Below are 288,358 nucleotides of genomic sequence, written 5' to 3' on the forward strand. Positions count from 1 at the left end.
CATTGGGGATCATTATACTAAATGGGGGCACTGGGGGTTATTATACTGTGTAGGGGGCCCTCACAGTGTAATGACTCCCCCAGTGGATGAAGGGCCACTGTGGGTCATTATACTGTGTGTAGGGCCACTAGTGGTCATTATACTGTATAGGGGGCACTGGTGATCATTATACCGTGTGGGAACCACAGAGAGACATGTAAATGTAAAAAAAATACCTCAAGGGGGCCCACTGGGATTTATCGCCCAAGGGCCCACATGAACCTGAAGCCGGACCTGCTCACTTGACTGACCCTCACGCGCGATTCAGTTACAGGATCACGTTCGAGTCCGACGGTGCATGCGCCGCCTGTACAAGCGCGGTCCCGGCGACTGAGCCGGGTGTCAGTTACACTACATAGAGGCGGGGTTAGGGCAGGGGCGTTACAGCCTGGAATGAGGGAAGGGCTGCCCCCTTGACTTCAGGAGCTGGAGACAGGACTTTATAACTTGTTTTTTTCATGAATATCCATCCCAGGAAAGCGGCACAAGAATGCATTGAAACACAATGAGGATATCTATAAGGTACTGGTAATCGTTTATTATGTGAAATCCTGGTGAAAGGTTCGCTTTAAGGCTACTTTCACATTAGCGTTCGGGTGTCCGCTTGTGAGCTCCGTTTGAAGGCTCTCACAAGCGGCCCCGAACGGATCCGTACAGCCCTAATGCATTCTGAGTGGATGCGGATCCGCTCAGAATGCATCAGTCTGGCACCGTTTGGCCTCCGCTCCGCTCAGCAGGCGGACACCTGAACGCTGCTTGCAGCGTTCGGGGGTCCGCCTGGCCGTGCGGAGGCAAACGGATCCGTCCAGACTTATAATGTAAGTCAATGGGGACGGATCCGTTAGAATTTGACACAATATGACTCAATCTTCAAACGGATCCGTCCCCCATTGACTTTCAATGTAAAGTCTGGACGGATCCGTTTGCATTATCATGAACAAAAAAAAAGAATATTTTTTTTTTTGTTCATGGTAATGCAAACGGATCCGTTCTGAACGGATTTAAGCGTTTGCATTATAGGTGCAGATCCGTCTGTGCAGATACCAGACGGATCCGCACCTAAACGCAGGCTTGAAAGTAGCCTAAAAAGTCGAAAAAATATACGCAATTTCACTCCAGTGAGGACCATGCTTGTCTTATGAGACTTTTTAATAGAACATGCGACTTTTGTAAAGCTGCTACTGTCAAACCACATTTATTACAGTCTTAAAGGGCCGATCATGACTATAGCCATATGTGAAAGTGGAGCGCTGAAGTTTGTGAGGCCCCGCCCTTCGGATGACGTCACTCCGCCTCTTCCTGCAGCATCCAGTCCCTAGCATGGCCTCCCTGTGTGGAGTTCTGGAGTGTGGCGTAACTGGGCGAAGGTCATAAGCGGCCGTGCCCTCCCCGCCGAGCACCGACTCATTCCTGCGGCTGCAGTCTCTCAGCAATGTCTGTTTCTCACCGCGTCCTCGGCTTCGCATTGTGGGCGTCCTCCAGGTTACTCCTGGCCGTCATCCGCCTGATGTCCTTCTTCTCCCGGAAGCCCCCCTTCTTGTCTCCTCCGCGGGACCCCTTATTGCTTACCCCGGTCTCTGTGCTGGCAGAGAAGATACGGCGAGGAGAGGTGAGAGGTCACGTGACCGGCACACCCCAGGAGGTCCCGCACTGACAGGGCGCCCCCTCCTGTATGGGAGTCATAACGTTGTGCGTCCGATAAATAAAGAAATCTACATCCAGCATTATGGTGTAGGAGACCACCCCTAGCCCTGCAGGCTCCAAGCGGTCGGCTCACACCGAGGCTTTTTGTTGTTGCTGATTTTGGAGTGTTCTGCCTCAAAATCGGCTCCAAATCTTCTACAGAGAACATGGCATGGTGGAGGGGGAGGAAGGCTGTCCCTCCCCACCGACCGCCACTGCCACCAATGAGGATAGCTGTGAGGGGCTGTGGCCACTGTGCCACCAATGAGCATAGCTGTGAGGGGCTGTGGCCACTGTGCCACCAATGAGGACAGCTGTGAGGGGCTGTGGCCGCCACTTCCACCAATGAGGACAGCGGTGAGGGGCTGTGGCCGCCACTGCCACCAATGAGGACAGCGGTGAGGGGCTGTGGCCGCCACTGCCACCAATGAGGACAGCGGTGAGGGGCTGTGGCCGCCACTGCCACCAATAAGGACAGCTGTGAGGGGCTGTGGCCGCCACTGCCACCATTGAGGATACCTGTGAAGGGCTGTGGCCACCACTGCCACCATTGAGGATACCTGTGAGGGGCTGTGGCCACCACTGCCACCAATGAGGATAGCGGTGAGGGGCTGTGGCCACTGCCACCAATGAGAATAGCGGTGAGGGGCTGTGGCCACTGCCACCAATGAGAATAGCGGTGAGGGGCTGTGGCCACTGCCACCAATGAGAATAGCGGTGAGGGGCTGTGGCCACTGCCACCAATGAGAATAGCGGTGAGGGGCTGTGGCCACTGCCACCAATGAGAATAGCGGTGAGGGGCTGTGGCCACTGCCACCAATGAGAATAGCGGTGAGGGGCTGTGGCCACTGCCACCAATGAGAATAGCGGTGAGGGGCTGTGGCCACTGCCACCAATGAGAATAGCGGTGAGGGGCTGTGGCCACTGCCACCAATGAGAATAGCGGTGAGGGGCTGTGCCACCAATGAGAATAGCGGTGAGGGGCTGTGCCACCAATGAGGATAGCGGTGAGGGGCTGTGCCACCAATGAGGATAGCGGTGAGGGGCTGTGCCACCAATGAGGATAGCGGTGAGGGGCTGTGCCACCAATGAGGATAGCGGTGAGGGGCTGTGCCACCAATGAGGATAGCGGTGAGGGGCTGTGCCACCAATGAGGATAGCGGTGAGGGGCTGTGCCACCAATGAGGATAGCGGTGAGGGGCTGTGGCGGCTGTGCCACCAATGAGGATAGCAATTTGCCCAAATGCGACAATTAACCCCAGTATTATAGTCATTGGTGGCAGTGGTCTGCTCCTTCTCAGAATATTATTGGTGGTGCAGTGGCAGCTTCCGATCAGACCCCAGCAGTGAAATTGCGCAGGGCTCCGATTGGTTACCATGGCAGCCAGGACACTATTGAAGCCTTCCCCGGCTGCCATGGTAATCTCCCTGCTGCTGTGAGCACTATGCACTGGGCAGCAGGGACAGTGTGAAGTCCTATTCACCCTGATAGAGCTGTATTAGGGTGACTAGGACAAGGGTTCTAGCCCCTAAGGTGTCAAAAGTGAAAAAAAAACACCAAAATATTAAAGAGGTTCTGCACTTTTCTTCTGGATAGATCATCAGCTTCTGATCGGCAGGGGTGTACAGAGCTTAGCCCCGCCCACGCTAGTTGATACTAGTCGTGACGTCACTGGGCCAGCAGTAAACAGTGAGAAGGCCGCGGCGCTGCTGGAGCAACGCTGCCTTCTCAAACAGCTGATCGGCTGGGGTCCCGGGTGTCGGACCCCCGCCGATCAGAAGCTGATGATCTATCCAGAAGATAAAGTGCAGACCCCCTTTAAGTTTAAATCGCCCTTTCCAAATCTTACATCTAAAAATATAAACACAATAAAAAATAAATATATTATTTATCGCCTTGTCTCCCCCCCCCCCCCCCAAAAAAAAATAGCATAGGACTATACTATCTTTTTTTTTTTTTTTTTTTTGCGTGGTATCCTTTGCGTGGTATTGAGTATCGCAATACTTTGTGGAAGGAAAGCCTGAAGGTGGTGTGAATTTTGCCTTAAAGGGAGTTACCTGGGAATTTAATATCAGGTCATCCATGTGATGTCACCGTCCATCCATCACGCAGTGCTGGTAACCTGTGAAGAGACGGCAGGTCTTGGAGATGGGATATTGATGACCTGTACTATGGATAGTTCAATAATATCAAATTCCTGAATAACCCCATTAATCCCTACCCAACCACCACCGTACGTGTGTGGCAGAAGTTGGGTCTTCTCTGTTTTAAACAGCAGACACACGGGGCTAATGTCTGCGAACAGCGATAATGCCTTTCGTAGACATTTAACTCCTCAGATGCTGGTCAATTGTCTAATATTTGCTTCTTATAGACATCTGGGGTGAAATAAAAAAATTAAAGTTTAAAATTCTGTATAAACTAACATTTATTAAAATTCAACGTGAATGGGGCTGAACTGCATCTAGGCCACGTGACCGATGGTTGTGATGTCACTGGCCTAGGGTAAGGTGTGGTGCTCAGAGGAGAGCAGGGGACCCAGGTATTGTACCTCCACCAATTTGATGGTGGATAAGTCATCAATTGCAAAGAGTCAGATAACCCCTTTAAAGGGATGGTCTCAGTTATGATTTTCTTTAGGGATGAGCGAATCGACTTCGGATGAAACATCCAAAGATGATTTGCATAAAACTTTGTTCTAATACTGTACGGAGCTCCGAATGTATTGGCTCGGATGAGCCGAAGTTATTGCTTCGTGAAGTCTCGTGAGAGACTTCAGATTTCCTGAACTTGGGTTCGGTTTCAAGTCATCAGAGCGAATACATTCTAATACTGTACAGCGCTCCTGCTCCGTACAGTATTAGAACTAAGTTTTATGCGAATCGACTGCGGATGTTTCATTCGGAATCAATACACTCATCCCTAATTTTTGCCCCCGCGCCTTAGTATTTGATTGATAGGATGTCCAATTCCTTCACTGCTGGGCGCTTGAGCGTAGTCTCGTGCATGCGCAGGATCTCATGTGCGAGTGCCTTATCATTGAGCCTACCTCACAGTGGAGTGGAACAGTGCGCAGGCGCCAGCACTGCAGGGACACAGCACACGTGCAAGACTACGTTTGAGTGTCCAGTGGTGAAGGAATTGGAATTCCTATCGTTCAAACGCTAGGGGGCCGGAAAGGGGGCGGGGCACGCTTGACTTCAGGCGAGAAAGCCGCTGCCCTCTTGACTTCAAGACTGTTGTTTACATAGCATGGCCAGTTGAATAAATTTCAGACTTTTGGCGCATTGTACAGAAAAGACACAGACACCTTTTTATAATCATGCTACAGGCTGCAATAAGGTACTGCTGGCGGTATTAACATGTATTTTTTAGGTGACAGGTTCCCTTTAAGGCCTAAAACAGGCTGGTCACTAAGGCGTTAAATGCATTGCACTATAGCACAAGCATTTTACGGCAATAATGCCATTGTTATGCAAATGAACTTAGATGCAAATTATGTATTTCAGTGTATTAAATCTGTTCGGTTTCATTAATCGTGGTAAATAGCTGTTTATGGCAATAACGCCAATTTTATACAGGTGCACTCGGATGCAAATGAAACCATAGACAGAAACTTTATTGCCTTCCCAGCATTGTTATATATTGGTGTTGTGAGATTAATCGCCTTTTAAAGGGGTATTCCCATCGCAGACAATGGGGGCATATCGCTAGGATATGCCCCCATTATCTGATAGGTGCAGGCCCCACCTCTGGGACCCGCATCTACAATGAGAATGGAGCGAGGAAATAAATGGAGGGCGCACAGCTCATGCGCAGCTGCCCTCAATTTATTTCTATGGGGCCGCTGAAAATATCTGAGCGCTGGCTCGGCTATTTCCATCTGCCCCATAGAAATGAATGGTAGCAGGGGCCGCGCATGCACTGTGCGCTCCCATTCGCTTCTATGCAGCGTTTGGTTGTGGACGGACCCCGAGAAAACCGCTCTCCCGCTCTGTTCTTGTTGTAGGTCCTAGTGATATGCCCCCATTGTCTGTGATAGGAATACCCCTTTAACCCCTTCCCGACCTTTGACGTACTGTTATGTCATGGGAACCACTGAGTTCCTGCAATTTGACGTAATAGTACGTCATAGTGATCGTGCGGGCACCGGAGCAGTGCGCACGCGATCACTGCAGGGGCCCGGCAGTCCGTGGTAGCCGGGCCCCTGCTGTGTACGCCGGCATCGCTGTAAAAGCTGAAGCCGGCGGATTAACCCCTTCTATGCCGCGGTCCACGCTGACCGCGACATAGAAGAGGTTTGTGTCGGGTGAGGGAGAGCAGAGTCCCCGCGCTGCCTTAGCGGGGGACCCGATGTGACATAAAGCAGCCTGATGCCGTGCAGAGGCTGCCCAATGCCTTGCACGGCATCGGGAACTGCCTTCTACGGGAGCCGAGAAGATCCAGCCTCAGGCTGGGTCTCCTAGGCAACCTGTTAGTTTATTACACTGAGTCATACACTAAGGCCTCATGCACACGACGGGGTCCGTAGATCCGTGACCGTTTTTTCATCCGTGGGTCTTCCTTGATTTTTGGAGGATCCACGGACATGAAAAAAAAAGTCATTTTGGTGTCCGCCTGGCCGTGCGGAGCCAAACGGATCCGTCCTGAATTACAATGCAAGTCAATGGGGACAGATCCGTTTGACGTTGACACAATATGGTGCCATTTCAAACGGATCCGTCCCCATTGACTTTCAATGTAAAGTCTGGAGTTCTTTTATACCATCGGATTGGAGTTTTCTCCAATCCAATGGTATATTTTAACTTGAAGCGTCCCCATCACCATGTCGGATATGAGCTACATCGTGAAACTCAGATCCGACAGTATATTCTAACACAGAGGCGTTCCCATGGTGATGGGGACGCTTCAGGTTAGAATATACTACAAACTGCCTGGCAGCACCCGATCTCTTACAGGGGGCCGTGATCAGCACAATTAACTCCTCAGGTGCCACACCTGAAGGGGTTAATTGTACTATCATATCCCCCTGTAAGAGATCAGGGCTGCCAGGCAGCAGGGGGTAGACCCCCCCCCCCCCTCCCCAGTTTGAATATCATTGGTGGCCAGTGCGGCCCCCCCCTCCCTCCCTCTATTGTAATAAATCGTTGGTGGCACAGTGTGCGCCCCCCATCGCCCCCCCCCTCCCTCTATTGTAATAAATCGTTGGTGGCACAGTGTGCGCCCCCCATCGCCCCCCCCCCTCCCTCCCTCTATTGTAATAAATCGTTGGTGGCACAGTGTGCGCCCCCCCCTCCCTCCCTCTATTGTAATAAATCGTTGGTGGCACAGTGTGCGCCCCCCATCGGCCCCCCTCCCTCTATAGCAGTAACAACATTGGTGGCCAGTGTGCCGCCTCCCATCTTCCCCCCCCCCCCCCGATCATTGGTGGCAGCGTAGTTCCGATCGGAGTCCCAGTTTAATCGCTGGGGCTCCGATCGATAACCATGGCAACCAGGAAGCTACTGCAGCCCTGGTTGCCATGGTTACTTAGCAATAGTACAATAGTAGAAGATTCATACTTACCTGCTTGCTGCTGCGATGTCTGTGACCGGCCGGGAGCTCCTCCTACTGGTAAGTGACAGTTCATTTAGCAATGCGCCGCACAGACCTGTCACTTACCAGTAGGTGGAGCTCCCGGCTGGACACGAACATCGCAGCAGCAAGCAGGTAACTGTGAATCTTGTACTATTGCTAAGTAACCATGGCAACCAGGACTGCAGTAGCCTCCTGGTTGCCATGGTTACCGATCGGAGCCCCAGCGATTAAACTGGGACTCCGATCGGAACTCCGCTGCCACCAATGATCGGGGGGGGACGAGATGGGAGGCCGCACACTGGCCACCAATGTTGTTACTGCTATAGAGGGAGGGGGGGCCGATGGGGGGCGCACACTGTGCCACCAACGATTTACTACAATAGAGGGAGGGAGGGGGGGCGATGGGGGGCGCACACTGTGCCACCAACGATTTATTACAATAGAGGGAGAAAGGAGGGGCCCGATGGGGGGGAGCACACTGTGCCACCAATGATTTATTACAATAGAGGGAGGAAGGGGGGGTCCCGATGGGGGGCGCACACTGGCCACCAAGCTATTATTACAATAGAGGGAGGGGGGGGGGGGCCGCACTGGCCACCAATGATATTCAAACTGGGGAGGGGGGGGGGTCTGCCCCCTGCTGCCTGGCAGCCCTGATCTCTTACAGGGGGATATGATAGTACAATTAACCCCTTCAGGTGCCGCACCTGAAGGGGTTAATTGTGCTGATCACGGCCCCCTGTAAGAGATCGGGTGCTGCCAGGCAGCAGGGGGCAGTCTTGTACACAGTTTGTAGTGTATTCTAACTAGAAGCGTCCCCATCACCATGGGAACGCCTCTGTGTTAGAATATACTGTCGGATATGAGTTTTCACGAAGTGAAAGCTTAGATCTGAAAAAGCTTTTATGCAGACGGATCTTCGGATCCGTCTGTATGAAAGCAACTTACGGCCACGGCTCACGGACACGGATGCCAATCTTGTGTGCATCCGTGTTCTTTCACGGACCCATTGACTTGAATGGGTCCGTGAACCGTTGTCCGTCAAAAAAATAGGACAGGTCATATTTTTTTGACGGACAGGAAACACGGATCACGGCCTCGGCTGCAAAACGGTGCATTTTCCGATTTTTCCACGGACCCATTGAAAGTCAATGGGTCCGCGAAAAAAAACGGAAAACGGCACAACGGCCACGGATGCACACAACGATCGTGTGCATGAGGCCTAACAGGCAATGCATTACAATACAGATGTATTGTAATGCATTGCAGAGGGGATCAGACCCCCCAAAAGTGAATGTCATAAATAAAGTAAAGTTAAAAATTTTTTTAAAAAATGTGTTTTTAATAAAATTAATAAAGTAATAAAAAAAAAAAAAAAAAAGCCCCTTTCCCCTTATTTTATAATAAAACTGAAAAAACCCAAAACCCACACATATTAGGTATTGCCGCGTCCGTAATGACCGGCTCTATAAATATCACGTGATTTACCCTGTCCGATAAACACCATAATAAAAAAAACGGTGTAAAAAAAAATGCTATTTTTGTCACCTTACATCACAAAAAGTGCAACACCAAGCGATCAAAAAGGTGTATGCCCCCCAAAATGGTATCAATAAAACAGTCACCTCATCCCGCAAAAGTCCCTACCTAAGACAATCGCCCAAAAAAAAAAAAAAACTATAGCTATTATTGTGCTAAAGTGAATTTTTTTTTAAAAAAGTATACATATTAGGTATCGCCACGTCCGTCACAAGCAGCTCTATAAAAATATTACATGACCTAACCACTCAGGTGAACACCGTAAAAAAACAAAACGAAACAAAAAACTGTGAAAACAAAAAGCCATTTTTGTAAAATTCCATCACAAAGATTGCAACAGCAAGTGATCAAAAAGGCGTATGGCGCCCAAAATAGTACCAATTAGACCGACACCTCATCCTGCAAAAAATGAGACCCTACCTGAGAGAATCGGTCAAAAAATAAAAAAGCTATGGCTCTCAGACTTTGAGACACTGAAATATGATTATTTTTTGCTTCCAAACTGCTATTATTGTGCTAATTTTTTTTTTAAAAAGTATACATATTAGGTATTGCCACGTGCGTAACAATCTGCTCTATAAAAAAGTCACATAACCTTTACCCCGGTTAAACGCTGTAAAAATAAAAACGGTGCCAAAACATCCCTTTTTTTTGTTACCTTGCCTCACAAAAAACGTAATATAGAGCAATAAAAAATCATATGTACCCCAAAATAGTACCAATAAAACTGGCACCTTATCTGGTAGTTTCCAAAATGTGGTCACTTTTTTTGAGTTTCTACTGTAGGGGTGCATCAGGGGGGCTTTAAATGGGACATGGCATCTTAAAACCAGTTCAGCAAAATTTGCCTTCCAAAAACCATATGGCATTCCTTTCCTTCTGTGCCCTGCCGTGTGCCCGTACAGCAGTTTATGGTCACATGTGGGGTGTTTCTGTAAACCGCAGAATCGGGGTAATAAATATTGAGTTTTATTTGGCTGTTAAGCCTCAATGTGTTAAAGAAAAAATGGATTTAGATATTTCATCTCCATTTTCTTTTAATTCTTGTAGAACACCTAATGGGTTAACAAAGTTTGTAAAAACAGTTTTGAGTAACTTGAGGGGGGTAATTTCTACAATGGGGTCATTTATGGGGGTATCCACTATGTAGGCCCCACAAAGTGACTTCATACCTGAACTGGTCCTTAAAAAGTGGGTTTTGGAAATTTTCTTAAAAATTGTAAGAATTGCTTCTAAACTTTACGGCCTCTTTCACACGGGCGTTGCGGGAGCACACACGATTTTTCAGCGCGAGTGCAAAACATTGTAATGCGTTTTGCACTCGCATGAGAAAAATCGTGCATGTTTTGTACCCAAACCCGTAAACTGCTGTACGGGCACACGGCAGGGAGTAGAAGGAAAGGAATGCCATACGGTTTTTGGAAGGCAGATTTTGCTGGATTTGGTTTTCTGAACGCGGCCATATATTTTTTTTTTTTTTTTTTGCCGATCGTCTTGTGCAGGGGCTTGTTTTTTGCAGAAAGTGTTGAGGTTTTTATTGGTACAATTTTTGGGTACATAGGATTTTTTGATCATTCATTATTACACTTTATGGGGCAGTTTTCATTTATTTATTTTTACAGCGTTCATCTGAGTTAGGTCATGTGATGGTTTTATAGAGCAGATCGTTACGGACGTGACAATACCTAATATGTATACTTTTTCTTATTTTTTTTAAAGGGGTTGTCCACATACCCTTATTTTCACCCCGGCAGCCCCCCTGAGCCTAGCATCGGAGCATCTCATGCTCCGATGCGCTCCCGTGCCCTGCGCTAAACCGCGCAGGGCATGGGCTCTTTTGTTTTCAATAACACACTGCCGGGCGGTAACTTCCGCCCAGCAGTGTGTTCGGTGATGTCACCGGCTCTGAGGGGCGGGCTTTAGCTCTGCCCTAGCCATTTTACTGGCTAGGGCAGAGCTAAATCCCGCCCATCAGTGCCGGTGACATCACCGGGGTTCCTGTCAGCCCCATGGAGAGCCCCGGTACGTCACCGGAACTCCTAAAAATGCCTTTGCCCTGTGCAATTTAGCGCAGGGCAAAGGAGAGCATCGGAGCATGAACTGCTCCGATGCTCCTGTCAGGGGGGCTGTTGGGGTGAAAATGGAGGGATGTCCGGGTTCAGCTCTGAACCCAGACAACCCCTTTAAGTTTTACACATTTCACCATAAGTTTTTCTTCTTTCACCACTGAAACACATGAATACTCAGCTGTGTTCAGTGGTAATTTGTTTCATTTGCATTCTCTTTATTCTCTTGTCTTTCAGGTCAAGAGTAGTGTTGTTGTGCAGTCTTTTATATCTAGGATCCGAGAGGTGAATCCCATAATCGGTGCTTTAGTATATGATCGCTTTGAGGAAGCCTTACATGAAGCCAAGGCAGTTGATGACTTGGTGTCCTCTGGGACACAGGATGAGGCAACACTTAAAAAAAATTATCCTCTCCTGGGAGTACCACTAACTGTTAAAGAAGCATTTGCTCTACAAGGTAACATTACTTTTTGCCTGTAATGTTCAGTCTTTCTTTCCAGGTTTTTGGGGTACTTTACTTACACTATTTTGTGTATTGTATATGTAGGAATGCCACAGAGTTCTGGACTTCTATCTCGTCGTTCATTACGCTCTGAACATGATGCAACTGTAGTCTCGAGGTTGAAGAGAGCCGGAGCAATACCTCTTGGTGTTACTAACTGCAGTGAACTGTGCATGTGGTATGAGTCTAGTAATAATGTATATGGCCGGACAAGTAACCCATATAACCCGCAGCACATAGTAGGTGGTAGTTCTGGTAAGTTGCAAGTGTAAAGTTATGAGTATGCAAAAAACATTAACCAATGAAATATGAGTGGAACTAACCCATGTAAAAGTTTTCTGAAAAAAGACCTGCTGGCTTCCCCGACTTATAAGGATATTATGTCACTTGTTCCTTTAGACCTTTTTTCTGGGTGTGGTTTCTGGTTGCTCATAAGGCCTTTTTAAATGGGCTGATCATCAGGCAATCATCATGAAAGAACTGTTTGTTTCTGATAACTAAAAGAATTGTCCTTGGAGCCGACAGCCCCTGGCATCCTAAGATAAAAAAAAAAAAATCCCACTCACCTGGTTGTTTTCCTGCCCCTGCTCCATTCCTGGTCGCTTGCAGTGCCCGCAGGACCAGGAAGCAGCTTGGTTCTGGGACCACTGCGTCCAGTTATAGGCCTCAGCAGTCAGATCAGCTTGAACAATGCTTCACAGATGTTACGTAGTTAATATGGTTGAAAAAAGACATAAGTGCATAAAGCTCAACCAAGGAATAGGTGGGAATGTGAATTTTAGAAAAGGGGAGTGAGGCCCAGACTTACACACATTTTCATAAGCATTATTGTCATTTTCTTTTAAGAATTCATTTAAGCCTTTATATAAACTGTTCGCACAGATTGTCTAGCCCCCCAAAAAAGCTAATAACTAATCCCAAAATAATCAGTACAAACAAATTTCATTACTATATAAACAATGGCCGGCTCACAAATTAAAATGTAAAAATACAGTTTATTACACCAGTCACAAAATTCATGTCATGTAAAATATCTAAAACCTCTTTCTTTATTAATCTTCATATGCCTCATTAGTTCCTGGCCATATCGGTCCCTATAGTATTGCGTTACTCAGTGGGGCACAGTTAATATGGAACACTCTTGTAGCAGCAGAGGATAATCTATGTAGCAATTATTTGTTACAGCTCAGGAGAGGTTTTGCTTTGAACATGTAATGTGGACTGCGCTATAGCGCTTTTTACCAATACCAGGGTCTGTCAGCTCCGCCGTACTGCCTCAGGCAGCGTTAGATGTATTTGGCGTAGATGTTCAATATGAGCACGGTTTAGCTTTGTTGCAGTCTGTACTGTTAGTGCTTACTGTGGCGAGATAGATGAAATCCTCTAGGTATTTTAAGTTGCGATAGTGTTAGGTATAGCGATACCACACTGTACTATTCCACCAGACTCGTTTCTTCCTCAGTGAAACATAGGTACAGAAGTATCTTGTTTCATCTAAAATGAAGTGGCCAGTGAGAAGTTGCAGGACATGTCAAGGCACTGGAAAACACCCTGGCCTTGACCTGTCATGAAACTTTGCCACAGGCCCAACTATAGAAATAAAAAAAACTCCAATTCAGAATTGAGTCCTGAAGGCAACTAAGAACCAAACTCATAGATCTTTTGTGATTCGTGTCTTGACACCTCCAGTCTTTCTTCACAGTCTGGATAGCTGCAAATTTCAGTCCTGCTGGATCATTTGCATGATGTACTCCTACAGTAGGGTTGAGCCAATCCAAACTGTAAAGTTCAGGTTCGTACCGAACTTTAGGATTTTTGGACCCCGGACCCGAACATTTCAGTAAAAGTTCGGGTTCGGTGTTCGGCGCTTTTTGAAAGGCTGCAGAGCAGCCAATCAACAAGCGGTTAACTGTCTGACCTTAGAAGCCATCACAGCCATTCCTACCAATGGCATGGCTGTGATTGGCCACTGTAGCATGTGACCCAGCCTCTATATAAGCTGGAGTTGCGTATCGCTGTACGTCACTCTGCTGAGCTTATTGTAGGGATAGGATAGGAGAGGCTCTTTGCTCAAAATCTGAATCTAACTCCGAGATCTACATACATTGTGTTTTGTGGATGCAGGGCACCATTTTTTTTATCCTGCCCTGAGCCCAGTGACCGGAAAAAAAAATCACTTTAATAAGTTAGTTAGGTGGGTGGCGGCGGCTATTTTATGCAAGCTCAGTGCACCAGCACTGCATCTGAGCTTTTGGGACATTGAAAATACAATATATATATATATTTTTTGCAATATACAACATCTGGATTAGACAAGAAACACTATTTTCCTGATTTGGCAAGTTTTAAATTCAAGTTTAATATATACAGCTTTCATATTCTGTTCCCAAAAAAGACTGGATTAGTCAGTGTGCAATTTAAGCTAGAAATACACCCATCATTTTCTGGGGTTTTTAAAAACACACTTTTTTGACAAAAAAACACTATTTTCAGGCCTTGCAGCATCAGCACGTGTGAAATTACAGGCTTATATACTGCTGTCAAATTCTGTTATTAAACACCCGTTTGGGCAAAAAAATTATTAGTTGGCAGCCTTTGATGCAGATGTCATTGTGAGATACACCCTTTATACATTTGGGTTAGATTCAGATATTTGAAATACCGCCATTTGGTGCACAAGTCTTTTTAATTCAGGCCTACTGTGGGTCAGGCTGTGTGAGATACATCCTTTTACATACAGGGGTTTGATTCAGGTATTTGAAATAAAGCCATTTTGGGCAAACAAATCTTTAATTGGCGCCTAGTCTGGTTCAGGCCGTGTGAGGTACACCCTTTTCATACTCTCGTTCTATTCTACTATTAATTAAACACCCATTTAGGGCAAGATCCTAAATTCGAGAAATACGAGGAGAGCGTCAAATAAGGGACGTGGCCCAGGTCGTGGTGCTGGTGGAGCTCTTGTTGCAGGGAGAGGATGTGGTCGATCTGTGCCAGCTACACGCACAAGTGAAAACCCTTCCTCAGGTGCGAGTAGGAGACAGAACCTGCAGCGGTATTTGGTCGGGCCTAATGCTGCTCTTCGAATGGTGAGGCCTGAACAAGTACAGGCGATAGTAGATTAGGTTGCTGACACTGGATCCAGTTCCTTCACATTGTCTCCCACCCAGTCTCCTACAGAAAGGCTGCAGGTGCCAACTGTGGTCTATGTCAATCAGTCTTTCACCTCACCCCCTTTCAAATCAGCCAAGCAGTCTGAGCCCCAAGTCATGCAGCAGTTTCTTCTGCTTTTTCATGACTCTAATAGCAGGGTTTCCAAGGGCCATCCACCTAGCCCTGCCCCAGAAGTGGAAGAGATTGAGTGCACCAATGCCCAACCACTTATCTTTCAAGATGAGTACATGGGAGGACCATCGCAGCACGTCTCGGATGATGACGAAACACCGGTGCCAACTGCTGGGGCTTTTGAAAGTGTGCAGACCGACAAGGAAGGCAGGGGTGAAGACTGGGTGGAAGATGATGTGGAGGACGATTAGGTCCTCGACCCCACATGGAATCAAGGACATGCGAGTGACCTATGTAGTTCAGAGGAAGAAGCGGTGGTCGCACAGAGCCACCAGCACAGCAGAAGGAGCAGGGTGCAAAAGCGGAGCGGCCGTCCTCTAGACAGTACACCTGCTACTGCCCACTGCAGCAAGGGACCGAGCACACCAAAGCCAGCTTCAAGGAGTTCCCTAGCGTGGCAGTTCTTTAGACAATGTGCTGATGACAAGACACAAGTGGTTTGCACGCTCTGCAATCAGAGCATGAAGCGAGACATAAACGTTCTCAACCTGAGCACAATCTGAATGACCAGGCATTTTAGTGCAAAGCACGAGCAGCAGTGGAGTAGACACCTCAAAAACCAAGAAAGGTCTCGGGCTCCTCCTGCTTCCTCTTCTGCTGCAGTCTCTGCCTCTTCATCCACCTCTGGAGTGACAGTACCACCTGCCACCCCCAAACAGGATCTGCCAGCAACACCAACACCTGGGTCACCAAGCATCTCCACAATGTCCCAAGCGTTCAGCTCTCCATCTCCCAAATGCTGGAGAGGAAGAGTAAGTACCCCCACTACCCACCTGCGATCCCTAGCCCTGAATGCCTGCATTTCTAAATTACTGGCCTTTTAAATGCTGTCATTTCGTCTGGTGGAGATGGATAGTTTTTAAAGGCCTTATGGCAGTGGCTGTCCCACAGTACGTTGTGCCCAGCCACCAGTACTTATCCAGGAGAGCCATCTCTTCCCTGCACAACCAAGTAGGGGACAAAATCAGGTGTGCACTGCGCAACGCCATCTGTGGCAAGGTGCACCGGACTACGGATACGTGGACCAGTGAGCACGGTCAGGGCCGTTATGTCTCAATAACAGCACACTGGGTAAATACAGTGGCGACTGGGCCCAAGACGGATAGCAGATTGGTGCATATCCTTCCACCACCGAGGATTGCAGGGCGCTTCAGTTTGCCTCCTGTTGCTTTCTCCTCCTACTCCGCTTCCTCGTCCTCTACCAGCTCCTCATCCGGTCAGCGTAACACCTTCACCACCAACTTCAGCACAGCCAAGGGTAAACGACAGGCAGTTTTAAAACGGATCTGTTTAGGGGACAAACCCCACACCGCGCAGGAGCTGTGGACGGGCCTTGAACAACAGACCGATGAGTGGTTTGTGCCAGTCAGCCTCAAGACCGGCCTGGTGGTGTGCAATAATGGGCGAAATCTCGTAGCAGCTCTGGGACTAGCTGGTTTGATGCACATCCCTTGCATCGTCCTTGAATTTGGTGGTGCAGAGATTCCTTAAAAATAACCCCGATATGTCAGAGCTGCTGCATAAAGTGCGGGCTGTCTTTGTGCGCTTTCGGCGTTCTCACCGTGCTGCTGCTCGCCTGTCAGCGCTGCAGCGTAACTTCGGCCTTCCCGCTCATCGCCTCATATGCGATGTGCCCACAAGGTGGAACTCTACCTTGCACATGCTGGCCAGACTGTGCGAGCAGCAGCAGGCGATAGTGGAGTTTCAGCTGGAACACACAGGTGTGAGTCGCTTGGCGGAACAGCACCACTTCACCTCCAATGACTGGGCCTCCATGCGAGACCTGTGTTCCTTGTTGCGCTGTTTTGAGGACTTCACCAACATGGCCAGTGCTGATAACACTGTTCTCAGCGTTACTATCCCACTTCTATGCCTCCTTGAAAAAACGCTCCTGGTGATGATGGAAGAGGATGTGGCACAGGAGGAGGAGAAAGAAGGATCATTTCGTAGGTTTATCCGGCCAGGCATTTCCAAGTGGCTCCGAGGGTGGGTTCCTGCACCCACAGGTACACAATTGTCCATCCAGGGCACAGTACTGGAGGATGAGGAGGAGGAGGAGATGTAGGAGGAGGAACCATGTTCATAGCAGGGTGGCACCCAGACCAGCCCATGGCCATCACTGGTTCGTGGCTGGGAGAATACAGAGGACACAGACGATACACCTCCCTCAGAAGACAGCTTTTTGTTGCCTCTGGGCAGCCTGGCACACATGAGCGATTACATGCTGCAGTGTCTCCGCAACGACCGCCAAGTTGCCCACATTCTAACTTATGCTGATTACTGGGTGGCCACGCTGCTGGATCCCTGTTACAAGGACAACGTACCGTCCTTAATTCCGTCACTGGAGCGTGATCGTAAGATGCACGAGTACAAGCGCACGCTGGTAGACGTGCTGCTGGTGGCATTCCCACCTGACAGCGGGGGCACAGTGGAAGCACAAGGCGAAGGCAGAGGAGGAGGTCACCAACGCAGCTGGGGCACCGCCAGTACCTCAGAAGGCAGGGTTAGCATGGCCAAAATGTGGAAAAGCTTTGTCAGCACGCCACAACAACCAGCACCACCAGCTGATATGGATCGTCTTAGCAGGAGGCAGCATTTTACCAACATGGTGGAGCAGTATGTGTACACACGCCTAATCATACTGAATGACTGGTCTGCCCCCTTCAACTTCTAGGTCTCCAAATTGGGCACATGGCCTGAGCTTGCCCTTTACTCCTTGGAGGTGCTGGCCTGCCCTGCAGCCAGTGTATTATCTGAACGTGTGTTTAGCACGGCAGGGGGCGTCATCACAGACTAGCGCAGCCGCCTGTCCACAGCCGATGTGGACAAGCTCACATTCATTAAAATGAACCAGTCATGGATCCCTCAGGACATGTCAGTACCTTGTGCAGAATAGACATGTATACCGGCACTAACCAGCCATTGTTATACTGCGGCGCAATTGCTCATTCTTGTATTTTGGATATTTCACACTTTTTTAGAATGTACCCTAATAAAAAAAAAATATTTAAAACCAAAAACCTGTGTTGGCTACCTCGTCCTCCTCCACCGCCGCTTCCACCTATGCTGCTACCTCCACCGCCTCCTCAAACTCCTACTCCATATGGAACTCCACCTCCATAAATGAATTTTTTATTTGTACGTATTTTATTTTATATCATTTCACCACTATGTACCATGGTACCACTGCTATGCCTATTAGACCGTTAAAAAATAAAATAAAAAATAACATTTGTTAGTTACATTTTAGGGTCAAATTCACAAATTTTTGGGTGTAATATACCCTTCCTCTACCTAGTTGACAGCTTATCAAATTTCAATAATTTTTTTATTTTCCGGTGACAATAAACAATTGTTTTCTGTCATAGACCCCTGCTCTACCAAGTAGACAGGTTAATACATTTCTGTAATTTTTCTGTTACATTCTTGGGTTGACATTATACAATTTTTAGATGTGAATAAACCCCCTGCTCTGCATAGGTGACAGGGGATAACATTTCTGAAATGCTTCTTTAATTGATGTGCGCCACCTCCTTTGATTCAATGCTTAAAATTAAAGTTGTATCACATTTGCACTTCAATAATTTGTCCCACATTTCTGCTTGACTCTTTTGGCCCACATTTGGGCTTCTGTAATTTGTCCCACATTTCTGCTCTATCCCAAATTTTTATTTTTTTTATTAATTTATCTCCCTTAAATTTGGTCTCTTTTTCTCACGCTCCCTCTCGGGCCTGGAACCCTGTTTCCCCACCACCCGTGATCACCATAGTAGGCGCATAAAAGAACATCGAAACTTGATAGAGCAGATATCAAATTGGATCGTGAACATCAAGGACGTGCGACATGGTGTGGCAGTAAGTATGCACACGCCTACACGAACTGACTGACTGGTCAGCCCCTGCAACTACTGGGTCTCCAAATTGGGCACATGGCCTGAGCTTGCCCTTTACGCTTTGGAGGTGCTGGCCTGCCCTGCAGCCAGTGTATTGTCTAAAAGTGTGTTTAGCATGACTGGAGGGTTATATTTCCCAATGTTTTGGGGTGTACCCCAATTTAAAAAAATTAAAATAAATTTCAAACCAAAAAGCATTGTAGGCTACCTCCTCCTCCTACACCGCCACATCCACCGCCTCCTTAACCTCCTTCTCCATATGGATCTGGTCTTCCTAGATCAAGATTATTTTTATTTTTACATATTTTGTTATTTAAAGTAATTTCCCTATCCACATTTGTTTGCAGAGCACTTGCCATGCCCTTAACCACATTTTGATGACATTTGCAGAACCCAGCCCTTTCCATTACATTTTTTACAGCCATTTTAGTGCTCAAATGTTCGGGGCCCCATTGACTTCAATGGGGTTCGGGTCCCGAACTCAAACTTTTTATTGAAGTTCGGCCGAACCCGTCGAACCCTAACATCCAGGTGTCCTCTCAACTCTACTCTAAAGGGATTTGACAGTGGTTTTTTTTGTACAGTTTCCTTGATCTCCCATTCAAACCCATTATTCGTGGACACTATTTTGGTGGTTGTTCCCTCAAACTTACTTAATCTACAGTTACGGCATATGCCGCATCTGTAGAATCTTTTTAGTGAATTCCATGGTGCTGTTAATAGCTTTTCTTTTGGTTTTCTAATAGTTGGTGCCTCTTTTAGACCTAAGTTAGGGGCGCTCGTATATACTATTGGTGGTTTAGCAGGGAGATTCATACCCAGAAGTTTTTTGTTATGCAGTAGATGCCATTGTTTATGTAAAATGCCTGATACTTTTCTATGTTCTACTTTGAAAGGCAGTATTATTTCAGATGTCATTATCTTCATGTTTCATTTGACTTGATTTCTAAAAAAAAATGTTGCTCTAACTCTTGATTTAGTGCATCATCCAATAAGTCGGATGGATACTGCTTATGCTATCAACTGAGCTATCAACTGTTCAGCTTCTATTTCTAACTGGTCTTGTATTGTACAGTTGTGGCGATGGAACCACTAAAGAAATTTAATGTCTATAAAGGCATATAAACATGTATAAGAAAATTGTGTTGTTAATACTTTATGAAAGGGGGCATGGCCTGCACCTCGTACTTATAATTATACCCCTCCAAAGCCACTCCACTGCACTCCTGACCAGAACTTTCTGGCCAGAAACCGCCAGCCCAACCTCCCTCCCAGATATGATGACCAGGAAAAGGTCTAACCGCCGGGAATTTGCAGACTGACAGATTTTTTTCGCAGACCCGGAGTTGAGCCGCGCGTCCTCCATGCGGCCTAGTACAGGCACCTTGCGTAAGCAGCAGCACTGGAGCCATAACCACAGATATGGAGGGCCCAGTGACAGATAGCGTGGGAGAGCGATCCTCCCTGAACAGCCTGGCGAGGAGAGCCCACAGAAGCAGCAGTCCCCCTGGCAGTGGGAGAAGCAGGTTTCTTATCTTTAGTGCCTCTGAATACCTCTGACCTCCTAAAGGACTTTCCCTCCTCTGACCAAGCAGCCTCAGAGCCAACCACCTCTTCTATTGAGGAGATGGGGTCAACAGTGGACCATATAGAAAACAAAATGGGAGAGCTAACTAGCTCTCACAATGAGTTGATTGATGCCCATTATAACTTAGAGGATGAGGTAACAGGTCTAAAAGCCAAGCTCACTGATTTGGAGGACAGAAACAGACGCAACAACCTTAAATTCAGAGGTATACCAGACTCACTTGCCTAGTCTGAGCTTGTCGGTTATCTCCAATAATTATTTGCAGCAATACTCCCAGAATGGGATTCCAAGTCATTTGTAATAGACCGGGCACATCGGCTTCATAAGCCTAAGCACATCCCTGATACTTCACCTAAAGATATTATAGCCCGTATACACTTCTACCACATCAAGGAGAAACCAGAATCCGTAAAAGCCTCCCTCACCCATATCAAGAGCTTCAGATTTACTCAGATCTTTCTCAAGCTACACTGCAAGCAAGGAAGTCGTTCTCCTCATTAACCAGCATTCTTCGGAAAGCCAAAATCCCTTATAGATGGGGCTTTTCCTTTTGAAACTTCTCATCCACAAGGACGGGGACTACATTCTCACTGAAATCGGTGGGGGAAGGAGAATCCCTCTTGCGGTCCTGGAAGCTTCTAAATGTCTCTACCAGGCGGCCTCCAAAGAAGACACCTATTGCACGAGACTGGTCCTCTGTGGGAGACTGTGAGTCTAACAAGTGGCTTTTAGTAACACCACAGTGACTTGAGGGTTGGAGTTCTGATACAAACTGTAATGACCCCCAAAAGTTCTATGGGACATGGTATAGTAATGTCCCTTTTTCTTTTCATGCGGCACATACCATGTGCTTTTTGTTTTGCTTGTTTTTTTGTTCCCATTTGTTACTAGTTTTTACTGGTTAATATTTAAGCACCATACATTTAAGGTTCTTACTGGCTGCACAAGCTCAGTGCTCTAGACTAAAAAAAATACCTAGTAGCCATTAGCTCCTGAACTGAAAAATTTAGGAGCCAAATCAATTTTTTTGTCGCCAAATCAAAACCGAATCAAAATTTTGGTATCGTGATAACGCTACGCCGATCAAATACAAAAGGGAGGCAAGCTCCAGATGGCACACGACTAATTTTGGGACTCATGGGTAAAGTGGCTGGCCTTTGGACGCCTTCTCTGCTCCTCAGCCTGGACGCAGAGAAGGCGTTTGACCGTATCCACTGGGGTTTTGCTTTCGCAACCCTTAACAAATTCGACTTTAAGGGCCCAATCCTCCAAGCAATACAAGTCCTTTATTTCCGCCCCTCAGCTCAGGTTTTAATTAATGGCACCTTTTCTCTCCCGTTTAATATCACCTCTCTCCCCTCTCTTGTTTTTAATGATAATGGAGCCATTTGCTGAAAAGATCAGAATGTCACTAGACATTAAAGATATCCCAGCAGGCCATCGCCAACATAAATTAGGTCTATTTGCTGATTATGTCATTTTGACATTGACAGACCCGTTGTCTTCCCTAAGAACAGCCTATAACATATTTCAGCAATTCGGAGTATCATACTATAAAATCAATGCTTCCAAGTCCCAAATTCTGGCCCTTCAAATCCCAGATAAACTGGGACGAGATATAGCCAATGAGTTCCCGTTTCAATGGGTGCCGTGATCCGTAACATACCTCGGAATACAGCTATGCTGGCCCCTATCCAACTTAATCCCGTGCAATTATGACCCACTATACCGCCAAATTCAAAAAGAATTAGAACAGTATACCAAAGTGGAGCTCACCTGGATTGGGCATATGGCCATATACAAAATGATGGTTCTACCTTAAATATTGTATTATTTTCGCTCTCTAGCGATCCTGCTGCTGAACACCCTGTTCAAAAACTGTTATCCTTTATATGGAAAAACAGTATACACAGAGTAGCTGCATCTATCATCTACTCTCAAAGAGAACATGGAGGGATGGGGGTACCTAATCTCTGTCATTACTATACCGCTACACTAATTAAGCAGATGAGATATTGGACGACAGGAACTAATGCTGTGAGTTGGCTGTCAGTAGAAAAAGATACTAACGGGGGTAGAGACATTAGTTCTTTACTATGGGTCCATGCACTTGATGCTAAATTCCCCCCCTCGAGCGCCTTGACACTATAAAAGCAACAGCACAAAGCTGAAAACTATCCTAAATGAAACCCAAACTTGTGTCACAAGGAAGGAGGTCCCACTCCCGATTGACATTTTGGAATATCTTATTCCAGGTCTTTCCACGTCCTTCTGGAGAAGTAGAGGAATCCGTACCATAAAATACTTTTATGAAGGAGAGGGAATTCGCCCCTTTTCCCAAATACAAGCCTTATTTGCTGTTCCTACCACAAAACAGTATGACTATATGAGAATCTCTCAATGTTGAGTTCCATCTCCCAGACATCGATATTGCTTCCATCTCCCCTATATTATTTCCTCTTCCATCCAAAGGGAGACATAATAGTCCCTACCAAAACATTGTATAAAATGGTATCCAATATTACCCTCTTTAAAAAGAGATCCCACATATTAAATTGGGAAAAAGACCTTCAACACTCATTCGCCGACAAAGAATGGCAAACAGCCATTTCTTATTCTCTCAAAGCCACCGCCTCCTCCAACCTCCATGAATGTCATCTTAAACTTCTTACTCGATGGTATTACACCCTGGCTAGACTGTCACTTTTTTCCGAATGTAGAAAACAAATGCTAGAGATGTCAGGGGTCCCCTGCAAACTTACTACATATATTCTGCTCATGTCCCACCATGCAACCTTATTGGGGTAAAGTAGAAAAGTTAATTCAAGATACGACTAACTTAATCTTTTCACTGAGCCCAGAGTTAGCCCTTCTTTCCTTGTGCATTTCCCTACAGACTTAGGAAATTTGTGTGCCATCCCAGAGCCAGCAGCTCTCCCCAACCCAATTGATGTCACACAGCGTGTCAGGTCATGGCGTGTGTACGTCAGGAGGTTAGTGCAGCGCAGGACCATGGATGTGCTATGGACTGTCCGGATGCCCCTTGCTGGAAAGGTGAGTATTTCGGGCCAACGGGAGACCATGGAGCTGAAGTTCAAGCACTTCACTCCCGCTCCGTGGTCACGTGACACAAACAAATCTTTGATGCAAAATATTTTCATCGAGGATTCTTTTTTTTTTGTCGAATTACTTGATTCAATCGGGTAATCGTTTCAGCCCTATAACAGACGTTAATAGACTGCTTCTTGGTATTTTACATACTGATCTAAATATAAAAAAAACTGACAAAAACACATTATTACACTATACAAGCTGTCATCCAAGGAGAATGGTGAATTCATTGCCATATAGCCAAATGTTGAGGGTAAGGAGAATTGTAGATACTGAGAAAAATGCTGATAAGGCTTTGTATGTGATGGAGGGCTCATTTATATCAAGAGGTTATCCGAAGAATCTAGTACATAGAACTCTAACTAGAGTTAGGGTGCATTCACACCTCCGTAGTGTATTGCGGATCCACAATACACTCAGCCGACACCCCCATATAACTGCCTATTCTTGTCTGCAATTGCAGACAAGAATAGCACATGTTCTAATTTTTTTCCGGACCGAAAGATCAGGGTCTCGCTCCGGAAATGCGGAGAGCACATATGCTTTTTCTCGTACCCTTTATCCATTGGGGAACACAGACCATGGGTATAGCTTAGAGGTATTAGTAGGAGGGACACTATGCAAATACAAAAGAGCTCCTCCTCCTCGGGCTATACCCCCCTACTCCACCAGGAGGAACTCAGTCTTTGCTTAGTGTCTGGTGAAGGAGGTTGACACTATTATTATCTCTACTCCGGTTTGTTATTTTCTTTCTAGATGACGACACAGGTCGGCATGGCGCCTTCCTGGTCCCCCGTGGAGTGCCCGCCTCAGTCTTTGGGATGCTGCCTGGCTGCCTCCATTGCCCCCCAAAGAAGACAAGTGGATCCGGGCTCGACCTGCAGCTCCGGTATCCCACCAGCCACTGGGTCACCTGCTGCCACCCTCCACCAGAGCACTACACTCCTGGGCAGGGGTCAGAAGTCTGAAGAGGTGCATCCCTGCTGGACCTGGAGTCGAGGGAGAAGATCTGCAGGAGCAGATAAGTAATGCCTGCATCCCTGCCTTCCCCCCGTCCCTGGGAGCCTGCGGTCCCCGCTCGGGCATCCGCTATGTCCAGCGCGGCCCCTGATTGGGTCTTAGTCGCCAAGGCAGCCATGTTCTTTAATCCTGTGGCGCTAACCACTCTATCTCCTCTCAGTGGTTCCCACAGTGGGTGCCTGACTACAAAGAGGAAGCGTGAGCGGCAGCATCCCACCTCGGATGACTCTGTCTCCCCATCCCCCCCCCCCCTCGCCTGTGGCGCTTTCGGACAACTTTCTCCGAAGGCGAATTATCCTGCTCGGACTGGACGAGCCATGTCCTTTTTGGACTATAGGGCATTTTCAGATCCTGTGACGCCAATCACCTCTCTGTGGTTTTCCACAGAAGACGCCCGACTACTAACAGGGAGCGTGAGCGGCAGCATCCCTCCTCTGATGACTCAGTCTCTCCCCCCTCGCCTAGAGGCGCGTTTGAATGACTCTCCCCCCCCCACCTTGGGGAGCGCATGTCTGAAGGGGAATTGTCTGGCTTTGACCAGGTCATGGAGCGGGACCCCTCGCCGCCTAAGCTCTCCACCATGGTGACTGACTTAGTGGCGACTGTCCGAGACACCTTTTATTCCCCAAGGGGATTCTCCTCCTTCACTGGTCAGGAGTTCCCTCCTTTTTTCCATCCAGGGAGTCGGAGACTACCACGTTCCCGGTCCATGAGGGATTTTCCGCGGTCATATCCAGGACCTGGGGCCGTCCTAACTAGGTTCTCGGCCACCAAGCACATGAATACACTTTATCCTTTCCCTGCTAACGGCGAGAAGGTGTCTCCTCCCCCTAAGGTGGATCCCCCGGTGTCCGGACCAGCTAATTTTACGGCCCTCCCTGTCTTTGACAGTTCCTCCTTACAGGACGCTGTAGACAGGTGCATAGACTTTCTTTCCAGGTCCTTTTTTCACTGGCAGGCGCTTCCCTGCGACCTACCTTTGACTCAGCAGGGGTGGCCAGTGCTCTCTCGGTGTGGTTACAGCGCCACCACCAAGAACTGACGGAACAAGATGCATATACTGACACACTGGATTTGGTTCTCCAGATGTCTCAGGCTTCTAAGCTTCTTTGCGAATCTTCTAGGGACATTGCTTCCCTCTTTGCCCGCATGTTAGCCACCTCTGTCATTCAGCGCAGAGAGGTCTGATTAAAGGTTTGGGACGGCGACGCCTCCACCAAACGTTCCCTCATTAATCTCCCCTTTGGGGTTTCCAGACCTTCTGGGGATCAGCTAGGCGAGTTCATCTCTGCATGCCTTTCGCCTTCTCTCGTCTGTTAGGACGTCGCCTGCTTCCTCCGCCGGGGGTCTCAGGTTGTCTGCAAAAAGACCCTCCTTCAAACCAGCCTTCCTGTCTCCCACCAATGATTCCTGCGCTTCGTCATTGGGGGTTGACACTATCAGTTTGTCGCCCTGTCTTCGGGCTAGCGACCACCCCTCGGGTCCTTACCAAGATCCTGGAACGCTTATGGCTCTTCTTCGTTCCAGGGGCATTCTTTTGCTGCCCTATCTGGACTATACCCTGATAAAGGCCCCTAATCTACCGCAGGCCGAGGTCGGCGTCCGGATCACTGTTCGAACTCTGGAACAGTTCGGCTGGCTGATAATTTTCCCAAACTTCTGTCTCTTCCCGTCCCAGAAGCTCTCCTTCCTGGGGATGATTTTGGACACCTCGGCCGCCAGAGTATTCCTGCCAGCCTTCAAGTCCTCCCAGATCCAGGGGGCAGTGTCGCATATTCTGCGCTCCCCGTGTCTCTCTATACGGGAATGCATGCAGGTCCGGGGTCTTATGGTAGCCTCTTTCGAGGCCATTCCACAAGCCCAGTTTCACGGTAGCCTGTCGCAACAGGAGATCCTTTCCCTCTGGGACAAAACCTCTCGGGTCTGGATGATAGCACCTGCTTGTCTCTCCCTTGGTGGCTGTCCCCAATGAACCTGAGGTCAGGGAGATCTTTTCTCCCATTCTCCTGGACGATAATCACCAACGATGCCAGCCTCCTGGGTTGGGGCGGCGTTCTCCAGTCTCGCACGGTTCAGGTAGTTTCGGTCGGCGGCGGAATCTCGCCTTCCAATCAACATTCTGGTGCTGAGGGCGAATTTTCCACTCCCTCTCCCATTGGACTCCTCTCCTTGCGGGCCTCCCGATGAGGATCCAATCGGACAATGCCACGATTGTGGTCTACATCAACCATCAGGCCGGGGCCCACAGTCGGATGGTAGTTCAGGAGGTGACGAGAATTCGGACGTGGGCGGAGTTGCACGTTCCAGTGTTGTCAGCAGTTTACATTCCAGGAGTGGACAACTGGACAGTGGACTTTCTAAGCCGCAACAAGGTGGATCCAGGCAAGTGGTCTCTGAATCCAGATGTATTCGAAGAAATCTGCCGCTGATGGGGCCGTCCGGAGGTGGACTTGATGGCGTCCAGGCTCAACAACAAGCTCCCGGTGTTCCTGGCTCGCTCCCTGGATCCGAAGGCGTACGGGGTGGACACGCTGGTGTCTCCATGGCAGGACTTCAGTCTCCTCTGTCTTCCCTCCGCTTTCTCTACTACATATGCAATATCGAGGCGGCAGGGATTCCGACCGGTCTCATCGCCCCAGAGTGGCCTCGCCGCGCGTGGTTCTCAGACGTGGCTCGGATGTTGGCGGACGCCCCATGGTCTCTTCCCGACGGAAGGGATCTACTGTCTTGGGGCCCGCTCTTCCTCCGGAATTTACGGTCTCTTTGTTTACCGGCGTGGCGGTTGGAACCGTCATCCTGAAGAAGAGGGGGTTCTCGGATTCAGTGATTTGAACCATGATCAGTGCGAGGAAGCCGACTTCCTCCAGGATTTACTACCATACCTGAAAGGCCTTCCTGACTTTTTGTGAGAACTCGGGGTTCCCTCCCCTTCGTTTTTCCATCCCGATGGTGCTGTAGTTTCTTCAGTCCGGGCTTGAGATGGGACTGTCGTTGAGTTCCCTGAAGGGTCAGGTTTCGGCGCTGGCCGTCTTCTTTCAGAAGTCCCTTGCTCTTATGGGTCCTGTGAAGACCTTTTTTCAGGGGGTGGCACTTTCGGTTCCCCCTTGCCTCCTTGGGATCTTATTTTGGTGCGCGCTTAGCAGATGGCCCCCTTCGAGCCTCTGAGAGAGGTCTCCCTGACTTTTCTCACCTGGAGGGTGGTCTTCCTTGTGGCCATAACTTACATCAGACGGGTGTTGGAGCTGGCCGGCCAGCAGCCTTTTTCTGGTTTTTATCCAGGACGAGGTTGTGCTCCATCCGGTTCCCTTCTTTTTGTCCAAGGTGGTCTCTCCCTTCCACCTTAACGAGGATCTTTTTCTGCCCTCCTATTGCCCTTCCCCCGGCAAACCACATGGAACGCGCTCTACATTCCCTGGATGTCGTACGGGCCCTGAAGGGTATCTCGTGGCTACCACTTCCGTCTGCTGTTCAGATTCCCTCCTTGTGATCCCCAAGGGACCTCGTAAGGGTCTGGCAGCCTCCAAGGTCACTGTGCCACGATGGACCCGCTCTGCTTTTTCCACGGCTTATCGCGCTCGTGGTAGGGTTCCCCAGGCTCGGATTACCGCTCTCTCCACTAGGGCGGTGGGGGCTTCCTGGGCAAGGCGCAATCATGCCTCTGCGTCTGAGTTGTGTAAGGTGGCCACCTGGTCGTCCTTACATGCCTTTACGAAGTTCTATCAGTTGCATTCACTGGCTTCGGCTGATGCTGTCTTTGGCCGCAGGGTGTGGTTCCTGTTTGACTGTTGGATGTTCCTCCTGGCGGTGCTGTGATTTTATTTTATTTTTTTATTTTTTTCCCACCCCATGGACTGCTTTAGGACGTCACATGGTCTGTGTCCCCCAATGGATAAAAGTACGAGAAAAGGAGATTTTTTATGAAACTCGCCTGTAAAATATTTTTCTTGACTTTTCCATTGGGGGACACAGCTCCCACCCATTCTTCCTGTTGCAGGAGGGGTCTTCAGCTCAGTTTCTGTTTGTGGTCGGACCTTATGGCTTGGTCCATTGGTTTCCATAATTTTTTCTTGCTCCTTCTCCTACTGCTTTTGCAACGCCTGAGTTCCTCCTGGTGGAGTCGGGGGGTATAGCCCGAGGAGGAGGAGCTCTTTTGTATTTGCATAGTGTCCCTCCTACTAATACCTCTAAGCTATACCCATGGTCTGTGTCCCCCAATGGAAAAGTCGAGAAAAAGATTTTACAGGTGAGTTTCCAAAAAAAATCTCCTTTTCATTGGCTGACTGGCAACACATTTACTTGGGGCTACTACTTAGAACAAGTGATATCCCAGATAATTGCTCTGATCCTCAGCCATGTACATTATCCAGTTTTATGCTGGAAACAAATGCTACATCATTAGACTTTCTGTATATAACATGTCAGATTAAAGGCATTTAGGGTTCTTTCACACTAGCGTTTTTGTTTTCCGGTATTGAGTTCCATCACCGGGGCTTAATACCGGAGGAAAAAAAAATCTGTTTTATCTTAATGCATTCTGAATGGAAAGCATTCCATTCATGATGCATCAGTTCAGTCCCTCTTACATTTTTTGGCTGGAGAAAATACTGCAGCATGCTGTATTTTTCTCTGTGGCCAAAAATCCTGAAACACTTGCCAGAATGCATTAAAATTGCTGCATTGATGGATCTGTTCTTCCGATCCGCGCATGCGCAGACCTTTAAATACCGGATTCGTTTTTTCGGATGACACTGGAGAGACGGATCTGGTATTTCTGATCCGACAAATGCTATCCGTTTGCGTCCGGATTGACGGAATCCTCTGACCCAAGTGTGAAAGTATCCTGACTGTACAGTTTTAGTGACAGTAATGTGTAAAGCAACATTTTACATGTTTTTTTTTTTTTTTATGTACTCTGCTCAAATTTCTTTTCTCTTTTAGGAGGGGAAGCCTGTATCATCGCAGCAGGAGGATCTGTGATGGGAGTAGGCTCAGATATTGGAGGCAGCATAAGAATGCCTGCATACTTTAATGGAATATATGGACACAAGCCAACTTCAGGTATTTTGTCTTAAATGGGTTTTACCGAGCTTTGAACTCATACAAAATTTCTTTGAAAAGTGCACTATTGTTGCTAGGCCTTTTGTCTGTTTGACCTACTTACATAGTTAGTACAGTATTTAACATAGTAACTGTTAAGGGGGGATATTAATTGGCAATATTTATGTCAATACCAATAATTAATATTTCTAAATAGGCATAAGTCATCTACGGTGACCCCGCCTATTTATTCCCTTAATATAACATAACACATGTACCCTCGCCTTGCCTGCACGCTGCGCTGAAGGCCAATGGCCTGCGCCTTACTGTAGTATAATAATGGACCAGACACTGTGCCCATAGTAAATTCAGAGGTAAAAGGGCCTGCAGGGATAGGGATTGCAATTGGATGTGTTGGCGGCAGGGAAGGGGTTACTATTGTTGGGGATATAAGGGGTATGTGAGGGGTAGGTAGGGGTTAATCAGGGCAGCAGTGAAGGGGTTACTGCTGCAGGGGTATACTTAGCCCTTCCAGGGTTACTAGGCCTTCTCCAGGGGCACGTCATGGAGCTGCTCTCTCCAATGTATCTCTGTTTGTAGTCCAGTTCCAAGAGACCCTGTGTTCCTGGCTTTGGGCTCATATATCAGCCTCAGAAACAGCTCACCTCCCCCTTTCTCAGGGACGTGACATCATAGTGTGACTGACGTATGCCTGCACTCAGGACTGCCAGTTGGCTAGCAGCACCATACGCCCAACCATGTCACAAACACAAGGTGGGGAGAGCATAGTAACTAGGCTGATGAGCTGGGGAAACGCCACAAAAGATCTATTGATCTCTTTAGCCTTTGAAGCCACCAGCCACCTGGAGACATATCCACCCCTGCAAGAACTAGCATGCAGGAGGGGGATGGTTAGGCATTTAAGTGTGTGTGTGTGTGTGTGTATGTATGTATGTATGTATGTATGTGTATATATAAAAGTTTGGACACACCTTCTCATTCAAAGAGTTTTCTTTATTTTCATGACTATGAAAATTGTAGATTCACACTGAAGGCATCAAAACTATGAATTATGTGGAATATAATGTGGAATTATATACATAACAAAAAAGTGTGAAACAACTGAAAATGTAATATTTAGGTTCTTCAAAGTAGCCACCTTTTGCTCTGATTACTGCTTTGCACACTCTTGGCATTCTCTTGATGAGCTTCAAGAGGTAGTCACCTGAAATGGTTTTCACTTCACAGGTGTGCCCTGTCAGGTTTAATAAGTGGGATTTCTTGCCTTATAAATGGGGTTGGGACCATCAGTTGCGTTGTGGAGAAGTCAGGTGGATACACAGCTGATGGTCCTACTGAATAGACTGTTAGAATTTGTATTATGGCAAGAAAAAAGCAGCTAAGTAAAGAAAAAGGAGTGGCCATCATTACTTTAAGAAATGAAGGTCAGTCAGTCCGAAAAATTGGGAAAACTTTGAAAGTGTCCCCAAGTGCAGTCACAAAAACCATCAAGCGCTACAAAGAAACTGGCTCGCATGCGGACCGCCCCAGGAAAGGAAGACCAAGTGTCGCCTCTTCTGCGGAGGATAAGTTCATCAGAGTCACCAGCCTCAGAAATCGCAGGTTAACAGCAGCTCAGATTAGAGACCAGGTCAATGCCACACAGAGTTCTAGCAGCAGACACATCTCTAGCACAACTGTTAAGAGGAGACTGTGTGAATCAGGCCTTCATGGTAGAATATCTGCTAGGAAACCACTGCTAAGGACAGGCAACAAGCAGAAGAGACTTGTTTGGGCTAAAGAACACAAGGAATGGACATTAGACCAGTGGAAATCTGCTTTGGTCTGAGTCCAAATTTGAGATCTTTGGTTCCAACCACTGTGTGCGACGCAGAAAAGGTGAACGGATGGACTCTACATGCCTGGTTCCCACCGTGAAGCATGGAGGAGGAGGTGTGATGGTGTGGGGGTGCTTTGCTGGTGACACTGTTGGGGATTTATTCAAAATTGAAGGCATACTGAACCAGCATGGCTACCACAGCATCTTGCAGCGGCATGCTATTCCATCCGGTTTGCGTTTAGTTGGACCATCATTTATTTTTCAACAGGACAATGACCCTAAACACACCTCCAGGCTGTGTAAGGGCTATTTGACCATGAAGGAGAGTGATGGGGTGCTGCGCCAGATTATCTGGCCTCCACAGTTACCGTACCTGAACCCAATCGAGATGGTTTGTGGTGAGCTGGACCGCAGAGTGAAGGCAAAAGGGCCAACAAGTGCTAAGCATCTCTGGGAACTCCTTCAAGACTGTTGGAAGACCATTTCAGGTGACTACCTCTTGAAGCTCATCAAGAGAATGCCAAGAGTGTGCAAAGCAGTAATCAAAGCAAAAGGTGGCTACTTTGAAGAATCTAGAATATTACATATTTTCAGTTTTCACACTTTTTTGTTATGTATATAATTTCACGTGTTAATTCATAGTTTTGATGCCTTCAGTGTGAATCTACAATTTTCATAGTCATGAAAATAAAGAAAACTCTTTGAATGAGAAGGTGTGTCCAACCTTTTGGTCTGTACTGTGTGTGTATGTATGTGTGTGTATGTATGTATGTGTGTGTGTGTGTGTGTGTGTGTGTGTGTATATATATATATATATATATATATATATATATATATATATATTATTAGGCCTGCACAATATATCGCCAAAGCAATCGCAATGAATCGCCATATTGCAATCGCCAATTGGCCGACCCAAAAATGCTACAATTATATTACCATATTTTCCACTTTATAAGACAAACTTTTTCCCCCCCCAAAAGTGGGGGGAAAATGGCAGTGCGCCTTATAAAGTGATGGTTGACTTTTTACGTGGCTGACACTGATGTATCGCCGGCCGCTATGTTGCACAGCGCGGCCGGCGATACATCAGTTACAGTATGGGGAGGGGGGAGGGAGGAGGGGCTGGAGGTAAGTCGTTATTTTAATGAACAAATGTTCTTTTATTTATTCTATTTTATTTATCTGTTCTGTGCAGTGCTATTAAGAAAATGGCAAGTTTTGTATTTTGTACTTTTGCAGTAATGCAAATATGTTATTTAATTTAGTAAAAGATGTTTTATTTTGAAAAACACTGTGCATTACAGTTCTTGAGTTAAGCATAACTACATTTCAGCATTATCAGTAATTTGTGTGTGATTTTGCCTTGAAAATCCTAGCAAATAGACCTCTAGCACAATTCCCTTAAAATATTTAGGGCCCTAATCGCACAAAATTCCCATATCGTGCAGCCCTAATATATTGAATAAATATGCATACATACATCAATAAAGGGGCAGATATATATATATGTGTGTGTGTGTGTGTGTATATGTATGTATGTGTGTGTGTGTGTGTGTGTGTGTGTGTATATATATTTAATAAAGAAAGTCCGCAGCACTCCTTAAAGTAAAAAATGTGCAGTTTATTCACACATGTCAAAAAAATAGACAACGTTTCGGTTCTCTCACAGAACCTTTCTCAAGTCAGGTGAAACATAAAGTGCCATAGTGCCAGTATAAATACACAATAAGGTTGTTCCCAATCAATTAATCAACCAATACAGACATGGTACAGCAGGGCAATATTTATGGCAACACATACTATAACCGCAATTACCATCCCAGCAAGGATAGATAACAATGCTACTATACAATTAGATTAGTAACAAAATCAATAACATAATATAGATCAACACAAGACCTTTCCACAGGGTTCACCCCATACAGCATTATGGACACCCTGAATTCGACATTTAACCCTTTCGGCTTCAGAGTATCTAGTCGAAAAATCCATCTGCGCTCTGCTTTTTTTAAAATATTGAGTCGATCCCCCCCCTCTATCCAAAAGTTTAACATGATCCAAGATCATAAATCTTAGATCATTTTCTTTATGATTTTTTTTCAAAAAAATGCTTTGACACAGGCAGGTCCCTTCTCTTGTTCCTAATTGTCTATGGTTATTCAACCTGGTTTTCATATCACATGTGGTTTCACCCACGTAGAGCTTTTTGCAGGGACACCACAATACATATATCACCCATGACGAGTCACCGGTGAGATAATGTCTTATGTTAAAGGTCTCTTCCGTGTCTGGATGTGAGAACACTGATCCCTTGCTCATCAGTTTACAGTTCACACATCCCAGACACGGAAAAGAACCCGTACGCTTTGTCTTGAGAAATGTCTGTCTAAGTTGACCCTTTTCAGGCAATCTGGAGTGCACAACCTTGTCCCTGATGTTCCCTGCTCTCTTATAGGCCATCATGGGCGGATGCTTGAAGGCAGCTATACTCGGATGGCCACTACTGAGCAATCCCCAGTGTCGCCTCACTATCTTTCCAGGTTGAATAACCATAGACAATCTATTAGGAGGAACAAGAGAAGGGACCTGCCTGTGTCAAAGCATTTTTTTGAAAAAAATCATAAAGAAAATGATCTAAGATTTATGATCTTGGATCATGTTAAACCTTTGGATAGAGGGGGGGATCGACTCAATATTTAAAAAAAAGCAGAGCTCAGATGGATTTTTCGACTAGATACTCTGAAGCCGAAAGGGTTAAATGTCGAATTCAGGGTAACAGGGGGAATGGTGAGTTAACATCTGTCCTTAAATAACCATGATTTATTGGGTGTCCATAATGCTGTATGGGGTGAACCCTGTGGAAAGGTCTTGTGTTGATCTATATTATAATGTTATTGATTTTGTTACTAATCTAATTGTATAGTAGCATTGTTATCTATCCTTGCTGGGATGGTAATTGCGGTTATAGTATGTGTTGCCATAAATATTGCCCTGCTGTAAGATGGCGGTGAGGAGAAGCGCAGTGACACTGGCTGATGTGTTCACGAAGGTCCGGCACGTAATGTGTTGGCGCGTGAGTGACGCAGCATGCCAGAGGAGACGGCGCTTGAACTCCGCCTATTGGTCACGCATATAGCGTGTGTGCGGCCGAACAGCTGGTGAATGATTGGCACATGCGCAGTAGCGAGGACGAGACGCGCAGAGGTACCGCGGATCTACACGTGAGAAGACGCCAGTCATATATTCAGCTACACCCCCAGCAAGGTATAGAAATTGGTAATGTTTTTAATGCACTGAGCACTTTATTATTGGTCACACTGTGATATGTATTATGGGGATGTAACACGGCTACAATATTATGGCACATGTAACATCAGTTTGGTAGTCTGTCGACACGGATAATTGGGACAGATGAGTGAATTGTTATTCGTCCACAAGAGGGGAGTGTACCATGTCTGTATTGGTTGATGAATTGATTGGGAACAACCTTATTGTGTATTTATACTGGCACTATGGCACTTTGTTTCACCTGACTTGAGAAAGGTTCTGTGAGAGAACCGAAACGTTGTCTATTTTTTGACATGTGTGAATAAACTGCACATTTTTTACTTTAAGGAGTGCTGCGGACTTTCTTTATTATTTATCCGTCCTGGATCGAGGGACCACCGCGGGCACCATATAATCAGCTGTGCACGTGAGGAGTGCTGCCTAACCTTTTATTTTTATATATATATATATATATATATATATATATATATATATATATATATATATATATTCCCACCTGACTTCCCTCTACAATCCCTATGTTGTCGAATTACGACAATAACTTGAGGGAAGGGTTTGGATGCGTTTGCCCCCTTAACCCCACTCTTGGTGACAGTTCAGGAAGAACTGGAGTACACTTTGGTCCTTGGGTACATAGACATCACCTATCCCGACCTGCTCTTCTCCGTAACCAGCCTCCCCCATCCACAGGATATACCGTCGTCGTCTTCTTTTCGCAGGAACTTTCTGGACGTCTTTTGCTTCCATCTTCCGGTATCAGCCCCTTCTACTGTCGTCTTTTCATGACTTCCGGAGCAGCTTGACCCTCACAGAACAGGCCTTTCTTTCAGGCAACCATCTTCCAGTGTCGGCCACCGCCAATGAGTTTGGAGTGACCACACCCCCACAGTCTCTCTGTATTAATGCCGATCTTCAGGTGTCATCCACCCCCAAGGAACCTGGAGCGGGTTCACCCTCAGTCTCAATTTTCCATCTGCGCCAACTTTCTTTAAGAAAGACTTTCGTCCGACATCCCTTGTTCCGTCTTGATTGAAGTATGAGTGCGGTTCTCCCATGGACAGATGAGTAGGTCTTTACAAGGCAGGTCAGATTTTTCATTAAGTGAGGTGATTTCATTGTGTCTAAATTCTACCTGCGGGAAATAATGCCGCCACACTACCCATCCAGTCCTTACCTTATGAACTTCACTGTTCCTGGGTTCAAGGTGGCCAATGGCGAACAGAGGGGGCCTGTCCCTAGTGTGCCCTACTCTTGTCCCCATTCGCACAAAACACATACACAGTTCCCCTCCCCCAACCCACCTAAACCCAAGGACATTTGTAAACAATACTATGAGGTCTCAGGATGGCATATTTACATCCCAAAACCTCATAGGAAAATTTTCCACTCCATGGGGTCTCAGGATAATTTGAAATTTTTCCTCCTGGACCCCCACACGAACTGTCACGTCTCTTGGCTTTTTGGCTCCAGGAATTTGGTGAGATTAAGTCCTGAGCCTCTGGCGGTGGAGTTTGTGAAGTTCTGTCTTGTTCTTGTTTGATCGGTCCGCACATCTCTTTACCCTCCGGTACATTAGACACAGTACCAAGTGGATGATGTTGACCAGAACCAGAAGAAACCGTACTGTAATTGCTCTTCCACCCGAACACAATCAAATATTTCTCCAGTGCAATGAGAATGTTCCCGCTGGATTGTGGCACAGTTCTGTCTCCTGTACAAGGGTCGCTAAACTGCCAAAATCCAGTGGGATCCTGTGGAGCCTCACAAGAATGTCAGGGCAGATAGCAGTCATCTGGGTATTTTTCCTCTGCTCCGTAGCAAACACCTGGAATAGAAGAAAATACCAGGCGCTCCTGGGGGATTTCGCCTCACGGTGCAGTTAATTGTCCTACCCAGCACAGATTGATCCATGAGTAGAGACGGGTATTGGGCTGACCTCCATCTCACAGGACCCCTTGTTATCCCAACACTGGTGTGAGAACACCCTACCACGTCTCCCCATCCCTCTGCACCAACAGATCAGGATGGGTACCTTACTAAGTTAGGATAGCCGAGGGGAGCTGTGGATGAAGCACCATCTAGTAATTTATGGCACTGTATCCCTGTCCACTCATGTATACTCAAGCTGATTTCCCACTGTCATCCTGTTTTGTGGAGGCGGCAGAATCCATGGCATAAGTCCTGCCTAGACTCTTCAGGACTCCACAACACAAGAACACAGTCCACACTCCGCTGCCAATCACCCTGCACCCAATCTCAATTAGAGCTGTGCCACCTGATCGGACCAGAATTAAGTGTGCAGCGCAACATTACACCAATGTTGCCTGTCCGCCCTAGTCCCCAGTATAACACAGCCCCACCGAAAACCCTCAGCACAACAGTGTTATCTGTATCGATCTGAGACCCTGGTTGCCCAGAATAATATCACACCATCCTTTGTGTGCTGCATGGAGAAGGTCCTTTAATCCGGAACGCCTTCTTCCGACCAGCAGGACTTACCGTGTGAAATTATCTGCTCGGGAACCTATACTTTCCCGATCCACAGTATAATACTGTTCTACTCCAAGGGGACACAAGAATGAATCAAAACGTCAGCGACTGGACTCACAGCGGGAAATGTCAACAATCAGCAGGGTGAGACACATTCATAGACAAGGACCTCTGCCGTACACACACAAAAAACATACAAACAGGTAACAAACACACAACATGGGCATACACAGGGAACAGACGGTGGAACAAATAGTACAGGGGTTTCAAATGTTGTCCAGCCTAGATTGGCCATTCTGACCCCTCAGCGCCTGGGGAGGCATGTGCCGCTGAGAGGTAACCCCTTTATGGCCAATCTGACTAGACCCCACTGCACAATTAGTTACCTGGCAAACACTACTGGACACATTGAAATTACTTTTACAAGGGCAATTCTTTGCAATGTGTCCCTTGTTCCCACACCTGAAGCAGGTAAGAGGTGATGGGGAATTAATAATGTCATGCTCTCCCATAACGGATCGCGTTACTAACAGTCCCGTTGAGAAGTGGGTTACTTGCTGGTGTAGCTACTCCCATTCCTCGCAAGCCCGCCAGCCCCTCTGGACTCGGTGTGCACCGCTCCAGTTTAGTACCCAACACCTGACTAGACGCTGCATTAAAGAGTACCTTTCACCGATTATGACAATGTGAACTAAGTATACAGTCATGGAGAGCGGCGCCCAGGGATCTCACTGCATTTACTATTATCCCTGGGCACCGCTCCGTTCTCCCGCTATTCCCTCCGGTATCTCCGGCCACTAAGTTATAGTAGGCACAGATTTCAGTCACTAAGTTATGGTAGGTGGAGTCTGCCTTTGTTCTGCTCTAGCGCTGGCCAATCAGCGCGCAGAGCTCACAGCCTGGGAGGTTATTTTCTCCCAGCTCCCAGGCTGTGAGCTCTGCAATGCGATTGGCCAGCGCTACAGAAGAGCAAGGGCAGACTCCGCCTACTATAACTTTGTGACCAGAGATACTGGAGGGCATAGCAGGAGAACGGAGCGGCGCCCAGGGATAATAGTAAGTGCAGTGAGATCCCCGGGCGCCGCTCTCCATGTCTGTATTCTTAGTTCACAGTGTCATAATCGGTGAAAGGTCCTCTTTTTAAGTTGGAACCATCTTTTTAGGTGTACCGCTCTGTTATATGTCAGGGAGACCTAGACCTCCGCGCTCCTTTCTTAATACAAGTCAACTATAAGCCAGGCGTGCTTTCTTTCCATTCCATAAAAAGGAAGATATGGTAAGTTCAGAAGTGCGTCGGTATATGGATTGGCAGCATTTGTAAGGCATAGAGTAGTTTGGGCATTATAAAAGCTTTGAGTAAGTTTTTGCGCCCCAGCCAAGAGACTAAGGGAATCTGTAGATATTTCAAGTGTGATTGTATCTCCTTTAGCAGAGGTGGGTAATTGATTTGGTAAATCTTTGATTGGTCTGAGGGTATCTTGATGCCCAAGTAAGTGAGGTGAGAAGATTGCCACTTGAAGGGAGTAGTCAGTCTTGGCTTAAACACTAAAGAAGTTGGTGCTGTTATGTTAAGGGCCTCAGATTGAGTATGGTTAATTTTTAAGTTGGAGAGTGTTCTGAATCTCTCAAAGAGATCTAATAGGTGAGTGAAGGACCCCAGAGGATTGGCGATTGAAGAGGAGTACATAATCCACAAAGGCTGCTATAAAATAAGGGGGTAGTTGACTAGGTAATGGGAGTCCCTGGATATGGGGGTGTTCCCTAAAAGCTTGTAATAAAGTCTCCATCACTAAAACAAAAAGGGTAGGGGATAGGGGGAACACCTGCCTCATCCCATTCTTGATGGGGAAAGCTGAAGAGAGTACACCATTCACTTTGATTTTCGCACTAGAGGATCTATATAATAACATTATGGCGTTGACAAATGCAGCTGGGATCCTGAATATTAAGAGTGCTTTCTGCATAAACACCCAACTGACTATGTCAAAAGCCTTCTCTACATCTACACCGAGGAGAACTAGTGGGTGTCCAGACTCCCTGGCATAATAGATAGCATTAGGTATTCTACAAGAGTTATGATTACCCTCCCTTCCCGGGACAAACCCTGCCTGTTCTGGGTGGACTAATTTAGGGAGGAGCGAGCTCAGTCTGGAGGCAAGGATTTTTCACCCAGATTTTGATGTCAACATTTAAGAGCGATATTGGCCTATAGCTCCCACATTGCTCAGGGTCCTTTCCCTCCTTGGGAAGAATAGTGACTACTGCTTCCAGTGCCTGGGGATGTAAATTGGCACCGGACATTAGGGATCTACTTCATTTGGTAATGTGAGGGAGTAAAATGTGCAAAAACTACCTATAGTAGCCTACTGGGAAGCCATCTGGGCCTGGGCTTTTACCAAGGGGCATAGATTTGATAACCGTAGCCACCTTGTCCTCTGTTACTGTTTGAAGCAATAATGTACAATCGGCCGAAGAGACTGATGGAAGATGTAATGAGTCTAAAAAGCCATCTATAGCTCCACTATTCTCTTGTTCTGCAGAGTTCCCTTCTCCCCTCAGATCATATAGCTGAGCATAAAATTCCCTGAAGGCTGCTGCGATATCGGCAGTCTTTGTTGCCCTAATGCCCTTTGAACGTGTGATAGACTGTATAAAGGTGACATTCTGTCACTGCTTCAGGAGGCGATTGTGGCGAAAAAAGATAGGAAGGCGCTCATAGGGTAATAAGTTCAATAATGAATATATGGAATTAAGACATCAATGGTTGTGCTCACCTTACAGTGTTGTGCATACGTGGGCACAACACTCGTGAGGACATGGGGTCGGTGCAGCCGGTATCTTCTCAGTCCTCGTAGGTGGAGTCGCCAAGTCTCCATAGGAATGATATGTATTGCAATAGGAAAAAAAAAATGTTGTGCACTAATACAGTACACCAAATGATACCTTCTGGCACAAAGACACGACCTCAGTAGATAAATAAAGGGTCTTTATTGGGGGGCGCATTTCGGAGTTGGTACACTCCTTTTTAAAGTCTAAATTTGTGATTTCTTAAAGGGAGTCTGTCACCACATTTGAGCATATTAGACTTATCAAATAGAGTTATATGTGCCACCGAGAACTTAAAAACTGTACCTTTGTTGTATCTAATGGAGTTTTCTTTCAGCCAAAAATGAACTTTGAAGATTCTGTAAATGCGCCCTCTCAAGTGCCCAGGGCAGCATCTCAATCGTCCGAGCCCCAGGCAGCACCACCTCAACGGCTCATAACCCCGCCCTCCGTGTGCATCTGCCCGCCCGTTTACTCTCCTCCTCTCTCCTTTTCCACTGCGGCTGCGCGGTCAAATTCGTAGCGGGCGTAGTGGAAAAGGAGAGAGGAGGAGAGTAAACGGGCGGGCAGAGGCACACGGGGGGCGGGGTTATAAACCGTTGAGGAGGTGCTGCCTGGGGCTCGGACGATTGAGACGCCACCCTGGGCACTTGAGAGGGCGCATTTACAGAATCTTAAAAGTTCATTTTTGGCTGAAAGAAAACTCCATTAGATACAACAAAGGTATTTTTTTTAAGTTCTCGTGGCACATATAACGCTATTTGATCAGTCTAATATGCTCAAATGTGGTGACAGACTCCCTTTATAGGGGAGTTTTTTTTCAGGTACAGAAGTAAAAAAATGGAATGTAGACACATAGTCCTTAAAATTAAAATAAATATAAAATGAATTGGAAATAAATGCATGCGTAAAACACATGTAAACATTTAACTGGCTGCATGTAGAATCACATATAGTATTAGAGCCCCTGTTGGTAATATAAAATAAGCTAAAATGCCATAGGTATGGTAATATCCATTACATACTAGTGTTGGTGGTTATAATGCAAACAATACCACAGGTATGGTAGTACAAACCACCATTGCTAATCATCATAAAATTTATATCAGCACCAATAGTGATAATAATGTCGCCATATATTCATGGATCCATTTGGATGTCAAAACCTGGTCGATGGTAGTGGAAAAAATGGCTGATCTGTTAGCAAATGCATATCTACTGTATGCTGTTGGAAAAGGGCACTAGAAGGTCAACATGAAGGACCATAAACCAAAAAAATCTTATTGGTTTAGTGCGTATATAAATGATTTAGTAAGGAGATAGATAGAGATATATATATATATAAAAAATATGCATGATGCATATCTTCACATAAAGCCGTATGTATGCATATGGCTTTATCTGAACATATTTATCATCATGCATATTTTATATATATGTATTAAATGTTAAATTAGTGCACAATTTTATTTTTTTCCTATTGCTTCAGGAGGCGTGACATGAGTTTAGTCCCTTTATCTCCATTTGCATAAAATCTGAACTTAGAGTATTGATATTATTTGGCTGACTGTATGTTAAGCAATTCTCTGTGGCTGTCTCAAGTGAACTAGTTCCTGGTGTATATGTAAGGCCTGAGTTCTCTTATGGAGAGTTTCAATTGTTGCTACTTGCGACAGGAGAGAGTTTAGCACTTTTTGCCTCTTTTTTTTTTTAATCTACTGCCCAGAGAAATTAATTCCCCTCTCATCATAGCCTTATGAGCTTCCCATGTGGTTATACAAGATGTGTCCCTTGACACATTTTCTTTACAATAAAGGGATAGTTTCTGCTGCATCGCCTGCAAGTCTGCACCCCTATCCAGTAGTGTCTCATTCATGCGCCAAGACCAGGTTATAATAGAGATACGTTCACCGGTGCATGGTCGGATAAGGTTATAGGCTCTATTGGCTGAACGCACAGTCAATGTGCTTCTCTGAGATAAAAATATGATCCAATCTCTGAAGGCTATTTTGCACGTTGGAGAAGAAGGTATAGTCTTTGGTATTCGGGTGTAGAAGTCACCATGCGTCAATCAGGCAGGCGTACCTTAATGATCGATGTATTCGCCCCAATGAGGCTTGTGAGTGTACTGTTGTGCCAGACGATGTGTCCAGGATGGGTGATGCATATGTACAAGAGATAAACCACATGGAGGAGGGAGGGCGGAAGGACTAAGGGAGGATAGTTGTAAAGAAAAATAAAACAATATGAAAATATACATGTAGTAGGCACATATGCTTGAAGTGACATGGTGAGTTCTCCACTCATCATCTTGATCACTAACTGAATGAGTATTGTGAGGTACACCATGCCACTTATCAACGCATATACGCAGCCAACCAGTAGAGGTGTGCTAGCTTTAACAAGCATGTATAACCTGACATTTAGGAACACACGGTCTGTATCGGCAGAAGAAGACTAAATAAGCTGGTTGCTCATCTTGAGGCTAACTGGTAATGTTAAGGTGAACACTGGAAACTGTAAAAATAAGACCATTAGGTCAAGCTACTACAGTGAATGACAGTAGGCTTAATCATGGGTTAGAAACGTCCATAGGTGAGGAACAGCATATGTCCATCTAAAGGGAGAGGATTGTCTGGTGATATGGCATTGAACGTCCTCCTAAACATATGGAGAAGAAACATTTTAACAGCAGTATACGTTACTGCTCTCTGAAAGGCCTAGTTGGATGACATTAGAGGCCATGGTTCAGTAGTGGTGCTTCTTAGGGCTGGTTGACATCTTCCCTGCTAGAGACCAGGTTCCTGGAACTGGTAGGGGAGGGAGAGATACCTGCTGTGCATGCACGACAACCATGATGGAATGTCCAGCGGAGACATCTGCAGGATGGACCACACATTCAGGAGGTCTGCTGGCGTTCTGATGGTACATTTCTTCTCGCCTTTAGTGAACGCGAGGCCGAACAGAAAAAAACTGCTAAATGTGACATATTTGGCTTTCAAGTGATCTGTTAAAGGACGTAGCAGCCGCCTTTTATACAAAGTCGAGGGGGCTATGTCCTGGAAACAAAGAATGCACTCACCCTTGAATTGTAGGTTGTCTTTTTTCTTCTGGCCGCTTTCAGCAGTGCTGCAGTATCTAGGTAGCTGAGGAAGCAACATACTATGTCTTGTGGGGCTCATTTTGCTTCGGTGGTGGCTTCAGCGAGCAGTAAATTGCGTTCCACCACTATCGTTCTCTCCCAACAGGCTAGTAAATATGGCTGTAGCAGCGTCTAGTAGTTGGTCATGCTTTGTAGTGTTAGGTCATGTGACATTTTTATAGAGCAGATGGTTACGGATGTGACAATAATAGCATTTTTGAAACAAAAATAAATACCGTATTTTTCGCTTTATAAGACGCACTTTTTCCCACCCAAAAAATATAAAAAAAATACACATCATGGGTATCGCCATGTGTGAAAACGTCCGTAATATAAAAATATCTTCTCCATACAGCAAACGGTGAAATGGAAAAAGCGTCAAAATGGCTGATTCACCATTTTTGGTAGTTTCATTTTCGACAAAAGAAATTAAATACCTAATTTATCAAAAAGTCATGCAGAATCGGATCAATGAAAAGTTCAGATCGCCCCGCAAAAAATAAGACCCTATACAGCTCCGTATACATAATTAGAAAATAAAGTTATAGGGGTCAAAATATGGCAACGAAAAAGTAAAACAACTTTTTATTTTAATACTATCAAAACGCAAGAAGGTCCTTTCAAGCCAGGTCCTGCAAGAGGAAGAAAGAAGACGAGCATGGCTGCGCGATCAAGTGGATGAGGTGAGTTACATTTTTTTTTATTTATTTTTTTGCCCACAAAAAAATACCATCCCTTGGGTTGGTACCATCCCTCGTCTCCTTAGCAACCATGCGTGAAAATTGCACTTTTCCGCACTTGCATGCTGATGCCTGCGATTTTCACGCATCCTCATTCTTTTTTATGGGGCCTGCGTTGCTTGAAAAACGCAGAATAGAGAACATGCAATTTTTACGCAAAGCACAAGTGATGTGTGAAAATCACCGCTCATCTGAACAGCCCCATTGAAGTGAATGGGTTTGGATTCTGTGCGGCTGCAATTTCACCCTATTTGGAATTTTTTTCCTACTACATCACACGCAATATTACATAGGGGTATTGGAAAGTACAACTTGTCCCGCAAAAAACAAGCCCTTATAAGGCTATGTGAACACAAAAAAAATTAAAAATTATGGCTGTGGGAAGACAGGGAGCGCAAAACGAAAACGGTAAAGGGGTAAAGTCTTCCCCAAGTATTATTGAGGTGGTAGCGACCTTGAACATTCTCTTAAAGAGATTCTCCTGAGGATAAGTAATCAATATGTAAATCCCAGAGAAACCCTTTTAACCACTTCACTAGCTGAAACCCCCTTAATGACCAGGCCACTTTTTACACTTCTGCACTACCCTACTTTCACAGTTTATTGCTCGGTCATGCAACTTGCCACCCAAATGAATTTTACCTCCTTTTCTTCTCACTAATAGAGCTTTCATTTGGTGGTATTTCATTGCTGCTGACGTTTTTACTTTTTTTGTTGTTAATCAAAATTTTATGATTTTTTTGCAAAAAAATGACATTTTTCACTTTCAGCTGTAAAATTTTGCAAAAAAACGACATCCATATATAAATTTTTCGCTAAATTTATTGTTCTACTTGTCTTTGATAAAAAAAAATGTTTGGGCAAAAAAAAATGGTTTGGGTAAAAGTTGTAGCGTTTACAAACTATGGTACAAAAATGTGAATTTCCGCTTTTTGAAGCAGCTCTGACTTTCTGAGCACCTGTCATGTTTCCTGAGGTTCTACAATGCCCAGACAGTAGAAAACCCCCACAAATGACCCCATTTCGGAAAGTAGACACCCTAAGGTATTCGCTGATGGGCATAGTGAGTTCATAGAACTTTTTATTTTTTGTCACAAGTTAGCGGAAAATGATGATGATTTTTTTTATTTTTTTTTTTTTTTTCTGACAAAGTCTCATATTCCACTAACTTGTGACAAAAAATAAAAACTTCCATGAACTCACTATGCCCATCACAAAATACCTTGGGGTGTCTTCTTTCCAAAATGGGGTCACTTGTGGCATAGTTATACTGCCCTGGCATTCTAGGGGCCCAGATGTGTGAGAAGAAGTTTGCAATCAAAATCTGTAAAAAATGACCGGTGAAATCCGAAAGGTGCACTTTGGAATGTGGGTCCCTTTGCCCACCTAGGCTGCAAAAAAGTGTCACACATCTTGTATCGCCGTACTCAGGAGCAGTTGGGGAATGTGTTTTGGGGTGTCATTTTACATATACCCATGCTGGGTGAGAGAAATATCTTAGCAAAAGACAACTTTTTCCCCTTTTTTTTTTTTTTTTTTTTTTATATACAAAGTTGGCATTTGACCAAGATATTTATCTCACTCTCACCCAGCATGGGTATATGTAAAATGACACCCGAAAACACATTCCCCAACTTCTCCTGAGTACGGCGATACCACATGTGACACTTTTTTGCAGCCAAGGTGGGCCAAGGGGCACATATTCCAAAGTGCACCTTTCGGATTTCACAGGCCATTTTTTACACATTTTGATTGCAAAGTACTTCTCACACATTTGGGCCCCTAAATTGCCAGGGCAGTATAACTACGCCACAAGTGACCCCATTTTGGAAAGAAGACACCCCAAGGTATTCCGTGAGGGGCATGGCGAGTTCCTAGAATTTTTTATTTTTTGTCACAAGTTAGCGGAAAATGATGATATTTTATTTGATTTTTTTTTATTTATTTTTTTTCTTACAAAGTCTCATATTCCACTAACTTGCGACAAAAAATAAAAAATTCTAGGAACTCGCCATGCCCCTCACGGAATACCTTGGGGTGTCTTCTTTCCAAAATGGGGTCACTTGTGGCGTAGTTATACTGCCCTGGCATTCTAGGGGCCCTAATGTGTGAGAAGTACTTTGCAATCAAAATGTGTAAAAAATAGCCTGCGAAATCCGAAAGGTGCTCTTTGGAATGTGTGCCCCTTTGCCCACCTAGGCTGCAATAAAGTGTCACACATCTGGTATCGCCGTACTCAGGAGAAGTTGGGGAATGTGTTTTGGGGTGTCATTTTACATATACCCATGCTGGGTGAGATAAATATCTTGGTCAAATGCCAACTTTGTATAAAAAAAATGGGAAAAGTTGTCTTTTGCCAAGATATTTCTCTCACCCAGCATGGGTATATGTAAAATGACCCCCCAAAACACATTGCCCAACTTCTCCTGAGTACGGTGATACCACATGTGTGAAACTTTTTTGCAGCCTAGATGCGCAAAGGTGCCCAAATTCCTTTTAGGAGGGCATTTTTATACATTTGGAGCCCAGACTTCTTCTCACGCTTTAGGGCCCCTAAAAAGCCAGGGCAGTATAAATACCCCACATGTGACCCCACTTTGGAAAGAAGACACCCCAAGGTATTCAATGAGGGGCCTGGCGAGTTCATAGAATTTATTTTTTTTGGCATAAGTTAGCGGAAATATTTTTATTTTTTTTGTGTTTTTTTCTCACAAAGTCTCACTTTTCGCTAACTTGGGACAAAAATGTAAATCTTTTATGGACTCAATATGCCCCTCAGCGAATACCTTGGGGTGTCTTCTTTCCAAAATGGGGTCATTTGTGGGGTGTTTGTACTGCCCTGGCATTTGAGGGTCTCCTCTGGGCTGAAAGAAAAAAATGAACGGCACAGATTTCTTCATTCACATCGATCAATGTGGATGAAAAAATCTCTGCCAAAAAAAAAAAGAGGGGAAAGGCGTCTGCCAGGACATAGGAGCTCCGCCCAACATCCATACCCACTTAGCTCGTATGCCCTGGCAAACCAGATTTCTCCATTCACATCAATCGATGTGGATGAATAAATCATTGCCGGGATTTTTTTTTTTTTATATACAAAGTGTTTGCCAAAGCATAGGAACGCCGCCTCCTCCTCAGCTCGTATGCCTTGGCAAACGTATCTTTAACTGCAGAGTAGAAATCTCGTCTTGCAGCGCCGCATACACCGACTTTTGTGTAATCTGACAGCAGCGCAATGCTTCTGTCAGAATGCACATCAGTGCTGCAACTGGTCGATCGGTTGGTCCACCTGGAAGGTAAAAAAAAAGAAAAAACCAGGCCGCAACGCAATAATTTTATTAACGTTGGAACAGAACATATAAACTTTAACTTTTTGAACTAAACATTAACCTTTTTGCTTACTAGTGTTTTTTTTTTTTTTTTTTTTTTTTTTTTTACCTTTTTATAGAACAAACCTCTCCTTCCCCATGGGTCAATGTGCAAAGCGCAAATCGCCCAAAGATGTGGCGAAGTGCGTTATGCACTTTGTCCCAGGTGAAAGGAGAGGTTTGCAGCAGCTGTGAGTGAATGGGCCCTAATAGCCCTGTATGCCTGTCCTGGTGAGATGATCTCTATGCTAGGTGTACCTGTGTGTGGTACTTCCGGAAACACTCCCCTAAGCATAGGGCAGGGTGGTCAGGACAGTCAGGACAGAAATAGCGGGTGTCACGCCTTATTCCACTACTGCTACAGACACGACATCTTTTTCGGGGTGATGGTTGGGTTGAGGTACTGGCAACGACATTGGGGAAATGTCGCTCGTGTAGACGGCTAACTACACTGGTGGATGGGGCCACGGAACCTCCTGGGTACAGGAGGTTCTCGATGATCTCTTCCTGAAATTTGAGTAAGGATCCAGTTCTCCCAGCCTTACTGTAGAGAACAAAACTATTATACAGAGCCAATTGAATCAAATATACAGACACCTTCTTATACCAGCGTCTGGTTCTGCGGGAAACTAAATACGGAGACAACATCTGGTCGTTGAAGTCCACCCCTCCCATGTGAAGGTTATAGTCGTGGACTGAGAGGGGCTTTTCAATGACACGGGTTGCTCGCTCAATTTGTATTGTCGTGTCTGCGTGAATGGAGGAGAGCATGTAAACGTCACGCTTGTCTCTCCATTTCACCGCGAGCAGTTCTTCGTTACACAATGCAGCCCTCTGCCCCCTTGCAAGACGGGTGGTAACGAGCCGTTGGGGGAAGCCCGCGCTACTAGTTCGCGCGGTGCCACAGGCGCCAATCTGTTCTAGAAACAAATGCCTAAAATTGTCCACATAAAGATGGTACCCCTTGCCGAATAAGGGTGACACCAAGTCCCAGACTGTCTTCCCACTGCTCCCCAGGTAGTCAGGGCAACCGACCGGCTCCAGGGTCTGATCTTTTCCCTCATAGACACGAAATTTGTGGGTATAGCCTGTGGGCCTTTCACAGAGCTTATACAATTTGACCCCAATTTATTAGGGACTCGTCTATGCAGAAGTTTTGCTCTGGGGTATACAAATCTGCAAATTTCTGGTTGAAATGGTCTATGAGGGGCCGAATTTTGTGGAGCCGGTCAAAAGCTGGGTGGCCTCTGGGACGGGAGGTGGTGTTGTCGCTAAAGTGCAGGAAACGCAGGATGGTCTCAAATCGTGTCCTGGACATAGCAGCAGAAAACATGGGCATGTGATGAATTGGGTTCGTGGACCAATATGACCGCAATTCATGCTTTTTAGTTAGACCCATGTTGAGGAGGAGGCCCAGAAAAGTTTTAATTTCTTGGACTGGTTTCCACCGGAAAGGCTGGGCATAAAAGCTTCCCGGGTTGGCGGTTATAAATTGTGTGGCATACCGATTTGTTTCGGCCACGACTAAGTCCAAGAGCTCCACAGTCAAGAACAGCTCAAAAAATCCCAGGGCCGAACCGATCTGAGCTCAACCCGAACTCCAGACTGGGCGGTGAAAGGGGGAACTACAGGTGCGGCTGAAGTTGGGGACTGCCAATCAGGGTTTGCCAGCACCTCAGGGATTCTAGGGGCTCTACGGGCACGTCTTTGCGGTGGCTGCGACGGGGTCACTACTGCTCGTGCCACCGTACCAGCTTCAACTGCCCTTCTGGTGCTCACCACTTCACCAGGTTGTACGGCAGTGCTGGTACTAGGTCCAGGAAGGGCAGCGCCGCTGGTGTATGCCTCACCACGTAATCCGACAGCACCAGCCCCACTCTGCTGCTCTTGAAGCGGATCCTGCGCAACCTGTGGTCTCGCGACACGGGGCCGGGTACGCCTGGTGCTATCAGGGACCTCAGCCTCCTCGTCCGAACTTTGGGTCAGAGAGCCACTGCTTTCTACAGGTTCGTATTCTGACCCGTTAGATTCATCAGATGAGGGTTCCCATTCCTCGTCCGACTAGGTCAGAAGCCGGTAGGCTTCTTCAGAAGAATACCCCCTGTTTGACATTTGGGCAACTAAATTCAGGGGTATTCCCTGAGACTACCCAAGAAAAAAAGCAAGCCTGTCTTACAAATGGGAGGCTAGCGAAGTACCGGAGGCTGCTGCGGTTGATAAAAAATATCAAAAAGGGGTGATCTAAGGGTTAATTGGGGTGCAGGGGGTGATCTGGGGCTAGTGTGTGGTGTTTGGTGTACTCACTGTGAAGCCTGCTCCTCTGCTGGATCCAACCGACGAAAAGGACCAGCAGAGGAGCAGGGCAGCCATATAACAGATCATATTTACTAATATGATCTGCTATATGGCTTCTGATTGGATTTTTTTAAAATCAGCAACCTGCCAGCCGCGATCATTGGCTGGCAGGTTGCTGACTAAATACTGCTTTAACTTTTGCCGGCCCGTGATGCGCATGCGCGGGCCGGCTGTGACCGAAATCTCGCGTCTCGCGAGATGACGCACGGATGCGTCCAGGAGGAGTAAATCAACCACCTTCCGGACGCATCCGTGCATTAGGCGGTCCGGAGGTGGTTAAAGAAGCAGTTGAGATAAGAGAGTTGATGTGACTTACGGACATACAGTGTTAATAGGGCATAACCAAATATTATATCTGCCCAATGGATCAGCTGTTTTAACTAAAAAACTGTTTCAAATACCAATATCCTCCATAGAATACACTCAAATGGAGCTTAAATTGTAGTTCTATTGAACTACAGTCTAAGCTAAAATAAATTAGAATGTTTGATATTGTGGTCTCCTGGAAGGGGGGGGGGGCTAAAAAAGTTAAAGTAAAGTTTTTAAAAATTTAAAAGTTTTAAATCACCCCCTTTCCCTAGTATTAAGGCTACTTTCACACTAGCGGCACGGACCCATCTATTGGTCCCATTATAGTCAACTGGGACGGAGCCGCAGTCCGGGGGAACGCGGTCACTACTGGCAGGAAGGATCCGACAAACTGTTCACCCAACGGAACAGACTGCCGGATGTCCGTGCCGCTAGTGTAAAAGTAGCCTAAAATAAATAAAAAAAAATTATCATGGGCATCACCAAATCCCAAAATGCCTGAACTATTAAAATATAAAAATTCAAAAAAAATGGCAAAAAATTCAAAATGGCTCATTCGCCATTTTTTCATAGGTTCTCTAACCCCAAAAAATGAATATAATGTGATCAAAAAGTCACACGCTCCAAAATGGTATCAATAAAAACTACAGATCGTTCCGCAAAAAATTTTCTACGTTTTTTTTTTCTCTATTAAAACACAAGAAAAACTATATAAATGTGGTATCGAAAATGTAAGTTTTACTGCATAGGGAACGCCATAGAGACAAAACTCGTAAAACTGTGGCACATTATTTTTTTTTATTTTTTTTTTCCAGTTCCACCCCATTTGGAATTTTGTTTCCTGCTTCCCACTACAAATGTATGCCAATTGTTGAGGCATGCATAGTATCAGAGCCCAAGGAGGATTTTTTTTTATTTTTTATATAAACTTCCCTATGTCTCCTTTGACTGAATTTGATTTCAAGGGGCCACTAGACTCTTTCACGGTAGCTTGTCTGTATTGAACCATACCTGAACCGTGAGAACCTTTTTAGTGCAGGAGTTGTATTCTAAGTAAGAGACTGTTCATTAGGCTAGAGATGGTTAGGTTGAAGAGAGAAGTGATGCAATGGAGAGTGAGAACCTCCATGGAGATTTCAAAAAAATTAAGCCGTAGGCTGTATCTCATAGGATTTACAGTATAAGGCTACTTTCACACTAGTGTTTTTGCTGGATCCGGCAGGGTTCAGCAAAAAACGCTTCAGTTACTGATAATACAACCATCTACACCCGTTCTGAACGGATCCGGTTGTATTATCTTTAACATACCCAAGATGGATCTGTCATGAACTCAATTAAAAGTCTATGGGGGACGGATCTGTTTTCTATTCTCAGATTGTGTCAGAGAAAACGGATATGTGCGGTTTGCTCTTCGCTAAGAGAACGGAACGGAATGCATTTTGGAGCATTCCGTTCTGTTCAGTTCTGTTTTGTCCCTATTGGCAATGTATGGGGACAAAAAGGAAGTGTTTTTTCCGGTATTGAGCCCCTATGACGGATCTTAATACCGGAAAATATTAACTCTAGTGTGAAAATAGCCTAAATGAAGTAATGTCCCGAAGAGGAAGGAAGATAGTTGAGCCCTCTAGATCAAAGTCCTCTGGGTCCACCTGCTGGTCATGATTTCAGTATATCCCACAGAATTAATAATTATGGTAAGTCCAGATGTATAGACACTAATCACCTGCTCAATACTAATGGAATCCTGAAAACATAACCGGCAGGTGGTTTTTGAGGCCTGGAGTTGAGCAACACGTTTTTTTCACGTTACACCCACAAACTTAAATGTATTGTATTGGGTATCACAGACCTCTTCATGGAGGCATCACTGAAGCATGGACACGGACGTGTGAATGAGGCTTTAGAGGCTGCAAAAGACATGACACTGGGTCCGAGGTTCATCTTCCAGTAGGACAAGGACCCTAAACGTACAGCTAGAGCTACAATGGAATAGTTTAGATCAAAGCATAATCATGTGTTAGTATGGCCCAGTCAAAGTCCAGACCTAAATCCCTTTTGAGAATCTGTGGCCAGACTTGAAAATTGCTGTTCACAGATGCTCTCCATCCAATCTGACTGAGCTTTGGCTATTTTACAAAGAAGAATGGGAAAAGATTTAAATCTCTAGACGTGCAAAGCTGGAAGAGACATACCCCAAAACACTTGCAGCTGTAATTGCACTGAAAGGTAGTCCTACAAAATATTGACTCGGGGGCTGAACAAAAATGTATAAAAAATAAATAAAATATATTTGTGGCTGTAATGTAAATTTTAATGTGGAAAAGTTCAAGGGATATATATAATTTTTCGAGGCATTTTAGATGCAATAACAGAAACAGTCACTAGGTGGCCACAACTAGGTGGCTGTCATGACCCATTTATTAGTCTCACGTGCTTCTGTCGGCAGGAAACAATTTAATATTTTATATAGATTTCAATATTGGATCATACGTTTAGAAATGTACGTGCAGAAAGTGTAGCATAAAAGATTTGGAACCATTCAAGGCACTGCTGTTTTAATTCTATTATCAGGTAGGATGGGGCTCTTTCAGAGTCCCATAAACATTGATTCATTGGCCCTTTCAATTTTAGAAGAATAAAAACAATGTGTATGGGGACAAGCTATTGCTATAGTAGTTACTCATCCCTATAGGAAGGAGATGATTGCTGCTTGCATCTCCTCTGCTGAACAGGCATTTATCAGGAATGAACAACTTGTTCCTGATAATTGACTGCACTTGTCGGCCCACGTAGAGTGGCATTGAAGGGGTTGTTTATCTTCAAGAAGCCTTTCTGCCAGACCCCCCAAGTTACTGGAGCTGTGGAGGGAAGCATACTTTCCTACTCCCCGCCACTAGGTTTCTAGCTTTGGTCCCCTATTGCCGCTGTCTCGCGCCAGACTGTGTGCCAACATCTCCTTCAGCAGCCTTGAACCTGCGTCAAATAGGAAGTTAAGGTGCAGAGACTGGAGTGAAGTGGTGGTAGCAGGGGACCGGAGGAGCCAGAATTCAGTGGTGGGGAGCAAGAAGGCATGCTTCTCTCTGCAGGTCCGGGCACTTCAGGTGGTCCGTAAGAAAGGCCCTGAAGGTAAACAACCCCTTGAAGATTGTATAAATCTGGTTTGTCCTACATATGTGTATGTATGTATGTGTGTGTGTGTGTGTGTGTGTGTGTGTGTGTGTATGTATATATAATATATATATTATTCCATATTATTATTTTTTTGTCAACAGGTATTGTACCTAATGATGGCCAGTTTCCTGATGCTCATGGCTGTCGTACTGAACTTCTGTGCACTGGCCCTATGTGTAGATATGCAGTAGATCTCCCACTTGTCCTCAAAGTGATGGCTGGAAAGAATATTGAAAAGTGAGTGAAAGACTTTTCCTCCATGAATTTTCAAAATATAAAGGGATGTCTTGATAGCTGTGAGAAAAAGGTGATTTAAAGAGAATATGTCAGAATCCTCAATCCTATTAAACCCGGCATACAGCCTGGTATGGCTGATCATGCTGATAAAAACAATACCCTTATTATGACTATGTGTCCCCTTTACTGAGTAAAAGTAATTTTATTTGTATGCACATGACCTAATTCGAGCACCGAGGGGCTGACTAGAGCATTCAGAGCACCAGTTTGTTAAACCCTTTTACTTTCATGCCCTTTCACCTAAACCTGCATTGACAGAGCTAGTCTTCTAGTCTCCTGCCTGCCTCGTATCTTCCGGTTTCAGCACTTGCTCATTGTTTCTCCTGCTGCACTCCTAGCAGCGCAGATTCAAACTGAGCAAGCTTAGAAAGCTGCCATCTCTGCGCTGTCTTCCCCGAGACTGGAATATACAGCACAGGCACAAGATGACAAGTCTTGACACTTGCTGAGTTAAAATCGGCGGTAGGAGAGCAGCAGGCACCAGTAGACTAGCCCTATCAATCCAGGTGAAGGAGGGAGATACTGAAGCTGAAGGGGGTGTAACAAACTGGTGCTCCGAGGGCTCTGGCCAGCCCCTCTGTGCTACTGTTAGGTCACTTGCATATAACTAACAATACAGTTTTTTCAGTTATGGGACCACGGAGAGCCCCAATAAAGATATTGGGGGAATTTATCATGAGGCTAATATTTGAAGTCCGTTTTGCTTGAGTCTGTGTTGGAGTACTTTGTGCCACATTTATCAAATGTCACAGGTTGTTTGATAAATTTGGCTTGTCTTTAAACCTAACACTTTGTCTAGAGAAGCTACTCCAGTTTTCCTACTCCACCATCCACCTGGAGTGAGATTGCGACTATTTTCATAACATATATATATATATATATATATATATATATATATATATATATATATATATGTTATGTGTGTGTGTGTGTATATATATATATATATATATATATATATATATATATATATATATATATGTATGTGTGTGTGTGTGTGTATATATATATATATATATATATATATATATATATATATATATAATCTCTCGAAAAATTTGAATATCGTGCAAAGTTCATTTATTTCGGGAGTGCAACTTAAAAGGTGAAACTAACATGAGATAGACTCATTACATGCAAAGCGAGATATTTCAAGCCTTTATTTGTTATAATTTGGATGATTACGGCTTACAGCTTATGAAACCCCACAATTTTGAGGTACCCTTTGCTCAGGGGGTATGGAATAATTAGCTGACTAGAGTGTGACACTTTGATCCTAGAATATTGAACCTTTTCACAAAATTCTAATTTTAAGCTGCATTATTGCAACTCCTTTTAATGTGCATTACTGAAATAAATGGATTTCAGTAATTTCTATTTATAGTATTTTTGCTTGATAAGGTTTTAGAGGAGGAACAAAAATATTTCTCATCAGACCTCAAAACAATCTTCAGATCAGACTCCCATATCAAACTGCAGGTCACATCCCCATATCAGTCCTCAGATTACCTCTCCTGCTCCACTGCCACTTTGCAGATACGGCGGCCTCTCCTGCACTCAATGGTCCTTGGTCTTCGCCTGTGCTGCACTGTGGCATGACTGCGTACAACGTCAGGTTATAGTGTGCTGTATGCAGTCAGGACCGTGCAGAGCGGCACCCAGAGGAAGACCAGGGAGCTGTGAGTAAAGCGCTACAGTCACCGCTCCCAGCCTCCCCTGCATACTAGTGAGTGCTTTCATAATGAAAGCTCTCACTAGTATTCACCTTTTAAGACGCACTGCCATTTTCCCCCATTTGTCTTACAAAATACGGCATTTTCCACTTTAGATCAGGTTAAATATCTTTCCCTTTATCTAAAGCAAACATTCATTGGGATTGCATTGTTTGTTTTTGTTTTTTTTGCTTTTGTTGCATTTTTGTGCATGATAATGCATAAACATTTTCTTAACTATTTGCTCTCATACTTGACTGTAGTCAACAACATCCTAAATCGGCATAATTGCCTTTTTTTTATTTCTTATTTTTTTAAGAAATGCAGCTAAAGGGGTTGTCCAAGCTATTTTTTGTTCTTTGTATGTTTCTTACTAAGCAAATCTAAGGGGTTTTCAATTTACTTTCCTCATCTAAAATGGCCCTCTTCTTCTAGTAAGGGTACTTTCACACTAGCGTTATTCTTTTCCGGCATTGAGTTCCGTCTTAGGGGCTTAATACTGGAAAACAACTGATCAGTTTTATCCTAATGCGTTCTGAATGGAGAGCATTCCATTGAGGATGCATCAGGATGTTGTCAGTTCAGTCTTTTTGACTTTTCAGGACGGAGATAATACCGCAGCATGCTGTGGTTTTATCTCCATCCAAAATTCCGAAATACTTGCCGGAATGCCGGATCCTGTATTTTTTCCTATTGACATGCATTAATGCCGGATCCAGCCCCGAGTGTCTCGGCAAAATGGATCCGGCATTGCAGTCTGCGCATGCTCAGACCGCAAAAATTAAACAAATGCCAGATCCGTTTTTCCGGATGACATCGGAGAGACGGATCCGGCATTTCAATGCATTTGTCGTACGGATCAGGATCCTGATCCGTCTGACAAATGCCATCAGTTTGCCTACGTTTTGACGGAATCCTCTGCCGTAAGTGTGAAAGTACTCTTGGCTGAGCGTCACATGTCCTATGATGTCAGCCTCTTTCCCTGCTCTGATGTTATAATTATCTAAACTGGACCTGTATTCTTAGGATACTTTCACACTTGCGGCAGGACGGATCTGACAGGCTGTTCACCATGTCGGATCCGTCCTGCACCTATTTCGCCATGCCGCCGGACCGCTGCTCCGTCCCCATTGACTATAATGGGGACGGGGGCGGAGCTCTGGCACAGCACGGTGAAAGCCGTCGGACATGCTGTGCCGGAGCTCCGTCCCCGTCCCCATTATAGTCAATGGGGACGGAGTGGCAGTCCAGCGGCACGGCGAAATAGTTGCAGGACGGATCCGACATGGTGAACAGCCTGTCGGATCCGTCCTGCCGCAAGTGTGAAAGTACCCTTATGAAATTATATTTGATCTCTTGGAAATGGTATGTACTGTATAATCGTTTACTTTTTTTTATTAAGAAACTTTCATTTTGATATTTATTTATTTACACTTTCTTAGGCTTTCACTTGATAAAGAAGTCTCTCTGTGCAGCCTGAAGTTTTTTTCCATGGAGAATGATGGTGGTTGTCTGTTTGTGTCTCCAGTGGATGAAGAACTGGTCCAAGCACAAAGAAGGGTGAGAGGCAAAGGGTACTTTCAGACTAGCGGTTTTTGTTTTCCGGTATTGAGTTCCGTCACAGGAGCTCGATACCGGAAAAAAACTGATTTATCCTAATGCATTCTGAATGGAGAGCATTCCGTTCAGGATGCATAATTTCAGTCCCTTTTACATTTTTTTGGACTGAGAAAATACCGCAGCATACTGAACACTTGCCAGAATACCGGATCCAGCATTATTTGCATTGAAGTGCATTAGTGCCGGATCCAGCATTAAGTGTTCTGGCAAAACAGATCCGGCACGCGCAGACCTTTAAAAATGAAAAAAAAATATGTATACCGGATCCGTTTTTCAGGATTTATATCCGGATGCGTCTGACAAATGCCATCCGTTTGTGTCTGTATTGCCGGATCTGTTATTTTCCACTCTGACTCTAAAGGGATGACAATAATGCAGTTTATGTACAGTATATGGTGGCAATCACTAAACGTTTGATCATGCTGATAAAAACAATACCCTTATTATGACTATGTGTCCCCTTGCGGCAGAGGATTCCGGCAGGCAGTTCCTTTGCCAGAACTGCCTGTCGGAATCCTCTGCCGCACGTTTGAAAGCATCCTTATTCTGATTGCCACCATATACTGTACATAAACTGCATTATTGTGTTCTCTTTAGAGTCAGAGAGTGGAAAATAACTGTTTATTATCTGAGCGGCGAGCAGAAGTGGTATGCAATATATGGGTTATGGAAACATAGGTTGTTTATTGGAAATAATGTATCCAGTGTTCATTGAAAAGTAGTTCTAGTACTACAGTAAAGTAGTTCTGTTTATAGTATAATATAACTTTACTTTTCCGGTATTGAGATCCGTCATAGGGGCTCAATACCGGAAAAAAAACGCTTCAGTTTTGTCCCCATTCATTGTCAATTAGGACAAAACTGAACAGAACGGAATGCTCCAAAATGCATTCCGTTTAGTTGCGTTCCCAGACCAGAGAGCAAGCCGGAATGTATTGTAGTTTGCTTTCTGTCCTGGGGTTGCGGAGCAAGATGGATCCAGCATGACCCCCAATGCAATTCAATGGGGATGGATTCTCTGCCACAATCGAAAAAACGGATCCGTCCTCCACTGACTTTCAATGGAGTTCATGACTGATCCGTCTTGGCAATGTTAAAGATAATACAACCGGATCCGTTCATAACGGATGCAGATGGTTGCATTATGAGTAACGGAGGCGTTTTTTGCTGAACTCTGTTGGATCCAGTAAAAACGCTAAGTGTGAAAGGAGCCTAGTTAACCATGTTCTCAATTAAAAAGTCATATCAGCCTTTTCTGAGAAATTCTTACATCATTTTATACATCACTATTTTATCAGGATAAGGCTACTTTCACACTTGCGTTCGATCGGATCCGTCTGCATTATAACTTAGAAAAATTTCTAAGTGTGAAAGTAGCCTGAGCGGATCCGTTCAGACTTTACATTGAAAGTCAATGGGGGACGGATCCGCTTGAAGATTGAGCCATACTGTGTCATCTTCAAGCGGATCCGTCCCCATTGACTTACATTGTAAGTCGGAACGGATCCGCTCGCCTCCGCGCGGCCAGGCGGACACCCGAACGCTGCTTGCAGCGTTCAGGTGTCCGCTCACTGAGCGGAGCGGAGGCTGAGCGCTGGCAGGCGGATGCATTCTCAGTGGATCCGCCTCCACTGAGAATGCATTAGGGCCAGACGGCTGCGTTCAGGGCCGCTTGTGAGCCCCTTCAAACGGAGCTCACGAGCGGACACCTGAACGCAGGTGTGAAAGGAGCCTAACACTTTGCATAGTTGTTGACTGCATTCTGCATTGCTGTTTGTGTGAAATGGCAATCACTGGTGAAATGGCACTGAACTGCAAACAAGGAACTGTCTAAAAAAAACACATCAAGTATATTTTGTTTCCTATTTTTTTTGTAATAAAAAACGACAACAACAAAAAACTGTAGTGAATGACTTTAAAAATTCAATACGTCTGTCTCCATATTTTAAACCACAATTTAAATCCTCTGTGATTCTGCAGGTGGTCAAACATTTAGAAGTTGAACTTGGAGTCAGTGTCCAGCCGATCAACATATACAATCTACGTTACTCTTTTCAGATATGGTCAGCATCAATGACTTCTGATGGTAGTAAAGGAGAGGTAAATACAGTGCTAAATACTATTTATACTGTGAATACAGTTGTGTATGTACTGTATATGTAGCAGAGCTTAGATTGACTGATAACACATGTCAGTGTTATCTCCTGCCATCTTCTGACAAAACTGAAAATTGAAATACATTGAAAGAGTTAAAGGGTTTCTGTCACCAGATTTAACCCTATTAAGCTAGCTGACATTAGCGATGTGCTAATGTCAGCTAAACCTAACTAGCCTATTCCTACTTTTATCTATGCCCCCGTAACTCCAGAAATCTAACTTTTATCATATGCTAATTAGCCTCTAGGAGCGGGGGAGGGGGGGGGGCATTGTTCCTGCTCCTAGAGGCTTCGTTCTCCCACCTTTGTCGCCTCCCTCCAAGTGCATACACATACACCGAGGAGCAATGTTTTAAACTTTTGACTTTCAGGCTCCATATCTCACTAGCCACTGCAGCTTTGAACGTGAGACAACCAATATGATTGTCTATAAAATGATGGTAATCTCATACATAAATTGGACCTGCAACTATATAGCATATGGTTAGTTATATAGATTCTTGTCATGTAACTGTATTGTTACTGTTTTGCTCCTGGTGGTTGAACAATCTTTTTCTTCTGCAAATTACTACCTGGTCTCTCACTCCCTAATAGCTCAGTGTTATTAGGCTGATTCACAAGCGAAAGGTAACTGATTTGAATCCAGGAGCAGCCATGAAGCGATTTCCCAAGAAAAGAGAAAAAGCATCATCCAGCTCATCGATAGTTGTATCTTGGCCAAGAAAATTGCCAAACTGCATCATGTAAGTGCCATGAAAGTTGGAAGAATACGAAATGAAGTATATCCATCCATTCCAAAGCCAAGAGGTGGATGTCCAGGCAAAATATCTGACTCAACAAGTCGGCTTATCACAAGGTCTATCAGTTCTGGTGCGATAAACACGGCAGTAGATGTGGCTCGTATGTTTCGTAATAGTGAGATTACAGACGTCCATGAAAGCACAACATCATGTGCAATACACAAATCTGGAATGGTGGGCCCAAAAAAGGTGAAGAAGCCTTGACTTCAATATAGTCATAAGAAACTTGGGCTTGAGTTTGCAAAAAAGTACAAACAGCAGACAGTAGAAGATTGGAAATGGATGATTTGGAACAATGAGACTCTCTAATGGGTGCAAATGAGTCTAGAAGAAACAAGGCAAAAGTGGGCTAACGGATCGAGAAATTGAAAGAACTGTCAAGTTCGGTGGAGGAATCCTGATGATATGGGGTTGTTTCACAGCCAAAGGCGTTGGATACTTCACCAGAATCAATGGTGCTCTTAATGCTGAGCTTTATGTGAGTCTTCTTAACCGTTGTGAGACCTCGGCACATGTTTAATTGGATGGCTTTTGTGGGTGCACGTCTCCTGACGGGCTCCTTCCACCCGCGGAGTGAAATAGTAGCTTTGAATAAGTGTTTCGGAGACAGCACACCGGAGTCAGCAGAATAGCTTTTATATTCAATCTTTATTTACCAGTGGTACAATTTTAAGACATTTATTGCTTATGGCAACATTTCGGGCCCAGTTCGGTGCCCTTTGTCAAGCTGGATGGCCAGTCAAAGTGTTCCGCACGCTGTGGAAACATTTTTGTGGAAAATTTGTAATGAAAAACTACTAGAACAATGATTTTAGCCTATACTGTAGTAGGTGCAATGCGATAAAAAATATGCCCCAGTGGTGTACATAGCCTTTAACCCTTTCCTGACAACGATTTTCTGTTTTTGTTTTTCATTCCCTGAGCCATAACTTTTATATTTTTTGCCGTTTAAATATGAGGACCGGTGTTTTGCAGAGCAAATTGTACTTTCTAATGGCACCGTTTAATATTGCATAGGATGTAGTAGGAAGCTGAGAAAAATTCCAAATGGTGTGGATTTGGAAAATAACGCAATTCCACCACCGTTTTATGACTTGTTTTAACAACTTTCATTATGCGGTAAAACTGACTTCATGCTCTTCATTCTCCAGGTCAGTACAATTGCGGTGATACTACACTTGTATAGTTTTTCTTTCGTTTTAATAATGAAAAAAAATAAACCTTTTTAAAAATGTAAATTTTATTGCTGTATTCTGAACCCCATAACTTTTAAAAAAATTATGAAACAGGCACTCTGTAATGATGGAGGAGTGGGCTCCTGACATCCACCGTATATGTACGTTGTAGGGATCAACAGATTATTGGAAATACCGATATTATCGGCCAATATTCAAGATTTTGTACGTTATCGGTATCTGCATCTAACCATGCGTATATACCCATAATATGTATAAAGCGAATACTAGTGAGCGCTTCCATTCACACTAGTATGCATCGGGTGTTGGAAGCGGGAAAGAAGCCCAGCAAGCGCTTCTGATACCTACCCTCCCTGGTCTTGTTTGATGGGGCCCGCACTGCACTGTCCTGACCTCGTACAGCGGGGTGTCAGATGACAGTGCAGCGCTGGCCGGAGAACACAGGGGAGCAAGACACTGGACCCGGAGATGAAGAGGAGCCGCGGCGCAGGAGAGGTGAGGAGTTTATTTTATTCATCCAAGGCAGGCATTCTCAAACTGCGGCCCTCCAGCTGTTGCAAAACTACAACTCCCAGCATGCCCTAACAGTCTACAGGGATGAGCCTACAGCAGGGCATTGTGGGAGTTCTAGTTTTACAACAGCTGAAGGGCCGCAGTTTGAGGTTGCCTGATCTAAGGTCTGATGGGGGTTAATAAAGGTCTGATAGGGATTAATAAAGGGGGTATTCGTCACAGGTGTTATGTGCTTATCCTGCTGACGGCCCCCCCAGTGAAGTAAGTGCTTTACTGGATGTCACCCATCCATTTTAACCTTATGCTTTTAATCTTATGCTGCTGTTGTTGGATGTTACCAGTCCACTTTTATCCACTTTGTGGTCACATATCATCATTTTTTATCTAATATACTAACAATATCATAATCCTGTATAGTGGATAATCAATATCCCTTTTTATTTTATTTTATTTTATTTTTGGGTATACGCATATTCATCTATATACAGTTTTGACCTATTTACAGGTTTGACCTATGTACTATCTGAGACTTCCTCAGGGGTGTGGAATTCCTATCGCCCGACGCCCGGGACATGCAGTTCCGGGCGCCGGGCAGGTAGTTTGTGCAGGCAGCTTAGCCCTGTGGGCAAGTAGCAGGGCTGACTGATCCGATCCGTTTGAAACGGCTCAGCTCAGTCACACAGACAATGCAGAGACGCTGGCAGCAGGGAGGAGCCTGAGGGAGGGACGGGGAGGAGCGTTATATGATCTTAGAGTGGAAGCTGGCTTCTGCCAGCCCCTCCCCTCCCCGCCCACCAACCAATCACCGACCAGAGCTGAGGGGGCAGGGCAAGCACACTAGCAGCTCTGAGTCGTCTGAGTCACACAGGGGAGTCTAAGAATAGAAATGAATCGAATGAGTCACAAGTTAAAAGAATCTAAAGATCCGACTTAGTTTGTGACTCATTCGATTCTTTGAGTTAAAAGAGCCGTGAGTCAGAGTGTAGAGCAGTTTACACTGAGGCTGAGGCTGTCTGGCTGCTTTTGTTGCAGCAGTGATAAGATTAAGGGATAGGAGAAGTGACAGATGACACAAGAGTTTAGATTACAGGTTGAATTAAATTAACCCTTTAGGATCAAATTGGCTTGTCAGGAGATATATATGTTAAAGGCATCTCATTCAGTTAAGTAGCTATATAGCTAAGGGTGGGTTCACATCACTTCACTTGGTTCATTGTACTAATGTCAGTGTCAGACTGTTGTCACTGTGGGTAACAATGCACATTGCACACCACAGTGACAGCTTCTGACTCCTGTCCTGAGGCCTCCTGTCCAGCGTCAGCCTCAGCTTCCCTTCACTATCCCTATAATAAATCACTCTTCCTGATCCTGACTCGCTCATTACTAATTAGAGAGCTGAAGAGCCGACTGCACTGAGTCAGCAGCAGCAAGTGATTGTGAATCGACTGTATAGCATCTGCGCATGCGCACCGGCACCTAGAGTCTTCGGTTCACTTGCGAGTCAGCTCAGCAGTCTGACTCACCAAGTGAACCGAAGATCTGATTCATGAATCGGTTCATTTGAATGAGCTGATTCAAATGAACCGATTCACCTAAAAGATCCGAACTTCCCATCACTAGTTATCAGCGCTCCTGTGCAGGCCGGAAGTCGGGCGCCACGGGCCGGAAGTCAGCTCCCAGCGGAGGCACACGTTAGTCAGCGGCTGTAGTAGGAGCTCCTGTCATGGTGGCAGCCCGTGCCGTGATAGATAGCCCAGCAGGTAGTGTGTGTGTGGTGACTGCTCTGGGTCGGCTATGCTCTGCTGTCAGGCTGCCGCTCTGCTTCTTCTCCCTGGCATTGAAGTGTCAATAGGAGTGCTGCCAGGTTCCAACTTCCAGCCACTCACCCTCCATGAATAGGGGGGGGGACGGGGACTTCCCCATACTGGCATGTACATTAAAGGGATTCACTGGCCCAGTATGGCATGTACATTAAAGGGATTCACTGGCCCAGTATGGCATGTACATTAAAGGGATTCACTGGCCCAGTATGGCATGTACATTAAAGGGATTCACTGGCCCAGTATGGCATGTACATTAAAGGGATTCACTGGCCCAGTATGGCATGTACATTAAAGGGATTCACTGCCCCAGTATGGCATGTACATTAAAGGGATTCACTGCCCCAGTATGGCATGTACATTAAAGGGATTCACTGCCCCAGTATGGCATGTACATTAAAGGGATTCACTTAAATATGGTTTTGATTTCAAATTACTTTTTGTATCAGGACAAGTAGATTGTCATGAGGGACAAGTAGATTGAGACCCCGCTTTAGTCCTTCGACAAGTAGTTTTTTTTAAAATTTCCACACCCCTGCTTCCTGTTACACACTGATTGGTCTCCAGTACCTTTTTTGCTACATTCTGTCCTACTCCTCTCTTGGTTTGTACCACTACACCACTGGGACAGTACTCTTTCTACCTACCCTTAGCTTGGATTGGCGCATTCTCAATTTTCTCTCCTTCCCCCACCCCTTGGTCAGTTGAACCCTTTTCAACTCACCTTCTTCTTTGTGCATCTCATTATCTTCTTTGCTGGGGCCGGCGCTGCACTGTCCTGACCCCGTACAGTGTCGGGTGACAGCGCAGTGCGGGTCGGAGAAGACAGGGGAGCGTGACTTCTGCAGGAAATGAAGAGGAGCCACGGCGCAGGAAAGGTAAGATGAGTTTATTTTATTCTGGTCTGATGGGGGTTAGAAATAAAGGGCTGATTTGAGGTCTGATTGGATATGACATTAAGGCTGATTTGAGGTCTGATGGGGGTCAGAAATAAAGGGCTGATTTGAGGTCTGATGGGGGTCAGAAATAAAGGGCTGATTTGAGGTCTGATGGGGGTCAGAAATAAAAGGCTGATTTGAGGTCTGATGGGGTTCTGACGTGGAGGGCTGATGTGGGGGTCTGATATGATGTCCTGATATGGGGGTCTGATGTGATGTCCTGATATTTATGGGGGTTTGATCTGATACATGTCCGATGAAAAATATTTTTTCCTTATTTTCCTAAATCTGGGGTGCGTCTTATCATCGGGTGTGTCTTATAAAGCAAAAAATACAATAACTTTGTAAACATTTCAGAAGGTACAGTATACATGCAGCGGAGGACAGTTTCCTTTTTTGAAGAATGATGCTTAATCCTGTAAATTAGCTGCTCAAAAGGCCACACAGGATATAGCTACATTGATGGCTAAAATAGATGATGTGGAAAATAGATCCCGGTGAAATAATATTAAGATCTTGGGTATTCCTGAAAAAGCTTGAAGATACTAACCCTACTGATTTTATTGAGAAATAGCTAATGCAAAAGTTTGGTAATGAAGTTTACTGTATACAGTCGATCAGGCCCACAGGCTACCAATGAGGCCATTATTTCTGGGATAACCACTGCTCCCAATATGTGCAATGATTGGACAGAAATGTTGTATTACATAAGCCCCTTGACCATATGGACATGACATTTAATGGCAGGAAGGTGTTCATTTTTCTAGATTATTTTACAGATGTGCAGAGGAAGTGGGAGCATTTTTTTGGATATCGTGCTCCATTTCCAGGATTTTCAAATTTGTTATTCAATTGTGTTTCCAGCCAAACTTGGGGTAGTTGCCCTGGGGCACACATTTTTTAAAGATGTGAAATCCGCTCTCCAATGGTTTGATCAACCATCAAAGAAAAGTCCTGGAAAAGATTAGTTTAGACTGATCTGAAGCTTACAACTTACGTAAGGTGTTCAATAGAAAGATCCATAAGTAGACTTTGTATGGCACTTAACATAGTATGGTTGAGCTACCCTCTGTTTAAGTAAGAAAGGGTAGTTGTATAACAGGAGCATAAGGCCCTTTTCCAGCACTGCCGGGGTCGCATAGCATTATATTGGTCTGGAATGTACTGGATAACCGTGACAGCATTTTATCAGTGTTATTATATCATAGATGCATATATCATATAGATATATCATAAAAGTAATGCTATGCAACCCCAGCAGTGCTGGAAGTTCAGGACGGGTGCTACACTGCAGGTCCGCAGCATGAAACTTGACGGCTGTCTCGCAGAAGACAGAAATACTTGAGAAAGCATTTTAAATTACACATTTGTGGAAAAAAAAATTATAATTACTATCAGACCCCAATTTTTTCACCAACAAGGGGTTAAAGTAGAAAATGCACCACAGGTTGTGTTCCCCAAGAAGTGACCCAATTTCGGAAAGAGCAACCCCGTACAAACATTTTAAGGGATGGAAAGGGCACTTTTGACCTAACAGTTGTCTCAAAGAAAAGAATATTTAGTGGTTGTTGGAAAGTGGATATGCAAGCGAGGTGACTAAATCAGAGATATATAGTGGAAATATTACAGGGAGCATAAAGGATGAAATTAAAAATCCACGGATGAGTGTTGGGTTCGGAAACCATCCTTTATGCAGAGGCCAGGTTTATCTGGGCAGGTGTCGCACTGATAAGAGGTGTCTTTTTCGTATTACGCCTTTTGTAACAAACACAACATCTTTTTTGGGTCTTCCCCTCTTCACTGTTTGTGGGACTTCACCAGGAAAATGTTGGCCTGGTACAACATTGGAACCATGACCTCCTGAAGTACTTGGGCCCTTCCCTTCCTGACTTTGGAAAATAGGGCCTTGATGACCACCTCTTGGAACTGAAGGAAAGTTCCTGTGTGGCCTACAACGCTATGTAAAATGTACGCATTGTACAGTGCCATCTGTACAATGTATATAGCCAGCTTTTTGTACCACATGTTAGTTTTACGCATGGCACTGTAGGGCTTCATAACTTGATCAGACAGATCAACCCCACCCATGTGCCTGTTGTAATCAAGGATGCAGTCTGGCTTGACAGTGGTTGCGGTACCTCGCACTCAGGCAGGAGAACTGGTGTGAGTTTGAAAGGTGGTCAGTACAAGGACATCCCTCTTGTCCTTGTACTTAACCGCCAGGATATTCTCATGGCAAAGAGCCTTACTGTCGCATTTTCAGAGTAGTTGCCCTACCAGGATCTAGGGAGGCCACTGATTTTTGCGTGCTGTTCCACAAGGGACAGGGACATGAATAGGGGTATGCGGTATAATAGTTATCCACATAGAGGTGGTAACCCTTTTCTAGCAGTGGGTGCATTAAGTCCCACACGATCTTCCCAGTAACTCCTACGACGGGGGGGGGGGGGCACATTCAGGGGGTTATATCCAGGAATCTTTCACCTCATAAACCCGGAACCTGTAGGTGTACCCGGAGGTACTCTTGCACAGCTTGTATATTTTTATTCCGTACCGTGACCGCTTGCTGGGCAGGTGCTGGCGGAATTTAACCCTTTCTTTAAAATGTACAAGGGACTCGTCTATGCCAATTTCTTTTTCTGGGGTGAACACCTCTGTAAATTTGGTGTTGAGGTGCTCCAAGAGGGGTCTTATCTTGAATAGATGGTTAAATTGTGGGTCATTTGGGGGGGGGGCCACTGTGCGTTATCATTATAATGTAGGAATTTCAAAATGGATTCAAATCTTGAGTGGGACAGGGACATATTTTAAATGTGAGTGTTGTACAAGACATCTGAACTCCAATATTGTCGTTTTTTTTTTTTTTTTTACCAGTGCCATATGCAGCAACAGCCCCCAAAATGTCATAATGACAGCTGCATTTACTGGGGTCCAACCTAGGGGTCTAGCATATGGGGATGTCGGGTTTTGAGCTATAAACTTCTGGGTGTATACATTTCTTTGGGTCACCATCAAATTTATGAATTCATCAGATAAAAAGATTTTGAAAAAATCTATTTCTGTGAAGTTCGTGCAGTCAATCTGAATTCCAGAGTTTCCTACAAACTCTGGAATTTGGGGCTCATAATCCTCAGGCGTTGTGGGCCATAGGGGATCACTGGGGGGGGATTCCTGTAGGGTCCCTCATCACCGGATGATGATGGAGTAGAAGAATGTGGCATTCTCTTCTCCCTCACTTGCAGAGTTCATTTTCAGGCAAGGATGGTGTATGCCTCTTCAACAGAGTACCGTTTCTGTGATTGACGGAACATTTTTTTTTTATTGGTGTGTGTAAAATGAAAAGTGTCAGGGGGGTGTATATAGTGATTTAACACGGGATGGGGCTTGTAATTAATTTAAAATAAAATTTATGACAAAGAAAAGAGAAAAAGATAAGTGAAAGAATGAGATAAATTTTTTTGAAAAAAAAGGCTAAAAAAAAAACCCCACTGAAACTTGAGCAGACGCTGTCAGTAATTGAGAGTACTAACCGCCGCTCAGCAGGTGCAGGATCCGCGCCTACAGATCGCACGTGTGTGGGTTCCACATCCGGCAAAACGTATGCCAACTGATGGCATTTGCAAGACTGATCAGTCTGAAAATGCATTCCCTTATGCAGACTGGAAGGACAGCATTAATACATTCCTATGGAGAAAAAAATGCCGGCATTCCGGCAAGTCTTCTTCTGTTTTTTGGCTGGAGATAAAACCATAGCATGCTGCGGTTTAATCTTTTTCCTGATCAGTCAAAAAGACTGAACTGAAGATATCCTGATGCATCCTGAACAGAATGCTCTTCATTCAAAATGCATGGGGATAAAACTGATCAGTTAGACATCTGGTTCCGGCGCTGGTATGAGGAGACACTCTTAGCGGAGCTCCGCCACTCTCCCCAACACCATTACCCTCCACTTACCGCCCACGGGCTATTTTATCCACACAAATGTGGAGAGCGCTGCCATACCTTCCACCCTGCGACGAACCGCGGCCTGAACAGGTGGACAGTGCAATCAAAATGGTGGCCGAACGCGATGCCATGCCGCAGAATGCTGAAATAAACCAACAATTAACCTCCTCACAGCAGCATATGTTTGGCCCTACTCCGCTTTCGGCTGCAGATCTCCAGCGCCTGGCAATTGAAGTAGCCGCACATTTGGGACCTGACCTAAAGACCGCACTTGCTGCAACGATTCAAGAATCCCTTACAGAGCTGCAGGAAGCTTACAATCAACAAGGGTATTGCTTAGATGAGCTTGAACAGCGGACGTCTTGTGTGGAAGAAGATCTGAATGGCGCACAAACGCGGGTGTCAAAATTACAGCAGACGGTGAGTGAGCTGAGGGATAAAGTAGATGACCTTGAAAACCGCTCCCGCCGCAGTAACCTTAGATTAGTGGGTCTCCCGGAGGAGATACCGGGTTCTGAACTTAAGCATATATGTGAATCTGATCTCCCCAGAGCATTGGGACTGTCTGTTCCTCGCAAAGTAGAAAGGGCACATAGACTGGGATCAGGGGGGTCCAGGGGGATCCAAGGACTCTCCTGCCCGCTCTCCAAGAAGAAGACAGGTTATTATGAAATGCCTAGATTTCTCTGATAAAGAGGACATAATGCTTGCTTTTAGGGCTCGCAAGGAGCCACTGACCTATCCGGGTCAAAAGATTATGCTGTTCAACACTTACTCCACTGTGGTCACAAAAAAAGAAGGGGTTTCAGTGAAATTTGCACGTCCTTATTAAAGAGGAAAATACGTTTCCAACTGCGTTACCCAGTGTTACGGGTGAAGTGTGCTGATGGGCAGTACAGGAACTTTGCCTCTGCTTCAGATGCTACAGCTTTTTTTGTACAAGGTCCGTATCTTTCAGATCACGACATTCCTACAGGGAAAGAAAGACAGGGACCACAGAGCACCCAACATGCCTCACCTGAAGCATTCAGGGATACGACACAACGTAGACCTGAGGACACCACCCCATCCTCAAATTATCAATGGCGCCAGCGAAAGTAAAAGTTTCCCAGATGCATTATAAGAACACTTTCAATAAGCTAGAAACCAAGAGAGGTGCTGATATGCTGCAATATTTCGCTCCCTCAATTAAACGCAAAAAGGGGGGATTGTGGACTATACTATGATGCCAGAAAAAAGAGAAGTCCACGATAGATAATATAATTGTTTACATATCCTTTCAGAAGGAATACAGGATCTACAATGCTGTTCATATACGTTCTTTATGCAAGTTCCAGTTATGTTAGAGTTATCCTGCCGAACTTGAATGCATTTCCATGTGATAGATTAGCGGAAGAAGTTGCTATACTGATGTATAATGGTTAAAATAATAACTTGGAATGTCAAAGGCCTGCGTCCCCCGCAGAAACGCTTGATGGTGTTGCGTCATCTCAAACGCCTGGGGGCGGACATTGCGTTTCTGCAGGAAGCCCACCTTTTGGAGGAAGATTTTCCGGGAATGTTGAAGTTATGAGTGGGGAAGCTATATGGTTCTCCGGCAGTACAAGGTAAAACGGGAGTGATCACTCTGGTACATAGGAAATTAGTTCCGTGGATGGCACTATTACTGGGAATCTGTGAAGGACACTGTTATGGGGGGGATCTGTGAAGGACACTGTTATGGGGGGGATCTGTGAAGGACACTGTTATGGGGGGCATCTGTGAAGGACACTGTTATGGGGGGCATCTGTGAAGGACACTGTTATGGGGGGCATCTGTGGCGGGCACTGTTATGGGGGGCATCTGTGGCGGGCACTGTTATGGGGGGCATCTGTGGCGGGCACTGTTATGGGGGGCATCTGTGGCGGGCACTGTTATGGGGGGCATCTGTGGCGGGCACTGTTATGGGGGGCATCTGTGGCGGGCACTGTTATGGGGGGCATCTGTGGCGGGCACTGTTATGGGGGCATCTGTGGCGGGCACTGTTATGGGGGGCATCTGTGGCGGGCACTGTTATGGGGGGCATCTGTGGCGGGCACTGTTATATGAGGGGCATCTGTGGCGGGCACTGTTATATGGGGGGCATCTGTGGCGGGCACTGTTATATGGGGGGCATCCGTGGCGGGCACTGTTATATATGTGCCATCCGTGGCGGGCACTGTTATATATGTGCCATCCACAGACCCCCCCCACCCCCCACCCCTCCACTCCTTAACAGTGCCATCCACACTGGGAATCTAATTTTCTAGATGGTTTCAACCTCCCGAACAAACCGAGAACAAACCCTATGCAATATACCAATAGTGAAAGACTACATAACCTACCTAGGGATTAAAGTAGGATCTAGGACTGACTCCATATATCAAATTAATTATACCCCTCTCCTTACCAAGGTGAAACAAGAAATGGCAGAATCTACCATTGTTCCTCCTAGGCAGAATTCATCTAGTCAAAATGATGAGCTTCTCTATCCACTTCAAACATTACCTTTACTGATTACACACATAGATATAACTAGACTACATAATGAAGTGACACATTTCATTTGGAAAGGTAAACGACCTAGAATAAGTTTGAGGAAGCTTATGGCCCTTAAAACCAAGGGGGGGATGAATATGCCTGACATAAGAATATATAATAAAGCGTGTTTGCGCAGACAAATTTTAGACTGGGTACGTCATACCAATTTTCACTCTGATTATGTACTAGAGAGGAACCTTTGTGCCCCTTGGGACCCTTGCACCTTGTTACACGCGACGTTGAAGTCTCTCCCCATGCACATACGAAACTCTGCAACTGAATGCCATGTTCGACCCCAATTGTCCTCCGGATCCAAAATTGCAGTCGAGGAGGGATCTCCTCCATTACATACATGCAGACATACAGCCCGTATATAAAACCATCGATGTCCACATAATGCAGTCCAGATACATACAAATGTTTCTGAAAAACCAATAATCAATGATGACAAAAGCCGCGCCATCACCTAGTGTGAACACATTCAGTACAGCTTCATGTCACTCAATCCCAGTCGAAACGTGTACAATTATCTATGAAAAGAAAAGAAGACAAATTATATAATGAATATATAATAAACAGAACAAGAAAAATGATTATACAATAAGAAGTTTGTCCCAAACAAAACAGAGGGCAAACCATCCACCCTAGCCATTCACAATCCTATAATCCACATTGAGACCATTTGGTCTCGATGTGTAGCGTGTGAAGATCCACTGTCATTCTTTATTTTTAAGCATATTTATCATATTGCCCCCTCTTCTGGGCATAGGAGATGCGATACCTAATGTCTACTTTTTTTATTTGTTTTTCACTATATTATCTTTTTATAAACAAAAAAAAACATTTTAGTATCGCCATAGTCTGATTTTTTTTTTTTTTTTTTTTGCCAATTATCTTAGGTAGGGGCTCATTTTTTTGCGGGATGAGAGGATGGTTTTATTGGCACTATTTTGGGGGGCATATCACTTTTTGATCGCTTGCTATTTCAATTTTTGTGATGTAGGGTGACAAAAAAAAACATGTTTTGCACAGTTTTTATTTATTTTTTTTGACCGTGTACATCTGAGGAGTTGAGGGAGTGAGTATTTTTATAGAGCAGATTATTACGGACACGGCAATACCTAATATGTCTACGCTTTGTATTTATTTTAGTTTTACTAAATATTTTTGAAAACATTTTTTTTTTTTGTTTTAGTGTTACAAGTCTGACTTTTTATCTGATTGTCAGTGGCTAAATTGGGATATAAATGTAGTACTCCATGGAAGTGGGGTACTCCCTGAAGCAACAGTCAATGCAGAGGACCAGATGATCAGGGCACATGTCACACTAAGTAGTGGTGTCCTTCCGTATCCCCCTCCTGCGACACACTCTGCACTTTTTTGGGGTCCGTCCCTTTTTTCCAGTATGGGGGACCACACCTGGTAAGTGTTGGCCAGGGACGATCCGGGCGCCTCCAGTTCCCGAGGTACTCCAGCCTGTTTTGTCCCGGTCAGAAAAGATCAGGACCTTGAGGACTGCCTCATAGAACTGAAGGAATGTCCCTGTGTTGCCAGCGCTCCGGAACAGCACAAAAGAGTTGTACAAGGCAACCTGCACTAAGTAGACCCCAACTTTTTTGTACCATGCCCGGGTTTTGCGCATGCCATTATATGGCTTGAGGATTTTATCAGAGAGATCAACGCCTCCCATATATCAATTGTAGTTGAAGATACAATTGGGCCTGAGGACCGTTGCCGCAGTACCTCGCACAGGGACAGGGGTGATGCCGTTACCATGAATTGTGGACAGTACAAGGACATCCCTCTTGTCCTTATATCTGACCAGCAACAGGTTTCCAGTGGTAAGGGCACGGGTCTCATCCCTGGGGATAGGTATCTGGAGGGGGTTGGCAGGGAGGCCGCGTTGAATTCTCCGCACGGTCCCACAAGCGGACGTGGATCTGGCGGCGAGGGACTGAAACAAGGGATACTTGTATAAAAGTTATCCACGTATAGGTGGTAACCCTTATCTAGCCGTGGGTGCATAAGGTCCCACACAAGTTTCCCGCTGACACCCACCGTGGCGGGGACATTCTGGGGGTTCAATACGGGAATCTCTCCCCTCGTACACATGAAACTTGTAAGTGTACCCTGAGGAATGAGAGACTCGTCAACCGCGACCTTCCAGGTACCTTCCAGGTACATAGGCCTGTAAAAATTTGGCCCCAAAGTGATCGATGACCGGCCTGATTTTGTACAGGCGGTCTTAGGCAGGATCACATTAGGGGAGACATGCTGCATTATCTGAATAATGCAGGCATTTCCGGATGGCCTCAAACCGTGTATGTGTCATGGCTGTACTGTAAAGTGGGGTCTGGTAGAGGACGTCCCCACTCCAGTAATGCCTGACACTAGGTTTCTTGACTAGGCCCATGTGCAGCACGAGGCCCCAAAATGTCCTCATCTCGGCTGCACTGACCAGGGTCCAGCCACCGGGCCTAGTCAAAAAGGAGCCTGGGTGTTGAGCAACAGACTGTTGGGCGTACAGGTTTGTTTGCTCCACCATCAGATTTACAAAGTGGTCACTATAAAAAATACTAAAGTAGTCGTATTCAGTGAAGCCCACTGTGGAAATCTGGATTCCTGGTTGGCCTACAAAATCAGGAATAACTGTCTCAAAACGCAGGGGGCTCTGGTGGATTTAACTGGTGGCCGGAAAACTAGTACGAACCCCAGAGCTGCTCGTACTAGGGTGGGCCACAGGGTCCCTAGCATGGCAGTCCCCTTGCTCCGCCGCCTTGGGGGGTCATCCTCGTCCTCACTAGGACTCTTGGACTCGGAGGCAAGCTGGGCGTATGCCTCCTCGGCAGAGAACATCCGGCGAGCCATAGGGGAAGTGTGCGTCTGCGTGTGTGTGTGTGCATGCGTGTAAATCTTTATTCAGTATGCGTGTGTGTGGTGGCACGGGTGTTCGCAAACTCACCCTAAACCTAACAGACAAAAAAAAGGCTAACGAAAAAAAGGGCAAAAATTTTTAAAAAAATATAAAAAACCGGTAATCAACCGTCCGAACTTGATCTGCGGTGGGGTGTGCGATGTGCTAACAGTGGCCGGACGCTAAGAGTGCCAGCCACAGTCTGCGTACGCACAAAAAAAAAAAAGCCTGCGCCCCAAAAAAGTTGTGGGGGGGGGGGGGCAAGCTGCAGCACCCCTGGGGGGGTCTAGCTGTGCTGTGGACCCCAGACGCCCTATTTAGCGTGATGCAATCACAAACTTTTTTTATTTTTATTTATTTTTTACTTCTACTAACTTTCCCTTTTATAGCCCTGCCTAACCCAACCTTTCCCTAGCCTTTCCCTAAGTACCTGATTGAACCGATGGGGGCTGCTGGGGCACAGATCGGGTGCTGGGCACAGATGGGGTGATGCCTGGACAGATGGGGGGTGCTGAGATCCGATGGGGGACAGATGGGGGGTGCTGAGATCCTCTCTTCTGCTTCCCGGACACAAAAAGAGGAGGAGAGGAGCGCTGCTATGATTTGAACCTTCCGCCACCCGCCCACCTACCAATCAAAGCCGATCCTGAGAGGTGATGTCACATCACCTCTCAGGATTGCAGAATGGTGATTGGTGGTGTAATATCACACCACTGATCACCATCCTGTTCAGGGTTATCGGGTCCTCAGAGACCCGAATAACCCGCAAACCGCAGACAACATGCTATGTTTAAAAATCCTTGCTCTGTTATTAACCTCTTCCGGACACAGGTCCGGAAGAGGTTAATAACAGAGCAAGGATTTTTAAGCATAGCATGTTGTCTCAAAAAATACAATCAGTAAAGTCCTGCATAGGAATGAAATGAGGTTGTAGACCAAAAAAACTCCACTTCTGCATAAGACGCCTTCAAGCCAGACTGAAGTACACTAAGGACATCCTGGAGAAAGATTATGCATACTGAAAGCATGTCCTTTGATCAGATGAGACACAACTACAGCTCTTTTGCCATAGAGACATTGCTTATGTTTGGAGGAAAAAGGGAGAGGCTTATAACTCAAAGAACACCATCCCCACAATAAAACACGGTGGTAGTATAATGCTGTGGGGATGCTTCAGTGCATCTGGTCCTAGGAATCTCATTTAAGGTGAAAGTAATCCTAAAAGGAAGGATATATGAAAATTTTGAAAGAAAGCCTTAAAGGGGTGCTGCACTTTCATTTAACTGATGATCAGTGGGGGTCCGACACCTGGGACCCCCGCCAATCAGCTGTTTGAGAAGGCAGCGTTGCTCCAGCAGCGCCGCGGCCTTCTCACTGTTTACCGCCGGCCCACTGACGTCACAACAAGTATCAACTAGTGTGGGCACTTCTAAGCTTCATTCAAGTGAACAGAGCTTAGCCCCGCCCACGCTAGTTGATTCTAGTCGTGATGTGTGGGCTGGCGGTAAACAGTGAGAAGGCCTTGGCGCTGCTGGAGCAACGCTGCCTTCTCAAACAGCTGATCGGCGGGGGTCCTTGGTGTCGGACCCCCGCCGATCAGAAGCTGATGATCTATGCAGAGGATAGATCATCAGTTAAATGAAAGTGCAGAACCCCTTCAAGCATTCAGCGTCATCGCTATCTCTTCTAATATGACAACAACCCAAAACCTACATCGCTGCAGGTGAAGAGCTACCTACAGAAGACCAAAGTGAACGTAATTGACTGGCCTGCACAAAGCCTTGATTTGAATCCCATTGAAAATCTAGATTTATAGAATGTGTCGGCAGATAAGAACCATTTGGCCCATCTAGTCTTCCCAATGAATCTGTTTTGTGAACTGAAGAAGGTTCATGCCAGAAGGCCATAAAATCTTGAGGAGCTTCAGAGATTTGCCTAAGGGCTCATGCACACAAGCGTATTTTCTTTCTTTGTCCATTCCGTTTTTTTTTTGGTTTTTTTTGCGGACCATATGCGGAACAATTCATTTCAATGGGTCCGCAAAAAAGGAAGTTACTCCGTGTGCATTCAATTTCCATATTTCCGTTCCACAAAAAAATAGAACATGTCCTATTATTGTCCGCATTACGGACAATGATAGTATTGTTCTATAAGGGTCCAGCTGTTCCGCAAAATACAGAATGCACACGGACGTCATCCGTATTTTTTGCGGACCTCAAAATACATATGGTCGTCTGCAGGAGCCCAAAGAAGAATGGGCTGGGATTCCTCAGGAGATGTGAGTTGTTGAAAACTACAGCAAATGACTGTTGGCTGTTATCCAGCAAAAAGGATACACCATTGACTATTGGCATCCGGAGGGAGAATCATTTTGACAGTGGTAATTTTTGCTTTTTGTGAAAGTATTCATTTCTGTGGGCAAAGTGAAATGATGTAATCATTCAAAATAAAACTGGGATGTTCAAAAAAGCTGTGTTTTATAATTCTGTGTTCTATTTAACAGTATGCGGCGAAATAGTGTATTTTTCACTTTATAAGACGCACCTGATAAGAATCACCTAGGTTTTTGAGGAGGAAAATAAGAAAAAAAAAATAGTTTGAACCAAATGGTGTACCTTTGGTGGGTTTTGAACTATTGGGGGTCTGTAGATGATGTACTGTTATGGGGGATGTGTGGATGACACACTGTTATGAGGGATCTGTGAATGACGCACGGTTTTAGGGGGATCTGTGAATGACTCACTGTTATGGGGGGGGGGGTCTGTGAATGACGCACTTGTGACGCTTCGCAATCTCATTAATACAGATTACCGAAGAAATCGCAAATGCATCCGTTTTTAAAATGACAGAATCACAAGAGCACTCTCATTCACACACGGAGTTAAAAATTTCTCAACTCAGAAGTTAATTCACCTCCAGCTATAACTCACAGAGCAGAGGTAAAATTAGCAAATCCTTGCCAGGTTAAGTATTTATAAATATTATATTATCTTGACAAAACACCATAAAAGTGCCCTCTGTCTGTGTGGCCCCAGCACAGCAGGGGTCTTAACACCCCTAAGCCTGGTCAGAAACTTCAGAAGAGAATGACAGATCCTTATCACGTAGTTGGTTGGTACAAGAAGGAAGATGACCTTAGTCACCTCCAATCCATAGATTTCATATTTAATGGGTTATGAAAATACAAAATGAACAATCTCTTCCGAAAGGGTTGGGATTATTCTAACACACCTTCCAGGAAATCCGCAAGCAAATCGGAAGTTCCTGCTTAGAGATATAAAGGTTCTCAGGCACCCGTTATTGTTTTCCAGTCATATTTGGTATCTGATGATTCGTAAAGTTCTACTGATTATAAATATGCATTATATTTCTTAATTTGACCTACGGGTACTGAGAAACTGGCAAAGAAAGGACTCTGCCAGATTTTCTCTCTGGGGCAATTACCCAAGGCTGGACTAGTGCGTGTCATAGCCACTCCCAGCTACAGAGTGGGTAAAACACAGTGACCCACTCAGGCCTGGGGTCCTTGATCTACTATCTGAAGTCAAATAACATCGCGACCGCCCGCTGGACACGGGCATTGGATTATTCCTTGCAAAGACTTTATCTTTTACTGGACTCTATCCTGGTAATTCTGAACATACGGACATTCTATTCCCTTTCATCTTTTATTTCTATCCAACCAATCTGTTCGACTGGCAGATATATTTACCTGTCAGTTTTAATGTTCTATATATTTCTGTGTGAAGTTTTTATAATAAAACTAACAATTTAATTGCTCCAGTTGTGCCCTTGTTACCTGATTATTTGGTCTATGCTAAGAACTCTGTCCTCAGAAGAGACATACTACCACATTGTCTTATTTTTATAAATTGTTGATTTGTTAGCTAGGTTGCAAATAACAGTTTCTTCCCTTTAGGAATAGCTAGCCGGATCTCTTCGCCCCGATTCAATATGAAGAGTGGTGGCAGCAAATTAAGTGGGTTTCCCGCGCAAAATCGATAATTTTATTTTACTGATTGTACATAAAATCGCGATTGTATCATGTATGGACACACCAACCAATCTTAAACATTTACTGTGCTCACAGTGGATTCACCTCCAGAAGTATCTAGTGGACGAGACCTGTATGGCAACTGTGGCATAGTACACCGGGATTGGCGGGTGGTTGTCACAGCACTGTTATGGGGGACCTGTGGATGACACACAGTTATGGGGGGGGATCTGTGAATGACTTAGTATGGGAGGATGTGTGGATGGCGCACTGATATGGAGGATCTGTGCAGGACACACTGTTATGGAGGATCTGTGGATGGTTGGATGGTGCACTCAGGGCTCCAGATGGCGACCAAAATGGTCGCCAATACGACTTAGAATTTACAAATGGCGACAAGACTTTTTAGTCTTGTCGCCATTTGCAACTAGACCCGCCACTGCAGCTCTGCAGTTGAATACAGCGGCGGGGCACAGGAGATGTTAGTTCTCTGCCCCGCCGCCAATGTTCTTCTCAGCAGCGCAGAGCAGAAGATGTCTCTCTCTTCCCCCTGTGCTTCCGCCGCCGCCACTAAGAGAGAGGAGGAGGGGAGTGGCTGTGGCCCCTGCGCCACCAAAGAAGTTAACTGACCTGTTAATACAAATACAGGAGGCTGGTGCCGGAATAAAATAGCCGGCCCCTGACCTCTGACAGGGAGCTGTGATCCGCTGCAGTTAACACTTCAGGTGCGGTCCTTGAGGGTTTAACTGCAGCGGATCGCAGCTCCCTGTCATAGAGGTCGGGTGACGGCTATTTGATTTCGGCACCCGCCTCCTGTATTTGTATTAACAGGTCAGTTATCTACATTAGTGGCGCAGTGCGCCCCCTCCCCCAACACCCCAGTATAACCAGTATAATAAACATTGGTGGTGCAGTGCGCCCCCCCCCCCCCCAACACCCCAGTATAATAAACATTGGCGCAGTGCACCCCCCAACACCCCAGTATAATAAACATTGGTGGCGCAGTGCGCCCCCCCCCCCCCCCCCCAACACCCGAAGTATAATAAACATTGGTGGCACAGTGCCAATGAGGGTTAAAAAAATAATAATAATTAACTCACCTCCAAATGATCGCGTAGCTACCGATCTCCTGTTCTTTCTTCAGGACCTGTCAAAGGACCTGTGGTGATGTCACAGAGCTCATCACATGGTCCATTACCATGTTGATGGATCATGTGATGAGCACCGTGATTTCACCACAGGTCCTTTGACAGGTCCTGAAGAAAGAACAGGAGCTGGCAGCTACGCGATCAATTGGAGGAGGTGAGTTATTTTTTTCTTTTTTTAACCCTCAACTGACCTTCTACTAAGCATTCTGTATTAAACAATGCTATTATTTTCCCTTATAACCATGTTATAAGGGAAAATAACACAGTAAATAGACTTTCATCCTAGCAACCATGCGTGAAAATCGCACTGCATCCGCATTTGCTTGTGGATGCTTGCGATTTTCATGCAGCCCCATTAACTTCTATGGGGCCTGTGTTGCGTGAAAAACGCACAACATAAAGCATGCTGCGATTTTCACGCAACGCACAAGTGATGCGTGAAAATCACTGCTCATGTGCACAGCCCCATAGAAGTGAATGGGTCCGGATTCAGTGCGGGTGCAATGCGTTAACCTCAAGCATTGCACCCGCGCAGAAATTTCGCCCATGTGAAAGGGGCCTAAGCGTGAATAGGACAAGGGTTCCAGCCCCTAAGGGGGCTAATGGTAAGTAAAAAAAACAAACAAAAAAAAACACAAACACTAAGGCTATTTTCACACTTGCGGCAGTGTGATCCGGCAAGCAGTTCCCTCGTCGGAACTGCCTGTCGGATCCGCCGATCTGGATGTGACTGAAAGCATTTGTGAGACGCATCCGGATCAATCTCACAAATGCATTGTAAGAACGACTCTATCCACTTGTCATGCGGACAGACGGATCCATCTTCTATCTTTTTACACATTTTTACCGGTCTGCGCATGTGAAGGACGGATCCGGCATTCCGGTATTTTGAATGCCGCATCTGGCACTAATACATTCCTATGGGGAAAAATACCCGATCCGGCATTCAGGCAAGTCTTCATTTTTTTTTCACCGGAGATAAAACCGTAGCATGCTACGGTTTTATCTTTTGCCTGATCAGCCAAAATGACTGAACTGAAGACATCCTGATGCATCCTAAACGGATTACTCTCCATTCAGAATGCATGGGGATAAAACTGATCAGTTCTTTTCCGGTATAGAGCCCCTGTGACGGAACTCTATGCCGGAAATGAAAAACGCAAGTGTGAAAGTACCCTAAAATATTACGTTTAAATCCCCCCCTTTCCCAATTTTACATATAAAATATATAAACAATAAATAAATAAACATATTACATAGCGCTGTGTCCGAAAAGTCCAAACTATTAAATTATTTAAAAAATCTCCTATGCGGTGAGCGCCGTAACAGAACTAAATAAATAAAAAAAAGTGATTCGCCATTTTTTGTCACCTTGTCACCCCAAAAAATAAGATGGGACTGTTCTATTATGGGCCGAACGTTTCATCAAATGCAAAATGCACGCAGCTTTTTTTTTTTCGTGGTATTGAGTATGGCAATACTTTTTTATGGTGACAAAAGCGAATCCAAATTTTGCTATCGAAACAACCCTACACTGATCTGATCGGCGTAGCGTTGTCACGATACCAAAATTTGGATTCAGTTTCGATTTGGCGACAATTTTTTTTATTTGGATCCTAAATTTTTCAGTTCAGGAGCCAATGGCTACTAAGTATTTTTAATTTTTTTTGTCTAGAGCACTAGCACTGTTATGGGAGATCAGGGAATGATGCACTGTTATGTGATTATATTCCCCATCATCCTAAAGAATTCACCCATGTACTGCAGTACATTGGTGTATTATTAAGGATGAGGTGGGTTTTAGTCACGTTAAATTTAAACACTGTCCAAAGACTGTACCATTATTGGCCTAAGTGTTTTTATTAAACTAGACATTAAGCCTATTGCAATAATGGGCGCTAGAACAGTAGTGCATAAACATTAGTAGGAACTGTTTATATTAGGGTACTTTCACACTTGTGTTAAACTTTTCCATTATTGTGTTCCGTCCTAGGGGCTCAATACCAGAAAAAACTGATCAGTTTTATCCTAAAGCATTCTGAATGGAGAACAATCCGTTCAGTATGCATCAGGATGTCTTCAGTTCAGTCACTGTACAGTTTTTGGACAAAGAAAATACTGCAGCATGCTGCGGTGTTTTCTCCGTCCAAAATTCTGGAACATTTGCCGTAATGCCTTATTCAGCATTATTTTACATTAAAATGCATTAATGCCGGATCCGGCCCCAAGTGTTCCGGAAAAACTGATCCTGTTTTGTGGTCTGCACATGCACAGACCTTTTTAAAAAATTTGAAAAGGATAAATTACCGTATCCGTTTTTTCCGGATGACAACCGGAAAGACTGATCCGGTATTGCAATGCATTTGTGAGACGGATCTGTCTACAAATGGTATCCGTTTGCAAACAGATTGCGGGATCTGTAACACCCCAGAGTTGTTACGAAACTCTTCTACCCCGCTAAAATCTGTTAAGAGCTTTCACTTTGTCATCTGTAATTTTACATTATATCTTCACAGATGTGCATAACCCTTGTTAACTCTAATAATTGCTGTAATTTCCATGTTCACCAGCAGGTGGCAGCAATTTGTTAGCAAGGACTTAGGTTCAGTTTAGTATTTCTAAGCTGGAATAGTTTGTTCCAGCCTAGCTCCTCCTCGGTGAGCAGAGTGGGCTGTGCCCACAATCTGCAGCATGGGGAGAGAAGGAAGTTAGGAGTGTAGCCCACTCCCTGCTAGGGGTATGGTGTGCGTGTAGGAGCTCCCTGAGATAGAGAGTGAAGCCAGGATCTTTTCTCGGCTGAGACATTGATCATCATCTCCAGCCTGAGCCCTGCAGCCTCAGCTGGATGAAGCAAGCAGACAAACTCCAGTTCCCGGAAGAAAGCATAGCCTGAGAAGATAACTGAAGTCCAGCGACCCAGGAGAAGCCATATTCCTCCTCAGCTAGTCAGTCCCCATACAGCAGAAGATAGAGTGCAGAAGCCAAATTCCTGCCACAGTATAGAGCTACAAAGCAGACGTCCTTTCCTGCAAGCTCCAGGTTTATAGAGCAGAATATAAATTTCTGCCAAACATTGGCAATACCTGCTGGGACCAAATACTAAAGCTGTATCTTGCTTGGATGAAAGTTACAATCAGTAAAGAAAAGTTTGAACTTCACCAACTGTCTGGATGTCAATTTCTGCTGCAAAATCCCTCTATTACTCCTACTATTACTACACTCAGTTTATTCCTAGTGATCCAGGAGTCCAGCCGTACCCAGGTAGGAGACACCGTTGACACAATTATCATCACCATACAGAGACATTATAGGCAATCACACCACTCTGGCATTCCTAACCTGGGGCTTGAGTTATAACATCTTGGAAGGGCCCTGTGATAGTACCCTGCGCACGCTGCAATAACCATCTGCAATATACAATATCTTAAGCAGATAATCAGGAAAAATTGATTTTTTTACGTCTTGAAATTTTTCTATAAAATTTCTTTTAAATATTCTGTCTGAATTTGGCAACAGTTTGCCTTGTTCAGGACCATCTACAACCTTTACAACGACATCTGAAAAAGTTCTAACTCTTGATAATGCAACATATAACTGACAGTGGCTGAATAATTTCTGTTGGAGTTAGCTCATTAAGAAACTCAATAGGATAGTTCTGCATATCTTCCTCAGTTGAGTCATCTTTTTAGTTTGAGCTGAGGTGTGTCACAGTATCTCCTTCCAAAATGTTTAGCACTTCATTTATGCGATCAACATCAGCATTTTTTTTGTTATCTTTGAGACATCAGCAACTGGAATTCTTTTTCCAAATAATTATTTGACAATATTTCCTGTACATAAAATCTTTGAAGGGATTTCAATTATGTCTTCAGGCAAACCGTCAATGTGTGCTGTATCACCATTGCCAACATGGATCAACCAATTGCTGAATTCAGTTCTCAACTGAATGGATATTGTTAGTAAGCTTAAGTATTTGGAAGTTTTGCCACAGTTTATTATGAGGAACCACTGGAAGTGTTTGCTGACAATCTCCACCAAGTAATAAAAAAAAAATTCCTCCAAAGGGTTTGTGGTTATCCATTATTTCTTTTAGCAGTTTGTTGACCGCTGTAAGAGCAATAGATGCGGCCATTGTACACTCATCCCAAATGAGTACTGCATCAGCAGAATTGACACAACCTACACAGAGAATGCCAGACTGCTTATACTGATTCAATACTTTATTACAAAAAATCACACATATGTTACAGACATGATTAAAAGAAAATAGTGCAGGAGATAAAAAACGACATCACTGGAGGAGTCCATTAGTTCATCATGATTATAGCATTTAATAAAGTGAAAATGCAAGCAATTCATCAATAAAGAAACATCGGACATTTACCCATACTGTGTCTCCTCCAGGATGGCGCCAACCCCAACGCACGTTTCAGCGTAGCGTCATCCCTAGGGAACACAGGTTATATACAGATGCCAACTAATCAATGCATACCGCTCGTTATAGGTCCGTCCATCATTGCTGCTGCTCCGGAAATGACGTGAGGTCATACGCCGGTGTCAAAAAGATCACGTGACCTACCTAGATCACATGATCTTAGCGCGGTCATGTGATACCGGTAATGCCACGAGTTCATGACCTCATCCTATTATACTAATGCGCATCTCGGAGCCGTAATAGAGCAGTCACATAAGCACACTGAATATATATATAGGAAGGACCACATAGGTATAAAAGAGGTAGAGAAAGGATAGAAAGGCGGCCACCTTCATTAGAGATGGAAAGATGAATGAACATACAAAAATATAAAAATGATGAAAATAAATAAATACAATCAGTGAATTTGAAAGTGCATATCATACATATAATTCAGACATGCGCACACCGCACTTTCTCTACCTCTTTTATACCTATGTGGTCCTTCATATATATATATATATATTCAGTGTGGTTATGTGACTGCTCTATTACGGCTCCGAGATGCGCATTAGTATAATAGGATGAGGTCATGAACTCGTGGCATTACCAGTATCACATGACCGCGCTAAGATCATGTGATCTAGGTAGGTCACGTGATCTTTTTGACGCCGGCACAGCAGCAATGATGGACGGACCGATTAACGAGCGGTACGCATTGATTGGTTGGCATCTGTATATAACCTGTGTTCCCCAGTGATGACGCTACCCCCAGACGAAGGTACACCGAAACGCGCGTTGGGGTTGGCGCCATCCTGGAGGAGACACAGTATGGGTAAATGTCCGATGTTTCTTTATTGATGAATTGCTTGCATTTTCACTTTATTAAATGATATAATCATGATGAACTAATGGACTATATCCACTGTATGTTTCTTCCAGTGATGTCGTTTTTGTTTTCTCCTGCACTATTTTCTTTTAATCATGTCTGTAACATATGTGTGATTTTTTGTAATAAAGTATTGAATCAGTATAAGCGGTCTGGCATTCTCTATGTAGGTTGTGTATATTATGATGGTTGCCATAGGCTTAAACAATTACTTGTGTAAGTAATCTTCCCATGGTTGGGGTACATATCGGATATCAGCAGAATTGAGATGCATATTTTGATATTGAGTTTTCAACTATTGGAACAGGTAATTTAGAGTAAATCGTTTTTATTGGCATTTTAGTGAAACATAAGGAATAGGCCACATGCCAAAATCTGTTGACTTATATCTGTAAATGCCTATACAATAGGCTTGCACATAGAGCAACAGTATATGTAGGTAAATTGCATAGTGAGAATAAAGTACAATAAGGTCCGCAACAAATAGACCATAACAATCGAATGGGGGGGGGGGGGGGGGCCTTAAAGTAACGGCTATTATCTAACATAGTTGAGCAGTACGAATCTATCTTAGTTTCAGTGTTCCATTATTGTCCTAGGTAGGCGGATCAAGCCTGTTATTCAGGGTGAATAATTGGGGTTGTGGAGCCAGGGGCCCCAAGTAAGTTGCCTGGATTTGAGGGAAATAGTCGTGAGTGGCATTGAATGTTCATACCTGCACGACGTATTGACCTCTTGTATGACCTCAGCTAAGGTCGGTGAGGCGGATTTCTTCCAATGACTCGTAATAATCAGCTTAGCACTATGTAAGATATGTCCCACAATATTTCTGCGTGCTGGGGGGATAGTGTGTATACCCAGGAACAAGAGAGCCAGTCCAGGAAGAGGTTCTATTCTCTGGACTGCGATCCCTGAGATCAAGTCGAAAATGCTGTGCCAATAGGGGGTGAGTATGGGGCATTCTCAAAAAATGTGAGGTAGGGAGCCTCTAGCGCCGCATCCTCGCCAGCAATGGGGGGGAGGATGAGGGGTAGATTGTGTTTAATCTCTATGGAGTAAAGTACCACTGTAGGAGGGTCTTAAGCCCTGCTTCATAGTGTGTGATACATTTAAAGTTAGAAACCAGAAATCTAATAGCTAGGGTCCAGTCCTCGTCTAGGAAGGTCTTCCCCAGCTCTAGTTCCCATTTTTTAATGGGTAAAGTCTTGGTGAAAGTGGCTTTATCTCCTAATATGTCGTATACATATTGTGTGGTTTGTCTTTTAAAGAGGAATGGAAATTGGAATAATCTTAGTATGCAAGAGTTTATTGAGGGTGGAGATTGGGTAATTTTTGCAATAAAGTGTCAGATTCGCAGGTGGTTATAGAATTCTGTATGCGACAATGTGAATAAGCGGCGAAGTGAGTCAAAGGGAAGGAGATGGCCATCTGGCATTATTTGGGATATGTTAGTGATCCCTTTTCCACGCCAATTCGTCAGGTTGATGTCGATGATGCCGAGTTCCAATGTACAGGGTGGGCCATTTATATGGATACACCTAAATAAAATGGGAATGGTTGGTGATATTAACTTCCTGTTTGTGGCACATTAGTATATATGAGGGGGGAAACTTTTCAAGATGGGCGGTGACCATGGCGGCCATTTTGAATCCAACTTTTGTTTTTTCAATAGGAAGAGGGTCATGTGACACATCAAACTTATTGAACTTATTGGGAATTTCACAAGAATACAATGGTGTGCTTGGTTTTAACGTAACTTTATTCTTTCATGAGTTATTTACAAGTTTCTGACCACTTATAAAATGTGTTCAATGTGCTGCCCATTGTGTTGGATTGTCAATGCAACCCTCTTCTCCCACTATTCACACACTGATAGCAACACCGCAGGAAAAATGCTAGCACAGGCTTCCAGTATCCGTAGTTTCAGGTGCTGCACATCTCGTATCTTCACAGCATAGACAATTGCCTTCAGATGACCCCAAAGATAAAAGTCTAAGGGGGTCAGATCGGGAGACCTTGGGGGCTATTCAACTGGCCCACGATGACCAATCCACTTTCCAGTAAACTGTTCATCTAGGAATGCTCGGACCTGACACCGATAATGTGGTGGTGCACCATCTTGCTGGAAAAACTCAGGGAATGTGCCAGCTTTGGTGCATAAAGAGAGAAACACATCATCAGTGTGTGAAGAGTGGGAGAAGAGGGTTGCATTGACAATCCAACACAATGGGCAGCACATCTTGAAAAGTTTCCCCCCTCACATATACTAATGTGCCACAAACAGGAAGTTAATATCACCAACCATTCCCATTTTATTAAGGTGTATCAATATAAATGGCCCACCCTGTACTTATAGTGGCCTGTAATAAGAGGGTGGAATTTGAGTCTTTCTGTGTTCTGTGAGTTGTGGACCATAGATTGCTAGCGTGTTGTATCGTTAGTAATTCATTGTGTGGTTGGGATGGGTTCTATAGTAAATGGATCAGATAGTCTTTCAAAGTAGCATGTTTGATTGTATGGGATTCAGTCTGGATCCAGGCTTTAGTGTCGTCTGGAGTCCACCATTCCCGGGCAAAGGAGAGTGTTATTACTCGGAAGTAATCCTTAATATCAGGAAGGCCTAGTCCGCCAGCATGTTTTTTCTTGGCCAATAATGCTCAAGCTACTCTGGGTTTGGTTGGACCCCAGACTTTTGTTTACCCAGAATCGACTGTGCTTTTTTGAAAAATGTTGCAAGGACCGGGATTGGGAGGGCACGTAATATATCCTACAGTATATGGACTGAATAGTTCCGCTTCCCTGAGCATGCTCTTGTTTATTTTATCTACCTTAGCCCCTTTACAAAATTACAGGCACCCAATATGTAAATTTGAAGCAATTTGACATGGAGGTAGCAAACATTTTGCATAGTATGTTTCTTTGCTGTTCTGATGAAGTCCAGTCATCATGGACAATGTCAGTGCAACCTGCTGGATCATGATGCGAGATATAGCAAATCTCACAAGACCACACTGTATACTAACTTCATCCTAGACATCATCTTATTCAGGCTCCTCTGTGTGGTGACGGCAGCAAAGTCTCACTCAGTATGTAATACTATGTAATATACTATACTGCAGTGGATAAGAAGTTTGTATTCATTCCTTTTTAATTGTACTTTTCTTTTTTCTACATCAGAGTTTTACAGACTTGATGGCAAATGGGAGTTCTCTGTGGCCAAGTTTGGAACTTCTAAAATGGATGTTTGGTCTATCGAAGCATACATTGCCAGCAATTGGTAAGAACAAATACTTTTACGTTTCTTTTTACATTCCTACTCCACTTTTGAATGCTGTTGCACAAATTCATGAATTTGTTACTGTGCAGGGCTGTTCCATCATTACAAACATAGAGAATATAGGGTCTAATTTATCAAGTTTTACCTGCTCACCGTCGCAAATGCAGCTGTGATCAGGAGTAATTACAGCTATGCCACCCGTTCACTTCAATGGGATGGCTTCTTTCTATTCAAGTGAATGGTTGTAATTACACCTGCTCACCACTGCAGATGCGATAGCAAGGAGATAAACAATGAAGAGAAGGCAGCGCTCGTACGAGAGCTGCAGTCTCTTTAAACAGCTTATCTGCACCCCTGCCGATCTGATATTGATGACCTATCTTAAGGATAAGTCATCAATATAAAAAAAAAATAAAGCAGACAACCCCTTTAAGCTGCCCATACACATTCAATTGCAGTAGGTCTAATGATTGTTCCACCGATGGCTATCGCTTCTCTCTTCCCCATACACATACATGTTCAGCTTGGCCAAACATACAAGAGATGCAGTGACCATCTGTCTGTTTCAGAGCTCCACACACAGTAGAATAGGTCATTAGTATCTGATTGGTGAGGGTCCGACACACTGGACCCCGTCGATCGGCTGTTTAGCAAGGGATCAGTCCTTGCAGTAGCACCGTTGCCTTCTCGCAGTTTTGCCTAGGCCATGTGACGTCATGTTTATTGGTCACTTGGACTAGACGCAGCTCAGCCCCATTGAAGTAAATGGGGCTGAACTCTGATAACAAATACTGCCACTAAAATATGAACGGCACTGTGCTTGATGATCAGAGGGATGGCCAGGTTGCTACTGTGAGCAACTTTTCCTGCTCAAACAGCTGATTGGTGGGGATGTCGAACCCCCATCGATTAAATTCTGAAGACGTATCCTGATAGTATCACTGCCCGTCTGGATGCCATCTAGGGTTGCAGTTGCTGCTACCCCTGCAGTTCCCATACCTGCAAGCCCGGATTTGTTTCACTGGCGTGCCACATCCTCTGCCACCATGTTATAGTGGAGATTCTAAGACTTGTCATAGCTTCCTGAATAAGTGCTTGAACCACTTTGAGTTCCACGGTCAGAAGTGTCCTACTGAGTGGTCCAAGGTCGCCTTCATTGCATACCGGCTGTCTGATGATGCCTTTTCTTGAGCAAATCCTGAGGTCCAGAGACCATTAACCTGCAGCCTTTCCTGGCTACTGTCTGGCTGGTCTTTGAATAGCTTGGCCGTACTTCCTCTTGCTTCAGCTCTGCTGCATCTATGTCAAGGTTCTCTGACTATGGGACAGTATGCCATACAGTTCCATACCCTGGCTGCAAAACTTGCATGGAACAATAAGGCTCAACTGGCGGTGTTCTGGGAGGGCTTTCCTGACCAGATTAGGGATGAATTAGATGGTGTTGATTGTCCGTCTGCTCTGAATGACCTGATCTCCTTGGCTACAAGAATTGATATGCTATACGGGGACTGTTCAAAAGAACTTGTACGCACCAGAAGACCACCTCGCCTGGCTCCAGCCTTCGAGAGGCTGGTCCTTCATCTACTATCCACCCCAAGTAGAGCTCCTCCCCGGAAATTATAGGCCAGTAAGTTTAACATCTGTTGTGGGTAAACTGTTTGAAGGTTTTCTAAGAGATGCTATCTTGGGGGATCTCAATGAAAACAAGCAAATAACGTCATATCAGCATGGCTTCATGAGGTATCGGTCATGTCCAACTAATTTAATCAGTTTCTATGAGGAGCTAAGTTCTAGACTTGACAGTGGTGAATCAATGGATGTCGTATATCTGGACTTCTCCAAAGCATTTGACACTGTACCACATAAAAGGTTAGTATATAAAATGAGAATGCTCGGACTGGGAGAAAACATCTGTATGTGGGTAAGTAACTGTCTCAATGATAGAAAACAGAGGGTGGTTATTAATGGTACACACTCAGATTAGATCACTGTCACTAGTGGAGTACCTCAGGGGTCAGTATTGGGCCTTATTCTCTTCAATATATTTATTAGTGATCTTGTAGAAGGCTTGCACAGTAAAATATCAATTTTTGCAGATGACACTAAATTGTGTAAAGTAATTAACACTGAAGAGGACAGTATACTGCTACAGATGGATCTGGATAGATTTGAGGCTTTGGCAGAGAAGTGGCAGATGAGGTTTAACACTGACAAATGTAAGGTTATGCACATGGGAATGAATAATGCAAGTCACCCATACATACTAAATGGTAAAACACTCGGTAACACTGACATGGAAAAGGACCTATGAATTTTAATAAACAGCAAACTAAGTAGTAAAAACCAGGCCAAGGCCAATAAGATAATAGGTTGCATCAAAAGGGGCATAGATGCCCGTGAAGAGAACATAGTCCTACCACTTTACAAATCACTAGTCAGACCACACATGGAGTACTGTAGAATACGCGACAGCTCCTGCACTCTCTCGGGCCCTGTGGTCACATGACCACCGGGCCAGTACTGAGTACTGTGTACAGTTCTGGGCTCCTGTGAACAAGGCAGACATAGCAGAGCTGGAGAGGGTTCAGAGGAGGGCAACTAAAGTAATAACTGGAATGGGGCAACTACAGTACCCTGAAAGATTATCAACATTAGGGTTATTCACTTTAGAAAAAAGACAACTGAGGGGAGCTCTAATGAATATGTATAAATATATCAGGGGACAGTACAGGGATCTCTCCGAGGACCGTGACTGTGACGAGGGGACACCCTCTTCGTCTGGAGGAAAGAAGGTTTGTACACAAACATAGAAAAGGATTATTTACGGTAAAAGCAGTGAGACTATAGAACACTCTGCCTGAGGAGGTGGTGATGGTCAGTACAATAAAATAATTCAAGAGGGGCTTGGATGAATTTCTGGAGAGTAATACTATCACAGGATATAGCTACTAGAGGGGTTTTTGATCCAGGGAGTTATTCTGATTATTATTTTTCCGGCCTTATATACTATGTTACTATGATTGTCTGACCAGGAACGTCAACTCCGCAAAGCAAAGCACCTGTGCCTATACAGTGGTGGCAAGGCACACTTCGTGCTTAATTGTCCACAGAAGCCAGAAAACGCCAATGTCTAGGACCAGTAGCAGAGGTGGTCCTAGACAAGGAGAAGTCCTCTCCAAAACTTTCAGTTCCGGTGACTCTCTCTCACAAGGAAGTTACTCTATCTGTGCCTGCATTCTTGGACTCTGGGTCAGCTGGTAACTTTATTCAGCAGGCTCTAGTCCATCAGTACAGGCTCCCCACCTTCCGCCTGGAAAGGCCTCTGTCAGTGACTTCAGTAAATATGTTGCTACTTCCCAAATCTGTGATCTTTGTCACTATGTCCCTTAACTTGCAAATAGGGGTTTTGCATTCAGAGATGATATCCTTCTATGTGCTGCCTGCTTCTGTGAATCTCATCCTTGATCTTCCCTGGCTGCATCAGCACACTCCAGTCCTGGACTGGCACTCTGGTGAGATGCTATTTTGGGTAACCTCCTGTCAGTCCACCTGCTTATCGGAAGTCTGAGCTGCTTCCATGTCTCCAGTACCTGAAAACCTGCCTCAGCTTCCCCTGCAGTAAGCCAGCATCGCAGATGTCTTCAGCAAGGAGGCTAAGACCCTGCCTCCTCAACGTTCTTATGATACTCTCTACCGCTAATTTGCAAACTCTTTGACAGGATCCAGAAAACTAAAGTCTTCACAAAACTAGCCCTTATCCTTATTCGAGAGGGCAAACAGTGGAAGACCTCTTTCAACTACCGTGACGGTCACTAAGAGTATCTTGTCATGCCCTTCGGTCTGTGCAATGCTCCTGCGGTATTCCAGGAATTCGTTAACAACATCTTCCGGATCTGCTCTGTCTGCGTGAAGAATATTCTGATCTATTCCCCAGATTTGACTTCTCACCGAGCTCATGTGTAGTGAGTATTACAGCGATTATGGGGGAATCGTTTATATGCCAAGGTAGAGAAATCCATCTTTGAGAAATCATCTCTACCAGTCCAGGGGTACACAATCTCTGGAAACAGAGAAGTTAAATGCAGTGTTCAAGTGGCCCCGCCCGCAGGTGCCATACAGTGGTTTCTGAGTTTTTCAAATTTTTATCGCCAGTTCCAAATTTTTCATCCCTCACAGCCCTAATCTCTGAGCTTACCATGTGTTATATGTCTCTCCAAATATAAAATAAATATGTATGAAAATATAAACTGATTTGGGTATCCTCTCCAAATATAGTCTATGTGTTAGTCTTAGTCCCTTTTATCCATGTGTTAATATGAATGTCCTTAAAGTATCATTGTTGAATGCCAGGAATCCTCTTCTCAAGGCTCCATATGTCTTCATCTTCTTCAGCAACAACTCCCCCAACAGACGTGAGAGTGAGAAGACCACCCCTTGTCTGTCCCTGTCAGTCATTTATACCATAGATACAGGTGTGTCTTACTAATGTATGTGCTTCTACATTGTCATATATGGGACATCAAATATAGGTCTTGGTGTCCTCATACAGACCTTCCATTGCCAAGTGTATTACTATAGATGGTGTCAGTGTGTAGTGTAATACATCCTTTATATTTCATACCAATTAATATTATCTCACATATTATTTAACACCATGGAAGCGCAGAACGCGCCATTCTGGACTCCTGAGGCGGAAGCTGCCTTTATCCAATTAAAAAGATCCTTTGCATCTATGGAGGTGGATGCTTACTCCATAGGAGCTGTTGCAGTCTTGTTACAAAAAAAAAATTCCAAATGGTTTTTCTCCAAGCTCTTCTGCCCTGCTGAAAAGAACTACTATATTGGAGACAGAGAACTTTTGGCCCTGGAGGAGTGGCGTTATTTGTGGAAGGTGCCGAACATCCGGTCTTTATTTTCACCACCACAAGAATCTTATGCATTTGCAAACAGTACAGTGTCTAAATCGTTGCCAAAACAGATGATCACTCTTAATTTCTCGTTTAATTTTAAGTTACACTTCCGCCCAGCCGACCAAAACATCAAGGCGGATGCTCTGTCCTGGTTGTTTGATTCCTCGCACCAGTAAAAGGGACCCCAATACATTATTGAGCCCGCTCGCCTGATCACTGTGGCTCCTGTCCAGGTCAAGGACATTCCTTTTGGCAGGTGGCACGAAGATCCTCCCTGGAGGAGACGCATGCTAGAATGGGGGCTCCAAACTGACCAGTCATCCAGGAATCCGCAAGACTCTAGAACTTTCTTTTGCCAATGGAGGCTCACATTTCCAAAGGAAATGTACTTGATTACATGTCTGCCTGCACCATATGTGCTCAGAATAAGATCTCCAGGACCAAGCCACCCATTCTGCTGTTACCTCTTACTGTTCCTGATGCGCCGTGGCAACGTATTGCCATGGATTTTGTCACCGAGCTGCCACCCCATGCCGGATGTACAGCTATTTGGGGGGTTGTGAACTGTTTCGCCAAGATGGCTCACTTTGTCACTCTATCCAGATTTCCCTTGGCCACAAAGCTTTCTAAATTGTTTGTAGAGCACATATAACCATTACATGGACTACCTTTGCACATAGTTTCCAATTGTGGAGTCCGGTTTACCTCCTAGCTCTGGAGAACTCTTTGCCAGCTGCTTGAGATTGAATTAGAAATTCTCCACGGGATATCACCCCCAGACCAACGGGCAGTTAGAGTGGGTCAGTCAGATTTTAGAGAACTATCGCCAGCATTTGTCTTGGCCCAACACAACAAATGTGTAAAATTGCTACCTTGGGCAGAGTTCTCCTATAATAATAATTTTATTGAGTCTACTGGATCCTCTCCATTCTTTGTTATTTATGGACAACATCATCATACCCCTCTTGCTGTTCCCACATCTTCAGGGTACCAGCTGTGGATTCTTCTTTCAGGGATTTCTTGAAGATATGGCACCAGACCAAAAACTGCAATAACAGAGTGGTGACTCATATGAAAATAAATGCAGACAAGAGAAGAAGACATCCTCAGGAGATAAGGTATGGCTCTCCTCTAAAAAAAAAAAATCCATTCGCCCCTAGGTTCCTCGGGCCCTTTGAAGTATTGAAGTAGATCAATGAAGTCACCTATAAGTTACGTCTGCCTCTCTCTTTCTCTCTGAGGATTCCTAATTCCTTCCATGTGTCCTTGCTGTAATCGGTAGTTCTGAATCACTTCTCTACTGTTGCAGCATATTTGTAGTGAAAGACATCCTGGACATTAAGAAGCGTGACTAGAATACCTACCATCTTGTATACTGGCTTTGGTGCTGAGGAGAGGTCTTGGGAGCCAGAGGAGAACATCCATGCTCCAAATTTGGTAAAGAAATTCCTGTCTCATCTTGGACTCAAGAATAGGGGGCGTAAGGGAGGAGGGCACTGTAATGGCGGTTGCTGACCGCTGATCATCCACTACGGTCTTTGGCACTGTCCTCCCTGGATGCCTCCGTTATTGTCTTCGTCTGGTTGCATTGCGAGGCAGGTAGCGGCAGTGATAAGCTGCCGGGGTATTCCCATTCACTGCCGCGGTCCGGGGCTCTGTCCCTACTGGAATGGTTTCCTTCTATACTTGGACACAATATGCCTTTCAGCCTTTTTCCTCTTGCACCTCACTAAAGTCCAGCACACATCACTTTTATTTAAAGGAAACCTGTCACCTGGATTTTGGGTATAGAGCTGAGGACATGGGTTGCTAGATGGCCGCTAGCACATCCGCAATACGCAGTCCCTATAGCTCTGTGTGCTTTTATTGTGTAAAAAAAAACAATTTGATACATATGCAAATTAACCTGAGATGAGTCAGAGCTTGAAAATATGACTCTTCTCTGGTCACACAAGTAAGATATGACTCTATGTAAATTTGCATAAAAGGCGGGAAGTACAAAAATGCATAATACTTATTGAATTCGTCTGCAAATGAAATTAAAAGTGTAATTTATATGTTTACAGTAACACAATGAACATTTAGAAATGCTCAGTGAGGGTGGCATAGTAGAGGTGACAGGTTCCCTTTAAGGATTTTGCACATGTGGCCTGTTTGACCAATCCCAGCCATCCTGCACCTATATGTGGTCCTTGTTTCCTGAAAAGGTTGCTGTCGTTTGTGCCTGTGTTCCTGTATTTCTGACCTGCTTGGATTCTGGACTTTGCTTGCTGTTTTATCTGCCCTGTCTCATCTCTCCTGTTGATGACCCGGATTTCCTGACCTGTACCTGAGCCACCCCTGCCCTGACCCATTGCTTGTTCGACTTCACCTCTGCCTCATCCTTCAGTCCTGCACTGTCACTACCAGTTATGACTCAGCCTGCTGACTGCGACTGTACATCAGGTACCTTGCTCTGGTAGCCCCCTGGACAGCCTGGGCCAGCTGCTTCATGTGCCAGTCCACCTCAATAGGTAGTGACCTGGTGTTTCCCTCAGGAAAGCCTGTCTCAACCATCAGGGGTACTATGAAGAATGAAGGGTTCTATTAGACAAAGCCCTTAGAAGAGGTTGGTTATGTGGCACAGTGGGTTCGTGACAATAAGAAGGGTCCCATCGAAAGGTGAAAGATGGTTTTCCCATAAGTGTTTCGTCTATTATGAGATCATTCTTAGGAATTGTCCAATGTTTTTCCTAAAACCTGCCTAATCTGACTATGTTGAGTTGTGTGTGTGTGTGTATATATAGTAATGAAATTCAAATTATAGAGATTGCTAGACATTTTGGGTTTAGGTGTTCTTGATAGGCATTGGTCTATATATATATATATATATATATATATATATATATATATATATATATTAGAAGAAAGGGTAGTGAGGGCAGCCGCAGTCCAGAGTTCAGTAAACAGAAGTCAGGGAGTGTTGCTAAGGCAGAAAATGAGACACTTTAGAGCTATTTTTGTAGGAGAAATGTAAGAATTCATTAACTAAAGTATATTACAAATATTGTCATTATCACTGCCCCTACACAAAAAAGAATGATAGTTACACTTTAAGGTCTAAAAACTCTAACTCTATAACCCTACTTTTCAAGGGGATAGAAGGAGGGCTTTCCCCTACGGCCTGAGGGGGCTGGCTGATTGAACGGATCATTGACTATTCATCTACATCTGTATAATAGTTCTCATAGGAGGGTCCAGAATCTGATATAATGGGAATAGCATTTGTGAAATGAAATTTTTTATTGCACAGTGTTATGACTTAATTTCCAGAGATATTGATTGATTGAGATCCACAATTAATTTTAACATCTCTAATTTGTTGGTAGGCCAAAAGGATAGTCCTTTCTCCAACAGTTGGATCTTGTCCTTTTTTTAAAATAAGGTTGGAAAGGTCCCATGTAGTTAACTTTTCTGATGTGATCCTATCTTTACCTTCTCTGCATCCTGTCTGCCTATGTTTAGTGGAGAGATTTGTAGCAGTCGGTGACTTTGTTCCCCTGAGGATGAAGCTGTGGGTGTGAGCAAGAATTCTCTGGAAAGGTGTGAACAACTGTATGCTTGATAATACTGTTTGCACTGGAAGGGGTTCCTGGTATTGGTTAGCTCACAATACAATCATAACATGTAATAACCACTTTCATACTTTATACATGTCAAATACCATTAATACACCAACATTAATAAAGGCTGTCACGGTCCCTTTTCTACTGGTACTATCTAGAAGCGGAGCTCTCACATATAAAAATAAATGACTGTACTATAAAAATGTCTCTTTCAGTTCATATATTGCAGTGCCTGCTGTTATTTGATGTATGTGATTATTCCTGTGCCATATGTACATTAGCACTTTTCACCCCTCCTCGCGGTTTCCTGCTGTCAGCTGGTACCTGCGATGTTTCGATATCAATGAGTGCAGTAGAATTGAAGTGCTATAAATAAAATATTAGCTGGGACCTACAATACTTCGATATTGAGGGGTACAGTGGAATAGAAGGGCAGCACATTAGTAACATAGTATAAAAGGCCGAAAAAAGACATTTGTCCATCCAGTTCAGCCTGTTATCCTGCAAGCGAGCGCTGTGTATACAGATCAGGAAGTGCTATGCGCTTCCTGTCCTGGCCCCGTGGTCATGTGACCACAGGGGCTGAGAGAGTGCAGGAGCTGTCGGGTCTTCTACAGACCTCGATCAGCCCTGCACTGAAGGGCTGTACAGGGTTGTATTCTGCTGTACAGCATCTCTGGGGGGTGTATTTGCCCTGTAACTAACTGTACTATCTCAGCCCCAGTTACAGGAGAAATCAATGGTGGAGATAAATGTCCCCCAGAGGTCTTGTATGACCTTATGGGGGACGCAAAGTGTAAAATTAAATAAAAAAATTAATAGTGTTTAAAAAAATAAAAATAAAGTTTCACATGGAAAAATAAAAAATTCCCAATTAAGTAATGAAAAGAAAATATTAAAATGGTAAAAAAAAATGCAATAGACGTATTTGGTATAGCCGCCTCACATGATCCACCCATCCATTAAAAAAACCATAAAAAATAAAAACGGTGTCAAAAAAGCCATTTTTGTCATCTTGCATCACAAAAACTGCAACTCCATGTGATCAGAAAGGCGTATGTCCCACAAAATGGTACCAATAAAACATTTATCCCGAAAAAAAATTAGCCCCTACATAAGAAAATCGCTCAAAAGATAAAAAAAAACTATAGCTCTCAGACCATGGAGACATTAAAACATAATTTTTTGGTTTAAAAAAATTCTATTATTGTGTTAAAGTGAAGAAACAAACAAAAAAAAAAACTATACATATTAGGTATCGCCACGTCCGTAACAGCCACGTCCTAACCCCTCAGGTGAACACTGTAAAAAAAAAAAAAATGCCAAAAAAGCAATTTTTTGTCACCTTACATCACAAAAAATTGCAACACCAAACGATCAAAAAGGCGTATGCCCTCCAAAGTAGTACCAATCACAGTCACCTCATCCCGCAAAAAATGAAATCCTACCTAAGACAATCGGTCAAAAAAAAAAATGACTCTCAGACAATGGAGACACTAAAATGTGTTTTGTTTTTCCTTCAAAACTGCTATTATTGTGTTATTGTGAAATAAATAATTAAATAACATATTAGGTATCGCCGCATCTGTAAAAATCAGCTCTATAAAAGTAACACATGACCTAACCCCTCAGGTGAACACCAAAAAAAAAAAAAAAACAATTTGCCACCTAACATCACATAAAGTGCAACACCAAGCGATCAAAAAGGCGTATGCCCCCCAAAATAGTAGCAATCAAACCGTCACCTCATCCTGTAAAAAATGAGATCCTAACTAAGACAATCGGTCAAAAAATAAAAAAGCTATGGCTCTCAGGACTATGGAGACACTAAAACAATTTTTTTTTTGTTTCAAAAATGCTTTTATTGTGTAAAACTTAAGTAAATAAGAAAAAGTATACATATTAGGGATTACCACATCTGCAACGATCTGCTCTATAAAAATGTCACATGAGCTAACCCCTGAGGTGATTGCTGTAAAAATAAATAAATAAAAATGTGCTAAAACAACCAATTTTTGGGTCACCTTGCCCCATAAAGTGAAATAATTAATGATCAAAAAATCATATGTACCCAAAAATAGTACCAATAAAAACGTCAACTCTTCCTGCAAAAAACTAGTTCCTGCACCAGACGATCGGCAGAAAAATATAAAAATATGGCGTTCAGAAAATGGAGACACAAACATTTTATTTATTTTTTTCAAAAATGTTTTATTATGTAAAACTGAAACAAACGAAGAGCAGGGGATAGGTGGGTGCTTGCTGTAAAAAAATAGTTACCCCTACTGTTTGTAACCTCTATAGTTTCTCCTGCCCCTACCCCTACCATGTCCTTGATTTTTATTAGCAGTATTCTGTTCTCTTTCTGTGGAAGATATATCAGTGTCCTCTCCTGTACTCCTGCTCTACCTCGTTCATTCACCAAAATGTTAACCTTATTATCCCTGAAGTCTGTCAAGCTTTCTATGGCAAATTGTGCCAGCTCTGGCCACAGGTGAAACCTGCACACCCAGTAGTCCAGGGATTCCTCGCTTCTCAGAGCATCCACATCGGCTGTTAACGCAATGTAGTCGGACACCTGTCGGTTTAGGCATTCCCTGAGGCTGGATCCGGAGGGCGGCACTCGATGGGTTGGCTGCAAGAATGATATCATATCTGAACTGACCAACACATCTTCAAACCGCCCTCTTCTTGCAGACAAGTCAGGATTGGTACCCGCACCTGTTTCGCTGTGGGTGGAAATTCCTCTGCCAGCGCCTGCAACAGCAGAATGCAGCATCTCTCGCAGCAAGTCCTGGAAGTGCTGCATTCTGACAGCCCTCTTTGATGCTGGTAACATGTCCGCCATTTTGTGTTTGTCAAAAAAATAATAGTTTGAAGAGGCTCACCCGCTAGCGAGGGTAGGGTGGGTACCTTTGACAAGAATGACTCGCCATGTCAGAGGAAAAATAAATACATTGTAAATATTGTGTTTGTCAGGCACTTGCAACTATGGTTCACTCAGAGAGCAGGAGATTTAAATAATTAAAATCCTATTTTATTGTTCTATGAACATATATATTAGGTTTGACGATTACAAAAAATATACGTGCAATATACATAAAAACACTAAATGAAAGATAATGAGTAATATATAAAACTTTAGTAAAACTTTGAAACTTCTATAACACACTGTTGGTATACTCCTATGACATACAATTAATAAAGCTCCTATGATACACTGTTAGTGAGAGTTGGTGGTATATTTTTCTTATGACCAACTATTAGTAAAAGTTGCTAGTTTATTATGTTTTGGACCCTAGATGGCGCTTGTGTTCTACTTTCAGTTTGAGCTGCAATGTATTTGTTGGCTGCAATGTATTTCTAGTCCTTGCAGTAATAGGTAATTAATTGCAAAGTTCAGCTGTGTACAGATCCTACTCGTAGATGATTACTTGCAGAGTTTAGCTGGAAATTTTATATGCATATCCAGTGTTACTCACGATTATTCAAAAGTCAAACCGTTGATTTATCCTCTATGGAGAGGTGCACATGTGCATTTTATATGGTTCTGTCCATGGAGGTAAATAATTTAGGTGCACAGTCTCAATATGCTATATAGCCTTTTAACTGTCATGGCGTCCCACGTGTTAATATAATATTAAATACCTCTTGTTGCCCTTGATGACTTTGTCTTGATACCAGGTTTATTACTTCTCATTCCCAATAGATCAGCTTGGCTTCAGGTCTCTATTGTTCAGTTTGGTGATCCCATCAAATGGCAGCAGAAGTCTGCATGCGTCGCGCATGAGCAGCCACTGGCGCGGTGAAAAGAAACCAAGCTCCCCAGAACCTGTCCTACTGCAGAGTTCCTATAGTTATTCGTTAATGGCACGTTGCTGCTGGAGCAGCCTATCAAACATATATAGATGTAGCAGGGGTAACGCACACACTCTTAACTCAAATTTCTTAACTCATTGCATTATCTCAAAACAAAAGCCATTTAAAATGCAATTGCTTAACGCATTTAGTTGCATTTAGTTTAGATAACATGTCTCATAAAGCATGTGTGTTAACCCTGCTACATCTGTACAAGGTGGAGTTCCAGTGCGTCGTGCTATCACATATCCGACGTCTGACGGGCAGGTGGTGTCACAGCAGCAAGGCGAGCCATGGCCGTGTACGATCTTCTAAAATGGCCAGAGATTGTCCTGGCCTGCTGCAAGATGTCCTGGACCCCGGGGTAATTTGCAACTAATTGCTGCCTGACTAAGTTCAGGACGTGTGCCATGCATGGCACATGTGTCATTTTGCCCTGTTTCAGCGCGCTCAGCAGATTGGCACCGTTGTCGCACACCACTTTACCAACTGTCAAATTAAGCGGGGTTAGCCACTGATCGGCCTGTGACCGCAGAGCTGAAAGCAGTGCAGGACCGCTGTGGCTCTTGGCTTCCAGGCACAACAGCCGCAGCACAGCATGGCAACGTCTCACCTGGCACGTCGAATAGGCTCTGGGGAGCTTGGCAGCAGAAGAGGCAATAGCAGTGGAAAAGGAGGAGTCAGCCGAGGAGGAGACAAAGGATGGAGGAGGAGGAGCAGAAGAGGCAGGCCTGCATGCAATCGGTGGTGGTAACACCAAATCCACACGGGTTTCATGCTTGACGCCGTCAGAAGGTTCACCCAGTGGGCAGTAGAAGTTATGTACCTTCCCAGCCTACCTTTGCTAGACCACGTGTCTGTGGTCAGATGTATCTTGGCACCGACACTGTGTGCCAGAGATATATTCAATTGCCGCTGATCATGGCCATATAGCTCTCGGATGCCCTTCTCGGAGAAATATTTCCTTCCGGGGACCTTCCATTGCGGCGTGCCAATTGCCACAAATTTTCTAAAGGCCTCTGAGTCCACCAGTTGGCAGTAGTTAGCTAGCAGTTCCGACAAGCCAGCGGTCAGCCATTGGGCAAGAGAGTTATCCGGCTTCATGAACTTTTTACGCTCGAACATTTGGGCCACGGAATTCTGCCTTCTGCCAGATGAACGCGACGACTGCACAGTGGAAGGTGGAGTGGAGGACAAATGGGATGAGAGAGAAGTAGGAGAAGAGGCAGGACGTGGAGTGCCGGGAGTGTGACTTTGTGGGTTCTGACAGCATTGCTCCCACTGGGCTCCGTAATGGGAGGCCCAATGCCTTCTTAAGGCGGTCGTCCCTAGGTGAGTGTTGGGCTTACCGCGACTTATGTGTTGACAACACAGGCTGCAGATGGCAACATTATTGTCAGCAGCTGACACGTTAAAAATAGCCCACACTGCGGAGCCATGTGCCGGCATCCTGGGAGTGCAAGATGTGACCGTGCATGGTGGATGGCTCGCTCCAGATACATTTGCAGTCTGCTTTTTGCCTCATGTGCACTGCGAGTTCTGCCTCTCCTCCTCCCTATCTGCTGCTACATCTCTCCATCTGAACTCCCATCCTCTTCCTCTCTTGTGGGCACCCACGTGACGTCCATCGACACGCCATCATCGTCATCTTCACCACCGCTGACAGAGATCTCAAAGTAGGCAGCAACAGCGTGGACCACCCTCCTTGGGCTGATCTGGGTACTGTCGTCAGATCACTGGGTGGCGGCCGTTGCTACCTCCTCTTCCTCATCCGATGCCAAGAATGACTGCCCATCGGTAAGGTCTGGGAATGGATGGGAAAATAATTCCTCTGACTCGAGTGGAGGGGCTATGTGGTGGTGTCTTTGGGGGTGCACACAGCAGAGAGTGAGGAGGGTGCAGAAGCAGAAGGCTGAGCCACTCAACCAACTCTGGTGCATTCTTTGACGTAATCACACGCACCTTCTCAAACTTTCCACTTTGGCTCTGGCCTGGTGCACCTGCCCAACCCCTACCACCCCTGCGGAATGGCCTGCCTCTTCCTCTGCCTGTCATTTTCAAAATTACCCTGTGCCAAAGTCCCTAGAGAAGAGCAATATTTGTGGAAGTAGGTATATCGCAGGCCTCAATCAGTATTTGGTGGAAGCTGGTATATCGCACCCCTCAATCAGTATTTTGTGGAAGCAGGTATATAGAACGCCTTAATCAGTATTTTGTGGAAGCAGGTATATCGCACCCCTCAATCAGTATTTTGTGGAAACAGGTATATAGAATCATTTGATTAATATTTGGTGGAAGCACGTATATCGCACCCCTCAATCAGTATTTTGTGGAAGCAGGTATATCAAACCCCTCAATCTGTATTTTGTGGAAGCTGATATATGGCAGGCATCAATCAGTTAGTTGAAGCAGGTATATCAAAACCTGCAATCTGTATTTTGTGGAAGCAGGTATTTGGAAAACCTCTATCACTATTTTGTGGAAGCTAATATATGGAAGGTCTCAATCAGTTGTTAGTTGAAGCAGGTATATAAAAACCCGCAATCTGTATTTTGTGGACGCAGGTATATGGAAAACCTCTATCACTATTTTGTGGAAGCTGATATATGGCAGGCCTAAATCAGTTGTTAGTTAAAGCTGGTATATCACCCTCAAGCAGTAATTTTGTGGATGCAGGTATATGGAAAACCTAAATCACTATTTTGTGGAAGCTGATAGATCACAGCCCTCAATCAGTATTTTCTGGAAGCATACAAATGCACTATTATATATTTTTCTATGTTAGAAAGTTTATTATAAGTATATCACACCCCTCTGTGTATCACACCTATCAATAGCACAACGTTACTAGTCCTTAAAAGGACTTTTGTGGCCCTATTAGCTAGCGTTTGGTGTCCCTAAATTCCAAACAGCCTGTCCCTGCTCCAAATCGCAACCTCTCCCTGCACTGGCAGAACACATAATGTAAAATGGCTTCTAGATCAGGTTCTGTTATAGAGTAGAGGGTGTGTCCATGTGTTGAAATGTCTCAATTGGCTGTCCTGTCCCACCTGATGGATGTGTCATGGGTCAAAGTTCGGCCCAATGCAAAAGAATATAGCGCCGGCGAACATCGCCATATATTCGGCGAATTGCGAACGAGCAAAGTTTGCCGCGAAACGACCGCCGGGCTAACCGCAAGACCATCTCTATACACTGGGCACGCATCATTCTTAGGGACTCCACTCATCCTGCCAATAAACTCTTTCAGCTCCTTCCCTCTAGAGGGCGTTACATGAACCTTTAGACTAAAATCAGCAGGTTTAGGAACAGCTTCTTTCCCACAGCTGTCACTCTACTGAACTCAGTACCCCGATGAACCTCTACACTCCTCCTCCCCTCCATCCCTGCCATGACCATGATCATGATCATGACTGTCTTTCATTCTCAACATTCACTGTATGTTCACATTGGTTTCTGCTATAGTTTGGGTGACTGTCATAACATAAGTCTCTGTTATATAAGTATACATTAGCACATCTGCATATATGTATACATCAGTACATCTGTATATTTGCTCTCTGCTGAGCAATATAAACACCTGTATACTTAACTTATTTGTACATAATCTGTACATAACTATTCCTACCTTCTACACTACCCTTATCTGTATATAACCTATTTTTATTGCACTTGCTGCTCTTTGCACTTCTGATTAGATGCAAACTATATCTCGTTACTCTGTATTTATACATGTGTAATGACAAAGTAGAATCAAATAAAAAAAATCTGATAACCCTTTTTAAAGGGTTTCTGTCACTAGAATTTTCAGTATTAACCCTTAAGGACTTGGCCATTTTTTGCCAATCTGACCAGTGTCACTTTAAGTGCTGATACTTTAAAACGCTTTGCCTTATCCAGGCCGTTCTGGTGCAAGATGTCCTGGAAATTGCAAATTTCCAAGTTTCAATTTCTCTACTTCTATAATACATAGTAATACCTCCAAAAATAGTTATTACTTTACATTCCCCATATGTCTACTTCATGTTTGGATCATTGTGGGAATGATATTTTATTTTTTGGGGATGTTACAAGGCTTTTGAAATTTTCAAAAAAACTATTTTTAGGGACCAGTTCAGGTCTGAAGTCACTTTGCGAGGCTTACATAATAGAAACCACCCAAAAATGACCCCATTCTATAAACTGCACACCTCAAGGTATTCAAAACTGATTTTACAAACTTTGTTAACCCTTTAGGTGTTCCACAAGAATTAATAGGAAATAGAGATACAATTTCCAAATTTCACTTTTTGGGCAGATTTTCCATTTTAATAATTTTTTTCCAGTTACAGAGCAAGGGTTAACAGCCAAACAAAACTCAATATTTATGGCCCGGATTCTGTAGTTTACAGAAACACCCCATATGTGGTCGTAAACTACTGTACGGGCACACGGCAGGGCGCAGAAGGAAAGGAATGCCATACGGTTTTTGGAAGGCAGATTTTGCTGGACTGGTATTTTTGACACCATGTCCCATTTGAAGCCCCCTGATGCAACCCTAAAGTAGAAACTACATAAAAGTGACCCCATCTAAGAAACTACACCCCTCAAGGTATTCAAAACAGATTTTAAAAATGTTGTTAACCCTTTAGGTGTTCCACAAGAATTATTGGCAAATAGAGATGAAATTTCAGAATTTCAATATTTTTTTTTTTAATATACCTAATATGTATACTTTTTTTTATTTATGTAAGTTTTACACAATGATTTCTTTTTTGAAGCAAAAAAAAACATGTAGTGTTTCCATAGTCTGAGAGCCATAATTTTTTCAGTTTTTGGGCGATTACCTTGGGTAGGGTATGATTTTTGCGGGATGAGCTGATGGTTTTATTGGCACTATTTTGGGGTGTATGTGACTTTTTGATCGCTTGCTATTACACTTTTTGTGATGTAGGGTGACAAAAAAAATTGTTTATTTAGCACAGTTTTTTTTTTTTTTTTTTACGGTGTTCATCTGAGCGGTTAGGTCATGTGATATTTTTGTAGAGCCGGTCGATACGGACGCGGCAATACCTAATATGTATACTTCTTTTTTTTATTTATGTAAGTTTTACACAATAATATAATTTTTGAAACAAAAAAAATATGATGTTTTAGTGTCTCCATATTCTGAGAGCCATATTTTTTTCAGTTTTTAGGCAATTATCTTAGGTAGGGGCTCATTTTTTGCGGGATGAGATGATGGTTTGATTGGCACTATTTTGGGGTGCATATGACTTTTTGATCGCTTGCTATTACACTTTTTGTGATGTAAGGTGACAAAAAATGGTTTATTTAGCACAGTTTTTATTTTTTACAGTGTTCATCTGAGGGGTTAGGTCATGTGATATTTTTATAGAGCCGGTCGATACGAACGTGGCGTTACCTAATATGTAGACTTTATTTTATTTATGTAAGTTTTACACAATAACAGCTTTTTTAAAACAAAAAAAAAATGATGTTTTAGTGTCTCCATATTCTGAGCCATAGTTTTTTTATTTTTTGTCTCAGGTAGGGGCTCATTTTTTGCGTGATGAGGTGACTGTTAGATTGGTACTATTTTGGTGGGCAAACGCCTTTTTGGATCGTTTGCTGTTGTACTTTTTGTGATGTAAGGTGACAAAAAAAATGGTTTATTTAGCCCAGTTTTTATTTGTTATGGTGTTCATCTGAGGGGTTAGGTCATATGATATGTTTATAGAGCCGGTCGATACGGACGTGGCGTTACCTAATATGTATACTTTTATTTTTCCCCTATTTTTTACCATTTTTTTTTAACTTTATTTGGGGAAAATGACATTTTTGTTTATTTTTACTTGAAACTTTTAATTTTTGGGAGGGAAAACTTAATTTTTCAACTTTTTTTTCACTTTATTTTTTGTGCCACTTTGGGACTTGAACTTTTGGGGGTCTAATCCTTTACAATGCATTTGAATACTTCTGTATTGGAATGCATTGGCTGTATGAGTAATACTGTGTGTATTACTCATACAGCTTCCGGCCTGTGAGATCCAGGGGGCTGGATCTCACAGGCTCTTCCTCGGAAGGCAGCGCTGATGCCTCAGGCTGCCATTTGCGTCCTGCCGGAATTTGCTGCAAGTGTGAAAGTATCCTTAGATGATTCACCTAAAGTTGCCACTAGGCCAGTGCCTTCATCAGACACATATGGGGTTATTTATCCAACTGGTGGAAAGACGAGCTGGCTTAGTTGCCCATAGCAACCAATCATTTTCCAAATGAGCTGTCAAAAATGCAAGGTGGAATCTGATTGGTTGCGGTTGCGTTTGATAAATGTCAGTTTGATAAATGATCCCAAGAATGATTACTGCTTGATGAAGGCATTAGTGCTCCCAGTGCTGAAACATGTAACCTTTTGAAATGAAAAGGTTTTTGCACATCTACTGTCCATTACTTGTGGTCATTAAGTGCATTATAGCACTCCTGCTCCTTGAGAATATAGATTCTTCATAAAGATCCCTTCTCTGTGCCAAGTATAAATCCCAGGTGACAGGAGTTGAACAGCTGCGCCTGATCTTTAGTGCAAATGCTTCAGATTAGTGTCTCACATGTTGGTATAATTCTCCAGATGTGATTGCTAGGAAACAACCCTCTGTTCTTTTTATTTTTCTTACCTAAAGTTGATTTAAAGATGTGTTCAAGTTCACCTGGTGACCTTTAAGAAGAAGAAAAATTAGTGCTCATTTAAAGTAACATCTGGCTGCACTATTCTTGACAAAAAAAAATACCAGCTATACATGGTCACAAAAAATTGCAAAAGACTCCAGCATAAGGCTTAGTTCACACTTCAATGTTTAGTCAGTGATTGTGAGCTAAAATCAGGAGTGGAGGTCTCGTCCGTCTTTCACATTTTCTGCGGACAGCACACATACCCATTGATTTAAATGTGTCTGTCCACACATAAGTATTCTGTTACGGACCATGGGTCAGTAAGAAAAATCACAGAGACCTGCACTACTTTGGTCCATGATGCATACCAAACCCGCCCATTGAGTATCACAGACACAACATTGATGGCTTCCGTGTTGCACCTGTTTTTCTGAGAAGGCTGATAGGAGATGCTTTGGAAGTTAATTTTCAGCTGAGCAGTGTCTGTGGATAAAAAATGGACACATCTTCACTCATGAAAAACATGCTTTTTTTCACAGACGTCAAACTGACATGGAAATGTGGACGAGGCCACATTCTTGTGGAATGTGGACCTATTCAAGTCAAGGGGTCCACATCCACAACACAGAGTGCACACGGCCAGTGCCCATACATTGCGGACCTTGTGTTTATGGTCCGCAATATGGACCATTACGCTTGTGTGCATAGGCTCTAATTCTGCTTCCGATAGAAAGATGTGTGTATATCAAATTTAACTACAGTAGTATACATTAAAAATTTCCCTTTTTTGTGCAGGTCTGGCTCTCACCGAAAAATTCACCAACCTAAATCCTGAAGGCAATGCAAGAATGATCCAGAAAGCTAAACATCTGAAAGAGGAAATAAATTCATTGCTGGGAGATAACGGAATTCTGCTTTATCCTTCACACCCTAAAATAGCTCCAAAACACAATGAGCCTATTGCCATGCCTTTCAATTTTGCATATACTGGTTAGTATTTCTACAGCTTTTGATGACATTATTTGCAGTAACTTATGTTATAACAACAACTTTCCAGTATCAGTATACACGAGAACAAAGAGCAAACAGACCAAAGAGCAATATGATCAAACCATATAACAGGAGAGGATAAAATGATGGCAGTTGATGCTGACTAGTACGACATACTTGTTATATTATTTACTGCAATACAAACTTTAATAGCTCAGGCCAAGACTTGAGACTTTATATGCTTACTATGTAATTTGCCAGTGGATGCTGACAGACACACCTATTTAAGGGGTTATCCAAGTTCTATAATTCCCCACCATATGTCTGGGCCCCTTACACAGATAGTATTTATCTTGCTCCCCGGCACGCCAATAGCAGGTCGCAACCCCTTCATTCATTGTATTTCAGATTCATTTCTTTCCACTTCCGTAGAAGCCAGCAGGATAACACACTTGTGATCTAAGGCTACTTTCACACTAGCGTTTTTCTTTTCCGGTATTGAGTTCCGTCACAGTGGCTTAATACCGGGGAAAAACTGATCAGTTTTATCCTAATGCATTCTGAATGGAGAGCATTCCGTTCAGGATGCATCAGTTCCGTCCCTTTTATGTTTTTTGGCCGGAGAAAATACCGCAGCATGCTGCAGTTTTCTCTCTAGCCAAAAATCCTGAACACTTGCCGGATCCGGCATTCATTTCCATTGAAATGCATTAATGCCTGATCCGGCCCCAAGTGTTCCAGCAAAACGGATCCGGTTTTGCGGTCTGCGTATGTACAGACCTTTAAAAATGAGAAAAAAATCATTCCGGATCAGTTTTCCGGATCACAACCGGAAAGATGGATCCGGTATTGCAATGCATTTGTGAGATGGACCCGCGTCTGGTTCCGTCTCACAAATGCATCCGTTTGCCGGATACGACAGGCAGTTCCGGCAACAGAACTGCCTGCCGGAGTCCTCTGACGCAAGTATGAAAGTAACCTAACAAAGATCTCCTGGTTTTCACACTGAGACCTATTGGTAAATTGAGATCAGAACCACTCCCTTAAATCCCACAAATTTAAAAGTGGTATCCCACAAAATCTCAACTGTTTATTCAAACATATCTGTAGGCCATACTTGTCTTTCTGTGGGTGAGCAGCAGCTCAACAAGCACCTGCTTCTACCGAATCTACCATGATGCATTGCAACTGCATAGATACATATGTTATGTAATGCCCTCCCCTAATTTCCTTCTCCAATGTCTAACGAGAAATATACGGTAGGTAGCTATATACTTCTAGATTCTATATGGATTTAGTTATGAAGAATGAAAGGTGATTGCCTCACTGTAAGATCACTACTCTGGACTGGGTGGGGCGAAAGGAAGCCAGGCAACTACTGAGCATGTTAATCCACCACTAGTGCAGGATGAAAAGATTAGACAGTAGGGGGTGCTACCAGAGAGGAAAATGTAATGTACATAAAAACAATATTTAATTGCTTGTATATTGCAATAATACTTTGTTTAAAATACTCTATTCATTGCAAAGAAACACTGTTTGCGGGATAACCACTGCACTACCAGACACTGACTATGGCGAAAAGTGGTCCTACTTCTGGTAGAAAATTGCAATGTTTTAAAAAAATTGTAATACTGGAGTAAACATGAACAAGTAGGAAAAACCTCTCATTTAAGGGCTCTTTTACACTTGCGTTGTTCTTTTCCGGCATAGAGTTCCGTCGTCGGGGCTCTATGCCGGAAAAATCCTGATCAGGATTATCCCCATGCATTCTGAATGGAGAGAAATCCGTTCAGGATTCATCAGGATGTCTTCAGTTCAGGACCGGAACGTTTTTTGGCCGGAGAAAATACTGCAGCATGCTGCACTTTTTGCTCCGGCCAAAAATCCTGAAGACTTGCCGCAAGGCCGGATCCATTGAAAGGCATTAATCCAGATCCGGCCTTAAGCTAAATGTCGTTTCGGCGCATTACCGGATCCGACGTTTAGCTTTTTCTGAATGGTTACCATGGCTGCCAGGACGCTAAAGTCCTGTTTGCCATGGTAAAGTGTAGTGGGGAGCGGGGGAGCAGTATACTTACCGTCCATGCGGCTTCCGGACGCTCTAGAGTGACGTCAGGGCGCCCCACGCGCATGGATGACGTCATCCATGCGCATGGGGCGCTCTGACGTGATTCTGGAGCGCCCCGGGAGCCGCGCGGGCGATAAGTATACTGCTCCCCACTACTACTATGGCAACCAGGACTTTAATAGTGTCCTGGCTGCGATAGTAACACTGAACGCATTTTAAAGACTGATCCGTCTTCAAATGCTTTCAGTTCACTAGTGTTTTTCCGGATCCAGCGTGTAATAACGGCAAATGGAGTACATGACGGATCCGGACAATGCAAGTGTGAAAGAGCCCTAATACACTTTCCAGTGCTCAGTGTCTGTGTATAATAATGTATACTGTAACGCCTCCATAATAGATACATTTGTTTGCATAGGAAATACTTAATTGCCTTTGTACAGCAGTTTATTATGTTCAACATAATGAGAGGCACCTTGACCTCGTGTTTCACAATCTTGCAAATGTTCTTCTCACACATGTTAGCTGGTGGAATAAAAAAGAAAAGAAGAAACTTCATCTAGGGTGAGACCCTGGCCCCTTCCAGACGAGCGAGTTCCACGCATCGGACACGCAGCGTGAGTATGCAGACCTCCCAGCACTGACAGGGTTACATAGCATTATATTGATTTATGATGCTATGTAGTAAACCCTTACAGTTCTGGAAAGAATTGGATTACCCAGACATAATGCTATGTTATCCAATACATTCCAGAACTCTAAGGATTACGTAGCATCATAAATCAATATGCTATGTGACCCCCGACCCTCGTCAGTGCTGGAAGGTCAGGATGGGCGCTCTGGATGACACACGCTGCGAGTCCGATGCATGGAACGGAGCCTATCGCTTGGAAAACTATTTTTGCCAAAAGTAAGTTCTGAGTCTGATACAATCTGGACTCTATAGTGCTTTAAAAAATTGCATGCTCCAGTTTGTACTTGGTTAGGACATGCTCTAGTGAACTAGGCTCCAAAAAAGTAAGCTGTTGCCTGCGATTTTAAAAAACACACCAACGACTTGGCTAGGAGCAGGAATTGGTATAAAATAACCGTTACACACCCATTAAAATTTCTGCTGCTCCAGTGATGATTTCATCTTATATTGTTCACATATTTGCTGCAGGCAACAAGTGGCCTCAGCGGTGATCTAACTGCTGAGACCAATGACTGGCTGCAGTGGTCATGAGAACAATGTACATGACCATTGCTCCAGGAGTGGCAGGTACTGTAGCATTGGGAAATTTTAGCAATTTTGCAAAAAAAATAAAAAAATCTATTTTCAATTTCAGGATGATTTCAGGATCAATTTTTCTTGATTAATTTATTTTTTTAATTAAGTTTTTTTCAGTTTAATTGTAGTTTTTAGAGACACTATTTTTGTGTACATAAAACTTTTTGGTTAACTTTTTTTTATTTTTTTGCATGCAGTAATAGAAAACAAACTATTACACTATTGTTTTTTGCACTTTACATTTACATTGACCATGTGACATAATTAGGATGTTACATATGGATCAGTACCCTTATGGTAATGAATAATTTTTTACTCTTACTAGCAGACATGGTTTTATAGAGCAGTGGTATACAGTACCTTGTATACCACTATATTAAAGCCACTACAACTGGAGATGAGCGAATTTGAAATTCGTTCATGCTTCGTTTGGTGGTAAAAGCAGAATTGCGTTATAGTCCGGGGTAACGGAATCCATAACACAATTCTATGAAGGAATGCATAACGGAATACCTTTAGAGGCATTCCGTTCGTTATTCATTCTGTCATAGTAGAAGTCTATGGCCTGCATAATGGATCCGTTACATTTCCATTATGCAGGAGAGGACTGGATAATGATAATGGATTAAAAGATCCCAGGTTCTAGCCCCTAAGGGGGGAAATAGTTATTAAAGGGCTTCTGTCACCCCACTAAACCATATTTTTTATTTTTTTTTTGCTTACTTATAATCCCTACACTGCGATTTATGCCTACATAATCTAATTAATCATTTTGGTCTAGTAGATTTTGTTTAAAACATGCTTTTAAAATATGCAAATTACCTTGCTACCAGCAAGTAGGGCGGCTACTTGCTGGTAGCAGCCGCATCCTCCGATCCTAAAGATGCCCCCTCCGTATTGTGATTGACAGGGCCAGGGAACGGGATCGTTCTCTGCTGGCCCTGCCTGTTTGCATTCAAAATCTGGCGCCTGCGCCGCGGCCGTACCTGTCTTCAATCGGCGCAGGCGCACTGAGAGGCGGCCGCTCCATCCTCAATGCGCCTGCGCCGATGACGTCACATCTACACCAGGCGCATTGAGGATGGAGCGGCCACCTCTCAGTGCGCCTGCGCCGATTGAAGACAGGTACGGCCGCGGCGCAGGCGCCAGATTTTGAATGCAAACAGGCAGGGCCAGCAGAGAACGATCCCGTTCCCTGGCCCTGTCAATCACAATACGGAGGGGGCATCTTTAGGATCGGAGGATGCGGCTGCTACCAGCAAGTAGCCGCCCTACTTACTGGTAGCAAGGAAATTTGCATATTTTAAAAGCATGTTTTAAACAAAATCTACTGGACCAAAATGATTAATTAGATCATGTAGGCATAAATCGCAGTGTAGGTATTATAAGTAAGCAAAAAAAATAGAAAAGGTTTAGTGACAGAAGCCCTTTAAATAAAAAAGTGTAAAAAAATAAATATTAAGTATAAATCACCCCCTTTCTGAATTTTACATATAAAATAATATATACCGGTAAACAATAAAAAATTAACAGAAAAAATAAATAAAAACGGCGCCATTCACCATTTATTTAAATGCGGAATGCACGTGGCTTTTTTGGCATTTTATTTTTTGTCGCATGGTATCGAGTATCGCAATACTTTTTTACGGGATTGAAATCGAATAAAAATTTTGGTATCGCAACAATTGTAAACAGGACGGATCCATTTCGCAGCCCATAGACTTCTATTATGACGGAATTAATAACAGAATGTTTCTAAAGGCATTCCGTCATAGAATTGCGTTATGGTTCGTAGTAATGGAATCCATAAAGCAAATCTGCTTTTACCACCAAACGAAGCTTAAATTCCGCTCATCTCTAACTACAACAGTAACAGGCAGTCTATTAGACTGTGTCATTCAGTCAACCAAATCTGTTTTGTGGTCCGCAAATTGCATAACACGAGCACTGGCTGTGTGCGTTCTGCATTTTGCGGAACGGAATGAGCAGCCCTATGATACAAATGTAATAGGACTTGCTGGGCCGCGAAACATAAGTACGAATGTGGACAGCACGCGGTGTGCTGTCCACATCTTATGCAGACACAAATATACAGTCTTCTGAATGAACTCTTATAACCATAGAGTCATGGAAGGCCCATAGCAGCTTGTCGGCACCCCACAATTGTGTTCACTGGGGCTGCGCTAAGTTTTGAATGCAATGACAGGAATTACAAATAATATTATAGTGCCACTGACAGATATATCTATCTGTAGATACTTGTTTGACGGTGTTAATAAACAGCATGTGTAATGGGAGCAGATGCCCAATAGTGTTTACACCACACGTTAACCCCTTCTACTACAGAGATTTTTGCGTTTTCATTTTGCTCTCCCTGCCTTCTCAGAGCCTTTTTTTTTCCATTCACATGGAATGTGGGCTTGTTTTTTTTGCTGGACAAGTTGTACTTTTCCAACTCCACCATTTAAAGGGGTTGTCCAGGTTCAGATCTGAACCCTGACATGTCTCCATTTCCACCTAGGCAGCCCCCCTTACTTGAGCATCGTTCATGCTCCGATGCTCTCCTTTGCCCTTCGCTAAATTGCGCAGGACAAAGGCATTTTCTGGAGTTCCGGTGACGAACCGAGCTCTCCATAGGGCATAGTTTCCCTATCTGCTCCTGAGGAAGGGGGATATTGTATGGACCCCCGAAACGCGTTGAGCTTATTTTATTTCTAATAAAGAGAGATTTCATGAAGTTAAGGATCCGGCTGCTGTTTCCATCCCCACTGCAGATTTGGTCCGCTTACCTGGATCTCTACCATTCTACGAACAATCTCGGATCAGGGGGCAATCACCCCAGGTGTCTTGAGCTTATCCTGGAGGTGACCCCCCTTGTGAAGTGAGTAGAAAAGCTCCAGGCTCTTACTACTTGTTATTACGTATTTATCATATATATAGATTTTCCTTTGACCTCTATTTGAGATACTGCTTATGCTGGGAAGTGTCCAGATTTTGGGTCTTGGTACAATTGTAATTGTATTTAATTACAGTGAAGGTAATTCAACATTAATACCACTAAGAATCAACGATATCATACTATATCCGTCTGTCTTGTATGTTTATCTATTGGGATATTTTATCTATCCATCTACTATTTTATATCACTTATATATATACATCACAGATTAGAAGTGTGGCGCTCATCCCCTCCTTCCCGGTGTCGTTTCTACCACTTTACGGATTACAGATTTTTTCTCCTCTATTCTATTTTCTTTGACTTAGTGTTAAAACCTTGTTTACACTGATTATAGCTGCCTACCTCTTTTTAGTGACTTCTAGTGACTTTTTATTCCTGTCTTCGTATCATTACAGTCCTGTTGGCGCCCTTCTTTCCTCCTCTTCAGGGGCATTCAGTTGATCCCTAGATAGAGTTAGGATAACCTCGTTTTCTTTTTTCTTTTTCACATTCTTGTCTCCATAGGGCTGCCAGGCGGAGGATAGGGCAGCGCTAAAGCCCGCCCATCAGAGCTGGTGATGTCACCGAACACACTGCTGGGCGGAAGCCTCTGCTCAGCATTGTAAATAAAAGAGCCCTTGCCCAGCACAATCGAGGGGGATGATTGTGAATTTTTTTTTTTACACTTTTTTTTTTTTTTATAGTTTCCATAGGAAGCTATAACAAGCACTAAGATTGTTTTTAAAGACCTGCCCAGATCGGGAAGGGATTAATGTGGGCCAGCTCTGCCAGTGTGCTTGCTCAGAAATTCATTGGGTCGGGGAACATGGTAGGTGTTAGAGAAAGGCCAGAGTCCAGGTAGGACTGAACATAGGTGTTGAGGCGGGACATCTTATTTTGCTGATTTGTCTCAGCCTAGCATAGCACATGAAATAATTGCTCCATCATGTTGATGAGACTGTACTACTACTGTGGCTACTGCTGCTTGTGGTAGCAGTAGCAGCAAGGGGTGGACGACACTGCGGGGTGCAGCGAGGGTCCTCAGACACGCAGGCATCTGCTCACCAAAAGCTGTGGCAAGTGGCGTACACAGTGTTTCCTGGTAAAGTAATTTGGCCTTCCTTTCCGCTGGAGGAAAACATTCACACATTTTGCTTTGAATCAAAGATGGAAATGCATGGCTATACAGGAATCATCAGACTGCTTAATTTAGAAGATACCTGTGATGATTGGGCGTCATGGCCAGCGTCATTGTCAGCATCATCAACATCCTCCAGCTCCTCCTCCCATGGCAGTTCTACATCTTTGTCCTCCATGAGATTTTCTTCTTGTGGGTCCCTATGTAATATATTTATAGAGCAAGTTGTTATTGATGCAGCAATACCTAATATGTAAAAAAATAATAATTCAGTTTTACACAATAAAAGCCTTTTTAGAAAAAAAAATATTTTTGTGTGTCCATATTCTGAATGCCATATTTTTTTTGTTTGGGCGATAAATAATAATAATAACTAGAAAAGGTACAATTTCTGGGGAAATTGTGTGATGTGTTCTTGCCTCCACCAGTAGCTTACAACTGGAGTGGGCGGAGTAACTGGGTGGAGTGTAGACTCCGCCCACTTTTATAAATGTTGACCTTTGTCTCACACTGACCCACCCTGCCGAGTTTGGGTGCTGTGGCTTAAATTCTGTGAGAATGACAGCTGTTTAAAGGTTTCTTATTGAAGTCAAAAGGAAAAATCTGATTGGTTGTTTTTGGCCCCGCCCACTTTTCTGAATTTTAATCCTAATCCTAAATTGTCCAACTGTGCCAAGTTTGGGGATCCTGCCATTAACAGTGTAAGATCAGCGGCAGTTTTAAATTTCCCCATTGAAATAAATGGCTGAAATTTGATTGGCCGTTGTAGACTCCGCCCACTTTTTAATAAATTTTTGAATCCAGTCACCCAATGACCTACGGTGCCAAGTTTGGGTATTCTGGCTTAAATACTGTGAGAATGACAGCAATTTAAAGGTTTCTCATTAAAGTTAATAGGGAAAATCTGATTTGTTGTTGTTGGCTCCGCCCACTTTTAAATTTTTTGAATCCAAAGTAATCTATCACCTGATTTCAGCGATTTGAAGCCCCTGACATCAATCATGGCAGCATTTTTCAATTTTCTGAATTATTTTTTTTCCATATTGAAATCAATGAAAGAAATCTGATTGGTTGTTTTTGGCCCCGCCCACTTTTCAAAATTTTAATCCTAATCCTAAATTGTCCAACTGTACCAAGTTTGGGAAACCTGCCATTAACAGTCTAAGAGCAGCGGCAGTTTGAATTTTTCCCATTTAAACAAATGGCTGAAATTTGATTGGCCGTTGTAGACTCCGCCCACTTTTTCATTATTTTTTGAATCCAGTCACCCAATGACCTACGGTGCCTAGTTTGGGTATTCTGGCTTAAATACTGTGAGAGTGACAGCAATTTAAAAGTTTCTCATTGAAGTCAATAGGGAAAATCTGATTTGTTGTTGTTGGCTCCGCCCACTTTTTAAATTTTGGAATCCAAAGTAATCTATCACCTGATTTCAGCGATTTGAAGCCCCTGACATCAATCATGGCACCATTTTTCAATTTTCTGAATTTTTTTTTTTCCATATTGAAATCAATGAAAGAAATCTGATTGGTTGTTTTTGGCCCCGCCCACTTTTCAAAATGTTAATCCTAATCCTAAATTGTCCAACTGTACCAAGTTTGGGAAACCTGCCATTAACAGTCTAAGAGCAGCGGCAGTTTGAAGTTTTCCCATTTAAACAAATGGCTGAAATTTGATTGGCCGTTGTAGACTCCGCCCACTTTTTCATTATTTTTTGAATCCAGTCACCCAATGACCTACGGTGCCAAGTTTGGGTATTCTGGCTTAAATACTGTGAGAATGACAGCAATTTAAAGGTTTCTTATTGAAGTCAATAGGGAAAATCTGATTGGTTGTTTGTAGCTCCGCCCACTTTTTAATGTCCCCAAAATGTGACAGAAATTTTCAGGTTGACCCCATGACTGAGTGACCCAAGTTTGGTGAGTTTCACTCCGAAGCTGTATGAGTGACAAACATTTGCATTTTTCCAATAAAACTCTATGGGAGAAAAAAAGAGGTTTTCGGGGGCCCGCCCCAGGGGCCCGGAGGGTGGGATCGGTTAACAAAGCACAAGCAAGATACTCGGGTATGTGCCGACCAAGGGTGCAAAGTTCGGTATTTATACTCCTAAATCTGTGGGAGGAGTAGCAATTTGAACGTCTCATTGTAGTCAATGGGGAGAATTTGATTGGTTCTGTGTGGCCCCGCCCACATTTTCGGGTCTCCGAAATGTGCTAACAAATTGCGCGTTGACCCCATGACTAAGTGACCCAAGTTTGGTGACTTTAGTTTAAAATCTGTGCGACTGGGAGCGATTTGAAAATTGTCCCTGTCAAAGTCAATGGGAAAAACATGGATTTTGGGGGCCCTGTCCCAGGGGCCCGGAGGGTGGGATCGGGTAACAAAGCACAAGCAAGGTACTCGGGTGGGTGCCGACCAAGTCTGCAAAGTCTGGAATTTGTACTCCTAAAAATGTGGGAGGAGTAGCGATTTGAAGGTCTCATTAAAGTCAATGGGGAGATTTTGATTGGTTCTGTATGGCCCCGCCCACTTTTTGGGGTCCCCGAAATGTGCCCAAAATTTTCGGGTTGACTCCATGACTAAGTGACCCAAGTTTGGTGACTTTAGCGTCAAAGCCTGGCGAGTGGGAGCGATTTGAAAATTTACCCTGTCAAAGTCTATGGGAAAAAAGGGGGCTTCCGGGGCTCGCCACGGGGGCCCCGGGGGTGGGATCGCTCCACAAAGTAATAGCAATCCGATCGGGTACAATCTGCACGTTTTGGTAAATTTTTGTCTATGTAGTGTAAAAACTGTGGGAGGAGTTAGGGTGGCAAATTTGGCTATAATAATAATATATATGTGAGATAATAGTATGTGGTCTTGCTATGCAAGAACACATAATTATTAAAGTCTCATGTAGGGGCTCATTTTTTGCAACGCTTTTTTCACACAAAAAAAAAAAAAAAATTGTTTACAATAAATAGAGTGCTGGAAATTATAAAACCAGGCACAGACAAAATGCTCACCAAGGTCCAAAAATAAGGACAAATCTATGAAGTCAGGGACAATATGCAACCAAATGAAACAGAGTCACAAATAATGCAACATCCATAAATTAAATATAAGGCAATACCTGTAAGTAAAGTACCGTAAGTCCCAGCATTGTAAAAAGACTGCCCCACGCGTATCTCCGGGAATACCCAGCTTCCTCAGGGGTTACATAGACATGACGAACCTGTATGTCATGGTGGCTTAATGCAGTGCAGTCCATGGCGTACAGGTAGGTCATAGAGGCTGAAGGGGTTAATAACATGGTTATGAGTTGTGTTACTGCTTTATCTACCTGTTCTCTTGCAGCAATGTACGTGTTCAGTAACATGACTATGATGGCTTTTTGATTTTAGTATTATTATTGTGATAAGACATTTCAATTCTTTTCAACGAATAAAAGAGCTACTTGTGTCACACTGCAGTTTTTTTGCAGTGATGATAAATGTCTTTTGAACTAGGCGCAGTGACGCAGTGACGCCTTTACTAACATGATTATAATTTGCTTTACTGATGTGAAATGCTTTTGCTGCTTTACCTACTTGTTCTTTTGCAGCCATATACAATGTATTTAGTGACAACGATACAATAACTATGATAATGATGTTCTTATTCTTGTATTATTATTATTGGCGTAATACACCTTTTTTCAAAGACTAACACTCGTTAACTAAAATATTTGAGTCAAAATACAATTTTTTTGCAGTGCTGATAAACATCTTTGAACTAGACGGCATAATGCAGTAATGCCTTCAATAACACAGTTATAATTTGCTTTACTGATGTCAGATGCTTTTGCTGCTGTGTCTACCTGTTCTCTTGCAGCTATGTATAATGTGTTCAGTAAGCATGGCTATAATGCACAATTACTAATGGTAAATAGAAACTGGTTTTGTGAGGGGGAAAGGAGGCTATTCCCCAGTGCTTGCAGGAATAGAATTTGTATGGAAGTATAGAAAGAAACTTAAAAAAAGCCTGTTTTCGCAGGAATTTGTAATGCAGAACTAGTTGCCAGTAGCTAAGCTGACAGTAGCCTCTCAGCAAATACACCTGAGGCCTCTTGCACACGTTCTGTTTTTTGCGTTCCGTATACGGAACCATTCATTTCAATGGATCCGCAAAAATAAATGGAAGGTACTCCGATACGCCTTCCGTTTACGTATTTCAGTTCTGTTCAAAGATAGAACATGTCCTATTATTATCCGCATAACGGACAAGGATAGTACTGTTCTATCAGGGGCCAACTATTCCGTTCTGCAAAAAACGTAATGCACACAGACGTCATTCGTATTTTTTGCGGATCTGTTTTTTTGCAGACCGCAAAATACTGAAAAAGCCATACTGTTGTGTGTAAGAGGCATGATAGTGACTAGTTCTCACTGCCCCACTATTTATACCTGATTGCACCTTTTTAATATACATCTATTCTCCCCCCATAATCTTCTTATACTGTCCCTATTGCAATATATCCGTGGCTTATGTATGTGATTGCTGTTTGGCAGACAGAGCCACAGCACAACATTCTTCCAGGTCACAAGTACAACGCAGAATGGCATTCTGCCCAGGCATTTTCCTGCCTGCTGACTCCGTGATTGGCTGATTCATCCTGTCTGTCATCCTCTGAGCCAATTAGGCAAGCCCCCCTCCATTTCCTCCCAGTGTCACATGACCATCTTTCTATTTCCTCCCTTGTGGAAGAATGACAAATAACACCCGTCATTCACCTTGGAGGAATGACAGATAACACTTATATACACAGGATTCACCATTCACAATAGGTGATATCACATCTCCTTAGCTCCCTTGTAACCTCTGCACAGCATTCCTAGAAAACTCTCCCATATATGTCCGCTCCTGTCAATTGTGTCTATTGCCCATGATGGCTTCTCAAAGCATATCTCTAAATATTTTTAAGAACAGCTCAAGCAAGATGGCAGCTCCCATAACTATGTGTAGGAAGCAAAATTAAATATCTACAATTTAACTAGTAGAAAAAGAAATCAGTGACACATTCACTTTAACTGGGTGAGAAGTCTTTATTCAGTTTATTTGTTTATTAATTTATTTACCTTTTTTTTTTTTTCTTTCCGCTTTATAAGATGGCCTTTTTAGAAAGCAAATAATATTCTTACTAAAAAGTGTCTGCCTCTTATCAACGGCAGTCGGGGAGGTCAGCATGTCCAGATCCCCTGCCTGCTTTTTTAAAGGGGTTCTCCAGGAATTAACCCCTTAAGGACCCTGCCATATTTCACCTTAAGGACCAGGCCATTTTTGTCAAATCTGACGTCACTTTATGTGGGGATAACTTTAAAACAATTTTACTTTTCCAGGTCATTCTGAGATTTTTTTTTTTCTTCACATATTGTACTTTATGACAGTGGTAAAATTGAGTCCCACATTTTTTATTTATAAAAAAAAGGCCAAATTTACTAAAAATTTGGAAAAATTAGCAAATTTCCAAATTTCTATTTCTATACTTTTATAATAGACAATAATACCTCCCAAAAAGTTATTACTTTACATTTCCCATATGTCTACTACATGTTTGGATCATTCTGTGAATGCCATTTTATTTTTTGGGGACGTTAGAAGGCTTAGAAGCAAATCTTTGACATTTCCAAAACCCACTGTTTCAGGACCAGTTCAGGTCCGAAGTCACTTTGTGAGGCTTACATTATAGAAACCACCTAAAAATGACCCCATTTTAGAAACGACACCCCTCAAGGTATACAAAACTGATTTTACAAACTTTGTTAACCCTTTAGGTGTTCCACAAGAAATAATGGAAAATGGAGATAAAATTTCAGAATTTCATTTTTTTGGCAGATTTTCCATTTTAATAAATTTTTTCCACTAACAAAGCAAGAGTTAACAGCCAAACAAAACTCAATATTTATGAACCTGATTCTGTAGTTTACAGAAACTCCCCATATGTGGTCGTAAACTGCTGTACGGGCACACAGCATTGCACAGAAGGAAAGAAACGCCATATGGTTTTTGGAAGGCAGATTTTGCTGGACAGGTTTTTTGACACCATGTCCCATTTGAAGCTCCCCTGATGCACCCCTAGAGTAGAAACTCCAAAAAAGTTACCCCATTTTATAAACTACGGGATAAGGTGCCAGTTTAGTTGGTGCTATTTTAGGGTACTTTATATTACACTTTTTGTGAGGCAAGGTAACAAACAATAGCGGTTTTGGCACCGTTTTTTTTTTTTTATTATTTACAACATTCATCTGACTAGTTAGATCATGTGGTAATTTTATAGAGCAGGCTGTTACGGATGTGACAATACCAAATATGACAACTTTTTGGGGTAGTTTGTTTCGGTTAAAAGCATTTTAAAAAATTTTTTTTTTTTTTAGTGTCTCCACATTCTGAAAGCCGTAGTTTATTTTTTGGGCGACTGTCTTTTGTAAGGGCTAATATTTTTGGGGATGAGATGACTGTTTGATTGGTACTATTATAGGGTGCATATGACTTTTTGGTTGCTTGCTATTACACTTTTTGTGATGTAAGGTGACAAAAAATGGCTTTTTTGACCCTTTTTTTATTTTTATTTTTTACAGTATTTACCTTAGGGATTGAGATCATGTGACATTTTTATAGAGCAGGTTCTTACGGATGCGGTGATACCTAATATGTCTACTTATTTTTATTTATGTAAGTTTTACACAATAATATAATTTTTGAAACAAAAAATAATAATTCGTGTTAGAGCCACAGTTTTTCCAGTTTTTCTACGATTGTCTTAGGTAGGGTATCATTTTTGCAGGATGCGATGATGATTTGATTGCCACTATTTTGGGGTTCATATGACTTTTTGATCACTTGCTATTACACTTAATGTGTACACTTACCTTAATGTAAGGTGACGGTCAATAACCTAATACATATTCTTTTTTTATTTACTTAAGTTTTACACATTTTTTAAACCAAAAAAATGATGTTTTAGTCTCCATATTCTGAGCCATAGTTTTTTTTATTTTTTGGGAGATTGTATTAGGTAGCGGCTCATTTTTTGCAGGATGAGGTGACTGTTTGGTACTATTTTGGGGTGCATATAATTTTTTGATCGCTTGGTGTTGCACTTTTAGTGATGGAAGGTGACAATTTTTTTTTTATTTAGCACAGTTTTTATTTTATTTTTCGACTGTGTTCACCTGAGGGGTTAGGTCATGTGATAGTTTTATTGAGCCTTTCGCTACGTACGCGTAGATACCTAATATGTCCACTTTTCTTTTTTTCCTTATTTTTTTTTTATTCCCTTTATTTTGGCAAAAGGAAATAATTTTTTGTTCACTTTATTTTTTGTCCCACTCTGGGACTTTTGGGGGTCTGATCCCCTTTACAATGCATGACAATACTTCTCTATTGTCATACATTGGCTGTAAGTGTATTACACGCTGTAATACACTTACAGCCTTCCAGGGGGCTGGATCTCACAGGCTCTCCCGGAAGGCAGCCACGATGCCTAAGGAAGGCATTGTGCTGACTTACATGCCATGGGGTCCCCGTCACAGCAGTGCGGGGACCTGATGGCTGTTTTCTCCCTGCACGGACATCGCACGTGCAGCGGTCAGCGCTGACTGCAGCTGTGCAGGGGTTACTGTGCCGGCATCAGTGATTTAACCGATGCCGGCGCATGCAGAAGCGGTCCGGCTATCGGTGACTGCTGGACCCCTGTCGCTAATCGGGCGGGCGCAGCTCCTGCACCCGCCCGATCCCCATGACGTACATGTACTTCTCTGGTCCTTAAGTCACGGCCAGAGATGACGTACATGTGCTTAATGGGTCCTTAAGGGGTTAAAAAAAAATGAAAATACTTAAATACTTTATAATAAATATATTCACAAATACCTTTCATTAGTTATAATGGCTTGTTTTGTCTGGGGAGCAATCATTAGGAGAAATAAAATGGGCGCTGTCCTATCAGTACACTCAAAACCTGTCCTAATCACACAGCTGGACAAGTTACTTGACAACACTGAGGAAAATAGCTGCCTCATCCTCCTCTCTGCTCTGCTTGTCAGGAATCATGATCCTAAATACAGGTGAGTCTCTGTGGGAATGGAGAAGATGAGGAGAGATGAGAGGAGGGTGAGGTGTGGATAATGAGCAGCAGCTCTTGTATGCAGCCTCCATTATCACAGCAACACATAACCACGGTCTGTCCTGTCCGTCCTCTCTGTACTTCATGTCTCCTCATGAGCTAAATTCCACAGAGATTCAGTTCTTATCATCCTATGATCATATTTGGAAAACCCCTTTATTGATCGAGCGCTTTGCCTAATCAGTGCGAGAGCTGTGCATCTGCACACACCTCTTACTCCCTGCCAACATCAATCTGTTTGATCAGCGACAACAGGAGAGCACATGGGGAGGAAGGTACTACAGCTGTACTGAAAGGAAATTAAAACTCCAAGTACAGCCTAAGGGCCTTTTGATGTCATCAATGGGAGGAGCCAGAGCAGGAAACCTTACAGCCGACACGAAGATGTGAGTTTTTATTAAAGGGGTTCTACAGTTTGTTTTAACTGATGATCTATCCTCTGGATAGATCATCAGCATCTGATCGGCGGGAGTCAGACACCCGGGACCCCCGCCAATCATCTTTTAATGGGTTCTGCAGTTTGTTTAAACTGATGATCTATCCTCTGGATAGATCATCAGCATCTGGTCGGCAGGGGTACGACACCCGGGACCCCGGCCGATCATCTGTTTGAGAAGGCAGTGGCGCTCCAGTAGCGCCGTGGCCTTCTCACTGTTTACTGCTGGCCCAGTGACGTCATGACTAGTATCGCCTGGGCGGGGCTAAGCTCTATTCAAGTGAACGGAGCTTAGCCGTGCCGCTGCCTTCTCAAACAGATGATCGGCCGGGGTCCTGGGTGTCGGACCCCCGCCATTCAGATGCTGATGATCTATCCAGAGGAAACAAACTGCAGAACCCCTTTAAAGATAAGTGTGCATGTGTGTAGCAGAGCTGAGTATGTGTATAGTAGAGCAGTGTGTAGCAGGGTCGTATGTCTATAGCAGAGCTCTATGTGTATAGTATAGCTGTGTGTGTACCAGAACTTTGTGTGTGTCACAGACAAATACTTAAAAATCATCTAGCATAACAGGAAGCATGGCAGGACACTACAGAGCAATGACAGGAGACATGTTTACTTGGATAGGTACATTTCATGAGGTGACCACATGCACCATTGCTGGTTATTTCAATGGTCAGCAGATGACACACTAAGGCCTCATGCACACAAACTTTTTTATTTTTTTCAGTTTACGTTCAGTTTTTTGCATTCCGTATACGAACCGTATACGGAACCATTCATTTTAATGGGTACGCAAATAAAACTGAATGTACTCCGTATGCATTATGTTTCTGTATTTCCGTTTTTCCGTTCCGTTCAATGATAGAACATGTCCTATTATTGTCGGACAAGGATAGTACTGTTCTATTAGGGTCCAGATGTTCCGTTCCGCAGAAAAACGGAATGCACACGGATGTCATCTGTATTTTTTGCAGATCTGTTTTTTGCGGACCGCAAAACACTGAAAAGGCCATACAGTTGTGTGCAATAGACCTAAGGGTAATGGGAGCTGACTAAAACTAACCCCTTCCCCTCCACACTATACCCTAAAGTTACTGACCTTGACACTTCCACTTCAGTAAGACACCAGTAAACCACATTCCTAGAATATATTATTTCTAATGCTCAGTTGTCTAAACCTGTCTAAATGTTGTATAAAGCAAAAATACAGTATTTCACTCACCTATATTCCACAGCGCCTCACAATCATTTTCAATCTCCACATCTAAATTCCCTATCAGTATGTCTTTGGAATTTGGGGGGAAACCCTCACAAACATGGGTGAAACATAGGATAGCTAACTTACATTTGGTGGCATCAGAAGCTCAGCTTTCTTTTCTTTTTAGAAAGAGCTAATTTGCATGAAAATTATGTTCTTTTGTTCTGAAAAACAAACTATTACTATTTAAAGCATACTGTACTAATAACTGAACATGTTTTTTTTTGTTTTTGTTTTTCCTTTTCAGGGATATTTAATGTGTTAGGACTTCCAGTTACTCAGTGCCCACTGGGGCTCAGTGAAGCTGGCCTGCCCTTAGGCATACAGATAATTTCATCTCCGCACAATGACCATCTAACATTGGCACTTGCTCAGCATCTAGAAAAATCACTAGTTGGTTGGACACCACCAGGAAGTATCTGACACGTGGATATAATTGTCTATAATTTTTGTCTGCATTGTTTTAAAAATTTTAAGGGGGGGGGATGATAGTATTGTGTAATGTTATGTTTTATAATAGTATTTACTTTTATAACCAATGTTGAAAAACAATATAATTGACATCTAAAGATTCATGTAAGAAACTCAAATAAAACATGAACTGTTCTATATATTCCTTTTTTACCAGCTTTTCAAAAACTGTGAAGCTTACAAACAAAAAAACTGGTATTATGCAGATGTATCATATTCATTCACACTACAGAGATTCACATGCATGATCACCATTCAGGCAGGACTGTTAACAGAGAAAGGAGGAACCATAGAAAAAGGGCAATAATGAGAATGCATTTGCTCTGCCTCTCCACTCAACTCTATGGAACTGATAGAGATATCTGAATTCAAGCACTATCTTTGGCAGTCCGATAGAGTTGAGTGGAGCAACAACATGCATGCGTGACTGCCATTCTATTCAAAAGGAGGAACCCACTCCAATGCCGGATTACAGAGAACATCTAGTACAAGGACGATGGAACATTTTGTAGGATACCTGAACTGTAAATTTCAAGCATCTTGCTAAGGTGCTCTTAGAAGTCTTCTTTCCTTTGTTCTTTCCACCAAACTGAATATATGCAGTTATATATAATAATTTTTCCTGTTGGTTTCTGGAATTAGCGCAACATGGTAGAAGCACAATTTCCTGATTATGATAAAAAGTGAGTAGCGACTTTAAGGTGGATTTACACGCGTATATAATTGGTCAGATTATCAGGAACAAATGTTCCTGCAAAGGCTCATTCCTGACAATCTGCTCATGTAAAGGTTCAGCAGATCACCCAATGAATGAGGGAAACGATAGCAATAACAATCCCTCGTTCTCATACTGTGGAGGTGATCGTTGCACATAAATGCAGCGCTTCACCCCACACAGAACAAGTAGCGCACTGTTGGGAAACAACACTTCCATCCCGACAATCTGCTGCTCATCTGTGACCTTTAGAGTGAAAGGCAAGATCCAGTTTTAAGATACTCCTGTCACCTAAGAAAGAAAGTTAAAGATACCTTTTATTCTTCCTGAGGGCAAATGGGATCAGGAGAAATATCGGGCCAGCAGCAGCTAAAGTTTTTGTCCTAAGGCTGATATAAAGCGTCCACTGCGAACAGATTGTCCCTGAGCATGAGAGAAGAACTTTACTTTTTTGCATTTTTCCTTGTAGCAATGTCCACCTGAGGGAAGCCATGTTTCCTTGAAATTCTCTGTATAGACCACATTTTTCCAGTTTCTGTTGGCTTAACGAATCTGCCATATTTTTCTCTGACTCCCTTAAGATGCACTGCCATGACTGACACAACAAATTTCTGTCCAACAGTATATTTCTGAATCCTAGTGAAGGAAGGACACCAGTGCGATGTCATGGAGAATTCTCAGGTGACACTTTTGCAGAATAGTTTGAAGCTGTCTTGAAGTCTCTAACACTGCCCTTAATTTTCTGTAGTTTGAGGAATAAACCCCCTGAAAATACTGAATCTGAGCTCCCCAGCTCTGAAGAGTTCAATTGCTGGTGATCAGAATGTAAGGAGTGAAGCCTCCAATGAGTATCATCTAGTGAGGCTTTTATTATCTTTGAAATTATGATTTTGAGTTCAATGAGCTCTGGTCCCAGGAAGTCAGGATAAACTGCTGAAGAGGACAGGAGTTAAACTGGCTCCAATGGACAGTTTGGATGCTTAAGATTGCGCATGACCTCCTTTAGGTTAGGGCTACACAGTAACTGGTCATGGCCAGAATCAGAGTAGTGATATATTTTTTTTTTAGGTTTTACTACTTTTGTGCAATAAAACCTTTTTTTTATTTTAAAGGAGGGGTAAAAAAAATCATTTTGATTTGCCGCTTCCCAAGACCCATATTTTTTTTATTTTTCTTTCTATGGAGTTTTGTGAGGGCTTGATTTTGGTGGGATGACTTGTAGTTTTCATTTGTATCATTTTGGAGTAAATTATGCTTTTTGATCACTTGTTATTAAGATTTTTCTGTGGCAACTAAGTAATTTATTTATTGTTTCACGGTGTTCACTGTAGGGGATAATTTACATGATATTTATGTAGTGGTGGTCGTTAGGGACGCAGTGATGCCAAACATACAGGGGAGATTTTTTTTTTTTTTGCTGTATTTTTTTATTTAATAATTTTTTTTTTTTACAGCTTAATAGTCCTGCAAGGAGACTATAACAGACATTTTTATTGCTTTTAAAGTATAACTGTCATATTTTTTGGGGGGAGTATTGGATTGTGGGGATTAATATCTCCTTGGTGGCCCTATTTCAACTTTTCACTGTGTATTCAATTACCCCTTAATTCCACAGTTTTGTTCCCTGTACTGCCTACTTTTACCTCTGATTAAAATAAGGTTGCTAGGCATGGTCCATCTATGTGTCGAAGGACGGAGGACGCAGAAGCACGCAGCGTGCAGGGTCACATTACTGACAGCCAGGGACTGTAAGTAAATGATTAAAGCCAGGTTATCCCCAGCAGCTGATAACAGTGCCTGGGCTGTGTGCACTTCTCCCTCTCCCTGTGCTTGGCAGACACTCCATCACTCAGCAGAGCTGGAGAAGTAGAGTTGAACCAGCGCAGACCAGGGAAGGGAGATCTGCCATCTGCTCAGTGTATAAATGACAGCAACATGTGGTAAGAGGACCCCTTTGTGCTGCAGGAGATTAACCCTTTAGGGGGGAGGGCTCTGGTTACTGACACTTTTGGGGGGCTATTGTTACTGGCTAGTGAGGGCAGGCAGGATTAGCCTAAGGGTGAGCAGCCATCTTAACTGAATAGTGAAATTGCAGTTTTATGCTGACTGGTTGCTAAGGGCTGAATCTTATTAAATATGGGGTAAGTCAGTCTAATAGTAACTGATTCTGGAATGTCATGTTATTAGTAACTACATATATAAAAATTGAAATTAGGGTCTAAGTGTGACAGTTATCCTTTAAATACAATTCACTATCCCTGTAGTGCATTGCATTTTAATGTCAGTGCTATACTGATTTACCAGCGGTCTGCGCCAGAGAGGCACAGCCTCCTGGAAACTACTGAAGGCTGGCTGTCACGAGGGTATCGAGAACCACGCCTGACTCCGTTATACCCGGGGTCAGGAAGTCGCAGCGGTTGGCTGCACGCTCTATTTAAGATAGGGCTGTTTTCCTTATGGTAGCTTTCTGGGTTTGCTTTGCAAACCCTTTTGGCTCACTCAGGGATCCGTAGCTCCTTCTCCTCAGCTGTTCCTTGTCCAGCACTCCCAAACCTCCTTAAATTCCCCTCTCACACTTCTCTGGTTGCCAGAGATAGAGCTTCCTGCCTGGACATCTATCCTGACCCACTGGAGCTGTGTTGCTGCGTTCTCTGACTGTTGATTCAGAACGCTACCCTCCGGATCCCTGTTGGACCTTTGTGGACAGTTGTTGTCGTCCACCTGGGTGTTTGTGTTTGTCTGTGTTTGTCTGTCCTCTCCCTGGTGTTTCCCTCTTAGTGCAGTGGTGAGGACTAGCGATCCCACCGGCCCGTTCACTATCTAGGGCTCAGTTCAGGGAAAGCCAGGGTTTAGGCACGTGATCGCCGCACGGGTGAGGAACCCGTCTAGGGACGTCAGGGCAGTCAGGTGCCAGCCGCAAGGTGAGTTAGGGGTCACCACCTTTCCCTCTCCCTTATGCAGGGCTTTCCCTGTTTTCCTCCCTGTGCGTGACGCCGGTCATTACATTATCTCTGGCCCTTATTTTGTGTAGGTAAAAAAAAAATATATATTTATATTATTATTATTTTTTTACCTACTTAGAATCCAGTATGGATCAAATTGCTGCTCTGTCCAAACAATTTCATGGCCTGTCTTTGGAGGTGGTAGGATTGAAGGCGTCGGTCCTCCAGCAACAGCAGCAATTACAACTGACCGCAAGCCCGTGGTTGCTACTGGTAACCAGGTTGTTGCGGAACCCAAGGTCCCTCTCCCTGACAGATTTTCTGGGTTGAAGGGACAAGTTTTTGGCATTCCGTGAGGCCTGTAAGTTATATTTTAAACTGCGCCCTCACTCCTCTGGTAATGAAGATCAGCGGGTGGGGGTTATTTCCCTGCTGCAGGGGGACCCGCAGTCCTGGGCGTTCTCTTTACCTACTGATTCCCAGGCTCTTCGGTCAGTGGATGAGTTTTTCGGGGCCTTGGGTCTCATATATGACGACCCTGACCGAGTAGCACTGGCTGAATCAAGATTACGGAGACTCTTACAAGGAGAACGGCCGGTAGAGGAGTATTGCTCTGAATTCCGTAGGTGGGCTACGGATACCCAATGGAACGACCCGGCTCTCAGGAGTCAGTTCTGCTCTGGGTTATCCGAAAGGGTTAAGGATGCGCTTGCATTATATGAGACCCCCTTTTCCCTTGATGCGGTTATGTCCCTTTCTATCTGTATAGAGAGACGCCTTAGGGACAGGTTGAAAGAACCGGAGAAATTGGTAACTCCTCTCAAGCAGCAGTTAGTCTGTACGGACTTAGACGAGCCTATGCAGCTAGGAGGAACTACTCGTCAGGTCCGTCCTCCTGAGGCTCGCCGTAGGCGTGGGGTTTGTTTTTTTTGTGGGGAGAGGGGTCATTTCATTAATGTCTGTCCTTCTTTCCTCAGAAACAAAAGACCGTCGGAAAAACTACTAACCCCAGGCTGTGTGGAGGATGTCAGCTGGGGGTATACGTCTCCTCCATACGTACATCGCAATTTGTGTTGCCAGCGGTTATTGTTTTTGGTGATAAGACGGAGACTATTTCTTTCTTTTTAGACAGTGGAGCAGGGGTAAATTTGATAGATGCCCATTTTGCCCGCACTTTGGGTTTGTCTCTCTGTACGTTACAGAGACCCATTCCCATATTTGCTATTGATTCTGCTCCCCTGTCTCAGAGAAACCTCACCCACATTGTTCATAATATACACCTTCGGGTAGGGGACCACCATAACGAGATGCTTTCAGGTTATGTTCTGGAGGGGCTTCCCACTCCGGTGGTGCTGGGTCTTCCCTGGTTGGTAGCGCACAATCCAGTAGTGGATTGGCAGGACAGGGAGATATTGGAGTGGAGTGAGCAGTGCAGAGAAAATTGCTTAAATAGCAATTGCTTAGTTGCCTCCATAACTACCCTACCTACATTTATTTCGGATTTTGAGGATGTTTTTTCTGAAAAGGGTTGTCAGAAGTTACCACCTCATCGTCTTTATGATTGCCCGGTTAACCTTATTCCCGGCGCAAAATTACCCAAGACCAGGTTATATAATCTTTCGGGTCCAGAGAGACAAGCCATGAAAGATTATATCTCCGAGAGCTTGGCTAAGGGACACATCAGGCCCTCTTCTTCACCCGTGGCCGCAGGGTTTTTCTTCGTTAAAAAGAAAGATGGGGGCCTGCGTCCTTGCTTAGATTTTCGCGAATTAAATCGGATAACCATCCGAGACCCATACCCTCTTCCTCTCATTCCTGACCTGTTTAATCAGATTGCGGGTGCTAGGTGGTTCTCCAAACTTGATCTTAGGGGGGCCTACAATCTGATTCGTATTAAGGAGGGGGATGAGTGGAAGACAGCGTTTAACACCCCTGAGGGGCATTATGAAAATCTAGTTATGCCTTTCGGTCTGACCAATGCTCCTGCCGTCTTTCAACATTTCGTTAATGACATTTTTAGTCATCTAATCGGCAGGTTTGTGGTAATATACCTAGATGATATTTTAATTTATTCGTCTGATCTGAGAACACATGAGGAGCATGTCAGACAAGTACTGCAGGTCCTACGGACGAATGAATTATATGCTAAGATTGAAAAATGTGTCTTCGCCGTTCAGGAAATACAATTCCTGAGTTATTTTTTATCTGCTTCAGGTTTCCGTATGGATCCTAGGAAGGTCCAGGCAATTTTAGATTGGGATCTTCCTGAGAACCTCAAAGCACTACAACGGTTCTTGGGCTTCGCGAATTTCTATAGGAAATTCATAAAAAATTATTCACTTATTGTAAAACCGCTTACTGACATGACTAGGAAGGGGACTGATTTTTCTAAATGGTCTGACGCCGCTAAAGTTGCTTTTTCCTCTCTAAAAGAGAGGTTTACCTCAGCACCTGTACTAGTCCAACCTGATGTCTCTCAGCCTTTTATTGTTGAAGTCGATGCGTCAGAGGTGGGAGTGGTGGCGGTGCTGTCTCAGGGTCCGTCTCCTGGCAAATGGCGTCCTTGTGCTTTCTTTTCGAAAAAACTATCTGCAGCAGAAAAGAACTACGATATTGGCAATAGGGAACTATTAGCTATTAAACTTGCGTTTGAGGAGTGGCGCCACTTCTTAGAGGGGGAAGTCCACCCCGTCACTGTGATTACGGACCACAAAAATCTACTGTACCTCGAATCAGCTAAGCGTCTCACCCCTAGACAGGCTAGGTGGTCGCTATTTTTTACCAGGTTTAACTTTGTTATTACCTATCGTCCTGGGGCAAAGAACACCAAGGCTGATGCACTATCTCGTTGTTTCCCTGGAGGGGGTAATGTGAGTGATCCGGTGCCCATTCTACAAAGAGGAGTGGTTGTCTCTGCGGTACACTCTGTTTTGGAGGGGAAGGTGTTAGAGGCCCAGGGGGACGCCCCGGTCTCTTGCCCCTCAGAGAAATTGTTTGTACCGTTGAACCTACGTTTCGAATTATTAAAGGAACATCATAATTCGGCACTTGCTGGGCACCCGGGTAGTAAAGCAACCTTGGAGCTATTGTCTCGTCGTTTTTGGTGGCCAAGGTTGCGTCAGGATTAGAGATGAGCGAACCTCTGTTTTAAGTTCGGCGTCTAAAGTTCGGGTTTGGATTAGCGGAGAATCCCGATCTGGAACCGGATATGGATTCCGACTTCCGTTGTGGTCCGTGGTAGCGGAATCAATAATGGCCGATTATTGATTCCGCTACCACGGACCACAACGGAAGTCGGAATCCATATCCGGTTCCAGATCGGGATTCTCCGCTAATCCAAACCCGAACTTTAGACGCCGAACTTAAAACAGAGGTTCGCTCATCTCTAGTCAGGATGTATTGGATTTTGTGTCTTCTTGTTCTACCTGTGCGCGCGCAAAAGTTTCACATACACGTCCTGCAGGGTCTCTATTACCACTCGTCATTCCCAATAGACCGTGGACACATCTGTCAATGGATTTTATCACTGACTTACCTTTGTCTGCGGGTAAAACAGTGATTTTGGTAGTAGTGGACAGGTTTAGCAAAATGGTACACTTCATTGCGTTACCCGCACTACCTAATGCTAAAACTCTTGCTCAGGTATTCGTCAGTGAAATTGTGAAGCTTCACGGGGTCCCCTCCGATGTTGTTTCGGATCAGGGTACCCAGTTTATTTCTAAATTTTGGAAAGCTTTTTGTTCCCGTTTGGGGGTACACTTGTCCTTTTCCTCAGCTTTCCATCCTCAGTCGAATGGACAGACTGAGCGAACCAACCAAAACCTTGAGACATATCTAAGATGTTTTGTGTCTGAAAACCAAGAGTTGTGGTCATCATATTTACCGTTAGCTGAGTTTGCCATAAATAATCGTAGTCAGGAATCCACTGGCAAGTCACCATTTCTTGGTGCATATGGTTTTCATCCCCAATTCTGTACTTTCAAAGAGGGGGGGTCTTCTGGGGTTCCCGAAGAGGAACGTTTTTCGTCATCTCTTTCATCGGTATGGCAGAAGGTGCAAGCTAACTTGAAAAATATGGGAGGTAAATACAAATGCATGGCTGATAAGAGACGGTCGCCAGGTCCGGACCTAGGAGTGAATGACTATGTGTGGTTGTCTACTAGGAATATTAAATTGAAGGTTCCCTCTTGGAAACTGGGTCCTAGGTTTATTGCCCCTTACAAAATTGTAGCCATCATCAACCCTGTGGCTTTTCGCCTGGAGTTACCTCAGACTTTTAAAATTCATAATGTTTTTCATAAGTCGTTACTCAAAAAATATGTTCCACCTCTAGAACCATCACCGCTGCCACCCCCTCCTGTTGTCGTGGATGGTAATCTAGAATTTCAGATATCCAAAATTGTTAATTCTCGTCGGGTCCGCCGCTCTCTTCAATATCTGGTGCATTGGAGAGGTTACGGTCCCGAGGAAAGAATGTGGGTTCCTGCGTCTGAGGTAAACGCCGACAGGTTAGTTCGGGTTTTTCATGCCTTTCATCCTGAGAGACCTGGTCCTGAGTGTCCGGAGGCCCCTCGTAGAGAGGGGGGTACTGTCACGAGGGTATCGAGAACCACGCCTGACTCCGTTATACCCGGGGTCAGGAAGTCGCAGCGGTTGGCTGCACGCTCTATTTAAGATAGGGCTGTTTTACTTATGGTAGTTTTCTGGGTTTGCTTTGCAAACCCTTTTGGCTCACTCAGGGATCCGTAGCTCCTTCTCCTCAGCTGTTCCTTGTCCAGCACTCCCAAACCTCCTTATATTCCTCTCTCACACTTCTCTGGTTGCCAGAGATAGAGCTTCCTGCCTGGACATCTATCCTGACCCACTGGAGCTGTGTTGCTGCGTTCTCTGACTGTTGATTCAGAACGCTACCCTCCGGATCCCTGTTGGACCTTTGTGGACAGTTGTTGTCGTCCACCTGGGTGTTTGTGTTTGTCTGTCCTCTCCCTGGTGTTTCCCTCTTAGTGCAGTGGTGAGGACTAGCGATCCCACCGGCCCGTTCACTATCTAGGGCTCATTTCAGGGAAAGCCAGGGTTTAGGCACGTGATCGCCGCACGGGTGAGGAACCCGTCTAGGGACGTCAGGGCAGTCAGGTGCCAGCCGCAAGGTGAGTTAGGGGTCACCACCTTTCCCTCTCCCTTAGGCAGGGCTTTCCCTGTTTTCCTCCCTGTGCGTGACACCGATCATTACACTGGCTTGGGGTTTATACTAGGCCCCAGCTAGCCTTTACTCACATCAGCACCCCACGATCACATTTGCGGGGTGCCGTTGGAAGACAGAGGGAGTCCTCTCCCTTTGTCACCAATTTACATGCGCAGACAACAATTCTGCGGCATGTAAAGGGTTTAACAGCCCAGATCGGCACACCTGCTGCTCCAGGCTGTTAGAGCAGGAGCACGACCCTCATGTGAAAGCCGAGCCCCCGCTCGATGAGTGACCTGTGAAGTGCTTAGACCGGGCAGCCATAAAAAAGCAGCAGCCCAGCCTAAGACCCCTTAGTGACCACCGTAAAAATGTGTATGGGTGGTAACTAAGGAGTTAAACAGTCATTAAAATTAGACAAACATTAAATAAAAGGTGGCAATCACTTACATAGTAAGCGATGACAGTATTTTTTGTATTCCTCATCTGATCCACAATTTTTGCAGACTGGATGTTGACCCATTTATTTCAAGGGGGCCACAAAAAATGCGGACAGCAAAGCATGTGCGATCCTTATGTCCCAGTGTCCGTCCTGCAAAAAGACAGAACATGTTCGATTCTTGTCCGTGTTGTGGACAACAATAGGCATTTCTTTTTCAAGCACACTTTATTGAGTCCCCTTCAGGTGCTCTGTCAGGTACCATTGAGTAAATTGAAAGGGTTCCATCAGGGACTGGATCTCCCCCGCTGTTAATACCTTTACAATGAAGGGCTTCCACTTCAGGAAGAATTTGGCTGTTAGAGCTTCCTTGCACCGTATGGTAGTCAGACGATCAAGGCTTAGCAAATGTTGTAACTGAGCGATTAAAGAGGCCTCAGTGCAAGTTGCGGGCGAGAGCTATTCCTTCAGGATACATCTCTTCTCAACCAACAGAATAATATGTAATAGTGGCGGTATCTTTCGACAGATCCCTGGGGGTTGTAAGTTGTTCGTGGTTATAGATTGGAATAATAATATTAAAGGGTCTTGTTCCAGTGTAACCCCCCAAAGGGTTTTTACAAACACTATCACCTGTTCCCAAAACATGCCTATATGCGGGCAGGTTCAGAAGCCATGCCACTTGTCTGTAGATGGTGTCTGACATTTGGGGCAGGGTGTCAGGCGATCAGGACATGACGTTGCTGGAAAAGTGAAGCTGTAAAGGCCCCTTTCACACGTGGGCGTGATGCAAATGCATTGCGCCCGCACTGAATCCGGACCCATTCATTTCAATGGGTCTGTGTATATGAGCGTTGTTTCTCACTTGTCCGTTGCGTGAAAATCTTAGCATGTTCTATATTCTGTGTATTTAATGCAGCCCTGGCCCCATAGAAGTGAATGGGGATTGCAGAAAAAGTGCGGGTGCGATGCGTTTTTCACTGATGGTTGCTAAGAGATGTTGTTTGCAAACCTTCAGTTTTTTATCACACGCATGAAAAACGCATCAATGCGCATTTCACCCGCTCGAAAAAAACTGAACCACTGAATGCAATCGCAGACAAAACTGTCTGAACTTGCTTGCAAAACAGTGCAAGTTTTCCTGAACGCATCCGGACCTAATCTGTATAGTTTGTGTGCAAAAGGTCTAAATGGTCCTATGCATAAGCTTGAAATGGGACTCTCTCCAGAGCTCCGAAGTGACATGTTTTCTGCTCCCAGCCCTGCAAGATACAGTCGATTATGTCAGGGCCCAGGAGTATGGAGGAGGGATGTGTGGATAACAGATGGTCTCTGAGAGCCAGGTATAGGAAGGAAATGGAGTAATGCATATCCATAAAGCAAACATGGTTGATAAAAAAAAAATGGCTGCACAACTTTACACATACAAACAATAGAGGTAAGAAATGGGGATCATTCTAAATTAAAGTGGTATTATACCTACTATAAATACTTTGCATCTACTACGCATCAAGGTGTCTTCTGCAGATGGGTACCTTATACTAATATACCGCCTCTCTTGGACTTGCCCAAGCCTACATTTTCAGGGTAATGTAGGAACCAACTACATTTGTACTCTGCTCAGAAGCCCCAGGCAGATGGGCTTTGCTCAGTCGAAGAGGTGCTACCCTCAATATATAATACAAGAAAATTTTGAAAAGCACATTCATAATTATAGTCACAGGTGCATATCCATAAAGCAAACATGGGTGATCAAAAAATGGTTGCACAACTTTACAAATACAAACAATAGAGCTGAGAAATGGGAATCATTCTAAATTAAAGTGGGGCCCGAAGTTTGATCAAAATGTGTGCAAAGAGCTTTAATTTTTCTATTTATAGTAGCTATAATACCACTTTAACCCCTTAACGCAAAACGCTGTGCATGTACGGCAGGGGATTCATTTCCAGAATGCATTCTGACGTATTTGCACAGTGGGCTGGCACCGGAGCGGTGCGCGCCCGATCACCTCAGGGGTCCGGCAGTCCCTGGTAGCCGAGCCCCTGCTGTATCCGCCGACAGCGATGCCGTCGGATTAACCCCTTCTGTGCCGCAGTTCACGCTGACCGCGACATAGAAGTGGTTCCCGGCGGGTGAGGGAGCGCATTGAGTGCCCGCGCTGCTGTGGCGGAGACTCAATATGTCAGAAGGCAGCCCGATGCTGTGCAGAGGCTGCCCAATGCCTTGCACGGCATCGGGACCTGCCTTCTACGGGTGCCGAGGAGATCCAGCCTCAGACTGGGTCTCCTAGGCAACCTGTTAGTGTATGACTCAGTGTCATACACTAACAGGCAATGCATTACAATACAGATGTATTGTAATGCATTGCAGAGGGGATCAGACCCCCACAATACAGATATATTGTAATGCATTGCAGAGGGGATCAGACCCCCAAAAGTTGAAGTCCCAGAGTGGGACAGAAATAAAGTTAAAAAAAAAAAGTTAAAATAAAGTTTCAAGTAAAAAAAAAAAGACAAAAAAGCCCTTTTCCCCTGATTTTATAAGAAAAAAAACGCACATATTGGGTATCTCCACCTCTCTATAAATATATCACATGATCAACTCCTCCAATAGAAACCATAAAAAATTGACTGTAAAAAAAAAGCCATTTTGTCACCTTACATCACTAAAAGTGCAACACCAAGTGATCAAAAAGGCGTATGCCCCCCAAAATAGTACCAATCTAACAGTCACCTCATACGGCAAAAAATGAGCCCCTACATAGGACAATCGCCCCCCACAAAATATATATATATTTATGGCTCTAAGGAGACATTAAAACATTTTTTTTGTTTCAAAAATGTTTTTGTGTTAAATGTAAAAAATGAAATAAAAAAGTATACTTATTAGGTATCGCCACGTCCGTAACAACCTTCTCTATAAAAATATCACATGATTTAACCCCTCAGGTGAGCACGTAAAAAATTAAAACGATCTCAAAATGTAATAGCACGCAATCAAAAAATCATATGCACCCCAAAAATGTATCAATCAAACCGTCATCTCATACTGAAAAAAAAAGAGCCCCTAAATAACTAAATAAAGACAGTCGCCCAAAAAAAATTAAAAATAAACTATGGCTTTCAGAATATGGAGACATATTCATTATTATGTAAAACTGAAACAAAAAACAAAAAAAAATAGCTCATGATCTAACCTGTCAGATGAACGTTGTAAATAACAAAACAAAAAAAGAAAACAGTTACTTTTTGTGAGGCAAGGTAACAAAACAATATAATATAGAGCAACCAAAAATCATCTGTACGCTAAAATAGTACCAATAAAACTGCTACCTTATCCCGTAGTTTCCAAAATGGGGTCACTTTTTTTGTAGTTTCTACTCTAGGGGTGCATCAGGGGGTCTTCAAATGTGACATGGCAAGTTAAAATTATCCCAGTGAAATCTGCCCTTTAAAAACCATATGGCGTTCCTTTCCTTCTGCCCCCTGCCGTGTGCCCGTACAGCAGGTGAAAAATGGCCCGGTCCTTAAGGGGTTAATTTAGAATGATCCCCATTTTTCAGCTCTATTGTTTGTATGTGTAAAGTTGTGCAGCCATTTTTTTTATCTGCTTGTTAATTATGTCATCCAGCGGGTTTTGCACCACCTCCTTATCCACATTTTCAGCCTCTACTGACAAAAAGAGGAAAGCTGTAAGACTTGGAAGAGAGATTTCTTTGGCAGTTAATGGATAGCCACCAAATCACTGTACTTGTACCAAGATCTTTGGGAGGTATTTATCAGTTGTAGAGGGGTTGTAATACCCTTTTCTTTCCAGGACTGAAATGAAAGAGGACTATGAGCAGGGGGGGGGGAATTGGATGACCCCAGAATGGCATGTACTTGGAGATCAAAAAAGGCAGTTGGAAGCACTTTTTAATTTCCTTCCAGTAGCAATAGTATCCCGCAATATCACAGAATTTCACCTACCTGGGCAAGCAAAATCTTAGTATGAAGTAAAGATACAAAGTTCCAGGGTAAGGACAGCTCAGCGGAAGACAGGAATAGAAACATGTGGAGACTAACCAATTGATCACAACTTATCAGGCATGCTATGTTGTAATCCGATATTTGGGAAGTTTATGCCCCCTACCCATTTGGTGTGCATAACTTTCTGTAAAGCTATGCGAGGACGTCTTCCCGCCCAGATAAAATGTATGAAGGCCTTGTTAAGCTCCTGGATGTCTTTGTGTTTTAATAATAATGGGATAGTTTGTAGTTGGTATAAGGGTACTTTCACACTAGCGGCAGGGGAGTCTGTTCCGGCGGGTGAACAGCCTGTTGGATCCGTCCCGCCGCTAGTTCACGTGTGCTTCCTGATTGCATGCAGTACTTTTAGTCTGGCTGCCTCTCGCCTTGCACTGCCTTGCTACCGCCAGATCTCCGCCCCCGCCCCCATTATAGTCCATGGGGGCAAAGCGGCAGTCCGGGGAACACGTGAATTAGCGGCAGGACGGATCCGACTGGCTGTTCACCCGCCGGAACAGCCTGCCGCTAGTGTCAAACTAGCCTGACAACCTCGAGAATTATATAATGTTTATCAAGCGACACCGTCCCAGAAAGGAAAGGGGAAGATTGCGCCAGGTAGATAGTTCCTGTTTGATCCTCTGAAAAATTGGAGGGTAGTTTAGGGAATAGATACTAGTGGGAGTTTTCCCTATCTTTATACCTAAATATGTGATATGGGATTTTGCAGGTTTCAAACTGGTGCCCAGAGTTTCTCTAAAACCGGGAGGTATCTGCCTCCCTAGTTTTATCATTTCCCCGGGTTAATGTGGTATCCTGAGGGAAGTTCAAAGTCAGAGATGAACTGTAAAGTCTGAAGATCTCTTCGAGGGTCACTGAAAAACAATAGGACATCGTCCGCGAATAAGGTGACCTTTACTTCCTGGGAGCCCACCTGTATTCCCTTATATAGAGACAAGTTCTCTAGATAGCAGGCTAAGGGTTCTATAGCTATGTTAAATAATAGGGGTGAAAGGGGGCACCCCTGTCGTGTGCCTTTGGTTAATGAGAAAGGGGTCGATATAAAACCCGGCGTGTGAATGCGAGCCATCGGGAAAGTATATAGAGCTGTCAGGAATGATCTAAAAGTTCCCACAATTCCTATCCTGTCTATCACCTCCCCCACCCAGGGCCATTTGACATTGTCAAATGCCTTTTTGGTGTCATTGAGCCACTATTGTGGGGTGTTCTCCCGCTTGAGGGGCTAGATGGGTTATTTCCAGGACCGCAAGTACCTTTCTGATATTAGTGACAGCTGCTCGCTTTTTAACGAACCCCACCTGAGCTGGGCCTATTAAAGTGGAAAAGAACAGTGCTAGGTGATCCGCCATTGTTTTAGAGATCAGCTTTACATCTTGATCTATCAGGGAGATGGGCCTATAAGACTGGGGGTCAAGTATCTCTTAGCCTGGCTTAGGGAGCAATTTGATGTAAGTGATTTTTGAGGCATCTGGTATTTTTCCAGTGTTCAAAATAGCGTTAAAATATTTTTCCAGTGTTGGCATGATAGAGTCTACCAGAATCTTGTAGAATTCCCTAGAGTAGCCATCAAGGCCAGGGGCCTTTCAGTTGTGTAGATTACGTATGGCTGTTTTAATTTCTGCTTTGGTAATTGGTTTATTCAGCTCCAGTTAATCTTCCTGAGAGACTGATGGCAAGGGTATTTTATTGAGAAGAGCTGTGCCACCCTGCGAGAATGTGTTAGTTGAATACAAACTGGCATAGAACCTCTGGAAAATATCATTGAGAAGAGCTGTGCCACCCTGCGAGAACGTGTTAGGTGAATACAAACTGGCATAGAACCTCTGGAAAAAATCATTAATTTCACAAGGGTCAGATGTCAGTATACCCTCAGAAGTGTTTGGATATGTGTAGGAGGGCACCTGCCCTTGGCTAGTCTTGCTAGAAGTTTTCCTGACTTCTTGCCAAAGCAGGTGTAAGCCTGTCGCAATTCACCACTAGCTGCCTCATATTTTTGGTGGGCTGTGCATTTTTTTAATTTTATAGGAAATGTAAGATATAAATTTCCCCCATATTACAACCTTGGCTGTAGCCCAAGAGAGGGATGGGTCTTCCTTGTGAGGTGCGTTGTCTGCTTCAAACTCCTGCCACCACCCTCTAAGGAGATCCAGGAATGTCTCTTCCTCTGCCATGTATCCTGGGAAGTGCCATAAAATATCTGTGCCCTTTGGGGTAGAATCCAGTATATTAATGGATATTGGGGCATGGTCCGAGACGGCCAGGTCGTGTATAGACGTTTCTAGAACCCTATTGGCTAGTGAAGCATGTGAGAGGAGATAATCAATGAGTGACCAGCTAGAGTGCGCGTGTGAGAAGTGTGTGTATTCCCTGTCACTTGGGTGAGACGTGCCAAAACGTCCTGCAGTTGAGAGTTGATGATCAGTGAGGGTAGGCATTTATCCCTTGATCTTACTGGCATGTGATGTTTAGATGGGTTATTCCTGTCTTCCGCCGGGTACATAACAGAGTTCATATGCCCCCCCCCCCCCCCAATCTTGTACTGCACATCAAAGAGCGAAAAAAGGCTGAGTTTTTTTTCCATTGGGGCCATATATATTATATATGCTCCACTTTTCTCCTTTATGTTGTAATCATATACGTGTCCGCCATCCCTCTTTAGTGTCAGTGGAGACGTCGATGATAGAGAAGAAGTTTTTGTGAGTTAGTATAATAGTCCCCCCTTTATGGTTGTGAGCAGATGCCCCGAAAACACATCGTACCTGTCACGGATGATCTGCGAAAATATTGAACTGTCCTCCCAATATTATCAATATTACTCTGCCTTATTGAACAGTGGGTCTATTAAACAGTAATTATTTCCCTAGGCCCCAGAACCTACAATTTGATTATTCAGAGCGTCTCCTTCTGTTGTACCCAGAGAACAACATAGTCCTTTTGTTCAAGTCAGTCAATAGATGCCCAGCAGATAACGCAATTACAGCTGGCTTCCTCAGGTTGACAAAAGAACTTCCCTTCCTGAGGCGATATCACAGCTAGGTGTGAAGACTGCACCTGGGGGGGGAGACATTTGGTGTCGCTGCCATAAGGGGTCTGTAAGCTGGTTTGCTGCAGACAGGTCGGCACCAAGGTTTCCCAGACTGCAACATGAATCTGAGATATGATTTTTACCTTTTTAAGAGAGCCCATGCATCTTACGGATATAAAAATTACATCATCGTGTCACTCAGAATTCACTGGACGTTTACATAGGACAAACATAACTCTAAGATGTGCCCAGGTAAAGTTATGGTGTTACCCCATCATAGAACCAGTTATAATAGTAATATTTGGTATCCCTGAACTCCATATTTTGTGGGGAATGTGAATATGTGCTTGTTACTTGTGTACAGCGGAGACATCCCACAATATGGCACATGCCATATTTCAGAACTGACATTCACCTCAGGAATACAGCCTGCCCAGCAGGCGGACCCTCAATTCCCCGCCTTGATTCTGGGAGCCTTTATAACAAAGGCCTAGAATCTGCTAAAGGAGTTCTCCACTTTTAACAACACCTAAAGAGGGCCTCAGCCAGAGAACCTGTGGGCTGTAGGCATATTACACTGGACAAAGGCTTCTTGGACTTTACCCCTGCAACGGACTATTTCACCAACAGACATCTTTTCTGCGGAAACTAAGTATTTTCTTTCTTTTCTCCCTTTTGTTTATTGGACTATACTTTCCTTGATTATTGTGTTAATAATTACTGTGCATCGTGATAATTTGTATTGTATATAGATATATAATAAATGACCTCCAAGTCATTTCTCTAGCCATATGCCTGTTTTCAAACACTGCAAAAACTTACCCTAGCCTCTCCGAAGGGAAAGCTACTCGGTTGTGTTATCTAGATAGTGGGTTCTTTGCTCCCATAAATTGCAAGGTGGTGGCAGTTAAACTACCCTGTGTGTAGTTCCGGTCACAGTTCGTCGCACGCTTACTGGCGGTCAGTCGGCGGTCCACTCCCTGCGCTTTCAGCCTATCGACTGTACGGACTCAAGTTAGACTGTCGGTGTGCTGAAAGTGGCTGGGAGGCCTGTTTGCGGATTGACCACTAGGGGCGCTGTGACGGTTTCGTGACGTATTGTGGCCGCGGCGGTCGCAGTTCGTCACAGTACCCATTGCCTGCCTAGGCCATGGAAGTCCACTTCGGACAGACAAGTCTCCTGTAAAAGTGCCACGGGTGGGCGGACCCTTGAGGTGTCTATAAATCTTTTGGCCGGCGATTGCAGACCTTTGACATTCCAGGACACTATTCTCGTGTTGGGAGGTGTAAAAAATAAATACAAAAGCGTTACTTTTGAAGATGAAACAGCATGAAACATACTGCTTATACAGTGACTCTGAGTAACCATATGTTCGAGATATGGGGAAGCAGAAACTATGGGTATATCCCTGGCTAAGTTTCCCTCTGTCCCCGCATATTACTGCCTGCCAGGTAAAGATCTGCTGCTCACATACCTCTCTGGAACCGCTAATAGGAAGCTCCACACATGTCAGTTGAAAACCAGAATTAATAAAATAAAAAATAACCCACCCCGCCCAACCCCAGGGTCCCGGAGCATGAACCCCCAATACCATGGTGTAGTGTATGGATACATTATACCAATTGCCTAACCAAATTGGCTGTGACTTTACTCTTTTCCTCAGAAAAAAGAGGAGTGACCCCCCCTCCACTTCCAAAGCTCTTATAAAGGGTAGAGTCAGTCATTACTATACATCCACAGAGTTGAGGCAACTCTTCTTAGCTTGTCTTTAAGCCTTTGGTGAGGTACTTGCTCGTGATTGTGATATAAAGACACAGGCTAACCTACGCTATACATCTCAATGCATGCTACACTATCATACCTATTCAATCACAATAAACCTTACAACAAAGCATACAAAACCGACCAGAAGGAGTGAGTCAAATCTATTACAAATAATACTAATAGTACTAGAATAGTCCAAAAATAGCATCATTTTATTAGAAAATCACAAGAGGACACATGATTAACGCAAATCACACAAAGACAATTGATACAGATCACAATACATATTAAAAACCAAGGGGACCGATGGTGAACTGCCGGTACGTATGAATAAATTGCATGTGCATAAAGCTTTCCAATTGGTCATCAATAAAAGTATATGTAATATCCACACACCTATGGCTCAAAACTAAAAAAAATTACCTAAATGCATTATTTGTACAACAGATGCCAAAAAGTGGAAGTGATAATACACACCACATTTGGCTAACTGAGGCATACAGACAGTGATGGGGGTGGGGAGGGGGAAATCACATGCCCGAAGCTTTATTGATGAGACAAAAACACGGGGGAGAAGGGGGGAAGGAGAGGGGTTCAGTCCTCCTCTTCATCGACGTCCTCAGAGATGTTGTAATCCTGCAGCAGGCTGTGGATAAGTCTGCAGCAGTCAAGGACGAACATGTTCTCCCTTCTTAGCACGAGCCAGTTCCTGGAGACCCAAATAGCATCCTTAAAACAGTTCATGATGCACCAGGCCTCCTGGATGGCCCCAACAGTATGAATCCCAGGAAATAGTCCATACAGCACCGAAGTGCATTGCAGGCTGTTCCTGGGCACAGAGTCTTTGAGTTCATGTTCCAGGGCGTCCAACAGGTGTTGTGCAAAGGGGCACTCCCAAAACAGGTGATAACATGTTTCCTCCACGAAAGGGCACCTGCGGCAATACCGGGTTTTGCACAGATTGTGGGCATGCATGAATGACCGGATTTGCAGTCCGCCCTGAATAGCCATCCAGGATAAGTCCTTGTGCCCGTTGGTCAACCTGTTTGACAACACATTAGTCCAAACTGTCTCTGCGGTGTCGTCATGGATCCCTGGAATTGACTCCACCACATCATTTGCTCTGATGAGTTTGTGGATAGTTTTTGGCTTCCACAAGTCAGGCTTGAGGCCCTCCAGCTGATGTTCCCTCACAAACCTGACGACGTCCCCGTAGAACCAGGGAGCGTGCCAGTTGTAAGGGATGGAGCTGTCCCACTTGTCCCAGCCCAGACCCCTCCAGAGGGGCAGGAGGAAAAAGAGAGACATAGCCTTGCCCGCAGAGCCGTTGGCAGTTCTCAGAGTCCGGCGAACGCTGTCACGAACAAAGGCGATCCGCAATAAAGTGGGCTGGTCTGGTATGCCCTTTCCGCCCTTGCAGGGCTCTTTGTACATGATGGCTCGCTTCACTCTATCCATCTTAGATTCTCAGATGAAGCGAAACACTGTCCTGGTGATGGCCCTGGAAACTGTGGCAAGAGGGGATCATGCCTGTGCGGTGTATTGGAGCACAGGCAAAACTTCATTGCGCAGGATGAGTGCTTTGCCTTCAATTGTGAGGTGTCTGAGGCTCCACAGTCCGATTCTTTGATTGACTTTGGCCAAGCGTTCTTCCCAAGACTTGAGGGCTGCGCCTTCCTTCCTGAACCAGACTCACAGAATTTTGATGAAGCCCGATTTGATGGTAAATGGGAAGGGGGCAGAAGAGGCCAGTTGTCAGTCCCCGAAGAGCATGGCTTCTGACTTGCCGCAGTTGACTTTGGCCCCTGAAGCTTGTCCGAACTCCTTGCAGGTTTGGACAAGTGCAGTCACCGAATGCCGATCAGCGCAGAATTCGGTCACGTCGTCCATGTACAGCGAGCTTTGACCTCGTACTGGCCAGGTCCTGGTGCGGTGATCCCTCTGATCTATCCATTCTGCCGGACAGACTCCGCAAAGGATTCTATAACACAAACAAAAAGGAGAGGTGAAAGAGGGCAGCCTTGTCTGACCCCGGAGCGTACCAAAAAGGGGTCAGTCTTCCAGCTGTTCACCAACACTGTTCTGCAAATGTCAAGATACATCAGGTCAACAAACGAACAGAACCTCCTGCCTAGTCCACCAGCATCTTCTGGCAAAAGATTTCCTCTGTCATCTCCGGGGTCTTTCCATCCACCTCCCTCAGCTTCATGGCGACGGTTTGCCGCATCCAGGGCTCCAGGGATGGGGCGACCTGGCCAGGCTTTCCACCTAACTTCTGCTGGGCAGAGGCGGCGGGACCGGCCCCAGAGGGTCTAGGGGGCTTATTGGCTTGGGGCTTCTTGGCTGGCCCTGCAGCATCCTTCTTGGTCTTGGGGGCTTGGAGGTTGTGGCCATGGCTACTTCCTTCTAGCCCTCTTCCTGGAGTGTCTTCACAAAGCGTCCCTTTGCCCAAGTAGGCGGGGCTAGGCAGATCTTCTCCTTGCTGCAGGGAACTTCTTCCAGGGAAGGTCTTCGCCGAGCTTCTTCTTGTCGGGGTTCCCCGAGGCCGAAGTCTTCAGGCCGGGGTCTTCAGTCCTCGTCTTCGGGGTTCCTTGTTGAGTCTTGAGAGTCTTCTCCTTGGCTGCTTCGATCGCTTTCGGAAAAGATTTTCCGATATTCGTTCTTTAGGCTGTCGAGATCCAAGTAAGCACTGTCTAATGTCGTACACTAAGACTGTTAAGCCACAGGCCAATAGCTGGTCAGAGACCAGAGCACTCTTGTTCTCTGGGGAATAGCCCTACACCCAATAGCAACAGTGAGCTGAAGCTGAATTTAATCAACGATGCTCAAAGGCAGAGTGCAGGGGGTACCCACAAGGACCTGGGCCGGCAAGGCAAGGCAGACTGATGAGAACAGATACTACACTTGATCTTAGCCAAAAGGCCGAGAAGCGAGGCCTTCCGGGTCTTTTTTTTTTATTGAAACACCTTTATTACAATCAGTCGTCATACATACATACGTTAGTACTGTGTCGCAGCACAGGCCACGAGTCAGTACATAATAAATTACACGTATTTGTCTTTGCGAGCATGGCATTGTTATGTAAAGCACAGGTTACCCTACACTATACATCGCAAAGAATGCTACACTAGCATACCTATTCAATCACAAAACCTCCCAACAAAAGCATTTAGACAGTGATGAGGGAAGAGGAAGTGGGAAGGAGGGGGTAGGGAGGGGGAGTGACATGCCCGAAGCTTTATTGAGAGGACAAATACAAACGGGGGGAGAGGGGGGAAGGAGAGGGGTTTTAGTCCTCTTCTTCTTCGTCAACGTCCGAGATGTTGTAGTCCCGCAACAGACTATGGATAAGTCTGCGGCAGTCCAGGACGGACTTGTTCTCCCTCCTGAGAATGAGCCGGTTCCTAGCAAACCAAATAGCGTCCTTAAAACAGTTCATAAGGCGCCAGGCCTCCTGGATGGCTCCAACAGTATGAATCCCAGGAAATAGTCCATATAGCACCGAAGTGCATTGCAGGCTGTTCCTGGGTACAGAGTCTTTGAGTTCATGTTCCAGGGCGTCCAACAGGCGCTGTGCAAAGGGGCACTCCCAAAACAGGTGATAAGATGTTTCCTCCACGAAAGGGCACCTGGGGCAGTACCTGGTTTTGCACAGATTGCGGGCATGCATGAATGACCGGATGGGCAGTCCGCCCTGAATGGCCATCCATGACAAGTCCTTATGCCCGTTGGTCAACCTGTTTGACGACACATTAGTCCAAACTGTCTCTACGGTGTCGTCCTGGATCCCTGGAATAGACTCCACCACGTCCTTTGCTCTGATGAGCTTGTGGATAGTTTTTGGCTTCCACAAGTCGGGTTTGAGGCCCTCCAGTTGGTGTTCCCTCACAAACCTGACGACGTCCCCGTAGAACCAGGGAGCGTGCCAGTTGTAAGGGATGGAGCTGTCCCATTTGTCCCAGCCCATGCCCCTCCAGAGAGGCAGGAGGAAAAAGCGGGACATAGCCTTGCCCGCAGAGCCGTTAGCAGTTCTCAGAGTCCGACGAACGCTGTCACAAACAAAGGCGATCCGCATTAAAGTGGGCATGTCCGGAATGCCCTTTCCGCCCTTGCGGGGCTCTTTGTACATGATGGCTCGTTTCACTCTGTCCATCTTAGATCCCCAGATGAAGCGAAACACTGTCCTGGTGATGGCCCTGGAAACGGTGGCAAGAGGGGGCCATGCCTGTGCGGTGTATTGGAGCACAGGCAAAACTTCATTTCGCAGGACGAGTGCTTTGCCCTCAATCGTGAGGTGTCTAAGGCTCCACAGTCCGATTCTTTGATTGACTTTGGCCAAGCGTTCTTCCCAAGACTTGAGGGCTGCGCCTTCCTTCCCGAACCAGACTCCTAGAATTTTGATGAAGCCCGGTTTGGTGGTAAATGGGAAGGGGGCAGAAGAGGCCAGTTGCCAGTCCCCGAAGAGCATGGCTTCTGACTTGCCGCAGTTGACTTTGGCCCCTGAAGCTTGTCCGAACTCCTCGCAGGTCTGGACGAGTGCAGTCAGCGAACGCCGATCAGCGCAGAAGACGGTCACGTCGTCCATGTACAGCGAGCACTTGACCTCGTAGTGTCCAGGTCCTGGTGCAGTGATCCCTCTGATCTCTCCGTTCTGCCGGATAGCCTCCGCGAAGGATTCTATAACACAAACAAAAAGGAGAGGTGAAAGAGGGCAGCCTTGCCTGACCCCTGAGAGGACAGGGAAGGGGTCAGTCTTCCAGCCGTTCACCAACACCGTGCTGCAAATATCAAGGTACATTAGGTCAACAAAAGAACAGAACCTCCTGCCCAGACCCAGCCTGCGCAGCGCCTTGCCCATAAACTCGTGAGAGACCCGGTCGAATGCCTTCTCCTGGTCCAGGCTGACCAGGGCTGCATGAACGCGACGGTCCTGGATGTAGTGCACCGTGTCTCTCACAAGAGCGAGGCTGTCTGCGATCCTGCGGTTTGGGATGCCGCAGGTTTGGTCCGGGTGGATGATTCCGCCAATGACTACCTTCAGCCGGTTGGCCAGTACCTTGGCGAGGATCTTGTAGTCCACGTTCAGGAGAGAGATGGGACGCCAGTTTTTCAGGTCACATCTCTCCCCCTTCCGCTTATACAGGATCGTGATCATTCCTTCCCTCAAGGATGGGGGCATTGTACCCTCCACCACCATCTCCTCATAGAGTTCCAACAGGTCCGGACAGATCAGGTCCCCCAGCGCTACATAGAGCTCCGCTGGGAGGCCGTCACTGCCCGGGGTCCTGCCGGACCTAAAGGATCTAGCGGCAGAGAGCACCTCACCCACCGTCAGAGGGTCATCCATGGCCTCCGCACCTGCCGGATCAAGATGGTTAGTGATACCTTACAGGAATTTATCGGCGGCCTTCTGGTCGGTGTTCCTCAGGGAGTAGAGGTCACTGTAGTAGTCTGTGATGACTCCCATTACTTCCTCCTTCCCCGAACGCATGTTGCTGTCTTTGTCTCGAAGTTCGTTCAGGGGCGTGTGACCGGCGTGGAGTTTCCTGAAAAAGAACGAGTTACACTTCTCATCCTTATCCAGGTTTTCTACTTTGGAACGGAAGACGATCAGCTTGGATTCCTCCTCAAAGTGCCTTTGCAGGTTATTTTTGGCCCCCTCCAGCTCCCCTCTAACGCTCCAGCCACACCGGTGAAGGTCTTGCAGGGACCGCAGCTCATGCTGCAGCGCTCTGAAGGCCCTCTTCTTCTCACACGCCTGGTGTTGTTGCTTGGCCTGAAAGAAACAACGAAACTGGACTTTAACATACTCCCACCAGTCACTAGTCTGTTTGAACAAGCATTTGACACTCCGCCAGGCTATGTAGACCTCCCTAAGTTCCGCAAGCACATCCTGGCGATTCAGCAGGGCGCAGTTCAGTTTCCAGGACCCTCGGCCGGGGGGGAACCCGGTGCCTAGGGTGCACTGGACCTGAATGGCCCTGTGATCGGAGAAGAAGCAAGGGACCATAGAGTGCCTACACTGCCTGACTGCCCGAGAGGTAAACACAAAGTCGATCCGAGAACGAAGTGAGCCATTGGGTCGGCTCCACGTATAATTAATGGAGCCTTTCCCCATGGATCCCACAACGTCCTGCAGACGCGCCTCGGTCACCATCTCAATAAGCAGTTTGGAAGTGACATCAAGTTTGCTTGACGTCCTGGAGCTGCGTCCGTCCTCCTCGATCGGGCAGTTGAAGTCCCCGGCCATCACCACGGTCCTAGTGGTGGTGAGTTGCAGTCGGAGGGCCTGGAAGAGCTCCAGTCGCTCACCCTTGTCGGGGGGGCGTACACGTTGATGAGCCTAACCGGCTCTCCCGCCCAGGAGCCGTCTACGACAAGTAGTCTGCCGCAGACGAGCTCCTGGACGGAGTCAAGTATGAACGCGTTTCCCCTGAGGAGGATGGCAACCCCGGCCGACTTACAGTCGCCACCACCGGACCAGTAGGAGGGACCGTGGGACCACTCCCTGGCCAGATGGTTGTGTGACCTAGAGGGGGGCAAAGAACACTCCTGCAACATAAACACGTCGGCAACCTATGCAGTAAGAAAGGTTAGTACCGTCTGACTTCTGAACCTGTCCCTGATGTTCCTAACATTGATGGTAAAAAGGTTAAAATTCGCCATCATGTGAGGGAAAGAAAGAGGTTAGCGGAAACGATACATCTTAGTTACCACTCCGGTCGTCCGGCGGCTTCTCGGTCTCTTGTCCGCTGTCTGGGGGTTGCCCCTGCAACAGCGTAAAGTTGGCTACGATCTCCTCTAGGGTTATCTGTAGCCGTATCGGGTCGGCGGTTGCCCCGTTGGCCACTATTTCCTCCACCTCGGTCTCATCGAGGCTAATGTGGGGGTGGAGGGTTTGCTCTTGGGGGTCCTCGTTGGTGGCCACCGGTTCCTCCGTCTGCTGCTCTGTTTCCTCTTTGCCGGGTGAGGCCCCGTCCTCTACCTCGACCATCTTCTTTTTGGAGTGGTCAGCGATGGGGCTGTCCCTCTCCTTTCTCTTCCCTTTCCTGACCTCTGGGGAGACAAGAGGGGGAAAATCCTCCAAAGAGAGGGCTGCAGCAGCTGGAGGAGGGATTAGTGCTGCTGCAGTGGTGACTATGGGGCGGGTTGGGCTTGGGGCGGTGAGGGGTGCCACTGAGGTAATGGGCAGTTGGATAAGGGAATCCTCAGTGGTGGTGACGACGGGGCGGGAGGGAGGCCGGGAGAGGGGAGGGGCGGGAGCGTGGCCTAGGGCAGGTGTCTGCTTACCCTCCTTCTGTTTGGACTCCTTCACTTTGGGGGGTCTTTTGGTGTTGCTGAGCTCACCGGTGCGTTCCTTCTTTTTAAGAATGTTCCAAACAGTTGTTTTGGCCACGCCTAATGATGGCTTGCTTCACTGATAGTGACAGCTCTTTGGATCTCATCTTGAGAGTTGACAGCAACAGATTCCAAATGCAAATAGCACACTTGAAATGAACTCTGGACCTTTTATTTGCTCATTGTAATTGGGATAATGAGGGAATAACACACACCTGGCCATGGAACAGCTGAGAAGCCAATTGTCCCATTACTTTTGGTCCCTTAACAAGTGGAAGGCTAAATAAATTCCGTTTGTTTGATCTTTTCTCATAGCTAAGATCTTCCAGGCCCTTTATGAGTTTAAGTTGCTCTCCTTTGCACTTTTTGTAAATCCAGGGCATCTTTTTAATGGACTGGTGCCCAGAACTGAACCGTGTATTCTAGTTGAGGCTGTACCAATGCCTTGTATAGTGGCGATATTAGATCCCTGTCAGAGTCCATACTTCTTTTAATACAAGACAAAATTTGGTTGGCCTTTGAGGCAGCTGACTGGTATTGCATGCTGTTATTTAGTCTATGATCTACTAATACACCCAGATCCTTCTCAACCAGTGACTCTCCCAGTTTTAATTCCCCCTAGGCCATATGCTGCATGCAAATTATTAGCCCCAAAATTGCATAACTTTACATTTATCTATATTGAACCACATTTGCCAAGTGGAGGCCCAGTTAGTTTGTCCAAGTCAGCTTGTAACTTATTAACATCTTCTATAAACTGTACCGTATTACAAAGTTTTTAGTATCATCTGCAAAAATAGAAACCACACTATCCATCCCATCCTCTGTCATTGAATAAGTTAAATAGCAGACCCAGCACAGAACCTTGTGTAAGAATTTATTATATATAAATATATACTATATATAACACACCCTCTTACTGGGTCTGATTCAAAGGCTGTATGCAATAAATGAGACACAAGAGTGAACGTATAAAAAAAGATATATTGTATAGTGTGAAAAATTAATACTACAGTATTACTGATGAGTATGGACTTACAGTAGAACAAAAAAATAAAATATTACATAAAGAGAGACTTATCCACTAATAATTACAATTACTTCACCAATCCAAGATGACAAACATATAGACAACTCCTTAAACCTTACAGTACATATTTGCAACACATGGTCTTTTTAGGTCTCTCCACCAGTTCCAAACAGCCTCCCCATATAACCAAAGCATGGATCTTTTATCCCTTGAAAGCTCTCAACATCCCCCTCCTTGTCAACGCCTCATATGAGTTATCCAAGACTCTGTGGGCCTTCCCAGAAACTGAACCTTGGTCAACCAGTTTTTTAAGCATTTTATGACACTACGCCCCTATTCACACATTTTGGGTGCCTTTTGTTCTCTACCAATCAGCATATGTAATAGATACAGGGTATTCCAAGTGAGAATAAGACAAAAGGAACTAAATACATACTAATGAAGTATATGCACCATTCATCCATACAGTTTTCCCCTGTCTGTTTCATTCACACAAATAAATCCCTCATAATCTATACAATATAATGCATATATTTTTCCAAAACCTGTATTTCTTAGGCTACTTTCACACTAGCGTTTCTGGGTCCGCTTGTGAGATCCGTTTCATGGCTCTCACAAGCGGCCCAAAACAGATCAGTTCAGCCCCAATGCATTCTGAATGGATAAGGATCCATTCAGAATGCATTAATTTGGCTGCGTTTGGTCTCTGTTGCGTTTTTTAGACGGTCACTTGCAGCATTTTGGTGACCGTCTGTCGATGCACAGCCAAACGTTTTTCACTGACACAATATTGTGCAATTGAAAACAGATCCGTCCTCCATTGACTTTCAATGTAAGTCAAGATGGAATCGTTTTGACTTAGACTTTTTTTATTTTTATGAATAATGCAAACGGATCCGTTATGAACGGATACAAGCATTTGCATTATCGGTGCGGATCCGTCTGAGCAGATACAAGACGGATCCGCACCAAACGTGAGTGTGAAAGTAGCCTTACACTTAGGGTACATCCAGAGTAGGAGTCATTGACCACAACTCTTTGGATATGATCGTGAAGCCAATTTTCAAACCAATTACAAATTATATTTTCTAAACCAATAGACCTTGAATTAGTTGTCTCACTTCAGCAAGTGGCATTTATCATATACAGAAAGTTAATACAAGGCACTTACTAATGTATTGTGATTGTCCATATTGCTTCCTTTGCTGGCTTCATTAATTTTTTCATCACATTATACCCTGCTCGTTTCCATGGTTATGACTAGTGATGAGCAGCAGGGGTCATATTAGAATTTGCGATATTTTGCAAATATTTTGTTGAATATTCGACAAATATTCGCAAATTCGAATATTTGTTATATTCTACGAATATTCGCTATATTGCTATATATTCTTGTTTTAGAATATTACGAATATTCGAAAAAACTAATATACTCGATATAGTGCTATATATTCGTTTTTTAGAATATTAATAATTTTTCCCATTTAAAGTCATGATTCCTCCCTGCTTCTTCCTTGTGGGCCAATGAGTCATTGGCCCACAAGCAAGAAGCAGGGAGGAATCATGTTTTTACTCGGCAATTGAAAAATTTGCATTCCGAAAATTCATATTAAAAAAATCTGGAATATTCGAAATTACGAATATATAAACACTATATTCTAAATATTTGCGAATTTTCAAAGTAACTATGTTTGCGATAAAAATTTGCAATTCGAATATTCATGATCAACACTAGTTACGACTAGGGGTGCACCGAAATGAAAATTCTGGTCCGAAACCGAAAATTCTGGATGCCCTTGACCGAAAACCGAAACCGCCTTTTTGCCCAAATACTTTTAAAATACTTTTTTTAAGTAAAAAAAAAAGGAAAGTGGATTAAAATATAAAGTTAAACAGATACATAGATATTATACACACAATGCCACCCAAAGTGGTTATTTAAAAAAAAATGTCACTCTCCCCCCCCTCCCTCCCTTGTCACTTTCCCCCTCCCTCCTTTGTCACTCTCTTCCCCCCTCCCTCCCTTGTCACTCTCATTTCCCCCCCTCCCTTGTCACTCTTATTCTACCCCCCTCCCTTGTCACTCTCATTCTACCCCCTCCCTTGTCACTCTCATTCTACCCCCCCTTGTCACTCTCATTCTACTCCCCCCCTCCTTGTCACTCTCATTCTACCCCCCTCCCTTGTCACTCTCATTCTACCCCCCTCCCTTGTCACTCTCATTTTACACCCCCCCCCCTTGTCACTCTCATTTTACACCCCCCCTCCCTTGTCACCTCTAGTGTAGCCTGTGTAGCGTGGCCGAGCTCTGTTCGGTCCGCGGTACAGGAGCATTTGTTTCTTGTACCCGGCCGGACTGAAAGGAAGTGCACACTAAGTGAGCACTTCCTGTCAGTCCGGCCAGGTACAGGAAACAAAAGCTCCTGTACCGCGGAACGAACAGAGCTCGGCCACGCTACACTAACAACAGCAGTAGCACAGAGCAGACACAGCAGGCTGCGCAGCACTGAGCTGGAGATTCTTTAGAGCGGCAAGCGTTTAGGAGGCACAGCATGAGGGGCGCCGCCGGCCGGCCGCCCGAACGTATATAACCAACCATATTTTCTGCCGATATGTACCAATATCGGCCGAAATGGATTAGGGCCATTTTCGCCCGATATTTTCGGCCGCCGGAATTTCGGTGCACCCCTAGTTACGACCACCCTGCAATCCATTACTGGTGGTCGTGCTTGCAGAATATAGGAAAACATACTGGCCTCTCTGGTAGCCATGACTGTGGTAGCGCACATAGGCTGGTGCTTTTTTCTATAATGTACTAATATACTAATGCATTGCACGGTGGTCGTAACCATGGAGACAAGCAGTGTATAATGTGATGGAAAAATTAATCCAGCCAAAGGAAACAGTATGGACAATCACAATACATTATAGTAAGTGCCCTGTATTAACTTTCTCTACATGATAAATGCCATTTGCTGAAGTGAGACAACGCCTTTAATTTACCCATTAGTCACCCGTGTGGGACAATATCAAACGCCTTTGCAAAGTCCAAAATCACAATATCGACAGCCTTCCCTCTGTCCAGGCTTCTACTCACCTCCTCATCAAAACAAATCAGGTTAGTTTGACAGCTTCTGTTTTTAGTAAAACCATGTTGGCTATCACTTATTATATTATTTACAGTTAAATAATCCTGTATGTCCCATAGAAGGCCCTCAAACAATTTAAGCTGCAATTCAGTAAAAAAGCGATTTTGAGGCGCCTATGTAATGGAAGCCACCCATAAATGACCCCAATTTAGAAACTACACCCCTTAAATTATACAAACTTTGCTAACTCTAGAGGTGTTCTACAAGAATTAAAGGCAAATGAAGGTGAAATTTCAAAATTATTTTTTGTTGTTGATTTTTTAGGTTAATCTATTTTTCTTGCAAGACAGCAAGGGTTAAAAGCAAAATAAACCTCAATATACAGGTGAAACTCGAAAAATAAGACAATCGTGCAAAAATCAATTTATTTCAGTAATGCAAATGAAAAGGAATTGCACTAATGCAGCTTAAAATTTGAATTTTGTGAAAAGGTTCAATATTCTAGGCTCAAAGTGTCACACTCTAGTCAGCAAATTATTCCATACCCCCTAAGCAAAGGGTACCTCAATATTGTGACTTTGGGGTTTCATAAGCTATAAGCCATAATCATCCAAATTATAACAAGTGTTAAGGCTGATTTATTGGCCTGTGTTTGTGGGAGGGGTGCCTGGAGCCTTCATTAACAGACCAGACGTCCTCCCCCACGTTCTGCACCAGAGCGGCGTTGATGTCAGGGGTTCAACATTTCACCGGCCTTAGTTATCCTGATAGGAGTCCTTGTTTTCCGCCCATGTCATAAAAGCCGCCCTGAGGGGTTTAGAGAAGACACTCCCGGAAGGCTTACCATGCAGGGAGGGTATTACCGGTAAAGTCTTTTGAGACTTGTCCGATATGTTGGATAGAGACCCTTTTGGGGTTCTCCCTAGTCTGGTGCTCAAAGCTGCTGTCTACCTTGCATTTTATGGCTTCATGAGACCTGGCGAGTTTACTCGTACTACCACTAATAGGTTCATAAGCCTCAGCCAGTTGAGTCGGACTCCTGACGGTTTCGTGTTGTCCTTGCCAGTTACCAAGACTTCTCAGACAGGATACCCCACACAGGTTACTTTTTTCTCGACTTCCCATTCCTGGTGCCTGATGCAGGTTCTTTGACAGTTACTGATCACCTTAGCTGACTGAGACCCTTTTCCCATTGCACCTCTCACTACCTCTCAGTTTGTGGTGCATGCCCGCATTTTAGTGTCTAATTTAGGCTTAAATCCTACTTCCGTGTCGGGGCACTCTTTCAGAATAGGGGCTGCTTCAGCTGCCTCCAGAAACAAGGTCCGGGCTCATGTTATCGGTAAGCTCGGTCGATGGCGCCCCTCTTGTTTTAATAGATACATTCTGCAGCCTAAACATGAGATGTTGTCAGCGTTTCAGAAGTTTGTTATGTGATACTTGAAGGGTTAAATAGAATAAGCTATATGATCTGTATGAATGACAGGATGTTGGGTGACATGATACTAGAGGGTGAATGTATTTACATTAGCCTTATTTCCATATAAGGAATTGTTTCTACTCAGCACCATTGTATATGTGAACCACATCTGTTTCCTATATGTATGTAAATATAAAAGGCTGTATTGTCAAGATAAAATCATAGCTGTTTCAGAGACCATACTGTGTGTGTGTCATTGATATAGCTCTCCAGGCGCTGCTGCGGGTCACGTGACCTTCAACGTAATCCACCAGGCTCCTGTACACGAGACATCAGAGCCTGTGTGCCCGCCCCCCTCTCGGTATCTTGCTGCCGGCCAGGCTCCTGTGAAGGATCGCAGATGTCAAAACAACAGCGGTCCTGTCAGATACTGCTTGGATGTTTGGACTCAAAAGCCACTCCGCCCAGACACGCAAAAGTAAAGAAGATGGCCACCAGCTTCTTACTCCAGTATGCTTGCGCTTCCACCTCTGCGCTCGGCGCCACCCCAACCTCAGTGTATGCCCGCAATGGATCACAAATAGAGCTACTTCTGAGTAGGGTTGTTGCGGGTATCGAAATTTTGATACCCAATCGATACTTTTGTCCCGGTATCGATACGTTACCGGGATTTTCGTCTTTTCAATACTGGGCTGCGCTTCTGCGCAGTCCAGTGTCTCTGAACATGAGCGCGCTGCTATCGGCGCGCTCATGTTCTCTCAGCAGCACGGGGAGAAGGAAGCTGTCCTCCCTCCCCCCCTGTGCTGCTGCCGCTGCCACCAATGAGATGAGAGGGGCGGATGAGGAGGGATGGGCGCACTGCGCCACCAATGAGAAGAGAGGGGCGGAGGAGGGGCGGGCACACTGCGCCACCAATGATAGGACTATTCCCACACAGAGTGGCACCCAGCAATGTCTCAGCACTCACCATTAGTCCTGGGCACCGCTCCGTTCGCCCGCAGTGCCCCATTACTGTCTCCTCTCTTGCTCCACATGCTGCTGATTACTATTGGAGCGATGGGAGGAGACATCAGCTTTACTAGTGGGCGTTCCTTCTCCCTGCGCTGCGATTGGACAGCGCTACAGCCAGGGAGAAGGAACGCCCACTAGTGAAGCTGATGTCTCCTCCCATCTCTCCGATAGTAATCAGCAGCATGTGGAGCAGGAGAGGAGACAGTAATGGGGCACTGCGGGCGAACAGAGCGGCGCCCAGGACTAATGGTGAGTGCTGGGACATCGCTGGGCACCACTCTGTGCAGCCTAATAGTGAAAGTCTGGAGTCCCATATAAAGTAGTCAGTCTTTAACACAATACAGGAGGCGGGTGCCGGCAGCAGAATCGCATTGCCGGCACCCTGACCCTGACAGGGATCTGCGATCAGCGGCAGTTAACCCCTCAGGTGCGGCACCTAAGGGGTTAACTGCCGCTGATCTGCCAGTACCCACCTCCTGTATAAAGGGGTAATTATCATTGGTGGTGCAGTGTGCCCCCCCTCAACCCCCCCATCCCATTAAAATCATTGGTGGCACAGTGCGCCGGCCCCTCTCCACCCCCCAGTATTAAAATCATTGGTGGCAGTGGCCACAGGGTCCTCTCCCCTCCCCACCATTGGTGGTGCAGTGGCAGCTTCTGATCGGAGCCCCAGCTGTGTAAGCCTGGGGCTCCGATCGGTTACCATGGCGGCCAGGACGCTACAGAAGCCCTGGTTGCCATGGTAACATCCCTGATGCTGTGTGCACAAAGCACAGGGCAGCAGGGACAGTGTGAAGTCCTCTTCACCCTGATAGAGATCTATCAGGCTGAATAGGACAAGGGATGAATGATCCCAGGTTCTAGCCCCTAAGGGGGGGAAATAGTTATTAAATAAAAAGTGTAAAAAAAAAGTGAAAAAACCCCCCACCAAAATATGAAGTAGAAATCATCCCCTTTTCCCAATTTCACATATAAAATATATAAATAATAAACATATCACATATCGCCACGTCAGAAAAATCCAAACTATTAAAATATTTAAAAAAATCTAGGTGGTGAATGCCGGAACAGAAAAAAATAAAATAAAATGCGCGAGTCGCCATTTTTAAAAAGCGGAATGCACGTGGCTTTTTTGGTTTATTTTTTTCGCGTGGTATCGAATGGTATCGAGTATCGCAATACTTTTTCATGGTATCGAAACCGAATCAAAAATTTGGTATCGCAACAACTCTACTTCTGAGAGAACCTAAGGGCGTCTTTTCGGGCTGTAGCTCTTTTACATGTGTCAGCGCCTCCCACGCTGTGGTAGTAGCCACGTCTGTGTTATCTCCGCATGTGTACTTAAGCGCGGGAGTCCAGGTACTCACACGTACAAATCACAGAGCCAGACTGAGGAGGACAGGTCAAGGAGCCTCAAGCTGATATTTAGGGAAGGCCGCTGTGCATATAGAGGTGGATGGAGTCAGGATGCTGACAGGATTCACGGAGAGCTTTCTTCCTCATGTCCTTACTCCATGTCCCCCAGACACCTAAAAGTAAAAACAGGAAGGGGGTGGAGATATATATATACACACACGCTATATACACCTGTCCTTTATACTGCTGGATATATAAACATACAGCAGTATACAGGACGGGAGTATATAGTATGTGTGTGTGTGTCCTCCAAATCTCCTCCTTTCATCAACTATAGATTGACATAATCTCACGATGCGCTCGCGCATGCGCAGTGCCGGTATAGTCTTCCTTCCCTGTGCTGGCATCAGCCTCAGGGAAAGAACTGCGCATCGCGAGATTACGACAATCTATAGTTGATGAAAGGAGGAGATTCGGAGGACATAGGCGGTGCTGGGCTCCTTCACAGGCGGGCATGGCTGGGCTCCAGGAAGGTTAGTACAGCCCCTTGGACACATACAAGACTCATTTACATATCTATAAAATCCTTTTTTAAAGAAATTAAAACCACACAGCCCTATAGGACAGATATATTGCAGACATGCTAGCAGCGATCTAGCCGTGCATGTCCGCAGCTCTATAGCCCAAAACTTGGTGACAGAATCCCTTTAACTAATGTATATGTATGTCCTGATGAGTTTTACAATGTTTTAGTTTTTTTTCATTACTCGGATAACCCCTTTAAAATCAGTCACCCAAGTCACTATAATCTGTCTCAGTTGGAAATGACTGCATTGATTAATCTGGAAAAAGACAACAAAATCATAATAAAACCTTCCGACAAGGGTGGTAATCTGGTGATTCTTGATCACAACAAATACCCAAAAATGTGTCTTCATTTACTTAAAGATACAAATAGCTACACTATCTTAACTACTGATCCCTCCATTCCCTTTCAAATTCAACTAAAAACCCATCCTCTTAGAGGGTCTTGATCAGGGGGTCATCAGTAAAACTGAATTTGCCTTGGTTTCCTAAGTTCCCACAAATTGCGACCCTTTGGGTAAACCATAAAGTGCACAAGGAACTACATCCAGTAACCTCTTAAGGACACGCCCATATTTCACCTTAAAGGGATTCTGTCACCTCTCATAACACAAATTCAGATTTTAAACCAGTCATGCTCCACAGGTTACCTTGAATCGGCTTTGCTGTTCTATACTGTAATCCGTCCAGTAGTTATGCTGAAAAACGACTTTTATAATTATGCTAATTAATACTAAAGGTGCCCAGAGGTGCGTTATGTTCCACTTTGTGTGCCCAGTAACGCCCCCCTGCAGTGCCTAAAACGCCTTCCTCCTGAATCCCTAACCGCCCACAGCGTCTCATCCCTCTCCTCCCCGTCCCTGACGGCCGAGCGAAGTCTCGCGCAGACGCAGTACCCACTGAGGGCTGCGCCACTGCGATTTGAGGTTAGGGATTCAGGAGGAAGGCATTTTGGGCACTGCAGGGGGGCGTTACTGGGCACACAAAGTGGAACATAACGCCCCTCTGGGCACCTTCAGGATTAATTAGCATAATTATACAAGTCATTTTTCAGCAAAACTACTGGACGGATTACAGTATAGAACAGCAAAGCCGATTCAAGGTAATCTGAGGTGACAGGACCAGGCCATTTTTTGCAAATCTGAGCAGTGTCACTTTAAGTGGTGATAACTAGAGTTGAGCGAACACCTGGATGTTCGGCCGAACTTCCCGGAAATGGGGACCCGAACTTTTCGGCACTAAAAAGGCTGTAAAACAGCCCAGGAAAGGGCTAGAGGGCTGCAAAAGGCAGCAAAATGTAGTTAAATCCCCTGCAAACAAATGTGGATAGGGAAATGAATAAAAATTAACCAATGTCAATTGGAGAGAGGTCCCATAGCAGAGAATCAGGCTTCATGTCACCCACCACTGGAACAGGCCACTGTCAGATATTTAGACCCCAGCACCCAGACAGAGGAGAGAGGTCCCATAGTAGAGAATCAGGCTTCATGTCACCCACCACTGGAAAAGGCCATTGTCAGATATTTAGATCCCGGCACCCAGACAGAGGAGAGAGGTCCCATAGCAGAGAATCAGGCTTCATGTCACCCACCACTGGAAAAGGCCATTGTCAGATATTTTTAGGCCCCGGCACCCAGACAGAGGAGAGAAGTCCCATAGCAGAGAATCAGGCTTCATGTCACCCACCACTGGAACAGGCCACTGTCAGATATTTAGACCCCGGCACCCAGACAGAGGAGAGAGGTCCCATAGCAGAGAATCAGGCTTCATGTCATAGCAGAGAATCAGGCTTCATGTCACCCACCACTGGAAAAGGCCATTGTCAGATATTTTTAGGCCCCGGCACCCAGACAGAGGAGAGAGGTCCCATAGCAGAGAATCGGGCTTCATGTCATAGCAGAGAATCAGGCTTCATGTCACCCACCACTGGAACAGGCCACTGTCAGATATTTTTAGGCCCCGGCACCCAGACAGAGGAGAGAGGTCCCATAGCAGAGAATCAGGCTTCACGCCATAGCAGAGAATCATGCTTCATGTCACCCAACACTGGAACAGGCCACTGTCAGATATTTTTAGGCCCCGGCACCCAGACAGAGGAGAGAGGTCCCATAGCAGAGAATCATGCTTCATGTCATAGCAGAGAATCATGCTTCATGTCATAGCAGAGAATCATGCTTCATATCACCCACCACTGGAACAGGCCATTGTCAGATATGTTTAGGCCCCGGCACCCGGACATAGAAACATAGAATGTGTCGGCAGATAAGAACCATTTGGCCCATCTAGTCTGCCCAATATACTAAATACTATGGATAGCCCCTGGCCCTATCTTATATGAAGGATGGCCTTATGCCTATCCCATGCATGCTTAAACTCCTCCACTCTATTTGCAGCTACCACTTCTGCAGGAAGGCTATTCCATGCATCCACTACTCTCTCAGTAAAGTAATACTTCCTGATATTACTTTTAAACCTTTGCCCCTCTAATTTAAAACGATGTCCTCTTGTAGCAGTTTTTCTTCTTTTAAATATTCTTTCCTATTTTACCTTGTTGATTCCCTTTATGTATTTAAAAGTTTCTATCATATCCCCTCTGTCTCGTCTTTCTTCCAAGCTATACATGGTAAGGTCCTTTAATCTTTCCTGGTAAGTTTTATCCTGCAATCCATGTACCAGTTTAGTAGCTCTTCTCTGAACTCTCTCCAAAGTATCAATATCCTTCTGGAGAACAGGCAACAGGAGGCAAAGAATGTTGCCCTGCGATCCTTGGCAGCGGAAGGACGTGCGCCAAACAGCTCTCCGCCTGGGGCCCAGCCGCCACTACATTTACAGGGCACAGTGCACACTTGATTTTATCGGATACTTGGTTGTGCAGGGAAGGCACGGCTCTCTTGGAGAAGTAGTGGCGGCTGGGAACAACATACTGTGGGACAGCAAGCGACATGAGCTGTTTGAAGCTGTCTGTGTCCACCAGCCTGAATGACAGCATTACATAGGCCAGTAGTTTAGAAATGCTGGCATTCAGGGCCAGGGATCGAGGGTGGCTAGGTGGGAATTTATGCTTTCTCTCAAATGTTTGTGAGATGGAGAGCTGAACGCTGCCGTGTGACATGGTTGAGATGCTTGGTGACGGAGGTGGTGGTGGTGTTACATCCCCTGTTTGCTGGGCGGCAGATGACAACGTTCCTCCAGAGGCGGAGGAAGAGGCCGAGGCGGCAGCAGCAGAAGAGGTAGCAGGGGGAGCCTGAGTGAGTTCCTTGTTTTTAAGGTGTTTACTCCACTGCAGTTCATGCTTTGCATGCAGGTTGTGCTAAGGTTCAGAACGTTAATGCCTCGCTTCAGGCTCTGATGGCACAGCATGCAAACCACTCGGGTCTTGACGTCAGCACATTGTTTGAAGAAGTGCCATGCCAGGGAACTCCTTGAAGCTGCCTTTGGGGTGCTTGGTCCCAGATGGTGGCGGTCAGTAGCAGGCGGAGTCTCTTGGCGGCGGGTGTTCTGCTTTTGCCCACTGCTCCCTCTTTTGCTATGCTGTTGGCTCGGTCTCACCACTGCCTCTTCCTCCGAACTGTGAAAGTCAGTGGCACGACCTTCATTCCATGTGGGGTCTAGGACCTCATCGTCCCCTGCATAGTCTTCATCCCTGACCTCCTGTTCAGTCTGCACACTGCAGAAAGACGCAGCAGTTGGCACCTGTGTTTCGTCATCATCAGAGACGTGCTGAGGTGGTATTCCCATGTTCTTATCATCAGGAAACATAAGTGGTTGTGCGTCAGTGCATTCTATGTCTTCCACCGCTGGGGAAGGGCTAGGTGGATGCCCTTGGGAAACCCTGCCAGCAGAGTCTTCAAACAACATAGGAGACTGCTGCATAACTTGAGGCTCAGACAGTTTCCCTGATATGCATGGGGGTGATGTGACAGACTGATGGGCTTGGTTTTCAGGTGCCATCTGTGCGCTTTCTGCAGAAGACTGGGTGGGAGATAATGTGAACGTGCTGGATCCACTGTCGGCCACCCAATTGACTAATGCCTGTACCTGCTCAGGCCTTACCATCCTTGGAACGGCATTGGGCCCCATCAAATATCGCTGTAAATTCTGGCGGCTACTGGGACCTGAGGTAGTTGGTTCACTAGGACGAGTGGCTGTAGCAGAACGGCCCCGTCCTCTCCCAGCACCAGAGGGTCCACTAACACCACCACAACCATGTCCGCGTCCCTTACTAGATGTTTTCCTCATTGTTACTGTTCACCACAATAAGAAAAAAATTATTTGGCCCAATGTATTGAATTCAAATTCAGGCCTTTTTTTTTTTTACAGACACCTAACACTATCTGGCTATCTATTTAGGTACCGTATTACACTAATACAGGCACAGCAGTAACGACAGATTTAGTAGGCCTGATACAGCAGAAACCACTAATTTAGGGAATTGCTAAGTTGGGAATTGTATTTCAACCCAGAACAAAAACTGTGCTTTAACGGACACCAAATAACTTGACCAGCCACAGCAATAACGACAGATTTAGCTGAATATAAATTGTAGGCCTAGTATTTAGGCGCTGGGTGACAGGTATACGTTTACAGACAGAATTAGACTTGGAAATGCACGGTAGCGTGTGAAGTTATTGAGGATGACCCTATCAGCACCTTCAATCTAATATACCCTTTTATGGATCGATTTAAACATGGCCTGATACAGCAGAAACCACTGATTTAGGGAATTGTATTTCAACCCAGAACAAAAATATATCCTTTGCCAGACAGCAGACAGTATCTCAATTGGCTAGCCACAGCTGAAACACCAGATTAGGGTACTGCTTTTTTGGCAATTGTATTTCACTCCTCAATAAAATAGCAAGCACAGCCAAGCACCTGATGTATGATATAGCACAAAAAAACACACTATTGATGGTTAAATGGACTTGGTGGCAGCTTGTGCTGGCGCACCACAAGACACAAAATGGCCGCCGATCACCCCAGAAAAAAGTGACTGAAAAACCCTCTGGGCAGCCTAAAAACAGTGAGCAATTGAATAGCAGAAGATGAATGATTCACAGCTGTAGATTGATCACTTCATTAAGTGTTTTTGCTGAGTAAATCCCTGTCTAGTGCCTAATCTCGCCTTAACCTAACAGCAGCTGCATCCTCTCCCTACACTGATCAGAGCAGAGTGACGTGCGGCACTACGTGACTCCAGCTTAAATAGAGGCTGGGTCACATGCTGTACTGGCCAATCACAGCCATGCCAATAGTAGGCATGGCTGTGATGGCCTCTTGGGGCAAGTAGTATGACGCTTGTTGATTGGCTGCTTTTCTTCGCTCAGCCCTAGTAATAACTTTAAAACGCTTTGACTTATCCAGGCCATTCTGAGACTTTCTGTTTTTTTGTCACATTGTACTTTATGACACTGGTAAAATGAAGTTAAAAAAAAAAATATTTATAAAAAAAAAATAACAAATTTACCAACATTTTGGAAAAATTTGCAAATTTCCAAGTTTCAATTTCTCTACTTCTATAATACATAGTAATACCTCCAAAAATAGTTATTACTTTACATTCCCCATATGTCTACTTCATGTTTGGATCATTTTGGGAATGCCATTTTAGTTTTTGGTGACGTTACAAGGCTTAGAAGTTTAGAAGCAAATCTTGATATTTTTCTGAAATTTTCAAAAACCCAATTTTTAGGGACCAGTTCAGGTCTGAAGTCACTTTGTGAGGCTTACATAATAGAAACCACCCCAAAATGACTCCATTCTACACCCCTCAAGATATTCAAAACAGATTTTACAAAAGTAGTTAACCCTTTGGGTGTTGCACACGAGTTAATGGCAAATGGAGATAAAATTTCAGAATTTAGATTTTTGGGCAAATTTTCAATTTTAATTAATTTTTTTCCAGTTACAAAGCAAGGGTTAACAACCAAACAAAACACTATTTATTGCCCTGATTCTGTAGTTTGCAGAAACACCCCATATGTGTCCGTAAACTACTGTGACCCCATTTTGGAAACTACGGGATAAGCTGGCAGTTTTGTTGCGACTATTTTTAGGATACATATGATTTTTGGTTTATCTATATTACATTTTTGTGAGGCAAGGTTATCAAAAATAGAAATTCTGAAATTTCATCTCCATTTGCCATAAACTGTTGAGGGACACCTAAAGGGTTAATAACGTTTGTAAAATCAGTTTTGAATACCTTGAGGGGTGTAGTTTCTTAGATGGGGTCGCTTTTATGGAGTTTCTACTCTAGGGGTGCATCAGGGGGGCTTCAAATGGGACATGGTGCAAAAAAAAAAAAAAGCTATCAAAATCTGCCTTCCAGAAACCATACTGCGTTCCTTTCCTTCTACGCCCTGCCGTTTGGTCATACAGCAGTTTACAACCACATATGGCAGGGCTGCGGCTCTCCAGCTGTTGTAAAACTACAAGTCCCACCATGCCCTGCTGTAGGCTGATGGCTATAGGCTGTCTGGATATGCTGGGAGTTGTAGTTTTGCAACAGCTGGAGAGCCACAGGTTGGCCAGCCCTGACATATGGGGCGTTTCTGTAAACTGCAGAATCAGGGTAATAAATATTAGGTTTTGTTTGGCTGTTAACCCTTGCTTTCTTACTGGAAAAAAAACTGATTCAAATGGAAAATTTGCCCCAAAATTGCTGTTTTGGCACAGTTTTTATTTAATTTTTTTGTCAGTGTTCATCTGAGGGGTTAGGTCATGGCGTTTTTTTAAAGAGCAGATTCTTACGGACGTGGCGATACCTTATATGTTTTACACTATATTATCTTTTTATAAACCCCCCAAAAAACATTTTAGTATCTTCATAGTCTAAGAGTCAGTTGTTTTTTTTTGTGTTTAGCAGATTATCTTAGGTAGGGGCTCATTTTTTGCGGGATGAGAGGAAGGTTTTATTGGCACTATTTTGGGGGGCATATAACTTTTTGATCGCTTGCCATTACAATTTTTGTGATATAAGGTGACAAAAGATACCTTTTTTGAACTGTTTTTATTTTATTTTTTTTGACCGTGTTTATCTGAGGGGTTAGATCATGGGGTATTTTTATAGAGCAGATTCTTACGGACGTGGCGATACCTAATATGTCTTTTTTATTTATTTTAGTTTTACTAATATTTTTTAAAAAAATCTTTTTTTGTTTGTGTCTCAAGTCTGAGAATCATAGTTTTTTTTTTATCCGATTGTCAGTGGCTAAATTGGGAATATAAATGTAGTACTCCATGGAAGTCTGGTACTCCCTGAAGCAACCGATAATGCAGAGGCCCGGATGATTGGGGCACATGTCACACTGAGTGGTGGTAGCCTTCCGTATCCCCCACCTGTGACACACACTGCACCTTTTTTGGGTCAGTCCCTTCCTTCCAGTATGGGGGACCACACCTGGAAAGTGTTGGCCAGGGATGATCCAGGCGGCTCCAGTTCCCGAGGTATTCCGGCCTGATCTTTCCCGGTCAGAAAATATCAGGTCATTGAGGACTGCCTCACAGAACTGAAGGAATTTCCGTGTGTTCCCAGCGTTCCGGGACAGCACAAGAGTTGTACAAGGCAAGTAGACCACAACTTTTTTGTACCAGGCCCGGGTTTTACGCATGGCATTATATGGCTTGAGGACTTGATCAGAGAGATCAACTCCTCCCATACACCGATTGTAGTCGACGATACAAATCGGGCTTGAGGACCGTTGCCGTGGTACCTCGCACAGGGACAGGGGTGATGCTGTTACCGTGAATTGTGGACAGTACAAGGACATCCCTTTCGTCCTTATATCTGACCAGCAACAGGTTTCCACTGGTATGGGCACGGGTCGCACCCCTGGGGATAGGTACCTGGAGGTGGTGGCTAGAGAGGCTACGTAGATTTTTCCGCATGGTCCCACAAGCGGACGTAGATCTGTCGGCGAGAGACTGGAACAATGGGGTAACTAAACGTTGTACAGGTGGTAACCCTTATCTAACAGTGGGTGCATAAGGTCCCACACAAGTTTCCCGGTAACACCCAGAGTGGGGGGACATTCTGGGGTTTGAATACGGGAATCTCGGCCCCTCGTACACACGAAATTACCTTGTCTGCTTAGAGGGAACATACTGGCGGAAAAGGAATCTCCCCTTGAAAGCAATGAGATACTCATCAACCGCGACCTCACTTCCAGGTACATAGGCCTGCACAAATTTGGCCCCAAATTGATCGATGACCAGCCTGATTCTGTACAGGCGGTCATAGGCAGGATCACCTTGGGGGGGGGGGGGGGGGGGGGGGAGGGAGACATGCTGCATTATCTGAATAATGCAGGCATTTCCGGATGCGGGAGCGTGTCATGGCCATACTGTAAAGTGGGGTCTGGTAGAGGATGCCCCCACTCCAGTAATGCCTGACACTAGGTTTTGCTACTAGGCCCATAAGCAGCACGAGGACCCAAAACGTCCTCATCTCGGCTGCACTGACCGGAGTCCAGCCACCGGGCCTAGCCAAAAAGGAGCCTGGGTGTCGAGCCAAAAACTGTTGGTGTACAGGTTTGTTTGCTCTACCATCAGATTTACAAAGTGGTCACTGAAAAAAAGACTAAAGTAGTCGTAGTCAGTGAAGCCCACTGTGGAAATCTGGATTCCTGGTTGGCCTACAAAATGAGGAATCGCGGGCTCAAAATGCTCTGGGTGGGGACCACCATGCAAGTTCCCCGGCAGGGGGCTCCGGTGGACTTAACTGGTGGGCTGAAAAACTAGTAAGAGCCCCAGAGATGCTCGTACTAGTGTGGGCCACAGGGTCCCTAGCATGGCGGTTCCCTTGCTCCGCCTGGCGGAGTCTCCGCTGCCTTGGGGGCTCATCATCATCTCTAGATGATGAGGAGGACGTGGATGACAGAAGGAAAGTGGGGTCATCCTCGTCCTCACTGGGGTTCTCGGATTTAGACAAGCTGGGCATATGCCTCCTTGGCCAAGAACATCCGGCGGGCCATAGGGGAGTGTGTGATCACGATAAACTTTATTTGGTGTGCGTGTGTGTGGGGGCACGGGTGTTCGCGAACTTACCCTAAACCTAACAGACAAAAAAAATAAAATAAAAATGCTTGTGCCCCTGGAGCAGGGGGTCAAGCTGCAGCACCCCTGGGGGGTCTAGGGTCACACAGCTGTGCTGTAGACCCCAGACACCCGATTTAGGGTGATGGGCCAAAAACTTTTTATTTTTTATACTAACTTTCCCTAAATATCCCTGCCTAACCTAACCTGTCCCTAACCTTTACCTAAATACCTGGGTGAAGGTGGTGCACAGATGGGGGTGCTGGGGCAAAGATTGGGGTGCTGGCTGATTATCCCTGCAGCTGGCTCTGGAGATCGACGTGCAGCGCTCCTTGGCTCCCGGACACAAAAGGAGGAAGATAGGAGCGCTGCAGTAATTTGAATGGCCCGCCCACCCAATGAGGGCCAATCCTGAGAGGTGATGTCACCTTCACCTCTCAGGATGGATCGCAGGATGGTGATTGGTCGTGTATTATCACACCACCGATCACCATCCTGTTCTGGGTTATCGGGTCCCCAGAGATCCAAATAACCTGGAAACACAGCAAACCGCAGGTCTGAATTGACCTGCGGTTTGCTGCGATCGCCGCCCGCCGGTGATCAGAACTACACATGACGTACCGGTACGTCATGTGTCCTTAACAGGTTAAAGGGTCGCTCCATTGTCTTTGGTGTTGGTTCTTTGACACATCACTGTGATCTCTACCTTGATAGGGTCTTGAGAAATTTTGGGTCATCATTACCATCCTTTACAAGATCGGACTGTACTGTAGAACAAGATAGAACTATATCTGTAGATCCTTCCTCTTTCTTGGCTACCATTGACGTCGAATCTTTAAATACATCTATTCCCCACAACAAGGGATTAGCAGCTACCTCACATTATTTGAACACCAGGGGCACACAGTTTCGTAATCACAACAATTTCATCCTTCGTCTTTTGGAATACACCTTAACACATAATTTCTTAATTTTTAACGGATCCTTTTACTTTAAAAAGGGGGTCAGGGGGACGGCTATGGGGAGCCCCTGTGCCCCTACGTATTCCAATCTCCTCCTGGACTGGTGGGAAGACAAATATGCTTTACCTGATCATCACATCTGGTGGGATAATCATGTTGCTTTTTGGACCCGTTACATAGACATCTTTTTAATCTGGAACAGTAGTAAGGAGGATTTTTGTAAGTTTGTGGAGGCACTTAAAACTAACCATGTCAGTCTGTTTTAACTTCAAAATACAATTGGAACACGTCACCTTCCTCGATGTTGATGTAACGAAAAATGAAGGGGGGTTGGTAACCTCTGTATTCCGAAAACCTACTGCCACCAATAATATCCTCCACTGCAGTAGCCATCACCCTCCTACTGTTAAAAGAGGGATTCCCAGGGGTCAATATCTGCGTATGCGCAGAAACTTTTCAACCCCTGTAAACTTACACAGAGGGGATATCCATGACCCCTCCTGAGGGATGCATTTCAATCGGCTGAGTTACAGAATAGAGACAAACTTCTTGTACCCAGATAAAGATAACGCAAGGGATAGTGCCATCCATTTAATATCTACCTTCGACACTAGAAATAGGGACGTTAGGGCCATTTTGAATACCTATTGGCCAATTCTAACTATGGACCTGAACCTTTCCAAAGCTGTTGGCTCCATCCCTCAGATTACGTATCTTAAGGGTAGGAGCCTGTAAGACCGCTTGGCACATAGTCATTACTTGGGTCCCAGGGGAGAAGGCACTTGGTTGGATAGAAAACCCTCTGGTCTTTTCAGGTGTGGCACTTCAAACGTAGTACAAAAACAGTTACATGCTCTGCCACTGGACATATCTTTCCAATTAAAGACTATATACAGTACATTGTAAGACTAGGGGCGTTATTTACGTATGTCAATGCACATGTTCCACAGGCTATGTCTGAAAGAGAGTATGCAACACATCAATGATATTGTGAAGCATAATGATAAGTCAGTAGCTAATCACATCAATGACCACCATAATGGTGATTTAAAAGCCATTTATTTTTCTGTGCTTGGGGGAAGGGTACCCCGCTCCCCTAGGAAGGGTGACCGGGATCGAAAGATCCTACAAAAGGAGACAGAGGGGATTTATCGCTTTCGATCCCAGTCACCAATTGGTCTGAATGAAAGATGGACTTTCATCTGTTTTATTTAATACACCTTCTCTGTGTTTCTTTGTTTTGTAATTGTTGCTTGGTCTCAGTTATTATAGTCCTGAACCTGCCTTTATAAGTGCGAAAAGCACCTATATAGTGGTGACATACACTTTTTTACTGTATCTTTCATTCTAGTGGGCCCCCTAGAATTTAATATGGGACCCTTTTCTACCATCAACAGTTATCTAATTTGTATAATGATCATCACCCTCTCCATAAAAGAAAAATAGGCACCGATGGTGCTTTATCATCCTCTGCATCACTATCGGGATTTCCGGCGCCTCAGGGAGCTGTTTTCGTTTCACGACGCGTCTCATTGACAGGAAGTGTTGTGTTCCACCACACCGGAAGTAACCCTCTCAGCGTCCAGAAACTCCACACTGGCACCGCTACCATCAGCTGCATATGCTCCTTTTTGGACCGGACTATCTGTATGTGGGCTCGCCCTATATCAGTAAGTGACTCTGTGTTAATATAATTACTTTATACCTTATTTTTATTTTATACTTGCAACTACTGTACATCTATGCATCCTTATATCTATTTCTTAGGACATCACATGCGACTATAGTATCTTGGGGATCATCCTGTCCCACCCATGTCCGGGAGCAAAGTATAATCAGCCCCCATCTGATTCTCTGTCTTTTTATCCCTATGTTTTTCATATATATATTTTTTGAATATTTATGTATGCTCATTAACCCCTGATGAACCTCTATTTGAAGGGGAAACGCGTTGGAATATAATGCATCAGTCTCATCTATATATGTACCTAGAAGCATTTTTGCTCCATTTGTTTAATGTTTGTAGGGTTGTAATAGGGTTACATCAGTTTTAGGAACGGGGACAGGGAACCTCCACCATCAGGGGGTCGCCCTGGACTAAGGGTTATACAGGGTGACATAGGGCTAGATCACCTTTTTTTACCCCCCTCCACCTTTTTCCCTATTCTATTGTTTATTATTCATTCCATTGAATTCTATTTTTTGGTTTATTCTTCTTTTGTGGATGCTTTTGTCATTAGCCATTTAGCAATTTTAATATGGGCACTTTCGTTCCCTTACTAATCTATGAGATATATTAAAGGTATTTTATATTAATTCACGTTAGCTTTGATTAATTCTATTTTTTAGAACAGACTAATGTTATTTTCTTTACTTTCTGTAAAAAATAACTGGATACATTTTGTTATTGTTTTATAATTTAATGTGTAGTATTTCCAGTGCATAAGAGGAAATAAAAGTTATGATTTTGCTATTTAATTTTTTACACTTACAGTAGTATTAAAAAATAGCAGCATGTCCAGATGAGAGATGCTGGTGTAGTCTCCAGGAACTCTGAGTGGTGTGGGATATCTAACAAGCACTTCTTGCAATTTTACCAATTAAGGTCTTCCTGTAAAATGGAGCTTAGACAATCCCGAGCATGAAGCACAAAAATACAATGGGGAGTCCAAGGCACCCCAGACATACCATTTCCTCCCTATATAGAGCGGTGTAAAAAAAATAAAAAATAATTCTGCAACAGTTTTATGCATTTTGTTTTTACGGAGTTCCCTATATGGTAAAACTGACCTGTTTATGTATTTTTATTTCTGGGGAAAGGGGAAATGATTAAAAAACATTAACTTTTCTCATCGTTCCTATAGGGAAGTATAACAAGCAAGCATCACATTACTTCTCTCATACAGTCCAATGCATTAGCATTGGAGTTCCAAACAGCACTTTCTTACGGTATAGCGCTCACCTGCTAGTAATGTAAAGCAGAAGCACCGATGTGCTTAGGACAAAAAGCACTTGGATGAATAAAGGTAAGCGTTTCATCTGTTGGAAGCCGGACTAGGTTTTCCTTATTAGCATTGGAGTGTATGAGAAACACACTGTATTCCTACGGACCCCTGCAACAGGCGGTCACCATCTTTTAACTCGTGGCCAGCACTGTACAGGTGTGATGATGTTTACACTGTCTGGCCTTGTCGACTGAAGTGCAGACCAGAGCCTCTAGGTGTAACGGAGGCAAAGCCCTTGTGGCTCCTAGAGACTAATTTGCATAAATTAAAACTTTATTTTTCTCAGCAACGCAGCGCATATGGATATTGGACCAACACAGATGCCTTTAACTGCCAATCGCACAAGCAACATGTCAGACAGTTTCATATGTACAAATCTGCGGACAAATGTCCTTTAAGGATATTGCAAAGCACCTTAACAACATTCCTGGTGTACCTTAATATCTTCATGTTTTGCGCTTCTAACCTCTGAACAATATATCATTACATTTTTGTGATGTTAAAGAGGACCTTTCACTAGTTTAAAAACGAAAAACTAACTATATCAGCGGGCAGAGCGGCGCCCAGGGTTCCCCCTGCACTTACTAGTATGTCTGGGCGCAGCTCCGGTGTCTGCAGCTCCGTCTGTTGTACTGGACGGATTTTTTGTATTAGGCGTGTCCCTTGCTGCAGTGCTGGCCAATCGCAGCGCACAGCTCATAGCCTGGGACGGACCGGCGCCCAGACATACTAGTAAGTGCAGGGGGACCCCTGGGAGCCGCTCTGCCCACAGATATAGTTAGTTTTTAAACTAGTGAAAGGTCCTCTTTAAGTAACTCTAGACTACTATGGTTACATACAAAAATTAAGTGGGAAAAAAAACACTATGTCCCAATGTAAATGTCAGTCTCATAGATGAACATTTCCATACCTTTCCTCTATAGGGACAAATAACAGTGTGGTGGTGATGCTGAACTACTGCTTAAGAAATAAATGGAAAGATTTCCTATTGTGGACAATTGAACAAGTGAGGTTTCTTTATTCATTGAATGTATACAAGAACTGTGCATGTCTCCTCTTAGAGCAACAGTTGCTGTGGTTGTGGAAGGGCCCTATAATCTTCCAGTGTTGTCCTGGAAAATAAGGCTTGCATTACGCTACTTTCACACTAGTGTGTTTGCTGGATCCGGCAGGGTTCAGCCAAAATGCTTCCGTTACTGATAATACAACAGGCTGCATCCGTTATGAACGGATTCGGTTGTATTATCTTTAACATAACCAAGACGGATCCATCATGAACGCCACTGAAAGTCAATGGGGGATGGATCAGTTTTCTATTGTGTCCGAGAAAACGGATCCGTCCCCATTGACTTGCATTGTGGGTCATCATGACTCTGCATGCCACGACGGAAAGCAGCATGCTGCGGTTTGCTCTCCGGTATGAGAACGCAACCAAACGGAACGCAATGCATTTTGGAGCATTTCGTTCTGTTCAGTTACGTTTTGTCCCCATTGACAATGAATGTGGACAAAATAGAAGCGTTTTTTTTTTCCAGTACCGAGACCATATGAGGGATCTCAATAGCAGAAAATATTAACGCTAGTGTGAAAGTAGCCTTATACATTTATATTTTGGATAGGGAAAACAAATAGCACAATTAGCATTAAGGGAATAACACTATTTAAACACAGAAGAAAACGTAACCAGACATTACTAAAGTGTGCATCATTTAGGTTAGTCAAATGTAATAGAGTATCCTCTCTCTTGTTCCTTCCTCCGACTCTCACATTCCTTTGCCACTTGCTCCACTTTTCTTTGAAGAAGAGCTATGGGAAGAAAGTTAAAAACAGTCACAAAAAATTGTATCAAAAGGCCTTGTTAAGTGTTCTTGCATGGCAAGACCACTTACTGTTATCTCACATATATATTATTATTATAGCTAGGGCTGCAACGATTAATCGATGTAATCGATTATATTCGATAACTGGATTCGTTGTCGACGAATCCAGTTATCGAATAATCGCCGATTCGTTGCTATTCGGGCGGGCGGGCGGTCGCTGCATCTTTATTTTACCTTTTTACAATGACGCTCCCGCTCCTGTAACAGCCAGGCAGAGCGGACGGCGGCGTAACGTCACTCAATCACGTGACACGCCTGCTCCGCCTCCTTCATTCATGAAGTGGGCGGAGCAGGCGCGTCACGTGATTGAGTGACGTTACGCCGCCGTCCGCTCTGCCTGGCTGTTACAGGAGCGGGAGCGTCATTGTAAAAAGGTAAAATAAAGATGCAAGCATCGGGGCCGGGGCTGTTAGGGGGATCTGTCTATGGCACTGCTATGGGAAGGGGGGTCTGTGTATAGCACTGCTATGGGGAGGGGGGAGGATCTGTCTATGGCACTGCTATGGGGAGGGGGGTCTGTGTATAGCACTGCTATGGGGAGGAGGGGGGGTCTGTGTATGGCACTGCTATGGGAAGGGGGATCTGTGCACTGTTATGAGGAAAGGGATCTGTGCACTGTTATGCCCATAACAGTGCACATATCCCCCTCTCCATAACTGCGCCGTCCACAGATCCCCCTCTCCATAACTGCGCCGTCCACAGATCCCCCTCTCCATAACTGCGCCGTCCACAGATCCCCCATAATAGTGTCGTCCACAGATCCCCCATAATAGTGTCGTCCACAGATCCCCCATAATAGTGTCGTCCACAGATCCCCCATAATAGTGTCGTCCACAGATCCCCCATAATAGTGTCGTCCACAGATCCCCCATAATAGTGTCGTCCACAGATCCCCCATAATAGTGTCGTCCACAGATCCCCCATAATAGTGTCGTCCACAATTTGTTTTAATATGGCCTTTGAACATCATTTTTCAAGTAAGATCATATAAACCTCTCTGTTTTGTAATTTTGTCGTTTTTCCCGATTAATCGTAGAAATTAATCGGCAACTAATCGATTATTCAAATAATCGTTAGCTGCAGCCCTAATTATAGCCAAATTTACCACCCTAACTCCTCCCACAGTTTTTACACTACATAGACAGTAATATACCGAAACGTATAGATTGTTCACAATTGGTGTGCTATCACTTTGTGGAACGTTTCGCCGAATGGTTCACAAAATATCGGCGTTTTTGTGGCAAAATTGGTCCCATAGGAATGAATGGCAGAATAATAAAAAGTAGAGTGTTAGCTGACAAAAGCTAGAGTGTGAGCTGAAAAATCAGGACCCAATTTCTAAACTGCCACCACTCCCTCATTTTTAAGCCCACCTACACAACTTCTATCAAAATGTTCAGCTATCCCTGCTGCCACTAAAAACGGCTAAGCCATAGTCCTGATAGTTTTCACAATATGACCATTTGTTAGCAACTCACGCCGCCCATTGACATTCATTGAAATTCCACGCTAGCCGCCTCAAATTTGAAGGGCAATTTTTAAACTGCGACTGTACCTTCATTTTTAATACTTCAGAGACATTATGCATAAAAATGTAGGTCTGGGTCTTGTGATTCTCCCAATATAAAACTCTTCGCTGTAGGATTTATAATTTTTAAAACTACAACCGTTTAAAGATGGCAACCGCCAGTGAAGTGACCTCTCTTTACTGCTGGGACGGGGCGTGCTTTCTATTGCTGTGTCTGTACAGAAGTCTGAGGGGCTCTTGTCTCCATGGGAACACAGGTGGGTGGGGATGTCATGTGACTGCTCACTTGCTGCAGTGCATACTGGGATATTTACTATCACTTTCCAGCTGCTCCGCCCACACAGCCGGTCTGAGGAAGCTCCTCAGGGGAACATGTCATGGTGAACAGATTAAAAAACTTACATACAGCCAGCACATGTAGCATAATATAAATACTTCATTGTTTGGGCTATTGTCTGGGGCAATTTGGATTTTTTTATACTTAGGGTGGCCAACCCCTTTAAAAGTTTGGAAATAAGTTTTATACAGTAGAGTGTATTTGAGGTATTTCAACTAGCTACATTTCCGAAAAGAAATTACAGCTGTGTGAATATCATCATGCCATCTAAAGGGAAGAGCTGCAAAGATACGCTGGACTAAACTGGACCTTTTATACCCATACTTTCGGGATCCGAAGCCCCACAGCAGCATAGTGGAAATGGAGGTTTGTGACAGTGAATGTGCCCAGGAGGCACATAGTGATGTGGTGTCACACGCTTAGAGCCTGCATAAACGGGCCATGAGCGTTGCCAGGAAACAGTGGTTGTGAACACTGATTATCATCACCTCCATTCTACGTCAAGATGCTGAGACCCCCCAAATGCATGTGGTCGTACCTTCATCTGCTAGGCTTGATAATGCTGCTAATGTTTTTATAAATGTATGTTTTAATGTAACTGTGAAGCACTTTGAGCAACAACATTGCAATTAAATGCATTTCTCACTCTATCAAGCTTGCCATGTGCACTTTTTAAATTTGATCAATCAAATGGTTAGTGTAATGTTTACTGTCTTTACTCACTCCAAACACTCCACACAGTTACTCTGCCCAGTCCAGCCTTTCCACAGTGACTCCAGCCACTCCGCCCAGTTATTCCACCCACTCCAGTTGTAGACTACTGGTAGAGGCAAGAACACTCCACACAGTTACTCTCCCCAGTCCAGCCTTTCCACAGTGACTCCAGCCACTCCAACCAAACAGTTACTCAAGCCACTCAACCCAGTTACTCCGCTTACTCCAGTTGTAGATTACTGGTGGAGGCAAAAACACTTCACACAATTTCCCCAGAAATTTTAGCTTTTCTTTTTCTTTATGTTATTTTTTTTCTATCCAAAATTGTGGTTAGATCAAATAAGTGAAATAATTCACTCTGAGGGCTCATGCACATAACTTTTTTTTTGCGTTCAGTATACTGGCCGTTTTTTTTAGTTCAGTATGCGTTACTTGATACTGAATCATTAATTTCAATGGGTCAGCAAAAGAAAACAAAAAACTGAAGTGTCCTCCGTGTGCATTCCGTTTGCGTATTTCCGTTCAAAGATAGAACATGTCCTATTATTGCCTGCAAATCACATTACGTGGCTCCATTCAAGTCAACGGGTACGCAAAAAAAAAAATAAAAAAGAGAAAACATATGGAATATACGGAATGAAAACGGAATGAAACCGGTAACTACTGAACAGAAAAAAAAAAAAAAAAAAAGTAAAAACTGGTCCGTTAAAAACACAGAAAAAGCCATATGGGTAGTGTGCATGAGCCCTAACACTTTACCTTCTATACAACCTGCTCTGTGGGAATGGCTAACTGATGAGAACAGTTGTTGCTTGCAGCACTCACCTGAATTCTGGTCGATCCACTGCAATGAATCCACATGAGCATTCAAGATTTTACAGATCTGCTGCAGCTGTGAATGCAAAATATATATAAATTGACACAATCACGTACCTCATATCAGCTCATTGTAAGTAATCAGCCTCTTTTTGTCAATGATTACAAGGTGTGGCAACCATTTTGTTTATTTGGTAATCATACACTTATTTTAGGCCCTTAGCCGCTACAGCAAATAGCATTTATTATGTAGAGGAAGTTAATACAAGGTACAAATGTATTATCCATATTGCTTCCATTGCTGGCTGGATTCATTTTTTCATTACTGCTTGTTTCCATGGTTTCGACCACCCTGCAGTCCATCAGCGGTGGCAGTGTTTGCTCATTATAGAAAAGTGCTGGCTTCTCTGGTGGCTGGGACAGCAGAAGATCACATAGGCTTTTTCTTATAGTGTGCAAGCACGCTCACCACTGCTGGACTGCAGGGTGGTCGTAACCATAGAAACAAGCAATTATAGAAAAATGAATCCAGCCAGCAAAGGAACCAATACGGATAAGGCCTCATGCACACGGACGTTTTTTTTCACGGTCCGCAAAACGGGGTTCCGTTGGTCCGTGATCCGTGACCGTTTTTCCGTCCGTGGGTCTTCCTTGATTTTTGGAGGATCCACGGACATGAAAAAAAAGTCATTTTGGTGTCCGCCTGGCCGTGCGGAGCCAAACGGATCCGTCCTGAATTACAATGCAAGTCAATGGGGACGGATCCGTTTGATGTTGACACAATATGGTGCCATTTCAAACGGATCCGTCCCCATTGACTTTCAATGTAAAGTCTGGAGTTCTGTTATACCATCGGATTGGAGTTTTCTCCAATCCGATGGTATATTTTAACTTGTAGCGTCCCCATCACCATGGGAACGCCTCTATGTTAGAATATACTGTCGGATATGAGCTACATCGTGAAACTCATTTCCGACAGTATATTCTAACAGAGGCGTTCCCATGGTGATGGAGACGCTTCAGGTTAGAATATACAAAAAAACTGTGTACATGACTGTCCCCTGCTGCCTGGCAGGTGCTGCCAGGCAGCAGGGGGCAGACCCCCCCCCCTGTTTTTAACTCATTGGTGGCCAGTGGGCCCCCCCTTCCCTGTTGTTAACTCGTTGGTGGCCAGTGTGCGCACCCCCCTCCCTCCCTCCCTCTATTGTTTTAATACATTGGGGCCAGTGTGCGGCGCGCCCCCCCAACCCCCCCTCCCTCCCTCTATTGTTTTAATACATTGGGGCCAGTGTGCGCGCGCCCCCCCAACCCCCCCTCCCTCCCTCTATTGTTTTAATACATTGGGGCCAGTGTGCGCGCGCCCCCCCAACCCCCCCCCCCCCTCCCTCTATTGTAATCATCATCGGTGGCAGCGGAGTAGAAGATTTTCATACTTACCTGGCTGCTGGCTGCTGCGATCTCTGCGTCCGGCCGGGAGCTCCTCCTACTGGTAAGTGACAGGTCTGTGCGGCGCATTGCTGTCACTTACCAGTAGGAGGAGCTCCCGGCCGGACGCAGACATCGCAGCAGCCAGCAGCCAGGTAAGTATGAAAATCTTCCACTCCGCTGCCACCGATGATGATTACAATAGAGGGAGGGGGGGGGTTGGGGGGGCGCGCGCACACTGGCCCCAATGTATTAAAACAATAGAGGGAGGGAGGGAGGGGGGGTTGGGGGGGCGCGCGCACACTGGCCCCAATGTATTAAAACAATAGAGGGAGGGAGGGGGGGTTGGGGGGGCGCGCGCACACTGGCCCCAATGTATTAAAACAATAGAGGGAGGGAGGGAGGGGGGGTTGGGGGGGCGCACACTGGCCACCAACGAGTTAACAACGGGGGGGGGGGCGCACAATGATATTCAAACTGGGGAGGGGGGGGGGGTCTGCCCCCTGCTGCCTGGCAGCCCTGATCTCTTACAGGGGGATATGATGGGGTTAATTGTACTATCATATCCCCCTGTAAGAGATCGGGTGCTGCCAGGCAGCAGGGGGCAGTCTTGTACAAAGTTTGCAGTGTATTCTAACTAGAAGCGTCCCCATCACCATGGGAACGCTTCTGTGTTAGAATATACTGTCGGAAATGAGTTTTCACGAAGTGAAAACTTAGATCAGAAAAAGCTTTTATGCAGACGGATCTTCGGATCCGTCTGTATGAAAGCAACCTACGGCCACGGATCACGGACACGGATGCCAATCTTGTGTGCATCCGTGTTCTTTCACGGACCCATTGACTTGAATGGGCCCGTGAACCGTTGGCCGTGAAAAAAATAGGACAGGTCATATTTTTTTCACGGCCAGGAAACACGGCTCACGGATGCGGCTGCCAAACGGTGCATTTTCCGATTTTTCCACGGACCCATTGAAAGTCAATGGGTCCGTGAAAAAAAACGGAAAACGGCACAACGGCCACGGATGCACACAACGGTCGTGTGCATGAGGCCTAATAACAATACATTAGTTTTATGTATTCACTTTCTCTACATTATAAAGGCCACTTGCTGAAGTGACAACCCCTTTAAGGGCTCAGTGATTTGCCATTTACATAGCCGTACGAGTTTTTTTTTTTTTTGGTGGGACAAGTTGTACTTTCAAATGACACCATTTTATATTGCATCTGATGTAGTGGGAAGCTGTAAACAAAATTTCAAATGGGGTGGAACTGGAAAAAAATGCAATTCTGCCATAGTTTTATAGGATACATTTTTTATTGTGTTTCTCATGTGGTAAAACTGGCCTGTTTCTAAGGGTCAGTATGATTACAGTGATATCACATTATAACCACATTTCTTTGCATTACCATATTATTCTGACCCCTGTAACTTTTTTTTATATTTATGTCTATAGTCTTATTTTTGCAATCTGTAGTTTTTATTGATACCGGTTTGGAGTAAGACCTTTATCGTTTACAGTCATCGCCGATCACAGACTCTGCCACTGGGTATATGCTGTTGTAGTGTAAGAGTTTTTAAAGTACTGATTGGTTCTTCTCCTTTAATTCTGTTCCCATTCATTATTAACATCCTGTGTAATGATTTGCCTTGTAATCTAGTACCCATCCCCCATTGTGCTGATAAGACCCAGATTCCTTAGTGATCTCAGAGACATCCATGCTGCACACTGGAGGAGAGGCTTAGGCTACTTTCACACTTGCGTTCGGGGCTCCGCTTGTGAGCTCCGTTTGAAGGCTCTCACAAGTGGCCCCGAACGGATCCGTCCAGCCCTAATGCATTCTGAGTGGATGCGGATCCGCTCAGAATGCATCAGTCTGGCAGCGTTTGGCCTCTGCTCCGCTCAGCAGGCAAACACCTGATCGCTGCTTGCAGCGTTCGGGTGTCCGCCTGGCCGTGCGGAGGAAAACGGATCCGTCCAGACTTACAATGTAAGTCAATGGGGACGGATCCGTTTGAAGTTGACACAGTATGGCTCAATTCTCAAACGGATCCGTCCCCCATTGACTTTCAATGTAAAGTCAAAATGGATCTGTTTGCACTATCATGAACAAAAAAAAAAAAATGGTAATGCAAACGGATCCGTTCTGAACGGATCTAAGCGTTTGCATTATAGGAGCGGATCCGTCTGTGCAGATACCAGACGGATCCGCTCCGAACGCAAGTGTGAAAGTAGCCTAAAATGTTTAAACTCTGTGACATCCACTCAGGGCACTCTATTGAAGACTTAATTCTAGGTAGGATGTAAATATTGATTTACCCCATCTCTTGTACACCCTGGGGTGTCGTCCATGTGCTAAGACATGGCGACTGAAGTGTCACCCCATATTGCATATTTAGGCTAGTGATGTTTATTTTTTTTTTTTAATTCGCTTTATTGAAAACACAAAGCAAGTATCAATGACAGTCGTAGGACAATATTCAGTAGCATTAATACAATTAAAGTATCCATACAGAATGTACATACGACTGGAACATCATATTGCCAAGTAATTTAAGCAAAATCACAAGAAATAAAAACTTTTAACATCAAACACCTGTGCTGTGCCGTTGTTATCTTATAAGTACCTCGAACCCAAAGACCCACCCAAGTAAAGTGAATATGAGTACAAAAACTGTGTATGACGTCTCAGCTGACCCAATTCCATGCACTTCGCTCAGTTCCTCCTACACGTCAGAATCAATGCTGTGCGGCATGTTCTGCACTTAAGGCCTCAGACAATCCACGTGTTGAGTAAAACTTACCCTATTTTTGAATACTATATTTTCATACGGTATGATAGTGTTGACTAGCTGTTTCCATTGTGTCAAGGTAGGTGGAATGTCGCCCATCCATCTCATGGCGATCGCCTTCCATGCCAAGAAAAGTACCTCTCTCAAGAATATCCTGACGTGATGCGTATGCGTAGTGTCATCTAATATTCCAAACAGGCAGACCTTCGGATCTAATGGTACTGTTGAGCCCAATAGATTAGTGAGTAATGCAACTACCTTGTCCCAAAAAGCATGTATATACTGACATTCCCATATAAGGTGCCAAAAATCGGCATTCGCTGACGCACACCTGTGACAATCAGCATGTTCAAGTCTACCCATCTTGTGTAATCGCAACGGGGTCAGATAGCTCTGATGTATTATGCAGACTTGGATAAATTTATTATTCACTGCAGGTGATACTAGTGTGGGGGACTCTAAAACATCTGCTTCATCCTCAGTAGAGAAGTCCGAGATCTTAGCTTTCCATTTGCCTAGTGCTTGAATTGGGGTGCCTTTCAGCTTAACGTCCAACAGGTGGGTATATAATACTGAAATAAAGCCTCGCGGCCCTTGGGAACGGATAACTCCAATCATAGGAAAGTTGGAAAGCAGGACTGGGTTATTCCTGTAATGAGCTTGCATTGCGTGCCTCAATTGTAGGAACCTATAAAACGCCTGCCTAGGTAACTCATGTCTGCGGCTCATGGATTCGTAGTCATTAAATACATTATTACTGTACAGATTGCCCAGTGTGACAACCCCATGTTCTTTCCAAAACGTTTTATCTTGCATCTGCAATAGATCAGGGAACATGGGGTTGTCCCAAATCGGGGTCTCCAGCAGTTCCGTATCCACCCCATGCAGCCCCCTGCCAGCCCTCCATACCTGAATGGCCACTCTATGAATCGGAAGCAATTGGCGTGCATATAGGCCGGGTTGTTCTAACACAGACCATAGATTACTAACCCCCAAATAGTCTGCCAGCTGTCTTTCCTGTCTGCAAAGACCACTTCCCGGTGCCACCCAAGACTTTATATTCCTCAACTGACCAGCCAAGTAATATAAATATACATCCGGTAGGGACATGCCCCCTTCCTTCTTAAAACATGATAAATTAACTATTGAGAGTTTGGGCCTATTTGTGCCCCATATGAAGGGTGATATTAGAGAGTTGAGGTTCTGGAAAAACCGTTTGGGAACCGCATATGGCGCATGCTGCAAGACGTACAGGCATTTTGGCAATACAATCAATTTTATCAGATTGATTCTTCCCGGTGTTGATAAAGGTAAGTTCTGCCACACCCTGAACTTCTCCCTGCAATACACCAGTAGGGGCTGAATATTCAGAGCGTGGAAGGACGTCGCATCTTTAGTGATATGTACACCCAAATACTTATAGCTCTGTACCACTGGCAGCTCTCCTGAGTCAAACGCCTCCTCCAACTGGTATAGAGGACAGATTGTCGATTTGGACCAATTTATCCGCAATCCCGAGAATTGACTGAATGTTTCGATCGCTGAAATCGCTCTAGGTAGTGTGATTTCTGCTTGTGACATGAAGAGCACCATGTCGTCGGCATACAATCCTACCCTGTCCTCTTGGTCACCAATTTGAACACCATGATACTGCGGGTCCGCCCTAATGCGCATGGCCAATGGTTCTATGGCTAATGCGAATAGTAATGGTGACAACGGGCAACCCTGTCTAGTACCTCTCCTCAAATCAAAGCTGCCCGAGAGCATCCCATTCACCAATACGCCCGCCTTGGGATTTTTGTATAGCAACTCTACCCAATGCCTGAATTTTGGCCCGAATCCAAACCTCCTAAGGACCTGAAATAAATACGGCCATTCAACAGAGTCAAATGCCTTTGCTGTATCGAGTGACGCCAATGCCCATCTCTCCTGTCTTCTAAGTCCAATCTGGGTCACAACCTGCACTCTCCTGATGTTGTCAGTGGTGGACCTGCCTGGCATAAATCCAGATTGGTCTGAATGAACTAAGGAGGTAACCACTTTACCAAGACGTACCGCAAGTATTTTCGCTATAATCTTATAATCAATATTTAATAAGGATATCGGGCGATATGACCCGCACTCATCCGGTTCCTTGCCAGGTTTCAAGAGCACTACAATGGTAGCATCATACATTGTTTGCGGAAAGCATCCATTCCTGAAGGAATCATTGTACATTTTGAGCAAGAGAGGCGTAATATGGGCGGAATATTTGAGATACACCTCAAGAGGTAGTCAATCAGGACCAGAAGCCTTACCCCTCGCCAGTTGAGAAATAGATTCCTGAATCTCCAGTATAGTTATGGGGGCTTCTAGGCTAACTACTGCTTCCTGCGATAGAGTAGGGAATTCCAGGTCTTCTAGATACTGCATTATATCGGCTATCCCATGATCCACCCTGGAGTCATAAAGGTCTCTATAGAATTCCTGAAATCTGCCCACTATAGCTTCTGGGTCTGAAAGCATCTGCCCATCCAGCGCTTTGATGCGCAATATAGCAGGGGATGCTTGACTCTGCCTAACGATGTGAGCCAGTAGTTTACTAGACTGATTGCCTAACTCAAAGTATGTCTGCTTGGAGAAAAATAGCTTCCTTTGGGCTTTTTCTTTAAGCAGAGTCAAGTATTGTCTCCCTTTCGCCAGCCATGCCTCCTTATTCCCATCATTGGGATCCGCAATATACACTGTTTCTAATCTAGAGCAATCCGCCGCCAGGCTTTCCTCCTGCCTGGCCGCCAACTTTTTTATATATGAAATAGTAGACCTAAGACAGCCTCTAAGGTATGCCTTCATAGTTTCCCATAATAGTGAATTATTCGATTCCTCCTCATGTCCTTCTAAAAACACTTTTAATTGGTCAGGAATGCGATCAGACGGTCCGAACAGGGTCAACCAAAAGGGATTAATCCGAGCTGAGCGTCTGATCACATCCCCATTCAGCCTCAATGTCAATTGTAAAGAGGTATGGTCAGACACGCCCCTCGGACCATACTCTATATCATACTGTAAAGTACACACACCCGGGTTGCCCAGAGCGTAATCTATGCGCGACAACGCATTATGGCTGGCAGAGTAACATGAATATTGCCTGGTATCAGGATACTTTAATCGCCACATATCCGTCCACCCGACTTCCTCCATCAATTCTGCCAAGGCTGTTTTGTTTGAGGAATGACCATCGATAACCGCTACCGGATGATGTCTATCCATACCTTTATCTAAGGTCATATTGAAGTCACCCAGGCTAATTATACGGGCAGACGGGTAAGAGGCCGCAAAGCTCACCGCCTGTTGCACCACCTGCAGCGAAAAGGGCGGAGGGATATATAAACCAAGGATGACATATAATTGGCAATTGATGTAGGCAGCTACAAATACAAATTTGCCCGCCTTATCCACCTGACATGCATCCACCTCCCACCGGAGAGATTTATGAACCATGAGGGACACACCCCTAGACAGATTCGAATGGCAGGAGTGTTGTGCCCATTGAACCCAGGGCTTTTGCAATCGTTTCGTATTATCAGCTATTAAATGAGTCTCCTGTAGGCATAGAATATGCGGGTTAAACCTTCTGACTGCAGAGAATACCATAGCTCTTTTTCTAGCGGCTCCCAATCCCCTGACATTCCATGACATCACACGTAACTCAGACATATTGGCACGATATAAAGGACCTCAGTAACTTTCCGCCTTTCCCACAAATTTACACTGCAACCGACAGCACAGAAAACAGATAATTTGCATTGTCAGGCTCAACCTGACACATACTGTGAGTGCCTGCATGGTATAACCTCGTACCATTCGCATCACTCTCAACAATATAAACAAAAACAGTATACCACAATAGTTTGGTGGCACTTCAGATTAACGGGGTGTGCTTATGGTTATTTACCAGTAGCACCTAAGATTTCGTGAATAATTCAGAAGAATTTCTGATTACATAGCCTAGGACCCAATCCCTAACCTCTGATGAGAACCCAGGCAGAGCATGGATGACCGAGACATTACGAACACTCTCCAACAGACTGGGTAGTATATGTACTGCATTCTTCCTCTCAGTGCGTTTAGTGTCCTCCTATCCTGACCGTCCACCCCACAATACGCAATAAAGTCAGAATAGATGGGCAGTAGACTGAGTCAGGAGCGTCCAAGAAATAAATGATCAGACTGTCCAAATGTTACCTCGTGTCTCGACATCCAGACCCCCGGGATCCGTTTCTAATGTGCAAACAACACACTTTTGGGAGAAAAACATTCACTGTTCTATCTTTGAGCTCTTGCGTTTCTCCCTCTTCCATCCAGCCAGTCAGTGGCTTCCTCAGGAGTATTGAAGAACCGGCTCACATCACCATCTGCCACCCTCAGGCGAGCTGGATACACCATAGAATATGGCAAATTCTTTTCACGCAGCCTCCGCTTCACTGCGCTGAAAGTGGCTCTGCGCTTCTGCAATTCGGAGGAGAAGTCCGGGAAAATCATGATGGTGCTATTTTCGAATTTCAGCTCCTGCTTGCTGCGCGCCATGCGCAGCACCAGATCTCTATCCATAGAGTTCAGCAGCCTAGCCAGCAAAGGTCTTGGAGGAGTCCCCGGTGGAAGGGGTTTAGCAGGGACGCGATGCGCTCGTTCAATGACAAATGCTGTTGAGAATGTGGCGTCCGGAAAAGATTCCTGAAGCCAGGTAGTGATAAATGCGCACGGATTATTACCCTCCGCCTTCTCGGGCAAGCCGAGGATCCGCAGGTTGTTGCGACGCGTGCGGTTCTCATAATCGTCACATTTCTGCTGCCAGAAGTTCACCTTTTGCTCCAGTTCCTGCACTTTTGTGGGGAGCGGCTGCAGGCGATCTTCCACATCGGAGATTCTATTCTCGGTCTCTTTAACTCGATCCCGAATGGCCTGCATGTCATGGCGGAGCAAGCCTATGTCCACCTTCACTTCCTCCAATTTGCCCACCATAGACGTGCGGCAGACAGATATGGCTGTTAGTAACTGTTCAGTCACTTGCTTGAGAGACGGTTCGCTGGTCGACTGCTCTGCCTCCCCAGTTCCAGCTTCCTCTCCCGTCCTCTCTGCCGACGGCGAACGAGATCCGGCGCCATCTTGGTCTTCCACGCGGGCAAACTCCTTGAGTCTGTCTGCTGCAGATTGCGCTCTATTTCGAGCCATATTTGTGTTTCGGGTTTTTCCCGACCTCCTGCCGGCTCGAGAGGTAATGTTTGCGGCAATGAATTCACAGGATAATGTAGAAGTTAGGGGATTTGGGTCCGGAGCTCTCTCACACGCGTCCTCACATATCAACTTCCGGCCACGCCCCCCTAGTGATGTTTATTTACCTTTTTTTATTCAGTATGTGATTTGTGTTATCGGATATTTAATCACTTAGTAAATATATTTATTCACGTAGTCTGCATAAGCTTTTTTATTCTCAAATCTTTCAAATTTACATTACATTACAATTGTGTAAAACAGCCGGCCATCTTTAAAGTTCCGTCATGACGGGGTTATGCTGTACATATTCAATGACCAAACATAAAACTCTAAAACATACCAAACGCCTGGCAACAGTCAAGAGCTTCTTCAACAGTAGAGTTGAGCGAACACCTGGATGTTCGGGTTCGAGAAGTTCGGCCGAACATCCCGGAAATGTTCGGGTTCGGGATCCGAACCCGATCCGAACTTCGTCCCGAACCCGAACCCCATTGAAGTCAATGGGGACCCGAACTTTTCGGCACTAAAAAGGCTGTAAAACAGCCCAGGAAAGAGCTAGAGGGCTGCAAAAGGCAGCAACATGTAGGTAAATCCCCTGCAAACAAATGTGGATAGGGAAATGAATTAAAATTAAAATTAAATAAATAAAAATTAACCAAAATCAATTGGAGAGAGGTCCCATAGCAGAGAATCTGGCTTCACGTCAGCCACCACTGCAACAGTCCATTGGCATATATTTAGGCCCAGCACACAGGCAGAGGAGAGAGGTCCGTAACAGAAGATCTGGCTTCATGTCAGCAGAGAATTAGTCTGCATGTCATAGCAGAGAATGAGGCTTCACGTCACCCACCACTGCAACAGTCCATTGGCATATATTTAGGCCCAGCACACACACAGGCAGAGGAGAGAGGTCCCGTAACAGAGAATCTGGCTTCATGTCAGCAGAGAATTAGTCTGCATGTCATAGCAGAGAATGAGGCTTAACGTCAGCCACCACTGCAACAGTCCATTGGCATATATTTAGGCCCAGCACCCAGGCAGAGGAGGGAGGTCCCGTAACAGAGAATCTGTCTTCATGTCAGCAGAGAATCAGTCTGCATGTCATAGCAGAGAATGAGGCTTCACGTCAGCCACCACTGCAACAGTCCATTGGCATATATTTAGGCCCAGCACACACACAGGCAGAGGAGAGAGGTCCCGTAACAGAGAATCTGTCTTCATGTCAGCAGAGAATCAGTCTGCATGTCATAGCAGAGAATGAGGCTTCACGTCAGCCACCACTGCAACAGTCCATTGGCATATATTTAGGCCCAGCACACACACAGGCAGAGGAGAGAGGTCCCGTAACAGAGAATCTGTCTTCATGTCAGCAGAGAATCAGTCTGCATGTCATAGCAGAGAATGAGGCTTCACGTCAGCCACCACTGCAACAGTCCATTGGCATATATTTAGGCCCAGCACACACAGGCAGAGGAGAGAGGTCCCGTAACAGAGAATCTGGCTTCATGTCAGCAGAGAATCAGTCTGCATGTCATAGCAGAGAATGAGGCTTCACGTCAGCCACCACTGCAACAGTCCATTGGCATATATTTAGGCCCAGCACACAGGCAGAGGAGAGAGGTCCCGTAACAGAGAATCTGGCTTCATGTCAGCAGAGAATTAGTCTGCATGTCATAGCAGAGAATGAGGCTTCACGTCAGCCACCACTGCAACAGTCCATTGGCATATATTTAGGCCCAGCACCCAGGCAGAGGAGGGAGGTCCCGTAACAGAGAATCTGTCTTCATGTCAGCAGAGAATCAGTCTGCATGTCATAGCAGAGAATGAGGCTTCACGTCAGCCACCACTGCAACAGTCCATTGGCATATATTTAGGCCCAGCACCCAGGCAGAGGAGAGAGGTCCAGTAACAGACAATCTGGCTTCATGTCAGCAGAGAATCATTCTGCATGTCATAGCAGAGAATCAGGCTTCACGTCACCCAACATTGGAACAGTCCATTGGCATATATTTAGGCCCCGGCACCCAGACACAGGAGAGGTTCATTCAACTTTGGGTAGCCTCGCAATATAATGGTAAAATGAAAATAAAAATAGGATTGAATGAGGAAGTGCCCTGGAGTCCAATAATATATGGTTATGGGGAGGTAGTTAATGTCTAATCTGGACAAGGGACGGACAGATCCTGTGGGATCCATGCCTGGTTCATTTTTATGAACGTCAGCTTGTCCACATTGGCTGTAGACAGGCGGCTGCGTTTGTCTGTAATGACGCCCCCTGCCGTGCTGAATACACGTTCAGACAAAACGCTGGCCGCCGGGCAGGCCAGCACCTCCAAGGCATAAAAGGCTAGCTCTGGCCACGTGGACAATTTAGAGACCCAGAAGTTGAATGGGGCCGAACCATCAGTCAGTACGTGGAGGGGTGTGCACACGTACTGTTCCACCATGTTAGTGAAATGTTGCCTCCTGCTAACACGTTGCGTATCAGGTGGTGGTGCAGTTAGCTGTGGCGTGTTGACAAAAGTTTTCCACATCTCTGCCATGCTAACCCTGCCCTCAAAGGAGCTGGCATTGACACAGCTGCCTTGGCGACCTCTTGCTCCTCCTCTGCCTTGGCCTTGGGCTTCCACTTGTTCCCCTGTGACATTTGGGAATGCTCTCAGTAGCGCGTCTACCAACGTGCGCTTGTACTCGCGCATCTTCCCATCACGCTCCAGTGCAGGAAGTAAGGTGGGCACATTGTCTTTGTAGCGTGGATCCAGCAGGGTGGCAACCCAGTAGTCCGCACAGGTTAAAATGTGGGCAACTCTGCTGTCGTTGCGCAGGCACTGCAGCATGTAGTCGCTCATGTGTGCCAGGCTGCCCAGGGGTAAGGACAAGCTGTCCTCTGTGGGAGGCGTATCGTCATCGTCCTGCCTTTCCCCCCAGCCACGCACCAGTGATGGACCCGAGCTGCGTTGGGTGCCACCCCGCTGTGACCATGCTTCATCCTCATCCTCCTCCACCTCCTCCTCATCCTCGTCCTCCTCGTCCTCCAGTAGTGGGCCCTGGCTGGCCACATTTGTACCTGGCCTCTGCTGTTGCCAAAAACCTCCCTCTGAGTCACTTCGAAGAGACTGGCCTGAAAGTGCTAAAAATGACCCCTCTTCCTCCTCCTCCTCCTGGGCCACATCCTCTTGCATCATCGCCCTAAGTGTTTTCTCAAGGAGACATAGAAGTGGTATTGTAACGCTGATAACGGCGTCATCGCCACTGGCCATGTTGGTGGAGTACTCGAAACAGCGCAACAGGGCACACAGGTCTCGCATGGATGGCCCAGTCATTGGTGGTGAAGTGGTACTGTTCCGTAGTGCGACTGACCCGTGCGTGCTGCAGCTGAAACTCCACTATGGCCTGCTGCTGCTCGCACAGTCTGTCCAGCATGTGCAAGGTGGAGTTCCACCTGGTGGGCACGTCGCATATGAGGCGGTGAGCGGGAAGGCCGAAGTTACGCTGTAGCGCAGACAGGCGAGCAGCAGCAGGATGTGAACGCCGGAAGCGCGAACAGACGGCCCGCACTTTATGCAGCAGCTCTGACATGTCGGGGTAGTTGTGTATGAACTTCTGCACCACCAAATTCAGCACATGCGCCAAGCAAGGGATGTGGCTAGTCCCAGAGCTGCAACGAGATTTCGCCCATTATCGCACACCACCAGGCCGGGCTTGAGGCTCACCGGCAGCAACCACTCGTCGGTCTGTTGTTCTATATCCCGCCACAACTCCTATGCGGTGTGGGGCCTGTCCCCCAAACATATGAGTTTCAGAATGGCCTGCTGACGTTTACCCCGGGCTGTGCTGAAGTTGGTGGTGAAGGTGTGTGGCTGACTGGATGAGCAGGTGGAAGAAGAGGAGGAGAAAGCCGAGAAGGAGGAGGTGGCAACAGGAGGCAAAGAATGTTGCCCTGCGATCCTTGGCGGCGGAAGGACGTGCGCCAAACAGCTCTCCGCCTGGGGCCCAGCTGCCACTACATTTACCCAGTGTGCAGTTAGGGAGATATAGCGTCCCTGGCCGTGCTTACTGGTCCACGTATCTGTGGTTAGGTGGACCTTGCCACAGATGGCGTTGCGCAGTGCACACTTGATTTTATCGGATACTTGGTTGTGCAGGGAAGGCACGGCTCTCTTGGAGAAGTAGTGGCGGCTGGGAACAACATACTGTGGGACAGCAAGCGACATGAGCTGTTTGAAGCGGTCTGTGTCCACCAGCCTAAATGACAGCATTTCATAGGCCAGTAGTTTAGAAATGCTGGCATTCAGGGCCAGGGATCGAGGGTGGCTAGGTGGGAATTTACGCTTTCTCTCAAATGTTTGTGAGATGGAGAGCTGAACGCTGCCGTGTGACATGGTTGAGACGCTTGGTGACGGAGGTGGTGGTGGTGGTGTTGGTGGTACATCCCCTGTTTGCTGGGCGGCAGGTGCCAACGTTCCTCCAGAGGCGGAGGAAGAGGCCGAGGCGGCAGCAGCAGAAGAGGCCGAGGCGGCAGCAGCAGAAGAGGTAGCAGGGGGAGCCTGAGTGACTTCCTTGGTTTTAAGGTGTTTACTCCACTGCAGTTCATGCTTTGCATGCAGGTGCCTGGTCATGCAGGTTGTGCTCAGGTTCAGAACGTTAATGCCTCGCTTAAGGCTCTGATGGCACAGCGTGCAAACCACTCGGGTCTTGTCGTCAGCACATTGTTTGAAGAAGTGCCAAGCCAGGGAACTCCTTGAAGCTGCCTTTGGGGTGCTCGGTCCCAGATGGCGGCGGGCAGTAGCAGGCGGAGTCTCTTGGCGGCGGGTGTTCTGCTTTTGCCCACTGCTCCCTCTTTTGCTACGCTGTTGGCTCGGTCTCACCACTGCCTCTTCCTCCGAACTGTGAAAGTCAGTGGCACGACCTTCATTCCATGTGGGGTCTAGGACCTCATCGTCCCCTGCATCGTCTTCCACCCAGTCTTGATCCCTGACCTCCTGTTCAGTCTGCACACTGCAGAAAGACGCAGCAGTTGGCACCTGTGTTTCGTCATCATCAGAGACATGCTGAGGTGGTATTCCCATGTCCTCATCATCAGGAAACATAAGTGGTTGTGCGTCAGTGCATTCTATATCTTTCACCGCTGGGGAAGGGCTAGGTGGATGCCCTTGGGAAACCCTGCCAGCGGAGTCTTCAAACAGCATAAGAGACTGCTGCATAACTTGAGGCTGAGACAGTTTCCCTGGTATGCATGGGGGTGATGTGACAGACTGATGGGGTTGGTTTTCAGGCGCCATCTGTGCGCTTTCTGCAGAAGACTGGGTGGGAGATAATGTGAACGTGCTGGATCCACTGTCGGCCACCCAATTGACTAATGCCTGTACCTGCTCAGGCCTTACCATCCTTAGAACGGCATTGGGCCCCACCATATATCGCTGTAAATTCTGGCGGCTACTGGGACCTGAGGTAGTTGGTACACTAGGACGTGTGGATGTGGCAGAACGGCCACGTCCTCTCCCAGCACAAGAGGGTCCACTAACACCACCACGACCATGTCCACGTCCGCGTCCCTTACTAGATGCTTTTCTCATTGTTATGGTTCACCACAACAACAAAAATATTATTTGGCCCAATGTATTGTATTCAAATTCAGCGGGATATAAATTTGAGGCCTAGTATTTAGGCGCTGGGTGACCGGTACAGAATTAGACTTGGAAATACACAGTAGCGGGTGTGTGTGAAGTTATTCTGAATGACCCAATGTGCACCTTGAATATTATATACCCTTTTAGGGATAGATTTCAAATAGCTCTGATATAGCAGAAACCACTAAATTATGAAATTGCTAAATTGGGAATTGTATTTCAACCCAGAACAAAAAATGTGCTTTGACGGACACTAAATAACTTTCCCAGCCACAACAGGACAGCGGTAACGAGAGATTTAGCAGGATATAAATTTGAGGCCTAGTATTTAGGCGCTGGGTGACAGGTATGGGTTTAGTGACAGAATTAGACTTGGAAATACACAGTAGCGGGTGTGTGTGAAGTTATTCTGAATGACCCAATGTGCACCTTGAATATTATATACCCTTTTAGGGATAGATTTCAAATAGCTCTGATATAGCAGAAACCACTAAATTATGAAATTGCTAAATTGGGAATTGTACTTCAACCCAGAACAAAAAATGTGCTTTGACGGACACTAAATAACTTTCCCAGCCACAACAGGACAGCGGTAACGAGAGATTTAGCGGGATATAAATTTGAGGCCTAGTATTTAGGCGCTGGGTGACCGGTATGGATTTAGTGACAGAATTAGACTGGGATATGGCCAAAAAATAACCACACTATTGCTGGTTAAATGCACTTGGTGACGGGCGCAGCTTGCCCCTGATGTAGTATATGGCCAAAAAATGAACAGACTATTGCTGGTTAAATGCACTTGGTGTCACAGCTTGACCAACCACACTACTGAGGGTTAAATGCACTTGGTGACGGGCGCAGCTTGCCCCTGATGTAGTATATGGCCAAAAAATAAACAGACTATTGCTGGTTAAATGCACTTGGTGTGACAGCTTCACCCTGATGTAGGCTTTAGCCAAAAAACAACCACACCATTGAGGGTTAAATGCACTTGGTGACAGGCGCAGCTTGCCCCTGATTTAGTATATGGCCAAAAAATGAACAGACTATTGCTGGTTAAATGCACTTGGTGTGACTGCTTCACCCTGATGTAGGCTTTAGCCAAAAAACAACCACACCATTGAGGGTTAAATGCACTTGGTCGCAGCTTGGATGCACTTGGTCGCAGCACCGCACAAGACACAAAATGGCCGCCGATCACCCCAGAAAAAAGTGACTGACAAACGGTCTGGGCAGCCTAAAAACAGTGAGTGAGCATTTGAATTTCAGCAGCTCAATGATGCACAGCTGCAGATCGATCGATTAATCAAGTGAAGTCCTTTGGAGGAGTTAATCTGCCTAATCTCGCCCTACTGTCGCATCCGCAACCTCTCCCTACGCTAATCAGAGCAGAGTGACGGGCGGCGCTATGTGACTCCAGCTTAAATAGAGGCTGGGTCACATGGTGCTCTGGCCAATCACAGCCATGCCAATAGTAGGCATGGCTGTGACGGCCTCTTGGGGCAAGTAGTATGACGCTTGTTGATTGCCTTTCAAAAAGCCTTTCAAAAAGCGCCAAGAAAGCGTCACAAAAGCGCCAAGAAAGCGACGAACACCGAACCCGAACTTTTACGAAAATGTCCGGGTTCGGGTCCGTGTCACGGACACCCCAAAATTCGGTACGAACCCGAACTATACAGTTCGAGTTCGCTCATCCCTATTCAACAGTTTGATCCGCAATCTTAACAAATATTAAGCACATCAAACCCTGCTTAGACATTTATGTATGCAATTACTCACTGGATTACTGGCATCTCCAGGACCTGCAGTTGTGTTCAGATGTTCTATAACGTCCTTTAAGTCCTGGGCCATACGCTTCAGTTGGGCGTCAATGTTCTCTGCCAGCTTGTATCTGTTGGCAAAATACAAATTTAAGTGCTATAAAATAATTAATTCATGTTATAATTTTTGCAGATTGCATTTACAATGACTTTATAAATCAACCCTTTCAAGGCCAAGGATTTCAGATACCTGAATATCACAATAACAAAATTTCAAAGTTTAGAATGACACATTCTAATATTTCTTTCAGTTTAATAGTTTGAGTAGAATTTCTTTTTATTTCTGTGGCACAAATAAAGCCTTAGGCTACTTTCACACTTGCGCTTGATCGGATCCGTTCTGAACGGATCCGATCATATTAATGCAGACGGAGGCTCCGTTCAGTACGGATCCGTCTGCATTAATAACTTAAAAAAAATTCGCAAGTGCGCAAGTATCCTGCGCGGATCCGTTCAGACTTTCAATGTAAAGTCAATGGGGGACGGATCCGCTTGAAGATTGAGCCATATGGTGACATCTTCAAGCGGATCCGTTCCCATTGACTAAGGCTACTTTCACACTAGCGTTCGTCGGTCCGCTCGTGAGCTCCGTTTGAAGGAGCTCACGAGCGGACCCGAACGCCTCCGTCCAGCCCTGATGCAGTCTGAATGGATGCGGATCCGCTCAGACTGCATCAGTCTGGCGGCGTTCAGCCTCCGCTCGCCTCCGCACGGACAGGCGGACAGCTGAACGCTGCTTGCAGCGTTCGGGTGTCCGCCTGGCCGTGCGGAGGCGTGCGGATCCGTTCAGACTTACAATGTAAGTCAATGGGAACGGATCCGCTTGAAGATGTCACCATATGGCTCAATCTTCAAGCGGATCCGTCCCCCATTGACTTTACATTGAAAGTCTGAACGGATCCGCGCAGGCTACTTGCGCACTTGCGAAATTTTTTAAAGTTATTAATGCAGACGGATCCGTACTGAACGGAGCCTCCGTCTGCATTAATATGATCGGATCCGTTCAGAACGGATCCGATCAAGCGCAAGTGTGAAAGTAGCCTTACATTGTAAGTCTGAACGGATCCGCACGCCTCCGCACGGCCAGGCGGACACCCGAACGCTGCAAGCAGCGTTCAGCTGTCCGCCTGTCCGTGCGGAGGTGAGCGGAGAGGAGGCTGAACGCCGCCAGACTGATGCAGTCTGAGCGGATCCGCTCCATTCAGACTGCATCAGGGCTGGACGGAGGCGTTCGGGTCCGCTCGTGAGCTCCTTCAAACGGAGCTCACGAGCGGACAGCCGAACGCTAGTGTGAAAGCAGCCTTATTGTGTTACAAAAGCAGAAACAGTATCTTATAATTATGTTTCTCCCTATTGCAATTTACCGTAATGTAACTAGTTTAACCAGTCAAATTTATGAAACAAACCAATCCCCAAATACATGTACTTTTTTTCTTAGCACGTGGAACAAAGGTCGCAGAAAGATCCTTGTGTTCACAAAGACTAAATTTGAGACATAAAAACAAGCGACAGGTAATCATTTTTGGTGCACCTGATATACACTGCTCACAAAAAGTTAGGGATATTTGGCTTTCAGGTGAAAATGTATGGAAACCGTAAGAAGTTCACGCTACAATGATATTACATCATGAAAGTACAGTATTTTAGTAGAAGCATCCAATAGTGATTTCCTCATCTCAAACAATTTACTGAAACAAAAGCCAACAACAGCTGTGGCTATACTGCCACATACAATGTCAATGTCTCAATAACTTGTCATGTGGCCTTGAGCATCAATTACAACTTGACAACAACATGTCATGCTGTTCACAAATTGACTTACTGTCTGCTGAGGCATGGCATTCCACTCTGCTTGAAAGGCGGCCCTCAATTCATTGAGGTCCTGGGGTACAGAGTTACAAGCCTCTACACAGCGACTCATCTGATCCCATAGGTTTTCAATGGGATTCAGGTCTGGGAAAAGGCAGGCACTCCATGTGAGGTTCCCCAGTCTGAAACACTGAATAGTTGGATAAGTGTATTCAAAAGTTTAGAGGTCACATTAAATTCATCTGTAAAGTTTAGAGTGCATTTTAGGTTCACCCTGAAATTTCACCCACAAGTCAAATAACCGTAACTTTTTGTGAGTAGTGCGTGTTCAGGAAGCATTATTATATTGCAAACCATGTCTATGTAACAGCATCCATGGTAATATAGGTAGTTGGCCGAGAGGTTAATTATATAAATTTGTTTTTATTTCGCAACCTACTACACTGCATGTGTTTCTATGGCAACAACCTCAAAGCAGACAGGAAGTCGCTTGCATTTTGGTGCTAGTGCCAAACACTGCACTTTATGAGTGCTTTATTAACCTATCCTCCAGGACCAGGCCAATGTGTGTTTGTTCTTTTTTTTTTCTCCCGGCCTTCCTAGAGCCATAATTTTTTCCCGTCAATTATTTTTTTGACGGGAAATGACATAGGTGTCTCCCAAAAGATAATAAGATGATGTACAAGAGGCATTATTGTGGGGAAAATACAAGATGTTCCGCACTGTGGAAATTCTCAGAGGACGTGGTCGGAAGCCAAAAGCTCATCTGGATAAAGAAAAAAAACTAAAAAAGGAGACTCCTTCAACCCAAGGAACACCATCCCCACTGTCAAACATGGTGGTGGGATCCTAATGCTTTGGGGGTGTTTTTCAGACAATGGACCAAGGAACTTAATCACAGTAAATGGCACCATGAAAAAAAGAGCAATACATGAGGATTTTCAACGACATCAGGCAGTCTGCAGAGAAACTTGGCAAATTTCTAAAATCCACTGGTGCCCAAGGCCATGTGTCACTTTTTGTGATAATATCTTTGGGACGCTTTTACTTATCCAAGCCATTCTAAAACGGTTTTCTCGTGACACATTGCACTTTATAACCGTGGTAAATTTCAGTCAATATTCTTCATTTAAATTTTTTTTTTAAATGCCAAATTTACAACAAAAAAAAAAATAGAAAAATTAGCAACTTTCCAAATTTCTATTTCTCCACTTGGAACCGAACCGGAGTTCGGTAAATGTTACTTTAGAGTACAAAATAAATGTATGATCTTATCGGAGCCAATACATTCTAATACTGTACGGAGCTCCTACTCCATACAGTATTGGAACAAAGTTTTATGTGAATCGACTTCGGATGTTTCATCTGAAGTCGATTCGCTCATCCCTAGTTTTTACTTTATGTTTTGATCATTTTGTGAATGCCATTTTATTTTTGGGGACATTAGAAGGCTTAGAAGAAAATCTTGCCATTTTTCAGAAAATTTCCAAAACCCACTTTAAGGACCAGTTCAATTTTGAAGTCACTGTGGGGCTTACATAATAGATATGACAAACTTTGTTAACCCTTTAGGTGTTCCACAAAAATTTAAAAGAAAAATGTAGATTAAATTTCTGAATTTCACTTTTTTGGCAGATTTCCCATTTTAATCCGGTAACAAAGCAAGTGTTAACAGCCAAACAAAACTCAATTTCTTACCCTGATTCTGTAGGGTAAGAAACACCCCATTTGTGATCATAAACTGCTGTATGGGCACGCAGCAGGGTACAGAAGAAAAGGAGCGCAGTATTGTTTTTGGAGGACAGATTTCACTGGGATAATTTTAAGTTGCCATGTCACATTTAAAGACCCCCTAATGCACCCCTAGAGTAGAAACCCCCCATTTTGGAAACTACAGGATAAGGTGGCAGTTTTATTGGTACTATTTTAGGGTGCATATGACTTTTTGATAGCTTGGCATTACACTTTTTGTTATGTAAGGTGACAAAAAAATAGCTTTTTGTCATTTTTTTAAATAGTGTTAGGGGTTAGTAGTTACAGGGGTTAGGTCATGTGATTTTTATACAGCAGGTTGTTACGGATGCGGCGATACCTAATATGTACACTTTTTTTTATTTAAGTTTTACACAAAAGCATTTTTAAAGTGTCTCCATATTCGGAGAGCAATAGTTTATTTTTATTTTTTGGGAGATTGTCTTAGGTAGGGTCTCACTTTTTGCAGGATGAGATGATGGTTTGATTGGTACTATTTGGGGGGGGGGGGGGGCATACGCTTTTTTGATGGCTTGGTGTTGCACTTTTTGTGATGTAAGGCGACAAAAAAAAATGTTTTAGAACAGTTTTTATAAAAAAAAAATTCCACAGCGTTTAGGTGAAGGGGTGGATCATGTGATATTTTTATAGAGCGGGTCGTTACGGACGCGGCAATACAAAATATGTCTGTTTTTCTTTCTTTTTTACAATTTTGTGCTTTATTTTGGGAAAGGGGCTTTTTTAAATTTTTTACTTGAAACTTTTTTTTTTATTATGAAAAACATTAACTTTATTTTTTTTTGTCCCACTCGAGGACTCCAGCTTCTGGGGTTTGATCCCCTCTGCAATGCTTTACAATACATACTGGGGCTAGATATCACAGGCTTTCGTAGAAGGCAAGCAACGATGCCTATGGAAGCCAACAGGCTGCCTTCTCTGCCATCGGGTCTCCGTCACTGCAACGTACCCGTTCCCCCTGCAAACCCTCTGCATGCAGTGTTCAACTTTGACCGCGGCATACAAAGAGTTAATACGATGGCATTAGTGTTTTTACCGATGCCAGCGTATGCAGCAGGGGCCCGGCTGTCAGTGACTGCCGGGTCCATGCCGCTGATCTGGTCCTTAAGTCACGTCCACCAGCGCCATACATGTACGGTTAGGGTCCTCTATGGGTTAAACATTAACCACCTCCAGCCATGGGTGTGGTACCATAATCAAGTTAGAACCGACTAATATGGGTAACTCCCCAAGCAACTCACCACAGGCTTAGTTGGATATATGTTCCACCGATATAACATTTCAGCTGTATACGCCAGAACTTACTATGCCAAACACCTGTTAAGACCCAAAACCACCTGGGTCTTGAGTCTGGTTGCATAAACTCACCCTGGAGCACTGCAGCAGGCATAGTGGGGTAAGGAAAGGGTACATAAACCGAGTAATGCATAAACACAGTTCTATGAAGAGGGGGAAGTGAGCCGCTAGCTATACCAACTTCCTCTGCTTTTCTGCAGAATCTCTAAGGCTTCTTTCAGACGGGCGTTGCGGGAAAAGGTGCGGGTGCGTTGCGGGAACATGCACGATTTTTCCCGCATGAGTGCAAAACATTGTAATGCGTTTTGCACTCGCATGAGAAAAATCGGCATGTTTGGTACCCGAACCCGAACTTCTTCACAGAAGTTCGGGCTTGGGATCGGTGTTCTGTACATTGTATTATTTTTCCTTATAACATGGTTATAAGGGAAAATAATAGCATTCTGAATACAGAATGCATAGTAAAATAGCACTGGAAGGGTTAAAATAAATAATTTAACTCCCCTTAATCCACTTGATCGCGCAGCCGGCATCTCTTCTGTCTTCTTTCTTTGCTTTGTGCAGGAACAGGACCTGTGGTGACGTCACTCCGGTCATCACATTATCCATCAACATGGTGATGGATCATGTGCTGACCGGAGTGACGTCACCACAGGTGCTGTTCCTGCACAAAGCAAAGAAAGAAGACAGAAGAGATGCCGGCTGCGCGATCAAGTGGATTAAGGGGAGTTAAATTATTTATTTTAACCCTTCCAGTGCTATTTTACTATGCATTCTGTATTCAGAATGCTATTTTCCCCTATAACCATGTTATAAGGAAAAATAATAATGATCGGGTCTCCATCCCGATAGTCTCCTAGCAACCGTGCGTGAAAATCGCACCGCATCCGCACTTGCTTCCGGATGCTTGCGATTTTCACGCAACCCCATTTATTTCTATGCGGCCTGCGTTACGTGAAAAACGCACAAAATAGAGCATGCTGCAATTTCCACGCAACGTATAAGTGATGCGTGAAAATCACCGCTCATGTGAACAGCCCCATAGAAATGAATTCGGGATTCAGTGCGGGTGCAATGCGTTCAACTCACGCATCACATCCGCGCGGAATATTCGCCCGTGTGAAAGGGGCCTAACTGGATACATATTCTGTTCTTCAGGGATAAGTAGCCCTAACCTAAGGGGGAGGATGGGGAGGGGCCTTTTACTCTCTCTGCATGTATTCTACAAGGCATTATGATCTCAATGGTGCGATCGTGGAGACAACTTGAGGAAAAAATAATTACCAAAATGGAAATAATTACGAAAGTAAAAAGTACGACATTGTCTGATAAGTTTATAGTTTTCTTTTGACTCTACTGGATTTAGTACTGACAGATCTTTACACAATTCCAACCGAACCAATTTAACACATTCCTCAAAACATTCCTCAAGGAATGCTGGTATAAAGACTCTAAGACTTTATATTCAACATGCAGAGGAATGTAAAGCTTCATTCATTGTGTTTTGGTCAGTGACTGTGAGCCAAAACCAGGATTGAAACCTCCACATACATAAGGTCTATGGGAAACATCTGCACCTGTTTGGCGTTTAGAGCCGCACCTGGTTTTGGCTGGAAATCACTGACGTGTGAATGAGGCATACGGCTACTTTCACTTTTTGCTGGATCCGGCAGGGGATAAGCAAAAACACATCCGGTCAATAATACAACTGTCTGCATCCGTTCAGAATGTATCTGGTTGTATTATCTCCAAAATGGACAAGACGGATCTGTAAGTCAATGGGTGCCAGATCAGCTTTTTTTTGTCCCCCCCCCCCAAAAAAAAAAAAAAAGGAAAATCACCATAGACTTACATTGCGATTCATGACGGATCTGTCTTGATCAGTATCCCATGCCGCACACAAAAACACTGCTTGCACCGACATAGGAACCCAACAAAACAGAACAAAATGTATTCTGGTGCACTTCTTTCTAGTTTGTTTAGTTTTGTCCCCATTGACAATGAATGGGGCAAAACTAACGAGTTGTCCTCTGGTTTTGAGACCCTGTGTCGGATCTCAAAACCAGAAAGGAAAAGGCAGATGTGAATGTAGCAGTATAAAAATAAAAAATAAAACAATTGTTCAGTTCCCACCCATAAACAATATTTAACTATCCATGGAGCCTGTCACAACTCGCTGGGTGATCCTACAGTTGTCTTTAAGAGAGAAATGCCGCTTCAGTTGTAAGGTTTCATCTGTGGGGCCCACAGTTATGAAAAACTTTTCATATCATCCTACAAAATTGATTCAAGGTTTAAATCCCTGTCCAGGAGCTTGCTGTGGTTTGTGGATGACGTGATGTTCTGGGTGGGAACTGAACAATAACTTTCGTGAACCATAGTCCTTGTACTGTGCAATATTTGGATTGCCGATTGATCAAACAGAATAATACTACGGTCACTACTTTGTATACAATACCCGCTGAAAACCATCTGTTGCAGCGTTATAGTTATCATGCACCTCAGACTTTAAGGGATACCTAAATTTGTGAGGTCCAGAAGGATTTGTAGTATGGAGGAGGAATATAATAGACGTAATTTAGTGCATTTGGATGTACAGTCACGTCCAATCTGCTATCTGGGGCTGTGACACTATAAAGCGTCACAGCACCAGAGTCTCTGCTCTCCCCGAGAGCAGAGACACTTGGGAAGCGCTTTCTAAAGTGCTCCGATTGGTTAGTCTGCAGAGACTAAACAATCGGAGTGCTTGCTGGCAAGGGACCACTGATTGGTCCAGAAAGAAAATGCCAGTTTCAGGCTGTGATCTGAAATCAGCAATGACCCCCACTGTGCCCCTGATACCTTCACTGCTCCCCAGATGCTGCCTTTGTGCCTCCATTAGCTCCATTGTCCCCCTGCAGCCTGTTCCTATGGGTAGGCATAGATTAGAGCGGCTAAGGAATGGAGCCACTGCAATCAGCAGAGAGTGTGAGCTGCAACTTACAGCGGACACTCTGCTATCACAAATCTCAGCCATTTAACCTCATAGATCAGGCATAGCCAACCTGTGGCTCTCCATCTGTTGTAAAACTACAATTCCCACCATGTCCGGCTGTAGGCTGATAGCAGTTGGCAGTCTGGGCATGCTGGGAGTTGTAGTTTTGCAACATCTGGAGAGCCTCAGGTTGGCCATCCCTGCCATAAATGCTGCGATCAGTAGCAGCCCGCTGCATCCATGGGGTTGAGAGGGAGGGCTCCCTCTCTGTTCCATAGGGCCGCCATTGATGCGATGGCAGCAGCCCAATGATTGCCATGGCAACCGGACGCCATACAAAGGCATCCAGGTTACCATGTAACTAAGGCTAATCAGACCCTGAGGGTCTGATCAGCCTTAGTGTAAATGTAATACAGAGAATTGCAATAGGTGACTATTGCAATGCACTGTATAGCCTTCAGGCCCACTGGATCTTCAAGATCCAAATAACCTCTTACGGACACAGGGCGTACCTGTACGCCCTGTGTATTTCTGATCACTGCCGCGTGGCGGGCGGTGATTGGAGCTGGGTGCCTGCTGAAATCAATCAGCAGACACCCTGGGTCAATCCCGATGGAGGTCCTGTGACCGTGGCATAAAAGGGGTTTGTGCTTGAGGGAGCCCATCGAGTCACCACTCTGCTGTGGCGGGGACTCTGTCTTAGAAGGCAGCCCGATGCCGTGCAGAGACTGCCCAATGCCTTGCACGGCATCGGGAACTGCCTTATACGGGAGCAAAGGAGATAGATAGAGAGATAGATAGATAGATAGATAGATAGATAGATCCCGCTGTCTTCACTAGCAGTATCTCCGCAAATTCACCCTACATTGCGCTTGATCTCTCCTTATCACCAGCGGCATTAGGCCCCTTTCACAGGGGCGAGATTACCGCGCGGGTGCGATGCGCGAGTTGAACGTTTGCACCCGCACTGAATCCTGACCCATTTATTTATATGAGGCTGTGCACATGAGCGGTGAAAAATCGCAGCATGTTCTATAATCTGTGTTTTTCACGTAACGCAGGCCCCATAGAAATGAATTGGGTTGCGTGAAAATCGCAAGCAAGTGCGGATGCGGTGCGATTTTCACGCATGGTTGCTAGGTGACAGTCTATTCACTAAAGGACCTGTGGTGGGCTAAAGGACCTGTGGTGACGTCAGATCACATGCTCCATCACCATGGTGATGGACCATGTGATTTGAGCATGTGATCTGACGTCACCACAGGTCATTTAGCCCACATCGTTGAAGTAAACTACGCGATCAAGAGGAGAAGGTGAGTTAACTTATTTTTTTTTAACCCCTCCAGCGCTATTATACTATGCATTCTGTATTCAGAATGCTATTATTTTCCCTTATAACCATGTTATAAGGGGAAATAATACAATCTTCAGAACATCAATCCCAAGCCCGAACTTCTGTGAAGAAGTTCGGGTTTGGGTACCAAACATGCGCGATTTTTCTCACGCGAGTGCAAAACGCATTACAATGTTTTGCACTCACACGGAAAAATTTTGCATTTTCCCACAACGCACCCGCCTTTTATCCGGGCCAAAAATAAGACGCCCGTGTGAAAGAGGCCTCAGTCTGAAGAAGGCCACATGGCCGAAACGTAACATTTAAAGCTGCAGTAACCATACAATAAAAAGAAATCAATTTAATCCAAATTACGCTGGAGTCTTTCTTCATTTATACTTGGGGCGGGAACCCTACTCAAAGCAAATCAGAACAGAGTGCGAATATTTGAAAATTTTATATCGTGCAAAAGTCCATTTATTTTAGTAATGCAAATTAAAAGGCATTGCATTAACCCCTTAAGGACCCTGGGATTTTCCATTTTTGAGTTTTTGTTTTCCCAACTCGCCTTCCCATAGTCCTAACTTTTTTATTTTTCCATTCACGCTTTATGAGGGATTATTTTTTGCGGGACAAGATGTCCTTTTTAATGGCACCATTTACGGTTGCATACCATGTAGTAGGGAGCGGGAAACTCCAAATGGGGTAGAATTGGTAAAAAAACACAATTCTGATAAAAAAAATATATAATTTTTTTTTACACTGTACACTATGTAGTAAAAATGACCCGTTATCTTCATTTTCCAGGTCAGTGCGGTTCCAATGATACCACACTTGTTTAATTTTTCTTGCGTTTTAAATACTGAAATTTTTTTTTAAACCTTTGGAGGATTTTTTTTTTTTTCAGAACTATATTCTGACCCCTATAACTTTTTTGTATTTGTGTGTACGGGGCTGTATGATGGCTCATTTTTTGCGGGACAATCTGTTCTCTTCAGTGATACCATTTTAAGTGTGTGCGACTTTTTGATCACTTTTTATAAAAAAAAATATTGAGTAGCTGAAATGACAAAAAAATGGCAAATTGGCAGACTTTTTTACTTTATTTTTTACTTTGGTTGACAATAACTAGCAATCATTTGTTTTTCCGTAGTCATTATTGGTGGGTAAATATTCATCAGTAAAGACTTCTTTTGCACTATACCACTACATGCCTGCCACCTGGTGGCTTGTATTGATATATACATCTAATGGACACTGATGCCTGCTTGAGGCTCCGGTCAATTAGCGCAGAGTAACAGGCTCTCCGCTGTTACCGGACCGGAAGCGTGTGACTTCCGGTTTGCGCAGATGCCGTGGTCACATTTGACCACGGCATCTGAAAGGTAAAATGTATGCAATCATCTGCATAATACAGGCATTTCTGAATGGCCTCAAAACTGGAGCGTGTCCCAGCGAGAACTTCCCCACTCCAGTACAGCCTGAAACTGGGTTTTTTGACTTTTTCACTAGGTGCAGCATGAGGCTCCAAAACATCCACATCTCGGCTGCACTGACCGGAGTCCAGCCACTTGCCCTAGCCAAAAAGGAGCCCGGGTGTTGAGCAATGAACTGTTGGGCGTACAAGTTTGTTTGCTCCACCATCAGAGTCACAAAGTGGTCACTGAAAAATAAAAGACTAAAATAGTCATTCAGTGAAGCCCACTGTGGGTACACCATGCAAGTTCACCAGTAAGGGGCTCAGGTGGACTTATCTGGTGGGCCGGAAAACTAGTATGAGCCCCAGAGCTGCTCCTACTGGTTTGGGGTGTTCGCGGACTTTGCCCTAAACCTAACAGAACCACCACCTCATACAAGTACATTTATGAAAAAACAAAAAAGTTCTAGTTCTTGGAATGCAATTTTTTTAAAAATGTGCTTGGTCACTAAGGGGTTAAGTACCAGCGCATCATGACATACTGGTACGTCATGTGTCACCAAAAGGTTAAGGGGTTAAAATCTAGACGTGTCAGGAAAATTCAGAGTTCATATTTGAAATCAGCGCGCTCATTTTACTATAAATCAATTTTTTGCTCTCAGTAGCAAAATCATTGTGGCTGTAGTAGCTGTGTGCTCAGGCCTAGAACGGGTCAAAAACAGAGAACAGGTGCAAATCTTTGTACCTTACATTAGTGTGTAGCCTCCCTCCCGGTTTTGGCTCACAATCACTGATGGAAATCACTAACTAAACCACTGAAGTGTGAACTAGGTCTTCTAGTCTGCAGCCAAAGTGGTCCTGCAGTGCCAAAACTCCTGATTCAATAATGAACTGGCAGAGTACTGATGCCACTCTTTGCCTGATCAGTGAGTGTGCGTCTGCAATTTTCTCTCTCTCCCTGCCCGACATCGATCTATGTGATCACTCCTATTAAATGCAGCTAAAGGAAATTTGATGAGGTCATGATTGTGGGGGGACAAACCAGGAAGATTATGCAGAGCTGTGTGTGCATACTGTGCGTACCGCAGAGCTGTGTGTGCATACTGTGCGTACCGCAGAGCTGTGTGTGCATACTGTGCGTACCGCAGAGCTGTGTGTGCCTACTGTGCGTACCGCAGAGCTGTGTGTGCCTACTGTGCGTACCGCAGAGCTGTGTGTGCCTACTGTGCGTACCGCAGAGCTGTGTGTGCCTACTGTGCGTACCGCAGAGCTGTGTGTGCCTACTGTGCGTACCGCAGAGCTGTGTGTGCCTACTGTGCGTACCGCAGAGCTGTGTGTGCCTACTGTGCGTACCGCAGAGCTGTGTGTGCCTACTGTGCGTACCGCAGAGCTGTGTGTGCCTACTGTGCGTACCGCAGAGCTGTGTGTGCCTACTGTGCGTACCGCAGAGCTGTGTGTGCCTACTGTGCGTACCGCAGAGCTGTGTGTGCCTACTGTGCGTACCGCAGAGCTGTGTGTGCCTACTGTGCGTACCGCAGAGCTGTGTGTGCCTACTGTGCGTACCGCAGAGCTGTGTGTGCCTACTGTGCGTACCGCAGAGCTGTGTGTGCCTACTGTGCGTACCGCAGAGCTGTGTGTGCCTACTGTGCGTACCGCAGAGCTGTGTGTGCCTACTGTGCGTACCGCAGAGCTGTGTGTGCCTACTGTGCGTACCGCAGAGCTGTGTGTGCCTACTGTGCGTACCGCAGAGCTGTGTGTGCCTACTGTGCGTACCGCAGAGCTGTGTGTGCCTACTGTGCGTACCGCAGAGCTGTGTGTGCCTACTGTGCGTACCGCAGAGCTGTGTGTGCCTACTGTGCGTACCGCAGAGCTGTGTGTGCCTACTGTGCGTACCGCAGAGCTGTGTGTGCCTACTGTGCGTACCGCAGAGCTGTGTGTGCCTACTGTGCGTACCGCAGAGCTGTGTGTGCCTACTGTGCGTACCGCAGAGCTGTGTGTGCCTACTGTGCGTACCGCAGAGCTGTGTGTGCCTACTGTGCGTACCGCAGAGCTGTGTGTGCCTACTGTGCGTACCGCAGAGCTGTGTGTGCCTACTGTGCGTACCGCAGAGCTGTGTGTGCCTACTGTGCGTACCGCAGAGCTGTGTGTGCCTACTGTGCGTACCGCAGAGCTGTGTGTGCCTACTGTGCGTACCGCAGAGCTGTGTGTGCCTACTGTGCGTACCGCAGAGCTGTGTGTGCCTACTGTGCGTACCGCAGAGCTGTGTGTGCCTACTGTGCGTACCGCAGAGCTGTGTGTGCATACTGTGCGTACCGCAGAGCTGTGTGTGCATACTGTGCGTACCGCAGAGCTGTGTGTGCATACTGTGCGTACCGCAGAGCTGTGTGTGCATACTGTGCGTACCGCAGAGCTGTGTGTGCATACTGTGCGTACCGCAGAGCTGTGTGTGCATACTGTGCGTACCGCAGAGCTGTGTGTGCATACTGTGCGTACCGCAGAGCTGTGTGTGCATACTGTGCGTACCGCAGAGCTGTGTGTGCATACTGTGCGTACCGCAGAGCTGTGTGTGCATACTGTGCGTACCGCAGAGCTGTGTGTGCCTACTGTGCGTACCGCAGAGCTGTGTGTGCCTACTGTGCGTACCGCAGAGCTGTGTGTGTAACGTGCATACCGCAGTGCTGTGTGTGTAACGTGCATACTGCAGTGCTGTGTGTGTAACGTGCATACTGCAGTGCTGTGTGTGTGTAACGTGCATACTGCAGTGCTGTGTGTGTAACGTGCATACTGCAGTGCTGTGTGTGTATAACGTGCGTACTGCAGTGCTGTGTGTGTAACGTGCATACTGCAGTGCTGTGTGTGTATAACGTGCATACTGCAGTGCTGTGTGTGTATAACGTGCATACTGCAGTGCTGTGTGTGTATAACGTGCATACTGCAGTGCTGTGTATGTATAACGTGCATACTGCAGTGCTGTGTGTGTATAACGTGCGTACTGCAGTGCTGTGTGTGTATAACGTGCGTACTGCAGTGCTGTGTGTGTATAACGTGCGTACTGCAGTGCTGAGTGTGTATAACGTGCGTACTGCAGTGCTGAGTGTGTATAACGTGCGTACTGCAGTGCTGTGTGTGCATACAACAGAGCTGTGTGTGTATAATGTGTATACTGCAGTGCTGTGTGTGTATAACGTGCGTACTGCAGTGCTGTGTGTGTATAACGTGCGTACCGCAGAGCTGTGTGTGCCTACTGTGCGTACCGCAGAGCTGTGTGTGTAACGTGCATACTGCAGTGCTGTGTGTGTAACGTGCATACTGCAGTGCTGTGTGTGTATAACGTGCGTACTGCAGTGCTGTGTGTGTATAACGTGCGTACTGCAGTGCTGTGTGTGTATAACGTGCATACTGCAGTGCTGTGTGTGTATAACGTGCATACTGCAGTGCTGTGTGTGTATAACGTGCATACTGCAGTGCTGTGTGTGTAACGTGCGTACTGCAGTGCTGAGTGTGTATAACGTGCGTACTGCAGTGCTGAGTGTGTATAACGTGCGTACTGCAGTGCTGAGTGTGTATAACGTGCGTACTGCAGTGCTGAGTGTGTATAACGTGCGTACTGCAGTGCTGAGTGTGTATAACGTGCGTACTGCAGTGCTGAGTGTGTATAACGTGCATACTGCAGTGCTGAGTGTGTAACGTGCGTACTGCAGTGCTGAGTGTGTATAACGTGCGTACTGCAGTGCTGAGTGTGTATAACGTGCGTACTGCAGTGCTGTGTGTGTATAACGTGCGTACTGCAGTGCTGTGTGTGTATAACGTGCGTACTGCAGTGCTGTGTGTGTATAACGTGCGTACTGCAGTGCTGTGTGTGTATAACGTGCGTACTGCAGTGCTGTGTGTGTATAACGTGCGTACTGCAGTGCTGTGTGTGTATAACGTGCGTACTGCAGTGCTGTGTGTGTATAACGTGCGTACTGCAGTGCTGTGTGTGTATAACGTGCGTACTGCAGTGCTGTGTGTGTATAACGTGCGTACTGCAGTGCTGTGTGTGTATAACGTGCGTACTGCAGTGCTGTGTGTGTATAACGTGCGTACTGCAGTGCTGTGTGTGCATACAACAGAGCTGTGTGTGTATAATGTGTATACTGCAGTGCTGTGTGTGTATAACGTGCGTACTGCAGTGCTGTGTGTGTATAACGTGCGTACCGCAGAGCTGTGTGTGTATAACGTGCGTACCGCAGAGCTGTGTGTGTAACGTGCATACTGCAGTGCTGTGTGTGTAACGTGCATACTGCAGTGCTGTGTGTATAACGTGCGTACTGCAGTGCTGTGTGTGTATAACGTGCGTACTGCAGTGCTGTGTGTGTATAACGTGCATACTGCAGTGCTGTGTGTGTATAACGTGCATACTGCAGTGCTGTGTGTGTATAACGTGCATACTGCAGTGCTGTGTGTGTAACGTGCATACTGCAGTGCTGTGTGTGTATAACGTGCGTACTGCAGTGCTGTGTGTGTATAACGTGCGTACTGCAGTGCTGTGTGTGTATAACGTGCGTACTGCAGTGCTGTGTGTGTATAACGTGCGTACTGCAGTGCTGTGTGTGTATAACGTGCGTACTGCAGTGCTGTGTGTGTATAACGTGCGTACTGCAGTGCTGTGTGTGTATAACGTGCGTACTGCAGTGCTGTGTGTGTATAACGTGCGTACTGCAGTGCTGTGTGTGTATAACGTGCGTACTGCAGTGCTGTGTGTGTATAACGTGCGTACTGCAGTGCTGTGTGTGTATAACGTGCGTACTGCAGTGCTGTGTGTGTATAACGTGCGTACTGCAGTGCTGTGTGTGTATAACGTGCGTACTGCAGTGCTGTGTGTGTATAACGTGCGTACTGCAGTGCTGTGTGTGCATACAACAGAGCTGTGTGTATAATGTGTATACTGCAGTGCTGTGTGTGTATAATGTCATGATCATGTATAATGTAAAAAAAAAAATGTAGCAGAGCAAGCATGGCACTGTGGAACAATGACCGGAGAAACAGTTACTTGGATTCATTTAATGACCACTTGTGTCATTGCTGTTTGTTACAACGGTCAGCAGATGACACACTAAAGTCAACAAAAGCTGACCGAAACTATTAATCCCCCTCTATGCAGGACCCCAAAGTTAGTAACCTTGACCCCTCCACTTCAATAAACAACCAGGAAAGGTAGATAATTTGTATTTTTCTATTTTCTGTTGCCTAATCCTGAGTTGCGCCTTATGGTAAATATTAATGCTGATAGAAATGTGTAGAATTCTGGCTTCTTGCGCTCTTCCCTTAAAGGAAACCTGTCACCATGATTTTGCGCATAGAGCTGGGGACATGGGCTGCTAGCACATCTGCAGTACCCAGGTCCCATAGCTCTCTGCGCTTTTATTGTGTTAAAAAACAGTTTTGAGTGATATGCAAATTACCTGATACGAGTCCTGTATCCGGAGATGAGTCCAGCGGAAAGGAGCCCAGCCCCGCCCCGCTTCCTCCAAATCTCCTCCTTGCCGGATGACGTCACAGAGCTGGAGCCCCGAAATCTCGCGATGCGCGAGCTAGCGCATGCGTAGTTCGTTCCCTGTGCTGATGCCAGTACAGGGAATGAACATGATGCCGACACTGCGCATGCGCTAGCTCACGCATCGTGAGATTTCGGGGCTCCAGCTCTGTGACGTCATCCGGCAAGGAGGAGATTTGGAGGACGCGGTGCGGTGCTGGGCTCCTTTCCGCTTGACTCATCTCCGGATACAGGACTCATATCAGGTAATTTGCATATCACTCAAAACTGTTTTTTAACACAATAAAAGCGCAGAGAGCTATGGGACCTGGGTATTGCAGATGTGCTAGCAGCCATCTAGCAGCCCATGTCCCCAGCTCTATGCGCAAAATCATGGTGACAGGTTTCCTTTAACTCACACATTACCAAGTTAAAACAACAGTTTCCAAAATGTATCTTCAAAGGTTGAAGTAAATAACTCTTTTCTTGACTACATGTCAAGAAAATATCAGGCTTAGGGCTCATTCACACGACCGTTGGTGTCCCGTTCCGGTATTGAGGATCCACAATACACGGGCACCGTACTATTGTCATTCCGCATCACAGATGCGGACCGATTCATTTCAATGAGTCCGCAAATCCGGAGATGCGAATGGAAGAACGGAACACTATGGAAGCACTACGGAGTGCTTCTGGGGTTCAGTTTCGTGCCTCCGCACTGCAAAAAGATAGCAAGCTCTATCTTTTTGCCTCACCAAGTGAATGGGTCTGTGATCCCCATGAGCCTGTCCCACGGAATGGGCGTCACACGTTCGTGTAAACGAGACCTTAGTCTGCTTCCTAATAACTTACGTTTTTTCTCTCTCCTCATCTGCATGTTGTAGATAGATTGTTCCACTCTGTTCCTTGACCGAGTCTTCCAATGGTGTTAAAAGGTCCTCTAACTCTTTCTGCTGAGAAAGTATAAAGTCCAATTCTTGATCCAACCTAAACAAAATAAAATCTGTCTATAAAACCTTAAAAGAAAAACACCATGCCAAAGAATTTACAGTAACGTGTAAACGTCTAAACCTCATTCTTCGGGCTCTTTCACACTTGCGTTCTTTTCTTCCGGCATAGAGTTCCGTCGTCGGGGCTCTTTGCCGGAAGAATCCTGATCAGTTTTATCCTAATGCATTCTGAATGGAGAGAAATCCGTTCAGGATGCATCAGGATGTCTTCAGTTCCGGAACTGAACGTTTTTTGGCCGGAGAAAATACCGCAGCATGCTGTGCTTTTTGCGCCGGCCAAAAATCCTGAAGACTTGCCGCAAGGCCGGATCCGGAATTAATGCCCATTGAAAGGCATTAATCCGGATCCGGCCTTAAGCTAAACGTCGTTTCGGCGCATTGCTGGATCCGACGTTTAGCTTTTTCTAAATGGTTACCATGGCTGCCGGGACGCTAAAGTCCTGGCAGCCATGGTAAAGTGTAGTGGGGAGCAGTATACTTATAGTCCGTGCGGCTCCCGGGGCGCTCCAGAGTGACGTCAGGGCGCCCCACGCGCATGGATGACGTGATTGCCTGGCACGTCATCCATGCACATGGGGCGCTCTGACGTCATTCTGGAGCGCCCCGGGAGCCGCACGGACTGTTAGTATACCGCTCCCCCACTCCCCACTACTACTATGGCAACCAGGACTTTAATAGCGTCCTGGCTGCCATAGTAACACTGAACGCATTTTGAAGACGGATCCGTCTTCAAATGCTTTCAGTTCACTTGCGTTTTTTCCGGATCCAGCGTGTAATTCCGGCAAGTGGAGTACACGCCGGATCCGGACAACGCAAGTGTGAAAGAGGCCTTAAGCAGAGTTCACATCAGCACCATTTGCTTCGGTTCTTCTGCTCCATTATAGGTGCAGAAGAACAAAAATAATGGAAAAGGAGGATTCAGGACATAATTGAAAGAAATGGAGCCTAGCAGACTATAATGGGACACAAAAAGACAAATTCTGTTAGTGGCCCCAAGCAGAGCCTCTGAAACAATGTCTGAACGTATCAGAAAATAAAAACATACTAAAAGGTTCATGTAAACAAACGGCCAAGTTCTGTCAGTGGAAAACTAACTTATTCCTTCAATTTGAGTCAGTGTATTCTGCAAATCTGGTAAATTCTTGCATTTTTTTTATCAAACGGATGTCAGTTTTTATGTGTTCAATAGGTCAGTGTTTTTCACACTGGAACCTGTCACCTCAAAAACACATATAAAACAGACATTACCTTACAGTAGCCCCCAGTGTGATCACAATGTTTTTCATTCTTCCATCGGTTGCTCCATACTGTAAAAAAAAAATATTTTTAATCACCCTTCTTGCCATCTTGAGAGTCAGCTTGAAGTCAAGGAGGCAACAGCCTCCTTCCTTCAAGTAAAAATAAGCCCGCCCCTAAAAACGTCCTTCACTTTACATGACATCCTGCCTAGAGGCTGGGATCGCGCAAGTCTCGCGCATGCCAGATGAGCTCCATGTTAATGTGCAATCCAGTCTCCGGCTGCCACAGTCAACCGGCAGCTTTGTTCTCAATGCGCATGTGTCAGCCATTTCAAGTGTGCGCGCTGGCTTCAGGTGCAAGAGAAAGCAAGCCAGTGGTCACGCTTCGCCCCGACCTCACCAGCATCATGTATTACACTATTTAGACACATTATCCAGGGGCACAAATATTACCTCAAAAGAAACGCCAAGCGCACGCACACACTTGAAATGGCCAGCGCATGTGCAGTGAGAACAAAGCTGCCGGCTGACTGCGGGAGCCGGGATCGCGCAGTAACATGGAGCGCACAAGGCATGCGCGAGACTTGCGCAGGATGTCAAAGTGAAGACGAAGGGTAAGGGGTGGGCTTATTTTTACTTGAAGCAAGGAGGCTATTGCCTCCTTGACTTCAAGCTGACTCTGAAGATAGCGAGAAGGGTGATTAAAAATGTGTTTTTTTTACAGTATGGAGAAACCGATGGAAGAATGAAAAACATCATTGTGAACACACTGGGGGCTACTGTAAGGTAATGATGTCTGTTTTATGTGTGTTTTGGAGGTGACATCTTCCCTTTAAATGACAAATCCTCCATGAAAGATGGTAAAGAACATACTGCATTTTTTATTTTTTTTTACTTAACTTACTTAACTGGATGACTGTAGATATGGTTCTTAATATGCTAAACAAATTAAAAGTGAAGATTGAATTGGATTGAAAATTGTCTTCACGATCGTATCCAAAGAGAGGTGGTCAACGTTTCCTACTCTGAATAGCCACCGGTTATAAGTGGTGTATGCCAAGGTTCTGTGCTGGGTCAGCTATATAAAACTTATTCATTATTGACAGATGATGGGATGGATAGTTCCGTTTCTATTTTTGCAGATGACACCAAACTTTGTAGTACAGTACAGTCTATGGAAGATGTTAATAAATTACAAGCTGACTTGAACAAACTAACAGTTTGGGCCTTCACTTGGCAAATTAGGTTCAATATAGATAAAGTTATGCACTTGGGGGCCAATAGTCTGCACACAGCATATGTCCTGGGGGGGGGTAAAACTGGGAGAGTCACTGGTTGAAAAGGATCTGGTGTATTAGTAGATCATAAACTAAATAGCACGCAATACCAGTCAGCTGCCTCAAAGGTCAACCAAATTTTGTCTTTTATTTAAAAAGGCATGGACTCGCGAGACAAGGATGTAATAATGCCACTATACAAAGCATTGGTGCGGCCTTACCTGGAATACGCGGTTCAGTTCTGGACACTAGTCTATAAAAAGGATCCCCAGGAGTTAGAAAAAGAACAGAAGAGACTGACTAAACTCATAAAGGGCCTGGAAGATCTTGGCTATGAGCACATAGATGCACATGATCACTAGTCACATGGGCTATTGTGTACAGTTTTGGGCTCTTGTGAGGACAGCAACTAAAGTAACAACTGGAATTGGTGAACTACAGTACCGAGAAAGATTAAAATTAGGGTTATTCAGTTAAAAAAAAAAAAGACGATTGAGGGGCGATCTAATAAGCATGTATAAATACATCCAGGGCAGTACAGAGATCTCTCCCATCATCTATTTATACCCAGGACTGTGACGAGGGGACATCCTCTACTTCTAGAGGAAAGGGTGTCTACACAAACATAGAAAAGGATTCTTTACGGTAAGAGCAGTGAGACTATGGAACTCTCTGCCTGAGGAGGTGGTGATGGTGAGTATAATAAAGGAATTCAAGAGGGGCCTGGATGTATTTCTGGGGAGTCTATTATTATTATTACAGGTTATTAGATTTCTAGAAAGGGTCTTCATCCAGGGAGTTATTCCGATTGCCTGATTGGAGTCGGGAAGGAATTTTCTCCCATTAAGTTAGGAAAATTGGCTTCTACCTCATGTTTATTTTTTTGTCTCCCTCTGGATCATCTCGCATGATAATAGGCTGAACTGGATGGACGGATGTATTTTTTCCACCTAACAAACTATGTTACTATAGATACTGAAAGGAAATAAAAACAACAATCACCAAAATATGTTAAACATAAAAATATGATTTAAAATCTGCCACTTTGCACAAGTGCTGTTCCTCCAGCAGCCTAACCACTTTCCCAAAAAGAGGGCATAGTGAAGGCTGGGTGTGGTCAGGGCTGGAGACCCAGCCACATTTATATTTTACTACAGATTGATGCAATAGAAGGACACTGGCGTAGATTTCAGTTCAGGCACAAGGACGACAAGATGCAGCACCTAATTTGTGAAGAGGTGTACGCCTCGTCATAAATTAGGCACAGCTTTCAGCAGAATGCCTGGTTATCATAGTCTGGCGTACACTGGGCAATAGCTGTCTAGGGGAACTTGTTTTTTGCATAATAAATCTGGTACCATAGCTGATGGTACCATTTTGGAGTACACATTTTTTTTTTATAACTTGTCATTTGTGTGTGCAGGGCAGAGGGGGAAAAAAAAGCAATTCAGCTTTTATTGTGTTTAACCCGTAGAGGACCCGCACTGTACATGTACGGCGCAGATGTCCGTGACTTAAAGGGAACCTGTCACTGGGATTTTGTGTATAGAGCTGAGGACATGGGTTGCTAGATGGCCGCTAGCACATCTGCAATACCCAGTCCCCATAGCTCTGTGTGCTTTTATTGTGTAAAAAAAACGATTTGATACATATGCAAATTAACCTGAGAGGAGTCCTGTACATGAGATGAGTCAGGGACAGGACTCATCTCTGGTTAATTTGCATATGTATCAAATCGTTTTTTTGACACAATAAAAGCACACAGAGCTATGGGGAGTGGGTATTGCGGATATGCTAGCGGCCATCTAGCAACCCATGTCCTCAGCTCTATACATAAAATCCCGGTGACAGGTTCCCTTTAAGAACCAGCGCAGTACATGTAAGATGCTGTGATCAGGCGGGTGCAGGAGATGCGCCCAGCCGATCCGCGGCAGGGGTCCGACAGTCACTGATGGCTGGACCCCTGCTGCATGCGCAGGCATCGGTGAAATCACCAATGCTAGCACATTAACCCTTGATGTGCCGTGGTCAGTGCTGACCGCGGCACATGCGATGTCTTCACGGGAATCGGAGCTGCAATCGGGTCCCTGTGCTGCTGTGACGGGGACCTGATGGCATGGAAGGCAGCATGGCTGCCTTCCAGGGAAGAGCCTGTGAGATCCAGCACCCTGAATCTCACAGACAGGAAGCTGTTTGTGTAATACACAATGTATTACACTTACAGCCAATAGTCCGTCCCAGAGTGGGACTAAAAATAACGTGAATTTTTTAAATAACACATGACCTAACCCCTCAGATGAACACCGTCAAAATAATAAAATAAAAACTGTGCTAAACAAACAATTTTTTGGTCACCATACATCACTAAAAGTGCAACACCAAGTGATCAAAAAAAGGAGTATACCCCCCAAAATAGTACCAATCTAACCGTAACCTCATCCCGCAAAAAATGAGCCTCTAAGACAATCACCCAAAAAATAAAAATAAAACTATGGCTCAGAATATGGAGACGCTAAAACATTTTTTTTTGTTTAAAAAATGCTGTTATTGTGTAAAACTTAAGTAAATAAGTATACGTAGGGCGTGGCCGGAAGCCGATATGAGAGGACGCATGTAGGAGAGCTCCGAGCCTATATCCCTAACTTCTACGTTATCCTGACACTTACCGCCGCAAAAATTACCTCCAGAACCGGCAGGAGATCGGGGAAGTCCTGCAGTATAAGCATGTCACGTAACAAAGCGCAGTCCGCTACGGAAAGGCTCCGGGAGTTTGCCCGCGTGGACGACCAAGATGGCGCGGGCTCACGTGCCTCACCACCAGCAGAGATAGCGGAGGATCCTGCGCATGTGGGAGCGGAGCAAGCGGCCGCCGAACCATCCTTAAAGCAAGTTACCGAACAGCTACTGCACGCAATATCTACCTGTCGCACATCGATGGTGGGGAAGCTGGAAGAAGTGAAGGTAGACATAGGCCTACTTCGCCACGATATGCAGGCTATTCGGGAACGGGTGAAAGAAACCGAGACCAGGATCTCTGATGTGGAGGACCGCTTGCAGCCGTTGCCTACGAAAGTACAGGAGCTGGAGCAAAAGATCAGCTTCTGGCAACAAAAGTGTGACGACTATGAAAACCGCACGCGCCGTAATAACTTGCGGATAATTGGAATGCCTGAAAAAGCTGAGGGCAATAATCCGTGCGAGTTCGTCACCACATGGCTGCGCAGCTCCTTTACAGAGGCGTCCTTCTCAGCAGCGTTTATAATAGAACGCGCACACCGAGTACCCGCCAAGCCCTTTCCACCAGGGAATCCACCGAGACCGCTACTAGCAAGACTCCTGAACTCGATGGATAGAGATCATGTGCTACAAATGGCGCGCACCAGGCGGGAGCTCAAATATGAGAACAGCACCATCATGATTTTTCCGGACTTCTCGTCTGAACTACAGAAGAGGAGAGCGACATTTAGCACAGTGAAAAGGAGGCTGAGAGAGAAGAATCTGCCCTACTCCATGGTGTACCCGGCCCGTTTGAGAGTAGTGGATGGAGAAGTGAGCTGTTTTTTCAATAACCCTGAAGAGGCCACTGCTTGGCTGGATGGTAGGGGGAGAAATGCAGGGGCCCCAAAATGAAGATGCGAATATTTCAGTTTTGCTGACGGCATAGCAAGGAGAGTCGGGGACTTGAGTACCTTGTCTGTGGTAAAGTTCTATATGAATATTTAGTTGGCCTGTGGGAAATTAAGATATATCTGGACCCTGTCATAATGTTTAAGCTCTGTTACTATTCATGTTCATGTTATATCTGTGCGGGATCAGTGCAGAGGTGACAGGAAGGGAGTGTACTGAATAGTACTGTTAATTTAGAGGTTATATTGAAACACAGAACAGGCTGAGAAACACCGGGGAAGGGTTGGAATCCCCTGTTGCTTCAACGTCCCAAGTCCTGAGTCGGCTCTCTGTTAGAAGTTAGGGAGTGAGCTCATGTTTTGGTTATAGTTTTCTTTTTATTCCTCGTATCAGTTATAAGATCTTTAGTGCGATTGGTGATTTACCAAATGCACACCCCGTTTATGTGTAGTGCCACCTAACAAAAGTGGCATATACACCGAGAGTGCAAGGTACGATTCGCAGTTACATCATGCGAGCACTCGCAGATTATGGCAGGAACAGCCAGACGGTTCAAGTTATGTATGTTATATGCTGTATCAATCATGAGGTAACAAGGAGAGGAAGACGGGAGTTGCATGAGGTCCTTGCGAACAAACCACTATGTCAGAATTACGTATAATGTCTTGGAATGTAAGGGGACTGGGAACGACAAGGAAACGTACCATGGTATTCTCGGCTGTCAGGAGATTCAATCCCCATATTTTATGCTTGCAGGAGACTCACTTGACAGCCGGGAATGCGGGGAGGTTGCAGAAGCCGTGGGTACAGTGGGCACAACATTCATGCCACACAAATCTGTCCAGAGGAGTATCAATACGGGTGCATAAATCCCTTAGGTGGGAAATGGAACGGTATCAGATAGACTCAGCAGGGAGATATGTGTTTGTGGCGGCATATATAAATTGCACGTTGTATGTAATACTAGGTATATACATTCCACCGCCTTTCTCCATGCAAGTGGTACAACAAGCTGTGAGCTTCGCAGCCTCTTACCCAACAGCCCGTATAATAAGTCTCGGAGACTTTAACATGACTTTAGATAGGGAACTGGATAGGTATCACCAGGCGGGGTCAGTGGATAATCAGCTTCATAATAAGACGCCACTTGCAGAGCTGGTAGAGGAGGTGGGTTGGTCTGATATGTGGCGCCTTAAACATCCGGATGTTAGGCAGTATTCCTGTCATTCAGCTAGTCACAACGCGCTGTCACGAATAGATTTCGCCCTGGGTAACATTCATATGTGCTCTTTGGCATATAATGTGGAGTACGGGTCTAGAGGTGTATCAGATCACGCACCAGTGCAACTGCAGCTGATTTTAGATGGGGGGGTGATCAGACTCTCAACACGGATTAACCCCTTCTGGTTGACCCTTTTTGGACCGTCTGATCGCATTCCTGATCAGTTGACGTTTTTTTTGGAAGGCCATGAGGAAGAAACAAATAATACGTTGCTGTGGGAAACTATGAAGGCATACCTTAGAGGATGCCTGCGTTCCTCTATATCATATATTAAAAAAACGGCAGCTAGACAGGAGGAAGGAATGGCAGCAGAGTGCTCAAGGTTGGAAACAGCATATATAGCTGATCCCAGTGATGCAAATCGAGAGGCTTGGCTGACGACAGGAAGGCAGTATTTAACCTTACTTAAGGAGAAAGCTCAAAGGAAAATGTTCTTCACCAAACAAACATACTTTGAGATGGGGAACCAGTCTAGTAAGCTTTTGGCCCACATAGTTAGGCAAAATCAAACCTCCCCTGCGGTGCTGAGGATAAAAGCAATAGATGGACGGATACTCTCTGAACCGGAATTTATAGCAAACAGATTTCAGGAGTACTATAAAGATCTGTATGAAACTAGGGTGAACTATGAGATTGAAGATGTCATGCGTTCGAGGATCTGGAATTCCCTACTTTGTCGCAGGAGGCAATGGAGAGCCTGGAGGTTCCTATAACCACCCTGGAGATGCAGGAAGCCATAGCACAGCTGGCCAGGGGGAAAGCATCAGGTCCTGATGGACTTCCTCTAGAAGTTTATATTAAGTACGCTTCCCATATCAACCCGTTGTTGTTGCGTATGTATAATGAGGCATTTAGGGATGGTTGTTTTCCACCGTCTATGTATGACGCAACTATTGTAGTACTTTTGAAACCGGGGAAGGATGCGGATGAATGTGGATCATATCGTCCGATATCTCTATTGAATATAGATTATAAGATTATAGCAAAGATCTTAGCCATACGACTTGGGAAAGTGGCCTGCACCTTGGTGCATTCAGATCAATCCGGATTCTTACCAGGCAGATCCACCACTGATAATATTAGGAGGGTACAAGTGGTGACCCAGATTGGGCTCCAGAGACAGGAGGAGTGGGCCTTGGCGTCTTTAGACACAGCAAAGGCATTCGACTCTGATGAATGGCCCTATCTATTCCAGATTCTCAAAAAATTTGGATTTGGCCCTAGATATCGGAAGTGGCTGGAATTGCTATATAAAGACCCAAGGGCGGACATATTGGTGAATGGGATGCTCTCAGAGAGGTTTAGTCTAGGGCGAGGTACAAGGCAGGGATGTCCTCTGTCACCTTTATTGTTCGCTTTAGCCATAGAACCATTAGCTATACGAATTAGGGCAGACTCACAGTTTCAGGGCACCCGTATAGGGGAACAAGAAGATAGAGTGGGCCTCTACGCTGATGACATGGTACTCTTCATGTCACAGACTGAGTCCACACTCCCTAGGGCAATTGCTATTATAGAACAATTCAGCCAGTTTTCAGGATTGAGAATAAACTGGTCCAAATCGACTCTGTGTCCACTGTACCAAATGGATGGTGGCGTTGCCCGAGGGGAATTACCCATTGTTAGTAGCTATAAATACCTAGGTATATATATAACGAAGGATGTCATATCCTATCATGATCTAAATATTCAGCCGCTTATAACATATTGCAAAGAAAAATGCAGGGTATGGCAAGGCTTGCCTTTATCAGTTTCAGGGAGAATAAATCTGATAAAGCTGATCATTCTGCCAAAGTGTCTGTACATTCTGCAGCATGCTCCATATTTAGTCCCGAAGGCTGTTTTCCTAAAAATTAACTCTTTACTTTCACCCTTTATATGGGGAGCTAATAGACCCAAGCTGTCAATGGGGAATCTAACCCGCTTTAAAAAAGAAGGAGGTATGTCTCTACCAGATATTTACTTGTACTACCTTGCAGGGCAACTGAGGAATATTAAGTCATGGCTGAATCCGGAAGGTCCTCTCTGTAGACAGGAGAAACAATTGGCCGAGTTTCTGGGCCTCGCTAACCTATGGCCGGTTCTGGAACAACCGAAATTGTTTCCTCGCAAATTATTACCGATTCACAGGGTGGCAGTCCAGGTGTGGACAGCCTGCAGGCGTTTGCACAATGTGGAAACGGAACTGTTGGAGACCCCAGTTTGGGATAACCCTATGTTCCCTGATTTGTTGACACTACAAGGCAAAACATTCTGGAAGGAACATGGGGTTATCACAATGGGAGACTTGTATACTGATAATGCTTTCAATGATTTTGAATCTATGAGCCGTAAATATGAGTTACCGAGACAGGCATTTTTTAGATTCCTGCAGTTGAGACATGCCCTACAGACACATTATCGGAACAGCCCAGTCCTCTTCTCCTCTTTTCCAATGATAGGTATTATACGTTCGCAAGGGCCACGCGGCTTCATCTCAGCATTATACACTCACCTCTTAGATGTCAAGTTGAAAGGAACCCCTATGTTAGCTTTAGATAAATGGAAAGCTATGATTCCTGACTTGTCCAAAGAAGAAATAGAGGATGTGCTGGAATCCCCCACATTAGTGTCGCCGGCCATAAATAACAAATTTATTCAAGTGTGTATAATACACCAAAGTTACTTGACTCCGTCCAGACTATTCAGAATAGGCAGACGTACATACTCTGAATGCCATAGGTGCACGTCAGAGGGCGCTGATTTTTGGCACCTCATCTGGGCGTGCCCAGTTTTACAAACATTTTGGGGTGAAGTTACAAACTTGCTCTCAGATCTTATAGGGATCGCACTCTCACTAGACCCGAAAATTTGCATATTTGGAATACTAGATGAAAATGTACATTCGCACCACACTAGGATTTTTTTGAGAGACATTATTTTTAGCACGTAAGGCAATAGCCATGAGATGGATGGGGGATAGGGCACCCACTCTTGCACAGTGGAAACAACTGGTTAACACTGTCATACCATATGAAAACATAGTGTATAAGAATAGGGGCTGCTCGCCCAAATTTCAAAAAGTGTGGGGAGTGTGGTGTGCGTCCTCTAGGACAGCTTATTCTGCTAGAAGACTAACTGAAGCACTAAATGCGGAACAAGTTGGATAAGTGTGAAATACCTTGACATATGGAAATAGTTGGTGCAGGTGAAAGTACTGGAAACTATGAGGGGAGGTGTATTAGAAGATTTACATGACCGAGCAAATATCTCTTGTCTAGGAAAGAACAAGCAAAGGATTGTATACAGCATAGGAGTTTATTGTGTTATTGTCTTTATTCTTTTATTGTGCAAAGTCGTGTCACTTTTGTGTCATTATCAACATTACTGATGTACATTGTGTCATGATATCTGTACAAAGATTGACATCATAATTGACTTTGTGTGTTCAATAAAAAGAATTAAAAAAAATAATAAGTATACGTATTGGGCATTGACTCGTCCGTAACAACCTGCTCTATGAAAATACCACTAACCAAGACCTCATGTGACCACCGTAAAGTTTTAAGTTAATAAAAATGGTGTCAAAAAAGCAACTTTGTCAACTTGCATCACAAAAAGTGTAATACCAAGCGATCAAAAAGTGATATGCACCCCAAAATAGTGCCAAACAGTCATCTCATCCCGCAAAAATCATACCCTACTTAAGACAATCACCCAAAAACTGAAAAAACTATGGCTCTCAGACTATGGAGACGCTAAAACATGATTTTTTTTGTTTCAGAAATTCAATAATTGTGTAAAACTTACATAAATGAAAGAAAGTTGACATATTAGGTATCGCCACGTCAGTAATAACCTGCTCTATAAAAATATCACATGACCTAAACCCTCAGGTGACTACCGTAATTTTAAAAAAATAAAAACTAATAGCAAGCGATCAAAAAGTCATATGCACTCTATAATAGTACCAATCAAAAGTCATCTCATCCCGAAAAAATGAGTCCCTACACAAGACAGTCGCCCAAAAAATAAATAAAACTACAGCTTTGCTTTGTTATGTAAAACTGAAACAACCAACCAGAAAAGTAGTCATATTTGGTATTGTCACGTCCGTGACAACCTGTTCTATAAAAATACCACATGATCTAACCTGTCAGATGAATGTTGCAATTAAAAAAAAAAAAAAAAAAGTGCCAAAAAAGTATATATAGAGCAACCAAAAATCATATGTAGCATAATATAGTACCAACAAAACTGCCACCTTATCCCGTAGTTTCCAAAATGGGGTCACTTTTTTGGAGATTCTACTCTAGGGGTGCGTCAAAACACCTGTCCAGCAAAATCTGCCTTCCAAAAACCATATGGCGTTAACCCTTGCTTTGTTAGTGGAAAAAAAAAAAAAAAAAAAAAAATGGATCAAAATGGAAAATCTGCCAAAAAAGTTAAATTCAGAAATTTCATCTCTATTTTCCATTAACTCTTGTGGAACACCTGAAGGGCTAACAGTTTGTAAAATCAGTTTTGTATACCTTGAAGGGTGTCGTTTCTAAAATGGGGTCACATTTTGGGAGTTTCCACTATAGGGGTGCATCAGGGGGTCTTCAAATGCGACATGGCTGCTTTAAACTATCCCAGTGAAATCTGCTTTCCAAAAACCATATGGCGTTCCATTCCTTCTGTGCAATACCTTGTGCCCGTACAGCAGTTTACGACCACATATGGGGTGTTTCTGTAAATTACAGAATCAGGGCCATGAATATTGAGTTTTTTTTGACTGTTAACCCTTGCTTTGTAACTGGAAAAAGTGGATTCAAATGGAAAATCTGCCAAAAAAAGTGAAATTTTTAAATTTTCTCTCTATTTTCCATGAATTCTTGTGGAACACCTAAAGGGTTAACAAAGTTTGTAAAATCAGTTTTGAATACCTTGAGGGGTGTCGTTGCTAAAATGTGGTCATTTTTGGGCGGTTTCTATTATGTAAGCCTCACAAAGCGACTTTAGACCTGAACTGGTCCTTAAAAAGTGGGTTTGGGAAATTTTCTCAAAAATTTCAAGATTTGCTTCTAAACTTCTAAGCCTTCTAACGTCCCCAAATAAATAAAATGGCATTCACAAAATTATCCAAACATGAAGTAGACATATGGGGACTGTAAAGTAACTATTTGTGGAGGTATTACTCTCCATTATAAAAGTAGAGAAATGGAAATTTGCGCATTTTTCAAAATTTTTGGTACATTTGGCTTTTATTTTTTTATAAATGACTCAATTTTACCACTGTCATGAAGTACAACATGTGATGAGAGAACTATCTCAGAATGGCCGGGATAAGTAAAAGCATTTTAAAATTATAGCCACATAAAGTGACATGTCAGATTTGCAAAAAATGGCCTGGTCCTTAAGGTGAAAAATGGCAGGGCCCTGAAGGGGTTAACAGAAGAATAAATAAATAAGATGTTTTTAGATGTGTGAAAGATGCTTCCCTGAAGCCAAATCTTGGTTGGCTTAGGCTACTTTCACACTAGCGTTCGATCGGATCCGTTCTGAACAGATCCGATCATAATAATGCAGACGGAGGCTCCGTTCAGAACGGATCCGTCTGCATTATATTGGCATATAAAAGCTAAGTGTGAAAATAGCCTCGGACGGATCCGTCCAGACTTTCAATGTAAAGTCAATGGGGGACGGATCCGCTTGAAGATTGAGCCATATTGTGGCATCTTCAAACGGATCCGTCCCCATTGACTTACATTGTAAGTCTGGACGGATCCGCACGCCTCCGCACGGCCAGGCGGACACCCGAACGCTGCAAGCAGCGTTCAGCTGTCCGCCTGTCCGTGCGGAGGCGAGCGGAGCGGAGGCTGAACGCCGCCAGACTGATGCAGTCTGAGCGGATCCGCATCCATTCAGACTGCATCAGGGCTGGACGGAAGCGTTCGGGTCCGCTCGTGAGCCCCTTCAAACGGAGCTCACGAGCGGACAGCCGAACGCTAGTGTGAAAGTAGCCTTAGTTTAGACAACTTTTCTGGTCCAAAATTAGGGGTGTAATAAGGCACAAAAGAAAGTTTCTAAAAACAACGTAATCAGTCTGGACATGGTAGTCTTTGTCTGGCCCCTGGGTGGCATGGTAATAAAACTGGCAAATAGCAACTGTATCGAATAGAGCAGATAGGCTGGCAAGAGGGGGGTGCTGAGGTTGCTACTAACGGCAAAATTCAACCTTTTCACACAAATTAAACATCAAAGGGTTGGTCAATTTTTTAAAATATTGATGAAGAGGTAAGTTCTACACTTGACAGCGGCGAATCAATGGATGTCGTGTATCTGGACTTCTCCAAAGTATTTGACACTGTACTGCATAAAAGGTTAGTATATAAAATGAGAATGCTCGGACTGGGAGAAAACTTCTGTAAGTGGGTAAGTAACTGGCTCAATGATAGAAAACAAAGGGTGGTTATTAATGGTACACACTCAGATTGGGTCACTGTCACTAGTGGGGTACCTCAGGGGTCAGTATTGGGCCCTATTCTCTTAAATATATTAATGATCTTGTAGAAGGCTTGCAAAGTAAAATATAATTTTGTGCAGATGACCCTAAACTGTGTAAAGCAACTAACACGGAAGAGGACAGTATACTACTACAGATAGATCTGGATAGATTGGAGGCTTGGGCAGATAAGTGGCAGATGAGGTTTAATACTGACAAATGTAATGTTATGCACATGGGAAGGAATAATGCAAGTCACCCGTACATACTAAAAGGTAAAACACTGGGTAACACTGACATGGAAAAGGACTTAGGAATTTTAGTGAACAACAAAACTAAGCTGGGTTGCATCGAAAGGGGCATAGATGCCCGTTCTGGGAACATAATCCTACCACTTTACAAATCATTAGTCAGACCACACATGGACTACTGTGTAGACTTCTGGGCTTCTGTGAACAAGACAGACGTAGCAGAGCTGGAAAGGGTTCGGAGGAGGGCAACTAAAGTAATAACTGGAATGGGGGGGGGGGGGGGGGGACTACAGAACCCTGAAAGATTATCAAAATTAGGGTTATAAACTTTACAAAAAAGACTAATAACTATGTATAAATATATCAGGGGTCAGTACAGAGATCTCTCCCATAATCTCTTTATCCCCAGGACTGTGACTTTAACGAGGGGACACTCTCTGCGCCGGGAGGAAAGGAGGTTTGCACACAGAGGATATTTTATGGTAAGAGCAGTGAGACTATAGAACTCTCTGCCTGAGGAGGTGGTGATGGTGAGTACAATAAAAGAGTTCAAGAGGGGCCTGGATGTATTTCTGGAGCGTAATAATATTACAGGCTATAGATACTAGAGAGGGGTCGTTGATCCAGGGAGTTATTCTGATTGCCTGATTGGAGTCGGGAAATAATTTTTTTGGCTTCTATCTCACATTTTTTTTTGCCTTCCTCTGGATCAACTTGCAGGATAACAGGCCGAACTGGATGGGCAGATTTATTTTTTCGGCCTTACAAATTATGTTACTATGATGACCGATCCACAGGCTAAGGCATCAACATCAGATTGCCTGGTGGAAGGGTGGGGGGGAGACTGCAGGCACCCTTGACAATCAGCTGTTTGAAGAGAAAACAGCTCTTCTACTTTTAGCAAGGGGTTGTCCCCACAAACATTTATCCCCTATCCACAGTCATTATGGAGCAGAAGATCAGTGGTGGTTCTGGGAGTCATACCCCCGCTGATCTGATACTGCTACCCTATCCTAAAGATGGGCCATCAATATAAAAATCCTGGCCACCACCTTTAATGGGTTAACAAGGAAAAAAAAAATACTAAAAAAAATGTCAGCGGGCCAATAATGGGTTAAAAAATACTTTATTGAAAGAAACCTATAAAAAGTCATATTAAAAACATTTCAACACAACAGTGATCTAACAGCAAAAAGGACACCCGGTGGAAAGATAAATTTGCAGCACTCAAATATACAACCCACCAAATGTTTCATGAACTCGTTAAACATCTGCCCTTATAATGAGTACTATATAAGGAAAAGGACAACAGACCGCAGTACAAAGAAATTACTCGCTAGGAATGATTACTATACTCACAACCAGACTTTTCAAAGCATAAGATAAATGGCATAATCAAGAGGTGCTGGTCTCCCACAGTGTCCCTCACTTACCAATAGGTTTTGCAAGAATGCCATGTCAGGAAGATTGATATATTACTCAGTATAAAGACATCATCTTTACGTATACATGAGACTTTTGTTTCAATTAAATATTTGAATTTTAGATGGTGACTATTTGGGGGCTTACACGGTTGTATTTGTTGGTGTTTCATGTATGTGATTAGCATTTTAAATACAGTATAAGTAAGAGACCGAAAGCTGAACCTTTTCATCGTCTTACCTCTTCTGATCCAATTTCACCTTCTCCATCTCTCTATGTAATGAGGTGATCTGACAACATAAAGCATCTAGATATTAGATGGCTACAAAGGCTATATACAGTCACAACAGTGGCTTAAAGGGGTTCTCTGGGACTGAAGAAAATGAAAATGCTTAAATATTACTTTATTATAAATATATTCACAAATAACTTTCCTAGGAGCAATCATTAGGAAAAAACAAAATGGCCGCTGTCCTATTAGTACACACAAAACCTGTACTAATCACACAGAAGTAGACACAGGGAGACAAACAGGATGGCACTGCTTCAGCTTCCCCTCAGACTCCGGGACAGCACCTTCCACTCACTCTCAGCGGTGGTGCTCAGTCTCAACACACACAGTAAGAAGATACGAGACTGCACTCACCAAGAAGGTCCAATCTTTACTTGTATTCAGGTAAAAGGCATGCGGAGCAGGCAATCAAAGCTTGGTGCTCCACACAGACACCATGAGGTGACGGCCGTTTCGTGTATGTTACGCTTCTTCTGGCCTCCTAGCGTGATGATGTCAAGTACTTCACTTTTATATAAAAGCACCACCTCTACAGACATGTGCAGAGACTGTTACATAAAATACATATACAATGTACAAGACATTAGTCTAAGATGCAGAAAATCAACAGGATTTAAAGAAAAACGCCTAAATCATTCCGGTCATTCAGACCCAAAGGACCCGGGGCCCTGGCTTTTATAATCCAACTGGCTTCCTTTCGTATTAGCCGAGTATGTCTGTCTCCCCCTGTAGGAAGGAAAGGGACAATTTCTGGAGTCGCCTCCACGTACTCCTTTCACATGCTTAATTAAGCGAGGGCATCCCCTGCCCGATGTCACTGATCCAAAATATTCCCTTATCCTTTCAAATAACGGTCTAATGGTTTTTCCTATATAGAAGCGACCACAGGGGCACATCAGGTACACTAAAAATCTACTCCAACAGCTGATTAACCACCTCCGGACCGCCTAACGCAGATGTGCGGTCTGGAGGTGGCAGCTCTGCGCAGAGTCACGCATATACGAGTCATCTCGCGAGGGCCGGGATTTCCTGTGAACGCGCGCACACAGGCGCGCGCGCTCACAGGAACGGAAGGTAAGCGAGTGGATCTCCAGCCTGCCAGCGGCGATCGCTCGCTGGCAGTCTGGAGATCCGAATTTTTTAACCCCTAACAGGTATATTAGACGCTGTTTTCATAACAGCGTCTAATATACCTCCTACCTGGTCCTCTGGTGGTCCCTTTTGTTAGGATCGACCACCAGAGGACTCAGGTAGGTCAGTACAGTCGCACCAAACACCACACTACACTACCCCCCCCCCCCCGTCACTTATTAACCCCTTATAAACCCCTGATCAACCCATATAAACTCCCTGATCACCCCCCTGTCAGGCTCCGTTCAGACGTCCGTATGATTTTTACGGATCCACGGATACATGGATCGGATCCGCAAAACGCATACGGACGTCTAAATGGAGCCTTACAGGGGGGTGATCAATGACAGGCGGGTGATCACCCATATACACTCCCTGATCACCCCCTGTCATTGATCACCCCCCTGTCATTGATCCATTCAGACGTCCGCATGATTTTTACGGATCCATGGATACATGGATCGGATCCGCAAAACACATGCGGACGTCTGAATGGAGCCTTACAGGGGGTGATCAATGACAGGCGGGTGATCACCCATATACACTCCCTGATCACCCCCCTGTCATTGATCACCCCCCTGTAAGGCTCCATTCAGACGTCCGCATGTGTTTTGTGGATCCGATCCATGTATCCATGGATCCGTAAAAAATCATGCGGATGTCTGAATGGAGCCTTACAGGGGGGGTGATCAGTGACAGGGGGGTGATCACCCTGATCACCCCCTGTCATTGATAACCCCCCCTGTAAGGCTCCATTCAGACGTCCGCATGTGTTTTGCGGATCCGATCCATGGATCCGTAAAAATTATACGGACGTCTGAATGGAGCCTTACCAGGGGGGTGATCAATGACAGGGGGGTAATCCGGGAGTCTATATGGGTGATTACCTCCCTGTCATTGATCACCCCCCCCCCCCCCCCCCCTGTAAGGCTCCATTCAGACATTTTTTTGGGCACAAGTTAGCGGAAATTTTTTGTTTGTTTTTGTTTTTTCTTACTAAGTCTCATATTCTATTAACTTGTGTCAAAAAATAAAATCTCACATGAACTCACCATACCCCTCACGGAATCCAAATGCGTAAACATTTTTAGACATTTATATTCCAGACTTCTTCTCACGCTTTAGGGCCCCTAAAAAGCCAGGGCAGTATAAATGCCCCACATGTGACCCCATTTCGGAAAGAAGACACCCCAAGGTATTCGCTGAGGGGCATATTGAGTCCATGAAAGATTGAAATTTTTGTCCTAAGTTAGCGGAAAGTGAGACTTTGTGAGAAAAAAAACAAAAAAAATCAATTTCCGCTAACTTATGCAAAAAATAAAAAATTTCTAGGAACTCGCCAGGCCCCTCATTGAATACCTTGGGGTGTCTTCTTTCCAAAGTGGGGTCACATGTGGGGTATTTATACTGCCCTGGCTTTTTAGGGGCCCGAAAGTGTGAGAAGAAGTCTGGGATCCAGATGTCTAAAAATGCCCTCCTAAAAGGAATTTGGGCCCCTTTGCGCATCTAGGCTGCAAAAAAGTGTCACACATCTGGTATCGCCGTACTCAGGAGAAGTTGGGGAATGTGTTTTGGGGTGTCAGTTTACATATACCCATGCTGGGCGAGAAAAATATCTTGGTCAAATGCCAACTTTGTATAAAAAAATGGGAAAAGTTGTCTTTTGCCAAGATATTTCTCTCACCCAGCATGGGTATATGTAAAATGACACCCCAAAACACATTCCCCAACTTCTCCCGAGTACGGCGATACCAGATGTGTCACACTTTTTTGCTGCCAAGGTGGGCAAAGGGGCACATATTCCAAAGTGCACCTTTCGGATTTTGCAGGCCATTTTTTTTACACATTTTGATTGCAAGGTACTTCTCACACATTTGGGCCCCTAAATTGCCAGGGCAGTATAACTACGCCACAAGTGACCCCATTTTGGAAAGAAGACACCCCAAGGTATTCCGTGAGGGGCATGGCGAGTTCCTAGAATTTTTTATTTTTTGTCGCAAGTTAGTGGAATATGAGACTTTGTAAGGAAAAAAGAGAAAAAAAAAAAAATCATCATTTTCCGCTAACTTGTGACAAAAAAATAAAAAATTCTAGGAACTCGCCATGCCCCTCACGGAATACCTTGGGGTGTCTTCTTTCCAAAATGGGGTCACTTGTGGCGTAGTTATACTGCCCTGGCAATTTAGGGGCCCAAATGTGTGAGAAGAACTTTGCAATCAAAATGTGTAAAAAATGACCAGTGAAATCCAAAAGGTGCACTTTGGAATATGTGCCCCTTTGCCCACCTTGGCAGCAAAAAAGTGTGACACATCTGGTATCGCCGTACTCAGAAGTTGGGGAATGTGTTTTGGGGTGTCATTTTACATACAGGTCCTTCTCAAAAAATTAGCATCTTGTGATAAAGTTCATTATTTTCTGTAATGTACTAATAAACATTAGAATTTCATATATTTTAGATTCATTACACACCAACTGAAGTAGTTCAAGCCTTTTATTGTTTTAATATTGATGATTTTGGCATACAGCTCATGAAAACCCAAATTTCCTATCTCAAAAAATTAGCATATTTCATCCGACCAATGAAAGAAAAGTGTTTTTAATACAAAAACAGTCAACCTTCAAATAATTATGTTCAGTTCTGCACTTAATACTTGGTCGGGAATCCTTTTGCAGAAATGACTGCTTCAATGCGGCGTGGCATGGAGGCAATCAGCCTGTGGCACTGCTGAGGTGTTATGGAGGCCCAGGATGCTTCGATAGCAGCCTTAAGCTCATCCAGAGTGTTGGGTCTTGCGTCTCTCAACTTTCTCTTCCCAATATCCCACAGATTCTCTATGGGGTTCAGGTCAGGAGAGTTGGCAGGCCAATTGAGCACAGTAATACCATGGTCAGTAAACCATTTACCAGTGGTTTTGGCACTGTGAGCAGGTGCCAGGTCGTGCTGAAAAATGAAATCTTCATCTCCATAAAGCTTTTCAGCATATGGAAGCATGAAGTGCTCCAAAATCTCCTGATAGCTAGCTGCATTGACCCTGCCCTTGATAAAACACAGTAGACCAACACCAGCAGCTGACATGGCACCCCAGACCATCACTGACTGTGGGTACTTGACACTGGACTTCAGGCATTTTGGCATTTCCCTCTCCCCAGTCTTCCTCCAGACTCTGGCACCTTGATTTCCGAATGACATGCAACAGTCCAGTGCTGCTTCTCTGTAGCCCAGGTCAGGCACTTCTGCCGCTGTTTCTGGTTCAAAAGTGGCTTGACCTGGGGAATGCGGCACCTGTAGCCCATTTCCTGCACACGCCTGTACACGGTGGCTCTGGATGTTTCTACTCCAGACTCAGTCCACTGCTTCTGCAGGTCCCCCAAGGTCTGGAATCGGTCCTTCTCCACAATCTTCCTCAGGGTCCGGTCACCTCTTCTCGTTGTGCAGCGTTTTCTGCCACACTTTTTCCTTCCCACAGACTTCCCACTGAGGTGCCTTGATACAGCACTCTGGGAACAGCCTATTCGTTCAGAAATTTCTTTCTGTGTCTTACCCTCTTGCTTGAGGGTGTCAATGATGGCCTTCTGGACAGCAGTCAGGTCAGCAGTGTTACCCATGATTGCGGTTTTGAGTAATGAACCAGGCTGGGAGTTTTTAAAAGCCTCAGGAATCTTTTGCAGGTGTTTAGAGTTAATTAGTTGATTCAGATGATTAGGTTAATAGCTCGTTTAGAGAACCTTTTCATGATATGCTAATTTTTTTAGATAGGAATTTTGGGTTTTCATGAGCTGTATGCCAAAATCATCAATATTAAAACAATAAAAGGCTTGAACTACTTCAGTTGGTGTCTAATGAATCTAAAATATATGAAAGTCTAATGTTAATCAGTACATTACAGAAAATAATGAACTTTATCACAATATGCTAATTTTTTGAGAAGGACCTGTATACCCATGCTGGATGAGAGAAATATCTTGGCAAAAGACAACTTTTCCCATTTTTTTATACAAAGTTGGCATTTGACCAAGATATTTTTCTCACCCAGCATGGGTATATGTAAAATGACACCCCAAAACACATTCCCCAACTTCTCCTGAGTACGGTGATACCAGATGTGTGACACTTTTTTGCTGCCAAGGTGGGCAAAGGGGCACATATTCCAAAGTGCACCTTTTGGATTTCACCGGTCATTTTTTACACATTTTGATTGCAAAGTTCTTCTCACACATTTGGGCCCCTAAATTGCCAGGGCAGTATAACTACGCCACAAGTGACCCCATTTTGGAAAGAAGACACCCCAAGGTATTCCGTGAGGGGCATGGCGAGTTCCTAGAATTTTTTATTTTTTGTCGCAAGTTAGTGGAATATGAGACTTTGTAAGAAAAAAATAAAAAAATAAAATCATCATCATTTTCCGCTAACTTGTGACAAAAAATAAAAAGTTCTATGAACTCACTATGCCCATCAGCGAATACCTTAGGGTGTCTACTTTCCGAAATGGGGTCATTTGTGGGGGTTTTCTACTGTTTGGGCATTGTAGAACCTCAGGAATCATGACAGGTGCTCAGAAAGTCAGAGCTGTTTCAAAAAGCGGAAATTCACATTTTTGTACCATAGTTTGTAAATGCTATAACTTTTACCCAAACCATTTTTTTTTTGCCCAAACATTTTTTTTTTATCAGACATGTAGAACAATAAATTTGGCGAAAAATTTATATATGGATGTAGTTTTTTTTTGCAAAATTTTACAGCTGAAAGTGAAAAGACCGGAATTAGACTTACCGGTAATTCTGTTTCCATGAGATCATCACGACGGCATACAAGGAGATTGACCCCTGACCTCTGTAGGGGCAGGAACAGAGAAAGGTTAAATACCCTCCTCCCACCACCAACACCAGTGTTTCCAAAATCACACAGAGCAACCCGGTGGTGGAGAACAGTAAAAACAAGAAAAAAGGTATTACTCCATACCTTCTAGAGACCTGGGTAGGTCAAATAATTTTAATCAAGGGAGGGAATAACGTGCCGTCGTGATGATCTCATGGAAACAGAATTACCGGTAAGTCTAATTCCGGTCTTTCCATAGCATCATCACGACGGCATACAAGGAGATATAAAAAATATATCAGTCAAGGGGGGGCTACAGCCTGGAGGACTTTCCGCCCAAAGGACAGATCAGATGATCTGGAAAGATCCAGGCGATAGTGCTTTATAAAGGTATGAATGCTGGACCAAGTGGCAGCACGACAGATTTCCTCCAGGGAAGCCCCAGCTCTCTCAGCCTGAGAGGAGGACATGGCCCGGGTGGAATGGGCCCTAATGTGGACTGGACATGTAAGATTTTGTAATTGATAACAAAAACTAATAGTTTCTTTGAGCCATCTGGCTATAGATGACCGGGAGGCTTTCTGGCCCTTAAGTCTTCCTCCGAAGAGAACTAGTAGGCTGTCCGACTTCCTAAACTTTTCCGTCACAGTGATATAGTTTAAGACTGCCCGTCTAACATCCAGAGAGTGAAATGTGGCTTCTTTGTCATTAGCAGGGTGTTGACAGAAGGAAGGTAGGGTAACTTCCTGGCTCCGATGAAAATTTGATACCACTTTGGGGAGAAAACCAGGATCCAGACGGAGAATTAATCTATCATCTAGAATACGGAGGTAGGGTTCCCTGATCGATAGGGCTTGCAATTCTCCTACTCTGCGGGCCGAAGTTATCGCAATCAAGAAGGCAGTTTTCAAGGACCATAATTTTATAGGACAGTCAGACATGGGTTCAAAGTGCGGTAAGGTAAGGCCTGTAAGAACGATGTTCAGATCCCAGGAAGGGACGCGAGCGGTGATCGTTGGGCGGAGCCTCGTCGCTGCCTTGATGAATCTTTTGATCCAACGATGACCGGCTATATCTTGGTCAAAAAAACAAGCCAGGGCTGAGATCTGGACCTTCAAGGTAGAGGGCCTAAGTCCCAGATCTAGACCTCGCTGTAGGAAGTCCAGTATTCTTTGGATGTTAGGTTTATGTAAATGTGGCGATTCATCCCCACTCCAAGAACAAAAACGTCTCCAGATCTTAAGGTAGATTGCTGACGTTACCTTCTTCCTGGAAGCTTTCAGAGTAGCAATAACTTCGTTTGATAGTCCCTGAAGTTTCAGGGTTTGGGACTCAGGATCCAAGCTGCTAATTTCAGAAACTGCGGGTTTGGGTGCAGAACTGGGCCCTGCTGGAGTAGGTCCTCCCGTACCGGAAGGGGCCATGGATCCTGTAGAGAAAGTCTCTGGAGAGATGAGAACCAACTTCTCTTTGGCCACAGGGGAGCGATCACAATCACCGTGGCCTTGTCCTGGAGAACTTTCTGCACCACCTTCGGGATTAGAGGAAGTGGAGGGAAGGCATAGCATAGATTCCAATGCCAACGGATGGCGAAGGCGTCTAATGTATGAGGCCTGTCCCTGGGGTTTAGGGAACAGAATGTTTCCACTTTTGAGTTGGCCCTGGTGGCGAACAGATCTACGTCGGGCAACCCCCATTTCCTTACCACTAACCTGAAGACTTCTGGACTTAGAGACCACTCTGTGTGATCGATCCTGTGGCGGCTGAGAAAATCTGCTTCTTGATTTAGTATCCCCCTCAGGTGAACTGCCGATACAGAGGCCACCTTCTGTTCTGCCCAGGCAAAGATCTTTGTTGCCAGCGCCTGAAGGGTTACGGACCGGGTTCCCCCCTGATGGGAGAGGTAGGCAATGGCTGTAGTGTTGTCCGATAGCACCTTTATATGATGATGACGACACAACATCTCCTCTGCCGCCCTCAATGCTTCCCAGACTGCTCTCAGCTCCCTGAAATTCGATGATTGGGATCTGATCGAATCTGGCCAAGTGCCCTGAAATATACGGTCCCCGACCTTTGCGCCCCAGCCGGACAGACTTGCGTCTGTTATTACCTGCAACTGGGGAGTCTTCTGCCAGGGATTTCCCCGGGATAGGTTCTCGTGGTTTTTCCACCAATTTAGGGACTGCAGAATCCAAGATGGAGGATTTACTTGGCGATCTAGAGAGGATTGGCACCTGTTCCAGACACTCAGTATCCAGGACTGAAGGGGTCTGAAGTGTATTTGACACCAGGGGACTGCCGGAATACAAGATGTCAGCAGACCCAGCATGCTCATCGCCTCTCTGATAGAGCAAGATCTTCTCTTTTGAAAGGACCTGACCTTTTGTTGGAGAACTGATATTTTGTCCCGAGGTAGGAACACTGCTTGCTTTCGGGAGTCCAGGATCATACCTAAGAAACGAACTTCCCTTGAGGGGGTGAGGACGGACTTTTCCTCGTTTACGATCCACCCCAGGTCGTCTAGGATGGAGAGAAAGACCTTCAGATTTGAATTGGTTTGGTTGCGACTTTCGCTGACCAGAAGGAAATCGTCCAAATAGGGGATTATCATGAGTCCCTGTCTTCGGGCGAAGGCAACCATCTCTACCACCACTTTGGTAAATATTCTCGGGGCAGACGAAATCCCGAAGGGAAGGGCTCTGAACTGGTAGTGATGGACGTTTCCTGATATATCCTGGATTGCAAACCGGAGAAAACACTGGGAGCTGGCGTGAATGGGAATATGGTAATAAGCGTCTCGCAGGTCTATAGTGCACATGAAGACGTCTTTGCTTAATAGAGGGATTGTAGATGTTAGGGTCTCCATCCTGAATTTCTGATAACGGATGAACTTGTTTAGAGGTTTCAGGTTTATGATCGTCCGAAAGGTACCTTCTTTTTTTCTGATTAAAAATAAAGTTGAATAAAACCCCTTGCCTCTTTCTAGAGGTGGGACCGGAGAGATTACATTCATCTGAAGAAGTTTCTGGACTCCTTGCCAAAGGTTCGTTTGGAACCGTGTCAGAGAAAATTTGTTTGGGGGTCTTGAAGACCACTCTATCTGATAGCCTGTACCGACTACCTTGGAAATCCAGGGGTTCTGGGAGATGGATTCCCATGATCCCAGGAATCTTGAGAGTCTTCCCCCCACTCCGGCGTCATTGCTTATCTGAAGGTTTCTGCTGGGAGAAGGACTGACCTCTTCCTCTTCCTCCTTTTGGGTAACTCCAACGCCCTGATTTCCCTTTTCCCCTGTAGCTCCTTTCTTGACCCGAGGGGGGGCGAAAAGGATACCGACGTTTGGAAGGGCGATCTTCCGGAAACCCCTTCTTATCCGCGGCCTTCTCTAGGATCTTATCTAGCACCGGGCCAAACACGTATTCTCCGGAAAAGGGGATGGAGCAAAGCCTTAACTTAGATGTCTTATCCCCCGACCAACACTTCATCCAGAGGGCTCTCCTAGCTGCATTGGAGAGTGCTGCATCTCTGGCGGAGAACCGAACTGATTCGGCAGAGGCATCCGCCAGGAAAGCCGTGGCCGACTTTAAAAGGGGGAGAGACTCCAGAATCTGCTCCCTAGACGCTCTGTCTTTAATATGAGTTTCCAACTCTCCCAACCAAAGATACATGGACCGGGCGACTGAAGTAGCCGCAATATTGGTTTTAACGTTAAACATGGCCGCCTCCCAGGATTTCCTGAGGAGACTGTCCGCCTTACGATCCATTGAATCTTTGAGTTGGGAGGCATCCTCGAATGGAAGGGACGTCTTTTTGTTCACTTTGGCCACCTGTACATCAATCTTGGGAATTTCATTGAAAATTTTAGATTCCTCTGGATCAAATAGCAACCTATTTTTGAACGTTGCCGGGACTCCCAGTCGTTTTTCTGGGTCTGTCCACTCATCAAGGATCATATCCCTAATGCTTTCATTGATGGGAAACACACGGGTCTTCTTAACCCTCAGGCCCCCAAACATCTCCTCTTGTACCGAATGGGTACGTTGTACCTCCTCCACACCCATGGTCGACCTTACAGCCTTCAGAAGGTCGGACATTTCTTCCGTAGAAAAATAATATCTACGTCCATCGTCTTCTGAGTCAGAGACTCTCTCCCCCTCCTCCCAAGACTTAACAGAGTGGGCACTTTCCTCCGCAACGACTTCTATATCAGAGGGGGATGGGGATCTAGCCCGCTTCTTCTTTGGTTGCGGCAAATCGGGGGGATTAGCGGACAGGTGGGCCAGGGATGAACGGATCTCCTCCTGAATCATAGTTTTTAACTCCTCTTTTAGGGAGGGTGCCTCATCCCGTACGATATTTGAGATACAAGGCTTGCACAGTTTTTTGGGGTAGCCGTCAGGGAGTCTACTAGAGCAGGAGACACATTTGAGTGACTTCCCCATCTTTTTCGGGGTTTCTTTTGCCTAAAAGAGATGAAACGGCAAGTATAAGGGATATGGCCCACCAAGAGGAGGGTGGGGGGAGGGGGGGGGGCGGGGTGGATGTAGGAGCCTGCGCCCTGCCGTAGCTGCACTGAGCATGTAGCAAGAGCCCGCTCCTCCCCCCCCCCCCCCCCCTAATATCATCGTGGGAGAGGGGATCAACAGACTCCCTGACCCATTCATAAATACCCCCGAAGGGGACTCACAGTTAGAAGTGCTGGCGGCGGCTCAGCTCTGGGGGACCGCTCCGGTACCGACATGGTCGCCTCTTCCGAAAGGTAAGGGTTCCGCACAGTGGGGGACCGATCCTGGGAGCGTTTGTCCGGAGCAGGCCTCGGTTTTTTAATTAAGCTCCACGCTGCCGCCACTGACGTCACTTCCGGGTCGCCGGCCGTGACGTCAAACATATGCGCCCAATGCGCCGGCGCGCACCCAGCTGCCGCGATGATGCCGGAAGGGAGACTGCGCCAGGGAACAGGCCCCGAAAATCGGGACGAGGTAGAGCCCCACACCCCTGCCCAGCGTTAGTACTGGACCGCGGGAGGGCAGGGGGACGCCATGCAGGATGCCGGCGATTTCTTAAGGTATCCACGCTGAATTCCAAGCTTCATCTCCCTGCATACAGGGAGACCTTTCTCTGCCCTGTCCTCTGTAGGGACAGGAAACACTGGTGTTGGTGGTGGGAGGAGGGTATTTAACCTTTCTCTGTTCCTGCCCCTACAGAGGTCAGGGGTCAATCTCCTTGTATGCCGTCGTGATGATGCTATGGAAAATGTCATTTTTTTGCAAAAAAAATCGTTACATTTTGAATAATAACAAAAAAAGTTAAAATGTCAGCAGCAATAAAATACCACCAAATGAAAGCTCCATTAGTGAGAAGAAAAGGAGGTAAAATTCATTTGGGTGGTAAGTTGCATGACCGAGCGATAAACGGTGAAAGGAGTGTAGTGCCGAAGTGTAAAAAGTGCTCTGGTCATGAAGGGGGTTTCACCTAGCGGGGCTGAAGTGGTTAAATGGTTAACCTTATGTTGTAACCCTCCAGTATACCACCCTATACTGGGGGCGGCAGAATGAACAATTTCCACATTTGCGATTGCCTTTAGGTACATATTCCCTCAACCATATATCTGGTACTATTTCTAAATACCTGCTTCTGACCAACCATCTTTCAAGGTGTGGCTACGCCTAAACACAATAGGTTTGTTCTGTCACCACTCAGTATGTCCCAATTCTGATATACAGTCTTACGAATGGCATCCGCCATTGGGCTATATTTGAACGAGAACATAAACCTATGGGCTTTCATATTTCCAATCTCTCTATTGGGACTCTTTTTACCCTTTAATAGAAATAGAAATTTTAGAAATAGTACCAGATATATGGTTGAGGGAATATGTACCTAAAGGCAATCGCAAATGTGGAAATTGTTCATTCTGCCGCCCCCAGTATAGGGTGGTATACTTCAGAGGGTTACAACATAAGGTTAACCATTTAATCAGCTGTCGGAGTAGATTTTTTGTGTACCTGATAATGTGCCCCTGTGGTCGCTTCTATATAGGAAAAACCATTAGACCGTTATTTGAAAGGATAAGGAAATATTTTGGATCTGCGACATCGGGCAGGGGATGCCCTCGCTTAATTAAGCATGTGAAAGGAGTACGTGGAGGCGACCCCAGGGTACTAACATTTTAGGCCTAGAAATTGTCCCTTTCTTTCCTACAGGGGAAGACAGACATACTCAGCTTCTACGAAAAGAAGCCAGTTGGATAATAAAAGCCAGGGCCTCGGGTCCTTTGGGTCTGAATGACCAGAATGATTTAAGTCTTTTTCTTTAAATCCTGTTGATTTGCTGCATCTTAGACTAATGTCTTATACATTATTTATATGTATTTTATGTAACACCGTCTCTGCACATGTCTGTAGAGGTGGTGCTTTTATATAAAAGTGATGTACTTGACATCATCACGCTAGGAGGCCAGAAGAAGCGTAACATACACGAAACGGCCGTCACCTCATGGTGTCTGTGTGGAGCACCAAGCTTTGATTGCCTGCTCCGCATGCCTTTTACCTGAATACAAGTAAAGATTGGACCTTCTTGGCGAGTGCAGTCTCGTATCTTCTTACTGTGTCCGTGCTAATCACACAGAAGGACAAGTTACTTCACAACACTAAGCTAAAGAGCTGCCTCATACTCCTGTCTGCTTGTCAGGAATTATCATCCTGGATACAGATAAGATCTTCAGCTCAATCTCTGTAGGAATGGAGTTTGAGGAGACAAAGTACAGAGAGGACGGACAGGACAGACTAATGTGGGGCTGTGGTAATAGAGACTGCATACAAGTGCTGCTGCTCATAATCCACATCCCCACCGCCTCTCCGTACTTCATGTCTCCTCATGAACTCCATTCCTACAGATATTCAGCTGAAGATCATATTAAACTGTATTCAGGATCAGAATCCCTGAAAAGCAGAGCAGAGAGAAGGATGAGGCAGCTCTTTAGTCCAGGGTTCTGTAGTAACTTGCCCTGCTGTGTGATTCGGACAGGTTGTGTGTGTACTAACAGACGGCAGTCATTTTATTTCCCCTAATGATTGCTCCCCAGACAAAATGATCCATTATAACTAATGAAAGGTATTTGGGAATATATTTATATTAAGTAATATTTCAGTGTTTTCATTCTCTTAATTCCTGGAGAATGCCTTTAAAGGAGTTTTACAATACATTAATAGTGATTGCTTATCCACAGCATAGACCATCAATACCCGACTGGCGCGATCTGACACCCTGCACCCCCACAGCTGCTACAACACCAGAAATACACAGCTTGGTCCATTTCTGTAGTGGACGCTAAAGCGCTACTCCCAATGAGGGGAATGGGACCAGCGCTGCAGTAACCAGCAACGTCCAATAGAGAAATGGATGGAGCTGTGCATTTTCAGCATCGTAGCTACTGCAGAGCAGTTGATCAGCAGGGGTCTAACAACATTAGATATTGATGGCATATCCTGAAAATAGGCCATCAATATTAAAGTACTGGAAAGCCCATTTAAGTGTTCATTGCTTACCCTTTCACCATTCGTAATCAGTGTCCTGTCCCAGGCATTGACTTGGGTAGCTTGCTGTAAAAAATGTTTTTCTTGATCCTCAAGCTCCAAACTCCATTTGTTGATAAGGTTCTCCAGTTGAGCATACGTCATAACAGCAGGAGTACTACTATATACAAGAAAACATTACATTAGGGGGTTGACCACTGCTCTTGAACAGTATACTTAATTTCCAACAAACAAAAGCAGCTACAGGGAAATGCCATATTCAGAAAATACCAACACGCTATACCACACCAAAATAACCAATTTCACTTTTATCTTTGTCATGTAAAAATATTTTTATTTTCAGTTTATAAAGTATTCCATTCAACAGAAAATTAAAGTACACCGATACCAGGCCAAATCGATACAAGTGTTCTCCTTCAGATGAATGGGGTCCACGAAAAAGTAGCCCACCTCCTACCAATCAGAGCTCAGCTTTCATTTTTTCAGAACCCTGTAGGAACTGAAAGCTGAGCACTGAGTGGTTGCTATTATTCAGTTTGATAAAAGTAGCCCATTGTGTCAGAAAGGTGGCGTTCTCCCTGGAACATCAAATAGTGATTGTGGAAGGCTGTGTGTGAAACAGATCGATTATGGAAAAAGGCAAGAGACCTTTGCCGACAAGTACCCCGGAACAAAACCACCAGCTAAACATTGTATTCAGAGACTGGTTCTGAAATGGCATCAAACTGGCAAACCTGATGAAACCAAGGCCTCCATCGATCAGGGCAGCTGAAGTTGTGCATGAAATTCAGCAGTGGATTGCAAATAGCCCCCAAAAATCAATATGAAGACTGTCTTAGCAATTTAGTGCATCACTAGCGACATGTCAGTGCCGAAATCTCTGAACCTGAAACCGCACCAAATAACGTGTGTGCAGGAACTGAAAGAGTCTGACAAAGCTAAACACGTAAATTGTTGTACTTAGGTGCTGTAGATGATTGCGGACAGACATTTGGACCCATTGCTGTACTTTATGATGGACGAAGCTTGGTTTTATTTGTCAGGTCACGTAAATTCCTAGAATATGAGGTACTGGTCTGCTGAAAATCCCAATTTGACTCACGAGACTACTTCACAACCAGAAAATTGGCATTTGGTGTGCAGTGTCAGGAATAGGAGGCCCAATTTTCTTCAAATGAACTGTGAATACCACAATTTATCTGGACAGCTTTTAACAGTTTTACAACAAACTAACACCAGAAAAAAAAAAATAATGGCCTGCTTTTTCCAACAAGATGAGGCAACATGCCACACCTCAAGGAACTCACTGGCACAGGTTCATGAACTGTGAGCCAGGGGTTATGGCCACCATGTTCCCCACACTTGTCCACGTGATTTTATCTGTGGGGAAATTTAAAACAAAGTGTACGCCAACAATCCACATACCCTGGAGGAACTCAAGGAAAACATCAAACACTGTTGAAGAGCTGCAAGCTGCATCAGCCAACATAATCCAACGTGCCAAAGGATGCACAGACTTTAATAGGGACCACTTTCAGCATCTTTTTTGACTTGTGGGTAATTTATATAAAAAAAAAAAGAGAAAAAATCCCCAAAAAAATCCACTTCATCTTGTCATATTATTGCTGTAGACAAGGCGGGCTACTTTTTTGTGGACAACCCTGTATTATTCCATTTTTGTTATCTTAGCATAAATACAGTGGCATGCAAAAGAAGAAATGATCTCCAAAAGGCATAAAGTTAGAGGACACATTCTCTTCATATCTTTTTGTTTTGTTTTAAAATTGTTTTTATTAGTTTTAATGATGGAATAGTATACACGCATTTTACCCAAACGTGGACTGTGATAAAGATGCAAAAGAAGCAATATACACGGCGAATGATAACAACTGGTTATGTCACAGAACATAAATATAGTGAGTGTCGGTATTGTTTATATTAAATAGACTATGTTCAAAAGAGGGATTGCTTCGGTAAAGTAAAAGTCGGGAAGAGAGAAAACAAACTTGAAGGGGGGGGGGGGGGGGGGGGGGGATTATCGAGGACAAATAGGATTAGGAATGCTTGGTGGGGGAAGGTTCTGTTGCCGGTTATTAGTACCCGATTAAGAAGAATAAGGAACGTGTATACATTACAATTAGGTTGGTAGAGAGTAGCACATTTTGGTCGTCATAGTCTAAACTATTACATTGAAATATAGTTTCCATAGTGTATAACATGTAGCAATACTAGTCTGAAATCCCTAAAAGTTTTCCAGGGTTTCTAAATCGCTTCAAAACAACGTTTGGGAGTCCCAGTGTGCAATTTGTTCTAGGCGGTACAGTTGGTCACACCTTTGAATCCAGTGTTGAATAGATTGTGGATCTGTTTTTTTTCCAGCACACTGCTGTGAGTAGCCTGGATGAAGCTAGTAAAATTTTGCATAGATTTTGTGTGTCTCTAGGGCACCTGAGGCTCCCGAACACCCCAAAGAGACACAGTTTCAGTGAGAGTGGTATGTTCATCCCGGAAACATCAGATATAACTTTGCAAATTATTTGCCATTAGAATGTTACTTTAGAGCATTTCCACCATACAGTCCCTGACAAAAGTCTTGTCGCTTCTCTATTTTGTAGAAACTCCTGCTATTAACCTGACTTTTACTTAATCAATTTGTGTCAGAAATAGCTCATATAAAAAGCTAAAGCCCTCCCAAATGATGTTTAATGCACTGAAATAAATTAGTTTCACTGAAAAAAGATTTATCATTTAATCAAGAAAGAAAAGGTCAAATTTTGGAAAGACAAAAATGTTGTCGCCTATACAGAAATTGAACAACTTTACTGCAAATCCCAAAATATGTCAGCAAATTAAATAGTGGTGCTGCGAGATCCAAATGTAATATCTTGTATGACTTCCAAGTTGGAGGACAGCATCCATTTTGGCAAGGATTCATACAATTTATTGATGAAGTCATCAGGAATAGCAAAGAAAAGTCTTGCATGCCTCCCAGAGTTCATCAATATTTTTTTGTTTCGTCTTCCATGCTTCCGCTTTCATCCTACACCACATATGCTCAATGATGTTCATCTCTGGTGACTGGGCTGGCCAATACTGAAGCATCTTGATCTTTTTCGCCTTAAAAGGGAACCTGTCATGTGGATATTTGATTATAATCAAACTAATTATATACAATCATTAACTACTAAAAAGTGCCTTAGATGTATTCACTTACTGGTGTGACAGATGGTTACCTCATAATATACACACAAAGATGCCGCATGCTAATGAGCTGATTTGAGTCCAGCGTGATGTCAGCGAGTCCAGCGATTTTTTTAATTCAGAGCTATAGCCACTCCCCTGCCCACCAGCTGCTGATTCATATGGAAAATAACTGTCATTCAGCAGCAGGTGGGCGGGGAGAGTCAGGAGCTCATGAATATTCAGGACTCATCATTATGAGCTGGAGCTTTTCAATACAAGATGTTGGCAGATTGACTGGGTCAATTAAAGAAAGTGACCCAGCATTTTGCTAAGAGAATCAGTCACTTATTTATGTTGCCCTTAGTTAGGACACCATAAAACTGGTGACAGGTTCCCTTTAAGGAACTTTGATGTGGAGATGGAAGTATGCGATAGAGCACCATCCTGCTGCAGAATTTGGCCTTTTTTATGGTTGGGAATATAAGAGGTAGCTAAGATTTCTTGGTATTTTAGACTATTGATGTTGCCTTCCACCCTGCAGATCCCTCGCACACCCCCAATACTGGATGTAACCCCAGACCATGATTTTGCCTCCACCAAACTTCACTATTTTCTAAGTAAATCTCGGCTCCATGCAGGTTCCAGTACGTCGCCTGCAAAATTTGCGGAGACTGGTGTAATTCAACAGAAGATTCATCTGAAAAATCCACCTTCTGCCACTTAGCAGGCTGTGGCCCTTGGCAAATGCACGGTTTTTCAATTGTCTTTTGTTTAGTGCTGGCTTATGGGCACATATTCGACCATGGAGGCCATTTCGAGACAGAATCCAACTGTTCTGGTTGACACGGGGACTTCAGGTGACAAGGTCTCGTGGAGCTCTGCTGCAGTGGAAAATGGGCTGGCCTTGGATTTTTGAGCCAACAAACGGTCCTCTCGAGCAGTTGTCTTGCGGGGTCGGCCTGACCTGGCCTTGTTCAAAACGTCTCCAGTCTCTTCAAATCTTTTTTTTTTTATCCTCTGAACTTGACGCTGAGACACATTGAAGGTGTCTGCCACATCAGCAGTGGATCTGGGCTTCAGCCTATTGATAATCAACACTTTAGACTCCTAGTGAATCTTAGGCATGTTTGCAGAGGTTTAGTTGCAGTTGATGTGAAGGTCTAGTGTACTGGGGTTCTTTTTATACACACCTGAGACCTAATTGATCCATTATTAGTAACAGGTGAAGCTCATATGACAAGGCGACAGCACTTATGTCTTGGCAAAAATTGACTCAATGGGCTTTACCAAGCTGTGAATATTAGAATACTTTTTGTCAGTTACATTTTGCACTGAAACATTATTACAAAAGCTGTTGGGATTAAAATGACCCATTTCTTGTAACAAAATCTTGATTAGAAATATATTTTAGCAGCACTTCAGGTCAATTTGTACACAAGCGACAAAACTTTTGTCAGGGACTGTATAAGGCTTTGAGTGCCTATTTCAGAACCACATCTCCAACAGTTAGGACTACATTCAGGAAACATATGGTTGTGGCGTGTAGTACCATTGGGTTAGGGCTGCACGATATGGGAATTTTGTGCGATTGCGATTAGGGCCCTAAAAATTGCGATAACAATATGCGATGCGATATTTTAAAGGGAATTGTGCTAGAGGTCCATTTGCTTGGATTTTCCCATATGAGCCGCTGACGCGGCTGGGTATGACGCTGTTATAGGGGGGGGGAGGGGGGGTAATCTGTGGAGGACGCTGTTATGGGGGGGTAATCTGTGGAGGACGCTGTTATGGGGGGGTAATCTGTGGAGGACGCTGTTATGGGGGGGTAATCTGTGGAGGACGCTGTTATGGGGGGGTAATCTGTGGAGGACGCTGTTATGGGGGGTAATCTGTGGAGGACGCTGTTATGGGGGGGTAATCTGTGGAGGACGCTGTTATGGGGGGGTAATCTGTGGAGGACGCTGTTATGGGGGGGTAATCTGTGGAGGACGCTGTTATGGGGGGGTAATCTGTGGAGGACGCTGTTATGGGGGGGTAATCTGTGGAGGACGCTGTTATGGGGGGGTAATCTGTGGAGGACGCTGTTATGGGGGGGTAATCTGTGGAGGACGCTGTTATGGGGGGTAATCTGTGGAGGACGCTGTTATGGGGGGGTAATCTGTGGAGGACGCTGTTATGGGGGGGTAATCTGTGGAGGACGCTGTTATGGGGGGGTAATCTGTGGAGGACGCTGTTATGGGGGGGTAATCTGTGGAGGACGCTGTTATGGGGGGGTAATCTGTGGAGGACGCTGTTATGGGGGGGGGTAATCTGTGGAGGACGCTGTTATGGGGGGGTAATCTGTGGAGGACGCTGTTATGGGGGGGTAATCTGTGGAGGACGCTGTTATGGGGGGGTAATCTGTGGAGGACGCTGTTATGGGGGGTAATCTGTGGAAGACGCTGTTATGGGGGGTAATCTGTGGAGGACGCTGTTATGGGGGGTAATCTGTGGATGGCACTGTTATAGGGGATGTGTGCTATGACACATAGGGCCATGAGGGGGCCAGCATAAGACACACACATAGGGCAATGAGGGGGACCAGCATAAGATGCTATGTGTGTGTCTTATGCTGGTCCCCCTCATTGCCCTATGTGTCCTAAACTGCGCACATAACTGGCTTTGTGTGTGAAGTATTTTACTACTGTGTGAAACAAGCTCTCTCCTATTGATAAAATGGCCAGCCTCTGTAGTCTGTACTCACTGTCACAGTACAATGAATGCACTGCAGCGAAGTGGCCGGCCGGCGCGTAACTTCAGGAAGCAGGAGGGTTACTAAGTGACGTCAGTCACGCGCCGGCCACCTCGCTGCCATTCGCTGCAGTGCATTCATCGTAATAGTGAGTACAGAGGCTGGCTATTTTATCAATAGGAGTCAGAGAGAGCTTGTTTCACACAGTAGTAAAATACTTTACACAAAAAGCCAGTTATGTGCACGGGGCCGCTTCATATATAATCGCTGCATTTTCGGGTCGGCCAAATCGCCATATCGCATTTGGCGATTATCGCGATTCGATTATTTTTTCGATATATTGTGCAGCCCTACATTGGGTTAATACTTTAAAGCTGTTTTCTGGACACCTTATAGGGGGCTATTAGTACACTATTCTTTTAATGAGAATTGGATATTTAGTTCTGATTCCCATTGTGAGATAAAGGGGTACTTGCCCGGGTGTGATAGGGTCAATAAAAGGCCGTATAGTTTGGATAACTTTCCTTTTGGTTCTTTGGTATGGAGGGCTAACATTTCAAAGGCAGATTGTTTGATCTAGAAAGATGTTTTAGGTGGGACTTCATAAATTGAATAAAGTGAGCCATATGGAAAGTGGAGAGGCTAGCCAACATAGGATGCTTTTTCAACTCATCGTAGGTAGGGGTGTCGTTGCCTGTGCCATGGACATTACAGAGGTGGAGAGAGTTTTTGCTCGTTCCCAGAAATAGGTAGAGGCGTGGCAGAGGACATCTCGGACTTGCATCAGGGCGAGATAATTAGGTAATAAATGAGCTGTCCAGTTAGAGTCTTTCCACATGCCTAACATGTATTTAGTGATGGGGCTGTGCGTGTAGTATATTGCCCTTTTTGGATTTGTCTAAGAAAATTTTCAAAAAAAGGGTGTAACGGGAGGTTTAACATGCTGTCTCAAACAATTAGGTCTAGCCCACCTAAGTACGGTCTTAACCATTCCAAACATCCAAGACAAATTACCGCTTTGTGGTAGGTATATAATTCCAGTATACCAAGTCCACCAGTCGTGGGATGTTGTATTGTATATTTAAAAAAGGTAGTCTAGCTCTCTTACCACCCCAGAGAAATTTAGAAAAGATACTTTGCAATTTTTTTAAAGTAAGTTTTGGGAATTGGTATGGGTAGTACTTGAAGGTGGTAAAGAACAGTGGGTAGAATTATTGTTTTGATAAGTGTCCTACGACCGAACCATGATACAAAGGGGATATCCCAGGAACTTATCAAATCTTCCAATCATTTTGGCAGTGTTTGAAAATTTTACCTGAACAGATGAGAAAATTCAGGTGCTAGTGTTATACCTAATACCACCGAATGGCTAGTCCATTGGAAAGGAGTGGTTTTCTGCAAAGCTTCTATGACCTTTGTCTGTGAAGTTTCTCATTTATCCAGGTCATGGTATATCTGTAAAGAATAAATCAATACAGGTGGGGTGGGGGTTAGACACCTATTGTCTGCCACATACAATGCTGTCTTGACACCTTTTCCTGGGAAGTCTTTATCACCTACTGACTGCAATTAGGATAATGGAATCAACACCTTTGATCCAATGCTGGGTATAATTACCAGATGTTGATTCAGTTACATATTTATTCCCAGAATTTTTGTACAGTCATTCGGAATTGAGAAAGCTCGTTGGAGTGAAACGTTTTCAAGAAATCTACAGTACGTCCAGTTGCCTTGATTTATTCTTTACAGATATACCATGACCTGGATAAATGAGAACCTTCACAGACATTATTAAATAGCTCATGTATTCCAAAATAAGCTGGTCTGATAGAGTAATATTTCAGTTTAAACGAATCAGAAGACCTATCCCAAGCAGTACTCTGGGATGCCCACAAATCTGTCATAAGAGGCCACCTAATTGCCTTAGGCTCCTATGTTAAAAAAAACAACAAATAAAACTAGGGGATCTTGCCTCAGAAATCTCTAAACTGGAGACGCAGCACAAGAGAACAATGAACGTAGACACTTTTGTAAGTCTGGACACCTTAGGATCAGAATTCAAAAATATATTAAACACTAACACAGCTAAACTGTTTTTATCCACTTAATACAAATACTATACTCACGGCAACAAAGCCTTGAAGGTATTATTATCCCAACCTAAAAAGAGAAAAGCAGCGTCCTACATCTCCCCCAAAGATTCTCACCCTCAAGAGGGGAAAATGTAAAATAATGTGATATAATATTAATTGGTATTTAATATAAAGTATGCATTACATTACATAACATTTATAGTGATACACAAGGGCAATGGGAGGTCTGAATAGGAACATCAAGACCTATATTTGAAGTCTACCATATATGACAATGTATAAGCCCATACATTAGTAAAGACACACCTGTATCTATGGTATAAATTACCGACAGGAAAGGGGGTGGTCTTCTTACACTCACTATTGGGGGGTTTGCTGGCTAGAGATGAAGACACATGGAACCTGAAGATTCCCAACCTTCAACAATGATTCTTCAAGGAAAATATATTGCATTATTGGATTTTATATAACTCTTGTTGAATCTTGGTGATGAGTCCTCTTGGTGTTCTTTACTCCAAATAAGCATACACTAGATTTGGAGAGGATTACCAAATCAGGTTGAAATATTTTTCATATATAAAAATATTTTACATTTGGAGACATATTACAGCCACCTGCCTCGCCTCATGGCAAGAGAGGATTTTTAAACCAGTTATGTGTTCATGATTAAGACATACAGTCGAAACACGTAGATCTTGCCTGCCTGAATTTTATAATGAAGAAATAAAAAAAATGTAATTTGATCCTGAGCGATTTTTTCTACTGTTTTGACTGATTCCTGGTCCGGGATCCGTGCTCGGCAAAGGAGGACTGTGGGTGAGCTGAAATCCCTTTTTTCTTATATTTAAAACTTTTCCATATAAGGAAGGGTTCAGGATTATGTTGTACTTACCTTACAGGTGTTGATCCAGAAGTAATACTATGCACTGCTCCAGGAGTCTGCATCTGTGGCTTACTAGTCAAGGCAGCTGCAAAAGACAAAATATTGAATGTGATGTTTGAAATGTGATCTGTTTATGCCTTATTCACACGTCCGTGTTTGCGCAGTGATTTTGAGCTAAAACCAGGTGCAGGTTTAAAAACACATAACAGGGGCAGATCTTCCCCTTATACCGTATCTCTGTGTAGGTTCCAATCCTAGTTTCGTCTCAAAAATCACTGATGGAAATCACAGATCAAACACTGACACGAATAAGGCTTTAATGTATACATATAGGGAGGAATTCATCATGAGTGGAATATTTGAAGTCAGTTTTTCTTCAGTCTACACTGGCGTACTTTATGCCACATTCATATGTCACAGTTTGTTGGATAAATTTGTCTTATCCTTAAACTTTACTCTCTGAAAAGGTCTCAATGAGAAATCTAGGTTGAAGCTCATTAACATATCTAACCACACCCACTTTTCCACCGATATTTCAAAACGTCATAAAATGTTTGAACAAGTGACTGAAAAAAAAAAAAAAAAAAGTCACAAAAGCCCTATTTTGCGTTTTTTTTTTTTTAAGCCAGAACTCTGGAGTGAAGGCAAGATAAATCAGAGTCAGTTTGAAGTCGTGTATATTACATTATTGAGCATTTAGACCACTATCAGAGGTCACAATAACATCTGTACAAGCGCCACAGACGCCTGCACAAGCAAGTTTTACAGGACCTGTGATGACATGTGAGCAGCCACATGTGTAAGAGGAGCTAAGGGAACACACGGGGCTCCACATTGGATTTTTGTGCTGTAGAATTTGAAGGTACTTTATGTATGGAGCAAATGCATAAAGCAGGGCTATGTAACTGTAATCAGCCCATTATAGAGCTTTCTGTGTGCAATGGGCATATAGTAGGACCGCATATGTAATATGTATATAGTAAAGCCATCTGTGTAATGGACATGCAGTAGAGTTGTGTATGTAATCTGTATATAGTAAAGCTATTTCTGTAATGGAAATGTAGCAGAGCTACACATTAAGCTTTGTTATTGGTAAGAAGGCTGCTGATTTGTCAATTTGGTTGGGCTGCCTGGCCATTTGTTGTGCCACCCTGAGACCACTGTGCCATATGCCCAATATTGCCAGGGGAGTGGCAGCCTGGTGTGGTAAGCAGCCTCTTGTAGGGGGTGCTGTGGACATTGAGGGCACTAGTGGATCTATAAAGCCCCAGGGAGGAGTGACTGGGACTGATGTGAATACACAGCAGGAACTGGGTAGTTATAACCAAATAATTACAGAATGGCTTAAACAGAAGAAAATACGCCTTCTAGAGTGGCCCAGTCAGAGTCCTGACCTCAACCCGATTGAGATGTTCTGGCATGACCTCAAGAAAGCGATTCACACCAGACATCCCAAGAATATTGCTGAACTGAAACAGTTCTGTAAAGAGGAATGGTCAAGAATTACTCCTGACCGTTGTGCACGTCTGATCTGCAACTACAGGAAACGTTTGGTTGAAGTTATTGCTGCCAAAGGAGGTTCAACCAGTTATTAAATCCAAGGGTTCACATACTTTTTCCACCTGCACTGTGACTGTTTACATGGTGTGTTCAATAGAAACATGGTAACATTGAATTCTTTGTGTGTTATTAGTTTAGGTAGACTGTGATTGTCTATTGTGACTTAGATGAAGATCAGATCACATTTTATGACCAATTTGTGCAGAAATCCATATCATTCCAAAGGGTTCACATACTTTTTCTTGCAACTGTATTCACCCTAATAGAGATCTATTAGGGTGAATAGGTCAAGGGATTAAAAGATCCCAGGTTTTTAGCCCCTAAGGGGAGAAATAGTTATCAAATAAAAAGTAAAAAAACAAAAAACAAAAAAAACAAAACAAAAACATAAATAAGTATAAATCACCCCCTTTCCCAATTTTACATATAAAATATATAAACAATAAAAAAAATTACATATTACCGTATTTGAAAAGTCCAAACTATTAAAATATTTTAAAAAATCTCCTATGCGGTGAACCCCCCGTAAAATAAAAAACAAAAAAACGTGCAATTCACCATTTTTTGGTCACCTTGTCCTGCCAAAAAATAGGATAGGACTGTTCGATTATGGGTCGAAAATGCAGAATTTTTTGCGTGGTATTGAATAGTATCGAGTATTGCAATACTTTATAGTATCGAAACAACCCTAGACCACAGTACAACAGAAAATTGGTGGTCACTAAGGGGTTAAAAAGCTTGAGAAACTAGGACCTGGAGTAATTTTCTGCCCAAAACTCACTCAAGAGTATCTTCAACTATCCTTATAGGCCAGCTATGAAGGAACAAGGTGGATGTCAAAGTTACTCATTTTGTAATGGAACGAACCTCAGTGAATACAGTGTTTGTTACATGGCCGTTCTGTAGGAACCCGAACAGCTTGAGACAGTTTTTCTAGTGAATCTAACCTTACCAGAATGGAGCTGGAAAGGTTTAGCTCGTACCTGAAGCCGAAGATGTGGGTGTAATTGAGAAAAGAGGAGCTGCAGATGTAGCAAGACTGGAGCAAAGTCCCAGCGTGCTGGTTGTAGATGACGTCGTTGACCCTAAACAAGTCCCAATGAAATATATTGTTAGAGAATTAACCCAATTTACGGTTTACTCTTTCTACACACAAGGACACAGGGGAACATCTATCAAACTGCTGTAAATGAAAACTGGCTTATTTGCACATGGCAACCAAACAGTTCACTTTTACTTTCCAGAGGAGCTCTAAAAAAATGAAAGGTGGAATCTGATTGGTTGCCATGGGAAACTAAGCCAGTTTTCCTTTACATCAGTTTTGATAAATCTTCCCCATAATATTGAAAGTTACACCACATACATATAAAGACAACACAAGTGTAACGTTGGAGTTTTCACTCTAGAGACATTTTCTTCAGTAGTTGTAAGATCTGCTTCTGTGGCCTTTCAACATGTCCGATCTTTTGCAGATCGCGGACACAGTCAAGTTAATGGGTCCGCACCGCAATATGGGATTTGCACGACTGGTGCCCATGCACTGCGGGCCCATTAACTTGATCTCTAGCATGCATAATACCATGAAGCCACAGTTATTCATTGTGTATTATAATGCACTGACTGTCAGTGTAATACACTGACAGCCTGCCTATGAGACCCAGCCTGGGGGTTAGATCTCATATGCTTTCATAGGAGGCAAGCCCCGATGCCTGTGCAAGGCATTGGGCTACTGTACCAGCCATTGGGTCCCTGTCACCAAAGCACAGGCACCTGCCCGATGAAGCACAGTGCAGAGACTTAAGTCACATACCGCAGCCCCGTACAGGTATGGTGCTGGTATACCTTGGGTTAAGACAGATAGTGATACCTCACCGAATAGTTAACATTCACCATGTGTCTACCACCTTATGTTGGCATCGTTTTTTATTAGGACGTTAGAAGGCTTAGAATCTTAGAAGCAGTTTTTAACCTTTTAAGAAAATTTCCCAAAAAAATCAAGGGTTGTCACACTTCAGCAAATGGCGTTTATTATGTAGAGAAAGTTACTACAAGGCACTTACTAATGTACTGTTAAGAGTATCATCCATATTGCTTCCTTTGCTAGCTAGATTTGTTTTTCAATCACATTATACACTTCTCTTTGCATTTTACACTTTGTGTCCCCTGCAATGTCATACAAGACCTTTTTAATTCCCGATTTCTCCTGTAACTGGGGCTGACATACTGCAGTAACCCCAGTTACAGGGGGAATACAGCACTATACAGCTCTGTACAGCCTAACTGCAGGGCTGATGGAGGTCTAAAGAAGACCCGGCAGCTCCTGCAGTCTCCCATCCCTTGCGGTCACAAGATCGCTGGGGCTAGAATAGGATGAGACATTGCGCTTCCTGATCGCTGTGTATGAAATCTGGAACGGTCCCTGCCTTCTCTATAGGGTGCCCTGCTGTCACTGACACAGATTAGAATATCAGTTCAGAGATGAGTAATGACCGCCAGGATGTTTATAGTCTATGGGGCAGTCGGGAACTGGTTAACAAAACCTGCTGACGTTTTTAAAGACCGAGTCCCTACTTAACATGGATGAGCAGCAAAGTTACCTTGTGTAGATTCAGGTGGCTTTCCAAATAAGTTTGAACTCTGGACTAGGGCAGGCTGTGCTGATGCAGTGGCAGCAGTTGCAATATTGGAAGTCAGGGGGGTTACCATAGAAAAAGCTAGAGGAGTAAAGAAAAGGAGAGAATGAGATGATGCAGAAAAACAAAACCACCAATATAATATTTTTGGATAAAATATATTGTTATATACAAACAGAAGGCTTATGAAATTTTCTAGTACACACCCTTTTCTGACAGAACAAGTTTCCGTTTTTTCACTCCCTTCCTTCTAGCCGTATGAGAACTTGATTTATGCTGAACAAACTACTTTCTAACAGCACCAGTTAATATTGCATAGGATGCAGGGGAAAGCTGGAAACATTTCAGAATGGGGTGGAATTGGGAAAAAACAACATACAATTCCACCAGTTTTAGGAGTTTTGTTTTTACAGAATTCACTATGCGGTAAAACTGACTTGAGCTCTTCATTCTCCAGGTCAGTATTATTATGGCGATATTTGTATAGTTTCTATTGCATTTTAATACTGAATTTTTTTTTTCTTCTCATCGTCATCAATCTGACTCCCATAACTTTTTTTTATAGTCATGTCTACGGTACTGTGAGACTGCTCATTTATTGCAGGACAATCTGTAGTTTTTATCAATACCATTTGGGAGTATGTATGACGTTTTTTCTGTTACGCCATTCACCGCATGGGATACTTTTTTTTAGATTTTAATAATACTAGCGTTTTCGCACACGGTGATGCAATTTGTATAGAGCGATGGAATTTCCTCCATTACCCTATACAGAAATTGCTATAATCAATGCTGCCACATGCTGGTCTGAAAAGTTACATAAAAGTAATTAGCCTAGAAACCTAGTTAAGGCTCTGGCTCGTTCCTTACATGGAACGCCTTCCCCGATCTCCGCCAGGGGGAGGCATTCCTGTCTGGGAAGCATGTGCTGCCGGGATTTAGGCCTCTTAGGTGCTGGGGTCACATTTGACCACAGCATCTGAGGAGATAAATGTTATCGATCAATGTACTGCAGATGTTGGGAGGGGTTAACAACGGCTTACCTTTGTTTTTCAATCAAGATAGGCAATTGCTGTAAGATGCTAGCCTGGAGTTTTTACTGCTTACCACTTACCAATGGAAAACCTCAAAAACTGCCAGCAACAAATTCTTAGATGCAGTGACTATCTGGCTCCTGTGATTTGTCACTCTAAAAACACAGACCAGTAATTGTCAAATAAATGAAACACTAACAGAAATACCTGGCGTTTGAACTGCATTGGATGTTGCCTGAGTGGTAGCGGTTACTGTTGCTATAGTAGAGGGCATAGTTGTTGTCACAGCACCAGCAAAAGTGAAGCCACCACCAATAGTTGAAGGTGCTGAGAGGGGTTGAGTGACTGTAGTACCACCGAAAGCGAAACCAGAATTCTGAGGGGTTCCACTGATGCTGCTCCCAGAAGATGGCTGTGTTACTCCTCCGAGACCCAATTTGGGTACAGCATTACTGAAAAAAAAAAAAGGAGAACATGCAGATTAGTCTCGAATACAATACAAATGAAGAAACCAGGACTCTGGACAGATCAGCTGATGGCTGAGGGTCTGGCTTCTCTTATACTCTGATCATGTTATTAAAGGAGTAGTTCAAGCTGCCCATATAATTCCTATGCTGATATGTGGATGTTTGTCTTTCCATCTAAAGCAGAGGTGGGATGGCTCTCTAATGTGGCTCTTTTGAGAAAGGCCCCGCGTGGTGGACCCTCCTTTATGATGTCTATATACTAGGGGTGCACCGAAATTCCGGCAGCCGAAAATATCGGCCGAAAATGCACCTAATCCATTTCGGCCGATATTTGTACATATCGGCAGAAAATAGCGGGGAGGGACTGGGAGGAGGAGCTGGGGGCCGGTGCGTTCACTGTGCTCCGGCCCCCAGCTCCAGTAGTTATAAAAAGTGTGCAATTAATACGGATTCTATTCATGAGGCCCCCTCTACGCACATCCTACTCACAGACCCCCCCCCCCCACCTCATAACAGTGCCATCCACAGACCCCCCCCCACCTCATAACAGTGCCATCCACAGACCCCCCCCCCCCCCCCCCCCCTCCATTGTACACAATTAATAGAAAATAGCGGGGAGGGACTGGGAGGAGGAGCTGGGGGCCGGTGCGTTCACTGTGCTCCGGCCCCCAGCTCCAGTAGTTATAAAAAGTGTGCAATTAATACGGATTCTATTCATGAGGCCCCCTCTACGCACATCCTACTCACAGACCCCCCCCCCCCACCTCATAACAGTGCCATCCACAGACCCCCCCCCACCTCATAACAGTGCCATCCACAGACCCCCCCCCCCCCCCCCCCCCTCCATTGTACACAATTAATAGAAAATAGCGGGGAGGGACTGGGAGGAGGAGCTGGGGGCCGGTGCGTTCACTGTGCTCCGGCCCCCAGCTCCAGTAGTTATAAAAAGTGTGCAATTAATACGGATTCTATTCATGAGGCCCCCTCTACGCACATCCTACTCACAGGGCAGTGCTGGCCGGCCGGGCAGACGAGCGGCAGCGTCACGACTGACGTCATGTGCCCGGCCTACTTTCTGAATGAAGGAGGCGGCGCAGGTATGTGACGTCAGTCGTGACGCTGCCGCTCGTCTGGCCGGCCAGCACAGCCCTGTGAGTAGGATGTGCGTAGAGGGGGTCTCATGAATAGAATCCGTATTAATTGCACACTTTTTATAACTACTGGAGCTGGGGGCCGGAGCACAGTGAACGCACCGGCCCCCAGCTCCTCCTCCCAGTCCCTCCCCGCTATTTTCTATTAATTGTGTACAATGGAGGGGGGGGGGGGGGGGGTGGGGGTCTGTGGATGGCACTGTTATGAGGTGGGGGGGGGTCTGTGGATGGCACTGTTATGAGGTGGGGGGGGGGGGTCTGTGGATGGCACTGTTATGGAGTGGGTGGGGGTCTGTGGATGGCACTGTTATGGGGTGGGGGGTTATTTAAAAGTATTTGGGCAAAAAGGCAGTTTCGGTCAAGGGGTATCCTGAATTTTCGGTTTCGGCCCAGAATTTTCATTTCGGTGCACCCCTACTATATACCCTAAAAGATCATACATGCAGGGGTTTTACATTTTAAATATAGTTCAAGCTTACACACATGTACAAAATGATTGACACTGTTCCGTTAAAGAAAGAAAAACCCACAATGGTCACTGAAATAACTCACAGCTGACTAAAGTAATAATTTACTGATAATCGACTAATGATCCGGCTTTCTCAGTTTTGGGTGCCTTCTCCAGAAAGCATGTCTCATCTTCCACAGATGTTCAATAGGATTTAGGGCTCATAGAAGGCCACCTCAGAATAGACCAATGCTTTGCTCTTAGCCATTCTTGGATGTTTTTAGTGGTTTGTTTTTGTGGGTCATTATCCTGTTGGAGGACCTATGACCTACGACTGAGAACAAGCTTTATGACACTGGGCAGCATGTTTGCTCCAGAATGCCTTGATAGTCTTGATATTTCATTGTACCCTGCACAGATTTAACACAGCCTGTGCCAGACTAAACAAAGCAGCTCCATAGCCAAAATTCTTCCATGTTCAACAATAGGTACAATGTTCTTTTAATTTGTGTGTCTGAACATAGAGCTGACATGACTAGCTAAAAAGTTTTTGTTTAACCCCTTCAGTACCGGGCCACTTTTCACCTTGCAAATCTGACAGGTGTCCTTTATGTGGCAATACCTTTGGAACGCTTTTACATATCCAAGCCATTCTGAGATAGTTTTCTCGTAACACATTGTACTTCATAATAGTGGTAAATTTCCGTCAATATTTTTCATTTATAAAAAAATAAAATAAATACCAAATGTGAAAAAAAATTGAAAACATTCACAACTTTCAAAATTTCAATTTATCTGCTTTTAACCACCTCAGCTCCCCTAGCTTAAACCCCCTTAATGACCAGACCACTTTTTACACTTCTGCACTACACTACTTTCACCGTTTATTGCTCGGTCATGCAACTTACCACCCAAATGAATTTTACCTCCTTTTCTTCTCACTAATAGACCTTTCATTTGGTGGTATTTCATTCCTCCTGACATTTTTACTTTTTTTGTTATTAATTGAAATTTAACAACATTTTTTTAAAAAGTTTAAAAATTTAAAAATTAAAAATAAATAAATTCTAGGAACTCGCCATGCCCCTCACGGAATACCTTGGGGTGTCTTCTTTCCAAAATGGGGTCACTTGTGGTGTAGTTATACTGCCCTGGCATTTTAGGGGCCCTAATGCGTGAGAAGTAGTTTGAAATCAAAATCTGTAAAAAAAATCCCCTGTGAAATCCTAAAGGTGCTCTTTGGAATGTGGGCAAAGGGGCCCACATTCCAAAGAGCACCTTTAGGATTTCACAGGGGATTTTTTTTACAGATTTTGATTTCAAACTACTTCTCACGCATTAGGGCCCCTAAAATGCCAGGGCAGTATAACTACACCACAAGTGACCCCATTTTGGAAAGAAGACACCCCAAGGTATTCCGTGAGGGGCATGGCGAGTTCCTAGAATTTATTTATTTTTTGTCACAAGTTAGTGGAATATGAGATTTTGATGATTGTAAGAGAAAAAAAAAAAAAAAAAAACATCCAAGTCTCATATTCAACTAACTTGTGACAAAAAATAAAATTCTATATACAAAGTGTTTGCCAAAGCATATGAACACCACCGCCCCCTCAGCTCATATGCCTCTGCAAACATATCTTTTACTGCAGAGGAGAAATCTTGTCTTGCAGCGCCGCATACACCGACTTTTGTGTAATCTGACAGCAGCGCAATGCTTCTGTCAGAATGCACATCAGTGCTGCAGCTGGTCGGCTAGTCCACGTGGAAGGTAAAAAAACTGCTCTGGCATCCTGAAACTAAAGGAAGGGGGCCGGGGGTAAGCGGCCCGCTCAGCCATCCAGAAATTTACCAGGGGACTCATTGGGAGCAGCAGGGGATAGGAGATAGAGATTTTATATATATATATATATATATATATATATATATATATATATATATATATATATATATATATATATAATCTCTATCTATATCTATCTCTCTCTATCTAACAAGGTTCTGATCCCCACCGTTTGTAGCAAAAGGGTTAATGGACAAAACTGGCTGTGTGAACTCACTATTAGAAATTGCTCACAAGCCAGTTTTCGTCAATGATCTCCATCTCGGATTGTAAGCAAAAACCAGGAGCAGAGCATACCTGCTTTGCGTTTCTGACCCGCAACTGGTTTCGGCTCACAATCACCGATGGAAATCACTGACCAAAACACTGATGTGTAAACTAGGCTTTATACGTCGCACCCTTGACAGGTAAGATTATACTATACAGTTCTGACACACTATGAATTGCAATTCTACAACACTGTGGTTGTGTAAGTGTCATTACTGTTACAGTACTTGGGCTGCGGCAAAATTGCAAGAACCTGTTTTAAATAAATCATTAAAAAAAAATACATACTTGGTATCTTCACAACCAAAACAGCAACAAACAGATTCATAATAAGCATTTATATTAAGTGTATATTGATACATTTAAGGTCATTTTCATGGCATGTTACCATGCACATCGTGTTTTAGAAAATATGGTGCCTCATACTGATTATGTTAAAAGGGGACCTGTTATAATCAAAGTTATTGACAAGAGTGTGAACAAGGCCTAAACGGCATTATAAAAAAGGGTTATGGAACCAAATATCTGACTTACCCCAACACTAAACCTCCTGTGGATGTGGTAGATGCTGGCTGTGCACCAAAAGAAAACCCAGAAGTAGGGGCAGCTGAAGCAGGTGGCGTTGAGAAAGAAAAGAGTGCACCAGTCTGGTTTGACTGAGCTGCTGTAGCCGCAGGAGTTTGTGCCATCGTGGCAAAACTAAATCCTGCAGATGGAGCAGGAGCAGGAGCACCGCCAATTGAAAAGGAAGTGGCTCCTGTTGACGTAGTAGTCTTGGGAGTGCCAAATGAGAAGCCACCAGAGGAAGAACTTGTCCCAAAGTTAAAGCCACTCATCTTGATCCTGCCATAAAAGGAGAAATAAGTTATAGCAAGGGTAGGGTAATAATCAATATGCCATACAGGACATCGCATAGTCATGTATAACATCATGCTGCATGATTTAAGTACTATATTTAGATATACAATGCTTTTCAATCATTATCACCAACAATACAAGAAAAAAGAAATGGTAAAAAGTTGCCAAACAAAACACTTGTGTTTTTCTCCCCCCATACTGCAGAGTTATTATGTTGCTGTGTCAGTGGCTTTTCTTTCCTAAACAATTGTGTGAACTGATAGATTGCAGGGTGGTCGTAACCATGGAAACGGGCAGTGTATAATGTGATGGAAAAATGAATCCAGCCAGCAAAGGAGGCAATATGGGCAATAACAATACATTAGTAGGTGGCTTGTATTAACTTTGATAAATGCCACTTACTGAAGTGAGACAACTCCTTTTGAGGAGTATTGTTAGCACAGGAGTACGAATCTTGCGGTAATTCATATATATATAATACATAGGCCTACATAAGGCTACGAGGCTGCTATTTCTGCAGGAAAACCATTACCAGTCTCTTCTTCTGTGCAGAAATAGCAAAAGTAGCAATATTACATTTATCCATCGTACACTAAACATAAGACCACGGCTGCCATAACTCTGCCGTACACGGCGCCCACATGATACTACTATATACATATTACATACACCGCTCTACTACATGCCCATTACACAGATAGAACTACTGTGTGCACATTACACACAGAAAGCTCTACAATAGACTGGTTACACTGACGTAGCCCTGCTTTATAAGTACCTCCACATTCTCCACCAGTCCTACATGGAGCCTGTGGTCCCCTAACTCCTCCCACACACATGGCTGATCACATGACTGACATCACCACAGGTCCTGTAATGACAATGTATTGTTGTGTGGTGAGGGAGATGTCTGTGAGGGGCAGGGCTTCTCAGGAAAGGGGTGGGGCTTCCTGTGTGCCAGACCTGCAGTTTCGGATACAGCGCTCCCGAGTAGAAAAAGACCAGGGACTTAAATGTCCTGAACAGACGTCTATGACGCTTGTACAGGCGTTATAGTGACTTCTGCCTGGGGAGGTGATCATACCTTACCTGGTCCCCGCAGCTGGGTTCTGGCTTCATGGCCACCTGTGTAGCTCCCGGGTCTCTGGGAATCAACATCCTATTGATGGCGTCACATGACTGCTGCAGCAGGTCACAAAACCACCGTCAACAGGACGTTGATTCCCAGAGACCTGGGAGGTACAAAGGCGGCCAGTGGCTGCAACCAGGTAAGTATGACCATCTCCATATGTCGGGACACTCTGTGAGGTCCATCAAAAAAAGTTTAAAGTTAAACCATTTAAAGCAAGCCCATCACTAGAAAATGGACGGTTGAACCAGGTAAAAAGTCATGTAGGGCTAGGTCAGTTGAATATGACGATCCACTTCGTGATCTGCTGCTTCATTCTCGAGAAAAAGTACTTTTAATCCACAAGCCATTATGGACACCTCACCCCCTTGTACACTCCTGTAGACAGAAGCACATTCAGTGGAAGACTAATACTAAAGAGCATCATGTGGGGTTGTTTCTTCCAATGGCAATAACTCTACAGAGCCTCCGTGTAGCAGGGCCACTTTGGCTCTTCTGGTACATGAACTGTTTACATCTTACTGTATGTGTCCCATTTATACCTTCATGATGTCATCTTTTTTTCTATCCTCTTATGTACAGCACTGTGACAGAAATTTTCCCCAAGGATTAATAAAAACATGTTATGTTATGATAAGGAGAGCTTCCTGAAAGCAGAGTCCCTGCTGTATACAACAGCATCAGTGAATACACCGATGCAAGCGCTTTAACCTTTTAAATGTGCTCCCTCCCCGTCCCCTTAGCTTATCGGGGCAGGCAGAAGCAGGAGCCCACTCTACTCTACTCAGCTAATCCTGGTATAGCCAGGAGTTAGTAAACCTCCGGGGGGTTCCTGCCAGTATGGCTGCAGCCCCATTCATAACATTTCTACAGTCCATATTCCAATCCGTACATCACTGAACGGTCAGCGGTGTACAGAAATGTCAGTTTTACGTGCACAGGGAATTGGGAGCTTTAGGTAGGGAAAAGATAATTTTTTTTTTTTTAGGGCATAAGGACATCTTATTTAGTTACTCTTTAAACCATTCCACCAAAATCCGCCCTCCAAAAACCCATATGGCACTCCTCCTCTTCTGATCCCTGCCATGTGCCCAAAACAGCAATTTACAACTACATATGGGTTGTTGCCATGTTCTGGAGAAAATGCTTAAAATTTGTGGTGCTTTTTCTCCTGTAAAATGAAAAATGGAAAGCTTATGCAAAATTTTTTTTGAATAAATGAACATTTTCATTTTAACACCCAAGTTTTCTCTTTAACCTGTTGCGGACACATGACGTACCGGTACGGCACGATGTCCCGGTACTTAACGATCGCCGCAAGTCAATTCAGACCTGCGGTTTGCAGCAGTGCCATCGGGTCCCCGTGAGGCTGTAAGGGGGACCCGATGGCAGGGAAGGCAGCGCGCTGGATCTCACAGGGCGGAAGCTGTACAAGTAATACACACTGTATTACTCATACAGCCAACGCATTCCATTACAGAAGTATTGGAATGCATTGTAAATGTCCTGAACAGACGTCTATGACGCTTGTATAGGCGTTATTGCGACTTCTGCCTGTGGAGGTGATCATACCTTACCTGGTCCCCGCAGCTGGGTTCTGGCTTCATGGCCACCTGTGTAGCTCCCGGGTCTCTGGGAATCAACATCCTATTGATGGCCCCCAAAAGTTAAAGTCCCGCAGTGGGATAAAAAAAATACAGTGAACAAGAAAGTTTAAAAAATAAAGTCTCCCCCCCCCAAAAAAATGTAACGTTTCAAGTACAAAAAAAGTGTACATTTTTTTTTAAAAAAAAGCCATTTTGTCACCTTACATCACAAAAAGTGTAATAGCAAGCGATCAAAAAGTCATACGCACCCCAAAATAGTGCCAAACAGTCATCTCATCCCACAATAATCATACCCTACCCAAGATAATCGCCCAAAAACTGAAAAAAACTATGGCTCTCAGACTGTGAAGACACTAAAACATGTTATTTTTTGTTTCAAAAAGGAAATCATTGTGTAAAACTTACATAAATTAAAAAAAATAGTATACATATTAGGTATCACCGCGTCCGTAACAACTTGGTCTATAAAAAAAAAAACACATGATCTAACCTGTCAGATGAATGTTGTAAATAATAATAATTTAAAAAAACAAGAGATCGGGTGGTGCCAGGCAGCAGGGGGCAGTTATGTACACAGTTCTTAGTATATTCTAACTTGAAGCGTCTTCATCACCATGGGAACGCCTCTGTCCTAGAATATACTGTTGGATCTGAGTTTTCACGATTGTGAAAACTCATCTGAAAAAGCTGTTATGCAGATGGGTCCGCACTGAACGGATACCATCGTTTGCATTTATAGGTGCGGATCCGTCTGTGCAGATACCAGATGGATCCGCACCTAGCGCAGGTGTGAAAGTAGCCCAAGCCTCACCAAGTGACTTCAGACCTGAACTGGTCCTTAAAAAGTGGGTTTTTGAAAATTTCTGACAAATTTAAAGATTTGCTTCTAAATTTCTAAGCCTTAAAACGTCCCCAAAAAATAAAATAAATATGAAGTAGACATATGGGGAATGTAAAGTAATAACTATTTATTAAGGTATTACTATGTATTATAGAAGTAGAGAAATTGAAACTTTTGGCAAATTTGGGTTTTTTTTTATAAAAAAAAAATGATTTTTTTTTACTCCATTTTACCAGTGTCATGAAGTACAATATGTAACAAAAAAAAATATCTTTGAATGGCCTGGATAAGTCAAAGAGTTTTAAAGTTATCACCATATAAAGTGACACTGGTCAGATTTGCAAAAAAATGGCCTGGTCCTTGGTGATAATGAGTCCCTAAGGGGTTAAAGCCTAAGGGTTTAGTGGTCAGTATACATCTCAATAGATTCCTTACAGGATTTTGTTTTCGAAAATGGTGTAAATCTTTGGGGGATTCTACTGTGGGGGTACTTTATTTTGCCTTGAACTGTAACATGACATCCAAAAACCATGCCAGCAAAACCTGCCCTCCAAAAACAATGTGGCGTTCCTTTCCTTCTGAGCCCTGCCGCATGCACATACAGCAGTTTATGACCACGCATGGAGTGTTTCTGTAAACTGCAGAATCTAGATAATAAATATTGAGGTTTGTTTGGCTGTTAAACTTTTCTAAACTTACTGGGGGAAAAAATGGATTAAATAATAAAATCTGGAAAAAAGTGAAATTTCACCTGCATTTTCCTTTAATTCTAGTGAAACATAAAAAGGCTAACCAACGTTTGTAACATCAGTTATGAGTAACTTGAGGGGTGTAGTTCCTAATAGAGTAATGTATGGGTGGTCTCTACTACATAAGCCCCACAAAGTGACTCAAAAACTTAATTGGTCCCCAAAGTAGATTTTGGAAATTCCCTTAATTTCAAAATCTAAGCCTTCTAACGTTCTTAAAGGGAACCTGTCACCGGGATTTTGTGTAGGGAGCTGAGGACATGGGTTGCTAGATGGCCGCTAGCACATCCGCAATATCCAGTCCCCATAGTTCTGGAGGGCACTATATATTGTTAGGCCACTTTCACACTAATGTTTCGCTGGATCCGGCAAAAACGCTTGCGTTACCAATAATACAACCGCCTGCATCCGTTATGAACAGATCCGGTTGTATTATCTTTAATATACCCAAGACGGATCAGTCATGAACTCCACTGAAAGTCAATGGGGGATGGATACGATTTCTATTGTGTCAGAGGAAAAAGATCAGTCATGACCCACAATGCAAGTCAATGGGTCTTGCTCCGCATCGCAGGACAGAAAGGAAACCGCAGCATGCTGTGGTTTGCTCTTCGCTATGAGAACAGAACGGACTGCATTTTGGAGCATTCTATTCTGTTTAATTAAGTTCTGTCCCCGTTGACAATGAATGGGGACAAAACGGAAGCGTTTTTTTCCGGTATTGAGCCCCTATGATGGATCTCAATACCAGAAAATATTAACGCTAGTGTGAAAGTAGCCTAAACCAGATATCCAATAAAGTATTGTTTTGTTTCAGTGCCTTACGACACAGTGATTAGTTTAAAGGGGTTCTACAGTTTGTTTTAACTGATGATCTATCCTCTCTATCCTACCCGGGAGCCCCGACGATCAGCTGTTTGAGAAGGCAGTGGCACTCCAGCAGCGCCGCAGCCTTTTCACCGTCGGCCAAGTGACGTCACAACTTTTATCAACTGGCCTGGGCGGGGCTAAGCTCCATTCAAGTGAACAGAGCTTAGCCCCGCCCAGGCCAGTTGATACTAGTCGTGACATCACTGGGCCAGAGGTAAACAGTGAGAAGGCCGCGCCGCTGCCTTCTCAAACAGCTGATCGGCGGGGGTCCCGGGTGTCAGACCCCCGCCGATCAGATGCTCATGATCTATCTTGAGAATAGATCAGTTAATACAAACTACAGAACCCCTTTAACACAGACGCATATTTTTCTTGATCTTTATACCGTGAATTTACACTGAGAAAGTAGGCCCGAAAGTTGTGGAGCTGGCCTCCATTCATTCCTATGGGGCCGCCAAAAATAGCCAAGCACTGGCTCAGCTATTTCCGTCAACCCCCAATAGAAATGAATGGGAGCAGTGGCTGCGCAAGCGCAGTGCCCTCCTATTCAGTACTATAGGGAGAGCGCTTGGTGCTGGCCAGAACAGGTGAAACCCGAGGTCCTCCAACCACCGCCTTCCCCTTATGTCGTACATGTACGGCATTGGCCTGGCATTCGCCATCAGCGACAGCAATGACGCTGATCCTGGTCATTTAACCCCTCAGACGCAGCTGTCTCTGCATGGTTAGACAGATCAGAGCTCCTGTGGTAAAATCATGAGGCCTGTCATGGATAACGCCTGAGGCACAGCCAGTCAGAATGCCATAGACTAATAGTATTCTTCTGCCTTCTATGGGACAAGCGATCAGAAGACACAAAATAAAATAATCACCCCCTTCCCATATAAAAATAAAACTCTGGTATTGCCAACACTAAAAACGTCCAAACTATTGCAAACGCCATAATGGAAATACAATCTGAAAACACAGAAACAAGTATGGACCCTGTCCTTATGGAGATACCCAATCTGTGTGCACGTCATAGGGTTACACGGCCGGCCGAGCCCACACGGAAAAGAGAACCAAGCAGGCGACACAGTAATCGGTAAAGCACAGCTACCTACTAATGGCGGAAGGAAGCAGCGGCCAGGCGATACAGAAACAGCGCGCCGAGGTCCTAGACGGCAGTGGACCACGTGACCCCGGAAGGCCAGTATTCTGAGCTGCTGAGCTGCCCGCGGCATTGCCTGTAAGTATAGTGATGGCATGGCTGTGAGTACAAACATTCCAAGTTAAATCCAGATGTTGTGGGATGCTATAAACGGCAGCACTGCTTCCTCTTTCTCATTTACATTTTCTTTCACAAAGTCATAATCTGTGGCCTTTCCGATACGGGGCTGAAAGTTTGGCGTTGCCTTGGTAACGAAACGTCTTCCAGGTCTCCGAGGCGGCTGAGGCAGCGCACCTTCCCTGAGGTAAACATCGTGCTCCAGAGGCATATTTCCGGTTAGTGATTTAGACGGTTGATGAAGGAAGAGGCACGAGTCCGGTGTGCTGAGGGAGGAAGCTGTTTCCTGACCGTATTGGCCGTAGATGAGCAGGCTATATGCGCATGCTCATTGGCTGCCCTCTGTGCTTACACATGGAATGGCGTAGGATCCCAGCCTGAGCTTAGTCTCAGAGATTGCTGGAATGTACAGCGCGTGACCCTGGAAGTGGCAGCCATGGGATTGCGGCGACATCTCAGATAGCCCATTACCTGTCGCCTCTCCTGACATGTCTGGTTCTATTCCCCATGTCATCTATTCTTATACCTCCATTAGGGTACTTTCACACTAGCATTTTTTTCTTTTCCGGCATTGAGTTCCGTCCTGGGGCTCAATACCGGGAAAAAACTGATAAATTTCATCCTAATGCATTCTGAATGGAGAGCATTCATTTCAGGAGGGATCAGTTCAGTCCCTCTTACGTTTTTTGGATGGAGAAAATACCACAGCATGCTGCAGTTTTCTCTCCGGCCCAAAATACTGATCACTTGCCGGAATGCCGGATCCGGCATTCATTTACATTGAAGTGTATTAGTGCCGGATCCGGCATGTGCAGACCTTTAAAAATGCAAAGAGAAATACCGGATCCGTTTTTCCAGATGACACCGGAGAGACGGATCCGGTATTTCAATGCATTTGTCAGATGGATCCGTCTGACAAATGCCATCAGTTTGCGTCCGGATTGCCAGGTCCGGCAGGCAGTTCCAGCGACGAATCCTCTGCCGCAAGTGTGAAAGTCCCCTTATTCCTGCTAGAAGCTTAGAAATAAATTGCCAGCAGTCTGCAGTAACGGTACTGCTGGGCGTGTCTGACTGTGCAGGGCCCACCTCCATCTGTACGCTTACTGCAAGCTGCTGGCAATTCAGTCCTAGCTTCTAGCAGACATAACAAAGGAATGGCACAACACACATGCGTAAGAATAGAATTTCCAGAATCGTTATAACAGAATATAATAGTATTTGTAGATGGAATGCAAAACGGAAGCCTTTAACCCCTTCAACTCCGGGCCTGTTTTCACCTTCCTGCCCAGGCTATTTTTTGCAAATCCGACATGTGTCACTTTATGTGGTGATAACTTTAAAACACTTTTACTTATACAGGCCATTCTGAGATTGTTTTCTCGTCACATATTGTACTTCATGACAGTGATAAAAATAAGTAAAAAAAACCCCAAAAATGTTATTCATAAAAAAAATACCAAATTTACCCAAAATTTTAAATTTAGACAATTCCAAATTTCTATTTCTCTACTTTTATAATAGATAGTAATACCTTCAAAAATAGTAATTACTTTATATTTCCCATATGTCTACTTCATGTTTGGATCATTTTGAAAATTACATTTTATTTTTTGGGGACGTTAGAAGGCTTAGAAGTATGGAAGCAAATCTTGAAATTTTTTGGAAAATTTCCAAAACCCACTTTTTAAGGACCAGTTCAGGTCTGAAGTCACTTTGTGAGACTTACATAATAGAAACCACCCAAAAATGACCCCATTTTAGAAACTAGACCCCTCAAGGTATTCAAAACTGATTTTACAAACTTTGTTAACACTTCAGGTGTTCCACAAGAATTGATGGAAAATGGAGATGAAATTTCAGAATTTCACTTTTTTGGCAGATTTTACATTTTTATCCATTTTTTCTAGTAGCAAAGCAAGGGTTAACAGCCAGATAAAACTCAATATTTATTACCCTGATTCTGCAGTTTACAGAAACACCCCACATGTGATCGTAAACTGCTGTACGGGCACACGGCAGGGCGCAGAAGGAAAGGCACGCCATATGGTTTTTGGAAGGCAAATTTAGCTGAAATGGTTTTAAGATGCCATGTCCCATTTGAAGCCCCCTGATGCACCCCTACAGTAAAAACTCAAAAAAGTGACTACATTTTGGAAACTACGGGATAAGGTGCCAGTTTTATTGGTACTATTTTGGGGTACATATGATTTTTTATTGCTCTATATTGCGTTTTTTGTGTGGCAAGGTAACAAAGAAAATGGATGTTTTGGCACCTTTCTTTTTTTTTTTTTCTACTGCGTTTACCTGAGGGATTAGGTCATGTGACTTTTTTATAGAGCAGATCGTTACGCACGTGGCAATACCTAATATGTCTACTTTTTCTTATTTATTTGAGTTTTACACAATAGCATTTTTTATTAATGTTTTGCATCTATGAAAATGGATGAAAAACAGACAGCTGCAAAAATGGCCATGAAAAGCTGACAGTGTGTCCGTTGGAATGGAGTCTTAGGCCATTAAAAACGGCCAGACGGACAGAAAATGGATGCACAAAGCGTTAAAAATTGTCCATGAAAAACTGACCGTGAAAAAAGTCTGTTAAAAACGAATAAGCTGTCCGTTTTTAACTGTCTTTTAGTTCACTGATGTCATTCTGAGAAACAGTCATTAAAGAGGACCTTTCATCTGTTTTACTTGTAGGACCTAAATACCTGTACTTGCTGATGCCGTTTTTTTATTTTTTTATTTAAACATCGCTCCTACACCCTGCTGTGCCGTCCTGAAGTTTTCGCGCTCAGTATGTAAATACTGAGCATCGGAACAGGGAGGAGGAGCCTCCAGGGTCTCCAGTGGGCGTCTCCTTCTCCCTGGCTGTGCCGCGATCCAATCACATCGGAGAGCGTCACAACCCTTTTTGACACTGTCCACTGTTCCTTCTGTGACCATGTCCTGAGGAAGTCTATTCCACAGAGTCACAGTTCTTACAGTAAAGAGGCTTTGACGCTTCTGGAGACTAAACTTTTTCCTCTCCAGTCGGAGGCAGTGCCCCCTTGTCTTTTGAGTGCATTTTACATGGAACAGCTATTCGCCGTCGTTTTTGTATGGCCCATTTATTTACTTGTATAGGGTAATCATGTCATTCACTAGACGTCTCTTCTCAAGACTAAATAAATTAAATTCTTTTAATCCTTCTTCATAACTAAGACCCTCCATTCCCCTTATCAGTTTAGTCGCTCTCCTCTGTGCTTTTTCCAGCTGCAGTGCGTCCTTTCTATGTACTGGTGCCCAGAACTGGACTGCGTATTGCAGATGAGGCCTCACCAACAGTTTGTACAGTCGTAATATTACATCCTTCCCCTGCGAGTCCATGCCTCGTTTAATGCATGACATTATCCTGGTGGCCTTAGAAGCAGCTGATTGACATTGTGTGCTGTACTTTACTTTACCGTCTACAAGGACACCCAAATCCTTCTCTATAAGTGACTCTGCCAGTGCTACATCACCTAGGACATATGAAGAACAGAGATTATTACTACTAAGATGCAGAACTTTACATTTGTCCACATTGAACCTCATATGCCAAGTTGATGCCCAATCACTCACAGTGTTCAAGTCAGCTTGTAGTATATGGACACCATAGATTATGTTCTATTTTATGACGTCCGTTATTTATTGGCCGCCCAAAAAGCAGCCGTATGAGTAACCCCATAGACTACCATTGGTCTTAAAACGGACGTGTGATGGCCATTAAAAGAACATCCATCATGTCAGTTTTTTTTTTCTTTTTAAAATCTTTTTATTGATTTTGAATAAGGTAACAGCTTATACATTAAACAACAAACAGAGTACAGTAAAATAGAAATACTGCCACATAAAAGGTGGGAGTTCTGGAGTCCGTTATAATTGGGCTGAGAACCAACAATTTGCAGAATAAAAGAGACATATTGTAGAAAGTAAAATTGAAGTTGCTCAGTAGGAGAGTCCAGCACACGTCAATGAAGAGGGTAATCAATAGCAAAAGGCCTGTGTCAGGCGCGTACTGCCCAACCTTAAAATCTAGGACATACATTAATGCACACGTGTCAGTTTTTTACTGTCGTGTGCATGTGCCTCAGGCTTTAAGTAACGGCTGTCACACGGCCATTTTTAGCAATAATGAAAGTCTATGGGGCTATTCACATGGCCGTTCTTTTAACTGCCAGTAATAGCATGACAATATCCTAATTTTAGGACATGTCCTAAAGTTTTTTCACGGCCAGGCAACCCCTATGGAAATCAATGGGACCACTTTTAACATGCGCTTACACAGGAGTGAAGTCTAACGGCTGCTAAAAATAGTTACACTTTATCAATATGTCCATTTAGGGGTTACAAAGACCCTCACATCATCGCTGTAGGACACTCTTCTCTCTTCATTGAAAAGGACCTGGCGGGTCCTGTTCAGTGAAGAGAGAAGAGACTGCTGCGCGAGGAAGTGGATGAGGTGAGGTTTTTTTTGTCATATAATTTTGTATATAATAGTCCCAACTGATTTCACAGTTGACTGTCATAACTTTGCATGTATTAGCATATTAATTGCTTTATCATATTGTTTATTGTGTTCTGCCGTTTAGGATATATTTCAGTTATGGAGCAGTGTCCCGATGGCTTTTCCTCAGCATCATCTTTTGAAGCGTTGTGTAGCTTGCTTAACAATGCTGAAGAAGAGGATGAAAATGAAGTAAGTATACTTTAGCTTGCTCCTGATTAAATATCTTTTTATGGTATACTCCACAGCTATGTCTACTGGTTCCTTACCGAAATAAATGTTATCTGCCTTAAAGGGGTGTTTTAAAACGCAAATGCAAAAGATTTGAGAATCAATAAGTTTACATAGGATAAATGAATTACCGTATTTTTCGCTTTATAAGACGCACTTTCCCCCCCCCAAAAGTGGTGGGGAAATGGCCATGCTTCTTATGAAGCGGATACTTCGCTGGCCGCTATGATGCACAGCGCGGCCAGCGAAGTATCAGGGTGGAGGCGGGGACACTCATGGCGGGGCCTGATGCAGTGACTCTACTGTAATACACCGGGCCCCGCAGCTGTTACATACATTAAATCCAAATGGGTCCACAATTCATGTACTGTACTTACTGTAGTACCTCATGTATAGCATTAAGACGGCGCAGACCGGCATCTCCCTCGGTCATGCGCCACCTGCCCCGCCTGCCTGTTTATTCATAAAGTGAGATAAGCAGGCAGGTGGCGCATGAGGAGGGAGCTGCGGCAGGCGGTGCAGGCGGCGCATGACCGAGGGAGCTGCAGGTCTGCGCCGACTTAATGCTATACATAAGGTGCTACAGTAAGTACAGTACAGTAATTGCAGACCCATTCGGATTGAATGTACTATTAGAGTAGAATCACTGCACCGAGCCCTGCCATGAGTGTCTCCGCCTCCTCCCTCCACACTGACGCATCTGATGGGGGATCTGTAGATGACACTTATGGGGATCTGTGGATGACATAAGTGTCATCCACAGATCCCCCATAAGTGTAATCCACAGATCCCCCCATAACAGTGCATCATCCACAGATCCCCCCCATAACAGTGCGTCATCCACAGATCCTCCCATAACAGTGCGTCATCCACAGATCCTCCCATAACAGTGCGTCATCCACAGATCCTCCCATAACAGTGCGTTATCCACAGATCCTCCCATAACAGTGCATCATCCACAGATCCCCCCATAACAATGCGTCATCCACAGATCCTCCCATAACAGTGCGTTATCCACAGATCCTCCCATAACAGTGCATCATCCACAGATCCCCCCATAACAATGCGTCATCCACAGATCCTCCCATAACAGTGCGTCATCCACAGATCCTCCCATAACAGTGCGTCATCCACAGATCCTCCCATAACAGTGCGTCATCCACAGATCCTCCCATAACAGTGCGTCATCCACAGATCCTCCCATAACAGTGCGTCATCCACAGATCCTCCCATAACAGTGCGTCATCCACAGATCCTCCCATAACAGTGCGTCATCCACAGATCCTCCCATAACAGTGCGTCATCCACAGATCCCCCCATAACAGTGCGTCATCCACAGATCCTCCCATAACAGTGCGTCATCCACAGATCCTCCCATAACAGTGCGTCATCCACAGATCCTCCCATAACAGTGCGTCATCCACAGATCCTCCCATAACAGTGCGTCATCCACAGATCCTCCCATAACAGTGCGTCATCCACAGATCCTCCCATAACAGTGCGTCATCCACAGATCCTCCCATAACAGTGCGTCATCCACAGATCCTCCCATAACAGTGCGTCATCCACAGATCCTCCCATAACAGTGCGTCATCCACAGATCCTCCCATAACAGTGCGTCATCCACAGATCCTCCCATAACAGTGCGTCATCCACAGATCCTCCCATAACAGTGCGTCATCCACAGATCCTCCCATAACAGTGCGTCATCCACAGATCCTCCCATAACAGTGCGTCATCCACAGATCCCCCCATAACAGTGCGTCATCCACAGATCCCCCCATAACAGTGCGTCATCCTCAGATCCCCCATAACAGCGCGTCATCCACAGACCACCATTAGTTCAAAACCTACCAAAAGCACACCTTTTGGTTCAAAATCTTTTTTCTTATTTTCCTCCTCAAAAACCTAGGTGCGTCTTATCATCAGGTGCGTCTTATAGAGCGAAAAATACGGTAATATATTTACTAATTGTGATTGAATATAAGGTAAAACAGACAAATCACATACAGAGTAGTAACAAATCATCACTAGCCTACACATACAATATGGGGGGGGGGGGACTCTGTGTCTGTGTCACCACCAGACATCTGAGAAGCTCTGACAGATGCCTTTCAGAACCTCCTCCTTGAGCTTCCTTTTGTTTTGCTTTCATTTTCTCATCTCGTTAGCCTCTCTCAGCTGTCATGTTGTTGCACTGATTGCATCCCTTTAAATCCCTTCACAGACTGCTTCACTTTGCGGTTTATATTCCTTCCTGGAGTGTGTGCATGCTGATCCTACTTGTCTTCTACAGATAAGTTTTGTTCATTCATTTGTGTTTTTCTGTTTGCTGGATCCCAGGTGACCCTGACTCCCTCCGTATCAAGTGTAGGGAGCCGGTGGCCGTGTCCCCTCACTATTATATGGTGTTCAGGTGTTATACAGTCGAGGTACGAGGATATGCGATCATCTACCATTGGGATTTTCGCATAGGCTGAGCAGTCAGGGAGAGAGCCAGGTCTGATGCAGGGCTCTCCCTTTTGTTCCTTAGTTTTGGATCCAGTGAGTCGGATATTCATTTTGTGTCTTCTAGTTTCCTATACACCTTCCGTGACATTATAAACCGCCAAAACCGTCTCAAGCATGGATCCGGTTTCACTTTTGACTGAACGCATGCAGGGTCTTTCATTGGAGGTAGCAGATCTCCGTAAGACTCTTTCTCAGTTTCAGGTGACTGGTTCAGCTTGCGTTCATGGAGTTTGTTCTGAGCCTAAGCTCTCGCTCCCGGATACGTTCTCCGGGGGTAGTGAGAATTTTGTTCGTTTTAGAGAGGCTTGCAAACTCCATTTTCGCCTACTTCCTCATTCCTCTGGTGATGAGGAACGGAGGGTCGGGATCATCATCTCGCTGCTTAGGGATAACGCTCAGTCCTGGGCCTTTTCGCTGCCGGTGGGGGCACGGCCCCTCCGTTCAGTGGATGAATTCTTTTTAGCCCTGGGTCAGATATATGATGATCCGGATCGTATTGCTCTGGCTGAGTCTAGACTACGTCTTTTATGTCAGGGTAAACAATCCGCAGAGATATACTGCTCAGAATTTCGTAGATGGGCAGCTGATACTGGTTGGAATGATGCTGCACTTCGAAGTCAATTTTGCCATGGTCTTTCAGAGGGAATGAAAGATGCATTTGCCTTTCATGAGAGACCTACCTCCTTGGACTCTGCCATGTCTCGGGCCGTTCGTATTGACAGGCGTCTTAGAGAGAGAGGAGAGATCACTCCTTCCTGTCATACTCAGTCCCAGGATAGTGCGGCGGTCTCATTCACTGCACAGGGGTCTCAGTCGCTCTCAATCCCTTCTGAGCAGGAGCCCATGCAGCTCGGTTTGATTGCCTCTGACAGTGGAAGATTCAGTCCTCATAGGAAGGTTTGTTTCTGTTGTGGGGGTATAAATCATTTGGCAAATGTTTGTCCCTCTAGGAGATTCAGACAGTCTTTTGAGAGTAATAAAGAGACTAAAAGAAAAAAAAATACTTTAAAAATGTTCCATCTGTTACCATTGGCAAGGTTGATGCGGAAATTGAAGGTTTTCCGTTTGCTTGTAATTCCCGTTTTGTCCTACCTGCCAGGGTGGAGCTAGAGAACAAGAACATTTTTTGTGAGATTTTTGTAGATAGTGGAGCAGCTGTCAATCTTATTGATAATCAATTTGCTATAATTCATGGTTTCCAGGTATGCACTTTGGGAAAGGATATACCTGTTTTTGCTATTGATTCCGCTCCACTTTCTCAGAAATCGTTAAAGGGCATAGTTCACAATATCCGTTTGATTGTGAGTGATGCTCATGTTGAGGATGTGTCATGTTTCGTCCTTAGCGGGTTGCCTACTCCTCTTGTGTTGGGGCTACCCTGGCTCACTAAACATAACCCCACCATTGTTTGGCAAGCGAGGCAAATAAATGGTTGGAGTGACTTTTGCAGAGAGAATTGTCTCACGACATCTGTTTCTGAGGTTTCTACTAAGACTGTACCATCTTTTCTCTCTGAATTTTCGGATGTCTTCTCTGAGAGTGGTGTTCAGGACTTGCCCCCCCACAGGGAGTACGATTGCCCTATTAATCTCACCCCAGGCGCCAAGCTGCCTAAATATCGTTTATACAATCTCTCCCAACCTGAAAGGGTCGCTATGCGTGCTTATATCTCTGAGAGTCTGAGAAAGGGACACATACAACCCTCGAAGTCACCTGTTGCCGCTGGTTTTTTCTTTGTTAAAAAAAAAAGATGGTTCTTTAAGACCATGTCTGGATTTCAAGGAGCTAAACAGTATCACAATTCGTGACCCTTATCCGCTTCCTCTGATCCCAGGCCTGTTTAACCAGATTGTTGGAGCTAAAGTTTTTTCCAAGTTGGATCTAAGAGGGGCATACCACCTGGTCAGGGTCAGAGAAGGAGACAAATGGAAGACGGCCTTCAATACCCCTGAGGGCCATTTTGAGAATTTGGTTATGCCTTTTGGTTTGATGAATGCTACAGCCGTCTTTCAGCATTTTGTGAACAGCATTTTTTATCATTTAATGGGGAAATTTGTATTAGTGTATCTAGATGACATTTTGATTTTTTCTCCTGATTTCAAAACTCATAAGGAACACTTACGTCAGGTCTTGCTCATCCTGCGGGAGAATAAATTGTACGGGGTTTCTTCTCTCCGCTTCTGGTTTTCGCATGGACCACGAGAAGGTCCGTGCTGTGCTTGAGTGGGAGCTTCCTGAGAATCAGAAGGCGCTGATGCGTTTTTTGGGCTTTGCCAATTATTACAAGAAGTTTATTTTGAATTATTCCTCTGTTGTTAAACCACTCACTGATATGACTAGAAAGGGGGTAGATTTTTCCTCCTGGTCGGTAGAGGCGCGTAAGGCCTTTTCTAATATCAAGGAGAGTTTTGCTTCCGCTCCCATCTTGGTACAACCTGATATTTCTCTACCCTTCATAGTTGAGGTTGATGCTTCTGAGGTGGGTGTGGGTGCGGTCTTGTCTCAGGGTCCCTCTCCTGCCAAATGGCGACCGTGTGCCTTTTTCTCGAAGAAACTCTCCTCCGCAGAGAGAAATTACGATGTGGGAGATAGGGAGTTGTTGGCCATCAAGTTGTCTTTTGAGGAATGGCACCATTGGCTAGAGGGAGCCAGACACCCTATTACCGTGTTTACTGACCATAAGAATCTAGCCTACTTGGAGTCAGCCAAGTGTCTGAACCCGAGACAGGCCCAATGGTCTTTGTTCTTTTCCAGGTTTAATTTTGTTGTCACGTTCCGCCCTGGGGTTAAGAATGTAAAGGCGGATGCCCTGTCACATTGTTTTCCGGGAGGTGGGAATTTTGAAGACCCGGGTCCCATTTTGGCTGAAGTTGTGGTGGTCTCTGCTCTTTATCCTGAATTGGAGGCAGAGGTTCAGGTAGCCCAGTCAGAGGCTTCTGATCTTTGTGCTCCTGGGAGGTTGTTTGTGCCTCTCGTTTTAAGACACAAGATTTTTAAGGAACACCATGATACTGTCCTTGCTGGGCACCCTTGGGCAAGAGCCACAGTGGATCTCATCGCTCGGAGATTCTGTGGCCGGCGCTTCGTAAGTCGGTTGAGGGTTTTGTGGCAGCCTGCGAGACCTGCGCTCGTGCCAAAGTTCCTCATTCACGGCCATCGGGTCCTCTCCTTCCCTTACCCATTCCTTTCCGTCCTTGGACACATCTGTCAATGGACTTCATTACGGACCTGCCTCGTTCCTCGGGGAAGACTGTGATTCTGGTGGTGGTGGACCGTTTTAGCAAAATGGTGCATTTCATCCCTTTTCCTGGCTTGCCCAATGCTACGACGCTGGCGCAGGCATTTATTGATCACATTGTCAAATTGCATGGTATTCCTTAGGGGCACGCAGTTTGTTTCCAGATTCTGGAAGGCTTTCTGTTCTCGCTTGGGGGTTCGGTTGTCATTCTCTTTTGCTTTCCACCCGCAGTCGAATGGCCAGACAGAGCGCATCAATCAGAATCTGGATTGGTGTTCTTTTTTGTCCCTTGCTGAGTTTGCTTTAAATAACCGTCGTCAGGAGTCCTCTGATAAGTCACCATTTTTTGGTGCATATGGGTTTCATCCGCAGTTTGGGACATTCTCTGGAGAGGGGTCTTCTGGTTTACCTCAGTGGAGTACCTCAGGGGTCAGTATTAGGCCCTATTCTCTTCAATATATTTATTAATGATCTTGTAGAAGGCTTGCATAGTAAAATATCAATTTTCGCAGATGACAATAAACTGTGTAAAGTAATTAACACTGATGAGGACAGTATACTACTACAGAGCGATCTGGATAGATTGGAGGCTTGGGCAGATAAGTGGCAGATGAGGTTTAACACTGACAAATGTAAAGTTATGCACATGGGAAGGAATAATGCAAGTCACCCGTACTTATTAAATGGTAAAACACTCGGTAACACTTACATGGAAAAAGATCTAGGAATTTTAATAAACCGCAAACTAAGCTGCAAAAAACAGTGTCAGGCAGCTGCTGCCAAGGCCAATAAGATAATGGGTTGCATCAAAAGGGGCATAGATGCCCGTGATGAGAACATAGTCCTACCACTTTACAAATCATTAGTCAGACCACACATGGAGTACTGTGTACAGTTCTGGGCTCCAGTGAACAAAGCAGACATAGCAGAGCTGGAGAGGGTCCAGAGGAGGGCAACTAAAGTAATAACTGGAATGGGGCAACTACAGTACCCTGAAAGATTATCAAAATTAGGGTTATTCACTTTAGAAAAAAGACGACTGAGAGGAGATCTAATTAATATGTATAAATATATCAGGGGTCAGTACAGAGATCTATCCCATCATCTATTCATTCCCAGGACGGTGACTGTGACGAGGGGACATCCTCTGCGTCTGGAGGAAAGAAGGTTTGTACACAAACATAGAAGAGGATTCTTTACGGTAAGAGCAGTGAGACTATGGAACAATCTGCCTGAGGAGGTGGTGGTGGTGAGTACAATAAAGGAATTCAAGAGGGGCCTGGATGTATTTCTGGAGCGTAATAATATTACAGGCTATAGCTACTAGAGAGAGATCGTTGTTCCAGGGATTTATTCTGATTGCCTGATTGGAGTCGGGAAGGAATTTTTATTCCCCTAAAGTGAGGAAAATTGGCTTCTACCTCACAGGGGTTTTTTGCCTTCCTCTGGATCAACTTGCAGGATGACAGGCCGAACTGGATGGACAAATGTCTTTTTTCGGCCTTATGTACTATGTTACTATGTTACCTGATGAGGACAGATTCTCCTCGTCGTTGTCATCTATTTGGCAAAAGATTCAGGATAATCTAAAGAGCATGAGTGAGAGATATAAGCGTGTGGCGGATAAGAGACGTGTGTCTGGTCCAGACCTGAATGTTGGTGATCTGGTGTGGTTGTCTACTAAGAATATCAAATTGAAGGTTCCCTCCTGGAAGTTGGGTCCTAAGTTTATTGGGCCTTACAAAATCTTGTCCGTCATCAATCCTGTTGCCTACCGTCTTGATCTTCCTCAGACTTGGAAGATCCATAATGTTTTTCATAAGTCCTTATTAAAACCTTATGTCCAACCCATTATACCCTCGTCTTTGCCTCCTCCTCCGATTGTGGTTGATGGTAATCTTGAATTTCAGGTCTCTAGGATTGTGGATTCTCGTGTTGTCCGCGGTTCTCTCCAGTACCTCGTTCATTGGGAGGGTTATGATCCTGAGGAGAGGATGTGGGTCCCAGTGACGGACATTAAGGCCACTCGTCTCATCAGGGCTTTCCATAGGTCCCATCCTGAGAAGGTGGGCTCTGAGTGTCCGGAGTCCACTCGTAGAAGGAGGGGTACTGTCACCACCAGACATCTGAGAAGCTCTGACAGATGCCTTTCAGAACCTCCTCCTTGAGCTTCCTTTTGTTTTGCTTTCATTTTCTCATCTCGTTAGCCTCTCTCAGCTGTCATGTAGTTGCACTGATTGCATCCCTTTAAATGCCTTCCCAGACTGCTTCACTTTGCGGTTTATATTCCTTCCTGGAGTGTGTGCATGCTGATCCTACTTGTCTTCTACAGATAAGTTTTGTTCATTCATTTGTGTTTTTCTGTTTGCTGGATCCCAGGTGACCCTGACTCCCTCCGTATCAAGTGTAGGGAGCCGGTGGCCGTGTCCCCTCACTATTATAGGGTGTTCAGGTGTTATACAGTCGAGGTACGAGGATATGCGATCATCTACCATTGGGATTTTCGCATAGGCTGAGCAGTCAGGGAGACAGCCAGGTCTGATGCAGGGCTCTCCCTTTTGTTCCTTAGTTTTGGATCCAGTGAGTCGGATATTCATTTTGTGTCTTCTAGTTTCCTGTACACCTTCCGTGACAGTCTGCTATGTCGTAGCACATGGCTGACATTCCAGAGTGTTACAACAGATAAGAATATCAATTCATCCTATCTGATTTTTTTCTTCAGTGGAATACCAATTGCCTGCCTATGTGCAGCCAAGTTTATACCCTTTCACCCCTTCCTCCCAAAGATGTCCAGTGTGCAGCACGTATGCCTCTTAGATAATCACTCAGAAATGTGGCCTTATCAGCACAGTGGGGATATTATCTAACTATCCCTAACCCACTACATAACAAGGAAAATCATTATACAGAATATTAAAGGGGGCAGAATTAAAGGCAACAGAACCAATCTACCTAAAAATACCCTTTCTGTCAGAATGATAAACAGTTTTCTATTTATGAAAAGAAGCAAGGATCTGCAATGGAGGAGATCCCAACTTATTTCCACAAATCAAAATTAACAAGAATTTGTTATCTTCACTGAGTTGAAGACAAGAGAGAAACAAATGTATACATAATATACTGTATCTCCCATCTATATAGCTATAGATCGGTAAATAAATATCTCTATAAATATATATTAAATATCATTTCTATACACTGAGCACTGCTACATTTGACAAAGTCAGCACTGCTATATCTCAGCTCACCTACACTTCATTTGATAAATTCAGCTGTCAAACTCATTTAACAAACACAGCCCTCATACATCTGAGCTTTCTGCATATCAATCTCCTACATTGGAGATTTTACTACAGGTGACAAATTTTGCTCCGCTACTATGAAATAAAACTCCAGCATTGTCCCATTTGAGGGTCTCTGCCTTGTTACATCTCTGCTACACCTGACAAACCAAGCACTGATACATGTGTAGAGCTCAGCACTATGTGTAAAGAATGAATACCACTACATCTCAGCTCTCCTACATTACATTTGACAAGCTCAGCTGACAAACTCATTTGACAAAGTCCACTCTACTACATCTCTGCATCACATGTAAAGATCTGAAAGCCACTACATTTGACAAACTTAGCACTGCTACATCCCTGCTACATTTCATCTGTCCTGCATCTAATAAAACACAGCTCTACTGCTTATCCTTTTCCTACATTGGAACAAGTCGGTGTACTACAGGTGACACATTTAGCGCTGCTACTCTGAAAACAAACCTCCGTCACATTTGAAGGCTTGTGCCTTTGATCTTTGTCAGCTTCAAACACGGGCAAGGCTTACTTGTATGTGGTTGCCCAGGGGGAGGGGGCAAGTGGCTTTGAGGTCCGAAGTGGGCCAGGGCTCTGATGTTTACACAGGCTGCCTGCACTGATAGCAGCCACGGGCAGAGGGAGGCGGCGGGCACTACAGTGGATAAGGCTGCTGGAGGAGTGAGGATCGCGCATGCTCGATCGCTCACAGGAGCCTGGCGCAGCCAGATACAGGGCGCGAGGGGGGCGGGCACACAAGGCTGTGATGTTTCGTGTGCAGAGCCGGGCCCCTCCCTAAGGCAGGGAGAAGCCTGTAAACGAGACGTTACCACCGGAGCCTTGTGGATGACGTCACTGGTCACGTGACCCGCATCGGCCCTGCAGAATCCAGGTACTATAGAAATAAAATGTAAATTACAAAAGTATAATTAGATAGGCTATAAGTCACATGGGCATATATTTATATAACTCGGACAACCCCTTTAATTATACAAACTGTGTTGAACTAACAAGAAATGTCTTTTCACTTAGGTCTTCATCACTTCTGATCCTCTTGGATCCTAAACTTACAAAGTCTCTGGTGCAAAGTCAATTGTTCTGTGCTTGGCCCTGTTTTGTGCCGCATCGCATATGTTGTTTTGAGGTCTTTACAATTTTATAGTTTTTACTTCTCCTTTGTCTGTGTTGATGAATGAGAGAATTGCACATTTCTGAGTGCTGGTTTCAGAGCCTATTTTATGTGGGTTTAGTAAAGTCCATAACCTTGTCTGTGGGAAGAGCTTTGACACTGGGACCTCTTCCCCTCACTGGTCTGCAGGTTTTACAAGATCATCAACCCCGCTGGTTGGTTGGTATACTGCAGGGAGTCTTGTGCAGACAGTTACCTTTGTGGTCCACCTCTGGACAGCAGTAGTACAAGTAGCAAAGTCATTTTTAGCAATTGTGGGGATTTTCTCTGTTAGACAGGCTAGCGGACGCAGTATAGAGGCAATCACAAAGTCTTTAACTTAAACAGTTTGGTCTTTATTCACACATAAGGAAACACAAAATAACCGTTCACAATCTTGGTGCAATGTCCATAGAACAAAATCTTCACCTGGTTAGCAGTCTTTTCCCCAGCCATCCACAGCAGGCTTTAGGTGCCTGTTTTCCAGGATGCGGCTTTCAAGCCTTTAGCACGGCAGCAATTCACAGATCCCAAAACAGAGTCTCCACAGCTTCCCTGTCAAATGGAGGATCATCCACGCCCAGCTAAGACTGCTGACAGTTTTTTTTATAGGCCAGTAAAGACCCGGCCTGGAGCGTGGGGAGTAGCCACCCACCCATCACTTTGGCTACTCCCAGTGAGAGCCGGCCTGGATCGGCTTTACAGCCATACTAACAACAACCAATGTCAATCAGATCTAGCTGCCGCTGACACTTGAAACTACCAGCTCTTACCTCACCGAGGCCAGGAACCTCGGTGACACATACAGTCCATCAATGACTGCCCCTTGCGCCTTCCTACACATTTCAGATCAGTGGTTAAAAGTTATTTTTTGAGTGGTAGGCAGGTCACTGAAAGCTGTGTCTTACCAGATCTGGTCATTAACTTGGGCGGCTCCTGGACACTGCTGTGTTTGTCTATTCCAGCTCTGCTAAATAGATACACCCTGCATTTAGGGAAGATGGAATTGAAGACAAACTTGAGCAAAATAAATTCAATTCAGAAAGATTTTAACTCAGTTCAGGATTACTCAGTCCATGTCAGGAAAAGTCATTGCTGGGGTGAATTTGGTTTTCTCTCTACCCCTGCATCAGATAAATGAATAAAAACAAACAAGCACAAGTCCTTATACCTTGGTCCAACACTGTATATGACAACTTTTCAATGGTACCATTGAGTTACTCTGCCAATGCAAAATAAACTTTGCTAAATCCCATACCTAGTGTAATGGTGTCTGCATTAACCCTTTCCCGACTTCCACTGTACATGTACAGTATAGCGTGAAGTGACTTCCCAACAGCCACTGTACAGGTAAAACACACTGATTGGGCGGGTATAGGAGCCACCCCCACCCGATCAGCGGCAGGAGCCCAACTGTTCCTCACAGCTGAGCCCCTGCTGTATACGCCGGCATCGGTGAATACACCGATGCTGCTGCTTTAACCCTTTGTATGCTGTGTGGCAGGAGGAGTCTCCCTCCCTGTCCCCATCGTCACCGCAGTGCCTTCCATAGGCATCGGGGCTTGCCTTCTACAGAAGGCTGTGAGACCCAGCTCCCTGGGTCTCACAGGCAGCTAGGCTATCAGTGTATTACACTGGTAATACACTAATAGTCAGTGCATTACAACACACATGTATTGTAGAGGGGATCAGACCTTCAAAAGTTAATGTCCCATAGTAGGTCAAAAATAAAGCCATATACAAGTAAAAGTAAAAAAGCCATATACAATAAAAATAAAAAAAGACATATTAGGTATCGTCGCATCTGTAATGACCGACTCTAAACAAAAAATTTCACATGATCTACCCTGTCAGATGAACACTGAAAAAAAAAAAATAAAACACACACCAAAATAGCAATTTTTTGTCCCTTTGCCTTACAATAAGGCTACTTTCACACTAGCGTTCGATCGGATCTGTTCTGAACGGATCCGCTCATATTAATGCAGACGGTGGCTCCGTTCAGAACGGATCCGTCTGCATTATAACTTAGAAAAATTTTCTAAGTGTGAAAGTAGCCTGAGCGGATCCGTTCAGACTTTACATTGAAAGTCAATGGGGGACGGATCCGCTTGAAGATTGAGCCATATGGTGTCATCTTCAAGCGGATCCGTCCCCATTGACTTACATTGTAAGTCGGAACGGATCCGCTCGCCTCCGCACGGCCAAGCGGACACCCGAACGCTGCTTGCAGAGTTCAGGTGTCCGCTCACTGAGCGGAGCGGAGGCTGAGCGCTGGCAGACGGATGCATTCTCAGTGGATCTGCCTCCACTGAGAATGCATTAGGGCCAGACGGCTGCGTTCAGGGCCGCTTGTGAGCCCCTTCAAACGGAGCTCACGAGCGGACACCTGAACGCAGGTGTGAAAGTAGCCTAAGTGTATTAGCAAGCGATCAAAAAAGTACAATGTACCCCACAATCGTACCACTGAATATGTCGCCTTATCCTGCAATAAATGAACCTTTATACAAGAAGATTGACACAAAAATTTAAAAAACTATGGCTCTCACAAAATTGTATCTTCCCCAAAATAGAACTAGTAATAAAGCTCTGTTGAGAGAAAAATAAAATGTATGATTGTAAAAAAAAATAGCTGTACAGGTCCAAAGGCTGATCAATAGCAACGTCTTGCCAGTGAACCATTCCACCAAAATCTGCCTTTCAAAAATCATATGGTGCTCCTTCTCTTCTGATCCCTGCCTTGTGCCCAAACTGCAATTTACGACTAAATATGGGGTGGTGTTGTGTTTAGGAGAAAATGCTTAATATTATTGGTGCTTTTTTTCCTGTTACCCCTTGTGAAACACATAAAGGGTCAACAACCTTTGTAAAATCAGGTTTAGTTTCTAAAATGAGGTCATTTATGGGTGGTTTCTATGTAAACCCCAAAAAGTGACTTCAAAACTCAAATGGTCCTTAAAAATGTTGATTTGGGAAATTTCCTTAAAAATTGCAAAATTTGAATCTAAAAAGCTAAGCCTTCTAACCCCCTAAAAAATCTAATGAGATTCACAAAATCATACAAACATAGACCTACAGTACGGTGAACGTTAATAAATAGTTAACTAGTTGCAAAGAAATTCAGCAGAGAAATTCAAATTTAGAAAATAGAGAATTTTTCCAAATTGTATGTAAATTTTTATTTTTTTTTATAAATAAAGGTAAAACATATTGACTCAAATTTACCTTTAACATAAACTACATTGTGTCACGAAAACAATGTCAAAATCACTTAGATAAAAGCAGTCCTAAGTTATTACCACATAACGTGACACGTCACATTTGCAGAAATAGGCTCTGTCGGAAAGGTTAAAAATGGCCTGGGTCAAGTAATACTCAATGTGTACTAACACTTCAAACCCAACTTATATATGTAGCAATTTATCCTCATAATCAATGATGTTTAATTGTCTTCGAAGGCCTTTGTCACAAGATAACTCTATAATGTAACAGATCAAAATTATTTTTAGTTCTGTGATATTTGCATATTCATTGCACATTGTGATGTAGAATAAAAAAAAAAACATTTGGTGTAATTGATAGGTATTTTCTTCCTTGTCCCCTCAGTCACCATTAATATGCCTTTTTACTGACCATAAACAAAGGGGGTTTATACTAAACAGCTGTGTCACGGAAGGTATATCAGCAGGGAAATAACCAAACACAGGAAAAACAAACAGAACAATAGACTAGGCCCAAAAGCTAGGGAGAAAGGGTCACCTCCTAGTGATCCCTGAAGCTTTCCCTATACTGCTGTGCACATGTGCATACCCTTTTGGTGGATATGCACATGCCCTCGTGCCTACGTCTATATACCCTGTGACAACCCTGAGCAGAAGGGAAAGGGGAAGAGGCGACCTGCTTCCTCAAGCAGGCGGAAGCAAGCGTCTCCCTAGAGCCCTAGACAAAAGACAAGGTAAGAAACAGAGAGGACTTATCTTGAGCTGAGCTGGAGCAGACAATCCACAACACATCCAAAGCCCACAGGAATGAACTATAACCCGCACAGGCCACTGGGAGAAGGAGGAATAAATAGCCTTGCTAACACTCAACCCAGTACACCTGAGGGAAGGTGGATCCAGCTCAACTCAAACCAAAACAAATAGACGAGTCAAACATGTGCAGCCAGCCTGGCAGATCTCCGCACATTCACAGGGCAAGGCGTGACAGTACCCCTTCCCCCTTCTACGCGGACCAACTTTCTCTACGTGTGCCCTGTGAAAGGCCCTCATCAGACGGCTAGCACTAACATCAGAAGCCGGAATCCACATTCTTTTCTCTGGACCGTATCCCTTCCAGTGCACTAGGTACTGGAGGGAACCCCGAAGAACACGTGAGTCGAGAATCCTAGAGAGCTCAAACTCTATATTGCCATCCACCAGGACAGGAGGAGGTGGCAATGGAGATGGTTCCACAGGTTCCACATATTTCTTGAGTAAGGACCTGTGAAACACATTATGGATCTTCCAGGTCTGCGGAAGATCCAGACAGAACGCCACCGGGTTGACCACAGCAGAGATTTTGTAAGGGCCAATAAATCTTGGACCCAGTTTCCAAGATGGTACCATGAGCTTAATGTTTTTAGTGGACAAACACACCGAATCACCCACACACTGGTCCGGACCAGTCATATGTCTCCTGCCATCCGTTTATATCTTTCACCCATCTTTTCCAAATTAACTTGGATCTTCTGCCAGATAGATGACAAGGCGGAAGAGAATCTCTCCTCTTCTGGCATCCAAGAAGATCCAGTCCCAGAAAAAGTACCAAACTGTGGGTGAAAACCATATGCGCCAAAAAATGGCGACTTGTTAGTGGACTCCTGTCTACGGTTATTCAAGGCAAATTCGGCTAGAGACAAGAACGAGGACCAGTCATCCTGGATCTCGGCAACAAAACACCTCAAATAGGTCTCCAGGTTTTGGTTAGTGCGCTCTGTCTGACCATTCGACTGGGGATGAAAAGCCATAGAGAAAGACAGTTGAATTCCCAGACGAGAGCAAAACGCCCTCCAAAACCTGGAAACAAATTACGTCCCCCTATCAGACACCACATCAGAGGGAATGCCATGTAGTTTTACAATGTTATCGATAAAAACCTGAGCGAGAGTTTTGGCATTGGGCAAGTTTATTGAATGGTATAAAGTGAGCCATCTTACTGAAGTGGTCCACTACCACCAAAATCACAGTTTTCCCAGAGGAACTCGGGAAATCGTTAATAAAGTCCATGGACAAAGTCCCATGCGGGATGGACAAAGGAAGAAGGGATCCTGAAGGCCTAGTGTGAGCCACCTTCGCCCGTGCACAGGTCTCACAAGCTGCCACATAACCCTCCACACCCTTGCACAACCCTGGCCACCAGAATCTCCGGGAAATAAGATCTATGGTGGATTTGCTTCCAGGATGTCTCGCAAGGACCGTATCATTATGTTCGTTGAACACCTTTGTGGCGAAACTAACCTCGCCACTGGGTTTTGGAGGGGCCTGGCTACTAGCCTCTTGCCCCAGGATTATGGGCCCTCTCATCAGCCAGGCCTCATTTGTTCACAAAGGACTTGGACTAACTTGAATCCCTGGTCTAATTCGTGCCATTTTGGGATGTTAAATGTCTGTGTGTATTGAAAAGGGTAGGACATTGTATACATTGAGTAGGGAGGTCTGTTCAATTGTCTCTCTGTGTGTATTGGCGATGTCCTTTGTCCTGAGAGATAATTGAATTACTTCTCGGTTGTCTCCAGGACAGAGGATATTGTGTATTCGCCTGCCTGTGATGATTGCATCAACCCAGTGTGAGGTAATTCTATCACGGGCAGAGGGGAGGATTTTGTGTGGGAGTGTCTGAGTGTATTGTACGAGGTTATTGGCTGTTTTTACAAAACCCTGTGTGTAGTAACCTTGTTGAAAGATGTGTATAAAATGCTTGTGTGTTAAGAGGCTGCTTTATACCTTCATGAAGTTTTAACTCATGTTTGGGGAATGGGATAACTACACTCTTGGGGGTTGCTATATCACAATACTCCCCGGAGTATAAGCTCTTGTAAGAGCTTGTTCATGGTTCCTGCTCTCTGGATGTAGGAGAGGTTCACCCACTGGAAGCTGAAGCCCGGTCTTGGGTCCAGCGTGGGTGGAGGATGGTGAGACCTGCGGCGGTTTATGGGGTCTGCAGTGCGTACGGTGTCAAGTGGAGTGTTTGGAGTCCTCGGAAAGCACTAGGAGCATCTATCGACGGATGTACCCGGTCGGGGTGCCTAGGAGATCCGTTACAACCTTGTATCGCAGTTCAGCAGGAACAAACAACTTGCCTGGAGGACAGGAATCAAGAGCCTCCTCCTGGGCCCCCAACACCTCCATCTCCAACTCTGGGTACAGAGCAGAAACCACTACCCCATCAGCCAAAATCGGAGCGGGATCCTCCGAATCACTCACCCTAGGAAAACTTTGTGACAACGCATCTGCATTGACGTTTTTAACCACAGGGTGAAAGGTGACCACAAAATTGAACCTAGTAAAAAAACTGTGACCACCTAGCCTATCTAGGATTCAGGCGCTTAGCAGACTGCAGGTAAGCCAAATTCTTGTGGTCAGTATATACCGTAATAGGATGAGTTGCCCCTTCCAACCAGTGACGCCATTCTTCAAAGGCCAATTTAATGGCCAATAATTCTCTATAATTTCTTTCAGCGGCGGAGAGTTTTTTGGAGAAAAAAACACACGGATGCCATTTGCTCGGGGATGGACCCTGCGACAGAACTGCTCCTACCCCCACTTCTGATGCATCAACCTCCACAACGAACGATTGAGACACATCAGTTTGCATCAGAATGGGAGCAGATGCAAAACATTTCTTAATAGCAGAAAAGGCCTGTAATGCCTCATCCGACCAGACAGAGGTCGGCTCCTTTTTTAGTCATATCTGTCAAAGGTTTTACAATGGTGGAATAATTCAAGATGAATTTTCTGTAGTAATTCGTAAAACCCAAAAACCGCATCAGAGCTTTCTGATTCTCAGGGCGGTCCCATTCCAGTACCGCCTGGACCTTTTTCGGGGTCCATACGAAAACCAGAGTCATAAAGCAGGTATCCCAAAAACGGTAGCTCCTGGACAGCACATACACACTTTTCCAATTTTGCATGCAATTTATTCTCCCGAAGGATCGACAACACCTGTCTGTCACGGACGGTGTACAGGAAACAAGGCAAAGCAACATGTATAAATGACTCGCTGGATCCAAAAGCTAAGGAACCAAGAGAGACCCCTGCAGAAGACCTGGCACTTTCCCTGGCTGCTCAGCCTATGCAAA

The 288,358-nt window shown here is 44.6% G+C and overlaps 3 protein-coding genes and 1 pseudogene across 9 annotated transcripts in view; 2 read left to right on the top strand and 2 right to left on the bottom strand.

The window, feature by feature from the left end:
* Positions 1-1,181: 1,181 nt before the first annotated feature.
* FAAH2 (fatty acid amide hydrolase 2) lies at positions 1,182-124,984 on the top strand. The gene is made up of 10 exons (XM_044305911.1): positions 1,182-1,648; positions 11,143-11,362; positions 11,453-11,662; positions 29,300-29,419; positions 53,029-53,164; positions 56,379-56,496; positions 58,537-58,656; positions 87,020-87,119; positions 106,933-107,127; positions 124,626-124,984. Exons 1-10 carry the CDS (start codon positions 1,472-1,474, stop codon positions 124,799-124,801), a joined length of 1,572 nt encoding a protein of 523 aa, XP_044161846.1. The 5' UTR covers positions 1,182-1,471; the 3' UTR covers positions 124,802-124,984.
* A 20,691-nt stretch (positions 124,985-145,675) lies between these two features.
* LOC122919992 lies at positions 145,676-145,877 on the bottom strand (annotated as a pseudogene).
* Positions 145,878-172,768: 26,891 nt separating this feature from the next.
* Positions 172,769-266,010, bottom strand: NUP62CL (nucleoporin 62 C-terminal like). 7 transcript variants are annotated; one of them, XM_044305469.1, is made up of 13 exons: positions 265,780-265,840; positions 262,288-262,357; positions 259,258-259,566; positions 254,758-255,002; positions 253,481-253,597; positions 251,867-251,968; positions 249,333-249,408; positions 240,446-240,593; positions 226,900-226,949; positions 210,939-211,073; positions 193,932-194,043; positions 177,060-177,126; positions 172,769-173,581 (listed from the first exon to the last, which is right to left on the bottom strand). In XM_044305469.1, exons 3-13 carry the CDS (start codon positions 259,557-259,559, stop codon positions 173,490-173,492), a joined length of 1,446 nt encoding a protein of 481 aa, XP_044161404.1. In that variant the 5' UTR covers positions 259,560-259,566; positions 262,288-262,357; positions 265,780-265,840; the 3' UTR covers positions 172,769-173,489. The 7 variants fall into 7 exon arrangements, with proteins under 7 accessions (XP_044161404.1, XP_044161402.1, XP_044161403.1 ...); XM_044305467.1 differs by lacking the exons at positions 262,288-262,357; positions 265,780-265,840 and adding an exon at positions 265,881-266,010; XM_044305468.1 differs by lacking the exons at positions 262,288-262,357; positions 265,780-265,840 and adding an exon at positions 265,877-265,956.
* An 18-nt stretch (positions 266,011-266,028) lies between these two features.
* Positions 266,029-288,358, top strand: part of DNAAF6 (dynein axonemal assembly factor 6) — a 61,021-nt gene continuing 38,691 nt past the window's right edge. Inside the window, exons 1-3 of the mRNA XM_044305472.1 lie at positions 266,029-266,262; positions 270,658-270,764; positions 277,672-277,719. Coding sequence (XP_044161407.1) covers positions 270,672-270,764; positions 277,672-277,719 — 141 coding nt within the window. The 5' untranslated portion in view covers positions 266,029-266,262; positions 270,658-270,671. The remainder of the gene's footprint in view (positions 266,263-270,657; positions 270,765-277,671; positions 277,720-288,358) is intronic.

This window comes from Bufo gargarizans, chromosome 9 (assembly GCF_014858855.1).
Source record: "Bufo gargarizans isolate SCDJY-AF-19 chromosome 9, ASM1485885v1, whole genome shotgun sequence".
Taxonomy (NCBI): Eukaryota; Metazoa; Chordata; class Amphibia; order Anura; family Bufonidae; genus Bufo; species Bufo gargarizans.

Coding starts and splice junctions, on each gene's coding strand:
- FAAH2 (XM_044305911.1), top strand. CDS start 1,472: ATGTCTGTTTCTCACCGCGTCCTCGGCTTCGCATTGTGGGCGTCCTCC. Junction 11,663..29,299: donor CATAGTAGGTGGTAGTTCTG/GTAAGTTGCAAG, acceptor TTTCTCTTTTAG/GAGGGGAAGCCTGTATCATC. Junction 29,420..53,028: donor TGGACACAAGCCAACTTCAG/GTATTTTGTCTT, acceptor TTTTGTCAACAG/GTATTGTACCTAATGATGGC.
- NUP62CL (XM_044305464.1), bottom strand. CDS start 265,799: ATGACGTGCACACAGATTGG. Junction 251,969..253,480: donor GCCACCTGAATCTACACAAG/GTAACTTTGCTG, acceptor GGACTTGTTTAG/GGTCAACGACGTCATCTACA. Junction 173,582..177,059: donor GTGGATCGACCAGAATTCAG/GTGAGTGCTGCA, acceptor TTCTTCCCATAG/CTCTTCTTCAAAGAAAAGTG.